At 40.2% G+C, this 288358-nt stretch overlaps 9 protein-coding genes across 28 annotated transcripts; 5 read left to right on the forward strand and 4 right to left on the reverse strand.

Annotated features, from left to right (window-relative positions):
- Positions 1-19730: 19730 nt before the first annotated feature.
- STAB2 (stabilin 2) lies at positions 19731-95587 on the forward strand. 8 transcript variants are annotated; one of them, XM_083858977.1, is made up of 66 exons: positions 19731-20004; positions 22188-22321; positions 23144-23259; positions 27469-27554; positions 28369-28438; positions 30235-30330; positions 32063-32259; positions 33002-33135; positions 37070-37203; positions 38762-38844; positions 39490-39639; positions 40940-41083; positions 41677-41739; positions 41829-41948; positions 42564-42617; positions 43305-43385; positions 44315-44464; positions 49631-49717; positions 50228-50339; positions 51563-51743; positions 52745-52838; positions 53034-53192; positions 53583-53678; positions 54410-54505; positions 55505-55552; positions 58337-58473; positions 58854-58968; positions 59930-60007; positions 60153-60245; positions 60370-60477; positions 62839-62970; positions 63995-64120; positions 64693-64749; positions 65939-66034; positions 66755-66950; positions 67489-67584; positions 68546-68591; positions 69643-69719; positions 71241-71366; positions 71883-71956; positions 73272-73343; positions 75078-75197; positions 76150-76197; positions 77172-77255; positions 77342-77488; positions 77879-78004; positions 78337-78396; positions 78791-78967; positions 79047-79136; positions 80378-80524; positions 82171-82227; positions 82667-82790; positions 83809-83958; positions 85737-85841; positions 86234-86341; positions 87035-87228; positions 88206-88347; positions 88660-88793; positions 89500-89665; positions 89903-90009; positions 90651-90770; positions 91542-91700; positions 92565-92672; positions 93344-93472; positions 94521-94640; positions 95236-95587. In XM_083858977.1, the coding sequence occupies exons 1-66, from the start codon at positions 19921-19923 to the stop codon at positions 95284-95286; spliced, it is 7371 nt and encodes a 2456-aa protein (XP_083715103.1). In that variant the 5' UTR covers positions 19731-19920; the 3' UTR covers positions 95287-95587. The 8 variants fall into 8 exon arrangements, 7 of the variants coding, with proteins under 7 accessions (XP_083715103.1, XP_083715097.1, XP_083715099.1 ...); XM_083858971.1 differs by lacking the exons at positions 19731-20004; positions 22188-22321; positions 23144-23259; ... (3 more) ...; positions 32063-32259; positions 33002-33135 and having other exon boundaries at positions 37098-37203; positions 83809-83916; XM_083858973.1 differs by lacking the exons at positions 19731-20004; positions 22188-22321; positions 23144-23259; ... (4 more) ...; positions 33002-33135; positions 94521-94640 and having other exon boundaries at positions 37098-37203.
- Positions 95588-97522: 1935 nt separating this feature from the next.
- Positions 97523-117449, reverse strand: NT5DC3 (5'-nucleotidase domain containing 3). The gene is made up of 14 exons (XM_083859212.1): positions 117239-117449; positions 114145-114329; positions 110586-110660; positions 110000-110055; positions 107742-107832; positions 105985-106122; positions 104583-104643; positions 104252-104354; positions 104010-104111; positions 102942-103023; positions 102510-102596; positions 101205-101345; positions 100782-100846; positions 97523-99665 (listed from the first exon to the last, which is right to left on the reverse strand). Exons 1-14 carry the CDS (start codon positions 117432-117434, stop codon positions 99404-99406), a joined length of 1644 nt encoding a protein of 547 aa, XP_083715338.1. The 5' UTR covers positions 117435-117449; the 3' UTR covers positions 97523-99403.
- A 12567-nt stretch (positions 117450-130016) lies between these two features.
- On the forward strand, positions 130017-139981 carry HSP90B1 (heat shock protein 90 beta family member 1). Its single transcript, XM_083859374.1, has 18 exons — positions 130017-130134; positions 130603-130702; positions 131276-131417; positions 131504-131620; positions 131985-132316; positions 133257-133368; positions 134131-134247; positions 134838-134954; positions 135682-135819; positions 135908-135985; positions 136071-136136; positions 136389-136658; positions 136883-137128; positions 137406-137542; positions 137933-138011; positions 138110-138265; positions 138801-138899; positions 139719-139981. Exons 1-18 carry the CDS (start codon positions 130086-130088, stop codon positions 139746-139748), a joined length of 2385 nt encoding a protein of 794 aa, XP_083715500.1. The 5' UTR covers positions 130017-130085; the 3' UTR covers positions 139749-139981.
- Positions 139982-143360: 3379 nt separating this feature from the next.
- UQCC6 (ubiquinol-cytochrome c reductase complex assembly factor 6) lies at positions 143361-145365 on the reverse strand. Its single transcript, XM_083859384.1, has 2 exons — positions 145256-145365; positions 143361-143634 (listed from the first exon to the last, which is right to left on the reverse strand). Exons 1-2 carry the CDS (start codon positions 145361-145363, stop codon positions 143539-143541), a joined length of 204 nt encoding a protein of 67 aa, XP_083715510.1. The 5' UTR covers positions 145364-145365; the 3' UTR covers positions 143361-143538.
- TDG (thymine DNA glycosylase) lies at positions 145362-153766 on the forward strand (the record flags this gene model as incomplete). Of its 5 annotated transcripts, none has more annotated exons than XM_083859377.1 (10): positions 145427-145494; positions 148673-148821; positions 149602-149831; positions 150313-150382; positions 150967-151102; positions 151182-151264; positions 151343-151437; positions 152933-153104; positions 153393-153521; positions 153614-153766. In XM_083859377.1, 9 exons carry the CDS (start codon positions 148728-148730, stop codon positions 153748-153750), a joined length of 1146 nt encoding a protein of 381 aa, XP_083715503.1. In that variant the 3' UTR covers positions 153751-153766. The 5 variants fall into 5 exon arrangements, with proteins under 5 accessions (XP_083715502.1, XP_083715503.1, XP_083715504.1 ...); XM_083859378.1 differs by having other exon boundaries at positions 145431-145494; positions 148728-148821; XM_083859375.1 differs by lacking the exon at positions 145427-145494 and adding an exon at positions 145653-145732.
- A 2523-nt stretch (positions 153767-156289) lies between these two features.
- Positions 156290-171746, reverse strand: GLT8D2 (glycosyltransferase 8 domain containing 2). 4 transcript variants are annotated; one of them, XM_083859382.1, is made up of 11 exons: positions 171660-171746; positions 168970-169324; positions 167015-167071; positions 165497-165592; positions 164164-164332; positions 162579-162696; positions 161171-161255; positions 158956-159068; positions 158349-158515; positions 157031-157143; positions 156290-156471 (listed from the first exon to the last, which is right to left on the reverse strand). In XM_083859382.1, the coding sequence occupies exons 3-11, from the start codon at positions 167031-167033 to the stop codon at positions 156299-156301; spliced, it is 1053 nt and encodes a 350-aa protein (XP_083715508.1). In that variant the 5' UTR covers positions 167034-167071; positions 168970-169324; positions 171660-171746; the 3' UTR covers positions 156290-156298. The 4 variants fall into 4 exon arrangements, with proteins under 4 accessions (XP_083715508.1, XP_083715506.1, XP_083715507.1 ...); XM_083859380.1 differs by lacking the exon at positions 171660-171746 and adding an exon at positions 171205-171636; XM_083859381.1 differs by lacking the exon at positions 171660-171746 and adding an exon at positions 171195-171636.
- HCFC2 (host cell factor C2) lies at positions 171680-190954 on the forward strand. 2 transcript variants are annotated; one of them, XM_083859372.1, is made up of 16 exons: positions 171680-171873; positions 173701-173849; positions 174255-174415; positions 175479-175687; positions 176151-176235; positions 177277-177380; positions 177986-178174; positions 179296-179481; positions 179898-180001; positions 180981-181137; positions 182132-182332; positions 183530-183600; positions 184820-184957; positions 186232-186417; positions 186858-187143; positions 188029-190954. In XM_083859372.1, exons 1-16 carry the CDS (start codon positions 171708-171710, stop codon positions 188052-188054), a joined length of 2418 nt encoding a protein of 805 aa, XP_083715498.1. In that variant the 5' UTR covers positions 171680-171707; the 3' UTR covers positions 188055-190954. The 2 variants fall into 2 exon arrangements, with proteins under 2 accessions (XP_083715498.1, XP_083715499.1); XM_083859373.1 differs by lacking the exon at positions 171680-171873 and adding an exon at positions 172192-172472.
- Positions 190955-198067: 7113 nt separating this feature from the next.
- On the reverse strand, positions 198068-214653 carry NFYB (nuclear transcription factor Y subunit beta). Of its 5 annotated transcripts, none has more exons than XM_083859776.1 (7): positions 214530-214653; positions 206432-206525; positions 205847-205977; positions 203852-204049; positions 202038-202119; positions 199723-199802; positions 198068-199503 (listed from the first exon to the last, which is right to left on the reverse strand). In XM_083859776.1, exons 2-7 carry the CDS (start codon positions 206523-206525, stop codon positions 199471-199473), a joined length of 618 nt encoding a protein of 205 aa, XP_083715902.1. In that variant the 5' UTR covers positions 214530-214653; the 3' UTR covers positions 198068-199470. The 5 variants fall into 5 exon arrangements, with proteins under 5 accessions (XP_083715902.1, XP_083715905.1, XP_083715904.1 ...); XM_083859779.1 differs by having other exon boundaries at positions 214502-214653; XM_083859778.1 differs by lacking the exon at positions 214530-214653 and adding an exon at positions 214314-214378.
- Positions 214654-237888: 23235 nt separating this feature from the next.
- On the forward strand, positions 237889-263014 carry TXNRD1 (thioredoxin reductase 1). Its single transcript, XM_083860438.1, has 14 exons — positions 237889-237998; positions 240164-240289; positions 243321-243393; positions 243510-243629; positions 244420-244562; positions 244692-244807; positions 246219-246444; positions 248512-248604; positions 250329-250405; positions 252025-252181; positions 254266-254373; positions 255745-255840; positions 258010-258144; positions 261305-263014. The coding sequence occupies exons 2-14, from the start codon at positions 240197-240199 to the stop codon at positions 261365-261367; spliced, it is 1500 nt and encodes a 499-aa protein (XP_083716564.1). The 5' UTR covers positions 237889-237998; positions 240164-240196; the 3' UTR covers positions 261368-263014.
- Positions 263015-288358: the final 25344 nt, after the last annotated feature.

The raw sequence follows: 288358 nt of genomic DNA on the forward strand, positions 1-288358 counted from the left end.
AATTACTGAAAAACAGGATAGAAATACATCTAAAAGTGTTTTGCTAATCATCTAGGACTATGGGATTTTTTAATGTTTCAATCTCTAATTCTAAATTTGGCATAAAATGAGCATAGAGATGGGTTTAGATACATTTTTTCTAAACAAAAAAAAAAGAAAAAAAAAGGATATTTTAAATTATTTAGTTCTAGTTAACTTCTCTGAATGCTGCTGTGGAAAACAAACATGTTTCATCTAGACAATGGACTACCACTTTTATATCTAATCCTGCTCTTGTCTGTGCTAACATAAATCAGGACAATAACTAAAGCAAATAGGATGACATGGGGTCAAACCAGTTTGAAGTCTGAATGAAGACCACACACCTTTCATGCCTTAGAAATACTCATACCATTTGGCTGTTGCTTCTCTTATCTAGGCTTTGCTTTCTGGTTTTTACATGCCAAGCGTAAGACCAGCACACAGACATTCATGGATTTAAATTGAAATGAAATAAAAGTAAAATCAGTTACATGCTTCTGCCCAAGGTTAAGCCAGACAAGCTATAAACTTTCTGATGCTATTTCCTTTAAAGATATACAGGATTATTTTAAAAACCCACTTTTTATGTAGTTTTCAAATTGAAAATTGTTATTATATAAGCTCCTGATCTGGTTATTTTTCACTGCATGGTGAGCCTAGAAAACTCTCTCAGCTTGACCAAGGAACCAGGGGAACAGATCCTTCAGCCTCTGACAGCAAAACAAGGTATCCACTGACTCAACAGAAGGGGCATGATCCAAAAGCTCACAGAGTTCAGTGAATCAATGATGATTTGGACCTGGGGTGGGTAAAAAAAGAAAACGGTGGTTCCAGCAATAATTTCTCATCCAGAAAGGCAACAGAATCAGCACACATGGAAAGCAGCTCTTCATCCTGCACTCACTGATATCTAAGAAGCACCAAAAACTATTGTAATTTGAGGTCCAAGGCAATATATTAATACTACACCATTTAATGTATTTCACATTTTAATATATGTTTTGCTGCAATGGAATTTTCTCCCTTTTGTTTTTTTCTGCATACTTTGCCCTTTGATATATAAACTCAGGAGAAAAATGTTAAAGGAAAAAATTCAGTTGAGGTAAAATGTATTTCCCTGTATCATTCAAATTTTCACAGCTTTTTTCTTTTTTTTTCTTGGTATGTTTTCTGAGGTGTTCCTGATTAGCTCTAGGCTTTGTTTCAAATTTTCTCCCTTTTTGTTTTAAATATCAGAGTTCATATCTTAGTCTGTTTGCAGCACACAGACTTGGATGGGAGTTTATCATGCCCTTCAACTGCTCATAATTCCTTTAAAACAGTAGCTTTGTCCTCTTCAGTTTGAGATAAAAAATCCTTAAAATCAAAGGCTACTAGTTAGAAAAGCCTACATTTGAAGTGCCTTGAAGTCTTTGGTTTTTCTTTCATTTCTGTGGGCCTCGGATCAGCCTGTACAGTCCCCTTTGTTCATTTATAAGCACAAAAAAAGATTCTCTTTTATTTATCAGAACCGTAGCCACTCAGATAAAAAAATACTTTTCTTTTTTATCAGGGGTGTTATGGAGTTATTTAGTGATCTTATAAGCCAGAAGCTCATTATGTGTCTCCTTTTAGATCCCTGCTAAAGATCTGAGTAGGACTAGGTTCTGCACAGAGACAAGATTGGTTTAACTAAGCTGAATCCATGTCTGCAGAAGACCCAGACTCATTCAAGCGTGTGGGCAGAGCAAAGCCAAGCACGAGCCTGAGGTGTCCTGCCAAAGCCAGTGGGGTTAATCAGGCACCTGGCTTGGCCCCACGCACCTGTGCAGGAATCTGAGCTGTCACTGCCACATGGAGCCAGGATTGACTTATTAAGAGTTTGACGAGAGGCACTTGGTATTCCATGGGGAAGGTGGCCTTCGCCTCTGTGTTGAAAATGAAGGAGTTATGGCATTTCTGTGGGTCCTGTGAGCCTTTTATTTCATTCAGCTCTCTGCTGCTGCACAGCATGAACTGACTGAGCCCCAGAAGAGGTTAACAAGCACAACAGCCATCATTTGTGAGGAGTGGGAAAGAGCCATGTGCTGCACCAGCTTCTTTTCAAGGCTCCTGATATTTTTGTCTTCACACTGGCACAAGGGCAAGAACCCAGCATAGCTTGTCTTCGGGAGCTTGGCAGCATTCTCCTCTCCTGGCAAACCTGATGAAGCCAAATAAAGTAATCTGTGCATTGTCTCTTCCTTCACTTGGGTGACTTTTAAGTTGAGGAAACAAAGAATGGGGTGGGCGGTAAGTCTTTTGGACTGGGGGCCCTGTTACTACTCATACAACAAGCATCTTGCTTGTGACAAACTAACTGAAATCAATTTTTGCAATTGCACTTATTAAGTAGAAATTATTTTTTGAGACAGCTTTCCCTCCACTGTCCTCCTCCCATCTTTTCTGAAGCCATCGTTGCATAGATTTATTCTATTCAGCCCTCACGTTAGCAGATGTGAATGAGGGAATCTGACTGAGCCTGTCAAGGTAAAGAAAGCCATGAAAGAAGAGAGAGAAGAAACATTACACAACTATAATGGCAGCCACAATGGGAATATGCTGGCGTGAAAGCAATTAATGCAATTGGTGCTCTAAGTTCATGGCTTACTCTAAAACCAAGTAGCCCCTGGAAGCACAAAGCTCATCACAATGTAGGGGACAAACCCCAAGCCACTGAGAAAAGCACAAGTAAAAAGGCTTTGCTGTGCATGCAAAGCTGCTCTGGGAAAGGGCTTTAGCACAGAACTTCTCTGCCATGAACTGCTGCTCCATGCTGGAGCCCCACTCAGGGACCAGAAGGCATCCAGGGTATCACACTGCAAGGCTTTGCTTTGCTGAATCCTTACAACCACACCGTGGGGTGTTAGAGCCGAGCTGGGTAGCCTTCCTCCCTGCTGCCAATCTGAGGATTAAAGCCCTTCCTCTTCTCAATGGAACAAAAAGCCAAAATCCTAAAAGGTTTGCAAATCAATAGCTGTAAGGAGAGAAAGAAGGAGAAGTCCAGCTAGAAAATTTTCTTTTGATAATTTTATGTGCCAAAGCAAAAAAAGAAAAATTTCGTCTAGAAAATATTGAAATATTCAGTTTCAAGAATTTGTTCTTTCCTGAAAACAGTCTTTGCTGTAACTAAGTATCATCTCACAAGAAAAAGGAACATTTTCCAGAGGGCCCTAACTAGCTCTGTTACACGTACACCCATCTAAAGCTGACTCCAGGTGTCCCTCATAGCACGTTTGAGTCACTCGGGACTAGTGGTACAGGACAGCTTTGGCACAGCAGAAGTGCCACTTTCCCACAGCTCACTCTCACTAATGACTCGTGGTAGCAGAAGAAATCTTTGGACCCAAAAAATGAAGTGTTGCAGAGCACGCAACACCTTACTACCTAACATGACAGCAAGTCTGAAACCAGATTAAAAGGACTAATTTGCTTATTTTTACCTTCCAGGATTAATACAAACAGGACATAGGAAGACAAGGAAAAGAAATTTTCCTCTCTGAGGTGTTACAGTGTAAAAAGAGACCTTCTGCTGGTTTCAGTGGTCAGACACATGATCATCTAAGTCACTCCCCATCTCCTCAACCTGGACGGCAGTGATTAGGCATGTGAGGAAGGAGTTATTAAGGCTGCCTCTGAGCATTACCAAAGATTCCTCCTACACATTTCCATTTCCGGCAGCACCCTGACAGGACAATGATTTTTATCCTTTCAGGCAAGTTCATTTATTGTTTTCTCTACAGCCTCAATTTTAGGGGCTTTCTTCAACTTGCTGTGTAGTAGCAGCAGTGCTGTGACTCAACTGTCATTAGGTCTCCTTTCTGGCAGAGACACATGTATAATTGCTCAAGAGGAAGAAACATAACTTGTTCCTGCTCTCTTTCCTCAGATCATGATTTACATTCACAACAATTTAACAATCTGAATTATAAATTGAATACAATTTAAGTATCTTCTATTTTCTTTTTCCATTATTTACAAAGGGACTCGTTTTATTTCCTAACATTATATTTGCATATATTATGCAATAGGTTTCTAGTTGTCTCCACAAGTTGTTCCATCTCATTTGCATCTTGTTTCCCATTATGCAGTCATAAAAGAATGGCATATATTTGTTTTTCTATTTATAACTTATTTCCTCGTAGAGATAGAAATGATCTCTCAAAATGCAAAGGAGATTCATCAGCACATTTTTCCTTCCTCCCTCCCTTTCTTTTTAGAATCACCTCTTTCCTTTGTAGTTATAAATATGGCTTCTTTTCTTCACTTTTGTGAATTCTAGGAGAGCAATCAGTCACTGCTGTAGGTCAAAAAATTGTTACACCATATGGTGATAAATCCTGTCAGGAGGCAGTCATTGTAGAGTAAAACTGGGCTCTGTCCCACAATAATGCAACAATACATTCAAATGGACCTGCAGTGTCTCACTTCACCTGAAAATCCTGAAATCCATACAGTTATTTTCCAGAAGATTCCGCAGCAAGGTTTTCCTCCCTTTTATTTCCCAGGTCACATGCACATTTCCTTTGTACTCTGTGGGATCCCCTATGCTCCAGGTCAGTCACTGTCAGAACATAGGGTAGGTAGAACTTGGGGTACTTGGCTGTGTTGACATTTCAAGTCTGGCCCAAGAAACAATCAGTGAACCAGAGGGAAAGGGAGGGAGGAAGCAGGAGACAGTAGGTGACATAGAAAGCCTGGCCACAAAGAAAAAGGGCTGAACAATACTTTTACTGCTATAGAAAATAAATTAGTTTAGAGTCAGGGCAAACTTACAGCACTACCAACAAACTCAACTTGTTAGTAGAAGGTTTGCTGAACGCCAAAAAATAAATTGAGTATCAAGTGTCATACACCAACTTACTAATCAGAATGTGAACCTCAGGCTTTGTACACCATGGAATTACCTCACATCTCAAATTTTAATTTCCAAAGGACAAAATCCTACATACATTATCCAGTTACCTTATTGCTCTACATAATATGCAGAGCTATACAAAAGAGCATATTTTCTTTGCTCCTTTCTGTTCAAAATAGAGTAGACAACATAAACAAGATGTTATAAGTGTACTATGCTAATTAGATTATTATTAGAATGCACAACTTCTAACTATTTGACAAAAAAATAAAAAACAGGGGGAATGAGGAGAGCAGCAGCAAGCAGCAGTTTGCCAGCTCCCTATTATGACAGGGTGTAAATGGAGGTTAGGCTCCTGGCTCCGTCTGCGAGGGGGTCACATCAAACTTCTTTCACCCCACAGGCAAGGTGAAAACAAGACCACACAGACAAAGAGGAATTGAGCTTCAGCTGGCATGACTGGAACCAATGCCAGCCAAAGAGTTCATTGAACAATTCAATCGTTTATCTTGACAGGATATGATTCTTTTCAGGCTCCTTCTAGCACTCAAGCACAGCCAGCTCCTTAAAACCTGACACAGGATTTAATAGCTCTAATAATCCAAATGAATATTTAGTCTAGAAAATTAACTTTTGATAACAGGGGCTGATATACCCTCTTATGGCATACTGTGTTTATCAAATGTTACAGTAATTTATCACTGGAGAAAACAGAATGTTAGCTTTTATGGACAGACTCCAGCACTTCTTTCTAAATGAAAGTTTAGAGAGGGATTTACAGTGGTGCATACCACACAGGTTGCCAGAGGGTGAATTTCATGTCCTTGAAACTAAAACACATACCTCTGTCACTTGAGAGGAAGCAACAGTGCTGCTGGACCTCCCATTCGGTGGGATCTAAACCATGTTTTATGCATTCTTCCTGCTTGGTCTGACTTCCAATGCAGTAATTCTCTGAGAGTTTTCACATTCTCATGAATTGCATTATTAATGTTTGGTTATCTCCACACAGAAAAACCATGATTTTAATAAGGAAGGCTTAGCCAAGACTGAAATTAGACAGTAGCAAGCTCCAGTTTTCCTGTAGCTATTGTCTGGCTGAGGAATTTCCAAGTTTCACAAGAGTCTTGCTGCATATAATGGACCATATAAAGACAAAAGCATATAAGTTTGCAACAGGATTTTTTCCCAGATCCATCCCAAGCTGCACCACACTACTGTGCAGCTTTCTGTATTTTACTGTTGCGTTTCGGGGCAATGGACACAATATTAATTATTATTGGGGTCTTACCTATGGCATGTTTAGGCCAACTGATTAGAGTGAACAACCTACTCCCCCTTTTTAAATTTCTCCTTTTCTTACAACTTGCTGGCTCTTTTTTAACTGTTCTTGAATGGGTTTTGGAAATATCTTCTTAGGTCATAAATCAGTTTTTCTTTCATCGTTCTGAAACATTTCAATTGCATGCAGGGGCGATTTCTCTACTCTGCTGGCACAAAAACACATTTTGGGGCTGCAATGAATACAATGTCCAACCTACCTCATGAATTCATCTTTGGCATCATTAGCATCTCTTTGATAGCAACCCAGAATCAGGTGATTTAAATGAAAGGTACCATCCTGTCCAGTCAGAATTCAAACACACACCTCAGCCAAAATTTACAAAAAGGCTAAAACCTCAAAGCACAGATTTCGCAGAAGTTACAGATCAGTCCTCACAATCCAGTCTAAACACTCTAGCACAGGACTAAGCCTCACTCATAACTCAGTAATTACTCATACGAATGTAGCATCTGCTTTCAAAAGATGCCCAAAAATCTTCCTTCGGTACCTAGAGAATGCAGCTCACTCCAGCAGATTGTTATCCAGATTAATTGCTATAAAAACATGCAAATTTTTCTCTTCTGAAATTATTAAGCTATGTTTTCCTACTAGATTACTGCCTTTATTGTAAAGGTACTACTTAGTACTTTTGACACTATTCACCTCTTGGCTTTGTTTAAACAGACTTAACCTTATTAATCTCTTGCATAAAGTCAGATTTTTCAAGAGCTACATTTTACCATTATGACCTTTTCATTGTGGCAATTATTTTCTAATATCGATAAAAGTTAAAACTATGTTATTTTTTATGTGTTAGTGCCAGAATTCACAACTGCCAACGCTCATGTTAGAAGCAGGCAAAATATTTGGACTGATCATTTTAGACCAACAACATCAATATGAAAGTTTTCATGAGAAAACAAAATTATGTTTTATATTCCTAAAAGAAAAAAAAGTATTTTACTAAAAAGATTCTCTTTCCCATAAATTTTACATGGGATTTAGGTAAAGTGCTTTACATAAATCCAAGAACTTTCTATGCACTGATGTAGCAAAGAGAAAAAAACCAAACCACTTTCAAAGTCAGCAATAACCAGAATGAGAGAGATTTCTTTTGTGAAGGGCTCTCCATGACCAAGAGTCTAAGAGACTAAACATCTTGGAGCACCTATCACATGGAAGGCAATTACAGAAAAGCAATCTAGAGTGCTTGCTGGCAAATAATAATTTAGGAAATAGAAAATAAAATACACCCTACCTGGTATCACAAAACTGTAGCTTCACCAGGGGATTTTCACGGTGTTATTGAGAGACAATCTCAAGTGGTTTAAATAATTGAAAGAAGAAAATACAACTTCCACAATATCATGTCTCAAAGTACACTTCTTTGTACCTAATATACAGGCCAGCCTCACTCCAAATACATTTGAGATTTTCTATTTCATGTTCTGCAGATGATGTTTGCAGCTCTGTGCAAGTATCTAATTTCCAACCAAAGACAATACACTGTGGGCAGCATGAGGTTAAGCAACAAGGCAGTCAGAAAACAAGTTATTCAAAGACTGTTGAGGATAATCCTGTAATTCTATCTATTGTGCCACCTCTGCTTTCAAAGGATAGAGCAATACTGTGCTCACTGGACAGTTTTCATGAAACCAACATTATATAGTTTAGATATTTTTACCCAATTTGAAACAAAAATAATAAATATTTCATTTTACAATATTGCTGGCATACTTCTGCATGAGTCCCAAATGAACAAACTATTCTCATTTCTCTGCCTCTAATAGCAAAAGAAAGTGGGAATATGTGTCTGCACCAACACCTTGCTTTTGGATAAAGAAATGGTAGATGAAATATGAAGTTTTTTATGGCAATTTGATAATACAGTGGAGCACCTCCATCAAAAAACTGAGACAATAGATTTTTATATACAGTACTTGCAAGACTAAAAGCATATGATTAAATGTTTGTGAATTCTTTGACAGCCTGCTCTCCCAAGGAGTGTAGATCCCCAGCTCCATCAGCACTATAGCCTTGTGTATGACCAGACATTAGGAATCCCCAGCAAAATAGCCTTATATAGCTTTATATAGGCCTCTGGAAGGAACCAAGTGGTTATGAAGACAAGCTCCTCAAGTGGTTTATCAGCTAACTGAAATATAGGAAATGAAAGAAAAGTGATTTTCACACTAGAGGAATAATACTGGCCAGGAAGTGAGATTCATTACTATGCTGAAATCATAGGTGAAAATGGCGTTGTTAATGAGGCAACAAAATATAACATGTTATGAAATGTTTGGAGAGATTGATTGCAAGGCTAACTGACTGGACAGTTGCAAGAGCATTTCATAAGAAGCCAGGGGGATGAGCAACAAATGAAATCCCGCGTTAATCCACATATGCATGGAAAAAATAACAATTACCCAAGAACAGTCTTTAAACCAATATTCACACTCCATAAATAAAATATGGCCCCCTTGTGCCTCCCGCTCTGCACTATCAGCTCCATTTTTAAGAGTACACAGAAAGCACACAAAATGGTAAGGTTTTTAAGGTGAATTGAGAATGAAGAAGAAAATGTACTGTTATATAGCAAGAGAAATATATGAGGCACAAACATCTTGACTGCTGTAGGCAGCTTAGATCTTTCCATTTCCAAAGCTACAGAGATGAACCAGAAGAGGTTTTAACTCAGAAATGGGCAAAACTCATGTCAGAGATCCTGGGAGACTCATGTATGAGGGGAAATTACATCAACTATAGCACTTGTACCTGGAAAAAAACTAATAGGGGCAGAATTTGGATGGATATGATACAATTTCACAAAGTCAGAGAGTATTAGCTATTTCTCACACCCCAGCATCTGATGAAAAGTTTGAAATAAAAGAGAGAAGCTTTATCACATAGAGTACAACTACACTGTGGAAGTCACTGCCACAAAATGCCATGGAGGCAAATGAAAGGATATAAACCAGATAAAAATAACTTGTTAGAGGTAAAATCTTTAAAAAGTAGTTAAAAACATTATTCTGCATTTGGTCTGTTTCTTATACTCTCTTCCTTGACCTTCAGTATTGAGCACTCTCAAGAAAAGTGCATCAAACGAACCTTTGATTTTACATGGTGTGATGCTATATTCTTGCACTCCAACAAACTTCAAGGGTTAAATTCAGAATAATGTGTTCACTCAGGAGTTTCGCCAAGAACACAAATTTAGGCATTTTGCCTCTTAAGAACTGTGACAGGAATTAGTTAAATCCAACTTTGTAATGGACACAGTGTTTAAAAGCTTCACGGCCATCCCCAGTGCTGTCATGCTTGGAGTCAAGACTGCCACCAGCACTGTCTCTTTTTGCTCTAGACTTTGGTCTTGAGATATTAACACTGAGCGAAGAATTCATCCTCACTCTTCTACCATATCTTCTCTTGCTACTTATCAGCAACTCGGGAAACTTTGCTCAATAATAACTTTCAAGTTTTAGTGTGATAGATCCATAATTATGAAGGCTGCATTTCATTGATTCTGAATTATTGCACCCTAAACAATCTACGGCTGCTCTACTACTCTAATTTTGCAGCAAGTGCATCTAAAATGCAGCTCAAATGCTGAAAATGTATAAAGGCAGATCATATACAGGGAACATAAAAAATTGACAGTATATGTCATTGAGTGGTAAGACTTTCCAGAAAGACTCATCTTCTAGAACCAGACTCACATTTATATTTACTCACCTAAATAGTTTTTAGGATATTTTCAAAGGAGATCAGCACTCACTCTGTTGAAATCTTTTGAAAATCTGGTCATAATAGTCACAATGAGAAATGAGTTCTTTTGAAAAACTAGTCAACAGCTGAGAATGCCAAGCCAGGAAAGCTGGATCTCAGACAGAAAACTTGCTTCATAACACCTCTTGAAATACTCAGCAGTGGTTGACAGGAACAGATGAGCATCTACTCTACTCTCTGATTGCAGCCTCCATCAGATAAACAACAAGCTGTGAGTTTTCTTTTATACTGATTTCCCAACAAAAAAAAATTGGATTGCAAAAAACCTTTTATGAAGGAAGATATTGATTCAAGGAATGAGTTTGATTTCCCCTCAGAACACTAGTTCCATGCACTGCAGTTCTTGGGACATCCAGGCAGCCACTGCTTCCTGACTTGTGGATTCACAAGTAAGTAAGAGGAAAATCTGTGTCTTAAAAATTGTGATTCTATAGATGTTTGCCTGCTGGGACATGGAAAGGAGATATATCTGTGGTCATCCTACACCCTGCCCTCAGTAGCCATACCAAAGCTGCTGCTCTTGACGCTTTCAGGTTTCTCATTCCTTAGAGTCCTTATACCCACCCACAGGGTGTGTTTTGGGTGTCTAAGACTCTTTTAGAGGCTTCCTGGTATCCCACGTGGCTACTCCAGGAAGTCACAGCACTCACTAGTACCATAGGCCTCTAAAGCAGCACTAGATGCCAGTGTTTAGGCACTTGAATTGCTCCTCAATAATGTCTGAACCAGGGAAAGACATCTTTGAGGAGTCCAGTGTACCAGGCAGATGCTTTATCCAGCAACTGAGGCAAAAAAGTGAACATTCATGTTTTTCCTTCAGTAAAATCTTTTCAACCTGAAAGTTATTCCAAATACTTTTTACAAAACCACATTTTTCGGTTCTTACACATTCTAGTTAAACACTGCATTGGAAGTCTCTGAAACAATTTTCTGACTTGTTCTTCTCAATCACAAACTTCTAAAACATGAAGACTTACCTACCTACAATTACACAATAAGAAAAAGAGAAGTTGCATTAGCAGAAATGACTGAAAACTTTTTCACTTCTTATTTACAAAGGAACAATTTTCTTTGGGTTTGTTTTTTTTTTTAAGGCAATTCTTTAAAAAATATCTTACTGTAGAATTACAATAAGAAAAAACCAAGAATTTTCTATTTATGATTTCTACACACATCATAATACCTCTAATCATTTTATCTCTTTAGTTTTCTACCTACTACATACAGACATGTATCACTTCCTAACTTTCTAATATCTGTCATTTTTATTCTCCAGATCCTTCCAAATCTTTCTATATTTTTCATGGAACCTAGAGTCAGAAGAAGAATGAAGAGGATCTCTGTCATTAAAATATTCAGGCCATATTTTTAATGATCTGTTTGGTTTTCTTCTAGGAAGTAGAGGTTTTTTCCCCCCAGATGATCCATAATGTAACTTCCTTAAATGATTCCTGAAGTTTTTATATGACTTCACAGCTACGGGTCAAAATTGAAAAAAAACCCAACCAACAAACAATAACTTGAAGTTTAAATTACTTTGTCCTACAATGCCTTTCCTTATCCCTAAAAACCTGTGGGCAGCCAGCCAGCATGTGTCCTGCATGGACACTTCCAGGGACTTTTGGGTTCTGGTTGGTTCAGTGTCATTGATGGTGATGAGCGGCAAAAAGAGAATGCTAAAAAGTTGTGAATGTGAAATAATATGCCTTTACACTGCTTTAACATTGTTCATGTTAAATGATATTAAAATACACTGCAATCACACAAAGAGAGAGGTTGTGCTGGAAGAGAGTATCTGGCAGGACCAGGAAGAGATGCATTGGGAAATACTGGTGTTGGTAGTGGGCCCAAAGATGTAATTTATCCCTCCTCAGAGCTTCACATCATCAGTCTTGTTTCTGTAGCTAATAACCTGGGTGGATTTAAAACAACTGTATTGAAATTTTATTTACAGGTGGGCTTGGATTCTTCTTTTTTTTAATATTTTAGTTGATAACATTTTTAAAAACTTTTTTTAAAACCCCAAACAAACAAACAAGAACCAGAAAAAAGTCACAGCAATAAAAAAAATCCAATGTTTTTACTTTTAAAATTTGGAAACAAGACAAGCACTCAAAACCTAGAAAGTTTCTATTTTATAATCCATAGATAAGCTACTTTTTACCTCTCTCCAGAGGACTACTTCATGCTATTGACTAACTGCTAAAGTGGGTAATAGCCTTGGAGAGGACATTTAATTCTGGATTGTTCATAGCTCTAAATACTTGACTCCTTCACCAAGACTTTCAAAACTGTAGCTCTTTTGTTTCACATTAGACATATCCAAAGTTATCTGTTTGTAGGGGAGGACTTTGCACAGTCCTTTAAAAGTGCCTCCTGTAAAGAGCCTTGCTAAGCATAGGTGAGCCTTTGAAGAGGTTTTTCTTCATGTGTCCTCAGCCTAATCTCATTGCCAGCAACACTGGTGTTACATTTTCTTGGTTATTTAGACTTTCCAGTGTGTTCAAAACAAAGTATAATGTTTTTACCATAGCTCTTGTATAACTGGAAAGAGTCCTTGTATGTTTACTACACCAACATAAAAAAAAAAAAAAAAAAAAAAAAAAAACAAAAAAAAAAAAACAAAAAAAAAAAACAAACATTAAACTTTGTAACAAAGTTCAGTCTTTAACACAGAAGGCACAAAGCAGAATCTTTTGGATGAATCTTCAGCAGATGCTCCCATGTATTTGAAATCACTCAAATTTCTAACTCATACTATATATACAACTTTGTGGGAGTCAGGGGAAAGTGAACGATTTCCTGGCTGCTCATTTTCTGAGGTGCAGCATATGATTTTGCAGGTATCTGACTATATCCTCTCCCTTCTACCTCGTGTACTCTGTACTCTTAGCAACAGATGACTGTTTCCAAACAGAGATAGATATAGATAGATATAGATATTTTAAAAGTGCATTATTTTAACATTGCCATAATTGCATTTCTGTATCATTATTCTGCATTTATATTTATTTCATAGATATATTATATGGTTTATGTTAATTTTATATTTATTTTATGCCTTTTAATACTTATTTTATGTATTTTTTGCCTTTTTAAAATATATTTTCAGAATAATATCCATGTTTTATATATTTCTTTTTATATTTTTTATTTTATGGATTTTTTCCGATATGCTTATTACTCATCATATATTTTAATCCCCATTTCTATATTTATTTGTACCCCCTTGCCGGCAGACCACCTCATGGAGCCGCTTCCAGGCGCTGCTTCCCGCGGCTTTGGGGGCTTTGGAGCCGTGGGTTGGGCTCTGCTGCCCTCCGGTGGCGCCGGGGGAAGGTCCCGCACGGAGGCGGAACGAGGTCATCTTCATGGTCCCTTCCAACCCAGAGCATTCCATGGTCCTGCGCCCTGAACTGAAGAAGAATAGAGGATGCTGGTGGAGAAACTGAGTTTTGTGTGCCAGTATTAACTTGCACAGGAGCCATCCTCGCCTCGGGGGTCACCTTTAGAGGCACGGACACACAGACACCTGGGGAAAGCCAGACAAACTATCGAGAGATAGAAAGAAGAGAAGACACAGCCAAGGCAAAAGGGAGAGTGGCTTGTCCACATCTTTAAATAATGGAGCCAAAAACAGAGCCTGAGCTTCCTCCTCCCAAGTCCAGCTCTGTTTCCTACAGTAGAGTTCAGAATCTCTGCTGGCCTGCAGCCCCCTAACACATGCCAGGAGCACACTTGGCTCTTCCCAGCAATGCCAGATGTCCCCATGGCCAACCTTGGTTTAGGGATTCCCATTCTGCATTCGCACACAGAGTTACCCAACTAGCACAGCATATCACACAGCCCTGAAACTTCATGTAAACCATGGCAAGTTTACATCATGAGGAGAAAGACAACAAAAAATAACATTGTTCTATTTGTGGGAATTATGCTACATTGTTTTCTGCGCAACTTTCTTTCTCAATCAGATTTAGGGATGGCTTTTTCTAGACAAGATAATTGGCTTAAATCAACCCACTATAGCCACAAACACACATATTGGGATAATGCTATAAAGGCTGCATTTAAAAGGAAGAAAGAAGAAAAATAAACTGAGCAAGGGTTGATTGATTTCTCCATATCACTGTCTGCAATTCAGTTCCATTTGTAGTGAATTATTAACTATATTAATCTAACTTTAAGTCTGACTAGAAAAAACAGAAATATTACTGTGAAAGCATACAAGTTCTACATAGGCCAAAATTACAGAGAGCCCTCTGCATTGTCTAGAGCGAGGAAGGAAGTAATCAGGTAATAAAACTGTGGTAACAACACAGCTTCTGCTCCTGCCCTCAGCTCCACAAAATCCCTTAACTTATGGTGCCTGGATTTCCCAAACATCCCCAGTCCTACCATGGCTACCTGCTGAGATATGAAATGTATGTGCCACTCTCAGTCCTGCTTCTCTACCACCGGGTTAGAAAAATCAATGTAACATTTACAACACCAGAAGTCCATGCTGCACATCCCTCTACCCATCCCAAATCCTGGAATCTCAGGGTTTTCCTAGTATTTTTGTGTGGGAATACAGCTAGACAGCCGAGCTGGGAGCACTGCTCAGCTCATGACAGAAACAGACATGTTAGCATTAGTAGGCCACAAGCCTTGGCAACTGAAAGCAGAAGTTTGAGAAAGGAATGTAAGAGACAGCAATGTGCTTGGTACAATACGTGCTTAGCAAGCAGAACTTAGATAAGACAGCACATACCTGTGTTAGTATGAGGCATGACTTAAGCAATGTACTTGGCAATATTACTTATTATATAATGAAAAGGTATATAAACTCACCTAAGCGTATCAATAAATGGCTTCATGCAGGCACCCCATGGAGTCCATGTCTCTCTGTCAATCGTCATCATTTTTGCTTTACGTAGTGCAAACTTAGCAGTACTGCAGTAGAAGACACATACAAAAAAAAACACTATCCTTCCTGCATGTTTATAAGCTTCAATTTAGGTTTGGAGAAATGCTATAAAGATCCATTTGAGCCAACTTTGAAAGCCAATTATTGGTTCCTAGCTTCCCTTATCCTTTGATCACATCTTAAAGCTGAAGCTCCTTACATGCTGGCATTACACAGCCAGATGTTAACTTAAACTACCAATTTATTTTAGTGTATTTACCCAGAAGATCATAATTGCAGTTCACTTTATTTCAAATCTTTGCAAGGAATACATGCTATATTTATACTCCACTAAACATGAGATTTAATGATTCTGAAGGGTGTTATACCACCAGGAAGAGCCACAGGGTTCAAAGAAAGTCAAAATGTTGTACCAGGGCAGTACATCCTCCATTTATCACACCATTAGCTGGCAAAAACATGGGGTCAGAGTCTGTATATAGTCCATCAAGAATGACAAGGCAGTAGATGGAAAGTAGAGACAGGGACACAAAGATGGCTTTAATATTCCTGTAAGCCACCTGCACTTCTAGATCCAGGTTCTTTCCTCTGCCCAGTTCTTTCCCCTGCCCCATGGCATTGCTGCTCAGGAACCCTGTAGATTCATCACCTGTACATCTGTCTCACAGCTGTACACAGAGAACACTTCCAAGAAATTGGGGATTTATTAATAAGTCCTGTATTCTACAGAGCCTACACAACCTGGGACTTTACCCATTCTTTGAGGATGACTTCCATTTTTTAAGCAACATGCAGTTATAAATAACACGAAAGGGTAGCAGAGGTACCTGTGAGCAGCCTCTGATTTTGTGGTCATTCAATTTTAGAGAATGGTACTGATTCTAAGTTCAGCCTTACAGCTCCCCAACTCAATCCTGCCCTGAAAATTTGTGGTAAATATCATTGTCCAAATTAACACCACACACACCACTCTCCTACTCTCCTCATGGCTCTCTAGCAAAGCCCTCTCACCATGGCTTCAGCTGGAATGCCTTTTGTTTACAATTTCACCAGCTGAAAGACTCTTTTGAGAACACACACACACACACAAAAAAAAAAAAAAAAAAAAACAAAAAAAAAAAAAAAAAAAAACAGAAGGGAAAGAGAAAAGGCACTATGAGGATCTAATCTATTGCTAAGACCACCCCTTGCCTGGCAGTCTGCATTGCCATCAGCTGTATGCATCGTGAGTGCATTGGGGTTTAGATCAGCTGTCTGTGCCTTCTCTCTCATTAACATGGATGAAAGCGATGGCCTCTGCCGGGTGCATGGCATTCCTCAGCATACCAGCTGCAGCTCCATCTTAATGCATCCTCTGGGCTTGGAGAATTAATTAGTTCTGATAGTCACCATGTTTCAAAATGATGGCTGTCATAACCCCACAGATAAAATTACACACCCCTGGCATTTTCCACATTGCCCATTCAGGCTCTCCATAGGCCAGTATTGGCTTCCTCAGATGTATGGTACTGGAAAGATTTAACTCGCCAAACCCTTTTTTTTAATATCTCTTTGTTATGTTCCAATTAAGTCTGTGTTAATCAAAGGCAGTATTTCCCAAATATTCCCCCCTCCTTTCCCCAGGCCTCCTCCTAGGCAACTTGACGGTTTTTACCCCCCTTCCTCCCACCTACAATTAGCATTCAAATGTTTCTCTTGGCAGAGCCAAAGCCTCTCTCCCTCTAGGAAGCCTTCTTCTTATGAACACATTTTATATTTCCCTACCCCTCTGCAAGGTGCTTTAGCCAGTTTCCAAACAAAGAGCAAAGTGACTTCCCTCAGACATGTGGAGCCTCCAACTGTATTCAAACACCCCTGTGACAGTTTTCCTGCTGTGACTGGCTCTAAAACAGAAGCCACATACAGTAAAAAAAACAATAATTCATTGATTTTCTTTTGCTTACTTCCAAATTACCAAGTAAGAATATCAAATTTAGCTCAATACTGCCCTCACCCTTGACACTCTCAAAGATCTCACTAAATACTCTGCACCACCAAGAGAGGAGCTGAGCTGCAAGTAGAACATACCAGGAAAGAAGCACCAGCTTTTATCATGCAGAGCTCAATAATGTTCAGGCTGCAATGAGTGTTTTCTTTCAAAGTAGTCTTGCTTCTTTCTTATTTCTTCCTCTGAAATATTGCTTTGGCAATATGATTGTGAAATGGCTGAATTTTGTATGAGTCTCTGAGACCTCATCGCGTGAAGTTCAGTCACCTCTGGTTGCTGGTTGAGAGAGTTTCACATTCTGAAAGTTAAGGGGAACAATGCACAATGCAAGCTATGTGGTCAATATTCAATTAATTTTTTTTTAAATGCAGGAAATTGTGTGGTCATCAAAACTGTGTAGAGCAAAGCAAGTGCTGCAACCCTCATGTCTTTATCTCTGCTGATTTTGATTTACTTTGAACTGACCTCATGAACCTAGCTCTGAGAAAAGCAACTACCTCATTGTGATGTTGAAATAAGCACAAGCATTGTTTTCAAAAACATCTGCATAAATGAGCCATCACATTTTCTCTGGTTGGTTGACATTTACAGCACAGAAATAGAAGCAGTAATTCAGGAAGAGGCAGTAGGTGGATGAAGAAAGTAAAAGGACAACTAGTTCACAATTACTTACAGTAGGAGCATCCAGTCCAGGAATGCAATAGCAGAGCAGAGCAAAACTGTGACACACAACAGGGAATGACGCAGCATATGGTATGTGCAGTATTAAAGGACATACAATGACTCTTAATAATATTTTTCACCAGACTGCTTGCAACCTGAAAGTTTTCAGAGGTACAAGGGTGGCTAGCAGCTGAGACATAGGGTATCTGAGGAGGGAGGCTTGGCTGGGCTCCCCGTGCCAAACTGATCCCAGTTTTCAGGAAGCCAGCTCCCTCATTGGCTGGTAGACACCCTGACACACTGCACAGGCTGCTTCAAGCACTGAGGTGCCACTTTCTCACTGCCCAGGGAGCCCCAACCTGTGTGCCAGGTGACCTTTTAGCTTGAATTTCTGCCCAAAGTAGGGCAGAAGCCAGCCAGCTAGAGCTGTAGTCAGAGTCTGGCACAGTCTGTAACCTTCATGAAGAAGGAAAATGCCCATCACCAATGCGAGGAAAGGGTGGCCGGTCCCTCTAGAACAAGGAAAGCTGTCATCTTAGCAGTGAGGAGGCCACACCCTGATGAGAAGGGAAAGGAAGGAAAGGGGGAAAGAGTTTACTTCACCCAAATGCCTATACAAGAGGCAAAAGCAGATAACAAGAGAGCTGATGTTGTTACTTTTTATCTCAGTCTACAGGACAGGAAAGGGATGTGCTTGATTTACAGCTCTTTTCACCACGGTGCTCTATGAAGTGGTAATAGGCAAGAGACCCAGGTGACCCCAAGCTGCTGAAGAAGCTGTCAGCTCCTGCCAGCACCCATGCAGGGACCAGGAAAATGTGTTTTGCCCAGGTGGCACAGACCTTGCCCAGACAGCCACTCTGTCTCCGCTCCCACAAGGCACTTCTGCACAAGAGGGAGGGTAAGTTTCATTCCCAAACATCCCCCAAAGAATGGGACGTGGCCATGGGCTATCACCACCAGGAAGAGGAGATCCTCCAGAATTCTACTTTTGAAATAAAACCTGAGCCATCCCTTCCGCCAGGCCAGACTGTACATTGTATGCAAAGCCAAAGTAACATGAAACCTTGACCTCAGGAAAAAAAAAACAAACAACAGCCCTTTTTAGGAACATACCTACTGTCAGCATGTCCATCACAATCCTGGCTGCTATCATGTCTGCATAAACAAGGAATTATTTACTTCCCTCATCATGTAGAGAAAGGAACAGGATCTGATGAGTGCACAGGAAACATCTTGCCCTGCCATCTCCAGCGATTTTGCAGTGTTCTTTTAGAGCATATAGAAAAAGTAGACAGATTTGTACATTATATTTGTACATAATATTATATGATTATCACCACTAAGTCCTTTAGGAAAACCACACAAAGTTAAAGATAAGGTGTTATGAAGCACAGCTTTGTATTAAGGCACCCTTAAGAAGCACCTTCTAATGACAGAAAAAATTCTAAGGTCAGGGAGGCCAGGCAAAGCTGACAAACTGGAGACCCATTATTAGGTCTTTGAGACATGAGAGAGCCTGCCTTTACAAGATTGACCAGAACAGTGGCAAAGAGCAGCACTAAAAATGAGCTGAAAAACTCTGAGAAGAAAGAAAATGTCTTAATTTTGGCAAATCAAAATATGTCAAAATCAAAATGGTTTTGGCAAATCTGAATATTCATCTCTCCCTACCATATCCAAGTAATATAACTGAGTCAATTTTCTTCTGCTTAGCTCCAGAAAATCAGTTTAAACAATTTAACAAAAATAGCAAAAAGGGGGGGAAATATGCCCCTTTTTATCTAGCTGACCCAATCTGGAAGTTGTTCTTTTGGCCTCCTGAGATAAAATCCATAGTATTTCTCCCAGAACCACATTGAGGTGGACCTATTCTTATGTTACTAGGGCTGATAACCCAATTTCCAGAGATCCTTAGCTCCCCCTTAAATCTTTAAATAGCTGTAATAATAAGAAGCACAGTAGCTACTCCAGCCCCCTATCCATGCTCACCTAAAAGAAGGAATCATCTTCTGTCATAAAAGTTCAGTGTCCTTGGTTGTGTACTATCAACAGGTCCAGAGAGAGGAATAAATGATTGGAGCCCCATCAGGATATCCTGTCATTCAGTGAGAGAGGCTTTATTCAGCTTTCCAGGGAAACTTTCAGCAAATACACCCTGCATTTTGGAATCTCTCCTGCCTGGGCAAGCTCTGCATGCCTTATCCTTCACTCATTTACCTTGGGGAAGACAAGATTCCTGTTAAAGGATTTGCCTGAGAATGCAGAAGAAACAGCACCTTTAACAATTGTTTTACATCAGAATTTGAGGTTTTATGCTTGGACAGCTCTGAAAGAAAAAAGTCCAATTCACAATGGAAAAAAGTCCAGGGTTTTTATTCTTTTTTGCCTTTTTGATTGCAATGAAATTATGTTTGATGTCACAAATCCAAGATGAGGTAAGAAGCAGGTTTTTATGTAATGGATAAATATTGTCTGTATTACTCTGCATTATAGAGAGAACAGTTATCAGATACTGTATCTTAAAGCAGAAAACCCCACTTTAACAATCATTGCTGGATATGACAATTAATTATAACCTGAGAGCTCTGTAATTCAGTCCTCTGAAACAACAGAAATGCATCTTCTATTCTGCAAGAGAATTTGTTTCAAATGATATTGCATGAGTATACTGAAAAAGTTTCTAAAACTGACATATGTGGCAAAAGACTGTAAATTATGCATTTATCAAAAGAAATTGATTGGGATTTCTAGTAAGTCAGAAGATGAAAGCAGAAATTTTACTAAGTGAAAATTATCTTTTCCTGCTAACTGAAAGGATGAAAAGTTATTTTAAACAGGTAAGGCATAAAAATCTAAGGAATTGAGATATTTAAATTAATAACACAAAGTTATAAACATAATTAAAGGGTTTGTAGACCCTTGAAGAAGTGGTGCATTTGTCATGTACAAATACTATGGATCTGTGGAATTTCACATCTGTTTCTACCATCCTTGTAGAGAGGCAGAACAGATATAGAAGAGGAAACAAAAGGACAGAGAAAAATTAGAAGGGGAGAAAAGAAAGGTGTTTTGTTGCTATTGTTGTTGGTTGGTTGCAGTTTTTAAATGGAAACATACATTGAAATGTACAAAAAGTAGTGGGAAACATGCTAAAGTTATTCTTTTTCTTTAAAAAAAAAAGACTAGAAGAAGAGATACTAAAAGAAGAGACAGTAAAAAGTCAACTTTCTTCAGTTTTCTCTAAAAAGCAAAACGGGAAAATTAAGAATTGGGAGAAAGTGCAAATAATGTTCCCATTCCAAAACAAATAGTGTTTTATGGCTGGTGGTAGAGAAAGGGCTTAAGTTATTTTTATTTAAATTTTAGCTTTTCAAAACACTCAATGATTTTTACTGTTCCAAAAATGAAATTCTGTGGTGTCATCAAAAAAATATCTTTTCAAGCTGTATCCACATCATACCCGCATCGGGGAAAAGGTCACATTTTTACTTCAAAGACACCTGAAAAACATTTACACAACAAAAGGGTTTCACTAGCCGAATATTTCAGTGTTGACCAGGCCAGATTTCAACAGAGCACTTATGAAGACTAAAATTTGACAACCAAATAGATGTTGAAATGTGCTTATATGTGGGTGGTGGCAATCATATATAGTGGCTCAGAGGTTATATAGCTAAATCTCCTTATCAGTGTCTGTGATGCATCCTCACAAACTTTGCTGCTGGAATGTCCAACTGTCAAGAGGAGAAACTACTGAGTTTCTACTGAAACTGGCTTCAATCAGGACCACCATGGGACATGTAGAAATCTTGCCCACGGTGCCAGGGTACCCACCCAGAGCAGCTGTGAGGTTCTGCAGAAGCTGCTGCATCCCGTGAGTGCCCAGAAGGTCTAAGACTCTCTGGACTGCACAGGGTTATGTTGCTGATTTTTAAAAACATACTCTGAATTAGGTCATTTCTCACCATCTGTGAATGATGAACTTACTTCTACAAATATCAGGAAGAAAGAAGATTAAGCCAACATTAGATACAGTTCAGCAAAAACTTACTGTTTTAAAATAGACACATAAAAACAGGTTAAAAAAAAGGGGGGGCTGTTCTTCTCAGTGTGCTCTGGGGGGGTCAGGCCCAAAACCTGCACCAGAATGCAAAGCAAGATACCATTCTTTGTCACCAATTTGAAAATACCAGCCATAGCTCTTTAGATCAGTATGGTGATTTAATTTTGCCTCCTCCATACCTTGTTTAATTTTGCCTTTGAGTGGGGAAGACACTTGTCAGTAACTTTGGAACTAACAAACCATAGGCTGATGCTGTTTCTGTAATCTGGCTTTTGAGTCCGACAAACTTAGTATTTGATGATAAAGCACTCTTAGGAAAAATATTACACTTAGAAGGGTTTATTCTGCAGTGGTTGGACATATTTTGTGCAGACAAAGCTTCTGTAAAGCGCTAATATGTCATCTATTACTTAGTTTAGCTCCAAAACAAGGAGGTCCTGCTGAACAGAAAAGAGCTGTGAATGAGAACAAAGCAGAACTAAACTTGTCATTTTTCAGTAAAGTCGTTCGGGGTAGTGTTTTTCCTTCTTCCTAATTATTCTTTTCCTATTGCAGGTGAAGAAGCAATGTGATCAAAAGCTGCTCATTAGAATGAAAACCAAATGTGTACCTTGCTCTTTAAACCTTGACACCCAGTGCCCTGCTGGTTACACCAAAATTACCAACGGGACTGGGATGCCAGACTGCAGGTATCTCCTCTGTCAGAGCTTTTCTCATGAATATTGTTCTCCAGTAATTAGAAAATGTTAATACATATAAAAAATTCTCTAGTCTGTGCAATTTTTTAATGGAATATTTACCAGTGGCTTTACCAACTCCACAACTCAAGCTGCATTCAGGGTATTTGATGCTTGAAGTTAAACAGCAAGTGATACAAGAGGAAAACAAACATTGCTATTAATGGTTTAAAATATTTTCTCTTGAACAGTATCATAGAATCTCTTCTATATTTATTTTGCATACTTGATATGAATGATATAAATATATGATAAAGATATGATATGATATGATATGATATGATATGATATGATATTATAAGATATGATATTTATGTGTTAATCTTATATATCATATAACTAAAGCATTTTTCACACTTCTAGGCTGGGGAGTTGTGAGGATGAAGGGCAGGAAGAGATTTCTAAAAACCAATTTGACATCCTGCCATTCCAGAGAAAATGTAAATATTTCTGATTTTACTTAGTATTTAAAGAACCTTGATATTAATTTTTTTTTAAATACTGTTTCAAATCAAACCTTCAACAAATGTGCTGTATTTAGGCTGGGGTAGGAAGATAAATACACTGCTCAAAAGAAACAGCTCCAAGGATCTTTTTAGACCTTGTCACTCAATGTATGTTTTAATGAAGAAGAAAAAAAGGTAGACCGATACAACCAAAATTAAAGTGCCCTTGTCTGACACTAAAAGGAGAAGAAGAACTTAAGAATTTCATTTTTTTTTCCCACAGGAGGCTTGGAAGTACTTTAAAGCAGCTCTAACTTCTTTTCTACAGGTATTACCTGGAAATTAAAACATACACACTTTTCTTTTCGGGCTGCCGGCATCATTGTGTGAAGGAATTTGAACAACCTGGGTGCTGCCAGGGACACTGGGGCCCAGACTGCATGGGTAAGTTGGTTTGGGCTTTGGAGTTTTATTTTCATATAGAATTTAAAGAGAAATAAAGCAGAAACTTTTCTTATTTTCAGAAACTATTGCTGTCAGAAGTTCGTTCCTCAGAGTTTGTTATAAAATTAGAAATAAATAGCAGTTTTCAGCTAAAACGTAGGGGATTTGAAGAAAAACATTTAAAAAGAAAAATTCATTTAAAAATATAAAGAGCCTCAGAAAACCTCCTAGATCTTGAGATTTTCAAAATAAATTGTTACAGATAATGCCTGCAAAATTATTTCATTTGGGAGGATCCCCAAAATTATTTTAAAAATTAAGATTTGCAAGCCACGAATTTAAATGCTTCATTTTATGTCAAAACCACCTTTACCTGCATCTGAAATATTTCCAAGTCTTTCATTCTTGACTTTGTGATGCAGGGAGGGTCTTTTCTTTCAGCTCAACTTGAAACAGTTTCTTGAACAGCCTGTGAATGCTGAAGGCAATTACTGAAGCAAGGGAATCAGGAGTGCCTCCTCTCCTGCTGCCCCTTCCTGAGGAAAAGCTTTTCAGCATCTCCACAAATGCATTAAATCTCAGGCAAGCAACATAGGCATCCAGACCCACAGAGCAAGTTTCCAGGCGCAGCCAGAGTTTCCTCCTTTAGTTAATGGTCTCGAGGTCTGTTTCAATGTCTGTGAACTCCTTTGTCCACAAAATAGATTTTAAAAAAATTATAATTTTAGCCTAAGCTATTATTTAAATACCAGTCATTTATCTACTAAAGGAAAATAGTTTAAACACCAGCCATTTATCTACTAAAGGAAAGCAGTCAAACTGCAGCTCACAGCAGCTCAAGAGAAAAGACAGGCAAAGAGCTGAGTGCATAGTGTGTGGTCATGTCTTCTGAAGAGAGTGACCTGTGTAGTGGTTTACCACCCCACCTCCAAATGCAGCCTAAGTGCTCATGCTCCCATTATCAGGGTGCTCTGTGCAGCCACACAAGGGGCATCACTATTTCTGGGGAGGGGTCTGGGGCAGAGTCCTCTGCCCCAGAGCTGGAGCCCTGCCTGCACTATTGTGTGAAGGAGGCCGCAAAGGCAAGGAAGCCCTCTCTTCCTTTGGACAAACTTCCTGACCCCAAAATGCAAAGAATCAAGGTGTCAGCATTGCTTCTGCTTTCATTTGGAGGGAAAGAAAGAAAGGAAGGAAGGAAGGAAGGAAGGAAGGAAGGAAGGAAGGAAGGAAGGAAGGAAGGAAGGAAGGAAGGAAGGAAGGAAGGAAGGAAGGAAGGAAGGAAGGAAGGAAGGAAGGAAGGAAGGAAGGAAGGAAGGAAGGAAGGAAGGAAGGAAGGAAGGAAGGAAGGAAGGAAGGAAGGAAGGAAGGAAGGAAGGAAGGAAGGAAGGAAGGAAGGAAGGAAGGAAGGAAGGAAGGAAGGAAGGAAGGAAGGAAGGAAGGAAGGAAGGAAGGAAGGAAGGAAGGAAGGAAGGAAGGAAGGAAGGAAGGAAGGAAGGAAGGAAATAATAAAAAAAAAGTTATCTCTACATTATCACAACCTCTGTAATAGAATTTGGCACAAGTTAAAACATTTGGAGGAAAGACAGTCCTTCCTGAGGCCGGGCAAAAATTCCTGACTAGGGGTTTGCTTCACATTTAGCATCTGATGGCAAGGACAAAATTAGGTCTTAAATAGCACTTGGACTTCCTTAAATGATAGCACATTCTGAAACACACAGTGTAAATGGAAGATCTTTTGTCCTTTTCCATCCCCAAAAAGCACACCAAGCCAACCAGCTGCACACTAATCCCTCTGTAAAAAGTCATAAAGCCAAAAGAGAAAAATACAGGGTCAGGAAAGGTCCAGGGGGAAAGAGAGCAGCCTTTCCAAACTGCCAGTATCATCCAGCCACAGGTTTTACAGCTGGTAGATCTCAGGTGCAGCAGGAGCTGCTCCCTACCACAGCACAGATTCCCACTCTGGGCAAATATTTCCATGGCTCCCAAGAAAAGCCTGTGTACCAACTGAAAGGTGTACGGCACAACCAACTGAATAAAAAAGACTGTAATAATAAAAGGGGAGAAATGTTAAAAGAAAAAGCAAGGCCAAGAGGAAAGATGTTAAATTTAATGCTACTATATTAAGGTTCAAAATCCTTCTTTTCAAGTACTACTCACTGCATCAGCCTCACAGGGAGTGAGGCAAAGAGAAGTATTTTAAGAGGCTCTATTTGATCACACTTGGAAAGTGCTGAATTTAAGTCCATGAAAGGAAAAAATGCTGATAGATTTAAGTTCTTTTGGCCTAGATTCAAATATTTTGTCTTCACACTCTGACAGCTGTTAAGAGATAGCAAGAGCATCTCTCTTACTGCTTTTCAAAAAGCATCTCCAATAAAAGCAAAGGTCTCTCTTCCCCCCGGCATGGCAGCAGGTGACAGTGCCAGCCCTGCTCCAGTGTCCCAGCACTGCCTCCTGTGGTCCTGCTGGTTGCAAGAAGCACTTTATCTGCCTAGCCAAACTTGTACAACAGTATGGTAATTTACCCAACTTCTAATAAAGCTGTCCCTTGGTGCTGGTATCAAAACAAGAGACAAGATGTAGTAAAAGTAATTTTTCCTGGGAATTACACCATGAACTCTGAGTTTTCTCTATCCTTGCACATTCAATCAAAGCATCAGTGCAAGTAAATTATTTTCCATTCTGTGCAAATATTAAACAGTTGCCAGAAGTCCTAAAGATAAGATTTAGCTATCATACAGTAGCCAGAAAACAAGAATCACTAAAAGCCACTTTAAAGACTAAAGTATATGTATTTTATTTATTTAATTGAAATTCTTAAAATATTATTTCAGTGTGTATGAGATAAATAGCACCAAAAATTTCATCCTTTAATTTATTGGTTTTTCAAAAGAAGCTTACAGGGATACAATAGACCTCAGACTACATTAAGGAATAAACTGAGAAATATTAACAGACTGGTTTAAAGCCAAAGCTTTCAGTGGAATTAAGTGAACACATATGCGCATCTACTTATTTAAACATCACTGTATCCAAATCAAATTATTTTTTTGCTAAAACTTCCACATTACTTAAATATTCTCAATCAGAACTAACTTAGGCAGGGGGACCATAAATCCAGTGCTGCACATCTCCATCCACACAGAACAAACTCTGGGGCTCTTTATAAGCAATAAATCTTACTAGTAAGGTACAGAAGAGTACCTGTGAGGCCAGTAAGGGTTTAATTCATTTAGAAATCACCTGCATCAAAATCATGGTGCCTAATGGGAATTCTAATTACAGGAAGGAAAGGCTTATGGAAGAGAGTGAATACACCATTTCCAAGAGAGGCAGGACAACTGTGAAAAATAAGGTTATCCCTATAGGAGAGAAAACCTGACAGAATGATCTGACTAAAAACCACTGTAATATACATTTTATGTAGGCAGTCTTTCAGTAAAGATTTGAATCTTGAAACCTTTCAGACAAAAGAGTAGACTATTTTTATTATAAATATGGCAAATTTTTTTCTTATCTTATCTTGCTGGCTGAGGTTTTTGTTCAGACTGTCTCACCTTCTATGCCTGTAACCATGATTTTAGCACCAGAGACACATAAGAGCATAACACACCTTTGGCACACAAGTTTGATTAGTGACCACAGCCCGTTGGATTTGGTTGTGAGATATCTAGTTATTTCAATTTTCAAGATTGTTTGAATCAATTATCACAGTCTCATGAAAGTAGCAGGGAAAGAAAAAATTTCCCACATAAAGCAAATGCAATTTTTGGTGGGAAAAAAAGGCTTATTAAACTCCAACTTAGCATCAAATAAAATCCCCAAACCAAATTATCAATCCATCAGAGTTATATCAATATACAGGAATGGTCAGGCAAGCTCCACTTGTACCAGAAAAGCCAACAGCTTAGGGAGTGGCAGACAGAGGTGGATCAGCAGGAACAAAACAATATTCTCTTATTCTCTTCCAAATAAGAGAATTATTTTTTGTTCAATTCTTTGACTACAGCTTAAGTTCCCAGAGAAGAGAGGGGGATGGTCTCTGCTGATGCTGAGATTCTAGTGAAGAGATTGAGGCAGCTGGAAAACAGCAGCTGTCCCCCAGAGTCCCTGTTTGACCCAGAATGCCAAGGTGGTCACCTGCATTGCAAGGAAAGCACAAGGGTCAGAGCAAGGTGACTGATGGCTTAAACATTGTCATTTCTTAAGCATGTCCAGGAGGAGCTGCATCACCATGCAATGGGAGAGGACACTGTTCACAGGGCATAGCTGGGAATGGAACATGCACTTGTCAGGTATGTCCTTTCTTTTAAATGAAAAAAGAAACAAACAAACAATAATAGCATGTAAGTTGTGCTGAAAAATAATGCACATTCCGCTGTATAAATACACTAAAGAAAAGTATTCCAGAAACAGTAGACATTATCAGCTTGGAGCTCATTTTTCTTGCTTGTATTGCACTAATCTTCACACTAATATTTCTATGGACTTGAGCATGTTCAGGTGAAATTATTAAAAAGTTCTTTCTTCTTGCCTTCCTGAGACAGGTGTTTTGAGTTCCTCTATTTTTTAAAATTGTGCTATTACCTGTGGGCTATTTGCCCTAAATAGAAAGTACTTCTACATGGGGCTATACTCTTCATTCCTTTGCTGAGAGTGCAACGCGAAGTGCTTAACCTCAGGCAAATAGATTTTTAACAAACATTTCAAATTAACTTTTTATTACCTCCCTCTCTACTGGTTCATCTTTATTTTACATCAAAAATCCTCTTCTGGGGACATACAAAAAAGAGACAGAGGCAGAAGTAGGCAGAAAATACAACCCAACAATTGTAAGCTTGATTTGGGCATTAGGCTTGATTATTGTACTTCATTGTTACCTTGATATTCAGAACATCTGATTTGAAGATCTACAAATTATTTTTTTAAAAGATGTGGGAGCAAGATTTTTCAAAAGTTGATGTCTTCTAGATTGTGGTAGCTATTTATTGAAACTGTCGTGTTACTTTCTTTTGGCAGCAAAAGATGCTGTTTTCAGCCTGCTAAGCATATGTCTGTATAGAGATAGATGAGAAACTTAAGTTTTGATTTCCATTGTGTAATTTACAGAAAGGGTTTGGTGGGACAGCCTGTGAAAAATGTGCAGAAGAAAATTTATTTGGTCCTGACTGCACATCAGGTAAGTTTCAACTTGCTTTATTTGATTAGGGAAAAGAAGGGAGTGAAAGCTGTGTTCAGACTCCAAGAAATCACAGTGAAATGGGTAGAGGACTCAAAGAGCTCCCAGTAAGAGCTGCTGTCTGCCTCAGAGAACACAATGGGGAAAGGAAAGAGAGCTCTTTGCTCTATTCTGTGACAGGGAGATATACAATTCTGTCAAAAGCGTGGAAAAGGGTGTGTTTACTTTAGTTTTGGGGTTTGGGTGATTGATGAATTCGCTGATTAGCCATACATCTATCAGAAGTGGAAGTCTGATGGAGCAATTAAAGCTGTGTACACTTTTTAAAATGTTTATGTATCAGAAGTGTATATATGCATATAACATTTTCTACTTTTGCCTGCTCTTAATAGTCGCTATTATTTACCTTCCTGACCCTTGCTGCAAATTAGACTGAAAATCCAGAAAACTGCCTGAAGAAAAATGTTTAAAACACTCTTAAGTGGGAATAGTTGCTTATCTCAAAGTAAAACTTCTTTTTTTCCCTCAAGATCTACATAATGTTACTTTTAAGAAGTCACAAATGGTCTCAATTTGAATCATCTGTGTTGGCCTTTCTACACTAGTCCTACACCACTGCTGGCTCAGAGGCCCTTTTTCCACCAGCTGGCCACTGGATGTCAGTGTTGATACACAGAAATGTAACTGAGCCAGAATTTTCATGAAAATAGGGTACTTGAATGAATTTATTATCATAAATCTAATTATTTTCCAAGAAGTTACTGGAGGATTCAATAAGATATTAATTTAAGCAATATTTTACACTTCATCTTTCAGATCTTTGAGCCCCTACAAGTGTTCTAAAATAAATAAAATATAAACAATGTTCATTAGTGGCTAACTGCTTTTCAGTAATACCTTAAACATTCCTGTTTTTTATATTATGACTTAACATAGGTAGGAAGTTAATAATTAATTAATTAATTAGTGAAGGTGATTTGCATAAACATATCTATGTTTTTAAGTGGAAGATGATATGCTACATCACTGTGGCCTAAACATTAAGACAGCGATGCAATTCTGTACCTCTTTTAGACTCTTCCAAGTGTAACTCTATATGGCCTTTTTAAAAAGCATCATTGCCATAATTCAAACAGCTATAACTATAAAGCTTTTGCAGTATACTTAAGGCCTCAAAATTTATTTATAGATGGGTCTCACAGTTGTCTGGACTGTGAGTGCATCATTTTGTATGCATATTGTCATTGAGTTCATAATCAGAATATAACCAGAAATTAGAGACTCCAGGAAGAAAGAAGTCTGAGACCTCTAGAGTGATTAATTATGCTTTTAACTAAATAAAGTCTCTTTAGGAAGGGGGAAAAAAAAGTCACAAAACTCATCTCTTCTTGAGGTACTTGAGAGATACAGAGTTGAAGCAAAAACAAACAGTAGCTTAACAGTTTTAAAGAGGTCTATATTACACATTATGTCCAATTTTGGTTTCAGACTGTTTGTCAAATTTTACAAGTTTTATGACATTAGCAACAAGTCTGTCTGGTATTTACAGTGTCTGTTCTGCAGATTTTCAGACCCCAAGCTCTTAATAGCCTTCAAAAATTTATGTGTTATTTATTGATGTATGCAACTGCAAGTAGTGATCATCTCAGTAATGAAAGCCTATAAATTCAGCACTCAGGTCAGAGCTTGGTTTGGCCAAAGCTGCTGGTTGGACACACCTTGCTATGAGCAACCACTAACAATGTGTTTCCAAACACCATTATTGTTCAGTAAAGCAAATCCATTTCTCCCTACAGTTTGTGATTGTGTTCATGGAGTATGCCATAGTGGAATTACAGGGGATGGAACGTGCACTTGCTTGTCTGGTTACAGAGGGCTCCGCTGTGATGAGCGTAAGTAGCATTTTCCATATGAGATGTATTCAACAGCTGTGATACAGGTAGAATTGGTGAGGATGAATTGGTCTCAGGTTAGTCATGCAAGAGCAACCAAACATCCACTGAACCTCACAGCCTCACACAGTGTGCAGGCACAGCTTAACCTGTCCCTGTCTGTCCCTCAGCCATAGCCGAGTGCGAGGCGCTGCAGTGCCCTGCGAACTCCAGGTATGCTGCCTCAGGTGAGGATGGAAGACAACTGCAATGCACATGCCTGCCCAACTTCCAGAGGGACAGTACACGATGTGAACATGAGTAATTTCCATCCTTGCCCCAGTTCTTTGAATACACAGCCATTAGTGTTATAGTTCAGATATGGAATGTGCTTTTGAGCCACCTAATTTTTCTTGGGCTCATATGCCAAAGCACAAACTAGATTCCTTCAGGGTGAAACAAAATACTAAAATGTGCTCATCAGAAGCTCATCCATCCAATTGTTAACAAGCTACTGTCCATGTAATCAGACTAAAGCTAGTCAATCCCCTTGAAATACATAAAGAGGATACTGGGTCATCAGTGCTTACAAATCCACTGCTGCCATATCACTCTCCTTGGTATAGTTCAGCCTCATACCTTGCTTCCATAAAAATCAACAACAACAATCAAGGGCTTATATTTATTGAGCATCCATCATGCAGCAGCTCAGTTCCATCAGCAAGCACAAACTCTACAGGCAAGTAAAGTTCATTTCAGCTTTCCTGTTTTTCATGAAACAAAGCTAGTTGCATCTCAGCTAGAGGTAGACTCTACCTTAGAGGTGTCTTTATAGACTCCTCAACTTGCCATTAAATGCTCAGATTAACTGTATAAGAGTCCAGATTTGCTTTTCCCTACTCACTTTATGTCTTATGGTACCTCCTCTTCTGTCTAGACCAATTGCAACAAAGAATATTGTTTAATTGGATGCTGGAAGCACAATTTAGAAGAGGTTGGCTTAGATCAGTCCCAGCTGAGGGGAAAGAAAGGGAGAAAAAGAGGAGAAACAGTGAGAAGCACCACTTTTTAGATGTATCCAGGGCATGCCATCTTCTAGATACAATGTGTGCTTAATCATAACCTAACCTGTTCACAAAGGTGTGAGAAGATGCTCTCCAAGCACTGCTTGATTTTGAAAAAAACAAGCAATGCTATTGCCTCAAAAAAAAAATGGTTCATGGAAATAATTAGTGAGCTTCTAGTGCCATCCTGAAGGTAGAAGAGTGTGGAGGACTAAAGCACTTGCTGGACAGTTTTCCATACAGCTGAACCCATGACATTATATTGTTTAACTACCAGAAAGAAAATAGCAAAGGCCTATTGTATTGAGAAATATTTTCCAACTGATCTGACATGTGCTTAAAGCTTGCACAAACCTCCCACCTCCCACCTGACCTTCTCTAGTTAAAATCCACCAGATAACAAGGAAATAGTTGTGATATATTAATGAGCATGGTCACATGCTTTAAACTGTTTATAACTCAATTTGCCAAGTTAAGGGATCATTTCTGCTCAAAAGCAAGCAGCTGCTATGGTAGCATAAACATATTCCTCCCTTCCATCTCCATGTGGCCAAAATACTTCAGACTTGGCTGTTACGAAAAGTTTAGTCTGCCTAGGCTTTGTTTGACACAGAGGTGCTCTGGTGCCCTAGTCTTCAATTTCAGAACTGTGTAGAATTATTCATTTACTTCACATCTTTCTTCACAAGCTATCAACCCATGCTCCAAAAGGGTCTGCGATCCTAACGCCAACTGCATTTACCTCGGGCCAAATCAGCACAAATGCACCTGTCGAGAAGGTTACGCAGGGGATGGTCAAATCTGCCTGCCCACAGACCCTTGTCAGGCAGCACACGGGAGCTGCCCTGCACAGTCCAGCATCTGCATCTATGATGGTCCAGGAAAGGTCAGTGCAACTGCCCAAGAGGAAATAATGCTTTCTCTCCAAAAAGAAGCCATGAGGATATGGAAACAGCTCTCAAGGAAACCAAACACTATTCCTAGCTTTACCATAAGCCCTACTGGTGACCAGGAGGGAATCCTTTTAGCTCCCCTTCGAATATAGGAATGGAAATAGTGTTGTTTTTTCTGATATTATTTTGGCTCTGATTTGCCTCCCCAAAATAGAGGCACTGAAATAAATCTTCTCCCAGTTAAATTTTGTCTCTCTGATCACAGGGGACTTGTAGAACCAGCAGGGTCCTTATACTGGTACTACATATACATGTCTAAATTTAGCTTATTTAGGAAAGAAGAAGTCTGAGTCTTTGAAAACTATCAATGAACAGCAGTTTACAAAGACTGCATATTATTTGTGTGTTGGGAACTGGCTCCAATTTCTATGCACAAAACTCACACCATAAAAAAGGCAAGACTTCTAAAGGCCTGGCTTGCTTGGACACCTTGAAGAGCCAAAAAAGGGACTTGATCATTCAGGTTTGTTTTGCAGTTCATGGTCACGTCTCAGTGAAGTGCAGATTTCTGAAACGCAGGCTGGTGTATACAAACATAAGCCTTATATTTGTGTCCGGACCCACCAGGTGATTGACTAAGACACTGTGTTCAAGCCCTAGTTCCAGAAATTATGCTGAAATCCACAATTTGTGCACAGCTAATTTTCTCTTCCTTCTCATATCTTTCTGATTTAGTCCCACTGTGAATGCAAGGAGCATTATACCAACTTTGTACCTGGGAAAGGCTGCAGCATGAAGGATATCTGTGAAACAAACAACACCTGCCACAAAAAAGCCAAATGCTTAACAGTTGCACCTGGACAGATTGCGTGAGTCTTTTTGCTTATGAAACTTTCTTACAGTTTCTCCCTCCTTCCCTAGTAAATGAGCTGCTAAAACAAATCCTGTGGATGGACATCTCCTGAAGTTATCTTTAATGGCTTCTTTATCAAGGACAAATCACAAGATTCAATGGGGTTAGGGTCAGCCAATTAACATAGTGTTAGATTTCATCAGGCCATTTGCTAATACCTATTAAGTTTTATTTTTAAAGCAGTCAGAGGTCATTTCTACACTAGTAAATAAAAGGGACCAAAACCTCTTTTCTCTTCCTGAGGGCAAGCAGCATTGTCTGTCTCACAGTTAAAGCCTCTTCCAAAACAGAGTAACTGCCTCTTGGCAGCAGTCCCTGGCACATGCTATCCCTTTAACTGTGCCTGGGCACTGCCAGGGAAAGTGCTACTTGGTGTGAGCCAGAAACACACCAGGCAGCATGCTGAAAAGTAATTAGCATTAATTATGGGATAACATTGGAGACGTGCCTCTTCTGAGTATACTAATACAGATACAACCAGAGAATCTGCCTCCCAACCTGTGAAAGAAACATCTACCCCAACAGATTCCTTAAAACCTCAAGTCAAGCAGATGGGAAACTACAAAACCTCTGGCAGACTCAGCTTGTCCTGTACAAAAATATGCTGCACGGACATTAGGAAAAAGGTGCAAATGGCACTAAACTCTATAAAGTTCTCTTAGACCACATAATTTGGCTTATGTGTTTCTACAGGCCAGTGATGGCAAGTGCTGGGTTAAAGAGCTGTGCCTGAGCTTTTGGGAGCTGAGAACTCAAACACGAAGGACAATACAGGCCATTCACTGTAAGTTAGGAACAAATTATCACATAGATCCATAGACAGAAAGTATTCACTCAGGAGAGTATTCTTATTGTCAGTCCTCATGTCATCATGCAGCTTTCCCTTGTAGGGTAATATCAGCATCACTTCTGCACAAACTATTGTGCATTTCAAACAAATTTGTCTAGAAAATCCCCTAGTTCTCTTCTACAGCATAGTGTGCTACTCAAACTGTTTAATATAGACTCAGACAACATTTAGTATAGAGTACTATCATACTACATAACATCAGTTGGAATTTTGAAATAAAATTCCAAATCAGGAGGTTTTTTCCATTATTAGCCACTGTTTCACCATTGAAAAAGAATTTCTGAAAGCTGAGAAAGCTTTGAGGATTTCAGAATGGGAAAATTAAAAATTTTTTACTGGTAATAGAAAAGAACAATAAAAACTCTCTGCCCATCATTCATTTAATGATATTTAATGGCAAAAAAAAATAAAGAAGAATGGACTGGGATTGAAATAAAACTTGAGCTAAGGAAAATCCATATATGAAAGAGGAACTTTACAAAGAAAAGCACTGATTTGTAAATGTGGGCACAATAAATAGATATTGGTAGGTGACAGACTGTGTTTTGGCTGCATCTCAGATTTTAAATGTATTTGGGAGGGGGTTTTGATTGTTTTTTTGTTTGTTTGTTTGTTTTCTAAAACACAAAGCAAGAACAGAGGCCACAAAACTGCATTGCTTCCTTTCTATTTTTGGTTTGGTTTTTTGGAGGATACAGCTGTGCTATTAGCTTTCCTCATACAGACAATTCTACTTTCTCCAGAACCAAATTATTTCTACAGGAATAAATCTCTCATACAGTCAAAGACATAAAAAAACCCAAACATTGGATTTGTGAATATAACACAGCAACTTCCTCAAAAATCACAATTGCCTCTGTTTTATCTTCCCATGTAGATCTTTCCTGAGTGAGTGCTGAGAATTTCTATAGTGTTGCTTCAGCCCAGTAATCATGTTCAGCCTTACCGAGAAGCTATGAAGCTCCAACCAGTGCAGAATTACACTGTATATTAGATCATAACCCCTCTGGTTTTCAAGGAGAGCTGCAGTTAAACTCTACTCTTAATCCCACTCTTATTTTTCCTCTAGGTCTTCAATGTAGAAATTATTCCCTTCATAAACCAAAACTTTATTATAAACTTGATAAAATGGTGACAGAAACCTGAACGTTCCTCTTCCAGAGAGAGAGAGAGTTTTTCTTCTCTCAGTAAGTTGAAGTGGTGACAGTTCCCATCTTTTCCAATCATGCTGGTCTTCCCCATGCCCAGCCACAGAAAGTCAGTTCCTTCATCAGTAGGAGTAGGAAACACACAGGTTGAAGGATTCAATCCCATGCAATAGGTGCTAATCTCTAATTGCTCAATGCTTCCCCTTTGGCACACAAATCCAAACTATGTTACTTGGATGCCCACTAAGTTATGAGCAATATTGTCCTCAGGAGAGAAGTTTCAAACTATGCAGACATTTCTGCAGATCACTGTGCCCCCAGAAATGATAGCCAAAAAAGTTATTGCATTTAACCACCTGCTTCTTTATGAACATTGGATGAAAAAGAGAGATTTATTTTGAAACCTGAATCTAATTTGTGCCATATTTCAATGTAGTTTCTTTTTTCTACTATGCTATTTCTCAGCTCCTTTGAAGCCTCAGTTGTTTTTTTCTCTGTTCAGAAGTGGAAGGAAGCTACCTACAGCAATTCAGCAATATTTGCCCAACCAGCTCCCAATGAGCAGCTGTTCCTCACTCCCAGCTGGAAACCCTTCATTCAGACTCCACAGTCATGCTCTCTCTGCTCAAGAGATCCCCTTAAAAAGAAGTGGATTCACCCTCAGAATAGCATCAAATAAAAATTTAGGATGCTTTTAGACTTTTACCCAGGACCAGAGTCAAAAGCTTGAGATTCGGCTAAAATCTCAACACTCCTCTGAGCCTGTACGTAACTTCCCAGATTGCAGGCAGTTGTGGGGACTTTCAAATACTATTTCTCTTGGCAGAGAAACAGCTACAGCAGAGACCATACATGGGAAAAAGGAGAGGGTCTGGCATCAGGCTGATACTACTGTGGGGTGTTAGTGGCAGATGTGTGTTTTTAACAACCAGCACATGCAAAAGATTAAGTATAGAGAAGGCATCTTTTGCTGACGTAAAGTAATGTTCCTTCCCTAGTGATGCCATTAAGAAAAAAATATCCAAAGAGATGAATCATTGTGGATAGAGATTATATGAATACTGAACATGCTACAGACTTAATTGGGAAGGGTACTATTAAATCCAGTGTCTGTCTGTCCATCTGATGGGCACTGTGACCTGAGTCTTCTTTAGACATCCAGAGTACTGGGTCAGGAACAGATCACTGGCACCTCTCACAGGCTGGAGTCCCCAGGAGACAGACAGGGTGTTACATATGAGATGCTATTTCTGGAAGAGAGACAGCAGCAACACATAAATCTAAAAAAGCGGGAGATTTTGTGCTGTAGCAGAAAAAAAAGATAAAGTTAAAAGTACGAGTATTATTGCCCAAAATGGTGGCAATTACTTAAAGGGCAGGGTAACAAACCACAACTTTGCTTTGTTGCAAGGAAAAAACCTTTTCTACAAAGCCCATGCAGCTGTTCCAAGGACTGATGAGCTGCTATGACCTCCCTTAACTACCATTAATCCTGCCAAATCCCATGTCATGAGTGAGGTCTTCACAAAAGAGACTCCCTCCTGCAAGAGACACATTTATGCTGTGCTCTTTCCTCACCCACAGACAGGCAGGTTCAGTGGATTTCTGGGCTCCAGCAACCACAACATTTTGTGGGACCAGAGGCTGTACACAGCCCTTATTCAGAGGTCCTGCAAGACAGAAACCACTGTCTCTTGGCCCAGCTAACAAGAGTCCACCACATCAAGCCAGCAGCCATCAGGCTGCCCCACACACTGACACACTTCACAGCATGGAGAAGCAAAGAATTAACTACAATGCACCAATGCTTCCTGAAAATGCCTTCAGAGATAGGTAACACCTTGTGCCAGTTTATTGAGAACCACAGCTAAAAAATCCCGATCCCTTCACAGGTGCACGTGCGAGGGGGGCTCCGTGGGGAATGGGTTTATGTGCTATGGGAACATCATGGAGCGCCTCCAAGAGCTGAATGCAGAGGTGGGAGGACAGTGGCAGGGCAAGCTGACATCCAGCCTCTTGCTCATGGGTGAGTAACCACACACAAGCAGAGCCAGCTTCTTCCCAGGGGGCTAATCCTGCCCTGTCTTCCTCCAACACCCCCTGCTACAGGAAAGTACCACCCACAGCGTGACACAGCACACATGCTACTCACTGCAAAGTCCTTCAAACCATCTAGAGGCTCTGCTCCTCACCACAAATGCAGTCTGCAAAAACTTCCAGGCAGAAGTGCTAAACATGTTTCCACAACTCCTCACACATCATTTGATACCAACAGTGGGTTTCACCTCACAGAGTAACAAGTAGGATTACCCCACTTCTTCTCCCTGCCCCCACTGTTTTGGACAAATGAGACTTGGTCTAGAATGATATACACTAGTCCATAAAAAACACTGGCATTCCCAGTTACCTTGTGAATTGAACAACCTAACAGCCTTCATCATCTTCTCTATGGCCAAAAATTTGAGCTATGAACAAACATTGTAAAATTGAGCTGGATCTGAGTTCTTACTTGAACTTGTAAATGTGGAAAAAAAACAAAAAAAACCTGTTTAATATTGTTTAATTTGCTCAGTCCCACAGAGCCCAGCAATTAAAATAAAGATCATAAATTCCTGAACAGAATAAGAATCCCCCATAGCTGGCCAAGGTCAAAACCTGGCAGCGACTTTCATACTCAGCCCTGAAGATCAATATTCATTGTCTCAGCACTGAGAGCTCAGTTGCAGTTTCTTTAAGCATTTCTCCTCACATGTCTGAAAAGTGCCCAGCATGCTGAGTTAACAGCAACCCAGATTTTATGTTCTTTGGTTAGGTTTTGGATGTAAATGTGCCATATGATCTACTACCCAGAAGCTAGAAAGACATGTTAACCACACAAGTTATCTTACAATATGTTCACTCCACATTGATGTCTTTCAAAAGATAAGAATTTATAGATTTTTGTAGGACAGCATATTAATTTGGAGATAAATTCTTTATACAATACACCTGTAACAACTGTAAAGATTTTTTTCAGTTCTGATTTTACACCTCTAGTAAAAGAGCTGAATATCAGGAATACTTAATGCCTTCAGCTGCCAAACCAGTGGTCTCTCATGCTGCTGTCTTGGATACAGAAATAGCCTCTGGGTAATAAATGAATCCTAATTAACTTCCAGTGCATCAGTTTTGATTACCAGTCATATGCTTGCTGATATTTGCAGTAGCAGCAGGTTATCAGCAGCATATTTCTCACCCCATAGAGATGGAATTGATTTAAAGCAAAAGGCTGTGTTCCTGCAAGGACACATCTCTGAAGAAACTGCTGGTTTTGTGTTCTTGCTCCAGCCTGCATGCCACAGAATCCAGCTGTCAGGAGCATCCTGAATATTTTGCCTCATTTTTTGTCAAATATGCAGCAGCACCTGGATTTCACACCCCATCTCTCTTTCACCTTTTAATGACTTGGACTTTAGAATCTTAAATTAATATTTAATAATCAGATAATATTATTGCTTATTCTCTCCCCACAGCTTTGCACAGTCCCTTTGTTGAATGAGCTTTTCAATAGGCATTTAAACTTTTTTATTCCTTCTTCTCATAAGAAAATACCTATGAATGGCAGCTGAGCACTCTGGGACCATTTACTGTACTTGTACCAACAAACAAGGGACTCAAAGGTACAAATGTAAGTAAACAAGAGAAAAGGTTTCACATGGGGAGGATTTGGCTTCTGCAGAAATCTCATCTGTGTTGTAAGTGTTTTCATTCAGCAGATACAGATAATTTGCTCTTGTACACTTCTAGTCACATTTAAATCTAGGGACTACAGACTGCATTTTTCCCACTTGAAAGAAAAACACAACAATTTGGTGGGTTAGGGTAGAATACTGCCACGCCTCAAGTAAGTTTTTGTCTTACAGACTATGCTCAAAGGCTTTTCACTCAGTTGAGACAGGGGCTGAACTAAGATCTGAATTGTCAGCCATGAGGCCTGCAGGCCACCTTTTACATAAGGGGGATAAAAAATCTCTAATGGCTTTAGTGAAAAAAAAGAGACTGACATGTAAGTAGCACCTTCCACTGACATCAGGACAATTCTGGAGGCACCTACTGCTCATGCAGGGACATAAGGGTACAATGTGAGCTGAACTGAAAATGAGAGAGGTCTCCACATTTTTCAGATTCCAACACCTCACTTCAGGGTAAAATATGTAATTTCAGAATATAACAACTGAAGAGAACAAAAGAGCATTCACCATTAACATTTTTAATTTTTTTTTTTTAGATGAAGGCTGCATTGAAATAAATCTCTGTTGTTCTCCTTTTCTAGATAAAGGACCTTCTGAAAAATAAACAGAAAGCTCAGTACTTTGTTAAACTCCATATTATTGCAGCTCAACTGAACACCAGTAGCTTGAAAAATGCTAATGTCATATATACTTTGACTGGCAAGTCAGGAGTGATGTCAAAGGGAGAAAAGGTAAGTGGTCTTTCAGGCTCCCACAGCAAAAATAGTGCTCTCTTTTCCCTCTACAAGGATTAGGAAAGCTCATTTTGCAGGGAGACATCAGGAGGGAGATAACTGTTGTATTATGAAAAACCACAGCTGTGGCCATGCATTACAAGGAGTTCAAGTCAAACTTGAAACCTCATTGTCATCAAAGTTTCCACTAAAACCAGCAAAAAGAAAAGTTACCTTTAGTCGTGTATCAACACTGAGTGACTTGGCAGACTAACACAGACTGGTCTAAAATGTTTGCTAAAATGAAGTTATCTTAAATCTGCAGGTATGACCAACAGAGCTGTGCGGGCAGGGGATGGGCATTAAAGGAGCCCAGGTGAAGTAAGAGGTGGCAGGGGGAGAAAGATACCCAGAGTTTATGCTGGAAACCTGTAAATACTGCTCACATGGAGCAAACACTGACTGAGCTGCTGATCCCGCTTCCCATGGAGCATCAGCCACCTTGGAACGATGCAGCAAACACAAGTCTTCAGCAGAGATAGAGCACATGGCAATTAACCATGAAAAAGACATAGTAAAGTTCATCATTAGCCCTGATTATCTAATGTCAGTAAAAATCAGGGTGGTCTGATCCCACAGTTTAAAAAACTTGTATTTTATGGATGATACACTAGGTTTTGTAGTCTGGAATCATTGTTCCTGGTCTCTTGATGGATTGGGCCTATGTGAAGGCTGAAATCAAGTTTCATGTTTTCAAGTTCTCATGTTTTGCAGTAGATCAATGGCACCTGAGCAGAGATACCTATTTTGTATGTTCAGTGAGTACACACTCCATTTGTAACAGGAAAATGTCCTTGCTGTCCAAGCCCTGTTTGTTTCCTGAAGGCTTCAGTACAGTGCAGAATCAGCAACATTTTGTTGTTTTAAATATACATAGAATATAAGGAAATGGATTGAAGTCCCATAAGATTATAGAAGCTGGCCTTTCCAGTACAACAATATTTTAAATTGTTTCCTGGCAGATTTTTATTACTAGCAGTCACCAGAACACTTTCAGGTACACTGAAATCCCCTCAGGGTCTGTCTCTGTTTCTCTTCTGAATTTTGCTGTCATGAAGCAAAAGAACATGGTCCTGATCCAAGGGATTGTTTTTTCCATTTCCTTGATAAGCATTGGAAGCAATCTTTAGCCTCCCCAGATTTAAATTGCTCAGGTGCTAGCAACAGGAGAGGGTCTTAGAGTACATTCAACCTGTGTACTCACTCTGCTGTTTTTTCATAATAAAGAATTCACTAACCATTACCTGGCTTCTTTCAGGATAACCAATTAAGGATTAGAATCCAAGGAGGAAGGAGGAAAGGAAAAATTTTGCAGGGAGATATTATTGCTTCCAATGGAATTTTGCACATTATTGACAAAGCCATGGACAATGTGGAGCCAACATTTGAGAGCAGCAAAGAGGTGAGCCATAAGTTACATACATGCAATGTAAAAATTTCTCTTAAAATAGTTTCACATTTAGTGAATGAGAAGGGGGATGGCTGACTAAACAAACTCTACTGAGCCATTGCACATAACTTCACAGAAGCAACATTCAAGTGAAAGATAATGACACAGTCTCCACAGAAAACAGACATTCACTGCCAATTTTCCAAGGAACCACTCAGCTGGATCAGCTTGGCAGAAGAGTGAACAGTTATCTTCATCATGCTTGCTTCTCTTCCTTATGTTACATTTGTCAAATATTTTACTCCTCTACCTTTTAAAAATAGGGATGAAGAGATAAAAACGCTTTCCCCATACACACAGAGCTGTGTGTCCTGTGATTCCCCCCAGTATTTCAGGACAATGACAAAATGTAACTATAAACCAGCATAGAACCAGTAAAAAGTGCTGCCATCTCAGTCATTTCCAAGCACCACCAGCCCCCCAAATGAAATGTATTCAATCTGTAACAGCTGAGACTCACACAATAAGTCAAGAAGTGTCTCATAAGAGCTCGTGTTTATTCCATGTTCTCAACTAAAACAAATCTTATTTTTATCCTATTTCAGGAAACCATAATGTCAGTACTTCAAACTAATGGAAGATACAGCCAATTTACATCTTTGATACAGGTAAAGATCCAGAAAAGCAATTACATAAATCTACTTTCAGATGTTCTTCAACATTTATACGTAATTTCACTTTTTTTAAACCAAAACAGAAAACTGGCCTAGGAATGGATTTACAGCAGGACAACCAGCCTTACGCAGTCTTTGTTCCGAGTAACAGGGCTCTGAGTAACATGAAAGCTGAGGTTCTGAGTTACCTGGTTTCTGCAGAGGTACAGTCTACGTGTAAGGCAAATCTTTCTCAGATAGTAAACGGATAGGAGATGCATACACGCATTGTCCAGACTTCATCTAAATTAGCTCCCATGGTCAAGGTTGAAAGCCATCTCTAACAGTTAAATACCAAGAATCACCTAGAGAGGAAGAGGATCTGGGGTCTCCCATCACACATAGGCATAATGTTCCTCCACATCAGGCCCCCAAACCTCTGCTTTTGCCCAGACATCACAGCCTGGACAGCCACATGGCACAGCCCCAAAACCTCTCCTGAAATCTATCACCCTCGGCAGGAACAGTCAAGGAAAGCAGTAGCCACAAGGGCCCCGCTGGATGGGAGTCACTGCTGATGGGGTCCCAGGGGGTGGTTATTGGTGTCCTGTCTCAGCATACATGCATGTCATGGAAGATCTATCAAAATAGAACGTGGGGTAGCATGAGGGCATGGAATGCCAGGCTGTCTGCCACAAGCTGAGCACCACCACTGACCCAGAGGTTTTCTGGTATACCAGCCAGTGATGCTGTTTCTCATCTCCATGTCTGCTCAACAAGCGAGACTGGATTTCTGAGGCCCATTTTGGGCTGAACAAACATCTTTTCTGCCCTGGCAGGGTTCCTGGAAGTTGCTGGAGCTGGTCCAATATCACATTGTCTCCAACACTGAGGTGAGTGCAGCTGTTTTGCCAGCCCCAAGTGCGAGAGCAAGAACCACTGTCAGGGGGTATTGTCAGGACTGCAGGCATGAGTACCAAGAAAAGGAATTACTGCCATTAAAATCAAGCTATCTCTGAGCCTATTCTGCTAAAATCAATCTTCTGGTTTTCAGAAAGAACTGTTTTTTTCATCCTCCAAGCAAACCTTTGTTTTTCATGGGGGGATGTTCATCCCCACCGCAGTCTCTGTTGTGGGGAAAGAAGGAAAGAAGTGACTGTATCCTTAATGAAAGGCTCTGTTTATATCATCTGACCTGGTCACTTCCAGCATAGAAAGTGGGAACAGAGGGAACATGATAACTATGAGTACTTTCATGGTACCAGCACCACCACAATGGTCTATGGATGCAAACAGGGCTATTTTTAGAAACAAGTGTTAACTTTAATCAGGCTGATTACAATAATTGGAAGAAAAATTAATATTCTTTTTTCAGCAATAAGGTCCTTATATGCAGGAACTAGCAAGCTCAGTCATAATTTAACGACACTACCTTTGTTACACAAGCTGGTTAGTTAATGCAAGGCTGATCACATTGATAATAATTTTCTCGCCCTGAAGAAAGTCTTTCTTGTGAAATCTGTCTGAATTTGAAGAGTAATGATATTACACTTCTCTCAACCAATTTATATTCATTTCAGCTTGAGGTTGCCAGCCTTGTCTCAATAGAGCACATCAAGACCATGGCAAACCAGTTCATTCACTTTAACAGGACCAGCACTGTAAGTCACAGCCCCCACCTGTGAGCAGCTCACTCTGATCCAGGCAGCTTTGCATGCAGGGGGAATAAAAAAAGGGGATAAGGGGAGGCATTAGCAGAGCAATTTCTTGCTATAATGAGGCAGGAATTTTCAACTTGCCATTCCCACCTACTGTTAGCATTAATATTATAAAGGATGCAGAGCAAATGATAGGTATATAAGGACAGCTTACAGGAGTTTTGTCCTTATGATTATCCACAATCCAGGAATGATCCTCAATCATGTTCTGCCATATTTTAAAAAAATCTATTTAAAATAATTGTTACATATTTTAGTAATTTCAAACACTTATCAGTGCACACAAAAAATATTCTTTTCCTCTCTTTAATATTATCATCTCTGATCCTGATGTACCTAGTGGATACAATTTTAAAAGTGTTAATTTTTCAGCAGTTGTGCAAAACCAAACGATCTGTTAGGTTAGCTTCCTTCTCTTCTGGAGTAGCGATGCACCTATAAAAATTCTTGTAAGGGCAGAGCAGCAGCAGGAGTAAATGCTGAAAGAATACATTTTTCTCTCTCCTGTGAATTTGGATGGATCCCAGATTCTCTCTCACTTTCCTTCTCCTCTGTCAGAGAGAACAGCAAGGCATGCTTAAACCCACTGAAATCAGTGCCTGAAGTTATCAGTAGTCTTCTCATTTTGGCCAGTCTGTTATTCACAGTTCCACAGGCTGACAGGGCAGATTCATAGAAAAACCTTAGATACCTCTGTTGAAGACCAATATTCAAGAAAATACAAAATATATCTGTGCTTCTTGCATAAACAAGCATAATAAAAATTAGACAGCAAATTCAAAAGCAACTAATTTTAAACATTTAAAATTAAACCATCAGAAACTGAGGAGCCAAAACCACTTTTTTATTAATCATAATTTATTCTTTCACAGGGAAAAGTCTTAGTGAGTGGAGAAAAAATGGAAGAAACAGATATTGTTGCAAAAAATGGTCGCATTTATACCCTTGAGGGCGTTCTCATCCCACCCACAATTGTTCCAATCCTACCACATTGGTGCGACGAGACAAGTCAGGACACAAAGGTAAGAGAATCACAATGAATCTGTATCTCCAACTCTTCCATACAAGGCATTCCAGCTTCCTCTTTACGAACTTTCTCTGATATCGTCCATTTGAAAGAGATAGTTTTGGAAATGAGTATATCAATGGCCACCAGCCTGGCAGTACTGCAAAGAGGGAACTCATACGAACACACCCTATTCCATTTTTTTAAAAATCTAGTTGTTGCATTAACCCTTTGAAATACCCTTTGTCTCTCCAGCCCAACTCTTTCCTCCAGTTCCTGAATCCCATCCGTGCATATAAGTACATGGGAATTTACAATTGCCATGTTCTCAGGGAAAACTACTCCCTGTTTCTCAGGGAAGCTACTCCAGATCAATGTTTTCCTTTCCACTGAATATACAGCAAAAGGAAACAGGAAATTAAAATATTAACATAATAATTTTTTATTTATATATTAGAAATATGTTCTTTTCAGCAGCAGCAATTTCCCCTAGCCCTGCTTTTCTCCACAAACAAAACTGTTCCTGTTTTAAAGAGTGGATTTTGACAAACCTTGCTCACTTAGGTAACACAGTACAGGCCTTTACTTGGTGACATTCAGATGCTATTTCTGGTAAGAGGACTGAATGTCAGACCTAACTTTTCACTTGGAGTAAGCACAGCTCCAGCGAGCTGCCCTGGACCATGTTCAAGTCCATATCTGGGCCAGTAACAGTTCCGGTGCAAAAGGAAAACATTTAATGTCTTAGCTTACAACAGTCCCGAACCACAGCCTGGAAAAAGGTTCCCAGCAGAACTGGACAGCATCAAAATGTAATGAAGAAAACACTGGCAGTAAAGACCTACTACCTCTGGCAATAACTACAAAGTGCTGTATGTAGAATATAATCATAAACCAGGCAGAGCTCCAAGCAGCAATCTCTGATGCAAAAAGCAATCCATACCTAGAACTCCAATAATCTGAATTCCTTACCAAAAATCTACCTAAAAAATTATGTCCAACATCAATCAATCATCAAGCAACAGGCAAAAAATTATTTAAAGGCAAAACAAAAACTCTTAGTCACAAAAATTATTCCCCAAATTTAAGTTAGGCACCTCTGTCAGCCTTGAAAGCTTTGTGCATAGCTAAAAATATAGTTATATGTTCCAAGATTTAAGCAGAACACTGCTAGCCAGGAAAACACAAAGGAGCGATGGCTTTTACAGTTTTTATTTGTACCAAGCATTTCCATCACTCTCAGAATACAAGAGTAACACCACCTAATAAATACTACTTATATTTAAAGAGTTAAAAGATGCTAAGCTTGTAGGACCTGGTAGATCTACACACTTACAAGGACTTTGCATCTCTTTGCATCCCTAAAGATGAAACCTTTAGGCTAATGCATACTTATCCATGTAACCCAAAAGCTGAAAGCTGCACCTGAGCCTAACTGAAGGACACCAGGGCTTATTCCTAGTGTCACAGAGAGCACAGAAGGGACAACAGGACCTCAGTCTGATGTGTGGCCTAAGGCAAATTTTGATGATTTGATAAGTGGTGTGAGCAGCACTGAAGTAGCGGCTGACCCCAGCTCCCTGCTCCACCTTCCCCCAGAGATCATCACCCCTGTGGCACATTCGATGGGAATATTTCCCTGTGCTCCAATTACTTCAGTGTAAAGGTAGTGTATCAATTTACTACTGAAAAACAGGCAGATCTGACCTTGCCTGGAGGTGCAGACACTTTTGTCTGTCCTCTGCTGGGGTGTGGCAGAAGAGAGGGACTGGACTGCCATCCTCAGGAAAAGGAGGGAGCAGATACCCATGGCTGGGACCATTCCAGGGGAAGAAAGGGACTGAGTAGGTGACACTAAGTGGCACTGAGCAGCAAGAAGAAGAACACCAACAGGAGGAAGCGTTGCCCACAATGATCAGCCAGATTTTTGAGTTCTAAAGGGGCAAAGATGCATTTACAGGAATTTTCAGAAATACAAAGAAAGGCAAGACTCTATGTCAGCTTCAGACATGACTGTGCAGCTTATAAAAGAGCTTTTATAATGTCTAAATGTATTTGCCAAAATACATCTGACCCACAGACCTTGAATACGTAGTAGTGGTATTGGTACCGCAGCTATTTGCTGCTCTTCTTTTGTAAATCTGGTCCTTTATTCCTTTAAGTCCTGTATAACATGAAGGACTACTAAATCCAAACAAGTATCTGATTCTTTCCCCACAGCTCCAGTGATAAATCTGTGAGAGAAATGCCATAAGTCAGGTTTATAGTCTCCTGTCCAATGGCTACAAAACACAGCCATGTAACAGATGAGGTTCTGGCTCTAGGATTTATGCTAACTTGATTGAAAACCAAGGCATTGATAGTCACAATAGGACAATAGCTTTGACAAACTCCATATCCAGCTCTGAAAGGTTCAACCTCTCTGAAGTTATTGCATGTTGAGCTTGCAAAGACTTCACCTTTAAAACTGCTAATGGAGTTTATATCCCCTCAGTAATGTAATTGCCAGCCTCTGTCACCATCACATTGTGATAAATTAGCTGGTCAGGAAAAGCAACCAAAGGGTGAAGACAAAAAAAAATCTTACTACTGGGATCATAATGGAGTACAGGATCTATGATGTGGAAGCAAAGAATATTTTTCTTTGCCACCTATATACAAGACAAAATTCTGTTCAGAGTGCCTGTGTTCTAGACTCAACTAATCTGTGGTTTTCCAGGAAGAAATAAAATATTCTTGTAGAAGTTAAGTGTGTAGACTTCACTAGACTCTCAGACAACATTAGTTAACTCATTATACTGGGTTGAGTACAGGATACCTGTGCATTCATGTCCTTGTTTTCTTCTGTTGAGGAAGCTTCATGTTCATTAAAAGAAGGGAATGAGGGAAGGAAAAACAGGGAAAGAAAGGAGAAGGTGGAAATGAACAACCATTCTTCAAAAATCAGAGCCAGCAGATATAGCCCTGGTGCTGCCCTTTGGCTCTAGATTCATGCTCTAACACACAGAAGCCATAAAACAGAGGTACTTTAAATTTACAGGGTACACCATCCATATGTATGCATTTTAGCAGTTGGTATAATGCCTTTTCAAATCCCTATCCCTATTGTTTCCATCTAGAGGGCATGTACAGCTCATTTACAACATGCATCGTGTCCCTATCTCCAGGATGCACAGCCCATCCTAAGTGACATTTCCCAATAGACTCACCAGTTATGCAAAAGCACAGGGGGAAGGCATGCCCATACTTTGGTCATTGCTCTGCCAATATAGAGAGCAAAAGAATATGAATACAAGAGACTTCATAAAAATATAGATATAGATACGCTTTCATCTCTTTTTGGCAATGACTGAATCATCTGATAATTTCAGCATTATTTTGTTTGCTGTTGCAAAATTCCCTGTATACTTCATAGAAGCTCTAACTTGTTTCTCAGGTGGAGCAAGTCCTATTTCAGCAGAGGAAAAATGTGAGGAATGAGAGTCAGATGATGATGCTTTGAGAGTTAATAAACTGAATATGTTTAAAATAGACCTCACATCCGTTAGAAGTTCCCTTTCTATTAAGTATCCTCCCTGAAGTAACAGTCTGCAGACGCAAGTTCAGGAAGGATTGAAGATCTCCCGTCTGCTTTGTATCTAAGAGATGCAAATTTAGCTGCATATTTCTCCACATACAAAATTCAAGTCTAGCTACCACAGGAATTTTATTCCTCATTTTATAAAAATTAACTGATAGTAGTCCTGTAAATCAGTACTCAGAAACAATGAAAGAAAGTTTATATTGTGAAAAATACATATTTTAATAAAATTTAAAAATGCAATACCAGCAAGGTGCTTTCTGTTCTCCAGGTAAATTATGCTGTGAAATTAAGACTGTATCAAAGAACTCTACACAGCTTAGAAATACAAATTCTTCCCTTTTGTGCATGTTCCAGCCTTTCTCAAAACAGAGGTGCATTATTGAACCTTTCAAAAAATTCACTGTGCTAGAGCCTGCAGTATAACAGCCAAACTATAGAATTACAGCTCCTTAAGGTGAAATGTATGTAAAAGTTTTCCAAAATATTGTCTTATACATGGTGAACTTCCTTTTGGAGTTGAGAGATGTTTGGACATGTCCATGTAGTTTCCATGCACTTCAAAACCAGGCTGAGAGGAGCTAGTGGACATCTCAGAGTTAAATATAAGGGAAAATCCAGATTACTTTTCATATGTCACTGACAACAGCACACTCACACTCTGCCATGCAGGAGTTTCCACATGAGGCTCCAAGCCCAGGTGTTCATTTTCCCCATACAGCTTCACCCATGAAGAACAGAACAACTCATCCTCTCCTGGTCCCAGCCACTCCTGTCCCAGGACTTCCCATTATATTGGATAACAATGAGCAGGAAACACAAGAATCACACCCCAACTACTGCTTGGGACGTCTGGTTCATGCAGAAGTCATTAGCCCCTGAAAACTACTTGCACCCTTCTGGCTTCTGGGGCTCCTAAATAGGCTTCTGCACTTCGTGAGAACCACTTAGTAACAGGCAGATAAGTCTAAAAACTGTAAGCTTTGTAAGCCTTTTGCTAATTTGTAGTTCTCTTGAATCACATATGCAAATGAATATTTTCTAATACATTTTCTCTTTATAAATAAATGGATCAAGAAGCCATTTCACAAAGGAAAAAACAGAAAGGCCATTCAGAGCTGCTTGGTAGCTCAATCCCACCGTGGTGCAGTGAGAAAGGAGAAAGATCAAAGCAGCACACTTGGCTGTTACAGCATCCCCCTGGGGCAAAACATCCTGAGGTTCCTGATCTCAGATTCCAAGGATCCTAATTCCTGCATCCTAATTCCACTACACTCCCACTGACAAATATGAGACTGCACACAATATGAGCAGATCCCACTGGCATGTTCATAAGTGGAGACAGGATGGGGATTTCTAGCACTGAGTCTGATAAGAACAAGGGCAATATCTGGTCGCCTCTGCATCCCCTTATTAAACTGCCAACGCCCTTCTTGGTTTTTAACAAGACCATTGCAGAGCTGGTTCTGGTTCAACATAAGGCTTTTCAGAGATGGTTATCCCTTCAGGCCTTTCCCAGAAGACCAAAACACAATAAAGATTGGGTCTTTATGCACTCTGCCCTGAAGCATTGAAAAAGAGGATCTTTTCTTTATTTTGCAGGAACGAAAATGTTGCAAAGGCTTCTTTGGCCCTGACTGCAGACCATGTCCAGGAGGTTTCTCCAAACCCTGCTCTGGAAATGGGCAGGTAAACAGAGCATCCAGCAGCACCCTGCACTCCAGACAGGGGAAGGATGAACTGCATCCCAAAAGTCCCTGGAGTATTTCTGCACAACAAGAATGTTGGGCTCCACAAGGGCTGCCCCCTTCATCTGTGTCCAGTGATGGCTGTGAATTTCAGGTTCAGTTATAGCTAAGAGGGAAAATGAACCTCTCAAATGTCCAAATTGCAGATTCCTAGGGTTGCAACACACAGGCAAGGCTGAGTGGCCCATTCTCATGCTTATAATTTGCACAGCACAAAGTAATGACCCAGCTACCTATTCTCACATAAGAACTGCAAAGAAAGGTAAAATATATAGCAGCAAAGAAAAAGCATAAGGAAAGTTTTTGCTTTGAAACATCTTTTTCAGCAAAGCTGGGGTTCTTCCTGAGAGTCTCTCAGAATCATAAAACATGGACAGGAATGTAGTCTCGTTCCTAGGGTAAAGATCTGTTTGAATTCCTACATAACAATCACCTCCCTTCCATATCACAGTGCATGGATGGCCTGCATGGAAATGGGACCTGTGTTTGCTCTGAAGCATTTCAAGGCTTGAGCTGCCAGTTCTGCTCAGACCCTGGCAAATATGGACCTCAGTGTGACAAAGGTAAGTGCAGCTCTGTAGCCTCAGCATAAGAGCATGGGCTATTTCTATTGAACCCTAGTGATGATTTGGTAGGAGTTAACTGGTTGCTAAACAGTCCCTGTGGAGGATGAGCAAGATGTTCCTGGGGTATTTTCATTTCTTGTTTCAAAGAGACACATCATAAGGCCAGGGTCAGTGTAAATATTCTAAATCACTTTTTGGAGGGGGCATAGCTTGTTTTGTACTAATTTATTGTTCTTTTGTACTAATCTATTGTTCTCCTCACACAAGTAATTGTAAAGAAAATCTTTACTATTCTGTTCCCATCTGCTATTGCCCACAACAGAACAGATTCTGCCTGCAATGACAAACACACGAAACCTAAGAACAACTAGACCTATAAACAAGTTGTGTTTAGGCTACTTAACTGTCCTTACTGAATAATTTCTGCTCTATTTTATATCTTATAGTTCTTCACTGACAGATTTAATTCTACTGAGCCAAACCATAATACATTTGAGAGTCTACAGCATATACAACATCAAATATAAATACATTCCTCCTCTACAAAACCATTTTTAGCCTTCTTTGTTATGAAGCAGCCTGCCATTCATGAAGCACAACTCACTTGAAGGTTCAGAGGTACATGGACAAAAAATGAGACACTAATTCCATAAGGAATGGTGGTATCTCCTAAACTCCAGTTCCACCAAAGTAATAAGTGTTTGCTTTACTAGTGTTTGCTTTACTAGTCACCACTGGCCATTTCTTTGGAATGCACAAAACTTTCCTGCTGTGTCCCCAGCAGCCCTAATCCACCCAGTACTAGCAAAGCGCTGGCATGTCTGTGCTGATGCTCTGTGTACCCAGCACTGTGCAATCTAGGATCTGTGGGCTCAGTGCTTAAAGGCTTACCCTGTCACTGAAAGCACAGCAAAAGTCATGCAGTGAATAACTTTTACAGTCTAGGGCATAGCATTTTGTTTCTACTTCTCTGAAGCACTTTGAAATTCATTGGTAAGAGTAGTGTAAAAATACAACATACTTTAAATAGTTACTCATAAAACACACCTGAAAAGACATGGCTGTGATTAACAAATAAGTTCTCCATCAAAGTGAGATTAAAAAATACAAAAGTTTAGATTGTTGAAAAAAATAGGAATAGCTGATTCATAAGAAATGCTATGTAAGGATAAATGCCTTTTTCCACTGTGGAATTCCACAAAGTAATTTATATCTGGTAGAGTGCCTCTGCATTCATGGGAAGTGTGATAACCAAATTGACAGCGACGGGACCTGTGTTCCTGGATCCTGCAGAACTGGATACATAGGGAAACTCTGTGAGAAGCCAATTGTTCCCTGTGAGCCCTCCCTACAGCTCTGCCATGCACATGCAGACTGTCAGCTTAGCAATGGCACAGTGAGGTAAGTCAGTAACTTGCATCAAATTAATATTCACAGTGCTGCAACCCCTTTCTGTTTCCCTGACCAAAACAGTCCCTGGCAGCAGTGCACAGACAGCAGCCACTGCAATCCTGCTATGCAGCAAATAAGCATAATCATGCACCACATCAGCCTTGAGTTGCAAGATAATAATTATGAGTTCTCAATATCCTGTACCTTATATATTTAACACTGAAAGATAGTTGCATACAGATCTGATCCTTGATTAAAAGCCTCCCTTCCTACCAACATCTACAGAGGATTTTAGGAAGCTCTTTGTTCTAATCACCCCTTAGTGGTTTAGGAGTTTGAGCCTTGCTGATAAAGGATGAAATTCTCAAGAGTTTGAGCATAGATATCTCACTCTGGTCAGCTCAGGTAAGTTTTGCACACCACAGCACCACAGAATTCAGCAGATTCCCCAACCCTGGTCACAAAACTCTGTTACTGCTTCAGCTGCCCTGCACTTGCCTGAAGCTCACCTTCAAGTTTGCCTCTTGCTGAAGTGTATCCGTAATGAGTCATGACAAAGCACAATGGGGGACGCTGCCGAACCTGAGTGCCTAAGTAATTCCCTCCGTATAGATTAATCCTGGGGAGGGACCTAGGGAAACAGGGGGGGCTCATTTTCTTGTACTCATTTCAGGGAGAGAGCCATCTTCTGTGTCACTGGAAGAGAGCATAGCCAATGCACAAATATTTTAGAGCTGTTAGCTCAACTTTGCAATGATAACATCAGCTCAGAATTAATTTCACTCCCTGTCACATATGCAGAGAATGGATCCCTGATTTGACTCTAATTAATCCAGTCAACATTTTGGGAAAAAAAAAGGTAACATACACACTTGAGCTACTTGCATCATGAATCCAAAGTTACCAATTTTCAGCTGCCTATAAATAGCATGTTGAAGTGGAAAACAATCACTGTAATTTAGAGCTGTCCTGTCACGTGTAACACCTCCTTCCTCCTCTTGTCTCTGTAGCTGTGTTTGCAAACCTGGCTATGAGGGAGATGGCTTGAGCTGCAGCCAAGTTGATCCTTGTGCTATTTTAAATCCTGGTGGCTGCAATATCAATGTAAGTACATGCTTTTCCCACAGAAAGGTAAGCAAAGAGGAAGATTTGGCCAGAAACTTCTGCAGAAGAGTTACAGTTTTCATTGGAGTCCCAGGCTCTTTCCCCAGATACCACTACAGAGCTTACAGAAGCCTTACGGCTAAAGCCCTATGTCCCCTAAGAGTCCTGAATGGCTGCCTCTGCATCTTCCCCCAGGCTGAGTGTGTTCAGACAGGCCCAGGGGAGCACAGGTGTGTTTGCCAGGCAGGATGGTCAGGCGATGGAAGGGACTGCTCAGCCATCAACAACTGCCTGTTGCCCACCACGGCACGGTGCCACAAGAATGCCACCTGCATATACATTGGGCCAGGTCAGGTAGGTCCTTGCATTCAATGTCATCTTCAGTGCATGTCCTCAACCATTTTGTTCTGCCAGAGCTTGGGCTTCCTATCCTGTTTTCTTCCCCAAAGCCTCCTCTCCCCCTTACAGCAACGATGTTATTTCCACAGGGTGCTCTCTACCCAAAACAGTCTCCCTAAATTCCAGTTTCAGTGTCTATGTGGTGGTGCTGTGGCAGCAAACACATTTTTAGAAAGTACATAAGTAGATGTCAAGTATAAAGGTCTTCTGCAGATATTAGTCAGTGTCATTCCACTGAAGCCAATGCTAAGCTACAGAAACACAGAGAAACTAATTCACCATGTCTAGAATATGCACACAATTTCAATCTTTTTAATGAATTGCCATGTTTTATTGAAATAACAGAATGACTGTAAGTGTAAGGATGGATTTCAGGGGAATGGAATTGAATGCACACCCATAAACTTGTGCCTGGAAAAAAATGGAAAATGTCATCATCTGGTGAGTAATTAATCATTCCCTGAACAAAGTGTTCAGATACATATCACACTTCACCTCCTGCGCACACCATAAAATTTATTTGCCATTTCAAGCCTGCAGTTTCTTTTTGAGAAAGTACTTTCCAAGCAGTTCTACAAGCACCAAAAACTGTGTGAACCACATCAGTATGGTACATGAGCTGAGGATAGACTGCAAGGGCTCTCCCTAGTCTGCCAGTACAGAAGGATTATCTCAAGCCTGGAATAAATAAATGCTGGTTTTCTACCAGCAACTACTACTGTGGATGCACTATCCTGTTAGGATATTTACCCAAGTCAAGAATCTCTACCAGGCATCTCTCAGCTTTATCAGTGGCTGCATGTGCTCTGCTGTGCCCTGCAGTCCCAGCCTCAGGTGGGGCACAGGAACAGAGCTGAAGTGAGGAACACCAGGAAGCAGAGGATGGAACTACCATATTCAGGGGAAAGAAAAAGGCCCAGAATAGGTAGGGAGGAAACAAGAAAAGGTGGAGCAACCAAGGGGTTAGATTCCTACAGACTTAGGGCATGGTGGGTGGGGGAGGGAGTTAGTGCCCTGGGTTGATGGAGTGTGCCCTACAGGAAGGTGAAAAAAAGCTTCTTTGTATGTTTATGTTTGTATATAAACAGGTCTTAGTAGGAGGCTTCACAGGCCACCCTTGCTGGAGTGGTCTCCTGAGTATTTGACCAATTCTCTCTCTTTCTGGTTCCAAGGCAACATGTCAGCTCAACTATTCTCGTGGCTGGGAATGTGTATGCCCAGAGGGCTACGAGGGGGATGGTACAATATGCTATGGAAATGCTGCAGATGTAAGTAAGGTGGTCACTTCCTCTGGGCACAGGACCTGCTGCACAGGTCTTACCCTGGATCTTGAACAGAGAGAGTAGCAGAGCCTTTATAAACAGTCAGAAAAATATGATACCCACCAGTGATCTCTGCAAAGGGTATTCCAGTGGGAGATGCTTGCCTGATTCATAAATTATCTGTTTGTGTTTAAAAACATGGCTTGGAAATGGGCCTAAGGGAGCAGAGCATATTTCTGGCTTCAAACAATTTGAAAGTTTGCAATTGAAAACAAATTGAAAAATGGCAATCCTAGAGTCCAGACCTGCAGAAGTGCTAAGCACTCACCTGCCAGCTGGGAGCACCAAGCAGTACATTCTTCTGAAGCTCTGCCCTGCAGTCTCTCTCAGTGGAAATGATCAGTTTATCATGTTGAAACAAACTGTGCTGATCCCCAGGCAGATAAAACCAAACAAGTCAATTGGTGAAATAAATATGCATTTAACAGCACAGGAAAAATGAAAGTGTCCTCAGTCTCAGCTCCTGGCAATAATCTTATATGATTCTCAGCACTATCTGCCACCCCTGCTTATACTATCGTCCATCTCTGTTCTAAGTACTGTGGCAGAGTAAGGGCTGGGAAATGTGTAAGATGCTGTACAAATATCAGCTAAAGCAACATATATTTCAATCAATTTTATATAGAGTTAAGAGAAGAATTAAGTTTTAAATCACAGGAAATTAATGCTTAGCCTGGGGTCAGTACACAGTACATACCAGGGTCAGGTACACACCTAAGCAATCCGTGGCCTAATTTTCAAGAATTGGTAACTCACCATTCCCATTACCAGAAAGTATCTGTATTAAGAAAACATTAATTAGATGGCTTTTCACACACTCCGAAAACCTCCTCCTCTGTGTCACATCAGCCAGGCCAGACACGGTGGGTTGCAGCACAGTCAAGAGCATTTTGGTACAGATAATTATAGCTTACAAACTCATTGATCTCTCTTCTTTCTAATCAGGAGCTATCCACTCTGTCAGAAGCAGCTGCTTTTAACCAGTGGGTTAATGTAAGTATACTTATTGGTTAATTTCTGTAGTATGTTCAGGTTTGCAGAAATACATGAGCCTTGTAGAAATGGGAACATCACAGCAATATTTCTGTCAGAGAGAGGAAGCTGAAGACCTAGAGAGACATCAGGGTGCCTTTCCCATCAGTTGTGGAGGGGTTGATCATCTGGTTCCCTATTTCTGCCTGATAAACAACTTCTGAACCCAAATTCAGTGAGTAAGGAAGCTCCACAAGCAGCAGACGTAGTGCTCTCTGAGGCAGGGAGCGACATAAGCCATGATTGGTTTTCCATGAAAACACACTGCAGTCCAGACAAGCAGCAGCAGTGTGCAAACAGAGCCTGAATATGACCCCAGCTGTCTCCTTTCAACTTCTCTCATTCAATAAAATGACAAGTGGGAAGGGAAGGCAATGCCTTACTCCCCCATTTTCACGTGCCCCACAGTAGGAAAATCCAAACGTACGACTAGACTGTGCTCCTGCCACAGCAAAAAAGCAGGAAAAAACTCAGAAAAAATTCAGTGTGTGCAGGCCTGACTGAGCTGCAGGAAATAGAATCATAGAATGATTTGAGTAGAAAAGGACCTTTAAAGGCCATCTAGTCCAATCTCTCTGCCATAAGGCAGGGACATCTTTAACTAGATCAGGCTGCTCAGAGTCCTGCCCAGCCTTACCCTGAATGTCTCCAAGGATGGGTCATCCACCACTTCCCTGAGCAACCTCTTCCAGTGTTTCATCACCCTCATTGAAAAGAAAAATTTCTTTCTTATATCTAATCTAAATCCACTCTTTTAAAGTTTAGAACCATTATCCCTTATTCTTTTGCAAAAGGTCCTGCTAAAAAGTTTTTCCCCATCTTTCCTAAAAGCTACTTTTAAATACTGAAAGGCCACAAAAGGTCTCCCTGGAGTCTTCTTTTCTCCAGGTTGAGCAGCCTCAATGTGGAAAGAGATTAACTTGTTTGGCTCCAGATTATGGAAGGAACATCAAAAACAGGTTTAAACCCCAAAGTTTTAGATACGCTGGTTGTCAAAATCTACTTTCTATTTTCAGATGCAATCATTTATGACTGGAGCAGCAGTAACATTTGAAGTCCTATCCCGCTGTGATTGGAACTGTATGAACAAAGATCAAACAAGTTGCTCCCACAAAGAGCTTAAAACCTAAATGTGGGAAGTGTACAGCAAATACATGGTGAACAAAAAAAGGACAGTTATGTGTTAATGAATATCATCAGAAGCAGAAGTCACAGCACATTAGTTGCTTTAAGGCATTTCAAAGTTAGATGGCTTGGGGATCATTAAAGTACATAATTGCAAGGACCACCTCAGGGAGCTTCTTAAGAGAGCTCAATGTGGCTAATTCAAGTCAGTTGTCTGCCTGGCCCTCAGCTCAGATTGTGGCACTGGACACTAAAGAATTTAAAGAAATGGGCATAATAGGAAATGCTGTTCACCTGCTAATCTGCTCTTTAGATAATGAGGGAACAAATCAGAGGGAAGATTCTGTAAAATCTATTGAAACAGAGATGTGGAAATTTCTGCTACACTTCAGAGAAATGCTATCACTTCAAATAAACATTGGTAACTACAAACATGAGCAAAATAGGGAGGTATCTCCATCTGTGTTTTTTTAACTTTGTACTTGAGCAGGAATGGGATGTTTATCACTTTTCATAACCAAATATTTTTCTTGCTGGTCAGGAAGGATGAGAAGGGGAAGTTTGTTGCTCTTTCTATATTTAAATATTTGGAAGGTGATAGGGATGATGGCTAGAAAGAAAGATGATCTTAACAGAGAAAAAATTCCCAGCTATTTAAGGGAACTGATTCCCTTCTTGACTTAAAACCCAACATAAGTAATGAAGGACTATCCAAATCCAAAACAAGCCAGCTTCCAGGCAGCATACCAGCTGCAAAAAGGTAGAATGCAAGCTCATATTGCTCCCTCAAGTCTTGCAGTATCAAAAAATGGCAAGTTGTGGAGCCTGTGAAAAACTTGGAGAACCCTATCTTCAGCAAGATCACATGTAAATATTTAGCTTTCCATTAAAAAAAAAACCAAAAACACACGACTGGAAAAATCCTCTCCACTGGAAACTCTTTCCATCCTTAAGGCAGATAAAAAAATGAAAGATGAATTAATTTGTGCATGCTACAGATCTCACAATACCCATCTAAAATTAGAGCTGTCAGCAGCAAGCTCCACTGCAGTGCTAGTGGGCACAGATAACTCTTGGACATCTTGAAAAAAATCCCAGCCATGTTAAATAATACCCTTCTTCCAAATGTGCAAATGTGTCACTTTATGTTGTGGAAGTTTCTTATATCATGGTTCATACTCCTATCTATTAAACAGTATGTAGTGGTCTGCAAGAGGAAGAAACTTGAATTTATGAGGAACCACTAGCATTTATCACCTTTTTTTTTAACATTCATCACCTTAAAAAAAAAATTCAAGTGCATAATACAAAACCTATGAGACAGGCTAACATTCGTGGGGGTCAAGTTATGTGTGCCATAATAAGAAACAATTCTGACCTGAACATTATCTCTACCCTTTAAATGCTGGCAATCTCTACTGTAAAAAATAGACACGCATTTGCCATTTTTGTACAGTTTTAAGTGCTATTGTTCAAGTCATTGCTCAGTATAATTGTTTTTTTCCTTTCCAGGCTGGTCACAAAGTATGTCACATACTCCACCTCGCTTAAAATGTCACCAGCTACTATTTCTAGAGCATCCTTAGAATTAATTATTTTATCCCCTTTACTTTCATGCAGGAGGCCAAGATAAACTCAGTGTTGTCCACCACCTCAAACCTAACTGTCCTTGTGCCTTCTCTGCAAGCAATTGAAAACATGGATGAAGATGAGAAAGCCTTTTGGATGTCAAAAAGTAACATTCCAACTCTCCTTAAGTACGTTAATGGTTTGGGGGATTGGCTTTTTAAATTAACTGGGTTTTATGCTAAACAAACATTTGGTTTGAAGCCACTAGAGCAAGACAAGCATTTTGATTTTAAAGGAAGGGCATAGGATTCTCCTTCTAGTTCCAGCGGTATAAATCTCTGTAGCAAGGCCACTAGGAAAAAAAGTGGCCTTATTTATATTATGTCAGAAACATTTAAAGGTTGAACAGCCATGTTTAAAAATCAAAACAGGGCTGAACAGGGTGTTGTAGGAGCAATTCTTGCTTAAAACCACAGTTTTAGACACACTAAGCATGTTTATCTGAAATAAGAGAAAGAAAAAAGAGAGATAAAATACAAAACATTCAAATCCAGTTAATTTCCTTTAGGTATCATGTACTGACAAGAGCTTACAGCTTTGCCGATTTCCAGAATTTATCATCCTCTAACATGCTGCCAACATCGCTACAGAGCAAATTCCTACACTTGTCTAAAGAAAATGGGGTGAGATGACCTGCAAACCACTGTACTATCATTCACCAAAACCTGACCATCACTGCCACTGACTTTCTTGTAATACAAAACCACACAGACGTTATGTATATTTTTAAAATACATGTCATAAAATTAAAGGCATAGTTCAATTATATTGGCCCCTCTGGGAGAAACATTAGCATGTTTCTCTCTACCACTTTACATCACCAAAATCTGTCCACAATATTCTTAATTTCTAATGTGCCGGTAGCTGCTGCAAACACTGGACAGTCTTGTAACCAAGCAGAAGAGAAGTCCTTGCCTGGAGCAGCCTCTGTGAGCTAAATTAAGACAAAGAGCATCAAGGAAACCAAATAACTTAATTTAGGGAACTTGGAAGATAGGAGGAAGCAGTGATAACACATGTCTCCACATACACAACTTGATAGTCCTAAACCACCCGAGGGTACTTTTAATGGTAAATAACAAGTTACAGCCCTTACCCTTTAGCCTTTTTATTAGATAAATTTCACGTTCTGAGGAGGATTTCCTGGAAATACACAAATCATATTTAAGCACTTCATCCCCATTAAGGGAGAGGGAATTTCCCCTCACCTCCATGCTCCAAAGGAAAAGTTATGAACAGGGTCCTTCAAAGCTGCACAGAACTCGGAGGGTGTAAATCGGCTCAGAGCTCAGCCTACCCCGTGGCTGGAGGCAAGTGCACCTAACCCCAGGTAACCAGTCCAGTGCAAGCAAGCCCAGGGCTTTGCCAGTCTGCACACAGGGAACAACAAAGAGTCCTGAAGTCCCCTGCCCTGTGCACGGTTCCCTGAGGGTAGCCCAGTCCCTGGTGTGAATTGGTGTGAGTGGTGCCATGGGGCAGCCTAGGCAAGCATTTGGGAAGGTGTGGAAATCCACAGTGGGAGCTGCTGGGAAATCACCAGCCCCACAACGTGAACACAAACCCTCTCTCCTCTCACTTTTCCAGAACCTGACCCTCGGGGGCGCGCACTTTGTGGCCAGTGACATTGCATCCACAAATGGGGTCATTCATGTTATTGATAAGGTATACAATATATTGACAAGGATTTGTTCCTCTGCACCACAAGCAGTGCAAAACCATTAACCTGTGGAAAAAACCTGTGCACAGAACAGCATTTTGTCCTGCAACTGATCTTTGCAGGTGATGTGGGATATCTGCTCCTTTGCAGGTCCTGACCCCACTCCGTAGCGCTGTCATGCCAAGGCTGCTGGCCCGCCTGGAGCAAATGCCTGATTACTCCATTTTCAGGGGCTACATTATTGTAAGCTTTCACATCATTTTAACAATGTTTTCACCACAGAGGAAACTCTCTGCTTTGTTTGCATTTCAGACTAGTATCAGACTATCAGTGGTTGTTTTGATTTTTTAAATGTGTTTCACAACAGCAATATGGTCTGGCCAACGACATAGAAGCAGCAAACACATACACAGTCTTTGCCCCGAGTAACGATGCCATAGAAAATTACCTACAGGATAAGAAATCTGCTACTCTGGTATGTATTACTCACAAAGCTTGTCCTAATATTTCAGTATTTCATCTTTGTTTGAAGTGGATGGGTTAGGAGGACACAGATATAGGAAGAGAATTGTTTCCCATAAATCCAGTAAGTTAGGTTTTGTCTGTAACACCAGAGAAGGTGAAATGGAATGGATCTACCTATATTTTCCTGACTTGCTGGAAGAGCCTAGCTATTTGTTCTATGTTTTGACCTTTTTTTTTGGTTTGGGATTTTGAGAGGTTTTTTATGTAAAGAAGATCAGTGCAGGAGTCACCAGAAAAAACACTGAAATTAGTTTTTTAGATGAACAAACTCCAGTCCCCTGACATCGCTAATACCCCATCATTAATAATGCCATGAAATATTCTGACTCTTTCCTAAAACTATCCAGATGCTGGCCTTGTTACTCCTGCAGGAATGCTGCAGCAACACTCTCCCTCTGGCATTTGTACCCTGACATCTATACAACTTCAAGAGGCCTTCTCAGTCTTGTTGGTTTCCCCCCAAGATAAGCTTTTTCTGCACCATTCCAGCAGCTTTCTTCATATTTTCTCCAATTTGAAACAGCTTTTTAGATTGCACTTATCAAGAGCCACGCACCTTGCAGAGGAAGCTTCACGCATGATTTGCCCAATGGCTTCAATTCTTCCCCATGTCTTCCAAAAATATTTACCCTGCCACACTCTATCCCTACTCGCATGGTCTTCATTTATAGCCAGGAAGCTGAGGAGCATAGGGTTTAAATGACTCATCCCAAATAATTTACCAAAAACAACAGACCCATGGCAAAATTCCCACATTCACAAGTGATCAATCTTCATCTGCTCCAATGGCCTTTGAACACTATTTTAGTTGTTTCTTGACACGATCCTCATTTCCATGCCAATACAAGAAGAATTTATAACAAACTTTGAGAGACACATAGGACATCAATCCCAGTAGATCTGGAGTACACACGCACAGAAAAATCATTTTTATTTCCACTACTCACCAATGTTTCTTCAGATTTTCTTCCATCCTCCCAACCTTGCCTGATGTGGCAATCTGAGGAAAAAAAATCAAAAAACAAGCATAAGATTAAGTCTGCCTGAAGCTTAACCCCTTTGTGAAACACTTGGAAAAACTCTGCTGCAGAGGGAAGAGCTTGGCATAGGGAGAAGATCCCATTTCTTGGCCCTGATGAGGCAAGATGTCCTAATTCTTCTGGTGATTAAAGACAAATCAAGATGGAACAGTGTCAGCTTTTCCTACAATTCATCGAAGTCAGGACATTAAATAGGGCTGCACACTGATGGAGACTAGCTCTATCTTAATTTCCACTTTCTCATATGAAAATATTTCTTGTGGAAAATCTGTGGAACAAGGCCAGCCCTAAGAGATGCCATAGCCTCTCTTTCACTCTGTGGGCACAGCTGGGCAACATCACAAATCTCACATCCTGGAGCTGCTTCCTGCTTTCACACACTTCTGAAAGAGCAGAACAGGAGCAGCATGGACATTCAGAGCAAGGGGACAGCAAGCAACAGGATTTCCCCACAAGCACCTTTTATTGCAAAGACAAAGTTGCACTATCACAGCACTATCTGTTGGCTAGACAGCTCCTAAACTCTCCAACACTCCAACTTCTTTCACATTGGTCAATCTTTCCCCAACACCTCCTGCTTCTGCTTCCTCCTTCTACTCAGGAAGAGCTGCTTCAGAATAAGATGCAGAAGCCTTGGGAAACCCACATAAAATTCTCATATAGAGACAGTAACTTCATCACTTTTCAATGAAATATGAATACACTCTACCAACCAGGCATAGAAAACACTTTCAATTAAAGGCAATTAAAAGCAGTCTTCATTGACTGAAGATGCCCTTAAAGATTATATATAGGGATATAAAAATATAGATAGACAGATACAAAAATTGCTCTAAACATTCACCACAGTTTATTCCCCTATAGGTTATTCAGGGATTCCCAAAGGAAAAAGGAATAGGTATGGAAAGAGTATAAAAACACTCATGAATATGCAGTCCTTCATGTCAAATGAACCCATGAAGTTCAGAGTCCTAAAAAGTCCTCTGACTTTTCCCTGAATTCAGTGGCCAGCCCTATTCACAGAAACACACTACAGGCTCAAGCAAACCTTGGTCCTCTCAGGTCACCAGCCTTTCACCCTCCATGGTCAAAACATTTTCATTGTGGCAAGAATGCTGACTCTCTACAGGAGGAAATACGGAATAACCTGCCTACTGGAGAAGTTTCTCTTTAAATTTGGGCAATGTTTGGATTAAACCCTCTGGAAAATGCTACCCCTAGGAAGTTTTCATTCTTTATTACATAGCTCTGAATGTAATTTGTGTTGGCAGGATGAAGGCCAAATCCGCTACCATGTTGTGCTGGATGAGAAGCTCCTGAAGAACAACCTGCACAATGGCATGCACAGGGAGACCATGCTAGGGTTCTCCTACCAGGTTGGGTTCTTCCTCCACAACAGCCAGGTACTGCTGTCTGCACCTGCTGGGAGAAACAGGTTTCCTGCTTTTTACAAATCCATCTTCAGCTTTAAACTGGTGTCAAAAGAACCTGTGCATCCCTCATTAGCTTCTGTGACTCAACAGCACAGAAGATGTTACTCAAATGCAAGGCCTGTCTCAGACCTGCTTAATTCAAAGTCACCCTTGAAGGTATCTGTAACTGAAATTGATTTCAGTTGTGCTGTTCAACTTTAGAATTGAATTTTTGGTATCTGTCTCTAGTAACTACAAGCCTGAATTCCAGAGCAGTCATTAATCTGACTTCCAAGGGCTAGTAGAAACCTGCCTTCAATGATAAAATATTAATTCTATTTTCTGTAGATTCACTCCACTTTCATCCTAGGAGCTCAAAGCACTGGGCAACAAATGTGAATTGCCTTTCAATACCATTCATGGAAAAATCAGGTACAGCAAGATTAAGAGACAGGGCCTGGAAGGAAACTTGGTCCTTCTCTGTCCCAGAACTCTCTCTGGGTATAGGCAAAGGAAGACAGAAAGCTTCTCTCTCACAGAGTTTCAGCCCTGCTCTTTGCTCTGCTCATGGCTGAGACTTGAAAAAGCACCTGCAGTGGGACTGTTGCTGGTGAGGGCACTTTGGGAGTGTGAGGTATCACTGAGATGATAAGAGCTTCTTCTTGACAGAGCAGCTGCTTGAGAGCCCCACATCCCCTGGGCATAGCAAACCCACCTTTTGGCATGCCTTAGGCTCCTTCTTCATAGTCTTTACACCCCTTGGAAAAAGCTGCTCTGCCAAATCCTGTTGCTAAGAAATTTCAACAGGCTGCAAGTCATCACATTTAACCCTCCAGTGCAGTGAAGCAGTTAAATGCAGCAGCTGGAATATGAGCAAGTGCCTGATGGCACTTTGTTGGTTTTCCTTAAGTGATCCCTGTGCATTTCTCTCTTTCTTCCATCTCCTACTGCTCAAGTCACCACAGAGCCATGGAACATCTCTGCTGTTCTCTAACTGATTGCATGTCTTTTGCAGCTATATGTAAACAATGCTCTTATAAGCTATGCAAACGTTGCCACAGACAAAGGAATTATTCATGGTCTGGGAAAGGTCCTGGAAATCCAGAAGAACAGATGTGATATCAATAATACTGTGATCATTGTAAGTGGTCCTGTTCATATAGAAGCTTAAAGCCCCTCAGAGACCTATAACCAAAGTTCAAATGTATGGGCTATGTAATACTACTTGCCAGCAAGGAATGCACACATTTTCCACAAAGGATATGCCTACCAGAGTTTTAACATCTCTTAAGACAACTTTGGTCCTGAAATCAGTGTTCTGACAGCCTGGATAAAATCTAATCAGAGTAACTCAGGAATAAGAAATTCCTGACCTCTAATATTCAGATAATATTAATATTAAATTATTCTAATACATAATAATTTGTAACCAGACCACTTGTTTATAAAGTGGGGGGTTTCATTTCAGAAGAGCAAATAAAAATAACCAAATGATCTTTCCTTCTTCCCCTTGGGGGAAGGGTGTCCGCACAGAGCTCCTCGTAAGGATATTCTTCCTTGCTGAGCAGAACAGCTTCCCTCACCCTCTTTGCCAAAGGAGGCACCTCAAGGACTGGATTTAGAAATATGGCTGGAAATCATTCTTTTTCTATGAAATAACCTACTTACAGCTCTGTTCAGTCTGTTAACTACCTCCCATTTGTGTTGCTTAAGGAGAAGTGCAGAATTTGTTCACACCCATCAAGTTGTCCCCCAGGAACAAAAGAAATAGTAAGTATTTTTTCTTTAATGGTAGGGTTGTTGGATTTTTCATATAGAAACTGACTATACATGCATTCAATCCTATTTTTAATATAATTCCCTGAGTTTCAACAAAAGATGTAGTATTTATCTCAGCCTGCTACATATATTGCTTATAGTCAAGAGACTCAATCCACCTTGACCTCAGAGAATTGGTTGGGTTTTTTTAAATCTACCTGGGATCAAGGTAGCAGAAGGGCAGCTTAAAGATAGCTTTATCTTTCAAGGCCAATTTCTTATATGCACTGGGACAACTAAGACTCCTCAAACTGCAAAGTTAGGAGAGTTACATGTGGTCTGGAGTATGCCTGCTCCAGAAGGAATTACAGAACCAGCTTTGAGCCCTTCAAATAAGAGATGTACAGAAGGCAAACTCAATCCATCCCCAGCAATATGCTGTAAACTATGATCACAAGAAGACTTGGAGGTTAGAGAGATTTTGGATGCCCAGGTCCAACACATGATAACTGCAGATATTTAGAGTTTCTTGATACCTAACTTATCCGTGAATGCCTCTCCATTGGGGTTACATTTCCTTTATTATTATTTTTAATTTAATATGCTAGTAATGGTATTCCAAAGCAGATCAAGTCCCATCCACCTCATCAAAGTACTTGACTGTCAAAATCAAATTTTACTCCTCATAGGTAAAACTCAAATTCATTAACATTTCCTTTAAAATGAAAAACTGGATGGATTCTTGTCTCAATCTCCTCACGAGTGTATATTGAGATCAAAAGCTTTCTTCAGCAAACAATATTTCCCCAACTCTGTTCAGACCAAGAAGATGATTTTTAACAGCTGTTTTTGCACAACTTCCTAACTCAGTTTTCCAAGAATTAGAAATATCAGAAAATGGGTAAATGAAAAAAAAAAAAAAGTTTGTAAAACTTCTGAATAGAATCTGTTCACTTCTGAGCAAAGGAAATTTTAGACATCTGTAAAACACCACAAGACACTGAGTGAAACTGATCATATGTTCACTAGAAATTATTTAGCTAATACATTTTTATTTTTAAAAGTATTTCCTCTATTTTAATTGTGAATGTATGAGTCAGTGCACAGCATGCATAAAGTTAATGCCCCATTTTCTAACACATTGGAAAGTAGCTGATAGATATTATTCAGAAGTGCATCTGTTTCTCCAAAATTTTCTCAGCCAGGGGAGAAGAAATACTGTGTGCTCACAGAAAACCACATGAGACTGTACACCATCCAGATTGGGTGCCGGCCCAAGTGCGCTAAAACCGTCATTGTGAGTTCACCGCTTCTGTTGTGGTAAAAACCAGGAACCCCTTTCTCCGAGCTTCATCCTCCTCATAATTCCCACTGAGCACACACAACATGTTAAGGCAGCTCCTGACAGTATATTTATTTACCTTTATTCTGGACACAGCAGAGGTTGAAGGTTAAAGACTGATGATAGCTGCAGCACAGGAAGGTCCACATGGTGCAGAGGGAGGGTAGGTTTGGGAAGGGTAACCCTGTGCTTGTCCCTAGCAATTCTCCACCTCTCTCCGAGGTGGTGAAGGGCACCTGGGTCCCCAAGGACTTGGGGTGGCAGCCTGTGTCCTGGCACATTGAGGAGAATGGTCACAGACCAGCAGAGCTCATGCACTGCTAAAAGTCACAGAATCAAAGACTAGTTTGGGTTGGAAGGGACTTTAAAGATCATTTAGTTGCAACTACCCTGCCATGGGCAGAAACATCCTCCCCTTGACCAGGTTGCTCATAGTCCCCTACAACCTTGCCTTGAACTTCCAGGCATGGGGCCACTCATAACTTCTCTGGGAAACCTGTTTCAGTGCCTCACCACAGTAAAGCATTTCTTCCTCATATCCAATATAAGCCCACCCTCTTTAAGTTTGAAGCCATTCCCCCTTTTTCTGTCACTAAAAGCGCTTGTAAAAATCCATCTGTCTCACCCACCCTGCTTGCCTCCCCAACTCTCATCGCAGCATTTCTGGGTTTCCAGACCAGGCAGTGCTGCGCAGGTTTCTTCAGCCAGCAGTGCCAGCCGTGCCCAGGGAAAGCTGGGAACACCTGCTTTGGGAACGGCGTGTGCCTGGATGGCATCAATGGCACGGGCACCTGCCAGTGTGAGGAGGGCTTTGCTGGCACGGCCTGCGAGAGCTGCAGCGAGGGCAAGTACGGCCCCAACTGTGACCAAGGTACCGAGCACCCCCAAACCACATGGGAGTTTTGCCAGCCTTGTCAGGCATCCAAACCTTCTGCTTCTTCTTCTAACTGTTTCCAGCCTAGATTCTAGAAGGTTCTATTACTCCCAGGGTAATAGGTTCTAGAAGATTCTATTACTCCCAGGGTAATAGGCCAGTCTTTAAAACTTTTCGTTTCCCATTATGGTGTTTTCTCTCTAATCCCTAGGCTGGAGACAGTGCCTTCTGCTCTGGCACACCACAGACTTAGAAAAGAATCCAGAAAGTACAATCTTCTTTATCACTGCTATTTTTCGCCAATTCTTTCCCATTAAAATACAGTTTCAGACCCTGCATTTGGGAATAGAGGAAAGATAAGCATAGTTTGAGTTTAGAGTTATTGTGTAATTAGAAACCAAAAGGCACAAGACAACACCTTTCTTCAAACAGCCTAGAGCAGGAGGTGCCATCAGCAGGTGATGTTTGTGCCAGCCCTGCTGTCCTTCCTGCACACACTGCCAGGCACAGTGGCTTTCCCCCATCTCTCTCACAGTGTGCACTTGTGTCCATGGGAAATGCAACAGCGGGGTCAACGGGGATGGCTCCTGTGAATGTGACATTGGCTGGAGAGGAGTGACGTGTGAGACTGGTGAGTGCCCTGTCTTTATTGTTCTAACGTAAAAAGTGACCATTTCAGAAAATGAAGGAACTACAGCCTCTATCAGATCCCTGTGCATCTTCCCATACACAGTGAAATATGGGTCACATTCCTGTGCTACAGCAATTAATTACTGTTTTATTAGAGAGCCAGTTGAGACACTGCTCATAGTACTGAAACACTTACTTAGGTAATTCTCTACTTGTGTCACCATCTATCTGTCCCAAAATAATATCCCATTTATTAAAGCTATATGTTTTCCAAAGCAGGATTACCCTGCACATTTTGACCCACAGATCAAAAGCCTCTCAAATGCTTCAAAAAGTCAATATAGCTATGCAATGCCAGATATTAAATTATGTTCTTGTTAATGTGATAAAAAATAATTAGCAAATAAATCATTTTGTGCTGGCTTACTACAGCTCCTATATCCAGTACAATTATACTCTATTTAAACATAATTAAAATGTATTCAGTAACTATTTCAAAGCTCTAGCTATGATAGTATGAAATTTTAAAATGTTGTAAACACATTTATAATAGCATTCAAGATCAGTTTCAAATTTTCCCAGGAAAAAAAATCGTAAGTTTTGTTAGAGGACTGCTATAGTTACTATGTCTGAGAAAAATTTCAGCTCCTTTAGAAAACCTACCCTTATATAATTCTAATATTATACAACATTCACCAGACTAAATACAGATAAATGACAACAGGTGAAATGTTTTCCTAACAGTATGACACAACTCTTCCTTGCAAGTGAATTTAAGTAATATTCCCTGATCTATGCAGACTCTACAGGTGGAATCTCTATAGAGACTGAGAGCACAGTTGTCTGGCACAAGACTCAGACCCCAGCTCCACACAATGGGAGCAAAAGACTCTAAATCTAGAAAGGTATTGACCCTAAAGGTTCTGATCCCTGCTTCTTCTTTTTTTTTTTCCCTTTTGCAGAAATCAAAGATGATGCGTGTAACGCCTTGTGCCACACCAGTGCTAAGTATGTATGAAATGTACTTATTTAGAGGAGAGGGGAGAGAAAGGGGATCTCTTGCAAGGCAAAAATCAAGTCCACCTTGCTCATGAGTTCTCAGCAGCATATCTCACAGAGATAAGGAGGAATGTAAATCTAATGTATATAATGATGAGTTCAAAAAGTTCAAACCTCTCCTCTTCACATCAAAATATACCAACAACAACAACAGAAAAATGCTCTCACCAGTCCAGCACCAATATTAGGACACTAACTAGTTTTCAGAAGAGCAAGTGAGCCCCACTGAGCCATTTGCTGAAGTGCATCTGTCCTCTCACCACTGAGCAGGTAGCAAGATTTACATTAGTCAAGACATCTCAGAAAAGACAAGGAAAGGTGGCTGGAAAGACTCCTCATTTTCAGCCACGGCTGTAGGAGCTGAGAAACCAGAGGAACAAACCCTCTTTTTCCCAGATATAAGTCATTCTCTCCCCTGTGCGTTTGTGACTTTCAGTTCACAGCAGCAATATTTTACCAAGCTTTTTTTGGCAAAACTACACTCTCAGATTTGCTCATGGAGACCCCACACATTCTGGAATCAAGACTGTTTCTTACAGAAGCAGATTGTTCTTTTGTATTTTTCATCCACTGACATACATCTGTAGGTGTCAGGATAGGGTGCAGGCATGACAGGAATAGGGAGCAATGGTGAATTGGGCTGGCTGCATCCCTCCATAAATTGGGTGCACACAAACAATAATTGTGCACAGCTTTTTGGGTGAGAAAACATGTAAATTCTGGAGTTCTGCACAAAAGAAAAAAAAAATAGGGTACTCAGAGACCAAAGCATGGAATTCTAATACCTAAAATAATACATCCAAAACACATTTGAAAAGCTTGGTCTAACTAGGTCCATTTTTATGGTTTTAGCTACCTCTTACTGTATGGTTAAATGCCTTGTTATTTCTATGCAACGTTACCTTCAGAAACACTCACAAAAACAAGGGTTGTACAAAAGACCTGACCAATTTTTTTTCTCTGTCTTTTAAATGATGCCTCCCTCCTTTTATTTCATTAGCTGCCTTCTCCTATCAAATGGCACTGCCTATTGCAAGTGTGCATCTGGGTTTGAGGGGAACGGGACATTTTGCACAGGCAAGTGAACTTTGTTTCTTCCCTTTTGAAAATTAAAAAAAAAAAAAAAAAAAAAAAAAAAAAAAAAAAAAAAAAAAAAAAAAAGAGAAAATCAAATAAGAATGCTTGAAGTACTCTCTGCTCACAGTAGAATTGGTGGGAGATGAGCACTTCCCTCTGGACCAGTTAAAAAACAAGAATTGTTGCCAGTTTCCGCAAAACAAATAGCAGCGCAACAGGTGCAGATTCAGAGCAAACAAAAGGCTCCAAATGTCCAAGTTTGAGGCATTGTGCTGAGGGAGACCAGAGAAAATAGAACATGCCATGCACAACCCCAGCCCCATTGTTTGCAGAGTAATGAAACCTGGTTTGTGACTTTTACTCCCTTTCCCAACAAAGCCCAGCAAAGAGAGGCCAATTCAGGGTACAATAATACTTCCAGCTATTGGAAGCCGTGTAGCTCTACCATTTCCTCAGCTTTCTAAACTTGTTCAGATTTCTGGTGTGGTAAAATCCATTTCTTTAGACTAGAGAGATTTAAGAGACCCTAAGAAAGGGATAATAACACCTTATGCTAGATGTTCCTCAAAAAATCTGGGTTATCCAAAACAGACTGCTACAGCTACAATAATCATAATTAATTATATTTTTTCTTAATTCTTAACTGATTGAAATACTTACTTTTTCAGAACAGAAGCCCATTTTTCTACTACTTACAATGGCTGGCAGAGTCCTAATCCCAGATTTTGCCACTCTTACTCTGCCTGTTTTCATTTTCTCTTCTGGCAAAGGAGAGCCAATTCCATTTTAACCTGCTGGGGGGCAATTCCACATGTGCAGGAAGAGCTGGGTGACAGAGGTCACCCATGGTGACTCTGCACTCACCCTTGCTCCCACATACAGAATTCCTAGGCAAAACTAGTAGCAGAAAAAAAATCAAACTTCCTAGTCTGAAATTGCTGAAACAGCAATTTAGGGTCATTTTAAGCAAAAAATTAAAGCAATTTTCAGGTTGATTTGGGTCATACTGAAGATCAGACAACGCTCCCTGCTCTCAAGTTGTGAGCATTGAGCTCATCCGAGCTGGAGAAAGAGTATGAGTATCCATCTGAGCAAGTACCAGGACTTTTTGTCACAGGAGAGGTAGGTGGTATTATACTCTAGATCTCCTGCAAGAGAGGTTATATGATCTGTGTGCAGAAAATGTCAGTCTCAGGAAACACTTAAATGGCTATTTAAACTTGAGCTGAACCCAAACATCCCTTCTTTGTTGTTTTGTTGAAATGGGCAGAATTGGAAGGCAGATAGTTACTGGAAGTCAGTCCTAGATGAATTCTAACATTCCAGTCTAAAAACATCATTTCAGCTTCCCTCTTGGAACAATAATAGGTATTAAATAACTGGCACTAATGAAGTCTGTGGCCTCCTAATTCAGACTCTGTGTTCCCAAAATGTTAGTAAATACCTCTAAAAGATGGAGAAAAATTATCATGAGAAGCAAGAAAGCACGTTGGTTTAACCTCTGCTGTTGTCCCTGTTCAGCTATTGATGCTTGTGAGAGCAGCAACGGGGGCTGCTCCTCCAAGGCAGAGTGCAGGAGAACAACGCCGGGAAACAGAGCCTGTGTCTGCCATGCCGGCTACACCGGAGATGGGATTGTCTGCCTTGGTAAGCACATGGCCTGTCTAGTGTATCACACACAGGAAAATCACAGGAACAAGGTTTCCTGCAAGGGACTGATCCTCCTTCCACTCTGACCCAGAAGTTCATCTTGCTGATACTATATCCCCTGATGCCAAAGGCATCTTTTTCTGTCCTATGGCTGGTACTACTTGGCAAACCACGCACCTCTAGCAGCGTGGTTTGGCACCAAATCCTATAAAACAACATCTTCCTCTAGCAAGGATAACCCCATCTCCAGCAGCTTGATACACACATACACTCCTCTGACCATCATAAAGACTTTTAGATGCTGCACCACACCTCCTCAGGCTTGGTTTCAGAAAGGCTGCTGGCAGGGCTTTAGTCTCCACCAGCACAACTGAAGACCTAAACTGAGATACTAAGTAACTGAGGGAATTAATTTTGTCATAAATCTGCATTCCTAGTATGCCTTACTTAAAATTCATTCTCCTTGGGTTCTCAGAATTACTCTCTCTTTATTACATTTTCTGTTTTATAAAGAAATCAACCCTTGTCTGGTGAACAATGGTGGATGTGATAGAAATGCAGAATGCACACAAACTGGACCCAATCAAGTGAGTACTTCGTTAGTGAAAAAAAATAGGCCTAGTCAAGTATTTATTGCTGGGTAAAGAGAGATTTCCCCATGGTAATTTTGTTTTTAAGTAGAAAGCTGAATTTCATAAGGTTTCTGAAAAGTATATGCTTTCCCCAAAAATTCATTTGAGGGGGAGTAGAGACAAACATGAAAAAATCTGTTTCAGTGAAAGAAATCCAAAACTGCAGAGGAAAGCAGTGTTTTGCTATTTCAAGTGGTTGTTTTTCTCCTTTGGGAGGTTTTGATGTGAAAAGCTTTACGTTTGAAAGTATTGCTAGATGATGTTTCTTTTATTGTTATAGAAACTGTCTATGGAAAAAATTCCATTTTAGACTAGCCCTTCTCCCTGTACAATTCAAATGTATCCACAAGGAAACAAAATGTACATGGGTCACAACATTCCAGCATCCACTCGCTCCACTGCTGATCTCTAGATCTTTAGGAGTAGTAGCTACAACCTGTTTATTTATTTTTCCTTACCTGTGAGAATGTAATTAACATCAGAGTAATAACAACCTCCACTACAAAACCCCAGCACTGCAAATGCGAATTTATAGGACAGAAATAAATCTGTTTTCTCTAGAGTTCTCACTTATCCAGGAGGTACATAACCACTGCTATTAGACTACCTCCTAGTTTTATTTTTGCCACAGAAATCTCACTGAATTTTCAAATTGCTACATATTAAATGCAAATTTTAGTTTGAGAACCATTAAGCAGTGAATTGGAGAACATAATTCATTTATTTGAAATTATTTCTCATCTTTATGATAACTGAAAATGCAAAATAAAGTAACCAGGACAAAGTGTCAAATGCATTTCCACTACATGGGATGTTGCCAGTAACACACAATTCCAGGTGTGTTTTGAAGGTACTTTTCATCACTTAGAAAAAGCAGGGGAAATAAAAGGATGAGAAGAATACCAACTTATGCAAAAAGCAGGAGGGAAACAAATTAGGGGTTCAGCCTGCTTTGTCAGCAAGACAACAATGTGCAGGTGTCAGAGGGGTCATTTCAAATGAACAGGAGAGCAGAGAGGACACCAGAGATGGAGAGGCAGGGAAAAGGCAGATAGAGCCTAATGAAAATTTTTACTTCCCAGTCTCAGTCTATGGTTAGTCATGCTGGCCAGGAAACTTCTCTGGGAAACATAATGTACTTTTAGCTTAATAAACTGCACATCATATCACAAAGACACTATCTGGAAAAAAGTAAACTATATAATTGTGTGCTGAAAAAAAAATTCAAGCATTTTTCATTGTATGCATGTTTTCTGATTTTGCTTTGTAGGCAGTATGTAATTGCTTGAAAGGCTACTCTGGAGATGGCAAAACCTGCACATATATCAGTCTGTGTTCACAGGTGAGTATCCATTTAAAGAGACAACTTCAGGTCTCATTATAATCATTACACTTTTGAGGGTTATATACTTTCTAAGTTAGGTGTGCTAAGAATCAATTTACATTAACTTGGCTAATCTTTAAATATTTTTGGTTCAGTACATGCTTTAGTGCTGTCACTATGAGAGAAACTAAACATGCAGGAAGGGCTTTTCCTCAACCACAGCCTGGACATATAGCAAGTGAGGGCCTGGACTCATCATTGAGTCTTAAATAACTCACTTCAAATCCAATCCAGAGAAACAGACCCTGGTCTGTAATGCTAATACCTAAGTCAGCAAATCATTTGTCATATAGAGTTCCTATAAAAAGCCAACAAAACCATTTTCTTCCACAACACCCAACCCAGGACATCCCATAGCACTACCTGTTATGCCCCTCACTTGTCACTGCAGGCTGACAATTAGCCACATTGGTTTAGCACAAGCTGGCTCACACACTGCAAGCCACATATTGGCAATCAGCATGATTCTCTGCACCAACTCTACTACTCTGCCTCTTGGCAAGCTGTGGCAGGGATATATCCACTCTCCCATGTACATTAATCCTTTCTGCTCTGTGCACAGTAGCAATAATTCTCACCCTCCCCGCCTGGCCTCTCAACTGGCTTTCTCTGACCTTGAAACATTGCAGAGATGAACGAGCAAGGGCAAAAACAGAAGCTGCAGGAAGGGGAGTTTAAAGTTATGGGGCACTGCTCCCTGTGATTTCATATTCTCTTGCTTTTTCTTAAGCTGTGTTCCAGCAGCTCTGCTTCCTTTTGACTAATTATGTATTAAAAAGTAAAGATTGTCTTGAGGAGCATCAATGTCAGAGGCTAACCTGGCTCCACAATGACCAGACTTCTGTGCAGCAAAGCTTCACAGGTAGCCAAGGCTGCCAACAGTCTGCCTCAGCCAAGCCAAATCCACAGGAGATCCGCTGCTTGCAGCCAGGTGTCCCTCTGACCTGACAAGTCAGGCCCTACTGGTAGCTCCCAAAGGAGCTTCTGCTCCCTCTCATTGCCCGTTAGAAAGGAAAACTGAGGTGGTAACAGAGGACCACCTACTTGTGACTGCGCAGAGTTCTGAGCCCCAACATGCTGCTCCTGAGTGAGGAACATCTTGGTTTACTACAGGCAGCTTTTTGGAGGCAGGATGCTGGGTGAGATGCATCCACTGCTCCAGGCCCAAAGCTGGACTCAGGTACAGACAGCGATGTTTTAGAGACAAGGACAAGGCAAGTCCCTGTTACAGCTGACCTGGGCCATCAGACAGTCCTGTGCTAATGCTCCTCCATAAATTCAGGCTCCTGGCACCATCCCAGTGATTTACAATGTGTAAATAGCTCCCCTTAAAGTCAGCGCTGCATTGGCAGAGAAGCTAAGACTCATCCCTAGGATGCAGAGTAAGACTTGCATGCCAATATTTTGCATCCTTACAGCATCATGAACTAAATACATGAGGGAATCAAAACTACATCCTCTGCATGAGAGAAGACTTATTTTTTATAATCCTTAAGTGCTCTTTAGTGTTTGGAAGAAAATATATACCATCAGATGTTCCACCAAAATGTGGTTTCAAAAAGATCTTGTGATTAAACCTTTCTAAATTATATAAATGGGAGGGGTGGGAGGGGCAAGGGAAGTGGTGAATTGGAATAGTTTTACACACCTAGCCATGAAGAAATTACATGTTTTAAACTCTGCTCTTACAAGAACAATGGAGGCTGCAGTGATTTTGCCATCTGTAATGACACAGAGCTGACAGAAAGGACCTGCACCTGCAAACCTAACTACATTGGGGATGGATTTAATTGTCGAGGAAACATCTTGCAGGTAAAGTACTTCACATGTTTGCTGTCTTCTATTTTTCTTCACACAATTACTTAATACAATGGTTGAAACACACCATTTTTTTCTTGGACAAAGTTGTACTGGGAATTTGAAGTTATCCCAATCCAAGAAACCAGAAATAGGAATAGGATGCTGCAAGATAATCTTAACTGCCAAAACAAACAAAAACCTCTAATGGACAATCATTATGACTGCAGTATTAGGGAGTTTTAGATTTCAAAGAAGCCTGCTGTTTGACAGAGTGAGGTAAGAACAGAACAGAAACAATAGAGAAATTATGCCTTAAGTTTTAGTTTTCACGTTTTTCAGATTCTGTGCAGCCTAGGTGTGTAGTTCTGAGCCTCATATTAAGTGTTAGTCAGCTCTCTTCAAAGAGTAGGTAGACAAAACAATCTTTTTCCAGCTTGAGACCAAGGACTACCACTAGAAGTTTCAGGCTCAAAAGCATAAACAGCAGTGGACTGAAGAGAGAAAACAAGAAGGATGTGACTTCATAATCTGAAGCTGTAATTGGATAATTAACCCAAATATGCAAATGGACCAAAACATAAAAGTGTGAAACCTCATGACTGGTCATCCATTTCATGATCATTTTAAGTCCATCTTGAGTGTAGCCCTGGCCAGGCTCTTGTACTGCCCAAGGTGTATCCCATAAGGCCTTTTAATAAACATCTACTTTATTCTCTTAGCTCTGTCTAGTGTCTGTTCTAGGTCAGCCTTCCCAAGGCATCAGTTCTGGCAACCGTGGCAGGACAGCAAGACATCTGGAAACCCTCCCAGGCCAGAGGAACACCCAGCTCCTGCCCTCCCACTCCTACAGCACTTATTCCAACTCAAAAGTTCCCTGTTTTGTCTGAGTGCTGCTTTTGTTTACACTCCTCAGATGTTGCCCCATATTTGCAGCATTGTTACAGAGTCTTGTTCTTAATTGCAGGAACTTCTCAGGGACTCCAACACATCTAGGTTTTATTTTCACTTAGAGGTAAGAAAAGGTTGAGTGGTTCGGGGTTTGGGGGGTTTTCTTGAGGGGTTCACCTCCCCTTTTTTCCTCCAGGAGCATAGGGTGGAGAGAAGCAGGCAAGAATCTGGTTTGTAGCAACTTCCTTCAACTTAATTGGGACTGGATTTGGATTATCAATCACTAACACTTGAGATGCTCTAATGTAAACTATTACCTGTCACTAAAACAGTATTAATGATCTAGAGTATTAATGATCAAGACCAAGGTCCCAGGGAAAGGTAAGGGCTCCAGACTGAGCATAAAACCAAAGCTTTCACCTGTTTATAGCCTGAGATCTGCCTGCACATCTCTTGTGAATTCTGGAGCAAGAATATACCACTCATTTACTACCTCTCCTGCATCTCCAAATGGCAATATTCTCAGTTACCTCCCAACTAGTGACAGCAATTCTCTGTTTACCAGAAACCTCAGGGCAGCAGAGACCTATATACTAGCCTGCTAACCTAAAGAGCTATAATCTAGCTTTGATTAGCAAAAATTAGCAAATTAGCAAAATTTCAGTTTTGCTACCATGGTGGCTTCCTACAGGTGCCAAGCCTTTGCTACAGGTGGCTTCCTCTTGCTTTAAGAAAGCTCTCAATTTAGCTTTTACCAGTGGTCATTGCAAAGTGCCTGCAATAGCCCACATCCATTTGTACTTCTAAGAGTAATTAATTTAATTCCCTCATCCTCTGTTTATTTTTGCAGAGGAGATCAAGACCTGGCTATGAGACAAAATCTTCTATTTAATACCTGTGAGCAAAAGTGGCAGATGAGGCTAGGAGTCAAAGTCCACATGAGGAACTCCTGTCACCCTTGTGTTGAAGGGAAGGGAACTCAATGTGTTGCAGTGATGGAGCTGCAGGCACCACCTTCCCCTCCACAGGGCAGTCCCTGTCACTGTGTGGCATCACCTGCACTAACTCATTGCTGCTTTTTCCTCTTAAATTTGGCAGGCCTTGTCTATCAGAGATATCTCAGGCCCTGGCCCTTTCACCCTGTTTGTCCCTCACACAGATGTACTGAACAGTGACCCACGAGTAAGTAAAAGGGCTCAGTAAAAATGAGCTTTCTGCTTCAGATGCATTGCCCAGCTGCTTCTCAACCCCTCCATTCCCCACTGCAGGTCAAGGAGTGGATTGCCAAAGGAGTGATGCCTCAAGTGCTCCGGTATCATATGGTGGGTTGTGCCAATCTGTTGTACAATGACCTGACAGCAATCACCAACATCACATCTCTCCACGGTGACCTCATACACATCAGCTACTCCCAGGTAACCAAACATGGAGAGACAGGAACAGAACAGTACAACAGTCTACTCCCATTCACCTTTTTAAAAACTTCAATGGTTCCCTCTCCTCTGATGCACAAAAATAAATCAATTACTCTCAAGTAAGACTGCTGTTCAGCTGAAGTGTTCAGCAGTTATTCAGTATTCTAAGACTGGAGTTCTACAACCCTTGGACCCAAGCTATTTTATCCTCAGACTCTGGCTTTATGAGCTTGAGGAGAGTTTGAAAAAGCAAAGGGAAATTTATTAAAGCTGAAAGTACTGTTTGCTGCAAAGAAAAGGTGGTCTAGGCTCATGGTATCAAAGCAGTTCAGTATCAGCCTCACTTTTCCTCAAGGTTTCACAGAAAAAATATTTTTGTTGCCTTTCCAGAACTTGCTGGTTTTGAACAACAAAGCTGAAATTATACTCAGTGATGCTGTTGGGACAAATGGTGTGATCCATGTCATAAACCAAATTCTGGTCCCTTCACATATGCAGGATTTCCCCCTCAAGAAGGTATGTGCAGCTTATCACCATTCCCAACCCAGGGGCTTTCCCACAGTTACTGTCAGATATATAAAATCATAAAAGTCAACAAAAAATGACACTAAAAAGACCTTATACAAACATTGTGTGACACTGCTGAATAAATTCAATATTATGTTTCAAATTCACCAGAATTACAGATAAGTAAGAACAGTATAAGAAGATTTTTGCAGAGGGCTTTTACAGCAGCTTTGATTTTATAACAAAATGTGACTTACAGAGAAAAGCAAGCTCTTTTCTGCTTTTTTAATACCCAAATAAGGTATTTCTTAGGTAAGTTACTCACTTTTCTTTCTTTATAGGAAAGTCTTAAAATGGTTGCAGCCAAGCATGGGTACATTCTGTTCAGCTCTTTGCTAGAGGTAAGGACATGAGACAGGAGCCATTGGTCAAAGGTTGCAAACAATTATTTTTTTTTAAGACAAAGGCACACACACAGCACATGGCATCACTGGCCGTGTTTTGTTCAGAACCAAAAGGCTCACAGTACACAACAACCTTGCTCACCACCAGTCATACTCCTCCAGAGGCTGGGGGATGTTAAACAGCCACGTTTCCCTTCCCCACTCAGCTCTATCCTACTGTATACCAAGCTCAACTCACGCGTCTGGTTTTTAAAGTCAAGTTATTTGCAGGCTGGTGACCAGGCAGCCCACAGGTCACCACACCTCAGTTATAACTGACATTCACCCCACAGGATCAGTGTCATTTGGGACAGAGCATTAATCCTCTGCCACATTTTTTGCCGTGTTGCAGAAAAACAACCTGCTTGGGCTGATCAACGATCCCATTCACAAACCCATCACACTCTTCTGGCCCACAGACACAGCCATCCGGAGGCTGCCACAGGAGCAGCAGGACTTCCTCTTCAAGAAGTCCAATGCCAACAAACTGGTGCAGTACCTCAAATTCCACATTGTCCGTGATGCTGCGGTAAGCCCTTGCATTTTGGGAGCATCACCACAGCCAAAACATGCAAGCCCAGACACGCATCTCCCATTTTCTTTCCCAGGTGTTGGCCTACCAGCTCCCCAGCTCCACCTCACTGAAGACCCTGCAGGGCTCCAACCTCAGCGTGAGCTGTGGGGATAATGGAGAGATTGTAAGTGTTCTCTCTGCTGGCACATTTATTCCTCATCGCTGCTGCAGGATCTGCTCCTGCAGACCACACTCTGCCTTTGCACAGCCCCCAGGGAGGGTCAGTGACACCAAAACTTCATTGGTCATCACTACTACATGCCAAGAGCCACATCAACAGATTCAGAAAACTATATGATTTGTAGGACTTTTTGGAGCCATCATTTGCTCTGATGTAAGATGCTATTTGTTCAAAACAGTTCTCAGTCACCTTGAAACTGAAATACCAAGACACTTATAAACTTCTACAATACCAGTGCAAAACCATTAAGATCAACCTGGTTTTGAACCCTGTGTATGCAGTATGTGCTTGCAAACTCTAGTGTGTAAGCACTTCCAAGCTAAGGTTGGAGGCACACACATAACCTGATAAACCAGAATAATGTCACATTTTTCTTTGCAAATGTATCAGATCATACCTAGGAAGCATCTAAGTCTAAATATACGTAAGATAAACCTGAGAGCATAGGACTTGCATATTCTGTCCTCTTCAGAAAAGAAAGATATCATAGAATCATTAAATGGTTTGGGTTGGAAGGAACCTTGAAGATCATCTTTTTCCAGCACCCGTTATGAACAGTGACACCTTACACTAGACCAGGTTGCTCAAAGTCCCATTCAACCTGGCTGTGAACACTTCCAAGGATGGGGCATCCACAGCTCTCTGGGCAACTTTTTCCAGAGTCTCACCAACCTCACAGGAAAGAATTTCTTCCCAATATCCAATCTAGACCTACCTTCTTTCTGTTTAAAGCCATTACCCCTTGTCTTATCTTTACATGCCCTTGCTAAAAATCCTTCTCCACCTTTCACATTACCCCCACTTAGGGACTGGAAGGTACTCTAGGGTCTCCCTGAAGCCTTCTCTTCTCCCAGCTGCACAGCTTCAACCCTCTCAGCCTGTCTTCATAGGAAAGGTGCTCCAGCCCTCTGAGTATCTTAATGGCCCTCCTCTGGACTTGTTCCAACAGGTCCACATCCTTTCTCTGTTGGGAACCCTAGAGCTGGACACAGTACTCCAGACACACATCTGCCCATAGGAAAAGAGGCCTCCCAACTGAGTTTGAGCCCCTATAGCCATCAATTTTACTTACAAGATAGTTTGACATACCACCTTGCCCCAAGAGTATTCCTACAGAGAGCAGGAAACCAAGGAGGAGCAGCTCATACCTTGCCATGTCCCCTTCTCCCCATTCCACCTCCCAGGGTGCCCTTTTCCTGAATGACGGCCAGTGCAGGGTGGTGCAGCGGCAGCTGGAATTTGACGGGGGCATCGCCTATGGGATCAACTGCCTGCTGACAGAGCCCAGCCTGGGGGGACGCTGCGACAGCTTCCTCACTGTGGAGTTCATGGTTAGTGCCAGTTCGGGTCCTCTCCCTGACAATGACGCAGCCCAGGGGCCAGTCTCCACCTTCACTGGGGTAACTGTCCCTGCAGCTCTGGTACTTCTGTAAGTAAATCCCACTTTACCAGTGCATGTGCTGCACTGGTTGGAGAGAAATTAAGAAGGGCAGCACAATGCCACAGAGGTGCACAACAGAAATCTGGTATCCACATGAAGCAGCATGCAGGATAATTGGTGATGAAATTCTGCATGGGGCCAGCAAGTTATCAACTTCATGAGAGTTCATCAAGCTCTGAGGGTGTCCAGCACATCACAGAAATGGCTTAAAATAATTGAGATGCTGATCAGGTGTACTTTGAAAGTCAAAGGTTTTATTAAAAGAGAAAATAACAAACTATGCAAAACCAAAAGAACAAAAGCCATGCACAGTGCAGAGAAACCTCTTTTGCACCTGCTAAGGCATCCCAAAAAGCCTCAACCACCTCTGAGCTTTCTCATCAACTTAATGTTTTAGGAGGGCTTTTGGCTTGCTGCCCAATAGAAACTAGCTACATTTCTGAAGAACATCTACAGAGACCAACAGCTGCCTCTGTTCTGGCGCTGGGCCAATTACAATGAGAGAAGAACAGAAAGTTCTGGTGCTTTGTCCTTAAAAGTCGAGGGTGTGACTAAAACCCTTTTCCTTAAATGGAAACATCTTGCTTGGGTGTGGGAATGCAATGCCACAAAGCAGTTCCACTTAAGACCATTTAAAAAAAAGCACCTTACACATGCAAGCTAAAATTTGAGCAAGGACAAATCTTTCTGTCCTGCTTTTAAATTAGCAGAAGTTCACATAAGAGGTTTGACTGTAGAGATCACATTTACAAAGTTCCCTATTATAAAAGAACAGCATTGCTACTCCAGTATCACAGGGTATGAAGGATTCAAGGTAGAGAACTGCCTACTCAGTCTCTGACACTTCTTGCTTTTAACACGCCTGAACAGGCACTGTTAGCATGGAGGGAGTTTCCTCCATGAATGTTGATGTGTTCCACAAATGGGATATTTTGGAAGTCATCTTCAAACAGTTTCAAGACCAAGTTTACTTCAGTTTTATTTGAAAGTATGAAAAAAATTCCAAGAAGTACTTTCAGGTAGTCAGTCTTTAAAAAAGCTTATGGGAACATGTATTTCAATGATAAAACCAATAATTATGCATATCCCATCTGCTCAAGTTGCCTTTTGTTTATGATGTCATTAAATGAAATAGATATTGTTTCCTCAAATTTCATCAGCACTTCCTGAGAAGCTAACATTGTTCTGTACTCCATATTAGACATCCAGGTCTGACACAGATCGTGTCAATACTTGTTTGAAGAACATTCATCATCTCTTCCCTCCTTCTTTAAATCCAGAGCAGTTTCCTCTTCTAGAACTTATATTCCAGAATCAAAACTATTTTCTTGTATTTTTGTGGCACTAAATTATTGCAACTATTTTGTTGTCACTCTTTTCTCTTGTTTCTCCAGAGTTGTCTTAATTTTTTAAGTGCAATTAGCTTTACCTTTTCTCTGCTCATCTTCTCTGCTCTCATAAAACAGACTTTTTGTCCAAGTCAAATGGCCTTTTGTAGCCACTCTTTTAATCTACTTTTCTTTTTCCCTTTTCCAGGGGCATTGTGCTAGCTGTTTTAGTAACTCTAAATGCCCTCCAGGGACAAAAGCAAAGGTAAAATATTCAAATCTCACATGTAAGCATTCTAACCTGCTCTTTTCTGTACTTCACAACAGCAAACCAGAAAAAGTTTCTTAGAATAAATAAAAAGAGAACCTTTGACAGTACTACACACTACTAAATGACAAAGCTCTCCCTGGGCAAACACCCAGGTGCTGGTGGTGGGGCATGCTTGTTGGTCTCGAACATCATCCACTGTAAAAGTTCTTCAGCTGACTCCAGAGCAGCCCCTGCACTCTCTGGAATGGTACTTAGCATGTCAGGAATCAGGGAGGGTGGGCGTCTCACACCCACACTCTTCACACATCACATTTTGATTCAATGTACATCAGAAATTACAATTTAAAGAGGAAAACAAACCAAACTTATTGCAGCATTCATTCTCCTGTGTTTTCCCCCCTCCTCTCTCTGTGCTGGCACATGTGACACACAGGAAGGAATCCACTGGTGCACCTACGAGTCCTATGGGCTTCGGCGGGATGGTTGCCGTAGGAACTGCTCCATGGTCATCCACATAGCCAAGTGCTGCAGGGGCTACTTCGGGCCAGACTGCCAAGGTAGGATTCCCACGCACGTGGCCATCCTGTGCCCTCCCCTTCCCCAGTACAGCTGTGTAGCACCCAGCAGGCAAAACTAGGAGAATTGGGATGAGGGGCATGAGGAGACACCAGCTGCAAGATGAGGGAACATGGTTGCAAGAGCTGAAGAACACAAAGTGCTAACTGGTTCTTCAATTTAGATTATCTCTTCACATTTAGAGCAAGTTTTAAACTCCATAGTAGTAGCAGGTAAGTGCTACAGGGAATAAAGGCTGTCCTGCTGAGCAGGTCTGAAAGTCCTTTAAACACAGGCTCAGGCTCACACAGCAGCACCAGCACACAGCTGAGAACCACTGCATAGTTGCTTAGCTACAGGAAGTGCACTCGTCAGCACTGTAAGCTCAGAAGTTGTAGTTCTGAACAGGTGGAGACAATTTGGGAGGCTCCATCTCAGCAGTTTGTTAGCAGACACTTCCAAACTGTTCTCCTTCAACTGCAAGCCCTGTGGGGTAACAGTACTGAGGCCTCCACCAGGGCACACGGGGTCATGATCTAGGTCAGGATTTCTGCTGGCAGACAGGTCCAACCACACATAGCCCTGCCAGCTTGTTCTGTCCCATTTTCACAGACAGACATGTGCAGATCCCATGCAATTTTGCCCAGCTCAGACTGAGCTGCCCTTTGGGGTCACCCTGACAGCACAATGACCCATAGAGACACAAAAGAAAGGCTCGGTTTGGGCAGTGCCATTACCAGATGGGTCTGAATGAGCAAGCATCCAGATAACAACATCCACAAGTCAGGGCTGGAAGGATCCTCAACACCTTTCTGATAGGAGCTGTCGAAGTGTATCAAGGAATGAGCATGAGGCTCACCGTAGTCATAAACGTCACAGCCACTTTCACACACCTCAGGAGAGATGCATTTACAGGCATTCCCTTCTCCATGATTTTTACAAAACATTAGATAACCAACAGCGACAATGAATAAACAGGCACCTGAGCTAAAGAGCCACTTTTCTTTTTCAACCTTTCAGCTTGCCCAGGGGGCCCAGAGACCCCCTGCCATGGCCATGGCTCCTGTGACGACGGGTACACGGGGACAGGAGAGTGCCACTGCCACAGGGGCTTCAACGGGACTTCATGTGAGCTGTGCTTGCCGGGCAGATACGGCTTTGCCTGCAGGCGTACGTATGAGTTCCCCTTTCCATATTGGTGGAAGGCATGTCTAAACTGTTCTGTCAGCAGCAAGTTTCTAAATAAGCCAAGGAATGCTTCCCTCCAGCATTTTTCCTGGGTACCTCCTCACACCAGGGGATGGCACAAGGTCTCAGAAGGGAGGAGGAGAAGGCGGGGTGCAGAGGCTGCATAGCTGCATCTGCACAGGGCCTCCTACTCTTACACAGTACATTAGTAACAGAATGGAAGCAGGGCATCCAGCAACAAGTGGTTTTAGCTACAGCACAGCTTTGTTCTCCATTCCCCATAAAGCTTAAGAAACCATTTTACCAACATGGCTCTTCAAGGAATGCTGGAGGCCGAGGTCATGCACTACTTCCACAGAGAAGGAAAAGGACACCAAGATGAGCACTGTTTGCAAAGAGGACAGCCAAGCAGCTGCTCACAAAATCTCACAGAGAGGTCTCTGTGGCTTTAAATGTAAACTAGGTGGGAGCAGCATCAATATCTCCATTTAAACTTAGATGTTTTCCTGACATAAAGACTTCAGATAAGAAGTTACAACGTTTAAGCTTCCATCCTAACCCTGTGCACCCATACTGCTCCTGGAGAACATACAATGAGGGGGTATAGGCAAGACAGCAGGCCTGGACACAAATTCTTGGGATTATGTCTACCCACAATTCATCCACTTTATAGCACATCATAGCATAAAATGTATGAGCCATTAGCTTGAAACCATATTATGAAACTTAAGAGAAAAAAGGTTTATAGCACGTTCCTTTTGATGTAGATTTAAGTCAGACAAAAATTAACTAAGCAAAATAAATGAAAAAAGCCAGCAAGTGAAGCTCCTTTTCAGCAGGACAGGTATGCAAAAAATCAGTTCCACAAATCTCACATAATTTTCTTCTTTAAACAACAATATTTCAAGAAGAAGGATAAGGCCACAAAAGACACTGTGGTATGACATTATAAAATAGGAAGCCATAAATAATTCCTTAAGAAGGATTTAGCACTTAAGTTATTGCAGGGCCCAAAGAGGAGAGGAAAAAACATCACCTATAGATTAAACAAACCATCACACCTCAGACTGGAGGGCAGAAGGAGCAAAGCCTCTCCCATAAAAGGAACTGAAGGAATCCAAAAGCTTTTAGTCATGAAAATATCTGAAACCTGAAAAAAAAAATTACAGGTAACTTGTCTACACTTTACAGCAACACTCACTAACATCATATCATATAACATCCTTACTCAGCTGGACCTTCTCCCACACAGCAGCCAAGTACTCTCCCTCTACACACCTTATTTTTCTCTGGCTTCCCCACAATTAACAGCTGCTGCTCATTAGGACTGATTTGTCTGGGTCTTCAGTTCAGCCATTAACTCTTTCCTGCCACAGTTCTCTGTGGAGTTTCCTACCTCACTGCAATGTGCAGATTTTCATTTTTAGAGGCACATTGAATTAATGCCAATTATAAAATCATAGGACCACAGGATAATTCAGATTGGAAGGGGTTTTGGAAGGTCTCTAGTCCAACCCCTCTTCAAAACAGGGTCAGTTCTGAGCTCTTGTTGTTCAGGATTTGAAAATTTCCAAGGATGACGATTGCTCAACCACTCTGGTAAGTCTGGTCCTTGGCTTGACTGGCCTCATGATGAAATAGCATAAAGTTAGACTCATCTAAAGTATTTCTGGATAATACTGTATCTAAACTGACATGATGATGTTTCTCTGGAGAAAGACTTCCCCACTCTGCAAGTGATTTCCGTGTTTGTTTTCCAGCCTGTGAATGCAAGAACAATGGGCAGTGTGATGAAGGATACTCAGGGACAGGACGATGTTTCTGTGAAACAGGATGGACTGGCCGGCTGTGTGAAACCAAGCTAGGTCTCTGCTTGCTCTCACCAAACTCTACCCAGGGAGCTACGGGTTGAAACTACTTGAGTTCAACAAACAATTAAACTTATCTACGGAAACAAGTTTCCATAGATAAGGCAGAAAGGGTTAATAAATGTCAGGAGCCACCTAAGAGCACTTAGGGACTCTGCTCTGGACTGAGCAGGGTAAATCCCTTCACACCACTGTCTCCTCTTTCATGATACGGCATTATGAGTTTCTACATCCCCTGTGGAGAGGCTCTGAGCTGTGGCAGTCAAAAAATAAAATTCTTATAAGTTTTCCAGTTAGCCAGACTGGTATGAAGGGTTCTCCTTCTGCATGAAACAAGGGCATTGTGGTCCCAGAGCTCTTTCATTCCAGCTCTCCTGCCTTCCCTGCAGCTCTGCCACCAGCTTGCTCCCCAAGCTGCTCGGCCAACGCTGTCTGCAGGGAGAACAACACGTGCCAGTGCAAGCCCTTGTACAATGGGGACGGGATCACATGCACAGGTGAGCTCCCACCCCCACTCACAGCCAGAAGGCAGCTTCTTCCCTCTTGCACATGCACAGGAAACGAGTTTCCGCCCACTGTGAAATGTTTCCTGTCCAACCTAAAAACTTCCCCTGTGCAGCAGGTGGAACAAATTTAGGATATACGGAGCTCAGTTTTTTCTAAATCGGAAGACTGACTTCTCCAGACTTTTCCAAGTAAGACCACGGGCAACAAGTGCACTTCAGTAAAGCTTTGAAGATAGCAGGGTTTTAAGCTGGGTTTCCCTCAGAAGAACAGTGGAACGCAAAGATATCAAAGGGGTTTTCCAAAACCCCCATCAAAAATGATTCTATTATTTTTTTATTTCCTGACTGTAGGCAAGGTAGTTCCCTGGTAACTTTGCTACAGAAAGAGTTGCTCTTTCTCAGCCAGGTGTCTTACATCCTTCAAAGTCGACTTGGCCAGAAATCTGAGGGTTGGTACCATGTCTCCTGAACAGGAACATCCTGACAAGGTTTTCAGAGCCCTAAGCAACAGACTTAAAGAAATTCAGTACTGCCTCAGGAAACAGAAACAGCTTTTTCTTCCCCAAACAAGTATTTTAGTATTCTTAGTGTGAAAGACTGGTGATGGTTTGTCTTTATGAAAAACATCCTCTTTAAAAGCAAACTTTACTCACTTGTTTTTTTTTTTTTTTTTTTCCCCTGCAGCTGCAGAACTTTGCAAACAAAACAATGGTGGGTGCCACAAGGCGGCCAGATGCACACAGCATGGGGTGAAAGTCTTCTGTAGCTGCCAGAAGGGATACAAGGGAGATGGGTTTACCTGTCTTCCAATAAATCCTTGTGCTGATGGGTTCAATGGAGGCTGCCATGAGCATGCAAGCTGCATTGTCATAGGACCTGTAAGTTGAATGATTTCAGCCCCCAGCAGGGAAGTCTGAGGAGTTTCTCCCTGGAGCCAGCAGAAGTCTCCTCTGGCTGGATCACACTCTGTATCTCTCCAAATCCCTGTTTTTCAAAACAAACTTTACTTAGCTCCAACCTACTTTTCACATCAGTTTGGTATGCATTCAGCTGAAGGCTGAGAAACAGTTTGACACCTTTGCTGTGAGGAATAGGGTAACACAGAAGCTGGGATATTTTGCATACGTAGTCTTTCTGTCCCAATCTTAGCTCTCCCTAACTGTCTAACCTTATTTGCAATTAAGGTTAAAATTAAATACATTTTGGAAGCTAAACAAAGGGATAGCTGGGATAATACTGTCACTTGTTGATTGCTTGAACCCAACTTAAAAAGCTCTACAGCCACATGATACGAATTCCATGACCCACATAGTCAGTGTGGTTAGGGAAAATTTGTGCAGGTGACCCGATCTAGCATTTGTCCTAGTGCTTGCAGGACAACTCCTCCATTCCATTTTGGTGTCTTGCCTGAGCTGCCTTTCAGGAATAATCTAGAAAAGTCTTGCTGATAATCCATTCCAGCAGTCAACCATTACAATCCCTGGATGTCATCACTTGGTGTATAGTTCTCATTTATTACTAGCAGTAGGCTGTTAAATTCCGTACTTGCTTCCATGCCCAGTTATTTAAATATCATTTTAATATGTTTGCCATCCATTTTTGTGAATTATGTGTCATATAACCCTCCAATGCATGTTATTAGCTTTGTGGATGAAATTATGCTTTGGTGTGAATTCAGCAAAGCACCCAAGTACATGTGTAAATGTTTGGTTTAGTTGTTAGTAGCAACTTTTCTGTTTGTCAATTCCTGCTTATATCAAATGAAATTTCCCCAGCAGTTCAGACATTGCCTGAAACACCAGTATCATGTCAGCTAAATGTTCAGCTTGGCCTTTTTCCTTCTCTCCCTGAGCAGGAAAAACGTAAGTGTGAATGTAAGAACAACTACATTGGTGATGGGCTGAACTGCTCTGTGATGCAGCTCCCCCTGGACCGCTGCCTGCAGGACAACGGACAGTGCCACCCCAATGCTGACTGTGCCGACCTGCACTTCCAAGGTGAGAAGGGCACACCCTGCACACTGCCAGCACTGTGCTCTGAGCACAGTGACCAAGAGCTGTAAGCTCATTCAGGCCTCTCCTTAATGTCCTCATGAAAACAATGAGATTACAGTTGGAACGTGAATGTTTGTACCTGTAGATTCATGAAGCAATGTGTGAGGGCATTCCAGGTAGGAATGTTACCCCTGAGCAATCAATCTGCTCTACTTACGTTTCACAAAATCCACGGGTATTTGTACTGCACAGCTGACTCTGCACCATGACACGAAAACCTCTTCAGGAAGAGCTGGTCCTTATCTCTCCTTGCAGACACCACAGTCGGGGTGTTCCACCTGCGGTCCCCTGTGGGACAGTACAAGATGACTTACGAGCAGGCCAGGGAGGCCTGTGCCAATGAGTCGGCCACCATCGCTACCTACAACCAGCTGCTCTATGCGCAGAAGGTGAGGAGGCCTCTTGGAGGGAGGAGATCCCCAAATAGGACTGAGACACAGAGTAAATGGAGAGGAAGGAGCAAGGGGTTTGCTCTGTGCTAATAAGCATCATTTTCCCTCCCTTCCCACGCCCACGCCCCAGGATAAGTTTGGCTGGGAGCAGTTTTCTGACTTTTCATTGCTTTCATGCCTGCTCACACAGCACTGAAACCACTTGGCAAGTTCTTGTTTCCTGTGATGCTGGAGTGAGAGGTAGAGTTAAGACTTTTGGAGTATTTTGAAGGGGATTTTAATTTATTAGCACTTCTTAAAGAAATGTACACTTTAGAATTATGCTTAATTTATTTCTTTAAAGTAAATCTCCAGGAATTTTTTTTCTCAAATGCTGTTAACAGACCCATTTCCATACTGCCTCCTCTTGAGCACGTTATAAACAACACATGGCTGATGTCAGTGTGATGAGCATCTCAGCTTGGGCTTGCAAAACTTGTTTTAAAAGAGTGGGTCAGTCTGACTGTCTCTGGCTCGTTCCAACTACAGAAGAAAGACACTCACTGTTTAGAGACACCTTTAGCAAAATGTGAGGCTGGACCAGTGCTGGCAGGGCAGGTGCTGCCTGAGTGCCCCGGAGGCTCTGTTCATTCCATGTGCAGTTCCCTAGCCCTACCACCCAGATTTTCCCCTGAGATTTTCCCTTCTGCTGTGCTGACCACAGGCAAGGTACCACCTGTGCTCTGCTGGCTGGCTAGATGATGAAAGAGTGGGCTACCCCACTGGCTTCTCCTCCCCAAACTGCGGCTCAGGATACGTCGGCATTGTGGACTATGGGAGAAGAGTCAATCTGAGCGAAACCTGGGATGTTTTCTGCTACAGAGAGAAAGGTAAGAGGGTCCTTTGCCCCATCCCTCTGTGAAAAAGAGAAGAGCAGCCCAGATTTTGGTTCCTTCCATCAGCCACAGGCTGATGCAAGGATAACACTGCAAGAGATTACCTCTTTTTTAACTTTAATAAAAAAAACAAACCTGTTGCTTACAAGTAGTTATTCAGGCACAGGGCAGCCTAAAGCTTTCTTTGAAAGGGTGTTTGCCCATACAGCTCTCCCTGTTTGTACCTTTCAGATGTGAACTGCACCTGCAAGCCAGGTTACGTGGGGGATGGCATCTCCTGTAGTGGGAATTTGCTGCAAGTACTGATGTCCTTCCCAACACTGACAAACTTCCTGTCGGTAGGAGCCAAGGCTGGGGCAAGAGTGGAGCAAAGCAGTCCCTAAGTGTTGTACCCAGAGTTTGCTTTACTAGCCCAGCAAACACAGGCAATAGCAACACACCAGTGAAGAAAGTCTGAGTGGTCTAAATCTGCACCTATGTGGTCTAAGTCCAAACCAGTTAGTTTAGAACTTAGTTATTACTTTTTAATTACTTACTCCAAAGAGATTTCTGCATTCTAAAATTCAGTTGGAATTAAATGCCTGGTGCAGCTTTAGCTTAAGGGAGACTGCACAACTTTTTAAACATCACAAGGAGCACTGTGCTTTGGAATATCATTGAATTGCTACTGGGAAAAGGCAAAACATTAAAGTTCTTTACTTGTCACTACTCAGAACAGCACCGTATGTATCAGCAGCCTCAAAGACAACAGAGGCCCAAGGTCTGCAAATCAGTTTAATAAGTTTAATATGTACTCATCAAATTAGCAGCTGGAGCTGAGTTTTGAATACAAACGTCCTTTGGAAAGTCACTCCAGAGCTACTTCATGGCTAATAACAGAGAGTTCCTTTGTTGTCATTTACACAGTGTCATCTTTTCTGCTCTCTGCACAGGAGTGCACAATTGCTCTCTAGTAAAGCTGCATTTTGTTTCTGCCTAGGACATCATGGCTTACTCCAATACCTCTAGGAAGGGGAGAGAGTTCCTGCAGTACCTCACAGACCTGTCAGTGAATGCCACTCTCTTTGCTCCCAATGACAGTGGGTTAAAGGAAAATGAGGTCAGGATTTTTCTTTTTTTCCTTCCTTGTTCTCACAACATTTCTTAAACAGCTATTATGGGTTTCTGCATCCCATTGAAATTTAGGCTTAGAAAAATAATCTTAGTATCATATGACTTCTGCTTTACCCCCTATAATTTAAACCATGCTCACAAAAGCACAAAATGTCTCAAAAAGACATTAATCCATTTCCCTTCCATGATTAGGGATACAAGGTTATTGAGTGTTCAAGTCACTACAGAGACTTTTCCATCAGGGATTTTAGTGACCTTGTTATGAAGGAGTCTGCCTGAGATGAAGTCTTCTCTGGCTCATTAGCATGGAGTACAGTTATTTGAAGAAAGCAGCACACAGCTTCAGTATTTCCCACAAATATATTAAAGGCATTAATTCCTAACTTTACTTCAATGCTTATCCCTTTTATTCTTTCTTTCCTTCCTTCAATCAAACACTGTGTCAAACAATTCACAAGGGTTTATGCATTGGCTCACATCTTCAAGCTGTTAGGAATATCTCTGAGTCTCATCACTTCAGGTCATCCTACGGAGGAATAAAATCCTTTGTCCCACTGGAATTAAGGTCCTGCCTGCTGCAGGCAGCCATCAAGGAACAGAATGCCCCACACTTCCCATGCAGATTTCCCAATAATCTCTAATGTTGCTGCAGTTGCTGCAGCATTAATAGCAGAGGGGGAAAAAAGGTCACAGGCACATAGCTTACTAGCAAATCCAAAGGATTAATTAGATCCTTGTATTTTGCCCTCAATTGCAGACACTTTCTGGGAGAGACATTGAGTATCATTTATCTAATGCCAATATAATGTTTTATGAGGACTTGACCAATGGAACCATCCTTCTAAATCGTCTAGGGAAAAAACTCCTCATTACAAACACTGGGGGCCAGGCACATCAAGTCCCCACTGCTGATCAGGTACCTCTGTAATAAATTTCTCATCTTTGTGCTTTTCTTCCTCTTATGCTATACCCTGTAATCAAGTGACACAGTGATCTGGAGGGCATTTTTATAAGGTTAGAGTGGGCAGCAATGAGAGACTGAGTTCAGAAGGCTCCTTCCTGTTCAGAGACTGCAGGATAGCAGCTGTCAAACTGCGAATTTACAATCTTGCAAATGGACACCTCTTACCTGCAAAACTCAAAGGAAGTTGTTGAAGTGGCTTTCAGGAATAGAAAATGGGAATATGGGCTTCATTTAACTCTTCTCTCAGCTTGGTAGGATTATGGGAGGTGCCTGTGATAGGTGAAGAGATGAAAGCAGCATCTAATCATTAAAAAATGACGTTGGCATTTGTGGAGTTTCTCGGTAACTTTCTGGGAGAGGCAGGAGACACCAATAGCACCTTGCTCACAGCAAGCAAACTCCAGCCAGCAAACTTGAGTGGTAAGTGGCATCCTCCACAGTAAAAGTGGTTGTCTGGCACTCACTCAGGAATAACAGCACATCTAGGTAGAGCTTGGCAACTTCACGAAGATCACAAAAACCTTCATTTAGAAAAAAAAATATATATATAAATAAATAAATAAATTAAGGATAGAGCAACATGAAGGCAACAAGCTGGTAATGATGATGGCTTCATGCACAGGAGAAGTGTGACCAGCCAGGGGCCATCCCAGGCTGATATCCAGGGAGGCAGTAGTGTAACTTTCCATTATATTTTTCACGTGTTTTTTCTCTCTGGGTGTCAGCAACTGAGGTGGGGAAGCCATCTCAATGTCAATTTCAGTACCAAAGGGAGAAGGGTCAAAGCTCAGCTCTCATTCCTTCTGTTCCTGGCAGAGCGAGATCCGATATGTGGACAGAAGTGCTATTGTCGAGTGGGATATAATTGCTTCCAATGGAATAATCCACATAATTTCAGAACCCTTAAAGGCTCCATTAGAACCTGTAAGTACATAGCGATTCAGGTTTTTGGGGTGGTGAGAGTGTCTTATTTTACCCTAAACCCATTGCTGACATTCGTTTATTACCAGTTTCCCTGATATATATACAGCTTTCAGCTTAAAAGGTTACTTTCAAAGAGAATTAGAAGTTGAAAACCAGGTAACAGTGATACCAAAAATCTGTCTGAACAATTTCTTCTCATAGTTATAAATTTGTTTACTTTATATAAAATAATGGTACTCTGTATGTAACAGAGATTTTTAAAAAACTCCATTTTAGTTCTTCCACTTTCAAGCTTCTAAAGCACCTTGTTTACTCTTGGCATTCATTCCTATCCAAAACAACACAGTGTTTTGAAAAATAGATATATTTTGCCTGCATGAATTCCTGCAAAGTTCTCAGTTATCCAGCTGTCTCCTTGGCCCACAAGGTTTAGTGATGGACTTGGCAGTTCTGGGTGAACAGTTGGAGTCAATCATCCATTTCAACATAAACAGTTCTGCGATTCTATCAAAAGGCCACATTTAAATACTCTAGGGAACACCTACTAGGAAACCCAAACACAAGAACAGCTCAAGACCAGAGCATATCTCAAACAAACATTTCATGTTCTTGGGCGCTGTAAGCTGACCAGTGCCCTCCCATAGCTCACTCACCCTCTCCCTTACTTCTAGGCTCCTCTCCATGCCAGTACTGGGACAGGAATATTCTTTGGCATCAGTCTAGTTACTGGAATTGTGGCTCTGATTGGGTATTCTTACCTCAGGTTCATGAAGAAAACCACAGGCTTCCAGCACTTCAAGGTAGGTGGCAAGTGGGAACACAAAGCAGGGGGGAACAACGTGCTTCCCAAATTCACAACTTTCAGTTTCTCCACATATTTTGTTAAGACAGAAACATTCCTGATCACTTCACAGTTGAGCTGCTCTGACGGAGACACAGAGAAAGTGGTGAAGGCTCACATGCTTGCCTGGGGCAAGAGCTTACTTTTGCCCCCAGGCCTCTCCATCCCAGTGTCTGCTCACACAAGACACTTCCAATACTGAGGAGTGGCCCAAAGCTCATTTGACTACACCACTGCAGTGCAGAAGTCCTTGTCTCCTCAAAGAGCTCGCCCTTAGGGAAGCAAGGAATTAGAATCACTGAAAGGGCACCTATTCTCCTCCTCCATTAAGTATTATTTTTGTTATTCTGGAGTTTGAAACGTTTCATAGGAAAAAGGCCAGATCCAACAGACAAACAAATTAAAATGCCTGTAGGATTGAAAAGTTCAGGTTTTTATACTGATGCACTTCCATGGTTGATTTCTCTTAACTATTTTGCTAGCAACACATAGATGCAAAACTAATCAGCAACAGCCAAACTGCAGAGCTGAGGGAGGAGGGAAAAAGTTTAAAAATACACAAGAACAAGCCCCAAAGAAAATCTACCTAGAAGTGAACAGAAATCCCTTCCTGTTCTAGTCCCTGCATGTAATGTGACTCATCCTGTAGAAACAAAACCCAGTAGCCAAGAGCCAGAGGAAACACTTCTATTTCTAAATAGTTTCAATGAGAACCCTCAAGACTAACCAGATGCATTTTAGCCCAAGCACCATTTCAGGGCCACACTTCCTCTCTCATTTTAGCTGAGGCTTAAAAATAAGAAGGGAGAGGAAAAGAGATACCAGTGTTTAGTGACCTGAGATACAGCAACAACCAAAACCACAGCTCATGCTGTGAGAGACAGATTTAGACAATAAACCCAGCTGAGTCACAATATTGCACCAACCAGTAGGGAAGCTCAAGTGCCCCACTTAATGCACTAGGGGAAGAGGACGAAATTTAAGCAAGTTTGTGTGCTTTTGTGTAGTCAAGAGATAATGCTGACACAACATCCCTGGACAAGTCACAGCCTTCAAATATCACCAACCCCTCATATGAAAGTTCTTCAACACTGACTTCACCTGAACCTACTTATGATCTTTTCTCAGTAAGTGTTTGTTTTGATTTGAGATTGAGACACTATTAATATAATGGTAAGAGGGAATGACTTTATAGAAGAAAAAATGTTTAGTTGGAAAAGAAAAATTAATTCAAGAAACCAGCATTTGAGTTCCTGGCTCTCCTGTTTCCCCCCTGCTTGAAACTAGGTTGCCTCATCTGCAGTAAAATTGAAGTTGTGGTCAACAGCTGCATCTCAAGGCCATCTTTAAACACACCTGAATTAAACTGGACTTCAAATGCAACTGAATGGCCATGGCACATCTATCCAAACTTAAAAAGCCTTCTAATTTTGTCTTCATGTCTCCTTGCCACAAATGCAGCTGAGAGCCATGCTAGCACTCCAAAGAATCTGAAACACAGCAGGGAGGGGTCTGGGAATCCAGAAGAGGAAAGATTGCACCCTCATGTACATGCAGAGTCTAAAATCAAAATGCACCATTTTGCATCCAGTAAAAGGACTTGTTTGGTGCAAAAATGTCAGGTGCCAACTCTGCCATCTGTATGGACAAATTTGCCAAAAAGTTACTTTTGTTTCTTAATGCAATGTTCAAGTCTGACTTTCTTTTTATTCTATTTTATAGGATTCAGATGACCAACAGCTTGTGATGAGTGGTCCTCATGATAAGAATTAAATACTGAATTTGGCATTAGCCAGCTAATAAAGACATTTTTATTTACACTTACTGTGAAAAAAAAAAAGAGCACCTACATTACAGGGAATAAAATCTTGTTATAAATTAAAAACCAAAATAGCACAGCTTTGTTTAAGATGCCTTCTATATAGCTCACAGAGATACCAACTTCAGAAGTGTTGGCTGAATCTGAGCAATACCAACTGTGAGTGCTAAAAACAAAATTGAGCCTCAACTAGAAGCAGACACCCCTCTGGGAAAAGCAGCTGATTTTCACTCACCTGCTATTTAACTGCTTTTATTCTTCTTCACAGACTTTAAAATGGCCCCAAGCACACAGGGCTGCTAACTTGGCATATATCCTATATTATCTAGTACTCCAGGCCTGTGCTTTCATTTTGGCTCAGTTACAATTAGAACAGGCAAGTGTGAAACAGAACATGTGGTAAACCTCTATTTTTAAACTGAGGAGATTTTTTTACTGGTCTACTTTCCTGTTAGCCAGCAGCAGGAAACAGAACCATCCTGACTGTCCCCCTTGCCTCCTCTAGCTTCTCTGTCTTTCCTCGACCTTGGCTTGGTGTTCGCTTTACATCTCACCTCACTCTACAAAAGGAAGCAGTAATTGAGGCAGCCTTAGGAAGTAATGCAGGTGGTATGAAAGCATTCAAATGAACCATTTTTGTGAAAAGTGGACTATGGAGATGAACATTGCCTTGCCATGCAATGTCTACATTCAGTTCTTCAGGTCTGAGAGGAGCAGTAGCAGATGCTCCTTCACATACCATGTTTTTACCAAGCACAGCAGTAACAGCTGCCACTGTCACCACACACTATTAGAGATGAATCAAGCTTGAGTTTGATTCACTTCCACCTCCTTCCATCAAAATATTAAATATCATAATGACAGCATGAGAACATGAAAGAAACCACAAAACAGCAAGAAAAGAAGGGGTTTCTTTCTGGCAGCAGTAACATCCCCCCAATCTATAGGGGCAGGAGGGGAAGCCCAGCAAAGCCTTAGTTACCTCTGGGAACTACCCCAGGAGTCTTTCCCTCAGAACAAGACACTGAGCAAATCCAGGGTTGTTGATGCAGCTATCAAGCACAACGAAGGGAATATGACGTGTAAATACGCATTCATCTGGATGAAACAGAGAGTTTCCTTGACTCCTTCCCCTGTCCCCCTACAGAAGACTGCTTCTTTTCACAGACTTTAGAAAATTTAGAACACAAACACATTCAAACATTCACACACATCCAGGAGAGTTTTCTCCACAGAATTTTACAATCATGTTCTTTCGTTCTCCCCAGTCAATCAAAATATTAAGGTTCACAGAGACCAGAAGATAAACTCCAGGCATTTATTTTTGTAATAATTGTTAAATATTATTATAAAAAAAAAAAAAAAAAAAAAAAAAAAAAAAAGAAGCTTCACAATTCATTAAACTCTTTTTTTCTACTGACAGGCTATTCAACTCTGTGTTTTTAATAGGCCAGAACAAAAATTTCTTCTCGCTTTGGCATTCAAACGAACCATACTCACAAAATTAGTGCAGAGACATTCATTGCCCATTAAACATGCCTAAAAATCTCTTGGAAATCGGTAGCATAAGGTTCAAATGAGTAATGCAGAGAGTGTCAAGGTGAAATCATTTAAAAAATGCAAGATATTTTTAAAAGTTAACAAGCAGCACTTTAGCGCTGAAAAATAAATAATACACTTGAATATTCTCACTTAAATTTATATTATATATAGTTGGGTTGTTTTAAAGAAACATAACCCTTCAATAATTAACTTTTTTCATGGAACACTCTTTATTTCAACAAGTCATGCAATATAAACAATATTTTACTTCAGCTGGCTGTTGCAACACAGCTTGTAGAGAAGTTTGATTTCTAATTTAAGAGAAAGGAAGGGCAAGAGAAGAAAATAATCTTGAAGAAAAACCTGCATTATGTGCACAATATAACCATCCAAGCAATTAAACTGTTCCTGCTTAACACAGCATTAATGTACAGTGGTTTGGGTGGGTCTTTTTTTTTAAAGAGTGCATTAAAATCTCTGGAGCATGAGAGGCACTACACACACATAACACCAAGTTCAGTTAAAGCTGAGCATTGGGATAAAGAACTGAAGGCAAATCAGGATATTCCCAATCTTCATATTTCATTATCAAGTCATGCTAAATATTTTCTTCACAGTCCCACCAATTAAACTCCTGGTGCAGTCAAATTAACTTCCTGCAACATGTTATCTCTTTATTCCAGCAAAACAAGCAGTACAGTCAGATTAACTTACTCATTTCAAGTATATTCATCTGTTTAAACACAGGGGTATTTAAATCACACACTTCAGTCAAATTTGAAATAGGAACATAGGAAAATCATAAAATCTAAACCACCTCTGAGAACTTTGTCCTGATTTCAAGCATACAGGAAAGCTACTTACAAATTTGTGCAGGCTAAATTAGAATACATTCTTTACTTGGCAAACATACTTTTATAACCATGAAATACACTGTATATGAAATTTATTCCAGGTATTTGCACATACAGACAGGTAAAAAAAAAAAACAACCAAAAAACAACAAAACAAACAAACCAAGCCAGAAAACTTTTGGTCAACAAAAGTTTGTTTGCCCAACAATCATAGAAAGCAAGTGATATCCCAAAATGAATACCAAATGCTATGTTTTGTTAATCACATGCTTTTAAAAACCAAGCCTTTAATAACTAAAATTTGGAAATTTTTATCATATTATGCCTTCTAAAGTGGCTGGGGTGGGAAGCACCACTTAAAAAACCAAACATTTCCTTTGGATTCAGAGAAAGGAAAGAATTCTTATTTAAAAACAACTATATAGCAGTTCTATAAAGTGCCTCTGAGGAAATACACCAACAGATGCTTTCCTTGTGCAAAACAGGCATTTTTCAGCTCAAATCTTTGAAGCACACATGCTACCCAGATTTGTGTTCATGCATTACCTTCAATATCAGTAATTGATTAAAACTTCTACCAAAAATTATTTTTCTTTATTCAAAATGTGTACCACTCCTCTTTTAGCTTTCAGGTCCTGAGCTGAAAACACATCATCAGAAAATTCTGTGTTTCACTTTCTCATTTCTTAATTTTTCCTTTAAGTCCTTTGCCCATTGTGCATGTTTACTCTTGACTGTAGAAGTCTATTAATGAAGGCTATATTAAATACATTCTTGTCCTAGGGAACAGCAAAGCCATATTGCATACCACTGGAATAAGACACTGTTAAAACCTTTAAAAGCAGCATTTAGGATCAAACTAAAGCCTGATAGAGAGATCTGTCTCCATTTCAAACCCAAAATGCAAAACCTGTTGAAACAACTACTATTGGAGAGTGGATACTTGAAATGTTCTGAAACTCAAAAAAAAAAAAAAAGTACCTAAAAGTTGAGAGAAGGAAGCTAAAGCAGCCCAAGCTAATGCAAGTTTCAGTTTTAGGCTCAGGTCCACCTGCAGCCAAGCACAGACATGGCAAGAACAGAAGCTGCACAGACAGGAGAAAGAGTCTGGGAGCCTGAGCCCAGTGCAGCAGAGCCAAGACACTCCAGCTCTTGGCCCCTCACAGGTAAGGCTCCATCTCTAGCAACAAGGAAAGGTACAAAGTCTGACCATCCCCCTCAGTCTCACCACAAGCTGGTTACTAACTTGCATCACTGAATTACTAATACTGGATTTAAGCTCTTCCATGCCAAGATCCATTACAGGCTCCTGCTGGAGTGTTGAAAAGGGCCAGAAGAGAGTGTCCTGGTATTTCTTTGTAAACCACAAGGCTGCACATCAAAGTTTTCAATGAACAATCAAAAATAACCACCCCAGAACACCAGCAGTCCTCCCCCTCAGATGTGCTCTCCCTCTGGCCCACTACTAGTTCAGCAGTCCATAATCTCTTATGTGTGTAAGAGGAGTTTTCACATATCTGAGCAGGAAAGGAGAAAAACAGGTACAAAGCTAATGAGAATAAGTATGAAATACATATAAACCAAGGTAATAGATTTAAGTGACTTAAATAAAATACAAGTACATTCAAGAAAACCAACAAATATCTGTCCATTTTAGAGAGGAGCCACCAAGAGTTTATTTGATCTGAAATGTCTCTTGTAGGAAAGGTATTCTGAATGTACCAGTACACAGCTGGTCTGACCAGCCAGGAAGTTCATGCTGCAAAGGAGTCCTTCTTGGATAAAATGTGTAATCAGGTTCGTAGTTCAAGAGACAGCTCAGTGATGCCATGTAGATATCCGCAAATCTAGAGAGACGTCTCAGGAAGTAAGTCGGATTCTCATCAGTTCTGAATATGCTTCCGAACTGTGCATTGAAGAAATTCCTGTTCATCTCCCTGTCCCCCAAAAACAGAAAACAAAGACAACAAAGTGAACAGACCTGCACACATCTCTTCACCAGCTGGATCCATAACCTGAAGCGAGCAGATCCTGAAACCTGTTCTACACATTGTTCTCTTGCCATTGTTCTTCAAAACACCAAAATGTGCCCCAGAAGATTTTTACCTTTTGCAAGTGTATAACCCAGGTCTAGAAATCACATTTGTGAAGAGCTTCACACATCTCCCACTAGAGATAAGTTGCTTCTGACACTAGAAACATGACATCTTAAGCCTGCTTTTATAGGTATTGTGAAAGATCTTTGCCTTTATCTAAATACTAATGACAACCAATTCCAAAGAAGCTCTTATATCTAAAATATCAATGTTTTGCCTTTTCTAAAGAAAATGCAAAAATTTGGCTTAATGCACACAAAAAGCTTAAACACATCTTGGAATTAAGTTCTGAGCATTAGTTACTGCCAAGTATCATTCCCATTTCATTTATTCCCACATTTCTGGAGAAAGTTGTTTGGTGGTACAGCTGCTGGCCTTGAAAATTGTGCACTTCACACCCCCTGTATTTAGGGATTTCTTCTTCATGATAATAGATTATTAGGACTTCTAGCCCTATTACCTATCTTTGTGACATATCCACAGCTAAATCCAATCTAGCTCAGAGCTCAGTTTCTATGTATTCTAAGATGTATTACACACAATCTCCAGAAATCATGTAAAAACCTGGAAAAGTGACCTGAGTCTTGACAAAGTCTTGATTTTTTTTATTTGTGCAGAAGCTGTATAATCAACAGTGACAGCTAAACATCGAGGGACAGAAGAATCAAAATGAGAGGGAAAGGGATTTGATATGATGCTATCTTTTCACACAGAAAAGTTACATCTGTTCTAAAGACAGGGAACACAGAAAAAGGTCTGTATGTACAAAGTGTCAGAGGGGAGAAGAGCTGCCCAAGAGACAAGCAGAAATTTGGTTTTAATATATTTTATAGTATCTGTAACGATGGGAATATAAACCAGAGATGGAAAGCAATGGCAAAGAAACCTGTGGAAGACACTGCATAGAACCCTTGGCTGCCAAAGCATACTGCAAATTCTTCATCCCCTGTGTCTTACCTCATTTCTTTTCTTTCCTTCTTCCATTCTTCTAAAATCATTTGAGAATCAGAATCACGGTGAACCTGAAACGTTAAGTATGGATAATCTGTAACTAAGGATAACTTTGTAAATAAGCCTTTCTATTAATAAATCCTTATCAGCTAACAGGACATGAGCAATAATTCAGAGATCCATATACGGAACTTATCTACATCCATTTTAAACAACCAAAAGAAGGAATTGATCCAGGCTGACCAATGGAGAAAGAGGCTAAGATGTTGAGAAAACTCCTATTAACTAACCACACAAATAATTGCATTTATACAGTGCAACACTTCAGCGAGACTGAAAGCACTTGCAAATATCAACGTCCAGCATTTAGAAATTTGGCTGGATCCCTTAGGCTCTCCAGAGCTGATTACACACACACAGAGCACAAACCTGCATGTGTTCCAATAATCCTGTTAAGGTTTGCAGCCAGGTCATGGTTTGAATGTACTTCTCTGTGTTCATGATTTTAATCTCCGATCGTAATTCTGGAATAATTGCACCAGTGCGCCAGCCATGCTTCAGGGTCAAGTCCTATTTACCAAGAATTACAAAATACAGGTATTAGTCTTAAAAAGAACTGATTAAAAGAAAAGAATCTGACTACTGTTTATCCCAAAGCAGCACTAATTTAACTGGTTTTTTTTTGTACAAACAGAAGTATGAAACAGTGGGACTAAACTGTGCCAATGGACAATAGAATTTAATTTCAGATTAAGCATCAAATCCTACATTTTTTGAGAGAGATGGAGAACACACGAGCACTTGCAAATAAACATTCATTAAAACAAACAGCAGGAAATTTCTCTGTAGATGAGAGCTGTGCTGCTGCTAACAGTACCTGGAAGAACTGTGTGCTGGGTTTGTGCTGTTTACCCACACGCTCAGCTGACAGAAGGCTACGACCAGGAGCCCCAGCTCTTCAAGCTCCTCCTCACAGGTACAACACAAGGCAGCTGCCACCTGTGACTGCCTCTCCATTGTGCCAGAGCAGAACAGAGTTGTGTCCTCCTCTTGGCCCTCAGTCTTCTGAGGCACCCAAAGTTACTGTTCTTTTTAAAAGCAGACTGAGAGAAAAATGTTAATATCTGCTGCTGAAACATGTTACCAAAGCTTGGCAGTGGAAAAGTCAATCCAGGCACTCATAAGAAATCAATTACAAAAGAGCCAAGTGGTGGTCATTTACTCTAAAGTAACACTTAACAGAGTATTTGTTCATAAGGTGGCAAAAAAAAAAAAAAAGCCTGGAGAGTGCAGCTACAAATCAGAGCAATATATTGGGAAGAACATTTACAATTAGTGGCAGGAAGATTGCCTCCTGCATGCAAAACAGAATTTCATCCAGCTGCCACCCAAGTCAGGCATATCCTGTACATTTGGATATCTGTGTTTACTCTCCATTACATCTGACACAGTCAGTATCTGGATCAGGAATACAACCTCACACATTCCTGACCACAGTTAGTAAACAGATTAAATGCTACAAGTCAGGTGGAAAATATCGTTGGCATTTTACAGCACCAAGGTTCTTCACTAAGAGAGGAAAAAAAAAAAAGGCAATATGTCTTAACTACCAAATTTTGTTGTATTTTAAAATCTCAGATGGAAGTGCATTACATTGAATAACTGGGGAGAAAGAGAGGAAAACTAACAGAAAGCTTCACCTTTTCTTTGATTGTAGGAAGGCAAACTACTTACTGCCAAGTCACTGTATATGTGGTCACCGAAGTAAAGAACCTTAGAACCCCTCCAGCCAGTAAGCTTCAGAAATTCATACAAGTTACCCTGCAGAAATAATGACATGGACATTGTAGCAGCATGTGACTTGCACCTTCACAGGCATGAAAAAGGAAGCTAGTACACCACTAAAAATATTTCATATCACCAATCTTGTCCTCAGTTTATATACTGTGAATCCCAAATTTTACAGGTGATTTCAGTTCACTCTTGAAGTAGCACTTCAAGAAACAAGGACTTAGAATATCAACAATGAATTTCTACAACTTCAAACATTAAAATAACTCTCTTTAAGGATGCATCAGCATTTTAGAAGCTTTTATATCCAAAGAAACTTGGGATTCTAGGAAATAGGTATGAAATTTCAACAGCACAAGTCTGTTGAAAGCATACCTGTTTGTAAATCTGGCCTTTCTGCAGCTTGTGAATCTTGTCCCAGAGCAAGACTCCCCTTTCATTCACCTTCCGAAATGGTCTGGAATAGATATCCAATTGTTATGTTGCTGTAGGAATCCTAACACTTCTTAGGAAATCAAAGTCTTGACATCAAAAATATTCATCTCTCAAAAGAAAAAATAAAATATCTCTAGCATCTGAATTTTGTAAGAGAAAAAGCAAAACTCCAAAATTTCCACTTTAACCAGCAAAAAAACAATGTAACTCTCCAGTATACCTATGATATTTATAAACATAGTTTGAGAATAACTGCTGAGAAGTAAGGCAAGGACCCCAGGCAGCAGGGAAGAAACAGCATGAACTGTCCGCCACTAAGGAGGAGAGAGCACAAAAAACCAGATGTGTAAGAATCTTGCCCAATCCTTCAGTTTGCACAGCTGGACAACTGAAGATGAGAGAGAACAGGACTGGTGCCAAGACATATAGCAAAGTTCTTCTTAAAATTAAATGCAAAAAGTAAAGGGAAAAATAAGCCCACCTCCCTCTATCTCACTTTCAAATCATAAGCACACATAAAGGAATGGGTCTTTTTCAAGGGTAAAAGTAGGGCATACACATTAGAAATGTGTTTACTTAATCACAATTAGCACAAATATTCCAGTCTGTCAGCCAGAAAGATGCCTTTTAAATACCATGTGTGATGAAAAAAAAATCCCAGAAGAAATGGAAGACACTTCCAGATAAGGGTCTGATTTGAAAGGCATGAAGATTTTTCAGGTTTATTAAGAAAGAAACACACCATCAATGTGCAAATAAGATGTTAAAAACAGCTTCTGTGGCCTTAAGCTGTTCCAGTAGACAGGTCCTAGAACTTTCTTAGGCAAGAAAGGGTAAATATTCTGACTTCAGCATTGAGTGTTGCTGCATTTTGTAATGACCTTACCCAGAATTTCATCAAATACAATTTCATTTTACATTGCAGCCAAATGAAAATATTTCCTAACACACTCTCTAGCCTTATATGGAAGAGCTGCTCAAATCATTCTTTACTGACTAAACACTCACCTTCGCTTATCATTGAAAAAGTTTGGTTTCTCAGCCTGGACAATGACCACATCAAAGAGATCCCTCCAGTCCTTGCCAACAATGAACTTCATGCCTTTGTCCCTAAAAAGGATAGAGGGATATTAAAAATGAAGTGTAGCAAAGTGCAGTTGCATGTGCAATAAAATGAATTATACTAGAGAACTTCATCTTCCCCATCCTTTAAGAATGCATAGTTAAACAGAAAACAACTGCACACTTACACAAAGCTGCTGGGACTGTTTGTGATGAGAAACATCTTCTTGCCATGATCAGCCAGCTTTGCTAATACTGCACGAGTTTGTTCAGCATAGCAGATGTATTTCTCTGTGAGGATTGGGGAAAACACAGCATTAATTGAGAAAATTCTTGTGAAAAGCTTTGTATGCATTCAAGAGTTCAAAACACAAGGTTATACTTAATGCACCTTTGACAAGTGGGAGTAACTTTTTCAAACTTTAAAAATTTGGAATTTGTAATCTTTAAATACAGAAGCCCAAAAATCATATACTATCAGTAAGAAAAGCTTTGGTAGATTATACCATTAGTACTTACCAATATCTGCTTCAATTGCTCTGTACATAATTCCTTTGATATGAACATCCCTGATTGAATCCTATGAGGAAAACAATGAGGAAGATGTAAAGAACTTCATGTGAAGTTCTTTGAAGAAGTGAAGTAAAGAACTTCATCTTTTCAAGTGTTCACCAAATAGCAATAGTAATTTGTTTTTAAAACTACTCCTTTCTTAACACGTGCAATTTTACAGAAATGCCATGTAATGTTCAATATAATTATATGTATGTACATGTGTATATATATATACATATATGAGGTTGCCACTAGACAAAGACTAAGCTTGTTTTCAGAGAAATTAACTTCATAATTTTGGGAAGTACAAAACTATATAGCAGAGGGGCTGTTTTACATAACTGAAAGGTTGCTCAGGAGGGTGAAGCGGGGTGAAAACCCTCTGCAGAAACAGAGTCATCACAGATTTCCAGTGACCTTTGGCATCGAATACATTCCTTTCCCCTTACAAAAAATAAAGTTGTACATCTGACAGATTTTAGATTACAATCACTCACAAATGCCCTGATTATTTACATAAGAAATTTATGAACAGATGAAAGAAGCTAAATGTTTGAACAAAGTACTTATAAGGCGCTCTGGAGGCATTTAACAGCTCTCCTGAGCCAGCTCTGCACCAGACAGCTGTGTTTAGAACAGTGGTAGTGCCATTCTGGTACTAACACAGGGTATTCAAAATCCTCAAAAAATACCACTACAGGGTTTCCAAAAAGCTTGTCACACTGAATAGTACAGAAATTTTCCTACACACTTCAGAGAAACCACAAGAACTGGCCTTCTCTATGTTACATAACCATGACATAAAATTATCTCCCCTGCAGGACACATCCTGAAGAATCAAGAGGGTCAAATTACTCTGGACTAGTACTAGAGCTTTTCTGGAAGAGGAAGAGAGGTAAATAGGGAAAATAGATAGTTCAAAAGTATGAGATAGAAAAGGATGGCACACTAGCCAAAATGAAAGCTCTAAACTGGAATTCCCTATAGCCTCTTACATTCCCTATAGACTGGTAAATCTCTGATAGTGAGAAAAAGGATATGTTCAACAACAATCAAAAGAACTTTTATCACTTTACATGATCTTCCTCACTTTCTTTCTATTCCATCCTCAAATCTACAAAAAGAGCAACAGCCCTAGAATGTCAGCTTTCAAACAAATTTCAGTTGATTCTTTTCCAAGCTCTACCTTAATTTTACTTATGCTTTTACAGTTGTATACCCATAATTACTTCATACAAAACCTAAGGTGAGGTATTTCACTGAGGCTGGCACAACAGGTGAAAGTTTTCTGAAGTGCTCACAGAGAAGACACACAAATATACAAGTTTATCTAAATCTTCAAAGCTTGACGTCATCCTTGACATACCTTGACATCTTTGTACAGATGAACAGGTTCATAGTCTATGTTGTTTTTCAGAAAATATTCATTCACACAAGAAAGAAGTGTCATTTCTGGCAAGGAAAATATATCCATGAATTGCTTCATTGTATTTCCTTGTGAGCTCTACAGTGATGGGAAGAAAAGGAAAGAAAAAACAAAGTCAGGTATTTCTCAGATTAGGACACTTTCCTTTGTTCAATATAAACACTTCAGCTTAGTTGCAGATATTCAGCTTTTGTCATCCCTGTACACATTGCTACAGATTGTTTTTCAACTAAGACCTTCAATAAAGTTATGTCCAACAGAAGTGTTGTGATTAATTCTTCAAATAAATCCAAATCAATACTCTTGGAGTGGTATTTTAATTCATAGAAACAAGACAGTGCTCAGCTAAAAGTCAAGAGAAGGCCTTCAGTAGAAGTCTGCACTTGTGCAAACAAGAGGCACTGATGGGTGAGGGATGGAGGTTTTCTTAGCTTGGTGGGTTTTTTAGTAAGTGGAATACTAATTAGGATTGCAAAACTATTTATCTCCTTGAAATGAGATAATAAAAAGATATAAGGAACTACAATAACTAGCACAGTAACAGAGGAAGAGATTTCTAGTCTGCAAAAGCTGTAACGATAGTTACATTTCACAGAAGTAGAGAATCTCATTATATAAGAGCAAATACAGCCCAAATACCTCTCAATATGAAGGGAGGCAAAGCAAGAAGCTCAGGATCAGAGTAACACAGAGCAGAGGTTGCAAGGGACTGCTGGAGATCATCTTGTCCAAGCCTCCTGCTCACACAAGGCCACCTAGAGTCAGCTGCCAAGGACCTTGTCCAGATGGTTTCTGAGTATCCAAGGACAGAGACTCCACAAGCCCCTGGCCAACCAGCCTGTGCCAGTATTCACAGTAAAGGAAGCATTTCCTGATGTTCAGAGGAAACCTCCTGTTTTTCAAATTTGTGTCCCTTGCCTCTTGTCCTGCCACTGTCCTTTACAAGATCAAAGAAAGTATAGACCTAAACAGACCAAGGCATTCCCACTGGGAATTCACAACTTCTTCAGAGACTAGATTCAGGAATTCTAAATTCAGCTCCTTAAAATAAGAACAAGTGCAAGAACAATAAAATGTTCCACATCACAAAGAAGGACTTTTCATGTCAACATGAAATTTACACTGTACATAAAAGGGGTGAAATAAACTTGGGTTTTTAGCAAAAGGTCAGCTTCATCCTTCATTTGGGAAAAAGGAAGCAACCCACCAGAGGGAAAAATCAACTTCCTTGGCAAAGTTTAGTATTTAATGTAGATGTCTCATCTTTTATCAAATCCCCTTGCTTTCATTCTGCCAGTTTGCATGCAGGAATTGCCTCCATACATTTATTTCCTGCTACACCAGGTAAGCCATCAAACCACCAGGAAAAAGTAAAGTACATGAGCCGGATATGGTTCATTTCCCAGCCTTTATCAGATTCTGTGTGCAACACTGAGAAAGTCACTTGATTTTCTGTGCTCCACCACTCTGTCTGTATGACTTGGTAAGGGAACAGTCAGAGAATAAAATACAGTGAGCAGGAGAGAGACAAGTAATTTGTCACTTTAGAGGGCAAACCTCACATATAGCACTAAACCTAAGTCAGTCGTATATTGAGAAAATATACCTGCTAGTTATAATGAGAGCAAAACTTAAACACCACTACCCTCATACCAAAAGATCCTCACCCAATTTCAAAGACTGATTTATGGTTTTACCTTTCCATAAAAGTCACTCATTTGTTCTAAAGGGACATGGGAACCATCATACATTGCAATGACTTCTTCATCTGGGACCACACTGAGGCCTCTGGAAAAGAGCACTAGCTTTAGTTCAAAAGTCAGATCAAAATTTCCAAGTAATCACCAAAGCCTGACAGATTAACACATAGATCTGGCTCTTATTAAAGCCCTAATAATGTCACAGGAACATTTTTGTTTCTAAGTTAAAACAGCATCTTTCCTTACCAAACAAGTAACATTTTAACAGGCTCATGCACACGGAACACATTCCAATTTTAAGTCCTTTTCTGCTTTCTTATGGGAAAAGAGCTTATTAGTCTCCATTAAAGCTATGCCTCAAGGGTTTTTTTAAGAAGTGGTTAGGACTTCCAGTTTCTTAACACAAAGTAATTCCTCACACTGCCTTTTCTTTTATACAGCACTGATGATACAATAGCATTTAAGTCAGATTATTCTACAGCATGACCTTGAAGATTTAAGGGAGTGAAAAATATAGACAACCTTTAACTAAATAAGAATTTATTTTAAACTGTATGAACAGTTCACTTTCCCAAAATTTAAAATAACTTGAAGGATAGTTGGTAGTTAAAACATTCAAATATAACAACAAATGGGAAAGAAGGAGATAACATCTCCCCAGAGTTTATCAACTATTAAGAGAGTAAAGGCTTTAGTTTGGTTTTAAAAGTTTACAGCATCAAGCATCTTGCACTAAAGCATCTAAAAGACTGCAGGCATGCAAACATCCTCACCAGAAGCCACAAAAGTTGAGAGTTTACTCAGGATTAAAAAAAGCACTAATGCAAACCAGATCAGCTGGTCTTATTTTTCCAAACCTACTTATGGTGTTTTGCAGCCATGTAAAGCAGACCATTATTTCAGAGCCTCCCTTTCTTGATCTGACTAAGAAGTGTTGCCAGACATTAAAATAAAAATAAATGAATTCACAAACTTAGTGCTTTCAGTGCTTAGAATCCACACCAGCTTTGCTGAACTTCCTCAGGGCTTCTGTGGTGGCAGAATCCCACATTTACCAGCTCCTTTACTACACACCAACTGGGACACAACCTTGAGCTTTTGCTGGCAGAAATCCAGCATTCAAGTCAGTCTTGTGCACCCACAGGGCAGATAATACTTGGGTTTTGTCATATACAGAGTTCAGCATCACCCCCTCCATGGCAGCAAGCACAAAGAAATGTAACCAAAATGTAAACCAGATACCAGGTAACACCATTGGAACTGAGGAGGTACCTTCTGGTCTGCAGTCAGCTATGCCAAGTGCTATTTCAATACTGCTAGAGAAAACACTCATGCATCAGGAGCTACCTAAGCACAAATCAACAGAGGACAATGTGCATGTAAAAACCACAGTGGAGAGATGACTGCCTAGGCAAAGCTGTAGATTACTTCTACCACAAGACTCTCAGTCTTGATACAGTTCACAGTGCAGCTGTATAACCACACATCATCTTGACATCAGCCCTCACAGCCTTCAGCCTCCTTTTCCCTCTCCTTAGCCCTGTACAGTGTTTGAAGAAACAGTATGAAGGTGTGGTGCAAACCACCATTTTCAGGTCATATCACCTTTGGGACCCAAATTTAGGTGTTTTGTCCTCATGGTGGGTAGGGGAAAACAACTAAGAGTGCAACAGAATAAACCTAGGTAAAAGTTTTTTGTTCAATGACTTTAAGAAAGGTGGCCTGGCTTCTTGTTTAATTTAAAATCTGGTACTGAGTGTGATGAAAGTTTGATTTAGTTGATGTGTCCAAACTTAAAAGCTCTGTGCAAACACAGCAGGACCTCTCACGTGTCTCCACAATCACACTAAAGTCATGCTATCAGGCACTCTGTGACAATTATTTACATAGAAAACAGGAGTAGAGAAGTCCTCAGTATATTTTTAGATGTCTTTCAGCACAATTTAACAGCCAGAAACAAAGTGAGTCAGCACTATGTGACCAACCAGCTTGCCAATTCTCCCAGGGCTGAACTGGGGAATCAGCTGTGCTGATCAGGCAGTGGATGTGTACACATCTGCGTGTACACACACAGGTACAAAGAAAATCCCTTCCAGTGAGGCTGCAATGCTAGATTGTGTCTGTGCTCATGAGGGCACAGATCCTGGTAAGAATCCCTGCTGTATGCTAATAAATGCAGTTTAAAGAAAAAAAAAAAAAAAAAAAAAAAAAAAAAAAAAACATTGTCATTATAAAGGAAAAATAACTTTACCCACCTGTAAACTGTTCCCAGCTGAATATAATGAAAAGCATCAATCTTCATTAATAATGCCTTGCAAGTCAAAAAAAAAGAGAAAATAATATTTTTTGTCACTTGAACTATTTGACAGGAAAATACAAAAGTCAAAACAATTTTATCTACAATCTTTTTGTCTCAAGAACACGTGAGCACTCTATCTGCAACTTCCTTCACAGCTTCCAAAATACTTTTATTAATTACTAGTTTTATCCTGTTGTCTTACCCCACCCACCCTGAGGACAAAATGCCCAAAACATGGTCTATGTAAGAGCCATTTTTAAAAATATTATTATTATTATTGATGATGCAAGAGTAGCAAGAGTAGCAAGAGTAGCAAGAGTAGCAAGAGTAGCAAGAGTAGCAAGAGTAGCAAGAGTAGCAAGAGTAGCAAGAGTAGCAAGAGTAGCAAGAGTAGCAAGAGTAGCAAGAGTAGCAAGAGTAGCAAGGAATAAAAACATGAAAACAAATCCGTACACATCAATGCAGAGTGGAAAGTCGAAAGGCTTAAAAGCTCTCTCTAATTTCTTTGGCTAGGTTTCCAGCACAAAGTTATTTATACATACCCGGTGCACATCATAATGAAGACCTCTGATGGCAAAATTGGGATCATAATCATATTTTCTTATTTCTGCAGGATACTAGGAAAAGAGAGCAATGGTTGGATTTTAAAACCATAATCAAAACAATAAAAATTGTTTCTGCAGAATTTTAAAAGTCCAAGTTTTCTATGCTTGTAATTTGCTCTAATCATTTAGGAGAATTTTTCATAGCCTGGTGAGATTTGCAGGACCACATGTCTGCAAGAGAAGGCAAACATTTTCCCAAAATCCAAGGTCATTATTTTATACCTAAGGCCATCCTCATACCTGAAGCTGGACATCCAGGTAATCTGTAGTGACTACCTTTGAACTTGTCAACTTGTTAATTTAATACATTCTTCTTACATTAGAAAATTTCATTTAGAAATGCACGTGAACTGAATGTCCTTTATATACAGTGTAGGCAGCTCACACCTGTGAGCTGTAGCCTAACATTTTTCAGTACAAGGCTGTTTTCAGTCAACTGTAATTTTGTCCTGCTTTAAACACAGATTGCCATGAAAAGAAATGTTAGATGCATGTCTTGGGCTAAGGGTTTTGTTCACTTGTTTTTTAAGGGTGAAATGCTTCAGTAGTTTCAACTGAGAAAACTATTTCTTTGATTAAGCCACTGAAAGACAAACCTTCATTCTCCTCTGCAGTGGATCGGCTTTCCAATGGGTGCAGTTCCGGCCAGCCCTGCCGCCACTACATCCAGGGGCCACTTTGCCAGAGGCGTGGGCAAACTCGACCACGGGGCGGATAGTGCGCAGAATAGAAAGGCGGGACTCTCAGGGTGTGCAACCAAGGGATGCGTGGTCCCAAGGCAGCGCTCCGGAGAGAGACGCTGGCCTCGAAATGGCACGGCTTTTTATTGAGTGGGTTACAGGGGTGGGATTGCGTGGGACCAATTACAACCTTTTGCCATCGTATAATGAGGGGATGCAGAACTTTTGAACCAATAATAAGTAACTTGGGGAGGAGGAATACATGATGAGGGGGTGGGGAAGTTATATAACTTAAAGATTGACACTTAACAGAAAGGTGGTAAACAACTATTATGGGATAGGGTTACCAGGACAACCAAGGTTTTGGCGGGAAAGTCTGGGGGAAGGGGAGAAGAGGAGAAGGAGAGGGAAGGAGAGAAGGAGAGGGAAGAAGAGGCCATCTTAAACAATAGTAATAATTACAAAATTATAAAACACAAATTATAAAACCAAACTGGAGCAGTGAAAACCCAATTGGAATTGAATTTAAGCACCACCACACTCCTCCCACAGGTTACATCAGGCTTAGAACATAACATTGTGTTTTCACCTTCTCTAAAACAGTATCCATACATATATGGCTAATTTACAAGCCTTCAGGGGGAGAAGTGCATTATACAGCTTCAACAGAGCCTCTAGCTACTTTATAAGAAATAAACTGTCATTTCCCCCCAAAGTTCTCATCTTGCTAAAGAGGACTTGCTCTGCAACTGCTGTAGATTGCATTTATACTGAGTACAGGCATTTACATTTAAAGAAAACAGTCCTATCAACCCTACTACCACTTCCAGAAAACATAGGGCAGGCTACTGATCTGAATGAAGATCAGCATCAAAAGCCTACAGACAGGCTGGAAGAGGTTGTAGGTTTGGTCAGGGAATATGAAGCAGAGACACAATGGAAATCATCAGGGAATGAGACAGAATGTGTTTAACTAAAAACTACCATGCACTGTACATACCCCAGAGTAACCACATCAGGCATGTACAATGAAATTTATTTCTGACTTTATCAAATTTCCACATTCTTGACTTGCTACTTTAATTTATTCTACTAGAAAGTTGTCTTTTCAGATACATGCCAGTGCATATGAGAAAAAGGATTATGCTTACCCTGGCACACAACTCAAACTCAAAGCTTCCTTGAAAAAGAAACAAAGAAATGATAAAAATAGTTTGCTTACCCCACTTCTGGTAGGGACAAATATAACTGGACTGAAACAGCAGCCCAGATAAAAAGGCAGAAGGCCTGTGAATCAGGAAAGAAATAAACCCAGGAGCAAGAGCTTACATAGAACACCTGCTGCCACCTCCATGATTCACATTAAATTGATGTTTATTCTCTTGGACAATTCCTTGCTTCCTACACTGCATTTTGCAAATTTTGATGTACTGCCTCCCTCCACCATGAGCAAAATTTGCTATCTTTTGGTTTGACTGTGACAGTCATAATGGACACTTTCTAGACTGTTTTTTCTATTGGTAAAGGCAAAAAAAATTATTAACAGTATAAGCAGCTACAGACATAGTACCAATAAAAACAGTTGTCCCTCAGTAAATTCAAAAAGGAGACAATGTATTTCAATAAGCTGTCTTAAAAAGTAATTACAGCTTTGTTTAGTAGAACTCAGGAGATTTTAACCAAGATAAACTGGAAAGCCATTGCTAACCATTCAAATAGTAAAGGCAGAACACCATCAGAATTTTTCTCTATAAGAATTAATCTTGACTCCTACAGTAACATAGGTTTTCCCAAGAACTGTGTAGCTTTAGTAAAGTATATTTACACATCCCACAGAAATTGCTATCAAGATGTGCCAACATTGAGCAGGGATAAAGCTGTGTATGCTTGTAGCACCCATGAAGTTTTGTTTGTTCTTCCAAGGATATTTATAGGTGTTTATATATAGCTCCTAACCTTTAGATTCAAATATGAAAGTGGAATAACACCATGCATTCAGACTTAGGTTGTATAAAAATACACAAGCAGTTTTATTAAGTTACTCCATGGACTTTTTGTCTTTTTCTTTTCCTGCAAGTCCTACAGTTTAATTAATTTTGCTTGTTTTAGTCCATAGATTTTTTCAGTCTTTCTCCCAGCAATACCTTCAGTTTCCCAAGTCACCCATCTCCCTCTCCACTTCCTAACACATGGGAGTTTTTCCCATCCCCAAACTAAACAAGCAGGTCCAAATTGCCTGGATGTCAAGTGGTCACCAATTCAAGAACAAGAGCACTTCTTGGAGAGGCAGCAGGGCAGTGCACTGAGCTGATCACTGCCTTGTAACCAGGCTCTGATCACTGCACACATTGCCCCTTCAGCCAAGGCAGCCAAAATGCCAGGTACACACAGAGCACCTTGCAAGCACTCAGTGCAGTCAAAGCCCTGCTAAGAAGTCCAGCTAAAAATATTTCATAGGAAAACTAACCACTGCACTCACAGCAAGGGATGAAACACAGTAACGGTAACTTTTAAGCTTCTTATTTATTAATGTGACTCCAATAAATGACAATCAGGAACAAACAGCAAACCATATGCCCATATTAAAAGATAAGACAAATATAACTATATTCCTTAACAGATGGTTCTCTGCTCAAAACTGCAGCTGAGAATAAAACAGGACTTCTGTTGTGCTTATGTAGCGGTTGTACAAAATGTGCTGTAAGGGAGACAAGCTAGGACTAAGACATGAAAAGATTATTTATGCCTCTCAGTCAAAAATGATTTATTATACCCTTTATTCATAACTGTATTGCTATTCCATTAATTTTACTTACCCGATGCTCATTAATAAGAAGATCTCGAGCAGCATTGAATATGAGCGTGTGCAGATGTTTGGAATAAAAGACTAAGGTGTAGTCATAATCAAATCCATAAATTTCAATGTCTGACAGGCTCATTTCATTGTTTGAAAAAATAGCATCTGGATTCAGCATGTTACTCATAATTGAAGGAACCAACTCTGTGAACAGAGGAGAGGAAAAAAAAGTTACACTAGCCTTATTTATTTAAATAAAGACACAGAAATCCATAAGCAATTGCTAAGTATAGACAAACAATGATGGAAACTATCAGACTAATTCACACTAACCAGCTAATCCTTAACAATATAATGCTATTTAACATGCTGCCCTTAACTTGTCTCTGTGATCCATAGTTTTTATTTGAAATACACTTTTCTCTGCAGTCCAAGTTTGAAGAGAAGATGCATTTTGGTATCTTATCAGAGAATACCAGATATAATTTTTTGCTAACTCCTTTAACACATTTATTAATGTTTTGAAAAATGAATTTAGAGTTGAATAATATTATTATTATTACTACTACTCTGGGAGCCTTGACTTCTTCTCCCATTACTTGGTCTAGCTCCCGCCCTTGAAGCGGAACAGACATTGTTTTATTTGATATTGCTTTAATTTTTGCTTCACCATTTCAAGATTATCACATTAATCAATTTCAACTTACACAAATAAACTATATGTGACTGTGTACATAACAACTATTACATACACACTGTTATGCTTATTAACCTCCTAGAGAATCAGAAAACCAAAAATATTCTGCTTATTTTCTACACACACACACACAGTGTGTAAACCATTTCCATTTTTAAGAGTATGTTTCAGTTGATATTTGATGGAAAAATACTGACTGAGAAATTAAAACCATTATATAATAAATAACTTCAGGACCAACACCAATGTCAGCACTAATCACTGAAAGTGTTTATATTTCTTGTTTACAAAACTTGGAAGAACAACATTAGGAGATTAAATGCTATTCTCCTGGCAGCATAAAACATGAGCATGTTTTCCTTCCTTCCTTTCTCATATATTGTCTTTATACTCCAGACTTACCTACCAGTGGAAAAAAAAGGGGAACATTCATCTTAAACCTGTGCTAGGAAAGGTGAGTTTAAAGGGAATATGTTTTGTTTCTTTACTTTCTATATAGGACTAAAAGGAATTGATCAAGCTGCTCTCAAAACCTTCAGCTCTGAGGATGAATCCCTACATGCTCCACCATTGAAAACATCTCAACAAGACAGGTAGGTGTGGGGACTTCAGATTCAGACACCCAAGTGTTTAAATTTTTAAGAGAAGAAAAAAGCAAATTCACTAAGTTTAATTCCAAACTTCAAACAGACCAGCAATCAAATCAAATGCAATTTGACAGGCTACGATAAGGCAAATATTCCTACTCTATAGAAAGGGCCATGGAGCATTGAATTAACTTGAAGTTATGAGCACAGCTTTTAATCAACTTCCAAAATCACATTACAACACCCATTTCTGCATTATAAAGTATTTTTTCAAATGTCAATTGTGCCGCTTAGTGAGTCAATGCTTGTTTTAAAAATAAAGATATTTATGTAGCTATATATAGATAAAAAGATATTTCAGCTGAAAACTGGCTTGACTGGTGGCTGTCTGAAAACCAACAGTATAAACAGTTGGCAGCTATTAGACATTCTGGGCAGCAGACAGCATCACAAGTGCTATAAACCTTGGGTCAAAAAACAGGAGAGCCTTGTAGCCTTGTCATCTCAACATCATAACTAACTGAAATATCATATACTTGAAGCTGTTGGTTGACTAAGGTTGTAATATAATACTCTGAAATATTCTCGAAGTAGTCGCCTCATCTTTCACCAACTCACACCCACTGACCAACTTATTTTTTCACAACATTACCTGATCTCAGCTCTTAAGTATTATTTGGGTGTGGTTTAGAACGAGAGAAAGTTAAGTCCAAAAAAAAGAAAATAAAAAATAGATTCAAAATAAAAGGCAGTTTCTTTCTTCCTATCCCTTATCTCACCCTCCAAAGCCCACAGACCTCTCTTGAGATCGTTAACATGGCTTTTAATTTCACTTCTGAAATGCTGACGCTACTTTACATTCAGAAATGCTTTGTTAGCACCCAGAGCTGTGAAGTCCCAGTTCACATTCAAAATTCCTAAGTGCAGGAAAACACAATAATTTCTTTTTTTTAAGGGCAAAACATGCAATCTAAAGCATTATCCATTGCCACTACGGGACATGCTCTTCCATTTGGTATTGTAGAACACACTCTGCCTCTTTTTCTTTCAGTTCTCAGAAAAGACCGCATTTTCAAGCAAGCATTATCTTGGTAATTCTCTACCCACCGGAGCAAGGGCAGAAGCAAGCAAACATTTCTCCCCTAGTTTTTTGCCTGGCTGAGCTGAAGAACAAGGCTTCCCAGGCTCCTGTATTGTACCATGAGCATTTTATAATGCCTCACACAGTGTTATAATGGAGCCACAGGTGAAAAGAGCCGTCCAAAACTTCACAGCATTTTAACTTTTTGGAAGAGCGGCCTATTTCAGAGTAGTTGTGCTGTGTATACATATAAAATAGTCATCAATGAGATGACCGACTTCTCGATTTTCTTTCTACATTTGCTTTTCTACACGCAACACACCCCCAAACCCTAGCACTCTGCCCAGCCCAAGCTGCACTGTACCAAAGGCGTTCCGAGCAGCCGCGGCCCCGGACGGGCGATGGTGTGAGGGGCTCAGCCCGCCCTCCGAGGGGAGGATGAAGGGGCAGCCGTCCCACAGCCCGTGTCCCTGCCGTCCGGCCCCCAGGACACGCCGGGTGAGAGTCTCCCCGTGCTCCCGCTCAGGCCCGGGGCACACCACAGGAGCGCAGAGCACACGGAGCCACTGCGGGACCCTTCCCGCTCCCCTACAAGTTTCGTCCTTGCTTGGCTCCCAGCCGCCGCCACGGACTCGTTCCCTCCAGGACGGACTCGTTCCCTCCAGGACGGACCCGTTCCCTCCAGGAGCGGCGGCACTCCGGCCCGCTAAGGGGGAGCCGCGCCGTGCCGCCCGCGGGCGCCGCTCACCCTTGGTGACCCTCTTGGCCTCTTTGTAGCGCGACCACAGGTAGCTCTTCATGTCGGACGACGGCGGCTGCTGCTGCTGCTGCGGGGCCATGGTGCAGAGGGGAGCGGCGCCCGCGGCGGGCAGGACGCGGCCCCGCCGCCCGCCCGCGCCCGCCCTGCCCGCCGCCAGCAGCGCCCGCGCCACCACCGCTGCCATGCTCCGCGCTCCGCCGAGCGCGGCCGCTCCGCCGCCGCCGGCTGAAGTCACTTCCTCGTGCCCCGCCCCGGGCCAGGAGGCGGGCCCGGGCCCGCAGGTAGCGGCGGGAGGTAGGGCTTGGCCGCCCCCTCGCCTCGGCCCCCCTGGTCGGGGCGGGCTCGGTTGCACTGAGAAGAGGTGCCTGAGCAGCGGACCGCAGTCTGCCGCCCCAAGGAGGGAAAACAGCGTCCTCCGTACACCGTCACCGCCGGCAGCGTTTTATCAGCGTTGCTGAGCAAGGTCAAGGGGAGTTGCCTGGGGAATACACCCCGACCTCATGACTCTGCTGCTCTTCAGGTCTCTGCTGCCTGAGATTCTTTCACCACAAACACCGCATCAACAGCAAATATTTACTTCTCCAGCCCGCTTGCACTTCCGAAGTACTATATACACCTGCTTATATCTCTAACAAAGCAAGCTCAAAACACAAGCTGCATGTAAAATACACAGAAGTTCTACTGCTGTTTTGAGGCCCTCATGTCCTTGTGAAGCTCTAGCCTCTGATAGCTGTAGACCCTGGCAATCTAAGAATTTAAGCCATATTTATTATACTTGGAGAAAAAAATAAATTAGATGATGCATGGATGAAGAACCAGACCAGATCACTGCCACAGTGAACTGGTTGCAACTCCACATGCAGAATTCCTGATATGCTCAGAAACTTTTGACAACAAAAGGAACATATTCTTTTTCCAGTACAGTAAACATCGAATACAACTTGTTCTTATTTCAAGGAGATCTACATAACCCATTGTCATTTATGTTTGGAAGTTGCCCAGCCATTTATCCCCATCCATCTAAAAAAAAAAAAAATCCTATACAAAACTGAAGGATTTCAGACAAAATACTACTCTGAGCATGCTCTTTTTTGTTGTTGTTTTTTTTTCTTTTCTTTTTTTTTTTTAATAGCAAAGAATGGCACTTACCTTATTTTTACAGGCAAAACTTGTAATAAAATAAGTTGAAAGAAAAATAACCAGCTTTAGATTTCAAAGTGTCTGTCAATAACTATGTGTTCTGTACTTCCAATCAAGGCTGAGTTCTTGGCTGACAGTACAGTTGTTACAACTGAGACTGTCAAAAGTTTGATACGCTAAGTACTTCCCAGGTTTAGTTATTGGTGGAGACCAGACACAGCTTTCATCAAAGTTCCTACCTTATCTTTTATGTTAATTGTATTGTGGTTTCAGTATGTTATTCTGGTATGCATCACTACAAATCCATCACAACAAATTCTGGGAACAAGGAGAGAACAAGATCATCAATATTTAGAAAACAGAGAAGGCAAGAGGAAAAACAACATCCTAGAGAATTACTAATCTGGTACTTGCCTTCTTTGATGTTCCTAGTCTAACAATATTTTTGCTGAACCCTGCAGCAGACAAAATGAAAACTCCCATTTACCTTTCTGCATCAGATTTTCCTAGTACAATTAAAAAAAAAATTAACTCATCTATGAAATTACAAGATCTGATAAAAGTAATTTTGAATTGATGGCATAATTCTAGAGTATTGTAGTTTTTCTTGTCAGCTCAACTCTTCATGACCTTCAACAAAAACATATAATAACTGGAGAGCTTTTTTAATCCAACCTATGGGTTACTTAATCCCTCATGAAATTCAGTTGAAATTAATAGAAAAAGTTGCATTGTTCTTCTCCTGAACACAGCCTAGCCTTGTCTCTAAGTCTCAAGACTATAAATATTGTGAACAATAACCACTTTGGTAGGTGAGGCATTTTCAAGAATTACAAGAACTCCTCTGAATAATACAAGAAGGAGCAGTAATGAAGAAGATATTTCCAGCAGTCAATGGGTTGACACAGGTGTGGCTTGTTCTGCCATAAGCAGTAAGAGAATACTGCAGAGACAGGGATTTATATTCCCTCACTGTGACACCAGCATTAATGTTAGAAAAGTCTAATAAAATTCTGGAAAAAGACACTACAGTGCTCTGTAGCACTATCACTCATCCTTCAAAACCTCAAGGCTTTAAATTTTGACATTAATTTTTTTTTTATACTATCAGACTAGAATGTTAATACTTCTGTTTTTTCTGCAAGCAAGTGCAAGACAGAGCCTTGGATGTGCAAACTATTATTGCTGATAGAAATCCCATCTTTGCTGCAGACAGTTTAGGTTCCCAGATAAGCAGGACTAACCAATAAAAAGATCATTCTCCCTACATATGAGACGTGCTTTTCTAATGCTTGATGTATGCATTACAAAGAAAAGTAATTTTCTTTATTTAATTTTGTCAGCTAAGACAACTTCCACAGGGTGTTTGGCCAGCAAATTATTCTCACAAATCAAACTAATCCCTAAGTGTTAGCAGTGAGACTAGAGACAGAACTAAAACATGAGGTAATGGTGTTTAAAAATAAGTTGTTAAACAACTCAGCTTCAGACAACTCTGTTCTTTCTTCTGTCTACTGGTCTCCAAGTAATGACTCAAATACTGGAAAATATGTGATAATGTAAACTGGTATGAAGGAGCACACGTGGAAATTAATTTATCTTTATATGGAATCCATATTCCTTCTTCCAATACTTAAATCAGCTTTTATTTAAGCAGAAGAGAACATGCAGAAGTAGAGCAAGTCAGCTTCAAGAATTTTTTCTTGAATGGCACTTACCATGAAATATGATCCTGCAGGCTAATGTTACTTTAAATACTTCTTAATCAGATCAGTCTAAGTGATCCTAAAGATGACTAACTGTGATGAAAAAATGCAAAAAAGAACCCAGACTTTCCCTCATTTTATTGTCAGAGTTGACCATATGTATGATACTTACTTGGTGCAAACTGGAAGGCATTTAGATATATCTGACAAATTTTTAAAAAAATAAAAAGGAAAAAAAAATAAAACTCCATACCAAGCATAAAGACTTACACAGAAGAATTACCCTCCAAAGAAGAATCTCAGGGGGCTGTCTTGCAGAACAACAGGCCCTTGTTGGGCCTAAACAAAATAGCATGAGTTTTGTTATGTACGTATCATGTAGGCTGATTTATACCTGGCATTTATACCTGGCATCCCACTATTATTCATGGCCCGTGGAATTAACTAGGACTTGGGAGGGGATAACTGACACAATTTCTTTCAAGCTAAAGAGAATACCTATGTACTGTTTCACTTTTAATTAATTTTGTGACCAGGAGTAATTCAGAGTAATTCAGAGAGAGGCTACATGAGTATCCTCATTCACAAATTCCAGTGCTTTTAGCACTGCTAAAGGCTCAGGACACAGGTGCCATGTGATCTCTGTGTGTGCTTCCATAAAACACCTCTGAGAACCTGTCAAGTGTTTCATGTGTATTACGGATGACAGGTCAGACACCATATCTAATTTCTCAGGTTTGAAAGTTTTATTGGCATGGGGAAAACACACAAATCTGCGGCCTCAGCCCTGCCATCTCCTTACACATATGAGAGCACTCGACACCTCAGAAACCACTTGGTCAATAAAGACACTCCTGCACTTAAGTCACTGAGGGATGTATTTCTAATTAGCTTGTAGAGCCTTCAGCTAAAGCCTCTGACTGGGCTAAGGGATACTACAATTCATTAAAGCACCATTTAATGAAATTAAAATGCAATGCTAGGAAAGCTGATAGTGTCTTACTGTAGCTTCTATGGTGCAGTGTTCCAAACAGAACGGCTTCGTAAGCAGTAAAACCATTTGACAGATTCTGTCGGACAGTTGTTTATCATAGAGGTGAATGACCTTGGACTGACAGATAATGGGCAAAGGCAGCACAGAAGCAACCTCCTGTGAAAGAATAAAGAAAGAAAGAACAGTCTCCTACCACCTTAAAAGAGTCTGAGGAATGTTATTTTCCTCATCTTTATTATATTTCCTGCTTATGTAAGTTTTCCTAAATGTGTTTGCAAACATTATTTTGCTTTTTTACAGAACCATCAGATGCTATTGACCCAAGTCTTCTTGGAAGCCATACCCTTTTATAGTCCCTTTAGCCACTGTACCTCTCCCACCAACAAATGTTTCCACAGGGAAACTTTTGCCTGTGTTTTATCCTGATATGCTTTTCTTTTTGGTATTGATATCTAAAAATAAGTGGAATTGTGTTCATTTGCACCTATTTGGTAAAAGTATCTAACTCTTTGGAGAACAAACCTTTCTTGCCTGAGCTACTTTCTTGCTTCCTTTGCTTTTATTGAAATAAAACACCATTTGAAATTAATTTGCCATATCTGATGTGGACAAGAGAGAATATAAGCACATAAGCATATGAATACATGGTTACAATGAGAGCAGAAAAGTAAAGCAATTGAAATCAGAAACATTAGTGTCTGCACTGTTCCTCACAAACCTCAACATAAAGCAGATCTAAATACTTTCAGTGTTACACTTCCACAATGCATCTGGGTAGAGAAGATTCTGAATATTTAGTTTTGCCTGCTGAGCATTCGTCAGCTGTCCCTCCTTCCAGAAGAAAATGTGTAATCCAAATAAGATATGAGATTTCCTGGTAACTGAAGTAGCACAATTTTACTACTCAGGCAAGTTGGAGTATGAATTCTTGTACATTATTCCATCCGCTACATCAGACATCCTAAAAACTTGCCAAAACTCTCAGTATGTTTTAATATAATTTAAAATAGCACACAGTTTGTACAGACTTAAAAAAAATAAAAAAATAAACCACAACCAACAGAACAGATCCAGTAATAACACAGAATAATCTGAGTTGAAAGGTACTCAAAAAGGATCCTCAAACCCAGCTCTTAAGTGAAGGGCCCATCCACGGATCAATATCAAGCAACTCTAAATAGAGATGAAAGTTTTGTAACTGCTTTTGCCCAATTTCCCAGCTTTGGAGCCTAAAAGTATATGGAGAAGATTAAATGGCATTTAAAACAACAACAACAAAACAACAACAACAAAAAACAAACACCAGCTTTCTTTTCACATGAGATATATTCTAAACTATAGATCCATTTAGGAGCAAACTTAGCAGAGGAGTTAGAAGCCTGTCATTATTTTCTGTTAATACCATCCAGTATAGCACAGGCTACCTGTTAGGTGACAGGTGAGCACTTAGCTAGCTTCTGGTCTAAAGGAGAGTTTGAGTCTGCAAGGTAAAAAATAAGCAACCCTGAATTATTTTATACCAAACCTCAAAACAAAAATACTGGCAAAGCAGTCATAGCTAAGTGCGTCTTTACTTAAATTCACAGTGGACAGGATATGCAAAAAAACACACAACAGAGACCATCACACTGTCTGGAAGATGGGGCCCATCCTAAAACCTGTCACTATCCTCAGTCAGTTCCATTAACTGTTGGACAAGCTTGTTCGACCCTCATAAAAATATCCTGCATTAAACCAAGTCTACCAGGCACTGTTTACTACATGTAATTCAAAGTTTGTGTTGTAAATACATCAAGCACCAGGCCAAAGAAATGTAGATATAGCCCTGACTTGGTGAGGCAGTCCTAAAATGTAGATATCACATTCATAAGAGTCAGGACATGATTTCATCATGCCTTACACCAGAACAGAGGGTTTTCTATGCCCAGCGTAAGTATGCGCACAACAATTCATCCCCAACATGACAGAATGGAAAAGAACTTACAAAATTCAGCACTTACACCAGGTCACAGCTTAAGGTTTCAAACATATCAAAACCCATTATTTTCTATACAGACAAATTTAGGTGACATGATCATATAATATGTCACTTATTACTCAACATTTTATATATAGCCCTGACTTTTCTTGAGATGACTTGAAAACTCTGCCAGATGTACTTGACCTCCAAATAAAGGATGCAGCTTGTATGGAAGCAAAAAGGGGAATATCCTTCACCCAAAAAAACTGAAGAGAAACAAAAGTAATTTAAAAAATACAAATATGGAAATAAATTAATTACTAGAAAATTACTAAAAATCCATTACATTGCATTGCACCATAGTTGTAATTCAGTTAGCATTATTACACCATGTCTGGAGCCTGTAAAGATTTATGGATGCACTTGACTTAGGAGTTTCCTTGAAGTTTTAGCTCTTCATTGCACAAATTCATTCCCTGAGGTAAGTCTTCATAGGCACAAACTCCAAGAACATAGGACTCACAAACTGTCTTGCCAGGGCATAATGCTAAAATAGTGATGTATAAGTTGTGAATGACATTCCAAGACAAAAGTCACTAAAAGGATGACTCCTTCCCCATAACTTTGTCCATAATGTTACTGAGCAACATGAATTTGCAGGCATTTTACTGCTGCAATTACAGTGATCTCTCAAATAAAATTGGCACAGCTTCAGTCTACAGTCTTGAGTAATTTCTGAACCCTGTAATTAGTTTTATCAGAAGAAAGGCTCAGACTATTTCATTTCAAATAGAGTAAATAGACAGTTAATTTATAGTGGTTTCCATGTTCTCTACATTTTCTGATATAAAATTAAATACATGTTTGCTTTTGTTCTCCATTTTTGATATTTTAAGCAGCAGATGCTCATTCAAGAAGTCTCAATATCCTAAAGAATTGAGCATGATAAAGCAAATCAGCCTGTTTATTCTGGAAACTTCTTACTGATAAGAATTGTACACAGAAGAAATATAACATTATAGCCATCCAGTGTGGTACTGTGCCACGTGGCAAGGTCATGGCGTCTATCTTGCATGAATTAAACACTACAAACATTTTTTAATGAGCCATTCATGAAATATCATCACTCTTTAAATCAATGATAATTCACACCACATGAAGAACCTTACTTGCTAATCTATCCTTAGCTTCTAGAGTATACAATTCAAGAAGTTCATACAGAAATCCATTTGTGGCAAATAACTGAAGGTATTTTCGTGTCTTGTCTAGCTCAACCTTAAGAAATTGGAAGCAAAACAAAATTCTCATGCACTTGAGAGTTCAGAAAACTCAGTATCAACATGATAACACAGAACAGCACATTAGATGATGATAGATCTCTCATTGCAGCATAACATACATGGTTAAGTGGCTGTATTATCAAATAAGACTTGATTATGCACATCTGACATGGACAGAAATTTTGCCTCTCTTTCCTTGGGATTGAACCAAGAGTTAATTACCATAGGCAATGTTTCCAGAACTGTTACATGCTAGCAGCTCTCACTTAATAACAACAATAATAAGGAATTGTTGGGTACAGACTGAGCTTGAAGTCTTGGTTAAGATTTGACTCTCGTGTCCTGTTGAGCACTTATATCTTTCAAAAATCTGGATACCTAGTGATAGATCTAAATTCAGACAACAGAGGCGTTTGAAATTCTATTGCAAGAAGTACTGCTAAGTCTATTAAAACCTAGTAACATATCATTCTTAAAATACAACTTACTCAGAAAATCTAAAACCATAGATGTATTTGTTCTTAAAAATCTGCTGTGAATCCTTTGAAAGATTTCATTAATTTCCTAAGATTGATATTTTCACTACAACATCCACTGCATTCTGCTGCTTCTTTAAAAGAATGTACATTTAGCAGAGTTATTAATAAAAACTCAGAGCAAGAAGCATTTATGTACTTAAAAGTGTCTAGGTCTTATAGCTGGAGAACTTGTGAATTGCTTGTTACAAAACTATTACAGCAGATTTCAGCTTGTCTCTTTTGCTTGTTTCTGTCTTTCAGGAGAATGCAGAAAATTCACTCCCCCTTCTTTCTCTGTAGATTTAATGAGCCAGGCATGACAGCATTTCATCTTACACAGCATCTTGTCAGATCCAAACTCTATCATAAATTTTATTATCATCTGCTTTTGTTACATAATCATTCCTACAGGCATGTTCATAACCTGTTGGACACAAAGAGAAGAGATTCTCAAAAAAATCCTCAAAACTACTTATTCATAGTCAACCCTCCAACTCCACATAATAATTCAGAACACACAACATAGATGAGAAAACACCCAATACAAGAGGGTAGCAAGGCAGCTTTGGATTAAACTCTTGTACATCAAGAGATAGAACAGAGTCAAATCAATCATCTCTTACGATGGCTAAGAAATGCCAGGCTTAAAGCACACAAGAAAAATCGCTGGACAGGTAATCCTGAGTATTCTAAAATAGATGTTGTCATTCATCTCTATTAAAGCTGTTCCACTTCATATGAAATAATTAAATCATTCGGTCCAGGAACTGAAAGGATGGTCTAATTGACACAGAGAAGACTTGAAAAGGAGTTTTGCAACTAGTGTACTCCCGAAGCAGGAAACCAAGCACAGTGGAGAAGAGTAACACATCCTAGAGAAGAAATTAGTTTTCTCCTGATCAAGAAACATTTCATTTCTTTTCCAATATACTATCCAGCAGCTCACTTACCAAGCTGCTCATGCTACCTGCTGCTTTTACAGTGAATGAAGTACAAGGGGTCACTGGAATTTCCTGAATTCACCCCATAGAAGCAGTAAGAAGAGAGAGATTTCATACTTGTCTGAAAAGCTGGAACACCTCAGCCAAGTATTTCACTACCCCCTAACTTTAAAAAGGAAATATTTCAGAACAAAAATTCCAGGTCCACAAAAAGGCTGTAACTACCTTGAAGAGCCTGCAACTTTCTTCCCGAGAAAATTTTTGTAATGGTCACCATCCACCCTCCCTCCTCTGAGGCTTCAGCTGCCAGTGTTCAAGCCATCCTCTGCTGTAGCATAGCTGTAACCTGGAGCAGGATCCTGTGAGAACAGCTGTGAGAGGCCTTGTCTGTGCTTCCACCCACACACCTCCCACCCCTTGGCTGTCAAGCTGCAGTCAGGCTCAGGATTGGGCCTTAGTTTGGTTCTAGGCTGTGCTCTAGGTGTACCTGGCTTGGTCAAGCTGATGTCCTGGCTAGGACATCATCTGCAGCTGGTCAATATAGACTAGTCTAGTAAGGAAAAAAATGGTGGTATCCTTAAAATTCATTTCATGGTCCCAAAATAAGATTCTCCCTTCTTTTCAAGTAAATTTGGACATACAATGAGCACAGGTTTTTCATTGATATAAAAATGGCTTTCAAAAAATTAATTAGAAAAAAAAAATTCCTAATCAACATTATTTTAGTATTTATTTTCCAGGTACATTACATTTGACCTAACATATAAGAAACAAAACCCAGACATAACTAAAGTACACCTCCACCTATTCACAGAGATCCTGATGCTCTCTGTACAGTTAACAGAAAAGAGTTCCAAAGCTACTGCAGTTTACTCATGATTTCTTTGAATGGAGGAATAAAGACTGGTTTTTCCTGACATAAATGAGTGCTGCTGAAAGGTTGTCTATTAACTTTCTCTAGCAGTACTGCAAAGAGCCTTTCTGGGACACAAGAAGAGAGAAATCATGATATATTTTTAAGAAGACGGCAATTGTGTAACCATAAAAAATATATTCTCCCTATAAAAAAATAAATACTTTAAATACATGTTTACATACATATATGCAAAGAATAGCTGAAATATTTGAGAAATGTCTCTTTCCTGTCGTAATGTCTATGTAAGCGGGTAAACACATAAGGGCAGTGCCACAAGGAGAATACGATGATTAAATATTTCCTAAAAGGAGGAGGAACATCAAATACAACGCAGCCGTGCGCACGTAAGGACCTGGCAGTGCTCATCTCTCGACAGGCCACCAGGGCGAGCTCTCGTCAATAACAGAACTGGTTTGCATTCTTACTATTCCAGTTGCCAATGTTCAAAATTATTGTCACAAAGCATTACATTTTCCTGCTGCCAGCAAAATGACTGCTAAAACAGAAACGACAGAAAAAATTTCTAATGCAAGAATTCTATAAGACAGAGATAATTACTATGTTTATCTCTGTGTCCTTCAAATGCCTATTCACAGCCATAAACCAACATATCTCACTCTGGGAATCATAGAGGCACAATTAGGAAATCAAATCCCGAACTGCTTGTAGGAGAGTCTTAGAAAAAGACAAACTTTCTGTTCTTAGACTCCTGAATAATGAAATTGTATTTTCATATAAGTAGGACTACTCTTCAGAAAATAATTCTTCAACTTCACACAAATCTTCACAAAAACCCGACAGATTTTTTTTTTTTACTTACAACCCTGACACTGACTTATCATATTTATTTTTCACATCATTTTCACATACATGTTGGAAGAGTAACCATCCCTTTTATTTCTCAGATAATTTGGATCCATGAGGAGCACCTATTAAAACTCCAAATCATACAGAAAAGCTTCATCAGTCTTTTAAAGGGGTCACAATTGAATTTTGGCTTCTTGTGCTGGTATTGGCTGTGGTAGATTTTATATTCTTCACAGTAGGTGGCATAGGGCTCTGTTTTGGATTTGGGCTAGAAACAGAGTTGATATTTCAGGGATATTTTCATAATTTCTGAGTAGTGCTTATACAGAGTTGAGGCCTTTTCTGCCCCTCACACCACCCCACCATCAAGGAGATTGGAGGTGCACAAGAAGTTGCGAGGGGACACAGCCAGGACAGCTGACTGGCCAAAGGAACATTCCATGCCAGAGGGTGCCATGCTCAGTATATGGAGCCGGAGGAAGGAGGAAGAGAAGGATATTGGGAGTGATGGTGTTTGTCTTCCCATCACTGCTATGTGTGCTGAGGCTCTGCTGTCCTGGGGATGGCTGAACACCTGTCTGCCCATGGAAAAGAGGCAGTATGAATTAATTCCCTGTTTTGCTTTGCTTGTGTGCCTTGCTTTTGCTTACTAATTAAACTGTCTTTATCTCAACATATGAGTTTTCCCCCTTTTACTCTTCTGATTCTCTCCCCCAGCCCAAGGGGAGGAGTGAGGAAGTGGCTGCACAGGGCTTTGTTGCCAAGTGGAGTTAAAGCATGACACTTCATTAAGAAGAACCCAATGATAACCATTATTTACTGCAATACAAAGGCTCCTTTTCAGTTCCATAAACATTAATTATCAGGAGGACAGAAAGGTACAAGACTGAGTTTTAAAGTAAAAAAAAAAAAAAAATCTATCTGGCTGAATGTAGAACTAAAGATGATAAACTTATTTTTTCCAAGACTTTCAGCAGTACCAATAGACTAAGCTCTGTGTTTGTGAAGTTGTAAACACAGTGAGGGCTTTTATTTTTTGCACTGAACATCACGGATCAATCTCTTTCAAATACATCCCTCTCCAAGTACAAAGTTCATTAAAACATTGCTTGCAAGGTTGTGTGGTGTTTTTTTTTTTTTTTTGTTTTTTTTTGTTTTTTTTTTTGTTTTGTTTTGTTTTGTTTTGTTTTGTTTTGTTTTGTTTTTTTAATATTTAGTGGAGTTTTTTCCCCAGTCTAGTGTTTAACGTGTAAGACTAAACAGGTGACTGGCACATGAAAGCCTGGGCAGTTTTTCAGGATGGTGAGGAAGGATGTAAGTTATTTCAAGTCGCTTATTAACATAAGCTGTTAACAGCAGTGCACTGCAGAAGTTGCACAGGCTGCATTTCATGTCCCAAGCTGCAACCCCTTGGAAATGCATGGGGAAGTGTGCCAGAGATCGCAGCTGCCCTTACACTGACCCTGTCCGGCAGGGCGGCACTGGGCCGGCAGCTCCCGTGTCCCCTCACACCTGAGGCAGCTGCTGGAACCGCCACTCCACGGGGAGGCCGCGGATGGATCAACAGAGGCCCCCAGGGTAGGCTAAGGAGCGCTAATGAGCTCCCGGGAGAATGGTCTCCCTGGATGAGCGCTGGAAACCAGAAGAGGGAGACCTGCCAAGCACACGGCTTGATTTTTCCTCCACCAGCACCGAGAGTCCCCAGAGAGACTCGGCAGAAGCCAGCCGGTTTCTCTCATGCCAGTGTGAAGCTCTAGAAGCGCAGAGGAGCTGACAGCCAAGGCTCTCCACTGCGGCGGGGGAGGGGCGCGCACGGGGCACCAACAGCGCCAACTACAGCTCCCGGCATGCAACGCGCAAAAACGGCGCATGCGGCCCCCCGCGTTCCGGTCCTAGCTCGATGGGGCGGACAGCCGAGACTCGCCAGCGCCGCCCTGCTCTTGCCGGCTGCCTAGGACTGGCGCTGCTCCCGCTGCTCGGCCCGGCTGATTATGGCCCTAATAATGAATTTTCGCTCCTCTCAGTACCCGGGAGTACACCGCCGAGACCGGAAGTGCCCGTTGCCATAGCACCCCGTGTCCCAGATGAGCATCCCGGGTGTCCCCGGAAGCGGTCGGAGCCGGTATTCTGTGCGAAGATGGTTCCCGTCGCTCCCTCGGCCGCGCCCCACGTGGTCCCGCCGTTAAACACCGCGGGTCATTCATCGCAGGACCGCGCGGCGCCGTGCTGGCCGCGCCTCCCCGCGCAGGCCATTGGCCGAGCAGCGCTCCGTCCGCCAATCAGCGCCGGCCACGCTCCGACCGCAGGAAACCGCACATGGAAAGTCACGATTGGCGGCGACGGCTGCAAGCCTCGCCTTCCCAAGCTCTCCGTTGGCTGCATGTTTGGCGTGGTACGCTGCTATTGGGCGGAGTGGCATGGCCCCCCCTTCCCCCCCCCTCCCCAAACCCTGAGGTAGATAAGGCGGAGGGGGAGGGCTGCAGTCGCTTTAGCGGGATCGGCGGCGGCGCGGCAGGGGCTCGGGAGCGCGAGGCAGCGGCGCCGGGGGCTCTTCTCTTGTCACTGCGGCCGCCATGAAGTCGGTCTCGGGGCTTGCTCTGGCGTGTGTGCTGCTCCTGGCTGGTGAGTGCCTAGGGGTTTCTAGAAGGTTCTGGCGGAGGGATGTCGGAGTCCCGGCCAACAGTTCCCCACTCTCCTTCCCCCGCCATGTGCTGGGGAGAGGAAGGGCCCCGAGGGGAGGTGCGGTCTCGGGCGAGATCTTTCAGTCTGCCCCACGGGGTGGAAAGCGGTGCTCAGGTCTCCGCTTGCCCTGCCCAGGCCTGGCCTGGCCTGGCCATCTCCGGGGATGGGGCGGCTGGGGGAGGGAGCCGCGCGGTTCATGCGCCGTCACGGGCGGGGGCGGGGGGTGGGAGGGGGCCTCCCCTTGCCCATTTCCCATGTCTCCGGTTGGGCTGAACTCCCCTGGAGAGAGTCCGAGGGACTCCAGGGGCAGAGCTGAGCCTGAAGATGTGGGGAGGGATAAGCGGAGAAGTTGGGCAGTGCGTAGTGTGAGGGTCGGGCTGAGAGCACTGGTTTCCTTGTTTTTTCCAGTGTCGGTCAGAGCCGATGAAGTGGATGTAGATGGGACCCTGGATGATGACTTAGGCAAAAGCAGAGAAGGGTCTCGGACGGATGATGAAGTTGTACAGAGGTGGGTACCTGGGGCGCCCTGGTTTTGGAAGGGTCAATTTGAGCACCAGTAATGCCTCAGAAGTAAGGGGAGGAATGCTATTCAAAAGCGAGATACAGTCAGCTGGGGAAAAAAAATCCTCTAAAAGACCGTTTCCTTCTAAATAGAAACGAGCTTGAGAACTTGGATTCAGAAAAGTTCAACTTGTTCTTATCGAATATCAATAACTTAATTGTGGTTCACTAATACATATCATAAATGGTGTCAGTTTAGTGCCTATGGGTGAAATACCTCTATGCCAATTAAATGCTTCACCTGTGAGGTGAATAATGAGAATTGCAGTAGCTTTAGGATTACCTTTATTATTCCCTGATTTTTTTATGAAAAAAGTCTCACTTGCAAGTATGAATTTTCACTCCAGTTTTTGCATTATGGTTATGTAGTTGAGGATGGCCTCTCTTGTAGTTGACTCATTTGATCATGTAATTTTGTGCTGCATCAGTGATTTGTTATTGCTGCTGCTTTCTGATAAAATGAAATTTATTGTGCTGTGTGTGGGCAAGACTCCTTGATAGGATTTTGTTGTCCTAACAGAGAGGAAGAAGCTATCCAGCTAGATGGCCTAAATGCATCCCAGATCAAAGAAATCAGAGAAAAATCCGAGAAGTTCGCATTTCAAGCAGAAGTGAACAGAATGATGAAGCTGATTATCAATTCATTATATAAAAATAAGGAGGTTAGTGCCTTCATTTGCAGATCATGTTAGAATTTTGGGAGGTGTGTCTGTCTCCTGGCATTCCTGACTACTGGTTTCTATTTCAGATTTTCCTGCGGGAACTTATTTCAAATGCTTCAGATGCTTTAGATAAGATACGGTTGATATCATTAACTGATGAAAACGCTCTTGCTGGCAATGAGGAGCTTACAGTCAAAATCAAGGTAAAAAGGATTAGATACAAGCATCTCTTTCAAAGAAGTGGTGGAGGAATTAAAAATACACTGCACTGTTAAATTTCTGTTTCTGGTTTAATACTGATGCAAATACAAACTAGGACCACATTAGGACCCTTACAATTAACTGTATCTAAGACAACTTCTCTTTTAATGGTAAAAAATATGTTTTTATACAGAGCAGGTGAAGTATCAGGCTACTTTGAAGGAAAGCTTTCATAATTTCTGTATTAATGCGAATTCAGTTTATTGTAGCCAGGCTTGTTTGAATTTGAATAGCTATTATGTACCAAATTTTCTTTGGCATGTATTAAAAATCCCAGTGAAGTCAAACTGATTTTTTTTTTTTCAGTGTGATAAAGAGAAGAACATGCTTCATGTTACAGACACTGGTATTGGCATGACAAAGGAGGAGTTAGTTAAAAACCTGGGTACCATTGCAAAGTCTGGTACAAGCGAATTCTTAAACAAGATGACTGAAATGCAGGATGACAGCCAGTCAACATCTGAGTTAATTGGCCAGTTTGGTGTTGGCTTTTATTCTGCTTTCTTAGTAGCAGACAGAGTTATTGTCACCTCAAAACACAACAATGATACTCAGCATATTTGGGAGTCAGATTCAAATGAATTCTCTGTGATTGATGACCCAAGAGGGAACACCTTAGGACGTGGCACGACCATAACGTAAGTATTAAGTTTCTTTAGTCTTAAAATAAAAAGAGGTTGTGTGGGTACACTTTGCTTATTGGAACATGTGAATGACTTTAGCTTTGTGACTGATTTATTTCTTGTAATACAGCTTTATTCAGTTTGATAGAAATATGGAAAATACAAACTGCATCCAAAAAGAAATGTAGCTCACTTCGTGTCCTGTTAGATGAGCTAACAAAACTATGAATTTCTTGACAAGTGTCAGCAAGTAATTCTAGACAGTTCAGCTGCCTTCAGGCTCATTCAGCCACTCACACAATTTGGCCTGGCAAAACCTATACAGGGCTGTAGAGCTTTCCTTGGGAACTGGTTGCTGTTTATATATCAATGAGGCTGGTCTGCTGCAAATTTCAAACTGGAGGTGGCTTGCTAGTCCTATTTTCATTGCTTTCATGAGCAGGTAAATTTATTTGGTCTGAGTTTAGAGGATGTCTTTCTGGAGGTGGCACTCAGTGTAAAAACATTGATTTTGGTGCTCTAGTTTGAAGTAAAGCCTTTAAGGGTGCATCAAGATCCTGATAAGTATCAATATGATTTGATGTTTTCATTTAAACTTTCGAATATTCTGCCTTGGCCAGTGAAAACAATTGCTGGTTGAATAAGGATGTATTTTTTAAGAGATGCTTAGAGCTGAACTAATAAAAAAGCTCACGTGCATAAATCTGAATTGCTACAGCTGCAGCAAAAATCACAGGTTTTTCTGAGTTGGCACTCAAAAGGATCATCAAGTCTAGCTCTGAAGTAAATGATCCTATATGGGGATCAACCCCTGCCCTTGGTTATTAGCACCATGCTCTGGCTCAGTTGGTGAATCTTGGTGGCATAAGAAATACATATTCTGCTATAAAACAGTCAAAATACTTGTCCAGTACTTCAAAAGGTTTGGGGTTTTGTTTTTATTTTTTTTCTTTAGTCTTGTCTTGAAGGAGGAAGCATCTGATTACCTTGAGCTGGACACTGTTAAAAATCTAGTAAAGAAATACTCTCAATTCATAAACTTCCCCATATATGTGTGGAGCAGCAAGGTAAGTGTATTTAACTGAACATTGTTCAGTATAAGCTTTGGTTATGACAGCTGTCTGGCCAGATCTTTCATGAAGGCTGAGGGCCTGCCATAGAGTTGCTTCATGTCTAATTTCTAAAAATTTTCTGTTCCTGACTCTATTGGCTACTGTTTTACCAGTTGTTTGTTTTTTTTTTCTCCAAATGCTGGTCTGTTGCTAAAATCACAAACTTTAAAGGAATTTGGTTTTATTCTGACTCAAAGAACTTTACCAATAGAAAAACATTGCTAATTTACTAGTAAGGATTTTTCTTCCACTGGCTTTGGTAGATAAAAGCTCTGTTAAACAGAGCCATGGCTAGATACCCTTCTGGAAAAAAAAAAAAAAAAAAAAAAAAAAACCAACAACAACAAAAAAAAAAAAAACACCAAAAAAAAAACCAAACCAAAAAAAAAAAACACCACAGGGCAATGTCTTAGATTTTAGGCCTGTTGTGAAGTTTTCTTGGTGTAGCACCAACTTAAAATCCACCAAGTCTCTGATGAGCATTATGTATAAAGCACTGAAAAAGTTAAATTTGAGTGTGGTGATCTCCCAGTGTATTGAAGAAAAGTATGTATTAATGAAAAAGCAACTGAAAAAATACTACCCATAGAGAAGCTTGCAACAGACAAAAAACAGAAGTCGGGGTAGTTCTGTAAAAGATGAAGGTGTTTGAGAGAATACTAGAACAAACTTGATTAGAAATAAAGTTCAAATCTCCTCCTTTGGTTGTCTCTTTAGACAGAGACTGTTGAAGAACCCATTGAAGAGGAGGAAGCAAAGCAGCAAGAGGAAGAAGAAGCAGATGATGAAGCAGCAGTTGAAGAAGAAGAAGAAAAGAAACCAAAAACTAAGAAGGTAAGCTTTGTTAGCCTTGGGGTCCTGTAACTCATGTCAGATAGATAGCAATTTTTCTAGGTAGTCTTGCAGAGGTGTATTTCAGTAGATGTGCTTTCAAGCAGCAAATCCTTTTAAAGTGAGATGGGGGAGAAGATTTTAAATGACAGACTAGGTAGAAGTCAGGCACATGATTGGCAGTAGCCTTGTGAAGCTGTGGTCACAGCTAATTATAAGTACTTGTATGAACTGCTTGAAATGGTAGCAGAATTCTGTAATCTGACACTGTTGACAAGTTTAAATTTAATATACTCTGCTGGGAAAATTTTTCCAGAATGGCATTAAAACAGAAATACTGGTGCCTAGTGAACATGTTAAATGTACATGGAATGCACTACATTTTAGACTAAAATTTTGTTCTCATGTGTTGCACTAATGTGTATACTTAAAATGAGAATGTCTGGGTCATTGCATAATTTTGTAAATTAGAAAGAGCATGTTTGGGATTTTTACATGCTATTTTATGTTTTGGCTTCAGTGGAGTGCCTTTAATTAGCCTAACCTGAATTAAAGAATGAGTCTCATTTTTTTATACTCTTGTGTTTACCTAGGTTGAAAAGACTGTCTGGGATTGGGAGCTCATGAATAACATAAAACCAATCTGGCAGAGACCATCTAAAGAAGTTGAAGAAGATGAATACAAAGCTTTTTACAAAACCTTTTCCAAGGTAAGCTCTGGGCCTCAAAATGATTCCAAAGCAAGAGGTTTGCTATAGTATCTCTTGCTATGTAAATAAAACTGAGTGCTCATAGGATGGGCTATTTCTGAAGAATTAATTAACTGCTGTCAGTAGATGGAACTGCAGAGAATCTGGGAGGTATAACATCTCAGTCAGGAATTAATCTTTTTTCCAGAGAGCAGGTACTGCCATCCAAGTGTTGATTAGTCTAGACTTGGAAAGGATTACATTGTAGCTCATGTGGAGCTTACTGGTGTGTTTAAATGTTGACAGGGAAATTTGTATTTAGTCTAAAGGTTGTGGTGTGTGTTGCACATGGTGGAAGGAAGAGGGAGACAGTTTCCTGCAAGTATTGGTGCAGGAATACAGTACTATTGTCTTTGTATCAATGCAGTATAATGTTATTTGAGAGTATCTCAACTGTGGTGTCATGATACTCTATTGGTTATTGTCTTGTTGGTAACTTTTCAGTGACTGGTTTGTTAAAATCTACCAAAACACAGGAGGTCGAGGTCTCTAGGAAGGTTAGTTTTAAGTGAGTAACTCTGCACTTGTTACTTAAATTTCTGTCTCTATGATTGACTCTAGCAAAGCATGGCTATGTGGATGAGTTGTAAAATAATTGCACTTATTTGCCAAACTCAAGTTATCGCTGGAAATGTATTAACTCACTGGTATTTTCCCCATGTCAATTAAAAGCATTCTGTCTTCACAGGAACACGATGACCCGATGGCATACATCCACTTCACTGCTGAAGGGGAAGTAACTTTCAAATCTATCTTGTTTGTTCCTAATTCTGCTCCACGTGGACTGTTCGATGAATATGGATCAAAAAAAAGTGATTTCATTAAGGTAGGATGGAAGAGTGTCTGGATATGGTTTTGAGGAGAAGAAAAAAGCCCCTAAAGTAACTTGGGCACTCTCTTTTCTTGTAATTCAGCTGTATGTTCGAAGAGTGTTCATCACTGATGACTTCCATGACATGATGCCCAAGTATCTTAACTTCGTTAAGGGTGTTGTAAGTATTGTAAACCTTACTTGCATTTAATTTGTTTTTTAGCTTCAAATACTGCCAGATACACTTAAAACTTTTTCTCAATTAGGTGGATTCTGATGATCTGCCTTTGAATGTATCCCGTGAAACACTTCAGCAGCATAAGTTGTTAAAGGTAAGCTAATTGGTTTTGAATTCCTTCATCTCAAGCACACAACAGTGGCAAGGATTAAAAGACTTACTAGCTTGATGGATTTTGTTACATGACTGAAATTAACATAATGGAAACTCAGTTATTGCTGTTTCCAGATTACCTTTCTACTTCAGATCAGGGATACAAAGTGGAATTCGCTCTTTACAATGAGGTTGCATTGAGGGCTATTCCAAATGCTTACTGTTGTAACTCAATATTGCTGCTTTTTTTTAGGTGATCAGAAAGAAACTTGTTCGCAAAACTCTTGATATGATCAAGAAAATTGCAGAGGAAAAATACAATGACACATTCTGGAAAGAGTTTGGTACTAATGTGAAGCTTGGTGTTATTGAGGATCACTCCAATCGCACCCGACTTGCTAAACTTCTGCGCTTCCAGTCTTCTCATCATGAAAGTAACCTCACAAGCCTTGATCAGTATGTGGAAAGAATGAAAGAGAAGCAAGATAAAATCTATTTCATGGCTGGTGCCAGCAGAAAGGAGGTATGTAAGAGTCAAAGAAAGAGGGAGGGGGTACAGTATACTATAGGTTGTAGTTATGGTACCATAAATATTGTGAATGGTGTATTTACTGGAAATGTGGAGACTCCATGCTTATGTTACTACTGCAGTTTTTCTGGTACCAATATTTGCCCGATAGTTGTTTGGGTTTTGGTAGCTGCTGCTACCTTGCAATTAAACTGACATCTTAAATGTTTTCATCCTAGGCTGAGTCTTCACCATTTGTTGAGCGTCTGCTGAAAAAGGGCTATGAAGTGATTTATCTGACTGAACCTGTAGATGAATACTGTATTCAGGCTTTGCCAGAATTTGATGGCAAGAGGTTTCAGAACGTAGCAAAAGAAGGAGTTAAGTTTGAAGAAAGTGAAAAGTCTAAAGAGAGTCGGGAAGCCCTGGAAAAGGAATTTGAACCCCTGTTAAACTGGATGAAAGACAAAGCTCTCAAAGACAAGGTAAAATGTTGTGTTACATGTAGTGATTATTTTTACTCCTCATACTTGGTACAATGTACCTTGCAGGTTATTTGAGCACAGACTTGACAGTAGCTTCTCTGTCTTCATGGGTAAACCTTTATGAATAACGTCTCTATTAGGAAGGTAATGAGTTAGAATGTCATCTTAGACATTTTCCAGAAATTCTTTGACAGGAAAGTGCAGTTACTTTATTCACTGTATAATCTATTTGCTCTGTGAACTAACATTAAGGTGTTTGGGGGTTCTTTCTCTACAGATTGAAAAAGCTGTGCTGTCTCAACGTTTAACCCAGTCTCCATGTGCTCTTGTGGCTAGTCAGTATGGATGGTCTGGTAACATGGAGAGAATCATGAAGGCTCAAGCTTACCAGACTGGGAAGGATATATCTACAAAGTAAGCTTCCAGTTCTGTAGCAGCAGACACAAACTGCAGTTGATGGCCTCCCTTGGTTGGTGTGCCCCCCCCATAACAAGCTTCCACCCAGTTCAGATGATTCTGGGTGTTTTTAAGGTCATTTACCAACCAAGTTAGTCTCCATTGTAGCCTTAAATTGTTATTTTCAAACCCAATATGTAAAACTGCCTGGGGAGCAAGACTCATCAGTGGCATTTGGGATCTGCCATTTGTTGACAAGACAAGATGAACTTGAATGCTTTTTATACTTGCACCAGTATTTTTGGGGGGGAGGAGATTACAATTGTTAGTTGTTACTATGTCTGTAACCAGTCTATGTAAATGTAAAGATATAATTGGGTTCTGTACTAAGTGCATTTATTTTCTCAGTTACTATGCCAGCCAAAAGAAAACATTTGAAATTAACCCCAGGCATCCACTGATCAAGGACATGCTGAGGCGAGTCAAGGTAAATAAATAACAGTAGTGAAACATTGACTGACTTGGTTGCATACAACCTGCTTTAACAGGTCTGTTTTGATTTTTTCTTGTGTTCTTCCATATTAGGAAAACGAAGATGACAAAACTGTTTCAGATCTTGCAGTGGTATTGTTTGAAACTGCAACTCTGAGATCAGGATATATGTTGCCAGACACTAAGGAATATGGAGACAGAATTGAAAGGATGCTTCGTTTGAGTTTAAACATTGACCTGGATGCAAAGGTTTGTTTGCCTTCCACTTGGGCTGATAATTGACTTACTCTTGCTCCATCTTAAAAAGTGCACCTGCTTGATTCATTTGCATAAAATAATATACCCAGCTTCCTGCATTTAGGTGGGCCACCAAAAGGCCAGCCATGAGTCTGTACTTATTATTCATGTTCTCTCTTCCTTGTAGTTGCTTGAGATTCTGTAATTTCATCATGCTTCTCAACTGTATTCCCATCTTAATTAAGTGCTGGCTCTATAGGGGTAAAGTGGGCATGCAGGCCTTTGGCCCGTGTCTCTCTAATGGAGACATTTTTAAGTGGGTACAAGTAATACAGGTTCTCACAGCACCTGTGCAAGAAATTCTGCTGGCTGTTTTGCTGGAGTGGATCAGTGCTAATGCTAAACAGATCTTGCTTTTTCCTTCAGGTAGCTTGTGGCAAATGTTAGCACATGATAGTGAATACTTCCATAGCCTGTCTTTAGTTAGTGCACAACTAGTTAAACAACGTAAGCAAGTAAAGCAAATTGCTTCTCCCTTTGTGTACAGGTGGATGAGGAAGCTGAAGAGCCTGAAGATGCAGCTGAGGAGTCAGAGCAGGATGAAGAGGAAGTGGATGCTGATGCTGAGGACAGTGAAACACAGAAGGTAGGGTCTCAAGTTTGATGTTTTCTTGGCAATATTTATGTGCAGCTTCATCTGTGGGTGCTACCTGGCAATAAAGTTGTTCACTTTGCCTTTCATGATACTAGATTTTAGTGTCAGGTGTAGTAGGCTTTTCTTGGAGGCGAAAAATACTACTAAACTGTTCTGTGAAAAGATGACACTGATGTATGTTCAGAGCTGGAGCTAAATTAAGCTTTAGAGATTGTAACAGTGCCCTGTGGCAAGAAAATTGCAGCAAATCTTCTAGTGAAGATAGTTATCCATGGTATTTCCACAGCTTGTGGGCAAAAACATGAACAAATCAGCAAGAGTGTAATTTCAAATGCTTACAACATTCCATACAACACCATTTCTTCTGCACAGTTCACCTGTCATGTGAAGTCCACCTTCACTTAGCCCACGTCTGCAGTTTCTATTACGTCTTGATGGATATGCTGAACTCTAATACCATAGTTTCTTGCTAATACTAACTTGTAAAGTTGTTGTGAGGTCCCAACTGGGCCTGCTTTCTTTGGTTGATTTTGGAAGAGACCTGCAAGATGATATCCTATGACTAGTGCAAATACATAGCTTATGGCAATGTAATTTCCTACTGATAAATGTTGGATCAGGGAAGGATAAATTCGAGAAACAGTATTTATTGTACTATACCTACTTAATTTTGATGCCACTACCATTAGGTTTGTATAGCAGTGTAACCTGCAATGACAGTAATAAAAATTTCTGTTCTTGTGGGACAGTTCTTGTAACCTTCTTTCACTTTCAAAAAGTAATATTCTGATTCTCTTCTTGTCTTCACAGGAATCCACAGATGTGAAAGATGAACTGTAAACTGGACTCAACTACTGTCCTGCGTTGGAGGGTTAAGAGGGAATGTGAATTAGATTTTGTTTTTTTCCACTGTAAAATGTTGAGGGATGGTATGGGGTTTTAAGGGTAAAGGAGGCTTTTTTTTTTTTAAGTTCACTTTTCTAAAAACATTCCTCATGAATGTAAATTTGTATTATTTAACTGACTTGGTGTAAAATCTTGTCATGTACAAAATAAAATGTTCCCAAACACCACCAACTCTAAATTTATACATAGCAAGCTCATCGTGTGGGCTGGCAGAAAGAAGTGAAGGTGTAGTCCTGAGTGTTCAGGTCCTTTGTCCAGACAGGCTGTTGGTTGGTAATCCTTGGGCCTTCTCATGCTGGCACAGCCACACCTACTTGTGTAGCATCTGCCTGTGGCTGAGATTTATGTTTACAAATCTGCTGTGCTGCTTAGCCAAATGCACCTAGTAGCTGAGAGCTGTACTGAACTTGCTAATTTAGTGTTTGAGTTAGGTATCTCCTCCTGCAAGCTGAGGAGGAGGAGATGGCGTGTTTAAAAATGGCTTTGGAAGTGAAGCCCTGACAGCTTGTGCTGAACTCTGTGACTTCATAGAATGGGCAGCAGAAGCTTTACAGATGAGGAGGGAAAAACATTTCCTGTTTCCTTTCACTAAATATATGGACAGCTACCACCAGAACTGTCTGACTGCTTGTGAGCTGGTACCATCCTCCATGGCACTTGGAAACCCTGCCTTTGACATGTGTAGCTACAGCAGTTGTTTTCTACAGGTTTTTTTAAAGGTAGAAGTTCTTTTCACATATTCTTAATGCTTTTACTCCTAAATGTTTTCACTCTTGTTCTAGGTCTCTTGTGGCAAAGCACTGTAGATATTTAATGTGACTGAAGCTAAACCTGGTTAGTTGTAGACATGTTGAACTTCCGTTTGTTATGTTAGCATTATGTTGCTATGTGGTTGGATGAAGCACTGTGTTTTCTCACTGGTGCCTCTGATTTAAAACACTTTCACAGACTTGATAGAAAGCATTTAGAGTGAAGGTTTGGGGGATTTTTATTTGCCTTCTCCTGTGGAAGAAGGACATAGGAGTGGTGCTTCTGTACAGTGATTCTACTTAAGAACCAATCTTCTGTTTTTTTAACAGAGCTTCTGTAAAGGTACAAATTTCTGCAGTTTGAAGCAAAATAAGCTTTTTTATTAGGTGAGGGCACTAAACACTGACCTGAAAAACTTGCTTTCCATTTACCAGGCTTCTGTATTGCCCAAAATATGCTATGTATCAGTGTGGTGGTTGTGTTAGGGTTTAGAGAGTTGGACTGAAGTTTGAGATGTCAAGAAAAGGAAGCTTAGTTTGGGGGGTTCTTAAGGGAGTTTGAGTGGGCTCTGGTTTCTGCTCACTGCAGTGGTATCCTAGAGAAGAGCCTTTTGTTACTGGCCCAGGCTGAGTGGTCTAACATAAGTCTCAGCAGCCAGCACTGTCAGCTTTAGAAGCAGCCTTTGGCAGTAAGTTCCTGAACAGGGCAGGGGCACCATTTCTAGGGGCATCTTCCCCGTTACTATAGCAGTGAAACTTTGTGCTCTGTAGCAATCAACCTCCTAAAGTACCACTTATTTTCAGTGATACATTTCTGAGTGTATCAATACTTTCCTCACCTCTCTATTTGATCTCTGAGTAGCAAAGGTCATTCTCACCTCCTGTGTGGTTGGGAAGGATTTTGCCTAACTAAAGGGGAATACTGGAAGTGTAGGGTGGCCTCCAGTATTTTTAATCCATAAATTACTTGTGGATTTAAGCGAACTTTGTTCTGTTGTATAGCTGAAGTTCTCATTGCTTTGATTGGTTTGAGGGTGACAAAACTGATTAAATTTCAAAAATAATAAAGAGCATACTTGAGAGTTACACTTCTTCATATACTTCAGCCAAGGGTATCGTGCAATGTAGTTGTGGTCCAGCTGCTTCCTCTACACGCTGCAGTGACAGGTGTTTGCTATTAATAAGCGCAAAATGCACTTCTAAGGGTTTTTTTTGTTTTGCTTTTGTTTTGTTTTGTTTGGTTTTTGTTTTTTTTTTTTTGGTCAGGTCTGAAGTAAAATGGTGTCAGTAGTGGAAAAGTCTCCCAGTCAGCACTGTTTCTTTCCATGCTGCAGTAATGCTGATTCTGGGGCTCTTGCCTCTGCTGTTAAAACTTGGTGAATTGTCAGCTTTGCTATTCCTAAATGGGCAATAATGTGAGGACATTTCTCTCAGTGCTAGAAAAGGCTGAGCCCCCTCTTCTCAGTTTCCAGTAGCAGCAGGATGCACTTGAAAATCCAAGCCTAATTAGTAGAAGCCTTCCCTCTGCAGCCTTTAGATCTGAAAAACCTCTAGAAAATAGAGAGAAATGCACCTTTCATGTCAGAAATCAACATAAGAGGTGATAATCTAACAAAGTGTGAGTAACAGTACAAAGGCTGGTGAATGCCGGCTTTTTAAAGTGATCATCAAAAAACTGCTGTTCCTGCCCCAGTTAGAAACAAAATACTGCTGAGCTGTCCTATTTTCTCTTTATTAAACTTTATCTTCCGCTGAAGTGGAAGGTTGCCAATCTCAGCTTTGTTTAGGTACAGTAAAGGAAGTCTTTCCACCAGATGTGGATGTATTAAAATACTTTCATTGATAGATTTTGTTTGGCTTTAACATCTGTGTTTTACCACAGCCTCTCTCTCAATGCCTGCTGTCATTGGTAACAGTGCCTGAGATCTCTCTTAGGATCTCTTATATCTCACATCTCTTAGGATGTGAACTAGTTATATAAAAAGTGCACACATGGGCATGCAAGAGCAGGAGAGGAGCTCATCCCATCAACAGCTGTAAGACTTGGTGCCAGCAGACACATACACATGCTATTATATATAATAACATGTATAAGAACTATTAACCTTTCTTCCTAGGAAAACCAGTCCATATTACACAGGCATAAATAAAATAATAGCTTCATGGCCAGAACTGTATATATGTAGCACTTTCAGTGATCATTTCTGGATCCCTCTGCTCTTACAAGACTTCCAAGTACTTGAGCAGTAGGAAGTAGGTAACTTTTTGTTTGCTTACTGGGTAAGGTGTCAGACTGTTTTTTACAAGTTAAACTTAAGTGACAAATGAGGATGAAGCCTGTGCTTTGTCCTGGCATATTTCTCAAGGGAAAGCAATCCCAGTCTTCCCAAGCTCTGTATTAATATACACCATTCAAAACTAGGTTGTTGAGTGTTCACAGGATCATGACTGCATTTTCAAGTTCTTGGTGCAAGAGTGTTGTGGTGATTTTATTTCCAGACTGAAAGGCAAACCTATATTTGTTATTTCAGAGTTTTGCATATTTACAGCTATCAAAAGCAGCCATAGACAGATGAAGATGGCCAGATGGAGTACAAGCAAATCTGATTTCAGTGTAATCTGTACATATTTGCCCCATTTTAACTGAGATGAACAAGCTGTAAGATCCCAGCCTTACAGTGGACCAAAGCAGATTTCCTGTCAGTGAGACATGTGTAACGTTTGCCACCTTATTCTGAAGGATACTTAAAGTGTAATCCAGACTTAAGAACTCACAAGCATTTTGGCACACAACTGATGCGACTTTTACCAACAGCATTCACTGTACATTTATTTTTAATGCTGCCTGCAACTCTGCTTAAATGAAAGCAAAAACCATTACAGGAGCATAGTATTTCACATATGTATTTCTGCAACTTTAACAGTTAGATAAACATTTTGTCATTTCTAGTTTTCCCAATGAAAATAAACTCAGGTCATTGTTGTGAAGTCTGAACTTCGCTTGATCTTTCTTTTAGACCCAACAGTTCTGTTCTCAGTTCTCCAGGCTTAGGAGGTATTTCAGGTATGCTCTATTAAAAACAGAAAGGTATCAGTGTTGTGACAGAGGAAAAACTAAACTCCCAAAACAATAAACAAGCTTAATTTGGAAGAGCATGACAGCTAAACTGATTTTACCACCCTCTTTTCTGAGCAGAATTCCTACATGCAAAACAGCTTAAGGATTATTACCTCTTTGTAATTTGACTTATTTTAAAGTAGCAAAATACAATTTAAAAAAAGAAAAAAACGAGATGAAAGGAAGAACAGACAGTGTGTTTTAAAGGAGCAAAGTTTCTTTTTGCCATTAAAGTGAGTTAGGCAGAGATGTTCTATCACAGTTGAAGTTTCCACACGTGCTCTTGGTGCTAGAAGAAAATGTTTCACTGCTTCTACTGCCCTGATTAAGAAATTAAGCACTGAAACTGGAGATAAAAAGTGCCAGATAACATGACATTTCAAGAACTACACCTTAAAATTCATGCTACTTAAGAGACAGATTATTTGATCACTCTGAATAAATGTCTATTTGCCTGTAATGAAGGCTACAGCAAACTACTAAAACACATAAATTCTAATACATCTATCAATGACTGAAGCCTCATTGCTTAAATTTTGAGCTGACAGCTCAAGCATGGTAATTTTTTAAAACTTATCTCCCATTTGAAAGTAGCCCAGAGAATTAAAAAACCCAAGAAGTATATGTGAGCAGAAGCATGAGAAAAAGCTTCCAAGTCAGGCCTCCAAGAGGCTAAACCAAACCATTATTATCCCTAGTGGATGGTGTCATGCAGAGTTTAGTTCTGTGACTGTAATTTCGAAAGCCTTGTCTGTCATAATTTCTAATGTTGACTTTTGGTGGCCTTCATTTCTGTTACTGGAGAAAACAAAGTCTATTTAAATCTAATACAGCCCCTTCTCACCACTTTTGCACACTCTTTTCAAAACCCGGCTGCCCACAGCAGAGATCCTTTCTCAACACATGGTACTATGTCCAGAGTAAGGCAACTCCCCAGAGGAGTCACAGAATCACAGAATTGATTAGAGTTTGGAATTGTTGGAATTGTTCGAGTTGGAAGGGACCTCTGATGATCATCCATTCCAAGCCCCCTGCCAGGCAGGATCACCTAGAGCAGATCACCTAGGAATGCGTTCAGGTGGGTTTGGAATGTGTCCAGAGAGGAAGACTCCATGACCTCCCTGGGCAGCCTGTTCCAATGCTCTGCCACTCTCAACAGAAAGAGGGTTCTTCATATTAAGGTGAAACTTCTCATGGTTTAGTTTATGGCCTTTGCTGCTCATCCTGCCGCTGGGCACCACTGAAAAGTCTGGCACCATCCTCTTGGCACCCATCTCTGAGGTATTCATAATCATTAATGAGATCCCCTCTCAGTCGTCTCTCCCATAAGACGCTGCAGACCCTGCATCATCTTCGTGACCCTACACTGGACCCGTTCCAGTAGCTCTTTGTCGTTCTTGTACTGAGGAGCCCAGAACCGGACACAGTGAAGTCCTGGCGGCCTGGCCAATGCCTCTCTAGAGGCTGATCTCTGTCCACCGCCAGGCCAGAGACCTTTCCGAGGCAAAACCTCTCCAGCAGACCCTCCATCCCGTACACACGCTACCAGCGACCCATACCCTCCGAGCACTTACAAGGTCAGGCCTGTAGTACCTGTGCACGACCTCGGCCCCCACGAACATGGCCAACATGCTGGCCGCCAGCGCCCGCAGGTAGGTGGGCCAGGGCACGCCGGCGGGCATGGCTGCGGGGGCGGGCACTGCGCACGGACCGCGCCGGACGTGCGTCATCCCCGCCGCCGCCGGGAGAGGGAAGGGAACAGGGAAGAGGGAGCGGAGGCCAGCCCTCAGCAGGGAGCATCGCGCCAGGCGGGGTGAGTCGCGACACAGCGCCCGCACCTCGGCCCTGGTGCCCGGCCGCCCCCTCACGCCCCCCGCGCCTGGCGGCCGTGGCCCCGCCCTGCGCCCCTATTGGCCGGCGCGGTCACGTGAGCGAGGCCTCCCGGGGGGGTCGGGGGGCGCGGGAGGGGGGGCCGGCGGCGACGGGCGCGGCGACAGTGGCGGAAGGGCCCCGGCGGGCGCGCCCGGCATGGAGAGCCCGGAGCTGGGCAGGTACCGGCGGGCGCCCGCACCGCGCTCGGGCCTCGCGGTGGGGATCGCCCCTTGTTCTTCTCCTTCCCCGCATCCCACGGCCGACGGAGCCGGGGCCGGGCTGTGGCGCCCGCATCCCTCCTCTTCCCCTGGGCACAAAGAGGGAAGGCGATCCCGGGGCTCTGAGGATCCCGGGCCCGCGGCTGAGGGAGCGCGGCGGCCTTGGGCACCGTGGGGCGCGATCGTGTCTCTGTCCCGAGGGGGATTTGAAAATTACTTAACACCTGGTTTTGTTCCAGTGAACATATCGTTTCCTTTATCTTTTTCTTTTTTGCCCCTTTGTTTTTAGCATGAACGGAAGAGCGGTGGGGGGAGGAGGGGGAAGGAAAACATCATGAACTGAAGGGAAGGGGGAGGGGAGAGGAACAAATCACTACCTTTTCACTACCTTTCCTCGTGATACTGAAAGTACTTATTTAAATGTTCTATAATATATATATCGATAACCAAAAACAACCCCAAAAAAAGTATTTCTGAACCCATGCAAGAGATCTGGCCTAAAATATATGAGAAACTTAGGTGGGGGTAAAACTTCACTCTCGTTAGCAAGTGGTTAGAGGACTTGTTTGTAGTGCAAATTTTTTCTCTGTTCAAAGGGAATTTTATTCCCTTTACTAGAAGAAGATTTTATATACGTGTAAAATAAGAACGTTTTTATTGCAAAAAGTTATCTGGTCTTAGGTTAGATGCTTTCACATTTTTTCTTACTCACTCTGTTCTGTCTGTATGATTATGCTTTTATTACATTGTGAACTGGATTCTGCACATCTCAGTTTCTCATGTGTTTCTCAATCCAAATCTGAAAATCAGTTTTGTTTGGTGCATTACTTGCACAAGTGTTTTATATAAAAGAGAACTCTTCCAGCAGCAGGTTTAAGGTATTCCCTATACTCAGAAAATTTCCTATATCTTTGTTAGATATATTCCCAGATTCCCTGGGAATCTGACAGACCTATGTTCGTATTTATTCTCCTTGTTTCAGGATAGATAATTGGGTTAAAATTAGTGGCTTGATCACAAGACTGTGAGTTAGTCTTACATAAGGCTGATTTACAGTGGGTTTCTTGAAAACCCAATATGTAATAGGGGATGGTCCCTTCTTTTGAGAAATTTAAAATCTGAATAATTTAGGTTGGATAAGACCTTTAAGATCCTTGAATCCAGCCATTAACCCAGCACTGCTAAGCCCACCACTAAACCCTGTCCATAAATTTACACATCTACAACATCTTTTAAATACCTCCAGGGTGGTGACTTGGACAGTTCTCTGGGCAGTCTATTTCAATAGTTAACCCTTTCTATGAAGAAATTTGTCCTAATATCCAGTCTAAACCTCCACTGGCACAACATGAGGTCATTTCCCCTTGTCTTGTCACTTGTTGCTTGAGACCCACCCAGCGTCAACCACTTTTCAGGTGTTCCTGGAGAGTGATAAGGTCACCCCTGAGCTTCCTTTTCTCCGGGGTAAACACCCTCAGCTGCTCCAGACCTTTCCCCAGATCTGTTGCCCTTCTCCGGACACTCTCCAGCACCTTTCTGTAGTGAGAGGCCCAAATCTGAGCACAGCACTCAAGATGTGGCCTCAGCAGTGCCAAGTCCAGGGACACAATCCCTGTCCTGATTCTGCTGGCTACGCTGTTGCTAATACAGGATGCCATTGGCCTTTTTGGACAAATATCTCTATATCTAAAAATTATTTGGAATTTTTAATTATAGCTCTGAGATGATAAAATTATTTCCTGAAAATCTACTGTTCACCAAGTCTTTTCTATGTTTTTGTAAGGCAGTAGAAGCTATGGACAAGAAGGTGGCTGCGTAGGTAGAAGGGAGTGACAGAATAAAGCAGAAATGGGTGTGAGGGCTGTATATGACTAATAACTGTGTGGAGGGATGATATATTCCCTCTCCTGCCCTCCTCCCGGCGGCTTTAGCTAGCTCAGTTATTAGGAGGATTTGGAGAGAATTGTATCAAGGACGAGGTGAGATATCTCAGAAGAGAACCTTTCCCCGGGACCTTCGTCCCAGGCGTCTGTTCTTCGAGTTTCCAGGGGGGAAAGAGGTAGTACAAAGGAAGGGGAGACAATTTATAACCTCCCAGCTCAGAGGAGAGATAGCTGGACCATAGCCAATGGGGTCAAAGAAGGAAGTAAGGGTCACTCTAAGTGGTCAGGGAGTCCAGGGGGTCAGGAGGGAGAAACCATTTCCCTAGAGAATTACAACAGAGGGAGAGAGCTGTCTATAGAAAAATATTTTTATGCACAGAAGGAGACTGGAAGGATCTCTGTGTGTGTGAACACTTCCGTGTAGAATAACTGCAATACTTGTGTTGGGATGCAGTGTGTGATAACAGGACAACATCTCCCCCACAATTTGTTAAAGCTATTTAATAATCTGCATAGTAACAAATGCTGTGTGTATTCTTAATGCACTTACTGTTGAATGATTCATCCATTCTGTATCTTACCAGATCAAGCAACTGACAGCACATACAAATGATCTAAAATTTGGGAAACTTGTGGAAGTCCAGAGAGCTTTAGCTCAACATGCATTGTAAATTGTTGATTTGTTTAATAGAGTTTGCTTTGGAAATGTGTGGTACAGTGTTTTTACAAAAAAAAAAAAAAAAAAAAGGAGAGAGAAAAGCTCTACTCTTCCTTTACAAATGCTATGTTGATTCCACATCATAGCAATCACAACAGAACTGTGCTGTTAATGTAGGGGTTAACTGACATCAGCTAAGCAGCTAGACTGCTTCAAGGTGTGGATAATTTAGTGCCTTGTTAACAGTCATCAGAGAATGTAAGCACAGTACATGCCAGTCTTGATAGTTTGATGTTTACCTTATCTTTGGTATATCAGTAAGTTTTTAAATTGTTGATGAATTGTTTCGCTCTCTCTAAGATACTACACGTATCTTCGGCAAGCTCAGGCGTTTTACTCGTTTCCGTTTCATCAGATGACGACTGCAGTGCCCAACGTGGAAATGATGACTGAGCAGCCGACTCTAGAGGGCATTCCAGAGCCAAACGTTGCTCAGGAGCCTCCAAAAGGTAGCTTGACTGGGCTGTGCTAGTGAGCTGAAGTGAAAGTGATTGATTGGGAAAAGCATTGCTCTTAAATTGCTTCCTTGGACCTCTTGGATTTACTTTTCTTGATGCTCACTGCAGAAGTATTCATTAGTTGTATTCTGTAAGAAATGTGTTCTTACAGAGAATTAAAAAGACTGGAGGTAAACTCGTGAACATATGCACATTGTTCAGTCTCACACGATTATCTTGTTCCAAGAAAAGCAGATTTTTTTCAATAGGTAAATGGATTATTTTAGCTGAAGTCATGCGTTATAATATTGTGTTAGAGAAGGTTTTTTAAGGTCCTGGCTTCAAAATACCTGATTTTTTAACTTTCTGCCAGAGAAGTACAGTACAGTACTGTTTATTTAAAATATTTTTGTTTGAATGGTTGCTTAGTTTGCTGTAGTAATCACAGGTAGGGAATTGGCTACTAAGAATTGTTTAGTGTGGCTTATTTAAAGAAATACAAACTGTTGGGAAGTGAAACTGTTCTACAGCTCAACATTATTAATGAACATAGAGAAAGAGGGCAATCTCTGGGTGGTCATGTGATGGCCAGTGCCTGTGCTGTCTGAATCGCTAAAACTTTAATAGCCAGAAGATGAGGAAGCTTCAGATGTGTTGTTTAAATTAATGAATTTTGAAGGTAAATTTACCTCTTCGATTTCTCTCTGCGTCTATACATTTAACTGAATCTATTTGAATATCCTCCCTGCAACACTGGAAATGTACAAAAAGAATATTTGTTATATGTTTCAGAAGTTAAAAAAGGGGGAAGGAAAAGAAAAGCCAAAGCAACTGAGCCAAAGCAACCCAAAAAACCTGCTGCTAAAAAAGAAAAACCCACCAAGTCAAAAGGCAAACAAGAAAAGATCACAGATACTTTTAAAGTCAAAAGAAAAGTGGACCGGTTTAATGGTGTATCTGAAGCTGAACTTCTGACCAAGACTTTGCCTGATATTTTGACCTTTGATCTGGACATTGTGATAGTGAGTAACTCAGAGTTAAAAGATTAGGTAGAAAAGTCTTGTATTTATTTGTTATGATTTACATTCTTTCTGATTACTCATCTGTATTGCTTATATGGCAAGATCTTGCAAGATACAGTACATAAACTATTTCCTGTGTGTAGAGCTGCTTTGCATTTTCTGTTGAAGCCATAGTAACTTAGTCCTAATTTCTGAGAAACCTAAGGCTCATATTTAGTGCAGATTCATGAGAGCATATATCTCAGTGCTTTATTTCCTGGAAGCTCTGCACCCTCTGAGCTGCTCTTTTGACCTTGCACATTTAAATGAGGCACTGCTGCAAAATTGCCATTTTTTTTTAAATAATGATGGAAGGTGCCATTAGTACATTTTTGTTTATTAACAGTAACTTAGAGAGAATAGACATCCTTACTGTAACCTGTTTAAATTCTTGACTATCAAGCCATATTGTCATTGTTAAAATGGACTGGTATCTTTGTAGATTGGCATAAACCCTGGCCTGATGGCAGCTTACAAAGGACATCATTACCCAGGACCTGGAAATCACTTTTGTACGTTTTTGGTTTTCTTTCTTCTTTTAGCATATGCAGAACTTTGTTAGGATTTGTGGCATTTTAATTAAACTAGTTTGGTTTTTTGTTTTCTCCTGGGTTTTGGTTTGTTGGGTTGTTTTCTTCTTCAGAGAGGGATTTTTATATGCTAAATACGACTTCAAGACAGCGGGTTCTGTCAGAGAGGCCCAGTGCAAGGAGAAGCAATGGCAAGATCGTCAAAGAAAGCTGACACATTGTATTTGCCACATTCTTTCCCCCCAAATCCATATTGATCACTGCTTAAGTGAATCACAGAATCTAAAGCTCTGTGCTGAGCTTTTAAAATAAAAGACTGGTTTGCAGGATCATGATGAGGAATTCCTGTTCACTAGGGCCTTTCTGCCCTCTTAGAGGAGGTAAAGCAATATTGGCCATTTTAAACCTTTCTGGATAGAGCAGTAGTCTTCCCAAATTAACTGATACTTTGTTAAAATAGATTCTTCATTTAACATTCCAGTATTCCAATGGTCGAGTGGGATTTTTTGTTCTGTTTTCTTTTCCTTGGAAAAAGGCAAATGCATATATGTTTTCCTGCTTAACAGGGAAGTGTCTGTTCATGTCTGGTCTAAGTAATGAACAGCTGAACCACATGGATGACCACACCTTGCCACATAAATATGGGATTGGATTTACAAACATGGTTGAAAGGACAACACCTGGAAGTAAAGACCTCTCCAGGTAAGACAACAAAGGGAAATATCTGGCTTGTTAATGAATTAATTGTTGTGATTATAATTTTGAGTACTTTGTGTTTTAGCAAAGAGTTTCGGGAAGGAGGGAGAATTCTGATGCAGAAGCTACAAAAGTATAAACCTCGTATAGCAGCTTTTAATGGAAAATGTGAGAACTTTTCCCTTTAAATGAATTTTTTTCTGTCAGTAGCTTTTTTTTTCCACTTACCCTATATTTTCATTTTAGGTATTTATGAAATTTTTAGTAAAGAAATTTTTGGAATTAAAGTTAAGAACTTGGAATTTGGGCTGCAGCCACACAAAGTGCCAGATACAGAAACTGTAAGTAATTGAGACTGAGAAACAAAACTAGGGCACTCCATTTTGATTATTAAAAAACTAATGAAATCTTAGGCCTCGCACCCAATTAGGATACCACCAGTTTGACCGAAGTACAAGAGATGTGAAAGGTTTTTACTTAGATAAAGAAAGGGGAGTAGTGCAGTTTTTGACACATCCTTAATGCAGCTTCTTCAGACTTGCTGACTTCATTTGAGAAATGGTATGTTATGGTTAGTAGGTTGGTGCATTCTCTGAGGACCACTTAAAATCCAAGTAACACGTGCCTGCTTTTACGATATTTTTCATCTGATTCCCTGTGTCCAATTCCCTGGGTATTTGTGTTACTGGATTTTGATATTGACCATGACCATGCAGTGCCACAGTGGGGGAGAAAGAACAGCAAGTCCATCCTTGTGCCACTGCATGCAGCCCTTCTTCATTGCAGAATCTGGGCATGCCCAAGTGCATCTGTCAGACTGAGTCTCCTTAAGCTGATTGGCAGTTTGAAGTTAAATTGGATGCTCAAGATAAAACAAGCAATTTGATGAAGAGTGCATTAGTCACAGACCTCTAGTGCTGGAAAATATCTTAAGAGACCAGCTACATATCATTAGAAATTGGTTTGTTTAATGTGTTCTTATAAACAAGTTAAAGGAAAGGCAATTACGCTACTTCCAAGGTAGCAAGCTTCATTACCTTGTCAGTTCAAAAGTTTGGATTGTTTTTCTTCTTATTTCTATCCTCAATTACTAGTGCTGCAAGTTTCAGCTGTCTTTCTCTAAAGGTGGAAGTGTTGCCATTAGAGCAACAGAAGAATCTTTGGATAAAGTGCTTGCTTCTTAAGTAGCTCTTAAAGATTTCTGCAGTAGATGTATTTGTAAGAAGGATGAATAATCCCCTTTACTGGTACTTGTTCATAAAGACTGCATGGTAATAGAAGTATTGAATACAGTTTGTTTTTCTTGAACTAACTTGATATCTTTCATTAGGGCTGTTGGCAGAGATGGAAACACTTAAGCTAGCTCCAACCACACTAACAATTTCACAGCCTGGCATATCCCATGCAGATGCACTTGGTCAAGAAGCCAGGCTAATTAACCCGTGCTGCCTCCCTTACTGGTTTGGGCTCTTTTCATGCTGTCATGTACTCCTCTATGCCCTGGCTCAGAGTGCTGCTTGTTCAGGGAGTTCTGAAGTGTGCTATGGTCTCTTGTAACACACATGGGTACTGCTTCTCCTGCAGCACATAAATAACTGGTGAAAATTGTGCTCACTTAGCAGCTGGTAATCAGCCCCTGTACTCAGGGCAAGACATATGGCTGGCCAAGAAAAATGAAAACTCATTTTAGCCCCTTCCACAATCACCTGTGGCATTAGTTGAAGTTTGTACAAGTGGTTAAAACAGTGAGCTGAACTGTTAAGTTGTTTTGAATGCACTATGAACTCATAGCTCATAGGGATCAGTAATGCTGTTTTTCTTGCTCTTTGTCTCAAGCTCTGCTATGTTATGCCATCATCCAGTGCAAGATGTGCTCAGTTTCCTCGGGCACAAGATAAAGTTCATTACTACATTAAGCTGAAAGACTTAAGGGACCAACTGAAAGGCATTGCACCCAACACTGAGGTCCAGGAGGTGCAGTACACATTTGACTTGCAACTTGCACAAGGTATTGTTGATATTTTGTTAACACTTCAATAAAATGTAGTGTACAATACTAGCAGTTTCCCAAGCAGAAAGAAATAAAGAATTTAATGGGGGCAAGGGAGATGTGATTCTCTACACTGTGTGGTATAGAATTACAGATTCCATTCTCTTTTGTACAGCCTAAATTATCTCAGGGGAGCGGGCATTATCTTGTAGAGTTTGTGGCCATTTTTCAAATGTTATCTGATAAAAGTGCTCTTTGATAATTTTTATTCTAAATATTAATGCTTGGGTTATTCTGTTTCTGCAGAGGATGCTAAAAAGATGGCTGTCAAAGAAGAAAAGTATGACCCAGGCTATGAAGCAGCATATGGAGGAGCTTACTGTGACCATGCACTGTACGACACTGACCAGTGCAGCTTGTCTTCAAATGGAACTGGTAAAGTGTCTGGGGCAATCAGTCTGCTGGTGAACAAAGAGCCTGTGGTGTCAACTGCTTTTAAAAATGGTGTGATTTTTGTTTGTTCACAGGAAGTAATGCACAGTACTGCAAAGGGTCATCCTTTGGGGAAGTTCCTAATGGACAGTGGATGACACAGTCCTTCGCAGACCAGATTCCAGAGTTCAATGCTGGCATGACACGGGAAGAGGAGGGAAGCAGCGTGTAGGAGCTGTTCCTTCTCAGCTATGCACACCTGCTGCAGTTTTAATGCAGTGATCAAGATTGGTATCTTGGTTCTCCAACTGAAGCATCTGAATAGTATTTTATCTCCCCTAGTTATTTTATTATAGTCCAAACTAAGTGTGTGGTAGGCTAAATCAATGAACTAGATAATTTTAAGGAACTGTCCAAACTTTTTAAAAAAAGTTAGCCCTTTTTTTGTATGTGAGTTTTATATTTAATGTATACCATTTTTTTGCAGTTTTTGACAAATTGCTTTCTCATTTGTGAAGATTTCTTTGGGCCTTTAATTTTATTCCTTAAATGGTAACATGGTAGGAACAGCAGCAGTATACTTCTTACTGATGCCTCAAAATTTGGATATCTCATAATACTTTTATATTCAGAGGAGAAAATTGAAAGTGTATCCTCATCTTGTGTGAAGTGGTGTTTTTAATCATGCACAGGTAAGAAAATTGTGCTTTTTAAGCTTGCCTTTAACCTTCTTAAAAAGTGTAGGAAGTTGTGTTCCACAGCTGTGAGTGCTGTCTTCTGGGTGGGATGAGAGAGCTCTGTCTGTTCAGTGAGTGGAGTATATGTAGGATGAAGGGAGTGAAGACATCATCTCAAGTCACAACGCTGGGGTGGAAAATTTGTGTCACAGAGGACAGGGCCTAAATATTCTAGCTGAGCTGTCTTAGGATAAGGTTTCCCTACCACTCCATCTCCTTCCCCCTTAAATTCCAATGTAAGGAACTGGAATTCCTTTTTAAAAAAGCAAAAACAAACAGCAGTGGTAGTTCTTGAGTTCTGTGGCATTAAAATTCCATTTCCATGAAGTTAGTCCCTTCACCTGACCTTTAGCAGGAGATAACCCCTTTGAACATGACAGAGAATTTAAAGACTGCATTCTCTTTGAAAGTCATGTACAGGTATGTTATTTACATCATGTACAATTAGCACAGGGTGAAATAGATTTGCAATTTAGCAGTTTTTAACATTAAATTCTCTTCAATCTGTAGGGCCCTAGAGGGTGTTCCCTTTATTCCATTTAAAAGTTAGAAACACTGAATTGAATACAGGGACAGCTGTTCCATGCATAATAGGTTGTCCGTAGAAATTATAACTCTCTTCTGAGGAACTTGCCTAAATTATACACATTTTTAGCCAATATTAGTGACTGAGAGATAAAATGAGATTCCATCCTGGTGCCTAACTCTCATCTTCTTTCTCTCTTTTATCATGTGAGGAAAAGATGAAGTAAAAGCAATAAGCTGATCAAAACACTGAAGTTTTGATGATCTTATGATGGTGCTTCACATACTTGAAAACAGATACAAACAGTATCTCCACACTCCATGCTGGTCAGAGATTCCTGTACCAGTGTGATTTATCCTCTCTTCACAGCTAGTGACAGTTTTCAATTGTAACTGGTTGGTGTAGGTTCTAATCCTGCTGTAACACCTCTAACAGGCATCACACACTGTCACGTTGTTGTGAGGCAGGCATGATGTTTACAGTTTCTTCCCAACTTATGTGGCTTAATTCTGAGAATCTTAAGTGAGTGTGCATTCTGATTCTGATTGTGTTTATTAGCTGCAGCATAAATCTGTTCCACGTATTTTCAGAAAGGTATAGGACTTGTCTTGTCTGTTATTTAAAGTGTACTGTATCATGTATTGCTGTTTACGTGGATGTTTTCCTGCAGGTGCTCAAAGTGTCTTGCATCAGGGATTTGTTACAATTCAACAAAAGTAGAAGCATGAAATTAGCACTGCTGAGTATGTAGCACAATAGGATGTAACTCCTGAAAGGCTATCCTGTTTGAGTGGAAGGGAAAGGTCTCTTCCTTGATGGAATCATCCACTTGGTAATCTGGGTATAAAATACAGTTGAGTGTACAATGACCATTGCACAAAATACTGCAATTCATAGTCCTCCCTCAAAAGGGGTGCTCTTTTTGTTACAGTGATACAAAAGTTCATAATCTGTCTTAAATCTATCAATGTTTCACAATAAAATCAGGAATTGTAGTGTAGTGTATTGGAATGTGCTTTTGCATCTTGCTAAATGTACTACAGGCTGTGTCATGCACAGAAATGCCACAAAACAGAGTCACCACACAACAGAACTCAGTAACATGTCCCCAGGTTTTCAATTCAGGCTGTTTAATGTGGGCTAGATAACTAAACATTTCTTGTACATAACACTGCAGCTATCTCCTGTGTAGATTTTTCTACCAGAAGACATTGGAATCTTACTTAGAAAGACCTTAAATGAAAGCACACTATCTGGCACTAAATTTCACCTCTGTGTTTGTGAAAATACTTCATTGTCAAGTAATCCTGTTTCCTCACCTTACGTGAAAGTCAAATTAATCTGGACCATGTACTGTGGTCACCCCAGCCTCCCTCTCCTGCCATAAGCACACAAAAGTAATGGTCAGTCATTCATATTTTTAACAAATACTTAATTTTCTAAAATCAATCATACAACATGTTGCATCTCAAACTATTAAATGCATCCCATACACTACATTTTGCTGTATTTCAGTATCAGCTATCAGGACGAGTTAATTTAAACTTCCCTGAAGGGTCAGGAATAAACCAGTTTTCCCAAAGATCAGTATGGACACTGGGGTAGTCCCAAGGTTTGTATCTCCCATTCCAGTGAAGTAATTTAGCTTCTTGAAGAAATTGATCTGAGTAACAGGCATCAGGACTCCAACCTGCATGGGCACATTTAAAAAAAAAAGCTGGAAAATGCAGGTTTTGATAAAGGAAGACACTGTAGAGTGAGTTAAATTCAGGTAACTTTTTGTCAGAAGTCTGATAAGTATGCTTTCATGTTAATGTACAACTACTTATATGATAGAGTAGCTTTTTTCAGCTTGAATTTTTTTTGCATCAGCAAAAAATCTCAGCAAGTTTCTTCTCTCAAAGTTTCCTTTTTCAATACTTTTAACATCTTGGCATAGCTGGGATTAAAAACAAAGTAAAATCTATTAATTTTACCATACCAGCTAAGTTGTTATGTTTTTTCTAGGATAATTCACCACTCCTGGGTGAAAGGTAACTACATCCTCCAGAATGTTTACGACAAACACTGCCAGGCCTCCCCTTTTCTTCCACTGCACCCAGAAAAAGACTGATAGTGTCTCCCTATATTCAGATATTTCATATATTCTTTCCAGGTAAGTGGCACATGAGGTAAAGTCACGTAAGGTATTGCACTGGAATCTCACAAACTCACCTTGGTTCCACCTTGCAAACAGAAATTAAACTTACCAAGATGCCTTATGTGCCATATAGGATTAATAGAGGAATATTTTCCATGAAATACAATTAGCATTGGAGAGGTTGCCACACCTCCCCCAAGGGTGCTGCTATAGAGGTTTTCCCTGCAAAAGGAAAAATAAAAGAATATGTTCAAAACCTCAAGGAATCTTTAGTACAAAAGGTAGAAGATTAAAAATAAATATCTGGCAGAATTCAAAATAATTTTAAACAGATTGGTTTTCAGCATACTCCTTCCTTGTGCTGTTAATTGAATATATTTGCAACTCCAATTCCTGTGTAGTGAATTGTTGCTACCAAGTAAAATGGGAGTCAGACCCAACATGAAACCAGTTTTTTTCTACACACAAACTATAGTTTTCAAGCCTGACAAAGTTAACTGTAGGAAAAAGCTGTTAACATAAGGCAGTCAAATATAATTTAGTCAGGTTTCTTAAGAAAATGTACATTTTCCATGTTTTTAATTCCCTCTTTCTTTCCCTTTCTCCCTCCCCTAGCTTTTAGACCTTTAAATTAACCTCCAGCTGGATTTTGTCAAAGCCTATTTAGTATAAATTAGTATCTAAGAAGTACCAGTTTCTTATGAATTTTGTGATAAATCCAGGGCTAGATCAAACCTAACCATGGTAAGAGGAGGCATTGGGGGGTGGAAACTAATGAATAATGAACACAGCGCAATAGCACAAACTTCTATATCAATTTTATCTTAAAATTTAAACTTAATCCTTTGCAGAGAAAGAATATAAAACCCAAGTTTTCAAATACAGGTTAACAGGGAACTAACTTTAAAAATTGTGGTTGTTTCAGTGTGTCACAATTTATTTGTGGTCAATAACAAAAAGATATAATGTAAAATTTAATCTACTAGAGAAAAGTCAGTGTTTTCTATTCATATTTTTAAAAAGATGGTGTCCAATTACAGCTTGGCTGATGCTTCAACAGGAGAGTCCCCAAGCAAAGGAGGAACATTCCTCCTTTAAGCTAGCCTCAGGAAGGGGTGATCATTCAGCAGGCTTCATCCCAGGCTAAGCTGGTCACCCAAAATGAGAACCACATGTTCTCAATGTCCCTCAGGATTAACTGTGGTTTGTGATTAAACACAAGACTAAAATTCCAAGTGGTCATTTCCTGGTACAGAATTGGTCAGATTTAAACAGATGGAAATGCTGGAACATGAGTTACTTCACTTGACAAGATCTCAAAAGAAAGACTACTTGGAGTTAAACCCCCTGTAACAGCTTTTAAACAGAAAGTAAAACTGTAAACCAAGCATTAAAAGTAAGGTGAGAAGCTAGATTTCTATACATACTCTGCGTTTCTTTGCATCCACTTTTCCAACTGCTTTGTAATCTGCTGATGTTTCCATTCAGTCATGTTAGCAACAATTACTCCAGGATTAAAGGAGCAGGTGCTGGGGCTGATGCCAAGATCTCTAATGACTGGCTTTCTGTAGTCCAGGAATCCCATGTATGTATTCTAAGAAATAAATTAAAAAAAAAAAAAAAAAAAGTATGCTCATTCCCTATGAATATTTATAAAGATACATGTAAATGCACCTCACTCTCACTGAGAAGGAGACTAAATATGCTCTCCCAAAGATGACTTTCTTGATGGTGGTGACCTGTTGTGAGTTCCATATGATGAAGGTGTAAGGCAGGATACTTCCAGATACTAAATTATTTTTTCCACAGTACTGTACCATGGAGGTTTGATAAGGCTTTTCCCTTGCTATGTTTGTCTTTTGGTAGCCCACACTAAATCATGCAGCATCACAACTGTGCCACTACAAGAAGTCCTTAATTACCTGTACAATCATTACAAAGCTATCTATATACTTTCACTTTGGGGAAAACACATAAAATCTTACACTTATGGGCAAACACATTCATTATTAGAATTCCAGAATGGCATCTTACCTGCATCCCTACACTTCTAACCATTTCATGTGTAGAAGGCAGATCACAATCATCTGAAAAAGCTGCTGCATGTCCAGGTGCTAATTTAGTATTGTAGAGTTCCTGGATGTCACCTGATTACAGAAAGGTCACAAGCATCAGACAACACCTACTGGTCTGCTACAGAGCTGATAGGATAATGTCAGCTCTCATATCTTGCTTATAAACACACGAGTTTTTAAGAATAGTCCCTACTGAATTTTGTAATATGGGACCATTTTCAAATTTGCACCTGAAAGCCTAAGGTCTATCTTTAGACATTATCATTGGTATTTAATATATTCATATTCTAGTTGTCCAAAATCAGCTACAGCAGAAGCTGATAGGACTGTTAAAACCCCTGGTTACAAACTTGTGCATTCATAGAGCTTGTTTTCTGAGAGGGAGGGCACAGCCAATTTTTCCGAGACTTTTCAAGTCCCACAAAAGTGCCACTTCAATGTCTTGCACAGATGAGGTTTTTCCTGGTGTTGTGGCATATATACCTCCTAGGAAGGTACCTGGATTCCCAGCAATGGCTGATTGAAATGTGCCTGACACTTGACCATCCCCGCTGGCTTCACGGCCCAGCCCAGCTCCTTCTTGGTGGAGGGAAACATTGTAATGCCAGGCACTTCACTCATCACCTGACTGTCAGGTACCCAAGATGTGCCAGAACAGTTTCAGGGCAGGTGGGAAGCATAGCAGTACCACAGCAATCGAGTGAGCCTGCATCCCAACCCCTTACAGCTTCCAGTTTTACTTTTGCTTTCATCTCTTTTACTTTTTGTACTGCTGGTCTTCTGCCAGGTCAAACAGCTGAATCAGCTGCTTCTGCAGCTGCACAACTGCAGGTTACACACGTAAGAGGAGCTGCCTGGGGACAGGAGAGGCCACTTGGTCAGCAGCAGCCTACCATGTGGTGTAATGTGAAACTGCATCTTTATCCCGCAGCTCTACAATCACCATCAGCTGACACCCCCAGGGAAAGAGAGAGCCCAGTGCTGGTGAACACAGGTGACAAGGAAGTGGTGGGCTCAGCTTGAGCTGGTCGTGAAACTGGAGTCTAAATGAAGACCTGGAACCTTTCAAAGAGTTAAATATTGTTGCTGCCCGTTGATGACAGACAGAACAACAAAACCAAAAAACAAAGACTTCCACTGGAAACATCCATCTTGGAGAATCATGATAGGAAGTCTATGGCAAATTAAAATGAGAAGGCAGAACAAATTAGTTGTCTCCTATAAAGCAAGTGACCTCTTTAGGTGCAGGTGGTCTGAAATCTGCCTCTAGAGAGATAAAACTATAAAAAGGTACAGAAAAGCAGTGGACAATTATGCTTTTGTCATGTGTAAATTCACTGGTCTTAATGTTCTCACAGCAAAGACTAATTTAAGCCAAAAAGTTTCCTGTAGTTATACTCAGTCCTTTCCAAAGGAAATTTTGCTCGGTTGCCCACCAGGGTTAAAGCACAACACTGGTATTAAAGTGCTTTAAAATAACAACAAAATATGATAAAACAAATATGAAAACAACAGCTCTACAGAGAAAAAAAACAACAACTGGGAAACAACAGAAAAAACTCTCAAGAAGTTAACCTTTAAAAAAATCATTGCTCTTCAAAAGAGATTATTTTGATGATAAGAAAAAAATAACTTTTTTTTTCCAGGATTTGGATTTCTTCTAACTGCTCCCACTTGACACGGAACTCCCAAATCTTCGTGATTCTACAAATTGCTTTATATTCTGAACTGAAGATGTTCAAAACCATATTTTGAGTGTTTGGAGCATCCACTCTCTTATTTGGGTAAATTCCTCTTGCTCTCAAGAACAGCAATTCTAGATAAGGGATTGGTAGCATTTGTGAGAATTTAAACACTAGCAGGAAATGCATGTCACACACTTAAAACATTGCAGCATCTGAGTGAAACCCATGGTATCTTTCAGCAATAGACCAGAATCAATTAAAATGAAACCCACATACAATCTTGATCACAATTATTCAAAACACATATGGGTAAAGTCTTCCTCAAATTTTCATATTTAAACAAACAGATTATTTGTAGTTTCCCTAAGTTCAACACTCCTAGCAGCTGCCTCAGTTTTCTATCATATCTCATATTTCGAAATGGCCATAAAAGCTGCAATAACTTTGATTTTAATTCTGTTGGAAACTGGTTTATAGACAACAGCTTACCTTGAACAATCACATCATCATCCAAATATATTACTTTCTCATGTTTCTGGATAAGCAAAGGAAGATAAAATCGAACGAAGTTCAGCTATTAAACAGAAAGAGAAAATAAAGACTACATGGTAAAGCTGTTTAATGCAGTAGTCTCAGGCTTCTGTCTCTATTAAGTCAGTTGGAATTTCTCTCTTTATTGAGCTAAATCAGTGACCATTTGCTTTCTTCCGCACAGCTTTACTACTATCTTAAATCCAGTATTATTACTACTATTTCTATTATTATTTATCCATTATGGCACTAGCCATGCAGCCCAAATCTGTTGCTTCCTCACAGAATCCTTTATGCTGGAAGGATCATCTTGCTCAAGCCTCCATCTGCAGCAGAATCCCCTCGAGCAGGCTGACAGGGACCATGCCCAGTTGGGGTCTGAATATGTCCACAGATGTAGACCCAACAGTCTCTCTGGGCAACCTGAGACTTTTAAACTCATGGTTTAAAAAGTCTTTTCTTTTGCTCAAGGGGAATTTCATGTTATTTGTGCCCATTGTCTCTTGTCACTCTCTTGAAGTATTTATACACATTGTGAAGATCCTCCTGAATCTTTTCTTCTCCAGACTGAAACAGCCTTAACAGACTCTTTCAGCCTCTCATAGAAAAGATGCTTCAGCCTCTTAATCATCTTTTGCAACTCACCCCAGTAAGTTCATATTTTTCTTGTACTGATGGGCTCAGAACTGGACACTGCACTTCAGATGCAGCCTCACCAGTGCAGAGCAGAGAGGAAGAAGCACCTTTCTGGACCTGCTACCAATGCTCTTCGTAGTGCATTTTTACAGCATACATCACACCAAACACTTCAAAATATAATAGTAGCATCGCTCTAAAGGAATGATTTGGTGGCACAGACATGGGATAACTTCTACAATGGCAGTGAAGAACAGAGCAGAGGGAAAGGGGACTGAGAATGTAAGAACAACTGTAAGAACTCAGACCATTTTATCCAGCCCCTGTCTTCAGAGTGGTCCTAACCAGATGCTCAACGAAAAATAAAAATAGAGCAAGCATCCAGAACAGTTGTTCCATGTATTCTCGTAGCTTTCAGCTATTTTCAGCTTAAAGGATTTTCTCATCTAGACGTGATCTAAATATGAACTTTGATCCTAACTAAACCCCTGTACATTTTTACATCCACAAGACCTTTCAGCAAAGAATTCTAGATTGCATGAGAAGTATGCAACATCTTGGTTATGCTGACTGTCACTGGCTAATTTCTTCTCATGGTCATTGGCTCTTGCTTTGGAAGAGACATATACACACAGCCCTTGCATGAAATGGAACAGATCTAGGACATTTTAAAGCCCATAATAAGTATTAAAACCCCCAATAATTTGTTATATGGTGTTCATTAACTCACAGGCTGCAGTAGCTCAGGACGTGATGCATCTTGTCTGATTTTTCCTTTTAGTACCATAGGATTGAATTCCACAACCTTAAATTTTATTTCTTTCAGTTTAGAATTTTCAATCCATTTTCTGTGATGGAAAGAAAAGAAGTTTTAAAAGAAATATCAAGGGCATAGCAAGTATGAAATTCACAGACACTTAGGAGAATAATAAGCGACCTTGAAAGCTTACTTGATCTATTCTACCCCAAAACAGAATCACTTATGTCTACTAACTTCTGTCTTATGTCTACAGCTATTGCACACAGACCTTTGTTAAACCTGTTCTTAAAATAAAATACAAAATTCCCCCACAAAAACCCCAACAAAATGAACACCCTGCACCACTCTCAAAAGCAGCGACTCCATATGTAGCCCAAACAACTCATTTTTCACCATGACTTGAAATAAATAATATTCTTCTAAGTTTTCTAGCTATAATTAAAGATAATTATTTCTTATCCTATCTGCAATGGTTTTAAATATGTGGTTAGTTTTTTCCTTTTCAGTTTAATCTTCTTCCAGATGATTTTTACATCACCTCCTAGTGTTTTCTTTAGACCAAACTAATTTTCTTTTCACATTTTTATTATATATACAGATTTCTTATATTTTCTCTCCTGTTTATTTTCTCTCCTGACACAAGTTCTGTGTACAAAGGCTGCAGAAGTGAAGTAGCCAGAGGTGAGAATTGATAGGAAATGTTTTAGTTTTCATTCACAACTTGGTCCTCTTTAAGACAATGTTTGCCGAATTTTAATACTGAAACATAATGAACAGAAACCTCATGAAATTACATTCATTGAAATATCAGGATATAATTTCCTTTCATGAAATGCAGAATTCTCATTTCATGAAAGGAAATAAAATGAGAAATGAAGGATTAAAGCAAAATGGAAAGAAAGGAAAGGAAAATATAATGAAGTGAAATTGAAAAAAAATAAAATTCTGAAATGAAAGCAATGAAATTGAATGGAATGAAATGAAGTGCTGTGAAATGAAGTGAAACTTAATGAGATGAATATTCACTGAAATCCTGAGATTTCATTTCCTTTCATGAAATGGAGACTTCTCATTTCATGATAGGAAATGAAAGGAGAAATCAAGGAATGAAGTGAAAAGGAAAGAAATTAAAGTCATTGCAATAATTTTTGGGCCTCTTTTTATAACTTTAATACATCATCTTAACTGAAACTAGCTTTAAACAGCAAGTTTTTCTACTCTGAAGCTGAAGACAGCACCAGAGGAGGGGTAAGTGCTGTGCCACAAAGTGAGATGGTGACAGGTAGGCAGTGTATCCATACTTTAGACTCTTCTGCAGCCTATCTACAAAAAGCTGAGAAGCACAGGTATGGCCTGGCTATTTCACACCCCTTTGTACAAAGTCAGTGCCTTGTGGAGGACAAAGTGGTCCTTTCACCATCATGTACAGAATCCTGAAGTTGCTACCAATGCACTACATTTCCCTGAAAAGCCCTCCAAGGCCTTATGCCTGTGCTAGGGGGAGCAACAACGTGGCTGTAACTACAGCCCAAAACAAAGCAAGACTGCTGTGTACTGAATATGTGGGATGGTTGTCTTCAGCCCAACGATGTAGAACAAAACATCGGCCTCTGTGTTGCTGTAGATGCTGCTGATCGCTGCTACAGCTGCACCCATCCTGCCCGCAGCAGCGCAGATCACCACTGGGATTTGTTCTTCCATTTCCTCAGGGCTCTCCAAATCCACTGCAAGAAACAAACGCGTTTTACATCAGATCTGGGTCACAAAAATTACTAAGTACTATCATAAGCAGTGGAATCATTTTATCGACACTCCATTTGTCCTTACTACATCCCCATCTGACAAGGCACACAGCTTGATAATTAGCTGTTGCTAATCCAGAACCAGTTGCAGGTTGACTGGACTGTTGGATGCCTCCAAACAGAATAAATGAGAGAGTTCTCAGCAGCAGCAAAATTCAGCCTATCCTTCATGTAGCTGCTTATTCATATGAAATCTGGAGAGGTATGAATACCTTTGAGACTTCTACTTCTCAGTTATATTTAGTACAAATTGAACGATAGGTTCCAAAATTATCAAAGGAAGGAGGCAAGTCAAAGACAGTGCAATTGCATGAGCACCACTTCTTTGGCAAGCTGGCTTGAAAGGAAGAGTGCAAAAATTTGTACCAGCAGGAAGCTACTAATGATACAAGGGAAAAAACCTAAACTGTACTGAATCAGGTCACATTCCTGCTAAAGATTTTTATCCCTGATTAGCCCTGATTAACTTACAGAACTTTAACAGATATAATTACACTGGTCAAAACATAACAATTACCATCATAACAACTCCAACAAAAATATACAGAAAAAGAAAAGGATTTGTATCAATATAGAGTTTGTTTACATTGGGAACAGTGAGTAAGCTATTTATATAAACATTTAATACTAGTCCAGCCTTATTAACTCTGGCAGGTTTCTGCCACTATAAAATTTCCAGCTAAAACTTCTGCTGTAAATATGAAGATTTGATGGTCTGTCTGAAATGAATAATGAGGCCAAGAACATTCTCAAGGAGGCAGGTCATGATCAAAGTTTGTTATCACTCGACAACTCCAATCTGTTCAGCTCAAGTAAGGATATACTCCAGCATCCATCTACATCAGTGACATCTAGATAAAAACTTAATCAGAATTACAACTCTTAGCCATTACTATCAATCTCCTGTAATTTTATTTAAGTAATTCACAAGCCAAATGTTTTTCATCCCAGCCTATATGCAACAGTGTGAGTAGCTCATCTACTGCAGGACAGACAGGATTCAATAAGGTGAAAAGTGGTGTTCAGGTTAAGACATGAGAGATATAAAGCAGGAACATAAATGAAACTAAAGTGCGAGTGACTTACCTGTTTCATTTCTTAATGACAATGGCACTTGGTGAACTTTGTTATACAGAATAGCACACACGGTTAAGACAAGAAGTAATAGTAAGATCTGGTTAACTGAAACAAGAGGGAGAATGTGTGAAGAATCAGTACAACAGCTAATTCCCAAGTATCTGATTTAAAAAAAAATCAAATTTGCAACCAGTACAGACGAGAAAAGAAGAATTTGATAATCTCTATCTGTTGTGGTTTTCTCATGTTATTTGATCAAGCTAAAAATTTTACATTGGAAACATAACAGTAACTCTCCCTTATTAAAGTAATCTCCAATGATCTGATTTTCATGGTTAATTTGCTCACTAAATCATAAGACTTCCAATATATATGGGTTATCCATACTAAAAAATTTACTGAATTTTCTGAATTCTACCAGGAGCTTGGACCATTTTTTCCCTGGCTAGTCTGTTGTCTGTTTACACTCACTTAATGAGTTAATTATTTTTATGTAGCCCTTCCATTCTGTCATGCTTCCCTGATAAAAATTCAGACACGGGAGAATTTTTTTATTTATTTCAGTGTTCAGATCCTGAAGGTGTATTTGAGAAAAAACCCTAAAAATTCTGGAAAAACAAATCCACCATGCTGTTGAAACCAGAAACATTTCATAATATTTGAAAATACTTACATTGACAGGGTGATTTAAATCAGTAAAATCAAAGCAAGGGAAAGACCTGACTGTATATTCTGATTTATAGTTCCTAGAAGACTATCTTGGACAAATTTAAGTCATTCAACACAAACCAAGCATGTGTAGGTGTTGGGAGAGTTCACCAAGCACAACAGGGAAGGAATGCATTGCCGTCATCAACAGTTACTTTGATGATGGGTGTTCTTTATTTCAGACTACTTTGTTACTTTTGCACCACCACAAAATGTATTTAAGGTGTTTCAAAGAGCAAAGAGAACAGAGATTTGATCTATTTTAATCAAAATGGCCAACTGGCCACAACTGGGCATGAGACTAGATGGAAATTGGTAAAGCAAACCTGCACTAATTTTAACCAGCTGAGCAAAAAGCCCATTGACTTCTGAGAAATTTTGAGCACATAAGGCAAAAGTCCATTTCCAGTCACTGATCCTTACAGAGGATAAGAATCTCAAAGTTCTTGGGGCCACATCTCAATTTTGAGTATGAACAGCATTAATGTATAGAGCTCTGTAAAATTCAGCTTCAGTGCTCTGGGCACAATTCACATGAAAACAGCAGCTACTTGCACTATTGGTAGGAAATTTCATAATCTCCAACGTGATGCAGTAAAGCAGTGAGTAATTTTAAATTAATGTGAATTATGGTTGTACTTACCTGACACAGTTAACAGGAAAAAACTTGTTTGCATACTTAAAGTTAAGCACAATTGAGCAATACTAGAACTATAAATTTGTATGCAACTGTGACAACAGTTGCATGAGAAATTGGATTTGACATTTCTGTTCTCTTTTAAAAAAATGTATCTTTCAAATGTTTTTAATCTCTCTTACTTTTCTTTAAAAGAGCCATGTGTCCTGTTGGATTTGAGAACTGTGATCTCTGGTAAACTAAAATAAAAAAAAGAATGAAAAAAAAAATATATATATTAATGCCAGAAATTAATTCTACTTAGTTATATAAAGCACTACACTTCAGATTATCAAGTTTTACTGCTGAATAGGTAAAAGTAAAACTGCACTTACTCTCTGTAAATACCTTTTTTTAAAACAAATAATTAATATTATGAGTTATAAATATTTTTATTAATAATTTAAGTAACTAACAGGTTATAAAAAACATTTTAATAAATCCCATCTGATCATCTATGCCAGTAGACAATTTTTATAACATTTTCAGATACTGTGCAAAGAAGTATTAAAACATGCACTTATGCAATTTATAAATATATTTATCTCTGATTTCACCTGAAACAACGTAGTATTTGTGATAGACAAATACTAATCTCTTGCTGGAGTATGCATTCCCAAACATATGGGATATTATATCAGGGCAGTGTCTTCTAGACTCAAAACATTTCAAAGCAATAGTGAGAATATTTTCTTACAGCTTCATTCTTCCAGTGTGTGTAGTGTGGCTTGTATTTATGCACATTTTTTGTGATGCTGGAGAAAAAATGGTAGCCTTCCCTAAAACTGTGCTTCTAGTCCAGGCCTGAGAGCAGCAATGTCTGAGAAGACAGACCATAATCCTTAAAGTACAGTATTATGAGAAACACAACATTCATTGAAATTCTGGAAATAAAACTACTATTTATGAAGGAAAACACAAACCACATAACCAAAACAACAACAACCAACAGTAAAAAACATGACCAGAAGTTGGTGGGGAGAGAAAAATCCAACTGTGTGATCTAACCTTTATACTAGGTAGGGATAGAACAGAAAACATATTTTTCTGCTTCCACACATACAGATATGGACACATTACAGCACAGATAAAGATATAATATGGGTTCTGTGCATACATAAAAATGAAGTTTGTTCCAGCTCCTCGACAAATCAGACAGAACAGCAAGAATTCTTGAAATCTGAGTCACAAAACTGACCACCTCTCATTGGTTAGTGCTCAAGTTCAGAGAGCATCCTAAATTAGTCTCTACTTTGACCAACAAGTTAAATGACTATATATATATATATATATATAAATCTAAGATGTGGCTTTGTTTACAAACCACTTATATTCACATGTATTTAAGTCCCAGCTAATTACTAAAATGCAGTGAGAAAGGAATATTCTGGAAGTTCTTCCACATCTGCCCTACTTATCTACATTCCAGCAGACCACTCTCTTCATATGGCCTTAATTTACACAGAGGAAATCAAGCTTATCTGTCAGAAAAAAAACCACAGCTGAGAAAGCCTTTCTCTCATGCATTACACAGAAGCATTGCTTTCTTTTACATTTAAAAACTTTACTCATTTAGGTAAGCAGAGAGACAACAGAAGCTGCTACACTCTCGGACTAATTTCTAGCCCCACTTTAGCTTATCACAATCTTCCCCTGATTTCCACAGAGCTGCCTACTATTTCTGAATTAGCACTTGTAACAATAGCCACGAACAGTCCTGATGATCACTGCAAGATGAAAGCTGCACAGCCACAGCTTCAAGTTATCTCCAGAAATTCTTAAATCCACATAAACTGAACCATGTTTTAAACTTTAAAATTCAAAGACAGACTCTCGCATAAGTTTGAGTTCTACAACTACAGCATTCCTAAGCTTCTGAAACACCAGTTGATTACCTACTGATTTTTGAGGAAAGAGAGATGTGTTTGTTCCCCGGCAAATATTTACTCAGTTTTTTCTGACTGTAGACATTATTTCCTGGAAAAAAATGTCAAACTCAGCTGCCAAATCATGTAACAAAACAAGGGGCTGCAGAAGGGAAAGCTCAAAAACAGTGACATTACTTCACAGATACTTCCTGCTTAATTAGTCTTTTTACCTCTTCAAAGCAGCACAGTATTCGGGACTCCTCTGTCCTGAAGCTCTGTGGAGGTATTTACTTGGATCCTAGATAGCCCACAGCTGTAAGCACTCTTGCCAAAGCATCCTTGACCATCATCTTCCTTTGAAGTCACCCACACAAGGGCTTTACAGGGCACAAAAACAGTTTTATGATTCAATTCCTTTTTCGAACTCTTCAAAGTTTACTTTGGAGTTGTGCTGGTTTTCTCTCCTTTCTCTGCTGCTGAGGAATAGCACAGAGTCCAGACGCTGCACTGGACACATAAACCACTTCCAGATGTGCAGAGTGATGATGCAGCCCTAGATTTGGCAAACTTGCCTCAGAGCTTCAGCTAGCAGATTGCAAAGAAATCCTGTAAGACAAAAAGTCTTAAAGGGGTGGGGGAAAGAGAAGGAAACAAACCCTTCCAGAAGTTACTTCCAAAATCTAGCTGCAAATTATGTTTTTATGTTTTCATGGTGAATGTGAACAGGTAACTAGTGTGCAAGAGCCAGACTACAACATGCCAAAGTCTAACAGAAGGCCAAAGTTTTTCCAGTGTCTGTTGGCAGAGCTCTTACGAGTCAAAAGCTAAGGGAGACTTGCAAAAGTCAACTCTGAACATGCATTTTGACTTGAATCATTTCATTTCCTAATATTTGAGCATTTAATCCACAGGTTTAGTTTAGATTCGAAAGAATCTTGGATCAAGGTAAACCAGCACATGGTGATACCCTGCCCCCTAAACTCTCCTGGATTGCTTTTGCAGTTTTATTTCTACAGCACTTCTTTTATTTGAATTCAGTCCCTCCCTTCTAAGAATGAACTTAAACGATAAACCACTGTTTTGTCACAAGACTTTCATGAGTAGTAAAAAGAATAATAATAAACACCTTCAGCTCTAAACTAATTTTTATTTTTTTTGTGAGGCAGTGCAAAATTTATGAGCAATAATCAGTAAAGGTCTTAAAAATCTTTTGTGTTTTAAATGAAGACTTCTGTTCCATTTGCAGGCGTCAAAAATGTGAATTTTCAACTGTAGGTCTCAATAATGCCCAAATTGTATTATTTGTGTCTGATTTTGTACAGGAATCCATCTTCTGCTTGAACAAAAATTAAATGAAGAGTTATATGTACAGTTATATGCTTTGTGCAGATGGCCACAACTATTAGTATTTTTCTGTGCTATGATATTTAAGTTGTATTAAGCTCATGTTCATCAAAGTCCACTCATGATTTTTCTTTTACCTTCTCTTCCATTTCTGTGTGAATCTAAGCAGCACACAGTCATATGAGCCTGCAGAACTGGGACCTGCTCCTTCACCTGGCAGAACCCTCAGGATTACTGGCAAGGCAGTTACACCTTCACAGAACCACAGAATCAGGTTGGAAAACCACTCTGAAACCATTGAGTCCAACCTATGATCAAACAGCACCTTGTCAACTAGACCATGGCAGTAAGTGCTGTGTCCGGTCTTTCCTTAAACACCTTCACCATCCCTGGGCAGTCCATCCTAATGGCTAATCACCTTTTCTATGAAGAAATTCCTCTTAATGTCCAACCTCAATTACACATCTCAGCATCATTTACTGTGTAGAACTCAACAATGAGAAGAGAATTTTAGCATCTGTCATAGATAGATAATATGATGATTGCCTCTTGCAATTAGGGGATGAATACTGTATGTATGTTTAAAGTTTTATTGATGTACAGTTGTGCTATTGTGGTTTGTTGTTTAGATGTCCTCTGTTCTCCCCTTCCCCCCCCCCACTCCGTGTTGTTGCAGCCTGGGTTGTCCCGGACATGTGGAGGTAAGGTGCATATATGTGCCCCTTCCACGGTGCAGTTGAGAATGGGAAAAGCTTGTTACTATGAGGTGCAGCATGACCACACCTGCCCTCCAATCAAGTTGCAAGAAAGTAGCCTCCAACAATGGACAGCAAAGAAGAGTTGGGTGACAGACTTTTGGAGTGCCCAGGGTTGCCTGATACAACCCCCCCACCCAGGGGTACAAAAGGCGTAGCAGCCATTTTGTAGAGAAGCTTGTGGCTGCCCGGTCACCAACTCCCAGTGCGCTGTCCTTTTTCTTTAGTCAATCTTTCGTTGTATTTGTTAAGGTTTAATAAACCTTCTAAAATTTTAAACTGAGCGGTTGTTTCTCACACACCAGATACACCTTTGGATTCCCCTCAGCCTCACACGTTATATATTCTCACAATACCCCTCCTCACGCAGGAAAGACGAGCTCCTCTCCTGCAGAACGAGACCTTCGAATTCACTCGGATCACCTCCCTGCCAGATGTAGAACCGAAACCTCGGTTGCTAATCTCAATCTTCAGTGTTTAAACAGCAACTCAGTTCTTTCTCGCTGCACATCTCTCAGGCAGCAGCATTGCCTCGTCTACCACTAGCCAGTAAAAAAAAAAAAAAAAAAAAAAAAAAAAAAAAAAAAAAGTGCTACACGTTTCTGAGGGGTCGGTGGCAGAGTGGCAGAGCAGGTGCCCGAGCACTCCTCGGGCGGCGTGCGCTGCAGGCAGGGCTGCTGCTCCACAGGGCTCCCGCCGGAGCACGGCCGGGCCTGCGGCCGCCGCAGAACGGGAGGAGGCCGTGCTGAGCCGGGCTGCGGCAGAGGCGGCCGCAGGGCGGGACACGGACCCGCCGCCCTCACGTCAGCGCTCCCCCTTACCCGGCGAGCTGCCCCGGCCGCGCGGTGTGTTGTGGGAGCGGCGCTGAGATGGCGGCGGCCGCCGTCGGGCTGAGCTGGAGGCGGGTGTCCTCCTTCACGGGGCCGGTGCCGCGCTCTCGCCACGGGCACCGCGCGGTCGCCATCCGAGAGCTGCTCATCATCTTCGGCGGCGGCAACGAGGGCATCGCCGACGAGCTGCACGTCTACAATACGGGTGCGCGGGGCGGGGCCGCGGGGCGGGCGGAGCGGAGGGGACAGCGGCGGGGCTGTCCCGTCTGCTACCGCCGGTGGCACTGGGCTCCGCACGGCGCCGGGGCTCCCCCCGGGCCTCCCACCGTCCCCCGGCACTGCCGCGGGGGGCTCGGCCGAGGGGGCGGCGGGCGGGCTGAGAAGCTGCCCGGAGCCGAAATGGCGGGGCGGGAAATATGCCTGGGCCAGGGGTCTTCCTTGGGATAGTGCTGCGCCCTGGCTGATGCTGCGGGGTTAGTGGTCCTTCCTGGGGAAAAGCGACCGGTAGAATCTGCCGGTGCGTCTCGCAGCTGTTCTGCTTTCCCTGGCTGTCGCGCAGGGTTGCGGAGCCTCTCAGCCCTGGCAGGTCGTGGCTGAATGGCGGCAAGCGGGATTAGTCCCTACGAGTGTCCAGATCCCCATTTCTTCCCTCTGATGGCGGCAGCTCATGAGACCCGAACGCGCTGGAATAGGAATCTTGTTTGGAAAAGCAAACATGTTGGCATCGGGAACCTTTCCAAACAGGAAGCTCCCCAAGACCGATGTTGTTTGTGAAAGATTAGACGCCTAAAAATTTACTGTACGGTATGCTGGACGAGACTGGAAAATTTGCATGTAATTTCAGGGCTTGGGCCAAGACGGGAGAGTTCAGTGACTGATCTATGCTTTTAAATCAACCAGTGTTTGCTGCTTGAAGTTTTTCCAGGCATATTTTAATCTGATAGTTTAAAGATCTACTATGCTTAAATCCCATTTCTCAGGGAAGAAGGAAAAAAAAAATCTCTTAACTTAAAAAATCTCAAGTAATTCAAAGAAAACTCTTAACATAGTTATGGCATCAGAACAGAGGTTCTGATGAGTGCCTTTTGAGTGACTTATCATGACTTGGTTTTTTTCTTCCCAGACTTTCTGCTTAAGGTGTTTTCCCTTTGCAGCAGTGACAAAAAGGATCATGACTCAGTTGTTCCAGTTTCTGGATGAGTGCTTGGCCCAAATTGACCTTTTTTATTCTGGGGTTTAAGATGCAGGGTATGACCTGAGCTGCCCAAGTGTGGGATGTCATCCATGGCTCTTGCTATGCATGTGGTGATTTTCGAGGAGCTGGCACACAGTGAGAGCATCCTAATCCCCTGCATCAACATTCACTGGAAGCTTCTAATTTCCTACTTCTCCTCTTTGTGCTCATAAAAAAGTGTAGGAAAAAAAGGCGTTGTCCCCTGTAATTCTTAAATTCCATAATAGTTGAGGCACCAATATGCTGCTACTGGATCAGACAGTCTCAGTTGCTTTTTCTTGACTCTGTGCCTCTCTTCTCACACGTATCAGTGCAGCACTCTGTGGATATTTAAAATGGGTCCCAGAACAGTGTAATTAGTTTTTCAATAGGACTGTTAAGTCCAGGCACAGTGCCATGTTGCTGTAGCTCTAATAATTCTGTTTCTAGAGCTAGCTCCCTTTGAGTTAGCATGGTTATCTCTTTTGTGTGGAACTGCACTTGTGTTCCTCATTAGCCTCTATTCTTGGCAAATCTATTAAATTGCTGGATGACCCTTCATGGCTGACTTTGTTACAGTGACCTCATGGGCTTATTCATATACTGAGTAGCATTGGTTTGATAGAGGTGTTTGCTTTTCTTTTTATTTAAAAAAAATTAATTTGAAACTTAGTGTGAAGCAAATAGCCCATTCACAGTTAACTGCAGATTAAAGGTAATTCTTTAGAAAGCAGAAGTGTTTAAAAATACACGTTTCAGTGTTTGAAATATTTTTCTAATATTTTTTTCTGGTTTTTGGTTTTTTACTTCCTACTATAGTTACAAATCAATGGTTCCTTCCTGCTGTAAGGGGAGATATTCCTCCAGGTTGTGCAGCACATGGATTTGTTTGTGATGGTACCAGAATACTAGTTTTTGGAGGAATGGTTGAATATGGAAGATATAGCAATGATTTATATGAATTGCAGGTAGGAAATGCATGAATATGTTTTGATTTTCAGGACTACTTTATGTATCTGTTTATGAAGAAACACATTTTATTTTACCATCTGTGGATGAAAGTTAGATGATTTTTGCTCTTTTTCAGGAAGATTTTCTCCATCTTAAGAATCTAAAGTTTATTCTAAATAGCTTTGAAATAGAGACTTCCATCTAGTCTAAATAAAGTATAATATATTTAGTATTTTTTTAAGATTAGCTCTTACACATCTCTTTTAATGAATGTCCTAAGAAAAGCCCAGCATTCCCTTAAAAATAATTCAGAAAATATATATTAATATTAATATGTTGGTATGCTAATATTATATTAATTCTATTTGTTATGACTGACTATAAATGAAATTATTTCTGAATAAATTTTTCTTGTCTTCAAGGCAAGTCGATGGCTCTGGAAAAAAGTAAAACCTCAAGCTCCTTCAAATGGATCACCACCCTGTCCTCGGCTTGGCCACAGCTTTTCTTTGTATGGTAACAAGTGCTATTTATTTGGTGGTCTGGCAAATGAAAGTGAAGATTCAAATAACAACATTCCCAGGTGATTGTCTGATTTGTCTTTGAATGCTGATTTGTCTTTGAATTTAATGGCTTTAAAAAACAATTACTAGATTTGACAGCTTTGAAAAGGGACATTCTAGGCAGACTCAACTACTCAAAGTTGGATTATTTATGCAAGTGAAGGGGTTATATGTGAAGAAGATTAAATGTTTGTTTTGCTAATCCCACAATATGGAACACTGAGTGACAGCTCTGACACTTTTGTAGGGAAGTCTGAGGAGGCTTTGGTATTTCTGCTGTATTTTGGGTGATATTTTTAAGAATGGCTTGCTTGTTAGAATTACCTCAATCAGCAGAGTCTCATGAGTCATCAGGGAATTCATGATGGATGTTTCTTCTGTATTGCTGTGAAAAACAGTTATGAATTCATCTGGATTTTTTTTTACAATAACAGCTGAAGTTCCCTCTATTGTCAGCAAACTGTGCTATAATGCTGAAATTTTATATCCACATTCACCTGCAGTTCAGAGCACTTATATCCATCCACTCTACTATAAACTGGCAATTTCAAACTCAGTGAACAAGAGGTATCTGGTGTGAATGCCAAGATTCAAAGACCATTATCTAAAAATAACTTGCTGATAGATACAGCAACAAATGGCTAATTGTGCATTGGCCAGCCTGAAGATGCGAGAAAACAAACACCTTCTCACCTTTGTTGCCTTAAGTGTTGCCGAAATTTCTCTCTAATAACTCTTGTTGTGTATTTCCCACAGCTTTGTAGTTTATTGTGTGTCCATATGTAGCAAATTTTGCAAGGAATGTTGTTTTCATGTTTCTTTCATGTAATACACAAAAGTGTAGCAAATAAGAGAGCATGTTTTCTCAGAGGCCACAAGTTATAACTGTTAATTTTCTTTGTTTTAAATCCATTTTAAATCCAGATTTGTTACTGCCCACAATGCATCAAATGTTTTGAGAGTTTAAAACTCTACACCCTCCCAAGACAGAAGTCTGTAATATTTGGAAGTGGTCAGGGTTTAAAGCACACTTGTCATCATGCTTATAAGTGAGTTTTTCATACTTTGACAATAATACCCTAGATATTTAAATGATTTCTACGAACTGGAACTGCAACATGGGTCTGGTGTGGTCGGCTGGAGTATTCCTGTGACCAAAGGAACCTTGCCGTCTCCCCGAGAATCTCACACAGCCATAGTGTACTGCAGAAAAGATGTGGGAAGCCCAAAGATGTATATTTTTGGAGGCATGTGTGGCTCTCGGCTTAATGATCTCTGGGAACTTGACATAGGTGAGTTGATTTGCCAGCAGAAGTCAGTGCTTAGTGGCTGAGGGGAAAAATTACAGTATAGAATGATTAATGGTATGCTGTAATGCAGATATTGTAGAGACTGGCTCTGTAGCGTTAACCTTTTGTAATATTTGGAATTAAATAGATACAGTATTGTTTGCATATATTATCCTCACTGATTTTGGGTATTCAGTGAGATGGATATCATAGTCTTTAAAGCACTCTAAAGAAACAAAGCCGAATAACCACAATGAAACCATAATTTGTCAGTATTTCCTGTGATTTTTTTTAAAGAAATTTCAAGTGCTTGTTATTGCATCTTCTTTCTTAAAGTATCCATCTTAAAAACGTGAAATTTAGCTTTGCTGAATATTAGAGGTATGTTCCATCCTAAAATCCAGGTAGTGAAATACGTAGCAACAAGATAATTTTTTTTTTGAGGATTTTATTCTCTTTCTTTTAGAAACCATGACCTGGTCAAGACCAGAAACCAAAGGGACAGTACCACTTCCTCGCAGTCTCCATACGGCCAATGTAATAGGAAACAAGTATGTCTGTTGTTAAAAGCTCAACTCTAGAAAGGTACACCTAGAAGGAGGATGATGATGCTTATCCACCCACTACTGCGCAGTATAAACATCAGCCCTGTAGAGTAGTTTTCTGCTATTTCAGTGCAACTGTTAACTCAAGGGTAGCAAACTGTCAGCGTTTCCATCCAGCAGGACAATCTGTCCAACCCACCAGCAGCTTTCTGGGCTTCTTGGAGCACCTTTGTGCATTCTGGGGCAGCCTCAGCTGAGCCTGAGCTCTGTCAGGAGCAAGCTTCAGTGCCTCTGTGTGTGAGACAGACATGAGGTACTTATGCAAAGAAACTGCTCAAAGAGTAAAACTAGTTCCAGGCAAAATTATTCCCTACTTTTTCTGTAGTCTGTCCCTCATGACTCTACTTCTTGCCAATATAGTTTGTTTTGGCAGGTAGCATTGATAAAATGGATTTTTAAACATGAGTTTCAGTCCATTTTGTATCAATTTACAAGTTGGCATGAGGAGAAAGAGGCAAGGGAATAAGGAAGTATGAAAGCTTTATATCTTCTGATCCAACAGCTTAGCTTTTTAGTAATTACTTAAAATATTAGTAGTTTGTAGCCTGCATTATATTTTTAAATTTCTACATCTGAGTTAGATGCCAGTCATCTTATTTTAGCATGACTTACTGAAGGGTCTGCAGTAAAGCATAGTAGAAGTTCTGTTGTATGTGTGGGATTTTTAGAGAGCATTAGCAGTTTAATAGTTTGCTAACTGTAGTGGTATTAGCTTCTGTTTCTAGGAAGTTGTTTGAGGAGTTACTGGGTTTTTTTGTGTGGTTGGATTTTTCAATCAGTCAATTTACTAAAAAAATTCAGAAGGTAGATGTCTGCAACAGGACTTCATAAAGACAGTAGATACAAATAAAATTTGCTGTGAACCAAAACTGTAACACACTGCAAATTTTCTTGTTTGTCCTAGTTTGAGAGAGCACATGCAGCAGATCTAGATGTTAATTGGCATTTCTTTTCTTTTTCCCTCTTCCCTCTTTTCCTGTATTTCAGAATGTATGTTTTTGGTGGATGGGTTCCACAGTCAGCAGGAGGTGAAATTTCTGCTCCTGATGGTGAATGGAAATGCACTGGTTCATTTTCTTACCTTAATTTGGGTTAGTGTTTCTGCCTTTCTGGGAGTGGGTATTTTGAATTAATATTTTCTTAACAGGGTAGAGTAACTATTTTGAAGACCTCGAGAAAAGTTTAGGATACGTAGTTGTAATCCTGACTGACTAAAGAAATTGCCAGTTCTTTGCATATTGCTTGAAAAGTAATATTTTAATTCCTGTTTTTCTTTGAAGATTCATCAGGTTTGCTTCTTCAAATCTTTATTAATACAACTTTAATATAAGTAAATACTCCTTCATTTATAGAAGAACCCAGGAGACACATTCTGAAATGAGGTTTTTCTAAGCATGATAGTACTATTCCTGAATTCTGAACTTCTGATCTGTTTTCCTGAGAGAGATAACCAGAGGTTAGAAAATTCAGCATGTATGAATTGATTTCATCTTGCACACTAATTGGAAAGTGACCTTCTCTTTGTAATATTTCCATTTTAAATGCAGTTGTCTATAAAAACAGAGGTGATTTCTTTTTTTTTTTATTTTTATTTTTATTTTTATTTTTTTTTTCTGAGCAGTTAAGTGTGTTAACATCTTTATTTCTTGTTTTGGAAAACATCTAGAAACTAAATGCCTTGAGTTTAATTTACTAGATACCACAGAATGGATAGGTCTGATCTCAGATTGCCAGGAGGACAAAAGTAACTTGTTACCAGGGCCAAGAGCAGGACACTGTGCTGTAGCTGTTGGCACTCGTCTGTATATCTGGAGTGGTAGAGATGGTTACAGAAAAGCTTGGAACAATCAAGTTTGCTGCAAAGATCTTTGGTACCTTGATACTGGTGAGTCAGAAATAAATAAGAGACTTGTACTATGTTCTGTGTTTTATTAATATATGGAAAGCTTGCATGATTGATGATCAGAACATTAAAGCTGTAGCAAACTCGAATTTGAAATTTACATTTTAAAATTGTTTTTAAATCGTGCTTCACTGCTGGTTGTTTAAAGTCTATTACTTAAAATGAAAATATTAGGAAGGCTTATTTAAAGCCTCCACAAAAACTCTGTGCTAAATTCTGCACTGCATGCCATAGTCATTTGATGCAAGATGCTAAAGGCTGTTTTGCCTAAACTCAGGGTTCCTGGCCCGTCTTTTTAGTGATCTTTTCTGCTACTACTTACTTTTTTCACCACATCCTCTCTTCTCTTGGGACCATTGCTGCTGCTGCTTTCTCATCTCTTGGACTGCAAAAAAATACTATTCAATCTAAGAAAGGACCAAATTGTTCCTGGAGATCAAGAGAATTCTGGAGACTAATCACTCATTAGTAGTTGCATTGATAGCAGGACCCTGAGATGGTGTTGGGAGAGAGGGGATTAGAATAGAACTTCTTTTTTCCTGTTTCGTTTTTCCCTCAGAAAACAAAAAAGAGTAGCAGGGGAAGGATGTGCTTAAGATTGCAGCTTGGTCAAGCATAGAGGCAAGTGAGAGGAGCAAGCCATTGGCATTAGTCATGTCCAGGCTTTAGTCTGTGCAGAAGTTAGAGTGAAAGCTCACTTCAGCTACACAGGAATAATTTGAATTGGAATAAAGAGGAATAACTTGTGAATTAAAGGAATATGTAAAGCTTTAGGAGCCAAAGAGCTACCTGCATCCTTTCAGGAAAGCACAGGGATCTTCTGTCTCTGTAATTCCTACAATGATGTTGTAGCTACCTACTGCCAGCAGAAGAACCATTAAAAAGAAAACATCGAAACTGGAGCATTTTTTGATACTTTGAAAAGATACTTTGTAATTCTCTGACTTGACACCTTTGACAGTGGTTTCTTGTTGAATCTGGAATATATTGTACTTGAATGAAAAAAGAGCCACTGATTTTACTTGCAATATGCTGCTATTTAATGAACTGGTAAGGGAGGGCAATTTCTAACATGCCATCTGTGTTTTACTGGTTTCTTGTAGAGAGACCTCTAGCACCATCACAGGTACAGCTGATCAGAGCTACAACCAACTCTTTTCAGTTGAAGTGGGATGAAGTACCTACAGTTGAAGGATATCTTCTTCAATTACATGCTGACTCACCAGTGCCACCAGTGGCTGGAATTCCTGGTGCTGGCATTCCTGAGACATCAGTGCTGAGTTCACAAGGTAGCAGTCAGATCACATTACACTAATGTTTGTGCACTGGCAGACTGGAGGGTTGCATAAGTAATAAATATTAGTTTGTTTTTAAAGAACCATTCTGTGAGAGAGAGACCCTGTTTTTTTGGTTATTCTCCAAATGCCTGCATCATAATTATGGAAAACTCCCCTTTCACTTGTTTCTGTTGGTTTTGGCCAGCTGTCTGAATAACAAAGATACTTATAGAATGCTGGGCACAAGTTGAGAAAGGAAACAGTGAGGAAGGGATTTTATCTGTCGGACCGCAGTTTCATTTCACACTTAAAACAAAGTTTTCCTTCAGGCAATTTTGGCCTCCCTCTTCCTTACTGAAATAGGTTAAAACCATCATAATATTAAGTTTTAAATAACTGATGGGCATTTGCTTTTGTTTACCTTCAAGGTGGCTGTTCTCTCCATCAGAGTCCACAATCATTGCCTAGTGAATCTTATCCAGAAATGAAGGTGGATCATTCCAGCCAAACAAGTAATCTCATTCCTAATAATGTAAGTGTAAACTGAAAAATGCTTCAGTGTCAAAACAGTGTGGGAAGGTAGTGAACTGCCAGAACACTTTCTAAGTTTTAAAACTCCCTGCATACTTTTTAGGTCTTAGAAAAAAAACCCCAAATAAAAGAAAAAGACAGACACCTGCTGAAGTAGTTTTCTGTTTTCTTACATACTTTTTGCTTTTATGATTGAGAGATAATCTTTCAAGTCCTCTTCTTTTTAATGCACAGGGGAATTGCAACTGTATTGTCTTCCACAATGCCAGCTGGTATCCTGACATCAGTAGGAATGCTATTCATCATCAAAATGTTGGTGACATTAATGTGGGAAGCAAAAAGAATAAGGCATATTCCTTCTTTGTTAGTCTAGTTTAGTTTTATGCTAGTCTGCTTAGTTGTAAGTTCCTACAGCAGGTTAAATCCAGTTATTATCTGTCTGGTGTGCAGTTATAAATCCTCCTCTATTTTGCCAATTTAACAGAAATAGTGAGGACAAACTCTGACTAAAGGATTCCATTTTTAGAACTCTGGACCTCTTCTGAGTTGTGTAAAGTCTTAGATCTGTATGGGATCCATAATAGATTCCTGGAGAAAACACATGAAGAAATACCATGAATTTCACTAAGAGTAGAAATATCTCAAGTACGTGTCAGGAAAGCAAAGGTTGAAAGCCTCTGTAATTGTGATTTCTCCCGTCCCCCAAAGTCCCCCCAGCAGATTAAATATACACAGCAATGAAATTCTGTGTAATGATAAAATTTAGTGTGACTGTTCCAAGTCAATGCAGTATTTGAGTCTTTGTTTTATAATGACTAAGGGAAGGATTGAGAGATTGATCTCTTGGTTTAATTTAAAGCACTAGGGGGAATTGTTGAAGGAGTTTGTTTATATTGTTGTTTATGAGCAAGCATTTTCATGCCATGTTGCAATTGAAATTTCTGAACTTTGCAGTTTAACAAATGTGTTGTTTTGGTTAGGTCCAAGTTGCCCTTTCATCCAGTTCAAAAGTAGAAGGAAAAGAAAAGGTTGCAGCACCTGAAAACAAGGTTACACAGGAGACTATGAAAAACCACACAGATGCTACAGGATTCAAAGAATCAAATGCCCCTTCTCTTTTGCCTGTTTGTACTTCAAGTAAGATCACTATAGAAAAAAAATTAAAAGTGAGAGTTAAAATCCATATTAAAAATATAAGATTGTTTCTTCTTGTAATTTAAAATAATTTAAGAGTAATTTATAGTTTAAACCCCCAACTTGTGTTAGTTATTACTGAACCTGTTTTTAGAAGATACAAAGAAAATTGAAATCTTAATTTTTCGAAGTGTTGCAAGGTACATGAAATTCTCAATATATTCATTATTATGATGGCAAATCTGTCTATTTAAATGTAAATAGCCATTTTTAGCATTAAGTAAAAAGGGACAGATGACATTTTACAACATTATGATGATAAAACTCCAAACTGTGTCTGTCTGTTAGCAGTCAGCAGTCTGTTAGTGTCTGTCTGAAAAGCTATTGGCCAATGTAAAATTTCAGGCAATGTAGAGACAAGCACATTTCTCTCTCTGACTGTAGAGGAAGTAAAAGATGACAAGGCTCTGATTTATGCATTTCACTGAAGTGCTTTAAGTTCAGTGTAGTGAATCCAGGCTTAATCATCTGGTCTTTTTATATTTGACTTCAGTGCATTTTAAAGGTAGTTGGATTTTTATTTTCTTCACAGTGTAATTTAATTAGATGTAGAAATTTTGGCTCTCATTGCTAAGTGAGAAGCAGACTTCTACAGGGATTAATCTTAAATTGATTGTTGCAAATCTGTGATAATGATATTTGTGGATGCTTTATTTTAGTAGGGTTTTTTTTCCCAAATTTATTTTTTGTGACCACATACATAAAAAACAGCAAGCTTAAAATAACTGTTTATGTACATCTGTTTATGACTGTGGAGACAGACTTCTGTTCAGTTATAAACCTAAAGTAAGCATTGGCAATCAGTATAATCAGATCTGTTCTAACCTAATTCTGAGCTAATCTTAGGCTTTATATGAAACTAAATCCATTAGACCAAGCTGAGATTTGTTGTGTTATCAGTATTGAATTCTGGCTAATATTTCCTTTTTTTTTTAAGGTGCTCAGACATCAGCAAATGTAGGTGAATTACATGACTTGGACAAACAAAGTGTAAATCCTGATGCTTCTGTATCCTGTACTGTCTCCAGCTCACAAACTATGGTAACCCAGCAGGCTGTTAAAACTGAATCATCAAGTACAAATGGGGCAGTTGTTAAAGATGAAACTTCACTAACAACATTCAATTCAAAATCTGAAGGTTTGAAATGTGTTTCACATACTGTATTTTGAGCCATGTATTTCTAAGGCCATCAGAGTTCTTCTAGTGTGGTGGGATTCCTGTCCTGAGTAGTACCTGGGATGTAGATAGGGCTTTGGGCATTGAAGACCTTGTGCAGCCTAGATGATCTCTGTTAGGATTTATACATCTTTTAAAATCACGGTATTCCTTCTGTGCATTTATAAATCACCATGTTTCCTGTAAGTGAAAAATCTTCATTTATGCAGAGGCCCATTTTCTAAATACCACTGAGAGCCTGTTTTGGTGCTTGTTGCACATTTGCTCTCATTCAGTTATTGTCTATTTAGTCAGTGAAAGACTAATATAGTAACCTTAGATGATTTTGATTTTAAGCAGCTGACCATTGTAATAAATGTGGCGAGTTAATATGGGCAGCTCACTTCTGGTCTAATGTGCTGGCCTCTTCACAGTCTGCTGGAAATAACCAAAAGAAGCAGCAATGCAGAACATAAATGGGTAGTTTTTCAAGCTTTGTTTTTGACAAATATCAACAGGCTGTGCATGTTACGTGTTTTGAGTGTTAACTAAAGAACTGTATTCTCATATTGATGTTGTGTGTATAACGTGATTTTTACCAAGCAATATTGTATTTTAAAAGCAAAACCCAGGAACACAAGCATAGAATACTAATACTCCCATGTGTTACTCATGTGCTTAATCTTTTTTTCTTTTAAGATTCCATTTTAAATTTAATGAGTGCTCTGTTCCCATTTGTTAGGATTGTTTACAGTTTAACTACTTGCTACTTGTGTTCATAATTCAGACTGTATTGATGTTAGAAACAATACAATCAAATGAAGAACTAAGACTATTGACTAGACATTGTCCCCAGTATGTGCCTCAACCTGGTATTTAGATTATTTGTTCACAAATATTTTATATCTATTTCATAATGTTGTCACTTTTTAGGATTTTCTGAGTCCTGCCTTCTGTTTGTATTATCTGTAGCAGCCTCCAATGCCAGACTCTCAGAATTGTTCTGTGACTATGACAGAAGCCAAAATTAGTTTGTGTTATAAATAGAACTGCATGCAAAAGAAGGCTGAGACATTCTTGTGCAACAAATACTTGGCTATTGAGGTCAACTTTCATACTCTGTGGGTATTATATTTTTTCTATTGCTAAGTTTTTAAAATTTAACATTTTGTTTTTTAGCTGCTGAAACTGCCTATGTCATGCCTTCAACAAGGGTCAATACTGAACAGACAAGTGATTCACACTCTTATGTAAGTCTGAAAAAGTATTATCAAATTGGTTTACCTATTGTTCTGTTGATTAGTTGTAAGGGCTCTTCTGTTTTCCTTTAATTATATTTCTGAAAGAAAAGAAGTGTTTCTTTTGAGCTTGGAGTGAATAATACAGGGGTAAACATTTCTGTTATAAAACTAATTGCATTGTGTGGGTTAGATGTGAGTCTAAGTAGCAGTTATGTAGTTGGGAGGAGATCCAAGTACACGTTTCAGCTGATGAATTATTTTTATCAACTGGCACAGTGGAATGGTCTCTTCTGCATGATGCACAAAAATAAAAAGTTTTTCTGTATGCACAAGTGAATTTAAAATGAAGTATGTATTAGATCCGACTAGTGTAAGCTGCTGATTCTATAGATTTGAAATGTAACTTAACTGATATCTTGATGTTTTTCCCTAGAGGAGATGGGGACTGACTATGCAAGCTGTAAATACTGCCTGAAAAAGTAAATGCTTCCTATTTCACCTGCTTACAACTTAATATACAATACCCAAGGTGCCACTGTTGCCACCAAAAGTGAGGAACTAAGGATGGGGAGAAGCAGCTGCTAATAAAGGGTTGGGGTGCTTTTGCCAAGAACAGCTGCAGCTCCTGCCCCATTTCCATGCTAGCAGGTTCATGGCCTGTCTCTGCTGGACACCTGACTGTGCATGTGCCCTCCCTGCTGCCTGGAGACCAGCAAGAAAGCCAGTTTGTGTTTCTGGGTCAGTCAGGAGCAGTTTGCACACCCTCCATCCCCATGGCCCCATGCCACAGCAGAGGGCTGTTCTCGGCTGCAGGCGGGTCCCGCAGTGCCTGACAAAGAGCACACGTGGGGCTGAGGTACAGCTGAGCCCCAGGGAGAGCTGCTGATCTTGGACTGCCTTGGGAAACTTCTTGACCTCTGAGAGAAATTAATTTACAACTACATGCTGCTACAAACACCTAGTTCTACAGCTTTAAGCTTCTTCCCCTCCCTGCTCAGAATATCAGATGCAACATCCCAGCTGTTGCTTTTTAAATGACAAACTGTGTCTGAGTAAATGGATAAGAACATTTGCACAGTATTTTATAGTACATGCATATTCATTTGAAGCATAAAAAAGTAACACTGGTATAAAAGGGGGTTGTCTCGCACATGTACTAGAGCCTTGACATTTTTTTCCATGGCATTGAAGTGTGGGTAATCTACATGACATGTTCTTCAAACACTAGAGAGCTCCCCAGAGGCCGCTGGCACCAGTGAAAACCAGGGACCGCCGGTGGTATGATGTGGGAATTTTTAAGAACAACAGTGCTGTGGTGAGCCAGTTCTACTTGCTGCCAGAGGAAACGCTGAACATCAAAAGCAAGGTAGCTGCTGCTTCTCTGATGTAACTTCCAAGTACCTGTGTCAGAATCTGTTGCTTATGTAGTTCACACAAAATAGGGGACTTTCTGATACCACAGCAGAATCTGGTGCTTGTAGGAGTTTTTTATTTTACGACCAGTAGTTCCTCATGTATTTTCCTCACCTCTTTTTACTATTTCCTAAATGAGATGAATTTTCTTTTGTTGTTTATGTATGATAATACAAAATATCTTATTTTGCTATTGTTAATTCTTTTCTCATTTCTTGCCTTAGGAAACAATTTTAAACTTACTAAACTTTCAAGCCAGTAAAACTGAAAACCCCACAATTTCTTAATATTATTTCAGTCCAGCTTTGAAATGTTTCAATTTGTTCTCTGTTCCCAGAATTTTTGCATAAAAATTGTTGAAGATACTAATAAGACATAGGCTAGGCTGTTTAAAATTACTAGATCTGGAACTGTAGTGGCTTTTGTATTAGATCTTTCTAACTTAATGTTTGATACATATAAGTTGATACATGAAAACTATGAGTGTGAAACTTGCAAATGTGTAAATTAGTGGTGTCCTAGTTAACTAGAAACAAAAATTGTGTAGTCTTGAGGCAGAAACAAAACAACAGAAACCTTTCTTTGAAGGCACTTCACTATAAATATTCTATGTCTTAGTTTTAAAGAACAGAGTACATTGCGTAGTGTTTGCATTGATTGAGGTTCTTTCACATTATTCAGTAGGAAAATAGTTCCACTGTAAGGATCAGTGATGAGTCAATGCATATTTTAATCACGGAAGCACATAATGTTTCAGAAAGCTATTTGTTACTAACTTACAGTGCTTTTCTTAAAAACATTTTGATTACCTACACATTGAACTGCAGCTCCTAACATTAGGAATAACTGCTTTTGAAATAAAAATATTTTTTAGAACAGAAGATTATGTTAACTTAATCACAACTTTTGTAGTTTAGAATGCTACTTTGCTTTAACTTTCCCAAGTAAAAATAATGCACAGTGCAGCCTAATTTAAATGACTGAAAAAATGGGATATCTTTTGGTCTAGAGATTTAGTCTCACATTGCATCTTAGATCAGCTGTTTTGAGGTGAGATACTGTGTCAGTCAGAACCTTTGCATAAATTCTGATGTAAGTACAACAGTATTAAATAGATTTTCAGTTTCAATTAAACTTAATTAATCTCAGCTTAACACTTTGTACTTTTTTAGGGTAATTGTGTTCATAGTATTTTAAAAATTAACACAAATGTTGCTTTATTTTCAGACAGAAGGTGCAGATGTACCAGACTACAGATTACTTAAGAAACAAGATCTGTTTCCAGGCACAGTGTACAGGTTCAGAGTTGCTGCAATTAATGGCTGTGGTGTTGGGCCTTTCAGTAAAATCAGTGAATTCAAGACGTGCATTCCAGGTTTTCCTGGAGCTCCTTCAACAGTCAAAATCACCAAGGTGAGAAATTCTGGTTCTGATGTGTAAAATTCTGGTCACCAGTGTATTCTCAGAACTCTTGGTTATAGTTGGTTTTGTTTTTAAGTTAAAATTTTCATCTAAAATAGTCTCCAATACTTACTTGGTTAACTCTGCTTAATGTAATATTCTTTAAGAAATTTGTTTAAAAGAGTTGTTTTAGGAGTTAGTGATCATGTCAGCAGATACACATTCAACCATCTGATAGTTTCCCCATGGTTTTCTAGTCTTACATCATTAAATTTATAGGGGTTTACCACACTTCTTAAAAAAAAGTCAAAAGACATCCCTATCTCTTTATCTCCAGAGTGGTGATGATACGTTAGAATTTTAAGTTAATCTTTAGAATTTGGTGGGTTTTTTATATTGTTTATATATTTATGGTTAGCTACATACTATCATATTTTTCTCTCTTTCTCCAGAGTGTAGACTGTATTCATCTTTCTTGGGAGCCTCCTGCTTCACCCTCTGGAAATATTTTAGAATATTCTGCCTACTTAGCCATCCGTTCCACGCAATTACAGGAAAATCCAAGTCAACTTGTATTTATGAGGATATACTGTGGTCTTAAAACCTCCTGCATAGTGACTGCTGCCCAGCTTTCCAACGCCCACGTGGATTACACCTCCCGGCCTGCCATAGTGTTCAGGATTTCGGCCAAGAATGAGAGAGGCTATGGCCCAGCCACACAAGTCCGGTGGCTCCAAGGTAAAGTCACTGTCACACACTGCATTGCAGTGGAGCAGGAGCTGTGCATTTCTTCCAGAACCAGCACAGCACTGCATGTGAACTTCTTGAAATGTCGTTCTGTTCCTTATGGGAGTTTTATGCAATTCTAGTTGTTGCTTCTGACTTCCCTAGAATTCACTTCGGCTCAGATGTTTTTCATTCAAATAAGAAGTAATCCAGTTATGTGCATCATGTGCATGACATACAGTGTAATCAGGGTTTTTTTCTGTCTTTTCACTCTCCTAAATGGAAGAAAAAGTTCCATCAGGTGATGTAAGGTGTATTTTTGTGATGCATATACACTTTAAAATCTGTGTTATGCCAGAAGAAGTTTTGTCTTCTTGTCCCTGGGCTTTAATTTGTACAGGTTCATGATGATTTGGGGATGGGAATGGATCCACTGAAAATAAAATTAGTGTTAGCCTGGTCAGTTCTGGTATGCCTTAGAAGCCAATCTGGGTTTTGCCAGCTTCTCATCCTGCTTCTTCCTGTTTCTGGCTTAGCTTTGTTGGGATTTGGCTTTGCTCAGCAAGAGGTGGGCACACAAGAGGGCAGGAAGGGCAGAGTGCTCACCCCCTAAAGCAGCAGGGAACTGGTCTGGGGGTAGCTGATCTCAGCTGGTGGGCTAGGACCCACCTGTTGAATGTTCTACTGCTGGGTTTCTAATATGTGCTTTTCTAAGATGGGCAGTAACAATGAAGAAGTTTCTTCTGTGATTTTCAGTATTGTTTTAACCCTTTAATAGGCAGATGTTTTGACCATGATCTATACCCTAGAACTCTGAAACAATGTTTGTTTGAATATGTTTGACTGTGTACCATGTGAACTTATGAAACATTTAATAATGTCTCCTTCTTTTTGCAGATATGAAAACATCAGGCTCAAAGTAGGAAAGACTTAATAAATCTCAAGTTTCGAATGTAGTGTTTAATGTAACTCTTGTACTATTTGTAAATGCTACAAATATTTTATTTTTGCATTGTTTTTATCTTAAAAATATATAACCTTTTTATGTTTGACACATCAATGTTAAAGAGCCTTGCTCAGGTATGAGTATCATATAGAAAATATATCACATGGTGGGGTGAAGGATCACACTCTATCCAGCAGCTCTTTTTAGTAGTGATAAGTTAAAATGTAAGGAACACAGAATTTCAATTTAAAAATGAATAAAAGAATTGGCAGAAGTAGTAGTATTTGAGATATAGTCCCCATGATTGCTACAGATCTTGTATAGATAATTCATAAGATTTGGGATATGAGCAAATTCTGTTTGGTTTTGGTTCCCTATACCACATTCTTCATTGTGGTGCCTGAGTATAAGGCAAAAATTTCCAGTTATTATATAGTAACTTAAAATATATAAATATTTTAATATATGCTTTTTTTTGTAAAGAAATGATTTTTTATACTATTTGTAACAAATATCTTAATCTTGAAAGATATCCCCTGAAAATTTAAAAGGAAAAAGATAAACTTATCCATTGCTCTTATTACAAAAAAAATATGAATTCATTGTAAATGCACTACTATTACTTAAAATTATCCTTTTGTAGTTGTACAAATCTTAAACTTGTAAATACCAATGTTTACAAGAGACCTTTCTGGTCTTGTATTAAAACTTCCATGAGATTCACTCTCTCTTTTTTTTTTTAATCCATATGCTTTGCTTTTAGCATATGCTTGCTTTTTGCACTAATAATTTACCTCATTCCTGTGTTAGTAATCACCTGTGTTGCTTCCATAATGTTTCTGTAAAACTTCAATCTGAAAATTTTAACCAAAGTTTAGGATAAATGGTAAGCAATTTTGCACATATTATATGGCAACTTTCAACATATTTATTCCAGTTATTCTTCTTAAGTGCTTGTTTGCTTTACCAATATATTCTACCAATCAAGTTCAGTATATCCCTTTTACTATGCATCATTTTACATTAACTAGCTAGCTGATAAAATCAACAAGCATTACTTCTAGGAATAGGTTGATCCATTCCTATGTGGAAAGAAAAAAATTGTTCACAGTAGTGAAATAAAGGTAAACATTTTAAATGCTATTTATGTATCTATATATACAACTATGTTTACAAAGTGTAGAGAAAAATGGCTGAGTTGGACAAGGTCACTAGGGGAATAGATTGAGGCACTAAATAAAATTTATTTTAAAATAAAATCTAAATTATTTACTGTGCAGTGAAGTTTATACTTTGCACTTTAATTGCCCCAAATGCCAAAAGATTATACATCAAGGTAGAATTTCTTGCCTCTTCCAGTTAAATTTGACTTAAGAGCATTTGTAAATATATAAACTAAAATCAATGATGTGCCTGGTTTGGTGGGAGAAGTATCACTAAAATAGTAGAGATTTAGCAGCTCAAGTATCCCAGAGCAGATTTAATAGCCAGCTGTTGGCTGCCCTGAGAATCAGGGTTATAAAAAAGTGCTGGTACAGCCTTAATTATCACAATGCATCACATGCTTCAATAGCATCTAGAAAGTGCTGGGGACCATAAATGGCTATTATAGTGTTAATTGTGACACAGGAGTAACACGTGGTTTGACTCCAGAGAAAAATCATGTGTTTATGACAATGACAGATATCCCACTTTCACTTTAAACAGTGTTTATAGTATGAATGTATAGGACTTTTCCTGAAGTTAACTGGCTTTAAGATATTTGTGTTTTAATGGTCCATTTTGTCAGGTAGGATCTCACTACCAATACTGTCTGATAACTAAAGTACCATACACATGAACTGTCAACTAGAAGAATAGAATTTTTTCTTATTAGTACTGTGAAAGAAGCCTTTAGAGAAAACACTTGCGGCTTTGATTTTGTTGGTTGATAGCTGTGATTGTAGAGTTGTTATTTAAGAATAAAACCTGTTGGGTGTGTCTGGGTGGGGGTTTTTTGCACTTGGTTTCACATGCTTTGCACAATTTCTTTTTTCAGTGGGTATGTCACAACTACCAAAGGGTAAAACTGTGGCGTTTTCAATGAAAGTATAATTTCCTTGGGAGTGTGTTTTCTTCAGCTGACTTGACATAAGATGTCACTTTCTCTTTTTTGTCCAAGCTGGGTAATGTTGAATGGTGATCATATGCAGCTCTTCAGTTGCTCAGTTTTACTTTAAACTGAAATTGTGGTACACACTGTAAAATACACTTTGTGGTCTGTTTTTAGAACTGTATTTATAATGTTTAAATCCCACCCATTTGCCTATCAACTAGATACCAGACGAATATTGATTGTTTGATTTTAAAGTTTAGAAACTATTGACACCAGCTCTTTGAGACTCCATGTTACCCATTTATTTTAGATACTGCTAAAGGACATGTAACAGAAGCTGAAATCTATCAGATTGCAGTATCCATATCATAGAAATGTCTAGGTTTACTGAACTCCTAGGGAGGTTGTGACTGTGTAAGCATAGGACAGTCATGCCAGTTGTGGCAGACACTGCTACAGCTTCATCTTCAGAATGTTCTTGTGAAAGTGGAAATGAAGTGAACAATAATCTACACTTTGTGTTTTCAAAGTAATTATAGCAATATCTTTTGAATGTAGCTTGGAGTAGAGCACATGATCATGCCATAAACTCTGAAGATACAATAAGTATTACTGTTGTTATCTCATTATTTCAGGATAGCGAATTTGACGTGAACTTAGTCTTACAGCCTGTTACTTAATGACCTCTACAAGGAAACTGACATTTTGTAAAATACAAGTCAATTAGTCTTATTTTGATGCATTGTTTGTTCTTTGTAATAAAGTGGTTGTCCTATCAAATACATTGTAAATAGTGCTGTGTCTCTTTTTTCAGAGGTGTACACGTACAAACTTGGAATTTCTGATGCAGAGAGTGAGTAAATTTGTCAAGTTGAGGAAGGGAGTTTAATGATAAGCAGTCATAATACTATTACTTTTCCATAAATATTGTCTCCTAAGTTAATTCTTGGTTACCTCATGAGCTTTTTCCTTAGTTGAGGTTCTCCCTGCTCCACCTTCTGCAGTTGCTCTGCACTCACCATTACTCTGCCCACTTCCATGCCTTTGTGCCTTGCAGGCTGTGGGCTCTGAACTGAAATTTTGACATTATTTCCTCTGTCTATACAGGCATCATGTTGCTGTTGTTGACAGTGAGTGACAAGGAGTTCGGTGTTGCTTTGTTTCAGTTTGTTAAAAAGATGCGTGAGCACTTAGTGTGCTCAGAAGGCTCCTACTAAGGATTTGAATTGGGTTCATGTCCAGCTTTGCTCAAAATGACACCATCTTTTATGGCAGCTGACAATGGGGAACTCTTGTGGGAATAAGCACTATGTGTTGCAAGGAGTGATTTATTAAAAAACTATGGATATTGATCTAATACCAATATCCAACTATGACGGACAAAGACTGTCTAACAGTTTAAAGTTAGAAAGTGTATGTTTATTACAACGCCGGGCAGCGTGTGGGATCATTCCAAAAAACACACGCGTGCTTTACAGATCATCACAGGGTCTTTTATGTACAGAAGTATTGAATACCCAAAACACAAATGCATATTCATAACTCTGGTACATCCCATTCCCCACTTCGTATGGTAATTAGCCCAAAAAGCCATTAAGCATGCGTAGTTTGTTCTCTGAAATGGGTCAGTGGTCTTTTTTATGGGGTAGGGTCCTAAAATGATGAAGTAAGATGGGTCTTCCTCCCTTTGACTTTTTAACCTTTAATGTTATGTGACAGCTGAATCCTGTTTTTTCCTGGACTGTTTGATTTATGATTGTATTTTATTCATGGGGTCTATTGATTATTCAGGATGCAAAAGCCTAGTTTGACAGCCTAGTTTGACAGCCTAGTTTGAAAGCCTAGTTTGAAGGAACTGATTTATCAGTTCCTTCCATGATTTATCAGTTCCTTCAGTCTGGCTTCTGTTAACTAAAAGGGAAGTCCTAGCTACATTATCTCAGCACTATCTATTTTGACTAAAGTCTTTAATTCTTCTAAATCAATGCTTCAGGAGCAGGGGAGCAGAGAGGAGCAAATGAACTGAAAGGTCTCTACTCAAGAGACTTCACATGAGAAGCTGCTAAAAGCTGTCTGCTCCAGATTGATTCCTTCTTTGTGCTCCTAGCTATTGTAATAATGGTTATTGTCTTGTTATTTGTGATTCTTGCATTAGTGGGAAACAAATGAGATAATCTAAAACATCAGTGAAGAATCCTCTCATGCTGTTTGCTTTTTGTTAATAAAATTTTAAGGGTAGGAGTTACTTTCTCTTGTGTATGATCATCTGTGGGCGGCAGGGAGAAGGAACTCTGCTGACCTGAGATATTCTAGAAACACGTAGTTTTACTGCAAGGGTCGTCGGTAAAAAGGGCTTTAGCTTCAGCCACCAGCCTTGGCTGAAGGGAAGCCCCAAAGAGAAAGAGAGAGGGGGTATGAGGTAAGAGGTAAGGGAGGTAAGAGAGCTAAGAGAGCTAGGGCAGGTAAGAGGGCAGGGGTCAGAACGGTCAGAGAGCGAGGACCTTATTACAATACATTTTATCTCCTTTTGTGTTGAATATTCTAATTTACAGTGACCAACAGGCCCGAGATACAAAACGTACAAACTTTGCATGCAGCCTATCAGAACTACTATGTTACCATATCCTATATTCTAAACTCTAAAGACTACTTTTCTTATCTACTTTTTCCCTGATACCTTGGCAGGGTGGAGAGGGTCTACACCCTTGGGTTCTTTTGTTTTATATCCCTCAACCCATCTCCAGCTAATCACATCTTCCTGCCTGCCATAATCACATCTCAAAGCTGGCTTTCATTTCTATTTCACTCTCAGGTTTTACATCTCCAGTATTTCTTGCCAGGCAATCATATCCATAAGCTCTTCCTGGCCCATCTTTCCCAACACTCTTGAAGGCAAATTTGAATTTTCTGTATGAATTTATCTTGAAAACAACTCAGATTAATTTATTTTTTTCTTTATAGCATTAGCTGGTCCCTAGGGTGTTTTATATAATATTTCTAGTGAGCTAAACATCAGGGCTTTTGTTCTGTGGCTTCCAGTTCTGCCACTGAAGCATTTCCAGATTCCCAGGACAGGGGTGGAACACTGACTGCTGGCACTGTCTGGGCAATGTGTTCCTCCTGTTACTAGTAGTGAAATCTTCATTTTGAGGTGTTTGCCATTGGTCTGGAAGTGGAGATCCCTTTTATTAGAATTTCAAGTACTCAGCTTAAAGTATTAAGAAGATGAGCCTAAAATAAATCCTCTTGATCCATAGAGTCTTTCGGATACTGCACCTCCAGTGCTTTCCCCAGAGAGAGGAAATCCCCATGATGTGGGGTGGGTGGGGGTAGGGTGGGCACCCAGCTGGATCCCAGTGTGAATGAATGGTGGTGGGCTCAGCCAGAGAATGTCTGGCACCTGCAGCCCCTGGAAGAGGCCTTAGAATGGCAGGAAGGGCCAAGAGATCTGTGTGATCTACTGGGCCCCTTTGTGTTACTCCCTCCTTATGTGCCTCATGCTAGGTATGAAAATCTGGCATCTATAAATGTGGTGAATTTCAACTTGGGCGGTTTCCTACATGCTTCAAAAGCTTGAAGTACTTAATGGTACTTGTTGGACTACGGTCCTGACAGGAACAAAAAAATATCTCCCAGTTTGGGGCTGGGTATAGTTTGCTGTCATGGGTTTTTTTTAGAGGGGATTCTTGCCTCTAACAAGTGTCTGCTTTTAATATCTGATGTAATTGCTAAGTTGGTACAGCAGCTCCTTCAATGAAAACTTAAGCTTGGATGAGGTATCTTCAAAGAGAAAAAGAAACGAAGCATTTCAGTGTGTCCTAGTGTCCAGAGAGTTATTTCTGTATCTGTTGAAATTATAAAATACTGTTATCCACACATGGAAGTTATCAATATACAGTTATTTCAAAGCAATTCTTAAAAGAGGCACACTGTGTATATGCCATTTTAGAAGGTTCCAAACCTTTTAGAAGGTCCAAAATGTTGGTTTTGTTTGCATCCTCTTTTCTTTGTTTCCATTCACTCACGTAAATGTTTATTGCCAGGGATTCTTAACTGCCTTTTAGGTAACCAACACTCTTGCATGCTGGTAATTCTCTTTTAACAAAAAGTTATTAGGTACAAGCAGTTATCTTGTAACTTTGAGCAGTATTAACAAATACCCCAAACTTTTCTTTTTAGTAGCAGTTTCCAAATTATTTCTTCATTATGTTTTGCTTGAGTAGGGAAGAGACTTTATATGTTGACTTTAAATGCTGCCTGCTCCTGAAGTTTTTGGAGTCTGGGAGCAACTCTTTGAAATTACTGTCTTGAAAAAGAAAACCTGAAATATCAATCTAAACAGCTTGATGTTTCAGCTACTTACATCACAGCCATCTGAAGCAACATGAGAGCTGTCAAGCCAGACAACACAAAATGGCCAGTTCTTGTCAATATTTCTTCTTATGTGCGTGGAATTTGATCCCACCACATCTGCTCCAGAAACATTTTGGATGAGTTTCAGCTGCTTGGCTTGTAAAACGTGGCTGTTGCTTGTGGTTTTGGATAGAGTGAGAGCAGACTTGTCCTCCGCTGCAGTATTCCCCAGGCTCCGCAGTCTCCCTGTTCTCATCCCACAGTGCTGGAGCCTGTTTCCTTGAGGCAGAAATGCTCTCCAGCTGGCCTGAAGTGAGATTTCATATCCTTCCCCTTCTCCCTCAGTGCTGAGCTTTTCCTATCAGCTTGCCCCTGGCATCTGCCTGTTCACCAGGTTGCTTTTCCCAGGATGTTACACTGCACAGGGAACTCAGTGTCTGGTGGGTTTGGATTTCCTGGCTGGGGCCAAGGAGGAGTTGGGCAGTGCAGAAACAAACCTCTGCATCCCAGCATCCTTTATCTGTGTCATGCTGCTCTTGGCAGTGTTGGGACATGAGCTCTGCTGTGGGGGACTGTCCTTCCACAGGGTGCAAACAGTAGAAATAGCATATACTGCTCCTACTGTTTTAGCTGCAGCTGTACTTCGAGTGACATGGCCCTTGCACATGAGCTTAGTCTTGGTTGTGCTGCTGGAGGTGGTTGTATTTGCTGTTCATGTTGCTGTACAGGCTGGGTAAGTATCAGGCACACACACGTTAAATAAGCAGTCCAAAGACTGCTCCTCTGCCCAGGAGATTTAAAAGCCTCAATAGTTTTCTTTCCCACATAAGCAAATCAGGTGCCATTGCTCTGATAAATGGGTCATCTGGCCTGGTGTGCTGCAGTAAAATATTCCAGGAAATGAGCCTGGAAATGTGCCTGGAAGATTTTTTTAAAGCAGGGTAGCCACCTCCCTCAGAGCTGCTGTGCGTTGCATCAGCTCTAGCCCTGCCTTCACAGCCATCCCTGGGGACTTGGGTTTAATAAACTCAGTGCAGCTGGCACCAATTTGGAGACTACTGTGCATAGCAGCAAACTGTCCTCCCTCCCAAGAGCACATGGCCTTGGATGTCACCACAAGCTGAACGAGCAGTTTCCAGGGAGCTTCCCATTAAATTTTTACAACCTGGGGGTCAGAGGTGACATTGCACTCCATTACCACACCAATTTCACAAATCAATAGATAAACAGATCAATATTTGGTTCCTTAAATGTATTTTTCAGCCTTTGAAAGAGTGAAAGTGTGAATTATTTTGTCAGAACAGCATATCTGATTTTCAAAGAGGAAAAATTAGTTGGTATTTTCAACTAGGTGCATGTCTAACATGTACCACGTCCAAAAGGCATCCTCCCACCACTGCACTTTTCATCAAACTAGTCTGAGAGGGGAAAAATAAGAGTAACCATTAAAGTTAACATTATCAAACTTCTTCTCATAGGACTGCTTGGGCCCAATATAAAATACAGTTTCCTTATAGCATTACTTGTCTTAGAATTGACATCCAGCTTTGGAGGTTTTTCTTCATCTACAGACAAGAAAATTCACTACTAGTTTCAGTGAAAACTTCCTTTCTTCTACTTCGTACAAATCAAACCCCAAAAAGTCAAGCCTGCACCATTTGGTAATACAATGACTTAAAGGCAAGTTGTCTTACTGCTGTAAATATAACTGAGGCAGCGACTCTCCATGACTTAACTGGAACATTAATCACATTCAGAGCTCTGCAAAATTAAGAATATTATAGCTATAAGCAAAGCTGCTGCCAACTCTTTTCATGACAGCAAGATGCTAGGGAAAACAGTAGCCCTTGGCTCTCCCTCTTGCTTTGCACTGAGCAATCGCCCATATGCTTCCTCTCCTGCCAAAGGCTAGAGAGAAATCACCTATCCCTGCCTACAATATGTTCATGAGCATCATCCCCAAATTCTGCAACAGGTTCCCACAGCATTCAGAGGGATCCAGAGTGCAGTTCAAGGAAGACAGCTCTTTCAAGGATAGCCCACATAATTCAGGCTGATTTTTAGTTACATGCAGATAAGCATGGGGCAGCGGGTATTTAGGATGTACCGCCTCATGCCAGAACTCCATCTGTGTTCTGGCTACATCAACCAGTCACATATTTTAGCATTCAGTAGAGATCAGAAGGGAGGAATAAATAAAATAGTTAACAATGCATGTATATATCAACAAGACTGATAAAGGCAGAGCCTCAGCTCCCATTATGCCTATAATGTAAATGGGATGTAGAAGAACACCATCTAAATTATCTTTTCTCGTAACTGCACTTTGATTAGAGATAACAGCATTTCTGTGCTTTTAAAGACACCAAAAGCACTCTATAAAGGGATACCAGAAAGATCAAGTTACACAAAAATGCATTTAAAAAAAATTCCTGTGGTAAAACTTGCTTTTGTCATGGAAAGGCACCTAAAAAAAGTCACTGGTCTTGGCAAAAGATCTTTGAACTTCACTGCTATTTCAAGCAGCCTTTCTCCAAGTCTTAGCATAGGTGCCACAGCTGTCCTAAGCTCAAGCTCAGTTTGGGGGTATCTTAGTTCAAACAAAACATTCAGAGGACCAAAGACAGGAGTTTTGTAGAAACAGATGAGATGTAGCAAGAGTAGTCATTCTCAGTTTGGGTCTTAGCTACTTGTAAACACTTAAAAGGAGCAAAATGAGAACACAGATTTGTTGAACAAATCAAAGAATGCACTGGCTGTGCTGCTGCTAATACAAATTAGGCAAGCATTTCTTCAGACCACATTTGTTTTATTTGGTGTACCATGGCTACAGTACCCTGCAAACTTTTATTATAGGAGAATGGTTTCAGAGAGACATGGAACAAAGTTCTGTACTACTTCTTTTATGGCTGTAGTTTCAGGTAGAGAATGAGCAAGTTAGTTTTAGCCCTGGCCCTCAAAGGGTGAGAGAGAAGAAAAAAGAAAAACAAAGTATCAGCTTCATTGCTCCCATGATGGTGTATAAACCACAAACTTAGCACACTCAAACCTAAACTCACGGCAGAGAGGGGAACCTGAAAAATGTTGCTTGTTTCAGGCAAGTGTGTGGGAATCACGTCAACCCGCTTTCTATACATCAAAATGCTAAATCTTTCCTGGCTTCTCTTTAGCTGGTATCACAGCTTTTTTCCATTGCAAATCTGGGAAGAGCAAGAACAGGCTATGCTGGCCTGAAATAAACGGAATACAAACAGAAGGGGCTTGTGTAGGGATTGTGTTATTCAGTTTTACATTTAATCAGAAACTCCACTTGTTCAGTCATAGCTGCTGAAGAACAACAGGCTGTCACAAAGCCCAGAACATTCACGCAGACTGCCCCAGAATACACCGGATCGCCTTCAGAGGCTCTGCCAGCAGGATGCTGACTGGTAAGAAACACTGCTCAAATCTGCACATAAAGCTTTTGTTTAGCTAAAGAACTGCCTATTTCAGGCTTCTGGGATATCTTAGGTTATGCTAATTTCCCAATATTGAACTGTTACTTTTCTCTTTTTTTTTTTTTTTTTTAAGAAAAGACAAAAACAGCAAGAAATCATATGGCAACAGTTTCAAGGTGTGGTTTGCTTAAACTAATAACAGGTATGTGGAAAGATATATTAATATATTACATTTCAGTCCACAGCAAACAGTAAAAATACCAAAGGTCCCAAAAATCAGTCTGAGTAAAATATTACTAAAACCCCCACCCTTACCGTAATAGGCTAAGACATGGCAAAAAATTACCCACCCAATTATTAAAGAAACAGCAATGTTACCAAAAACAGCTCACTAAATATACAGAACCACATTACCTAGGTTGAGTTTATTGCAAAACCAGGAAAGAGATAGCAAACCTGAAGTCTATCTTCCATTCAGATTTGTATCACTTGTTCAGCTGTCAGCCACTCATGCACACACACACACACACACACACACACACACACACACACACGCAGCCTGGACACAGAAAGTCACTACCACTTTTGAGTTCCCACAGGCCCACAAGAAACATTATAACATTTCAGTAAAAAGTTAAAATGAGATCTTTTACCACAAGGACTGTAAAATCCTCCCTACCCTTGGATTTCTGAGTTTGGGATTCTAAAAGCCATACATAAAAGAGTTATTTCGATAGCAGAAAGACTACCTTAAAAATATCAAAGTAATTCTAAGGAGAGTTAATGCAACTGAAAAAAAAATATATATAAGAAAACCTGCATTACACAGTCAGTGTTTTCATTAACACTGTTGATAAGTTCTAAACCTCTAAATGTAGTAGAGTATTCATTGGTTTTGAGTAACCTTTAATTCAGAAGTTACATTAGAAAAAACAATTGTAGCAATTCTTTTGAGCTGCTAGTTTCATGAGGAAAAAGTCCCTTTCAAAATTTCAATAAATAAGCTGACATGTAAAGTTAGTTGAGGTTGTCATGCAAGACAAATTACATAACCAAGACTAATTCAATCTTTATAATAAAGGCAACTTGCATTCAAAAATGAACTTTACCCTTACAATTTTATTCAAAGGGTAAACATGAATTAACCCAGCTGTTTACCTGAATTACAAAAGTAACATGATTCAATATGAAAATAAGAAACTGTCTACAAATCTCTGACAGTAATAAATTGCAATATACAATGCATACAGGAGTTATACAGAGCAACAAACTCTTGTACAAAACAAAAATACTTTAATACCTTTAAAATCCAATTATTTCTTTAAAATCATCATGAAAAAGATTTGAGTCAGAACTCACACCTCAATTAGACAAGCTTCTGGTAGCTACATTACAGCTATTTAATATACAAAGAGATAAATCTCTTCACCAGTCATTAAAACTGCCTCTTCGTTAGAGTTGCACAGGTTTTCCGTCTCATGTTCCCAGATGGAAAGTTTTCTTCAAAATCATGAGAACTGAATTTGTTGAACACCAGAGATCTAGAGAAAGAAAATGCAAGTTTACGTTCCACTGCACCTTTTCTGAAGCTGCAGAGCACTTAACAGCAAGCAGCCATGAATTCTCAGTTGGTGTGGCACGATAGCCACCATTAAAGGACTAAATAAAACTAATTCTCATATTTCAGAACAGAGCAGCTGAACTAGTGTTTGAATTTTTGCAGCAGAAGGGAGAGTAGGGGACAGGATACAGGATCATACCTGTTGATATGATGTTGTGTAGACCATAACATTCTGCTGTTGGCCATCTGTGGTTATTAAGCCTGCTGGCAACTGGTTAGCTGAAAGAAAGAGCATTTAAAAAACGTTAGTCAGGAACTGCTTGATATACAGAACCTTGTTTGATGTGTCTGTCACCATTAAATTATTGTGGTCCATTCCAGAACAACAGAGCCATTAATCTCCTGAGTTGCCATCCTGCACTGGTATAGTCACACTTGTTACTAAGTGTTACAAGTGAACAAGTTTGTTCCCATTCAGAAGAAACACATAAAATCCAACTTAATTTTGCTCCCAGAGTAAGGAGAATGTCCACACCTGTACACAGGCAAATGGAGTGGAGCTCACCATCCTGACTACTGAAAAGGCCATCTCCAGCGGTCAGTATCCCAAGAAACCCAGAGAATTCAGTTGGCTTTGTTTAAAAACAAAGTTAGCACTTGAGCATAGCCATAGGGGAGGAACTCAAATCATTATATAAATTGGGATCCATGAGGGACTCCATAATATGGAAGCCCCATGGGAGGCAGGAAGAATAGGCAACGACAAAAATAAAAGGCACTGCCTGAGCCTGACATTGCACTGGTTGACTTCCAGCATGCCCTTCATGACACACGCAAGAGCTCTGATTTAACAGAGGAAAAAGGTGACCAACAAAAGGAGTAAAAAGTACTTATGAGATACCAAGAGAAAACACAAGGAGTGATGCTCCAAGGTAAACTTCACAACATGTATGTTGAGCTCTCACATTCAGAGTAGGTTCCATACAACTGCTATTTGGAACCAAAGCAACAAAACTCTGAAATTGTAGGTTAAGTCACTGTAGCACAACATTTTCACCTAGGACACAAACAATGGGGCTTTGTTCTTTCAGTTACTAAATATAAACAAGATGTATAACCAATACAAAATTCTGAAAGCACAGCATAATCCTAACAGTTTTCATCTGAAAGCTGATGCTTGAGGGTTTTGTAATTAGATTTTTGGTTGGTTGGGCTTGTTGTCTTTTTCTTTCCTTCCTCCTTCATTGAACAAATTTTCAATTGCTTCAGTTGTAGGCTAAGATATGCATTAAGATAATAGTGAGAGTAGCTCTGGCAGGTCCAGAATTTACTGCCCTTCGATGTGCATGTTCCACATCCAACACAGCTTAATGGAGAGTCCTTGATCCAGCCCTGGCATGAGGCCACCACAAAGAGGTTATGCCACCAAAGCACAGCCATCACTGCTACTGCTCCAGTGACACCATCATTCATCTCAGACACATCTATAGCTGCCCCTGAGGAGAGAAATACCTGCAGCACTTGACATGATCACTTATATAACAATTTTTTGTTTACTTTCTTTTACTACTGCAATGTCTCTTTTACATCCTTAATCCTGCCAGGGTATTTGTAAAGTTGCTTTTTCCAAGTCACAGCAACCTGAAGTTTTTTCACAGAGCACTCTGAGGCTCCTAGGTCTGGAAATTAAGAATCCAAATCTAAACATTGCAAGGGACCCTTGCATTTCCTCTTCCAAGCTAGAAGAGATCCACTGAGTCTGCACTGCTTTACGTAACCAAAGTCAAACTGAGAGCAAAGTCCTCAGGCTTTGAACTTTTGCTAGTTCAGTAGTTTACCAGTGATTTTAGACAGGCATATTTAGACATACTTAAACTAAATCTTGTCAGTAGATATGACTAGAGGTGTGCTTCCTAATTCCTCTTGTATCAGCCTAATATTCAACATTACCAGCCCATAACACTTAAAAGCCAAGATGGAGACTACATGAAAGAATCAGCACCAACAAAATCAGTGCAAATCCCAAAAAACTGTCAGGTTTTAATCCACAGGAAAAGGAAGAAAAAAATACACTGAATGCACATGATACTCCTCAACCTCCACCTTCTAGTTGCCAATCTGTGCATTCTTTTAAATGTAAGATACATTAAGTTCTTTAAATTAGACAAAGATGATTTTCTTCTCTGCCTCATTTCCCAAAGATGAGTTCCTCAAGTCAAAAGGAGTTCATTTTATTTTTTCCCCAAATAGTCTTGCTAGTAGAATGAATGGGGCCTAAATATGTAGCTACTGGGGAAAAAGAAAAAAAACAGGTTTGCACCTTTCATTACAACCTGTGTTTAAGCGTAGAGAAAAATACTGGCACTAATACAGGCATTTAAAAATTTTCCACAATTGACATGAGCTATTACTAGTCCAGGATATATTCCTCAAGTAAGAATGCTGATGACTGATCAAAAAGCTGTTTTTATAAAAGCTATAGGAATAACATAATAAATTAAAAAGTATACTTACTAAATGCTTCTTCTGTGAGCTCCTCACTTAGACCATCTCCAGTTGTAACTGTTCCCCCAATTCCCTTTTCTCCTTTCATTGCCTATGAAGAGGGAGCACAAAAAAAAGTAGGAAAAAGCTTAACATGTTTTTTCAAAGCCCCAGGAGCTTGACCAAGGTTTGAAACCTGCAGAAGAGCCACAGTGCAACAGCTGGAGCTTGAAATCCAAGACCGGTAAAACTCTTTGGGATTTGAGGATGCACATATCACATGAGCATTTTTCATCTTAGCTGTACTCTTAAAACAAAAACTTGCCAAACTAGGACTCTGTAGTTCTAAGAAAGGGTTTTATAGCCTTCTCCAGAAGGTTCAAAATCTGTGGTAATCCAGAAGCTGCATTTACAAGAAATCACAGAATCTCACCTACCAAGAATGTGCAACATTTGCTACCAACCACACACAAGCACCACCACCATGAACTAAGAGCTGACATTTAAAACCGAGATGTGGAATTTCTTCTCCCACATCAAGGGCTACAGCCAGAAAGGATATCAGCACAGAAAGCCAAGGCTTCCAGTCATCTGCATGCAGTTGTACATGTTTGAAGTTTGATGTTCTTATGCAATAGCACAGAGCATCTAGAAAAATAATGTGGGCATAAAAAAGGGTTCTCTGCAACGGCTTGCTGCAGACAAAATACACAGTTACAAAACAGAAGAATTTCACCCTGAAGACACCCTTGCTGGAATGGAGATTTAAAACTGATGAGCAAAGCTATTTAACCCATCCATGCAATTAAAACCTAATACAACTACTTTGCTACCACAGCATCTGTAATCTGCAAAAATGTTCAATTAGGAATGCAAGTAGCACAGACCCACTTCAGACTTACTTAGTTGGAACTGGAACTAGTTAGGCAACACTTGCCTTTTTAATAAAAGCACATACAGCACCATCACAGCATGTGCAACTGCTACACAGATCTGGAAAAAGACAGCACACAGTACTATTCCAACTTTATGTTACACTTCCAGGTACTCAGTTATCAAGGAGATGACCTTCTGGGAAAGGGAAGCTTCAAGTGCTGTCAGCAAAACAAATATCATTAGCAAGTCTGACCTAAAAAAAAAAAATCTAAGGTTTACAAAACAAAGAAACTCTGAAGAGCATCCTTATCTACTGTACTGCTAATTTAGACAGGGGGAGGCAGACCAGAACAAAAAAAAACCAAGCAGAAGTCTTTTTGAAAAGATCTAAATTGCTGAAAGCAAGAAAGTCACTTTCTGCTAGGGAAGGGATAAATTAAACTGTTTGGATCACATACGTAGCGTGTACTATGTATCAAAAGCAAACTGAGAGACAGGCTAAAAAAATAATTTTAAAAACTCCATTGAAGCAGATAGTTTTCCATGTAAATCGTTACTCCAACATGAGAAAAACAGTTTTTTCTTTTGGAGATCCAAAGTCCAGGCAAACAATAGGCATTAGGCCAGTTCCTCAGAGGATGTAGTCTGTAAATACTGACTGAACCCAAAGATCAAATAAACATTCTTAATAGGCACCTTTAAAGAGCAGAGCAATTTACTATCACCAGTATATTAGAGATTTATTCACCTGAAAGCTTTAACTACTCTAAATCAGCACGTCCAATCAAAATGCTTACTTCCTCCTTTTTCTATTGACATCCTCTGGAATGCTTTTAAACATTACATTACTCCCTGACCAAGAGTTGTGAGATAGTGTGCAAGTTACCCACTATACAATTCCAACAACAGAGAGCTAAGGATAAACACAACCAGGTTAAATAAATGAGGAAATACCCATATATACCAACCTCTCTGAATTTTTGGAGGTATAACTTCAAAGGTTCAACATAGCTATCAAAGCCCAAGGTAGACATGGCAAAGAGAATATCCTCTCCATTGATGGTCTTTCTTTTCTCTTGGTGACACCTCTCACTTGCTTCTGATGTTATAAAGCTGATGAATTCACTTACACACTCTTGTACACATTCCTTTGCATCCTTAGCAATCTAGTAAGGAAAAAGTATCATAAAATCATTAATGAAGACACAAGACTTTAAAAAAACCTCACCACAAACCCCCCCGAAGAATACACCGGATAACAGAGGAAGCATCCCAAAACCCAATGGTAATACTCATTTAGGCAACACGTGCACAGCAAAACACTGGATGTCCTCACTGCTCTACGTAAGACCAGCTGCAACATGATTTTACCCATGTTTTACTATTTCAAGCAGCACGGCCAACTGCCAGGATCTCCTGAAGTCCTAAGTTCTGTACAAGCTTTTACACACAGATGCTTCTTGCTTTGCTTACCTATGCTCTCTTCAAACCTATTCACTATAGCATCACAACCTATTTCCTCTTCAAGAGACCTGGTAGATCCAACCCCATTGCAGTAGATTCCCACAAATTCAGCAATGACAAGTGTTTTTATCCTGCCCAGATTCGAGGACTAGAATATACACATAGCAGCAAGCCTTTCTAATGCTTTAGTATTCTGGTATAAATTTACCAAATGAGAATTCAAATGAAGAAACATATGCCCCCAGCAAGAATGAAATAAGTAAATTTGATTACAGTTTTCAGTTGGACAAAAGTCATTTACTCAACTTAAAATTACAGCAAGTATTACTCATGATTACTTGGGAAGCTGACAGGAGTTATCAAAAATACTATAATAATTAAAATTCTTATTCTTCACATGAAAAGAACCTAAAAATTTGAAGCAGATTCTGTGTGCAGAATCTTCACTAGTTCCTCTGGTATTTTCAGACACGTAGGGTGAGATTTTCAGGAGTCATCAGCCAGCAGCTTCCCTTGCAGTTTTTCACAAAAAAAAATCCTGATTTTTCAAGATAGCTCTACATGCCATATGCTAAATTCTTGAGAAAAGTCTCATCTTGATCACTAAAAATTTATGACAATATGGACTGGGGTAGAGTTTTTCACAGCGAAGTTATAAATGTGACATCCAGATCTCCAGAAAGCCCTGAACACTATGAAAATACAAGCAGATGCAACTAAATTATGTCTTGCTTCTATTTAGAGTAATCTCCAAAAAGAGAGATCAGTTTTACCTACAGTAAATGTTACTGTGGCTGGACTTGTATTGGAATACAACAGAGAAACAGCAAGTCGGTTAGGAGCCCTGAGAAGGTTTATCTTAAACAGGGAGAATGATGAAATGCTTATACAACCACCAGCTCAGCAGAATGGATTAAAAAGTCTATTCTTAGAAGTAAGAAATAAATAAGGCTTTCAATATCTGGCCTTATCTGCTCCACGGTATAAAGCAGACTTCTTAGATTACTTGCACATATGGATATGAGAGTATTCAGGTGATAGAAGGCTAACCATTCTCTTTCCTTCAGGGTAAGCACTGGATTTCTATTTCAGCCAAAATGATTCACTTATTCCAAATTTTATGCACCTCAATGAAAGCAGACTAAATCTCTCAAGAGAATTGCATAGAAAATATTCTTAGTGATTGTCATCAAGTCTGATCTTTTATGACAATTTCAGAGAACACATCTTAGAAAAAGGAAGCTCTTGAAAGCCCTATGAAGAGCAGTTCTGGACACTCTAATTACAGCAGTTATTAAAAGCTTTTAGAAATCTAAGAAAAATGGACTTGGCCTCAACCACCTCCTGCTCCTGGGGCTTTTTTCCCTTTCCTTTTATAACGCTTTTCTCCAATAAGCCTGCATAATGTGGAAAAAGACGTTGTTCTAATCAGCTCAAGTTCACTGAGAGGAAGGAATAAAAGCCATTAACACATTTTCTTTACCAAACAACAGTATTACCTTTCCTGTTTGGGGTATGGCATTTTTCATTATCCTTGCCACATTTGCAATTGGAAGATATATATCTTGTTCTCTAAAACTCTCTTTTGAGCCATTTGTATCTTCATGATCATTCATGCTGTCTTCTGTGTCTAATGAAATGAAGAAAAGTTAACAGAAATTATATTTGATAGCAGGCAATAATTCAGTTTAAAATCTTACACTGGAGGATGAAGACCTTTGAAAGCACAGTGCGTCAACATCATAGAAATAATTTAAAAAATAGATACAACATCAGGGTACCTTTATAAAGATAGCACTTTATCACATTACACACAGAAGTGTACATGGCTTCTGATCACCAACCATTCTTAATGCCATGTAAAAATACAAATTTTTTTTGTCATCCCCTCAAGGTCTCTGTGCCAACATCAAAAAATCCCCCCTTCAGACTGCAGAAAAAAATGCTTTATAGAGTGAGGCATTATGAAAACAATGGCAAATTTTGCCTGAGAGAAGATAGCAGAGAATGATACAAGAACTGGAAGAAAATATATGTATACACACATACACAGAGAAACAGTAGTATTTATTCTTATTTCTTACCATCGTGAGGCTGTATCACGTAGTGACTGCCACCTATGTAATCTCCAGCAATTCCTAACTGAGAAGCATCTGTTGTGGAGCTGTCACCATCCATCTACAACCAGAGGAAGGAAACCTTTCAGGTGTGACTGTTACATCACTAAATGCAGCTATTACTCAAACTCAGCACATTAATCAAACTATGAGATCAATTTACACAAAACATAAATATTTCGTTATTGGAGAACAGCATGCCCACTGTCACTCCTGAGTTTTACTGACAGTGGAAATAGTTCCTGTTTATGAGGCTTCCCAAAAAACTCAGCCAGAGGCACGGGCCATGCATTGAATCATTAAGTTCACGTGGCACACAGATAGCTCCCATGGGAGTCTGATCGGAACACGCAAGTTGTCTCTGAACAACCCTCAAAACCTACACCAGCCCTCTGTTCCCTGAATGCTTTACCTAATAATTACTACAGAGAGTGCATTCTTCACTTACCTTTCCCCTCCATGCTGGTTTGTCAAGCCCACTGACAAACTTCTAGCCAGACCACAGGACCAGCTCTGCATCCTCATCCCCCTGAGGCACCAGTTACTCCTATGCGCCTTCTGAGTCATGTTTTAGCATTCCCTGGTCCTGCCCTGCCTCACTCTCTGGGCATCCTTAGGTGCTCTTCTCTCAATGTTCTGATGTGGTGGCCAACAAGACTTCTTCATGAGGCTTTGAAGATGGGGGCAGTCACAGTTTAATAGGTAACTTAAATGCCAGGAGAAAAAGCAAAGCCAAATGAGCCTGTACTTCCCTCCTCACTGACAAACTACACACAGCCCCTGGGGAGGCAGAGCCGAGATGACTGCACTCACTGACCCCACACCCACTGTGTGGGTACCTTGGTGTCTGAAGGATCACATGGTTGTTGCCACTAAGACCACAGAGCTCACTTTTTTGCACACCCATTAGCCTGAAGAGGGAGGGAAGGAGAGCAGGAGAAGCAATGTTGTACTATTTTTACACCTACCCAGAAATATGAGCATTTAACCTCTCACTAATCTGCATGTTGCTTGTGGCCACAGGGCTGTTTCACTTTGAAACCTTCAAGCAATGTCCAGTGTTACACTTGGCCACAGATGCACAAATAATGTGAACACTGCTCACATTCCAACAGCAGCTGGACAGAGCCTTAGGAGCTGCTCAAGAGAAAAAGACTCTTCCAGCTCCTCTTCACCATATGGAATATTATACACACTTTTATAAAGAACTTCAGGTCCCTTTTGCTGGGCTTTTGTAAACCAGCTTCACCTCTTACACAGCAGCTCTACCCAAAGGAAGGGCAGTATTTCAGGCATTAATCTTCCATGTGCCAACCTTTACACAAATTCACTTTGTCCACATTTTACAGATGCTTTGTTGGGAGATTTAACTTTCCTGTTCAATCTCCCAAAGGTGCTGCAGTTTGCTTACTCAGCTTACTGTAATGACAATGGAAGGATATCACAATCGTGCATGTCATGACCACCAAAACTGACATCATACATCATTAAGGGAATTGTGTCTTTCTCATCCTTCTGCACTTTGAAACAATTAAAACTGTAGTCTGGTAAATCCCAAAAGCTACCTCCAAAATTAAGTTAGGGTTTTCTGGTAGTCTTGTTCTCAGTTTCAGCTCTCTGATCTCTACTAGAATTTAGTTCAGTATCTCAACAATCTTTACGCAGCCTCAGCACAAGATATTTTAAATATCTGTATCTTTTTTTCCCCTCTCTTTTTTCAATCCTCTGTGAAACATTTCTTCTAAGTTATTTCCTTCCTCCAGGGTTGCAAAATTCTTCAAATTTCTGCCATGATGCAATAACTGGTTTCTGCTCACCACTGCAGGCTATTCCATCTGACCCAGCCAAGACCCTGCAACACTAAGAAATCATCTTGCTTTCATTAGCCCAGCTTGCCTTCAAAAGACAATTCCTGCTTGAATTTCTTTCAAGCCTCTGCTGCATCTACAGACAGTGTTGGTCATATTAGACTAATGCATCCTCAAGGTAATACCTTTGCTTCTATTCTTTTCTGCGTGCACATTTCCAGATCTACTTACAGGATGTATTATTTCATCATTAGTGGGAATTTGTGTGGATGTTTATCAGCACTACGAATCTAAAATAGTGATTAGCAAAATTGACAGGAAAAGGCTTGCAACAGAAAAAGGCAGATCTGACTCAGATACAGAAAACAGGCACTGACGGCTTAACATCAACTGAAATCACTTCTGTCAGTATTACTTGAAGACAGATTTTTAAGTGCTAGGACAACCTTGGGACAGGAGATTAGGGACAGCACTTAATACCCTTCTGCATAATACTCAGCATAACAAGGTCCTGATCCAGGACCACAGGATAATTCATGTTGGAAGTGGCATTGGGGGGTCTTTACCAAAAGCAGGGTTAGCTCTGAGCTCCAAGCAGAGCACTCAGAATTTTCTCCAGCTACATGTTGAAGGCCACCACAGACAGAGCCTGCCCAGCTGCTCCATGAGCCTCCTCCTCAGCCTGGCTGACCTCACAGTGAGAGAGGGAGTGGATATCAGCATACTACTTCAATCCAAGTAAGTTGATGGAAGGACTTCAGTCAGAGTTGTCATTCAATTCAAATCTAGATCCAGGCATCTGAATATAGCAACTGTAATTAATATGCCATCCAAGTCACCCTACTAGTATTTCTTTGAGCCAAATGGATGACAAACATGACCTTGCAGGAAAACGTGGCCACTGCTTTCCCAGTTACCTCATAACAAACAGTTACACACTCACACATTACAATTTTCACTTCAGATGTTCAAAACTCCAGCCAATCACCACATTATCTGATTGTCAAGCTCAGCACAAGTTCTCTATAATACATACAACAATGTTCAGAAAATAAGAAAACACTGTTCTCACTACACTGTTGCTACTTAATCCCCCTTCTTTAAATAAACAAACAAAACCCCAATCAATCAATAAAACGCCTCCAAAACCACAAACTAAATTCTGTGTCCCTGAAGTTGCTCTGGAAAGGCAACTTTGCTCTCCAATGTAGCATAGCAACAACCCTTGCCTACACTAACTACAGTCACTGGGAGACTAAAAAGGCCAACAGTTCTTATGTTGGCCCATTTAGTAGGAAGACCTACTACTTGAGATGAAAGTAGATGCTAGAACAGGCAAAATCCTGGGATATCTAATCCTAAAAGGTTCAGGTGGGCAATCTCCTCTCAGATTTTGCTTTAGACTGCCGAGTTGTTACAACTTGCTTTAAAATAGCCATTTGCAGATTATACATCACATTTGCATGGCAGTTTCAGCATGGAAACATTGCAATGCCTTTTAATACAAGACCATCTCCTACTTCTGTGTGGTGCTAAATTGAACAAGGGAGGGTTTCCTACACCCCAGTCCTCCAGCAGCAAGTGCTATGCACAACTGCAGGAAGCAATTACTACAGGTTGTACATTATCCTCAGCCTCCAGTGCTAGGAAGACACTGAAGCTCCTTCATGCATACACATAGACTGAATCAAGACTGAGAGCTAAGCATATCAAAAGTGGCATGTCAGTCTCTAAAATGACCGTGCCACTATCTGATTTTGTCAACAATTAGGGAGAGTAAACAAGTACAGGACACAAATATTCAGCACTACATTGCAAAAGAAAAAATCTGAGTACAGAGCAGTAGCACGTTTTCTGTTAGTGGTTTTCTGTTTGGTTTTTCTATCTCTAATAAAAAAGGAATATTACTAGAGATATACAAACTACTTGATGCATGGAAATTAAAGAACTACGTTAAAAGAGAAGCATTTCAAGGGCATCAAAGAAGGGTCAGTGATAAGATGCAAATGAATGAACAAACAGGTTTACACTGACATCTGGTATAAATATTCTGGAGGATGCTTAAAAAAATTTGCTCCTGTCAGCTTACCACAACTCAGACTGTTCCTATAAAATGTCTATACTAAACTAATAAAACATCAGTATCTCAAAGTAAATCTTGCATCTTGTTTAATCTTATAAGCTCTCTTAAGAGTGCAGTCAGTATCAGTGGCTCAGCTAAATGATAACTAAAGAATGCTAGCACTGAGAAGAACGGACTAAAGCTAAGATCAATACAAAAAAAAAAAAATTGAAGAAACAAGATTTTTGTTTTCAGAACAGGGAACTTATCTGGCAATGAGTATTTCATGTGGTATTTTTTCACCCTGTCTCCTAAAATTGCTACCCAACAAGACGGGCAGTAGAAATTTATATGTAATGAACTGAAGCACTTGGTACACATTCCATGCAGTCACGTCTGCCAAAGAAGCAGGACAGAAACAATAACTAAAGCTGTAGGTAGTAACCACATCATTCATTTTGCCACACCTTATCACCAGAGATGTAAAGCTGTGAATCGGTACATAACAGCAGAGATACAGTGTTTTATTTGAGCCATCTGCACTCTCTTCTGTTAAGCAGAAAGATTTTTCAACTGAAAATACACCTTCAATTTCCTTTTATTTTTCAGTGACTTCTGGGGATCCTAATTTCCCACTGAATTCTCAACTGCAGCAAGAAATACCAACTGGTGAATGCATTCACAGGACATTGTTCCAATAGATACACAAAAATATAATGCTAAACCTCTTAGCACATAGCTAGAACAAAACCATACACTGCACTCTCTGCCCATCTCAGGCTTCTCTAATCTCTTGCATTCAGTGCTTTTCCCCACAGCAGAATAACACTGCGAAAAGCAGACTGATGTTGAGAGGACCAGACAGCATCACCAAGGCTCATTAGCATCTGGGTTGTACCAGGACCCTTCCCCCAACCCACAGGGAAGAAACTTTCCCTTATGAAATCGAAAGAGGGCATTGTCCCCTTTCCACCTTCCCACTCTATGTAACAGTCTGTCAGCTTTATGTCTTATCTTACAAGCCCCAATGCCACTGACCACAGGCCCCCTCCACACGGATCCAGCTGTGCTAGAGCAGCTAGTGGCTCCTCCCCAGGTTGGCTAACATCCACAAGCATTGTTGGCTCCAATATATACGGCTGGACTAAAACCTCACATATTTTCACATCAAGGAGTGGGTCAGTGATACAGTGCGAGCAGGAGAAACCCAGTTTCCACGCATTCTCCTTTTTGGCAATAGAAGACAGAAGCACAAGGGGAAAACAAACAACATGATTAGAGGAATAGAGGCAGTTTAGTTGCTTTTGCAGAAGCTGGAAGAGGACAGCTGTGCTGAACACACTGTACCAGCACCTCCTTCCTTCAGCAACCTGACTGAAATCCCCTTATTACCTTTCAATAATACATTTTTGATACTTTATCATTTTTTGTGAAAAACTAATCTTATCTATGTATTAAAGCAGCAATCCATAAATGCTGCCTTTTTCCTTTTAGAAGTTTGGTAACATTTTGAAGTAGTTTATTTTTCCTTTGTTGAGGTAGCAACTCAACTATGCCAAACAGCTTTTTCCTCTCAAGCAACAGGGCAAGTAGGAGTTTTACAAAGCTAGTTCAGACCAGACCAATATTTTCAGCCCAAACTGTTGAATTTCTTGACACTTGCTTTTACTCTAACAATGTAATTTACCCATACTGTTTAGTATGTACATATATATAGTCATATTTTGCTCTTTTTACAAGCATCCTGCCACTAAAATATCCATTTCCAAATACTAAGTTTCTTTAAAACACTGCAGCAAAACTCAGTACTAACAGTCAAGTTTCTTTCTCAGCAAAACTTTAAAGGTGGAGCGACATTAGATTTACATTTGAAAGCACTAAAGGAAGAACCTTGCAACCCTTTTTTAAATGTTGACAAAACAAAGTATCAGACTTTCAAAGTTTCAGTGTTTTATGCTTCATATCTTGACATTATCTTAAAAATTCTCGTCATTCAATTTCTGAACATTGCCTCCCTTCATGTAATTATTACCACAAATAAAAGAGTTAAGCTTTGAACTGCTGCAACTGTCAAATCCTGAAGTCTAAAGAGTAACACCCAGTGCTCCTAACTTCTCCCAATATATGCCATAGCTGTAAATGCCAGCAGCCAAGACCGTGTATAACTACCTGCTCGATGCACAGTGCAAAAGCAACTCACACAGGCCTCAAAATTATTCAGATTGAGCCATCTCAGGTGTCCTAGAGAACGGCAGATGGACCCTGCCTTTACATTGTAACTGTCATGCCACAGGCCACATAAGCAAAGAAACAGAGACAGCAACCACTAGCTTATTGTTTAGGAATAGTATGCTAATGATTATATATAGACACCATTTCTCCATTCCTGCATGCCAATTAAAGCCAGACTCTGAATACTGCTCAAAGTGGTGCCTGCCATTTCTTTTTCCTACCATTTTGCCAGAGCTTGAGAAAGCTGATTTCTTTTCTTTTTTAATTGACAATAACTGTCATCTACCAAGATGCCAAGGAAAGGTTACTACATGTAACAGAGTCCATGAATGGGCCGAAATCCAGATTTCTGTGTTCCTTATTGCCTAGAAATGTTCAAATCCTTGTTATGAATACTTCTGCCATCCCAAAAGCAAGCCAAGCACACCAGGTAGCTCTGACCTGACAGTTCTTTTCAGAACAAAATCTTTTTGGTTAAGCTGTAGAGAATTTGGTAAAGCTAGAAGTTGATTTTCTACTGCTGCTGTACTGCAGAATATATATTATAGCCACAGAAACATTAGCAGAACACATGAATTTTTTTTTGTTTTCCAATAGGATTGTCTGTGAATGACATCGACAGTACTCTTCAGGACCACCAACTACATAATTTCTGGAAGCAGAACAGTGGCTAGCACACACAGGTCTGCCCAAGAACACCTGCCACACACAGAAAAGTTGTATAGATGTTGATAATGGCAGGGTCCCGTCTCACTCCCATCTGTCATGTGTGTCACAGGACAAGTGCTGACCCCACTCAGCTGCTTCTGTGCCACTTGGAGCCGATCGATCCCATTTCCCGATTTTATGCCCTTCAGAGATGCAAACACAGCCAGCGCTGGGGCACGGGGGACACCTTCCTACTTACGCCAACAGTCTCCGAGCCTTCCTGGCACCCAGCTCACATCTGCTCGAGAGGTAACTCGTCTATCGTGACCCGTTGTTTACAAATGGCACAAGACGACGAGTCCTCAGTTAATCAGCAACTTTATTGTTGGTCACCTTGGCTGGGACTTCCGCGCTGCCCGCACCTGCCCGGGGCCGGCTAGGCGCCTCAGCCAGGCCCCCGTGCAGCCCACCAAGGCCTCGCATTCCCGCCCGCACGGGCAGCCGGGTACTGGCACTACATCCCGGGGCCTCGCCCTACGCTCCTCATCCCTGCAAAATACCGCCAAACCTTCCAGAAAATTTCGGTCCCTACAACGGCGCCGGGGGAACTGGGAGGAGAGACCGGGCCGCTGTGGTCCCGCTGCCCGGCTCCAGGCCCAACCAGGGGCCGTGGGCGTGGTGGGGGTCCCGGCCACTCGCTCCCGCGGCGAGGGGAGGGGGCTCGGCCGGCGGACACAAAAGAGCGCGGAGCCCTCTCCGCCCGGCGCGGCCGCCACAAAGCCGCGGCCCCGGCACACAGCGAGCACGGCCAGCGGGGAGACGGAGGGATGGATGGCGGGAGGCCGTGCGCCCCGCGAGTGCCCGCCGCTTCTCAGCCGGCGGCACGGGGTGTCGGCCGGCCGCGGGCCAGCTCCGCCTGCTGCCTCCACCCCTGCCTAGGCCGCAAAATGGAGCCGGAGCGGGGAGGGCCCCGCGAAAAGAGCGGGGCACCGGCGGTGGCAGCCGCCCTGCCGCCCATGCCGACACCCCCCTCGCCGACGGCTCCCTCCCTGCCCGCCCGCTCCGCTCCCTTCCCCTCCCCGCCCGCCCAGCCACCGACCCAGCCCGTTCGGCTCCTCGGCCGCGCGGCCCCCGCGGCTCCGGCCGCACAAAGCGACGCACGGCCGGTGCGGGGCCCGGGGCGCCAGCCCCGCACTTCCTGGTGCCCGCGGCGGCGGCGCGGCGGCAGCGCCGAGGCCCGGGGAGGGAGACGGACATTTCATTCGAGCCTGCAGTGGAACCGGTTACCAATCATTGGCCGGAGCCAGGCACAAACCTCCAGTGCGGCCCTGGTTGGCTCCCTCCGCAAATCGGCTGTTTGGTTGGACGGAAAATGGCTGCGAAGGAACCAGTCCCAGCGCGGAGCCCCGCTTCCCGCAGCCGGGCTGCCCTCCCTCCGCGCCGCCTCCTCGCTACTCGCGCCGGCTCTTCCCTCAGCGCGCGCCCTCCCGCCGGGCCGGCCCTGCCCGCCTCCTTTATGGAGCGCCCGGGCCGGGGGCGCCGCGCCCGCCGCCCCCCCGCGCGGGGCCGGGGCACAGCGGCGGCCGGGGCTGCCACCGCGGGCTGTACCTGCCACAGGGCCCGGCCCCGCAGGCTTGCTGCTACTGGCGATTGTGTAGCGGGACCTCTGACCGGGGGCAGTCCTTCCCTGCGGCCTCGGTCTCACAGAATCACAAATGGATCAGGTTGGAAGGGACCACAGTGTGTCGTCTGGTCCAACCTTCCTGCTCAGGCCGGGTCATCCCAGAGCACAACGTTGCATCCAGGCGGTTCTGGAATATCTCCAGTGAGGGAGACTCCAGTGTCTCTGGGCAGCCTGTTCCAGTGTGTGGTCACCACAAAGTAAAGAAATTCTTCTTCATGTTCAGGTGGAACTTCCTGTGCATCAGTTTCTGCCCGTTGTCTCTTGTCCTATTGCTCGTTACCACCAAAAATGGCTGGCTTCATCCTTTGACACCCTCCCTCCAGATACTGATGGACATTGATGAGGCCCTCTCTCAGTCATCTCTTCTTGAGGCTGAACAGGACCAGCTCCTCCAGCCTTTCCTCATAAGAGAGATGCTCCAGTCACCCAGTTGTCCTCCTTGCCCTGGGAGGTGGGGGTTGGGGGAGAGTGGCCAGCTGTTTCCCACCGGTCTTGTTACTGGCCTCACCTCCCCATCGCCCTTGCTGCCTGTTGTCAGCAAGGCAGGCAACATTATTGTGAAAGTTCCTTAAATCTATTCCAACCTGACCTACACTTGCATCAAGACTCACCACCTGAGAGGAGAACAGGTTACACCCCCAGTGACTTCCTACATTTTGCACAGCCTGAGGAAGAAGAGGCCAATGAAGAGGAGGAGTTCCCTGAAGGAGGATGGCTCATGGAACCCAGGTCTAACCAACTATTTGATGGAACAGAGCCTTAGATGAGGGGATCTGTGGGTCGGTATTACCCCTTTCCCTAAAAAAAGTAAAATTTCACTGCAAATCAAAAAGAATAATTTCTCCCTGGTGATAGAGGGCTTAAAGAGAACATTTTTCTTCCACTATTAGGCTTTGTTCTGAAGAAATATGGGCTGCTGAGTCAAGATATTATTTGGACTGACTTCTCCACTGAGATTTATAAACCTCTCTTATGAAGCATTTATATTAAACACTTCATAATCCACCAGTCCTTCCATTCACTAGAATCAGAAAGAGCCAAAAGACATTCCACACATCTGCCACCAACATGTGTATGTGCAACCTCCACAACGGAGGTAAAAAGAATATTTTTGGTTTGTGCAATTCTTAATAACCTGTAGTAATTCTTCATTACTTGAGGGTCTTAAGTATTTTATGCTAAAAATAGGAAGCTCACATTTCACAATAGTTTCTGCTGGCATTCTCTTCTGGTTAATATCTGATAAATACAGTACACTCCTCTCCTAACTCCCTTCTGGTACTGGGTTTTATACAAAGCAGAAGTCAATAAACCTTACACATTTCCACATGGTTTCACATAACAACATTCATTTCATGGGCTTTGATACATCATAAAGATTTAGATTCACCCAAATGTCCTTGTATTTGGATTGTTTTGAGTTTAAAGTGAAACATCAAATGAGAAGAATTTTCCATGGCCATAGTTTTTTACTGTAAATGCTATATGCAGCTTAATGCTGCCTCATGGGTACTATGAGCAGTAATTAGTAATTTTTTAAAAAATGCCCAGAAGATGTTAAGTAATGCAAGAATATTCACTAAGTCTGGGACCTGAGGGCATTTTCCTCTTTATTTGTTTTATAGCTTGTGTTCACTAAGTACAATGCCATGACGATGCACTATTAATCTGTGCACTCCTAAGATCTTTGGGTGGATTTTGTCATGTCAGCCCAGAGTTTCACAAGTGATTAGAAAGATGAATGCTGACTGGTGTGCAGGTTTTTTCACGGCACAGAGCAGAGAGTGCCCTTTTTTTGAGCTGCTAGTCACTGGTTTTGAATATTCTTGAAAACAGAGCCCTCAAATTTTTCTACTGCAATTTTTTCCAAACTTGAAATGAAAATATTGTTTTGATGCCTTGAGTTTTAACTTTCATGTTTTTCAGATTCTGTGTTGCCTAGGGGCAAGGCATCAGTTTGTCCTGTGTTTTTTTTACTGATATCTATCAATGTTATGTGGATGGAAAAATTACTTATCCACTTCTACTCAGCACTTTTCTTTAGGACAGCATAGTGGGAACAAGTAAGTATTCACTGTTACTGGTGACAGAACAGTACTCAGTGGTTAATCTTGTCAGCCAGTTGGAGTCAGGGAACCCAAGCCAACATTCCCATTTACATACATTTTATTTTGTGTTCCTCCATTTCTGTCACACACTTGTCACTCAATCTTCAATTGGTTTGTTTCTTTATTCCTATGCTAAGTATACTCTCAAGCTCCATATTTTGTGAGGCTGTGATATACTTCCTGAGATTGTAATTTTGTGCCTAAAATTTCTAGTGAGGAAATAAAAATCTTCAGGTAGCTTCTGTTCTATTTAGTAGGTTTTAGCTAAGGTGAGCAAGTATACTTCTTTAAACCAGAACAGATATATCAACTTGTTCCAGAATGTGCCTTACTTGTGCTGGGGACTCTGTCATTTGAAAAAAATATGTGCTTGAAATAAGAAACACCAATTTTTGTAGAAATAGCAGTGGATGTAGGGTGGGTGAGTTGTTCATCTAGCTTTCTCCAGAGTTCTCAAAACTGTGAGATTCTTAGTGTAATAGACTGGAAATAAGTCTGTCATCAAATTGAACACCATGGGGCTTCAGGAACTGGTATTCATTCTTAATAATGATCTTTCTAATGTTCATTATCTTCTTTTTTTGTTTTTGTAGATCAGAGCATTCTTATTTGTATTCCTAAATAAAAGATACCTGAAGGTGCTACAGAGTTAAGCAATGCTATCTGAAAAAGATGGAATGTGAAAATCCAGAAGAAATTATCAACAGGTGATTAACCAAGTCAGAGTGGGATGAGACCAGATGGAATGAAACAAAATTCAAGACATTTTTATTTTTCTAAGGATTAGTAGCTTGCCGCTGTGTTGAAAAATTCTTTAGCTAATTAAGCATGCCTTCCTTTTAAAGAGTATTCCTCCTTTAACAGTAAAATATCTGCTACACTTGGAAGGAGCTGGGCACTCGTGGCCTTTGTGCTATGTGATCCCACTGCTCTGAAGGGGAGACATGTTCTGCGTCTGCACTGTGCCAGGCTCTCACCTGAGAGGCAGACCTAGAAGAGTAGCTAGCTTTGATGCTCATGCCATGAGGACCAAATGATGTGTTTATTCACAGCAGACTGGTATCCCACCAAAGAGGGGACTGGGCAGCTGCAATTCTGAAGTTTCTACATCCTATTTAGGAAGTATGGTCCAAAGAGCAAAGTGCAAGCTTGGATACAATTCCCAGGCCTATTGCATGCTTCTTGTATGACCTTGGGCAAATTACTGTGTTGGAGTCCAGGGCATCCCTCTGGGCACCCTGGGAAGTCACAGACCTCAGTAGAGAGGCCTGGGACCCGAAAAAGAGGGTCTGGGGTCTGTGCAGGGGGGTTTGCCTGGCACAGAGCCCAGGAAGACACAGTCTTTGATTTTGGTCCATGAGAAAAACATCTAACAGAGAGAAAAATTGCAAGTCACAAAGGTGTTACTGAGAGTAGTGTAGTTATCACTGCGCAGAAGATTTTGTAGTTTGGGGTTTTTAGAATGTAGATGCAAAGGGACAAGATGGTGGTTTTAGGGCAGTGCCCTGGGTTCTTCTTCTTCTCCCTTGGCATCCATCTTCTGCAGTGATGTGGACACAAAGTAGTTTCAGTGGATTGGATCAGAGTAGAAATTACCCTGTTAGTATAGGTGATAGACATTGGCATAGAATTGTAAACAATGGGTAAGAGGTAGCAACCTCCCATCACAGGGGGAGTCACCTCGTGTCCGAGCTGCTGTGAACACCATGGCCGGACACAGGAGGGGAGTCGCCTCATGTCTGAGCTGCTGTGAACACCATGGCCGGACACAGGAGGGGAGTTGCCTCGTGTCCAGGCTGCTGTGAACATCTTAGCCAGACACAGGAGGGGAGTCACCTTGTGTCCAAGCTGCTGTGAACATCTTTGCCAGACACACAGAGAATTGTAAGATAAGAACTAATAAACAACGCGAGAAACCAAGAAAACCAAGACCTTGAGACTCCCTTCATTCTCACGCCGAACACCGAGCACCGAGCTCAGCACAGAACACAGAGACACAGAGTCAGACAGGAAATCCTAAATCCTTCAGAGGTCAAGAGGGAAAATCACTCCCTTCATGCCCACGCAAACCACTAGCCTTGGAATCTCAGGTGAGGAAACAACCAGATTAAACCCGAGATACTGTAAATCCAAGCCATCAGATTTCAGTTGAAATGTGCATAAATGCCTGTGGAAGTCTGAATTTTAATCATACTGTGCCTCAATTCCCCATCTGCTGAATCAGTAGCAATATTATTTTCCTGTCTTGAGCTGAACTGTGAATGGCTTAGATACTGGGAAAGCAGGAGAGGTAGCAGTACCAGAGGTAAGAAATGACAAGTGAAACTATTTTCTGAAGGCTTCCTGAGCCCAAGCTGCTGTATGCAAATCCCTAAGGAGAGCTGAACTCATTTTGGAGCCTTTTCCTCACTACTGCTCTACTGCATTTCCTTCACAGGATGCACAGAAATATAGTATGTTGAGACATATTCTGCTAAGGAAGTTTGATTAAAATTGACCTATGTTTCAAAATTTATTGGGGGAGCTAAGACACATAGGCTGTACCCAATGCCTAAATCTTGTTCCTTTAGAGAAAAGAAAAAACAACCTACTGTTTTCACCAGTGGAATGGGTGGTCAAGCAAATAGGTGCAAAGATACAGCCTGAAGTTTAGTTTGCTAGTTAATCTCAGTCCAGCAGGGTTAAATGTGGCTGGCAGAAATCCCTTTGAAAGGTAGCTGGAACAGAACAGACTTGTAATCAGGTGAATTATATGTTAAGACATGTCTAAAACATCAAGTATAGACATTCCATGCAAGCAATAGAATCTTCAAGTACACATGCAAGACAGAACCACTTGAAGGACTAGAAGAGACCTTGGCAGAAGCTTCTAACCTGTCCACGAGTAATACAGCAACAGGTGGAGGTGAAACTATAACAATATCTCCTCTGTTTTGTTTTTAAAAAAGGACTGACACAGTTTTGCAATGCAATCTTTGCAACTGTGCCATTACAGCCTTCTGGATAAAACCATTAGCATTGGTTTTGTCTCTTCTCAAAACACAGAAGAGAAAAAAAATCAATACTCATTTTAAATAGCAAAGGTTGAAGTAATTTAGTTTTTTCAAACCTTATGACAAGTAATATAAAGTATAAAATGGAAAAGCTAAGTATCTCTGGTAAAACTTTATTTTTTTTCCTAATTAAATTTATTACACATTTGCAAGGATCATTCACATAGATATGTTTGATATCACTAGCATTCAGCTGTATTCTATGGTCATGTTTTGGATTTTCTCCATATTACCAGCTACATGTGGGATTGAAATTTCTCAGTGGTACAAGTATGGTGAAAGATGTCTTATTTAATTCTACTCTTCAAGAGGACAAGCAGCTGCCTAATGGCTATGCAGTGAAATCCTACATCTCCCAGAGGTGGGGAAGCTGGGTTCCATTACATCTCTGTTTTAGGTACTACAGAGGGAGCACAGAAGGCATATCAGAAGAAGATGGGAAGTGAGGAAATGTGGACTTTTGCCTAGTCCAGTTCTGATGACAAAGTTACAGTTACAAAAGCCTTGATGCTGTCAAAATTGACAGTGGAATTACAGAGCAGGAGCTCTGGTGAGCTACAGAACTAAGTTTTTCTCTGTATCATGAAAATTTACTTTCATAAAGCCCATGTTTTCACACGGTGTCCATTTGGTTGAACTGCACAACTCTAACAGGTTTGTTCACTTGGTTTTGCTTGGCACGTGCCATGGTTTAACCCCACTCAGCAAGTTCCGCACATTTGTTCATTTAGTCCCCCTCATCTCAACTGAGAGGAAAATCTGAGCAAAAAAAGTAAACCTATGGATTGAGATCAGAACAATTTAATGATTAAAATATAATGCTATGATACTATTACTAGTAGTAGTAAAGAAAAGGAGAAAGAGGAATAAAACTCCAGAGAAAAAAGTGATGCACAACACAGTTGCACACCACCCACTGACCAATGCCAGCCTGACTCCAAGCAGTCACCTGCAGCTTCTGCACAACTCCCCATAATTTATTTACTAAACATGTAATTCTGTGGTATGAATTATCCCTTTGGCAAGCTCGAGGCAGCTGTCCTGGCTATGTGCTTCCCCCAGTTTCTTGTACCCCTGCTAACTGGCTAACCTTGGGAAGACAAAGAGTCCTTGACTTAGAGTAAACACAACTTAGTAACAACTGAAACATCAATATATTATCAAACTTATTCTCATACTAAATCTAAAACAAACACTGTGCCAGGTACTAGGGAATAAACAAACTCATTCTCAGCCAAACCCAGCATGAATGGAGGAATTCAGGACTTTCCTAGAAGTATCAAAGGCTTCCAGAATCTGTGGCATTTGTCAGCATTTGTGGTTTCCTTCCTGTAGATATGGGACCTGAACTGCACTGCTTCAAAGGCTTGCATACCTTACCATTCTGTCAGCAGCATGATGAAAATAAAACTGTTCTCTTACACTCGGTCACACAGGGAGCATCTTAGCTGTGTCCCTGAACTGTCACTAACATACTAACTGACACCATCATATTTGCAGTGTAGGCAAAGACATAGATGACTTCTGTTAACTTAAACATGAAAGCTGAAATTCTTTTTTCTTTAACTTGTCCAGACTAAGGACTAGAGATAGGGTCACTTTTTAGAAGAGCCTTTCTTCAGAAGGATGAGTTAACCCCTGGAGATGCTTGTCTTTCTCCGTTGGCTATAGAAGGAGCTTAGATCCAGAGCTTATACAAGAGGCCAAACTTAGAGGTGAGATCCTGAGGTAAGAAAATGAATCTGAGCTTGCAAAAATGACCGATGGTATTTCAATTACATTAATATTCTGAAAATGCAAGGATGTGTCAGCTTTAATAATGCTAATATTTAGGTGATTTTGCATTCAGCACCAAGAATTCCATACTTTATAAGAAGGTGGCACTGTGGGCTCTTCATTTATTGAAACAGCTGTCATCTCAGTTAATACATAGAAGGAATATTCAGAAATTTTTGCGGGAACAAAAATTCTAATACTATTTTAATGATCGCTGTTATAATAGACAACAGGGAGCTGGAAATCAATTATCTCAGAAACAACTGAAGGACTCTCCCATCAATGCACCATTTAGATAATCATAGCTCTGTCACACAGTTCTTCAGCAGCAATCATACATCAAATATATTTGCTATAAAATACCCAAAATACAGCCCCACACTAACCACTGTGAAGAAAATTAACTTTATTCCAACCAAACCCAGCACATTTCTTTATGAGATTTCAAGACAGAGAAGAACACCTTATATTTTGTCTTTATAAAGGACATTATTAGGTAGTATCTTAATGTAATTACTGTTTTTATTAGTCATACAAGTATTTTGTAGACTTTTTACATTACATTAATTTAATTTATCACAGCTGTTCTCTTATCACCAACACTGGAAACTTATGCAGACATCCTGGAGCACATGGCACAGGACTGTGTCCAAATGGTTCTGGAGCATCTCCAGTGACGGTGACTCCACAAGCTCTCTGGCCAACCTGATCAAGTGCCCAGTCACTCACACAGTAAAGTTCTTCCTCCTGTTCAGGCAGAGCTTCCTGTGAATCAGTTTCTGTCTGTTTCCTCTTGTCCTGTTGCTTGGTACTATCCAAAGCAGATTTAAATTTGTGCTTTGGTACCAAACTGAAATAGCATTTCAGTCTCTTAATAACTTCAGTACACAGACTTACCACTGACTCTCAAGAGGTGTTTGAGTTGGTGTCTGTGTCAGAGACATACTACAGGATCCAGGGTGTCTTTTGACTGTATGATCCAGCTCTCCTATGCATGTCCTTACTACTGGAAAAGGACAGCATGAAGATAATTTATGAAGATGACAATAGTAGAAATTGAAATATCAAGTATTTTCTAAACAGAGAGGAAGATACACTCTGTCTTCCAAAGATTCTAAATAGTGAGAGAAAGGCACAGACTGACAAAAATGTAAGTCACATATGGACAAGGCATCAGATCACATTTTTAATAACTGGAACATACTACATTTTTTCCAATCCTTTCCCTTCTGATTTCCATTCTTCTTGTCATCATAATCTGCTTATATTACAGACATTCAAGACTGAATCTTATGTATGTGTGCAGTTCAGTCAACTAAGAATAAATTAAAAGATAAGTTAATGCACTCAGCTTTTCTTAAGCCTCATTAAAAGTGTGGTTTTTAGGCAAAATTTTAATGGAAAGAAGGCCGGATCTGCCAAAAAACCAGATTTAGCTTGTGGAATACCATGAGAGGAAACAAGTGTCTTCTGTGAAGAAGCAGATAATGAAGTAAGTAAAACTGGAAGGAGGATGATCTCACAAGACAATAAGAGTAAATCAGCCAAAAATAAAGAGTTTAATAGCATTTTGGAGTTGATCGTAACCTGTGATTCAGGAGAGAGAATGAAGCCTGTGGAAAAAAAATAAAGGAATTATCTTTCAGGAGGCCAAAATCAGAAGTAGTCTGACTAAAATAAGAGTTTAGGGACATAAATTTTCCAGCTCTACTTGAAATGGCCAGATGGTAGTGTTTGTCACAAGGTTGTAACAACTGGTGTAAGAGGTTATATGAGCCAGTAACATGGCACAGAATGAGCAACCACTTGGGAGGAGTGGGGTAAAAAATGTAAAAATGCATGCTAGTCTTTGGATGCAGCATCAAGATTCTGTTCTACAGTGAGACTCCTTGATTATAAGTGACACTGAATAATTCTGATTTTGTATGCACTGGCTTTAGAAAACATCTCAAAAATAGAATTTAGCTTTTTCCTTTACTTCAGTGGATCTTTGCCACAGCAATGTAAGACCTTTTTCTTAATTAAAGGAAATGTGATTAGAAGAAAATTACAAAAGAATAAGCAAAATGAAACACTGTGTGAATGAATAACAGTACTGCAAAGTGATTTTTAAAATTTGATTTTTCTCAAATTGGCTGAATTGCCAGCTGGTAGTCCTCATGTAATGAAAATATTGAGATGGAGTTTAGTGGAATAGGGTTCCTTCCCTAAGCTTGTTCAGCAAATTATTTTAATAACTATATCTCTGAAGCCATAATAATCCATGAACACTTGCAACAATTATTACCCTCATTATTGTAACAATTTTTGCTGTTACAGATAGTTATATTGAAGACATAACTTCTAACATCACAGTGGTCATTCTTAAAGTTCAGAGACTTTATTCCACTTAACAGTCTTAAGTTTAGTTGTTGGTTTTGGGTTTTTTTATCTGTTTGAAACCCCAGCTGACACTGGAGATATCATTGCAGAGTAAAGGAGTAATATAGAAACACAAATAGGTATTGCTGAAGTTCTCTGAGCAAAAAACCTGGGGATGGGGAGGTAATGCCTCTTAAACATCAAGACTCAAAGTTATTATCCTGTTTGCTTGCTTCCCTTTCTTTTGATCCTTTGTGGCTGCTCATTATTACTTTTGTGGCAGAGTACTGAAGTCATGACACATTATACACTGAGGGACACCTAGGACCTATGCAGGGCAACAGAGCAACCCAGTGGTCACTAACACTAAGAATTCCTCGGTCTACGACATTCATTTAATTGCCTTGTGTTGGTGGCACAGCATCCTTCATGCTTCCTCAGCCACAGAGCCCAGGAGCCAATCAGTGCAACTGAAAAGAAGACCCATCCAACAAAAACATCAATGGTTGGGTTTGCATAATTTTAAAACCTTTCAAACAAATGTCAGTGTTTGCTGTAAGCAAGAATACTGATCAGATAAATTGCCTTGTTTGATGTAATGTCACACAGTTCTTTACACATGAAGCATTTTGTTGGGTTTGTGTGGCTGGGCTTGGGTAGTGGCCAAGGCCAAGGCCTCTGTGAAAAGAGGAAAAGAAGGCAAAAAGTAATTGTACAGATATAATTGCAGACAGAGAAAAGAGGGGAGTAAGAATACGTGGGAGGAGCAACTCTGGAGACAGTAGGGTCAGTAGAGGAGGGGGAAGAGGTGCTCCAGGGGCTGGAGCTGATTCCCCTGCAGGCTGTGGTGCAGCCCATGGTGAAACAGGCTGTCCTCCTGCACCACATGGAGGTCCATGGGGATGCAAAGATCCACCTGCAGCCCATGGAGGAGATCCATGCTGGAGGAGGTGTCCCAAACAGGGCTGTCAACCCTGGAAGACCCCTGCTGGAGTAAGCTACAGGCAGGCTCCTGCAAATCTGTGGAGAGAGTACTCTGTAGTGGAACAGGTTTTTGGTAGGAGTTGTGACCCTGTGTAGAAATTTTTCCGTGGATGGCAGGGACAAGGAACTTTGCAGACCTGAGATGTTCTAGAAACACATGGCTTTATTATTACAAGGGTCGTGGGTAAAAAGGGCCTACTTCCAGCCACGAGCCTCGGCTGAAGCAAAGCCCTAAAGAGAGAATGGGGGGAGAGAGATACAGAAGAGAGCTAAGGGGTAAAAACGGGGTAGGAGCAGGGAAAAACGTGGGGAGAAAACAGGAGCAAGCAAGGTGAGATAGAAGAGGGGGGATGGGCCAAGAGGGTAAGAGAAGAGGGTAAGAGAGCCAAGATAAGAGAGGTAGGGGAAGAGGGGTGAGAGGGCCAGAGAAGAGGGTAGGAGAGCCAGGAGAAGAGGGCGATCCTCTTGTTACAATACATTATATCTCTTTTTGTGTTGAATATTCTAATTTACAGTGACCAACTGGCGTGAAATACAAAACCTACAAACTTTGCATGCAGCCTATAAGAACTACTACATTACCATGTCATTTTATATTCTAAACTCTATAGACTTCTTTCTTATGCATTTTTTCCCCGGATGTCTTTGCCAAGGTGGAAAGGCAACATTCTTGTCTTTTGTTTTCCTGTCTTCAGCTAATCACCGTCTTCCTGCCTGCCATGCACATATCTCAAAACTGGCTTTCATTCCTATTTCACTCAGGTTTTACATCTACAGTATTTCTTACCATGCAGTCATATTCTTAAGTCCTTCCTGTCCCATCTTTCCTAACAACCCTGTAAGGGATCCAGGCTGCAGCAGGCTATGCCTGAAGGACTGCACCCTGTGGAAGAGGGTGCTGCAACCCACCTTGCAGCAGTTCAGGGAGAACTATTGCCCATGGAATGAACTCATGTTGGACAAGTTCATGGAGAACTGTCTCCCGTGGGAGGGACCCCAGGTTGGAGAAGGGAAATGACTCTTCTCCCTGAGCAGCAGGGATAAAGAAACAACCTGGGATGAACTGATCATAACCTCCATTCCCTGTCTCCTTGTGTTGCTGGGGAGAGGAGGTAGAGCTGGTAAAGAGGGAGGGCTGGGGGGAAGGGGTTTTTAAGAGTCATTTTACTTCTCATTATCCTGCTCTGGGTTTGTTAGTAATACACTCAGTTAATATTCCAATCTGTTTTGCCTGTGATGGTATTTGGTGAGTGATCTCTCCCAGACTCTATCTAAACCCATGAACCCTCTGTTATATTTTTTCTCCCCTGTCCACTTGTGGAAGGGAGAAGAGCTCTTGAAGAAGAGCTTTGGTGGGTGCCTAGTATCCAGCCAGGGTCAAACCACTAGGAGAGTGAAGAAAGCTCATATTGGCCGACGGCAGCAGCGGACATTTGTGTACAGGCTTGGTGGTAATTTAAAGGGTTACGGCTTTCATCTTGATTTGGCTTCTCGGCTGATTCCAGCAGTCCTTCGCAGACGCTCCTCTTGCCACATATTTGAGTGTAGGCCACCAGGGGGCCACAGAGCCTCGGCAGCCCTGTAAGGTAATGATGGCAAATAATGCCCCAAGCCCAGACGGGAGCGGCGTGAGCAGCCTCACGCAGGTAACCTTCCGGTTACAGTGTATTTTCTATCTATGTATTTCTCAGCGCGAACCATTTATTGTGAGGGGAAAACCTCTCCCAGAACACCTGAATGCACATGTCTCGCCAGCACCCCACAGCCCGCAGGAGGGAGGGCTCGCTCGGGGGCCGGGCCTGGGCCCGCCCGGGCACCGCTAGGGGCCGCGCCATTCCCGGGCTGTGTCCGCCCGCGTCCGTCGCCATCGCCACCGGCCCGCGCTGGGTCGCCGCGGGCTGAGGGAGGGGCCGCGCCCGCCAGGGGGCGCCGTCGCGGACGGGGCGGCGATCCGGGCCCCTCCCGTCCCGTCCTACCCCATCTCATGCCGGCACAGCCCAGAACGGCACAGCCCGTCCCGAAAGGCCCGCGCCATGGGCAGCACCCTGCGGAAGAACAGGCGGTGCGGCAGGCGCCCGGCGGCGCGCCCCCGGAGCGGCGGCGCCCGGCAGGTAGGCAGCAGGCGGCTGCCAACGGATAGCACCTGTCTGGCAGCGCTTCGCACCGGGTGGGCTCTGAGCGCGGTGGGGCGGGGGGGCCGAAGGGACCGGCTCCGATTTCCCTGCGAAACACCCGGCAAAGGCGGAGTTGGGGCCCCCCTCCCATGCTGGGGCCAGGCGCCCTGCGGGGGTACCGCGCTGCAGAACAACTTTGCCATGCCTTCAGGAGGGTGACAGCGGGTTCCCTGCGTGTGCTGAGTGCCTATTCCCAAACACGGCCTCTGCCGCCCGGCTGTCCCCTGAGTGATTTTGATTGGGCGGGCTGCGCGCATCGTCCCGCTCACGGTAGAGCAGAGGGATGCTGGGTGTGGGACCGCGGCACCGGGAACTGCCACGGTGTGGCCTGAAGGATGTCTGTGCTGAGGAGGGAACGAGATTTGGAGTTAGGAGCACGATTTGATTGGTGTTAGATGAGAGTTGAATGGCCTCTGGTCCATGGATATGATTTCTGCCTACCAGGATTGAGCCATCTTCCCACGACAGAGTAGGGAAATTTGTGTTTCAGCCGACTGCTCTGTACCTCGTCAGAGTCAGAGCTTCAACCTGAGATTCTCCATGGGCATAGAATTAACTGTGCTCTCACTGGGTCTATAAAACCCCGTGAAAGAAGTAATGGGCTCAAAGTAATGAACGCCTGAAAATGAACCTATGCTTACATCTGTCGCTGTGCAGCAGTTCTGCCTAAATGAAAAGGCACTCTTAGGATGTAGTACGTCATTGAGCATGTACTACTATAGGAGTGTTTTCAGCTCTATCAAATCCTTGGGAGAGGGGACTGTTTTTAAACATATTCTTATACTTGCAATAATTTGAGGACATTGGCACAAAACCACCTTGGGAGCTTAAGGTGCTATATGATATTTTAAGTCTTATTATGCAGGATGGAAATTGTCAGAACCTTGGCAAACAAAAAGTAAAGATGACTGTGCCGTAAGAATTTGCATAAGGCACAGTACGAACTGCCAAATACAAAGATGAGGTTTGTAACAGTTAAAACTCATGAAATAGGCTTATTGTTATGGCCTCATATTGCTTAGATCTTTCAATTATATCAGGATAAAATTCTCCAATCTGAGCATTGGAAGCACTGGATGTTCCTTGATCCTAAGAGGAGAAGAAAAAACCAAAAAAACCCAAAAAACCCAAACAAAAAACCTCTCTGTCTAGAGAGTCCAGTTGTCCTTGTCCTTTCAGGACAGTGTTGTGACCTGGCAGCAGTTCCCTTATCTAATGCTGCCACTATCATGTTACGATTTAGAAGTACCTAGCTTAGTTTTAAATCAGATACTGGAATCTGTGCATCTGTGGTAGCATGGAGTCTGGGGCAGGGTGAGCTGCTCTGGAGTTGTACCCAATCCTGGTTCCTCTGGCCAACCATCTATCTGCTAGCATAAACTCAGAAATGAAACCTGCATCTTAACAAGCATTTTCAGCCTTGTGAAGCTGACTCATTTAGGCTAAATGACTTAAAAGAACATGTTGTTTGGGCTTTGGTTTATATGCTCTGCTGTATTCTTGGTTTTTCAGTTAAGGCATTACTAGTCCCTGTTGCCTATTCTACAACTCTGGCAGCATCTTAAAGTAATTCTCCAGGAAGGTTGGTTTAAACTGTGAGACAAGGTTTATATTTCAGCATCAAGGCAGCTTTGCTTCTAGGGTAGTTGCCTGTGGGTAAATTACTATCCGAAACCCAATGTCCATTTCCCAAAGGAACACATCAAGGTTTTTAGTGTCAGTCAAGGACAAGAGATGAGAAGATTTTTGGGTGCAGTTGAAGAACTTAAATAGAAGATTAAAGAAAAAAAAATACAGAAATTTAACAGAGATACATAATTTACATTAAACTGGAAACATAATCCAAATACACTAATTACTCATTGCTTAACTGACTCTAAAACATAAAAAATCTAAAATTAACCCCTTCCTGTAGTTGGTCATACCAAGCAGTAGAGTTGTTTTAATATTAATATACATCCCTTGGACAAAGTATATTTAATCTTATGTGTGGAGTAGGAGAAAGAAATTGGGCTGTTGGTAGCTGTAACAATTTCTTATTTGCTCTCTGGATTTTTTCCCACCTTTCCATCTTTTATCAATGGCAATATTAAATTCAGTTACTAATTCACTGTAAGATCTAAAAATGTTTAAAAACTAAACAGTAGCAAGCTGGCAATGGGCACAACTGGCAAAAAAATGGTGCCTAGCAGAGGAAAAAGTAGAAATGTTAAGACAAGGTTCTTATAAATAGTTTGCATAACTAAGCTCTTAAACACATTCCTTTGTCCTTACCTTGTGCTTTCAAAAAGGTTATTCTCAATCTTCAAATCGCATTCAGTATACTTCAACATTTACATTTTGCACATGCAGTATTTATTACATTTTGTGAGTGTAAAGGTATGAAAACTGTAAGTAACTGAGAAGAGAGTGCTTTTCCTGATTTTTTGTTAAATTATCTCCACAGTTACTTTGTTTTCTTTATTATAAACAGGCATTTTACTGCAGAAAGGATTAAGTACAAAATTCAAAGCTGTACAATAAGGGACTAAACTTACACATCTCAGAATTAACATAGCCTGGGTTGCAGCTTTTGCTTTATAAAACACATTGTTTGTTTCTGTAGGACTCTACCTTGTGATAACATCAAGGTCTCCTTTTTTACATCCCAGAATGTCATAGTTGAATATTATGAGGGGATGTGTTTTACTTTGGTTGGACTTTGATATACTTTGATATACTTTGAAGCTGCTCAGCATCTGTCAGGAGTCGGCACTCAGGACACGCTCACTGGTAGGCTTGGAAAGTAGACTGGGAAGGAAATTTGGGCTGGTTTATAAAGTAGTTTTAACATAATTGTTCCTCATTTTTAGTGCTAATATGAGAGCCTCTGAATGCTGCATAACTCTGAGATGGAGTAATGGGATCCACTTTGGTGGTCCTAGTTCTGTGCTGTAGTACAAACACCAGTGGTAATTAGGTTCTGTTGACGTTTACATGTGCTGAGCGTCAGAGTAATGAGGCCCCAAATATTTTTACTTTTGCAGTATTTCCTGGAAATGCGTTGACCATATAATTTACGTGTGAGTTGCTCAGGTGACTACAATAGATGTATCATAGCACTCTTTGTGCAGAAAAGTAGAGGGAACTCAAATCCTGGATGTGGCATAATGGATGCCCATGTACTTCCTCTACCCTTGTTAATAATTATGCCATCTCCTTGATTTCTGCTGTGAACAGAAACAGTGCTCTGCCCTCAGCAATGTATGGTATTCGTCTCCTTTTTCAAGTCCTTTTTTAATGGTTTCTCTATTTTCAAAACTTTGGAGATAAAATTCCACTGCTTGTTCCTTTCTGAAGGCTGTTCCTCCATTAAACCCATCTCAGTCACCCTTTGGTAGCGTGCCTTGTATCTATTTTGATTGTGCTTGTAGAAACCAAACCAAATATCAGATAAAATTGTGCACTCTGGCTTACTTAGTATACTGAATTGCTGACTTATTCCCCTTTTTCTCTACCACTGCTATTTCCTGAGAATATTTTATCTACAACACCTCCCTTGTTTTTGATATCTGGTTTGTTATACCTGCCTGTTGTCATGCAGCTGCCTTCCAGTTTATAGCTCAACTCATGTATTTCCTCTTTTATTTCTTTTTCCATTGCTTGTTCATTTTTTTCCTCATTCGTACTTTAAAATAACTTCCTTTTTTGAATGTGGTGTCGCATTGTAGGTCTTCCTTGCAGAACCAGCCCCTAACTTGCCTGGTTATATCTGATGCCCTCTCTTTTTCCTTATCTTCAGTTTGGTTTTACCTTCTGTTTTTCTTCCAAAAAGTTCACAGCTGTTGCTTTCCTTAGCATATGGCCTTTCCTATATGTACTCTTTGTGCCTTGTAGTATTGAGTAGGTAAAGGGATTCATATATGGTAAACTCTCTGGAATTGTGTGACCCCCATAATTTTTGGCTGTTACAACCCTATCTGATCCACCACTGTCATTTGCATAAAAGAGATACAAATGCAAAGAGAGGAAGTAAGTCGAGCATGCAAATACTTTTATTTCCATACAAAATAGTAGTGGCTTAGTCTAGTGTAGTCTTTCTTAAAAATCTGCTAATGAACTGGTTTTACCAAGTGAACAGAGATATCATCTCATTTTATCTTCTGTTGTATCTAAGTTGTCTGTTTTGCTTGTTGAGTCAGAAGCTCAGGGAAGAAAGAGCTGTTTGACACGATCACTTCTTTGCGTCCTGGCATTGCGTCCCCAGTATGGCGGGAAGGAAACTCTTGACTTCCGTATCTCTTCTGCTGTTTGCACAGACTGACACAAAGCAAGCACTTCTCGGTAGTTCTAGCTCATGGGTGTAAGGTATTTGTTGTTTTCCAGCCACCCTTCACAACGGTTCCCAGCCAGACCTTTGTCAGGGTGGTGTGCATCGGGTTGGTTTGTGGGATCGCTTTGGTGGCAGGAGAGTTCAGAGGGCAGTGAGTGACCTGTTCAGCTGTGCTGCTTCTGTCTCCTTGCAGAAATGCTGTGTCATTGTTTGCTGGGCTGCTACAAGCAGGATTAAATTGTTCCGCTCAACTCCTTTTGATTTTCAAAGACAAAAACTTTTGGTTACTCGGGATTAAAATATCTGGGTTTTTCCTCATCTTTTTAAAAAGCCCCATTTTGGCGGGGGGGGGGGGGGGTGGGGGCGTGGCGGTGGAGGAAATCACAGGTTTCTGAGCCAAGTACTCAGGTACCTTCCGTGTGTTGTACCTGCCTTAAGTTTCATGCCCTTACCTGCAAAGAGCTTGTTTTGCTTTAGCCATGTTCAATTTTAATACTGGGTTGTTTGACAAAAAAAGCCCATGTGTGAGTTCTTTTCCACCATTTTTAATGTTCTTTATGACTCAAATGCAAGCCTGATTACAAAGAAATGTGTGGGAATGAATAAATGGCTTTAGTTGTGGTAGAAACAACATAGGCATTATAGACATGGCCAGTGGCAGTAGGGACTAATGAATGGGACCAGCACCAGGAGATCCTGTTCCATCCCTGCTGAGTACTGCTTTTCCTCTTTGGCCTCTGGTGCCGCACTTATTCAAGTGAGGATGGTGATGTTTCCTTCTTTGTGTCAGAGAGTTGTTTATTTACTGGCCAGGAATTAAAAAAAAGGTAGCATGAGAATATTAATCACCGTTTGTGGGAACCACAGGTTTGTGTTGGCCGCAGGAATTTCAAGAAGAAAAGTCAGGAAGCTCAGCTCTTTCAGATCATGTTAAATAAAGGGTGAGCCAGTATGGACGACATTGTGGACATGATACACTTTACAGATAGTTATACCAGAACTCAGCTTCCTTTGTTTTGATTTAGATTAGACAAAGCATTAACTAATATGGGTAAATCCCAAACCAACTGTGACTTTTGAAGGAAATAGACAAAAATCTATGTTAAAATTGCTGTTATTTTAAGATTATATTTTCCATAAAGATTGCATATAAATTGTTATATGAGCTATTGTAGCTTTTACCACAGTTCCAGAGGCAGACAAGTTTTATATTAAGATTTTTCTAATCTATTTAGTTTAGTTCCCAATGAAATAAAATTGAAGATGAAACTGGTGAAAGATACATAATCAAAGTAAGATTGGCTGCCTTTTACTGAGGAGGAGAGAATCTGAAATTTACTTTTGTTAAATTTGTACAGCTTGTTCTGTTAAAGCCAACAGAGTTTGTATTGTAAATGTCCTAGAAATACTTGAGGTCAGTGTGTGATGTTATGCTCACAGAAAACATCCCTATTAATGCTAATTAGAGTAACCTGGCTAATTCCTATAGGTTTACTGTAAACAATTACATAAGGAATGAAGAATGAATGAAGCCTTTTAAGGTAAAGTACCCACTCTCTGATATTGCTGGGAAACTTCTGTGGATGAGAACACTAGTAGGAAAGTCTGTGAGAAAGCCCAGGTCTTGTTGGAGTTGGATTTTAAGTTCCATGATTATTATGGCAGAAACGTGTCTTGTAGAACTTTGCAACAAACTAAGGAGTATAATGATGTCCCTGTTGAAATAACTAAATATACCTTTTCATAAAGCAGTTGGACTTTGTGGTAGCTGCATGAATACTTAGAAAAGCAAAAGGAAAACAAATGCCTGGAAGTAGGAATTACTTCTTTTGCTAGGAGCTAGAAACTGAGACCAGTTTCAGAACTCCTTTTTTTCAGACTAACAGGATGAGACAGATTATAAATTTGAGTGGATGATGGTTAGAGAAGGGGGTGTTTCAGTGTTGAGCTTTTTGCTCTAGGTTCTTCTCGGATAGAAAGATGGTGGATGGCAGCCCTCCAAACACAGTGCTGACCTATCTTGAGTGGAAAGATGATTGGAGGATGTTGTTGAGTCAGTCCCCAAATGTTCATTGGAGAATTAGGCTGAAAGGGTGAATTTTGTCACTTAATGCCTTTTTTTGAGTGGGAACTTGTCTGCTGGGTATTGAGAGCTTTGATTCAGGCTCTGAGATGGATGTCACTTGAAAGTTTGCCTTTCATTTGATCTGGTGTTCGTCATTCCTCTGTCAGTGTTTCTTTGGTTTGTCTTGGTTTTATAATTCCTGTCCTGCTACACAGAGGTTAGATTAACAGTTGTCAGTAGATTTTTACTGTCCTTTGAGAATACTGTGCTCTGGGACTTTCTGCCATTTTCTGCCTTTTTCATATATTAACTGCATTTGTTTGACTGAGAATGATGAGGGTTTCTTTCTCTTCTGGCTTAGGGAACTCAACGCTTAGGTTGGAAGGTTCCCAGAAGAAAGTTTGTATCTGTACGTTTTCCCACTAACGGATTTTTCTTTAAATGCTTTTTGTACTCAAATAGTTGTCGTAAAAACAAAGAATTTATATTTTCATGATGGAAATAGGTGTTTTGGAGTAATACTGTATACCACTGTCAGGACTCTGCTAACAGAAATCTCACAAAGTAGAGCCCTTGCTTTAACTAGTTGCAAAGTTCAGTTATTCCACATTGTGCCTTGATGTTGATCCCATTCAAGCAGTTATTTAAATGCAAGGAATTTTAAGCTCTTAGATATGAAAAGGGCACTAACAAAAATACAATTAAAATTAAGGGGCTTTGCAGCAACACACTGGATAAATATAAGCAATAACATAATTCGGTGATTTCTTAGCAACATGCGCTTTCTCTTTTGCTTGTCAAGTCCTAAAGCTTGGTGGGTTTTGGATTTGAGAGCCCAGCTGACAGCTCAGCCCCAATCACTCCCCCCTGGTGGGACAGGGAGAAAATTGGAAGAGTGAAAGTAAAAAAACTCATAACTGGGACAATGACAAGTTAGTAGGTAAAGCAAATGACACCATGCCAGCAAGGCTGCAGGCTTCCAGTTCCTCAGTTTTGTCAGTTCAGTTGATTGCAAGGCAGTCTCTCAGTGTGCATTTGTGATATGATCCAGGCTGGAGGTGTCTTTTGAGGGCTTGGGGTTTATTCCCTGGTAATCTGAATGATGTAATGACTCTGTTACCGTCAAGTTTGAATTTGCGCAATAGGGGAGCTAGTGACCTGTGAGGGTAGTGCAGAAATGAGCAAATCTAGAAGAAGGAAAACCTGAAAAATTCTCAACCTGCAAAGTTCACTTGGACATAAGGTAAATATTTGTTGTCATATGAAATAGCCTGTACTTCCCAAATGTCTGAAGACAGGGCTGTAAGGTAATTATGTGCTTGCTCAGAAACATTACAAATTTAGAGGTATCTTCTGAACTTCTGGAGTATAAACAACTATTTTTTAAATCACAGCTTGTGAAAATGTGATGTTTGTTCTTTTTGGTAATGTTCTTTTGTGTGATACAGAAACTCTAGCTAAATCATTGGAGACTTTTGCCTTGAAGCACCACTTCTAGACCTCCAGAGTGAGTAGTTGAAGGGCAAGTGCTTTCCATGCGCACTCATGTCCTGCCTCTGCAGCTGGTGGGATCCCTGGATCACTTTTGCAGGAGAAGGCAGTTCTTATCCTGGAGCAGTTCTGCTTACAAAGCTGATCCAAGCTGTTGGGTTGGGCTGGTCCTGTTCCCACCTGAGGAAAGCCTTCCGAAATCAATCATGTCTTTTTTTTGTTCTAGCCAGAAGTTACAAAACAAACAGTCAAAAGTTCAGAGGCTTCAGTGCCAGGAAGGACTTTGGTTTATGAGGAAGCTCCATCCTTGTAAGGAAGGATATGGATTGAAAATGCCATAGTTGTTTCACTGTATTTTTTTATCTCCCCAGGTGGAGTTTTTCTGGTTTAACAAGTTCAGAGCAAAGCTGGCAGTTTTGCCACTAACAGCAAGAGATGTTGCTGCCTTCTCTTACACTCTACTGGTCTGGTAATGCCTTCATCTTGGGACCACGTGTTGTGATCACAGGATTGTTTCTTGAGCTGGCTGAGCTTGTTAGATTAGTGGGAAACCATCCACAACTTTTCTTCTCCTGGATTAGTTTTCTCCTAGGTTAGTGAGTTGATGTATTCATGCATGGATCTGAAGTCTGCCAGAACTGGCGCCAAGTATGCAGACACCAAGAAGGGAAAAAAAAACGATGCAGTGGAAGAGAATAGACTTGTCTCCTTTTTTTAGTATTGTTTGGTTAGATTGATTCACCCCATATGAAGGAGCACTTGGCAGGTTATAGGGAAGGTGCCACCTCACCAGCCACCACATCCTAGACTGGGATTAACAAAACCAAAAACTGGTGGTAGTTCAAGGCAAGAGCCTCACTGGGCTTTCCTGCACTGACTGAGGGTTATTCAGACTTGCTGAATAACACTGAGAAGTACCAGGCAGAGAGTCATCCTCACCACTACATCTCTGAGGGTTATCCAGAGCATATCCATGGTTCAGGTTATCTTTAGCAGTCTCACTCTGCAAAAAGGTGTCTGCTGACTAATTTTTGGAAATATTGATTATTCACCAAGACTGTGGATTATCGCAATTGCTGTTAATAGATGGAATTTTATGGAGAGCAAGCTGGTGACACACAGAGCACTTTCTGCTTTGTCATCCTGCCTGTGGAAGGTTGCCCAAACCAACAAAGGAGAGGCCTCCAGAAGCAGAGCCAGCCAACATACAAACTCGTTCAAGTCTCTGCCAGGGGCTAGGATTGCCTTTGGGTTTTGAGGCTATTGCTAAAACTTGGTACCTCTGGCACAGATCTACCTGAAAATAATTAGACATATTTATACAAGTGCCTGTGTTGGCTAGTGACAACATTTTTATCTCACTGAAGATGCAGTTTTAGGTGAACATTCCAGAGATTGTTCAAACTTGCAGGAATAAAATACTCCTTCAGTTGCTTCAGGTACACGCAGGACTATAGCTTTAATAAAATGTAGTGAAGCAAAAAATTATTCTTTGTGAAGATTGTGAAATTATCCTTTGTGAAGACTATTCAAAACCTGTGTTCTTGCTTTTCTTTTTTTACATGCATGTGTTCCCCATCTAGAATGGGAAAAGTAGTACCTATCACTAATACTACTTTAACTGTTGCATAACAGTTCTGATCTTTAAACCCCTTTACCACCATCACCAAAGTACTCTTCCCAATACCTTTGTGAGATAAAGGATTTTAGCAACACGTTCAGAGAAGAAGTCAGAAATGACAAGATTACAGACCAGTTTTCAAGGAGTACCTTTTTTCATTTATATGTGTGGGAATGCTTTTCAGGTTTGTGGGCTTAGTGCTCAAGGAATGTATACATAGCATTCAGTATGGCTGTTTCTCTAAGTATGGGCACATGTCAGGGTTTGCTAATTAATGCTGGCTGTACAGTGCAAAGTATGTATATGATTAAGTACAAACAACTGTGTACTGACCCATTTATTAGAAATAAAGCGTAACATAATTCAGAGTTATGTGGAGGAAGGCAGAGCTGATAATGGATTCCAATCAACTGTTAGATTTTCCACTTCTTTCTTTTTTAATGCCACATCAAATAAAGTTTCACTATGTGTAAATATTTTTTTTTCTTTTCACAAATATGCTTTGACTTTTATATTGAGTATACATAAATATATATGATCAGTCATGACTTGTGGGAAAACTAATCTTTTCCAGCCTTTTGAATACATTTATCAATACATTGAACTGAAAGAAGTTCCCAGACAACTAATTGCAGGAGAAAACAGAAAACTTTTAATTAAGTTTAAGAAGTACAGGACTTTAAGTATCACTTTCTGGGCAAGAAAGCTAAAAATCATAATTTTTTTTTAAGACTGAAGTATCAGGCTTAGCCACAGGAAATATGATTTCCTTGCTTTGATCCAAGCATATTGTTAGATTGGCCAAAAGTACTGAAATCTCAGCCAACACTCACATGGGATTTTATTAAACAGGAAAATAGCAAGTCATCCTAACGTTGCAAATGAGTCACAAACTTTAGGAAACGTTCCCCTGGGACAGACATGCCACAGATGAGGAAGCGATGAAGCTGCCAGGCCACTCCCCCAGACAATTGCTCTGGAGGAGCATAGCCCTCATAAAGGACGTCTCTCCAGACACCATGTTATTTTATCCTTTATTTCACAGGGGGAGCCCCGAAGCTGCAAGAAGGGCAGCGCAGAGCAGTGGCAAGAACTTCCCGGCCAGTTGTTTCTGTACAGGCAAAGCAAATAGGATATCATGAGAGAACTTTAAAGGTAGGGGGAAATACATTTCAAAGTCTGTAGTTTAGTTTTGATATTGAAAAATAATCAGAATGTAGACTTTATCGTAAAATTTGTAGTTCATGGGTGAAGAGTAGAGATCTGTTCTCAGGATGGGATCATGGTCGTGAGAAGTTCCTCCATTAAATGAGATGCAGAGCTTGTCTAGAGCCTGGCTGCTTTGGAGCAGGATTCAGGAGGAACAGAGGAAGCTTGTAATCTACTTTGTCTAATTTAAACTTTGAATGTGTTTTCATAAAGAGTTATCATGAAGAATTAATGAGAAATTAACTGAACAGTAGGAAATGAAAATTGAAGTTTAAGTCATGGGTAAAAGCATTTTTCTTAAAAGGAGAAATAAAAAGTAGCATGATATAAGTAGTGATCTAAGCAAATGAGTAGTTGGTGTGGTTTCCTTCTATGCATCATAAAGATACCATTCTTGGTAACTGGGTCTGATGACTGTGGGGGAGTTAGTCTCCCCTTATGCTTCACACCATCCTGTTTCCATTAAGCAAGCAAGAAAGTGTGCTTTGGGAAAGAGTGGCATTCTTTCTATAAATTTGCCTCTCTAAATAAATGGAGTGAAGCTGCATATCATAGTACAATACCTGCCACTTTGCTCCAGTTGTTTGATCCTGGCTAATTGGCTTAGAGAAATAGAAAAAGGAACCAAGCGCCAAGTAGGTTCAGCTGTAGGGGGGTGTGTTGTGGGGGAGCAGGAGAAGAGGAAGGAGAATGAAGTATTTTTGGATGTCTTCACAGTGGCTTCAGGTGTTTTCTAGGTTTTGTTTCTACTATTAACATGCTGCCCAGGGTTATGAAATACTGCTGCAATCTAACTTTGTGCTGGCAGATGCACAGCCCGAATTACTACTGACATTGCTGTGTAATTCCTCTGAGCAATAGGGGATTTTTGTCGGTGGGATGGCTGAGCTGGCAGCAGTCATTAGGGCAGACATAGTTATAGAGAGGGACTAATCAAACCTCAGAGGAAGGCAAGAGAGAGGGAATAACCTCAGAGGAAGGCAACAATAGAATGGGTTGAGTACAAAGGGCTGTTTAATGCAAAGCAAGATTAAGATGAAAAGACAAGGGAAACTTCTTTGGACTCTTTTCTTTCCTTTGATTTGCCACAACTATTCCAGCAGTACTGAATCAAGTTCTACCAAGCTAGGCAGGCAGAAACACATATTTCTACAGTGGCAAAGTATGGGTTTCTTAATTTAATTTGTCTGGTCTTAAAAGTTTTTTCATTACTTTAGGTGATGCTCACTGATTTACATCAGCTAAGGAATCTGGTTTTTACTCACTCCAGATCTTGTCCTGCAATTTGAGAGGCATTGAAAATTTTGCCATAACTGCAAAGGCTTGAAGGTCTGAAGTCCTCAGACCTTGGAGTTTCACAAATGAAGTATGAAGGATCATTTTAGAAAGTGTATATGATGACAGTGCCATGTTCTTTGTGGCATAAGACGTCAAAATGTGTTTTAGGACTAATGGGCAGTTTTTCTGTGATAGTAGTTGTGATTTAAAAAAACAACTTTTGTGGAACCATAGTGGTCACACTTGATCTATTTGATGCCAAAGTTATGCTAAACCAAAGCAATGATAATCACTGACATATTACTAAAATGCAGTTTTCAGAGAAATGGTTTTCTTCATTCAGTTCTGTTCATTCTGTTGGTAAGGCTGGTAATTATTGGGGATTAGTACAGCATCGCATAGGATTGCTATATTTTCCTACAAACATATGCAGGAGGAGGGGAAAAACACTAATTAGGAAAGCCTAGGGCAGATGAAAAGAACAAAATAAATTAATGGAATATTTGCGTCAGCAGTTATATATCTCATCCTAGAGTACAGTATGAGGAGGCAGTAGGGTTGCATTGTTGTGGAAAACTAAGCTCTGCAAGGAAGCCCAGTGCTCCAATGAACAAGAAAATTTATAGTTCAGTATTTGACAGGTATAGAGATTTTCACACATGGATTAGGAAGATGAATTTTAAAGCTAATTAAAAGCAAAAAAAAAAAGGCATCAGAAAATTCAGATGCAATTATGTTCCCTTATCACAATATTTGCTACTAAAAATACTAATTTTTGAACACTGTGGGTAATGTTTCAATATTCCTTTATACTTTTTGTTTTTTCTGTTCAGGTACATAAGAAAGAAGACAATCCTCAGAAAACAATGGAAGTGAATGGGCTTACACCGGTGCTGGATTCCTATGACTTTGATCTCATTGTCATTGGTGGAGGCTCGGGAGGTCTGGCAGCTGCCAAGGTACAAGGGGGAAAATCACACTTAAATTTCCTTGTAAGTAGATGGGTGACATCCTCAGTGTCTTGGATTTGGATTTAACACTATAGGGGCACAACACTTCTGCCTGATCTGTGAAATTTCTTTTGAGGTTAGTACCAATTATACAATATTATTTTCTTTATGTTCTGAAGAAGGAACACATGGTATATTCCTTAATATTCCCTAATACTCCTTACTAGACTGAAACTCAATCCCCACTCATGAGAGATGATGCTGTTGGAAAACTGCAGGTAGATATCTTAATAGTGTTTGTTAGTAGTTGAATTTAAACTCATAAATGAAAAGGTTTTCAAAATTATTCAAAATTAACATCAGGAGGTATCTACTTTCGTATAGAAATACTATCTTTTCAGACATAGTTGTGTATCTTGTTTTAATTCTTGGCAACGGGGGAGAGTGTGTGATTTTTGAGCTTACATAGTTGCATAAATGGAGATTTGCCTGTACTTAAGCTGTGGTCTTACCCTTGATTTCTAGAGTCTGGTATTTCCTTCCCTGTAGCCAGAAGAATAATGGGGTTTGTTTAGGATATTTCTATTAGAAGCATGTCCAGAATTAATTAAAAGAATTCACAGTGGTACAAAATATACCAGCTCTTAGAGCTGTCATTATCCCAAATATTTTAAACTTGCAGAAATTTAATATATGTCAGTAACTCTCCTTTATATCAGTAGTCAAGCATGTTGTGTCTCTTCTGTCTGTGGTAGGATTAACTATTTAGAAGTGAATTGAGCGTTCCTGTAAACTTTTTTGTTCAAGACTTGGAGCTGGATTATTCCTCTAGTCAGGCTTATTTCTTTTGTTCTTGAGAAGTGGAGGAAGTCATTGAAGACTGAAAGAAAATAAGGAGAAAATATTTTAGAATAGCATTGGATTCACAGTGAACCCTGGCCCCTTAGAAGTACTTCTGTTATAATGGAAATGTGCAGGGCTGAATGATGTATTGTAGATCCATAGTCTATTTTGATAGTTTACTGCTTTCCTATCGATAGGGGCACTGTTGTCATTCTGTAGGATTGAGGATTGAAGGCAAGATCTATCAAAGTTCTGAGACCCACAAAGAGAAGAAAACACTGGTTTTCAAAGGGTGGAGATATTCTGGGATGGGAGAGAGTAACAGGAGTAAAATAGAGTTTGCAGTAATGCAAAAAGAGTTTGCAGCAATAAGAAGCCAGCTGTTGAAATTTCCATAAGGAGACTGGCTGACACAGTGATGTTTATTGCATCATTTTTCAAGACAGAAAAGGTGTGATAAACTGCCTAATTCCTTCAGCTCAGTGTATACAGTATATTGATTGTCAGTGTTCTCAAGTGATTGTTGAGTACAGCAGATGATGGTAGATCAATAAAGTCAACATCCATATCAGTAGTAATGTGAGTATTTCAAATCAGTTTCATGTAGTTGAAGTGAAACTGTTCTGCACACATAAACTTCTGACTTTTACTCAGATTGTTCAGTGTTTTTTAATGAATTAACTGACAGCGCTTTAAAAATAAATAAATAAATGAGAAAAAAAGAGAGGAAAAAAAAAAGAGAAAATTTCCCAGCTACACAGTTCTCAGAAAGTTCCAGATATCTGCACTCAGGTTTGCAGCAGTTCACCTAGATTGGTTAAATGTGTGCTTTTCACTCTGACACATGCACCTTTGTGTGCACATCTTCCTCTCTACATTGTGCCCAGATCTTGTTGCTTTGGCGGCAATTCTCCACAGGGAGTGCAAACACTGCCAGGCTGACTTGGTACAAGCCAGCCGCAGACCCAGGCTGGTGCCAGGCCCCTGCTCTTAGTTTACACAGAACAGCTCCCTGAGCAGCCTTGCAGCACTGCACTGAGCCCCAATAGGTTTGAGAGCTTGCAGGGCAGGTTTGTGGCTGTGGGCAGATCACTCAGCAGAAGTGGTTACATCTGTGTGTGATCTCTACCACGGTGGCAATGCAATGCTGTACTGTGTTATGTGACCATGTAGCTGAGGGAAGTTTGGGAATCCATGCATTCTGCTTAGCTTACCTTAGCTAAGGTAAGGCTCTTTGGAGCAGTGTTTAAGAGTTGTCATCATAAAGGAGCTTTAATGATACGTCTTGGTCCCTAAAGCGCCTTTCTGAACTTTCTCAGAGGTGCTGCTAATGGGTAGGAATTAGCTTCTTTGCCAGACTAGATCTTTATTGGAAGTGGAAATCCAGTACAGCAATATTTTCCGAAGGTGTCTATGGCCTGCATTATTTGAGGTGTGATTTGCATTTTGCATGAAGTAAGATACAATTAAAATTGAAATTCTGATTGTCAACTATTTGGATTAACAAGCATTACTGGTAACAGAATGCTGAAGGCTGTCCAGCTCCTCCCCAATCAAACCAAAGACCTTAGAGTAATATCCTGTTCCTCTAGTTGTTACTGCTTACATGTCTAAGAACTTGTCATATGATGCCAGCATAGTTGTGGTTACTCCAAGTAGCAAAATAGTTCTCAGTATAATTTACAGGCATTAATTGTAGATTTGCTAATGAAACTTCTTAGGAGAAATATAGAATCATAGAGTCATTAAGGTTGTCATGCTTGGCCATGTGATTGCTTGTGTCATTTTCTGATCTATTTCCAAACAAATGTTGGAGAAACCATCTTTGAAGGGAAAACTGGATTAATTAGGAATTTGTTAAGTAGGAGAAAAGTAAATGGGCATGTTGGAAAATAGTCTGAACAAAGAGACAGGACGGAGGAGTGAAGAGGAGGTTGGACTCACAGAATCTCCTGTGTATCAGCTGGTGCCATGGTGTTTTGTAGCAGGATGTATGCCTTTTTTTTCCTGTCATCTTCTTTTTCCTACTGAATGCAGAGATGAATTCAGAAGATTAATGACTGTCTGTTCCCTTGAAAATCATTCATTGTTACTTAATTAAAAGTCACAAAGCTTTTCAGCAATGCATGATGTTATCGTCTACTCCAAATTTAACTTCTAATATTTAGATATGTGTCTTATTTAATTTGTTTTGCAGGAGGCTGCCAAATATGAAAAGAAAGTGATGGTGCTGGACTTTGTCACACCTACGCCTCAGGGAAGCTCATGGGGTAAATTTCTCTTCATTGCAATCCTGTCATAAAGGAGCTTTGCTCAGAGACTCTGATTCTCACATTTGAAATCTGCCACACTGATGTGAAAACCACATTCTGTTCCTTTCTCTCAGGTCTTGGAGGAACATGTGTAAATGTGGGCTGTATACCTAAAAAATTGATGCACCAGGCAGCTTTACTGGGACAAGCCTTGCAAGATTCACGCAAATTTGGGTGGCAGTTTACAGAAGAAGGTAAAGAAGGACACTTTTTTCAGTCTTGTCATTTGCACTGGAAATCCTGAGGTGATTCTCTTAATCAGGTGCTTGTTGCACTGCAGCGTGTGCTGACTTTGACAATGTGAGGCAACTTCTGAGAGATAACACATAAATTGAAGCACTTTTCAAGTCTAAAGCCATGGGGCTTATTGCCTCCATGTTTCATCTGTTTGTTAATAGCTCCTGATCATGTTAGTAATTGATGAGACTGTTGTGTGAATAAAAGCAGTAAGGTACTACTCCATTTCTGAATGGACCACAATATCTAAGGGAATACCCCAGAATGCTGACTGACAGAAACTTTTTATAGTTACAAGCAAGGATTACTTTTCTCTAAGTGTCTGTCACTACTATATAAGAAGAAGGATTTTACTTTTACTATATATGATATGTATGGTTATAGGATTGTGATTTATTTAGCCTGCAATCCTGTATTTGGAAGCATGCAGAGGCACCTCTCAGACATGCATTGTCTTTATTTTTTGAGCAATGTCACCTGGTCACAGCTGTCAATATAAAACTGTCAATAATTCAGTAAGTCTTAATTTTCAATGTTTTAAGTCATAGCTATTGCACTGTGACTGCTCGTGTTATCTGTGCTGATGTAATTTTTTGAATTTCAGTAGATTTACCCTGAAATAAAATAGGAGTAAGACAAACCCAGTAAGACTGGGTAATGGAAAGAATCTGTTTGAAAATGGAAGTTTGGCTGTGGAAAAAGAAAAACTCAGACTAAAAGATAACCTTCCTCTTTTGTTTCTGATAGTCAAACACAACTGGATGACCATGACAGAATCTGTTCAGAATTACATTGGGTCACTGAACTGGGGCTATCGGGTTGCACTGAGAGACAAGAAGGTCACGTATGAGAATGCATATGGAGAATTTGTTGGGCCACACACAATTAAGGTACTCCATAGCCATTGTTTGCTGTGTCTTCCTGTACTGCTGTCTGAATAGAGATGCTTTTTAAATAGAATAAGTCTTCCCGTGGTGGGACTGTAAAACACTCACTTTGCACTAATACTTTGTATGCAGGCAACGAACAAAAAGGGAATTGAGAAGCTGTACACAGCTGAGAGATTTATCATTGCCACTGGTGAACGACCACGCTACCTGGGTATACCTGGAGACAAGGAATATTGTGTTAGCAGGTAAAACCAGGGAGGAATAAGAGGTCATTCCTTGTGTGTAAATGCTTCCCCATACTGAGGAGCACAGTCTGCTTGAAAGAAAACTCTGTACTCAGATGTTAGGGAAAGTGGGAATAGCATATCTGCTTATTAGGGAAAGTGGGAATAGCATATCTGCTGATGTTATGAAGTTGGTAGAATTTGTCTTCATGCATTGGGGCGGTCTTGAAACTCAGCACAATTTTTTTCCCAGCTACTCAGTGAAGGTAATTCAACTTTTGAGAAAACGGGTTTTGAATGTTTGGTTAATTGCTAATGCCAAGCAAAAATGTTATATGAAGATAAAGTGTGTTTTCATATCAGAGTACCTTTTAAGTTACTTGATGTAGAAACAGAGGTTGGAATTACAGACTGGCAAACCTATAGCAATGAGATAAATAACTGGCACAATCCCTCTGAAACCAAAACACCATGTGGTATGTTTCCCTTCTAATAGGTAGTAATGAAGTTAAAGATAACAGGTAATACGGCCTGTAAAGTGGTGCTTTAAAGTAGCTTCAAGGTGGAGGAGTCAGGAATCCCAGAGTTAAAAGCTATCAGATTGAGGCTGTCTGTGTAATCTTCACCAAGTTCCTTGGGTATAGGAGCTGTGCTACAGCCTTTAATTTCACAATCATGTTTTATTCCATCACCTTGAAAAATGGGGCACTTATTTTAGATTTAAATTTTTGGAGAATTGTATTGCCAAGCTTTGTCTAAGTGTCTGCTGTGTAAGCATGGTGCCTCTATGAGTTTTGGCTTTGCGGAGAAGCCTTGGTTTTATAGCCTAGGTCCTATAGCCTAAAGTGTGGTAGAACTGATGTGGCTTGATGAAGCAGTTGAAAGAAATGAAAAGCAGGCAAAGGAGCATGTTTTCCATAATTTCATATTTCTTTCTTCACCTGTTACTGTGGTATGTTGTCTGTGTATATCTGGCACTGTGTATAATGCTTTAGCAAAAGGGATAAGTCTTCAAAGTGATGATGGTATTTTATCTTAAAGCTGAACCCCTTCCTCTTTTAGTTCTCAGAAGCTAAAATTTGCAGCAAAATATTCAAAGCAAGATTTAGAGGGTAAATAAATGCCTATCTTTTTCAACGATTTGTCCTAAATTTCTGTTTAAAAAACCCTCCACTTTTTCGTGGTGATTCAGTTTTCATACTCCTTTTTTGTTGTATGTGTACTCCTAAATATAGCTTTTTCATCTGTCACACGCTGATTTTGTATTCCAGATGAACTTCCAAAGAATTAAGCAGGGGTTTTTTGGTGAGCAGGAAAAGGAATAAAGTTCTACTCCTACAGAAAAAAAAATAGATAAATATAAAGCAAAATACATTTTTCTGACTGCCTCTAATTTCTTTTTTTTTTTTTTTTTTTTTTTTCTTTTTCCCAGTGATGACCTTTTCTCTCTGCCTTACTGTCCAGGGAAAACCCTGGTGGTTGGAGCTTCTTATGTTGCCTTGGAGTGTGCAGGATTTCTTGCAGGTCTTGGATTAGATGTCACTGTAATGGTGAGATCCATTCTCTTAAGAGGATTTGACCAGGACATGGCAAACAGAATTGGCGAATACATGAAAGAACATGGAGTCAACTTTATTAGGGAGTTTGTGCCAATCAAGGTAGGCTCAAAGTGACTACAATTTATTGGGATGTACCTATCATAATGTTTTAAGATGTAAATTATTTTATTAATACAAAAGTTCAACTTTTATTACAGTATCTGCTGTGACATAGAATGGGTTAATTTTTGTTTTAAGCTAACTCCATGAAACTTAATTGAAAGGCATAATTTAATCTTAATATTAAAATTTTGTGAGATTGTGAAGTTCATTGTTTTTGTCAGAATTAGTTGGATTAGTATAAATTACATGGAAAATACTATACCTGCTTGTCCTGGTTCTGCAATCCAGTTCTGAAATCTGTGAAACTTCTTGCAGGCCCATAATTAAGCAGATGCATAATTTCCTCTAAGATCAAGGTCCAGTGCATCACAAGTAGTCCCATTTTTCATTGCCACTTTTCAAATCTTCAGCCAGCAAATACTGTTTATATGCTGAGGATTAATGGACTATCCAGAAAAGTTAATGAGACTTAGAAGTATCCATCTGTATCGTTTACTTGGCAGAGTCCTTAAATACTTGCTCAATTTTTGTTGAATTCAGTAAGAGTACTTATGCAGCTACTTACCTACATGTATAGGGTCATGAATAGGTAAATTCAGGTTGAATTTAAACCAGATTAGAAGTTCTGGAGCTTTTCTAATGCAAAATTGCTCTATCAAAGACTTCAGAGCGTGCTAACAGTATTTTTCTTTATAGTTTTTTCACAATAATCCTTAATTATTTTGAAATAATTATGCAAATGATGTATTAAGCAATTTCAGTTGGTGTTAAACCAGTGTGCTGCCAAGTTTAACTTTGGGGATTAACACATTAAATTCAGTGAAGACTGTTCATTTCCACTCTTAGCAGTGTCAAGAGTAGCTTAAAAAATGCTCATGCCAGTTCCTACTGTGGGTCTGAGCCTCTCTCACAGAATGAGAGTTGCTGTGAGAAGTCAAAATGGATGTTACTAGGAACTTAGTTTTTATACAGGTTTTTGTTGCATAAATCTCATGCTGTATGAAAAGTAGGGATGATTATCTAGGTTTTGTTGCAGACATAGCTTTTTGTAAGCTCTGATGGGGAATGAGAAAGAAGGAAGCTGGTTTTAGGAGCATATAATTTCAACTAAATGGCAAGCAGGCTCCTCCAGATGCATCCTGTGACAAGCAGTCCATTGCTACTGTCACAAAATGCACTTATAGTGTAGTTTACCCTGTCCCTTCACTATAGTCTCTTTGACTTCAATGGGAATAAAATATTTGGCCTTTTTCTGATTGAGAATATCCATCAGCTGAAGTTGCTGGGTAGGTTTTTAGCAGGTTTTCTCATCTCTTTCAGACATTGTGTTTGAAGTTATGCATGTTGTGCTTATTAAAACACTTTGTTGTAACTTTTGAAGGCAGAAGATGAATTATTATAAATAATGCTGCCTTTGAACAGAAGCACTTTAGCACAGTGATCCTTTAAGATGGCACAGTTGGCTTTTCTAAATAATAAAAAAAAAAAGGACAGAAATAAAAACTTCATCGGGAACTTTTTTCTTTCTGCTCTAAATATCACACATTAAGTAGGAACCAAGGGTGTTGTTAAAAAGTACCTTTTCATCTGTAGGATGAACACTAAAATTTACCAGAATTATGTTAAGTGTTGCACACTTACATGTCTCTTGTATGTACTGCTGAGGGCTTTCTATGAGAGTGGCTTCCCATGGGTAGAGGGAATGATGGCAGCACTTGGAGAAAATGTCTGATGGTATTTCCAGGCCTTGTAAGAGTTTCCTTCCTACTCACTCCCTCTGTCCCCAGTGAATACAACAGGTCATATGATGTGCTTGGACAAGAACTCAACCATCAGTCCACTTTTATAAACAGAAATGAAATTTTGTTGTGTTGGCCATAAGAATGGGCCATTAAAAAAAAACCACATTAAAATATGCAAGTAGAAATGTAAAGAATCTTGAGAGTAAGTGCCTAATTTTAGGTCGTGGTTAAAACTCTCTCAATGATATGTGGTGGGAAAAATATATATTTGTATATTTTTATTTGAAACTTTTTCATTTTTACCCCATCCAACCCCCAAAAGGTTGAACAGGTTGAGGAAGGAACTCCTGGAATACTGAAAGTTACAGCCAAGTCCACAGCGGGGGATCAAATGATTGAAGGGGAATACAATACTGTGAGTCCTGTCTATATGCATAAAGAATGTGAAATAGCCTTCCATTAAATATTGATATTTTGTGGGGTGTTTTCATCCACACTTAAAAATTATTTTAGTCATTACAATATGCTAATTGCACACAATTAGCAGGTAATTGATCTGGAAATAAAAGTCCCAAAGTCAATGGTTATTTTGGCTTGCCAAATCAGTTTGCGTGCTTTTGAAACCCATTTCTTAGCTTAGGGGTGTAGATGAGCTTGGTCCTGTGGAGTCAGTTGCAGGATTTTTTTCACAGTGGGATATTTGTAATAAACGATAAGTAATGATTTATAGTAGTTTTCATGGTAAGTAGGGCATGTTTTGTAGTTAGCACAAAACAATGGTCTGTGCAGGAGTTAAATGAACAGATGAGGTGTCATCTTAAGACTTGTTAACAATCTTCACAAACACAGATAATGCCCTGTGGCAAGTCAGTCAGGAAACTTCATTACGCACTTGAAACAGTAAATTACAATGTGCAGGTGTGGTATTGTATGTTTGATGGACTGTTTCCATCACACCTCGCTCCACTCATTTTCATAGGCCTTGATGCTGAAAGGAGAAAAAAAAATTGTGAATAGAGTATTTGGAACCATACAGAATGCATAAAGACTAGCCTTTGCCAGCCTGGGACTTCAGACTGCAAATGCTGTACGTCAGTGACCTTGTTTACCTGCACAGTAATCAGTCATGACTGCACATCAGTCATCCCCTAACAAGAACACACCTCAGTGCATCTGGGTGCCAATCCTGAGAGAAAGTTTAACCATGGCAGCAGAGCTGTTGCACAGGGTTGTAATACTGGAGTTTTTCTAGTCTAAAATAGTGAAAGCTTTTTAGCAAGGAAATCAATACCATCTCTTCATTAAGAAAACTTTTGGTTTCTTATTGCTACGTCTTCACTGAGATGCTGTCACTCCTCATAGAAGCTCTGAGCTGTGTGTGCTGCATTTTAAGACCTTCAGTCCTGAAGATGTGGTGTGTTTGATCATATGTAAGACTTGAAGGAGGTCTTGGGATTCCTTCAGGACAGTTCTTAGTTGTCATTTGAGAAGCATTATATATTTATCTGGGCAGTTTTCCAAGACTACAAAGCATGTAGCAATTTTTCCTTGTAATAGCAAAAGTTGGAGCTTGATTTGTTAAGATAGCAGAGTTGATAGGATGGGGAAGAATTTGGCCTGATCTGAACAAATGTTCAAACAAATAATATTCAAAAAATAATATTCTTTGACTTGGCTGAGAGCCTATATAAGTAAATTATATTTTCAGATTAAAAAAATACTATTTTATGATATTCTTATTTGCTTAAACATCTGAGTTTCTTTCCTGAAGACCCCTTTCCTTATGGAGCATTTTGAGATCACCTGCTCTGGTGATGATATGGGATAACACCTTGGTGTAAAACTACAAGGAAATAAAGAATCTGTCCCTAACTGATTGGTTTGCAATATCCTTGGAGTATTCTTCTAGGGAAAGCTATTTGCCTGTTTGTAACTGTAAGATTAAAACCTGGTATTGTTAGGTCATGGTGGTAACATGGCTTGCCTTAAACTCTGTGAATGTACAATGGCTAACAAATGTATTAATGTTACTGTGATCAAGCCATAGATACTAATCTCTAGTATATATTGAAGATAATAGCCAAAGAAAATGCACTTCTGAGTTTTTAAAAATCAGTCACGTGTGTTGCTGTTTCGCAGGTGTTGCTGGCAATTGGACGAGATCCATGCACAAGAAAAATTGGTTTGGACAAAGTCAAAGTGAATATCAATGAAAAGTAAGGACAGATGTCTGTGTACCATCACTCACTGCTGAGCTTGTGTAATGTACTGTTACAATGGTAGTAGTGCAGAGACATACAAAAGCTTTGAGGAAGAATTTGTCCCCTGTTTGTGTACACTTGGGTGGAAAACCGTGTAGCAGATAATTGCATTTTCTCCCATAGTACTGCTACATTTGGTTTTTTGTTGCTGAAACATCAAATTCTAATTCCTGGGAGAAAAAGTGTCTGTTTCGTTCTTTCTAGATTTACAGGTCTGTCTTAGCTTCTTCCAGTTACGGGGTTTTCTAGGATCTATCAGTTGTTCCTTGTACTCTCTTTTTCTCATCTTGCTTTTATCACCTCTTGGAGCAAAAATCTTTTTGTTCATACAGGCTTTTAGAGCAGTGAGTTTTGTTTATATTTTAATGTTATGTTATTTTGAAAGATAAGATTCAAGTAGTATTCCTTAAACTCCAAGGTGAAGTTTGTAATGTGTTTTAGGTTTTGGAGGGTTTTATTTCTTGCCTTGAGGCAACCCTTGGGTACAAGCTGTGTCTTCTGTAGAAGAGTATTTGATGTTTAATCTAGTGAGGTTGTTGCACCAGGGAGTGGAGCTATCAGCAACATTTTCAGTATCGGTAACTAAAACATCTCGCAGGCATGAGTCTCGTGAGTCCTCAGAGATCTCCCCTTTGAGAAAAAGATAAGGGACCATGACCTTGACCAGCACAGAGTTTTTATATATGAATGCAGTAACTGATATTGTCAAGGGGAACAACTGATATTCCAAATAAGTGGAAATTTAACCCTCTCAAAATTGGCAGCCCCATGTTGGCTTGTAGAACAGTACACATCTTTCTGATGTCAGGACACCTATTACTAGCTTAACAGAGTGCACTATAAAGTTATTTGCTTAAACTGTGTAATTTTTAATGAGTGTGAAATTGAGGAAGTTGGATTTTTAATATGAGAATTGCCACTGATCTCTCAAGTAATTGTGTGACTGTTCCTGTGTCTATCTCATTAGGTTTCCCTTTTACTTGTGTTTCCTGTGGTGATTACTGCACTATCTCATTTATTGATGAAGTAGGAAATATTAATAATTAAAAACTTCCGCTAGCTCAGTGCACTTACAGCTAAAAAGCTTGCTGACTGTCCCTTAGGTAGGGTGTATAGCAGCTTGGCCTGTCTCTGTGTAGGATCTTGAAGCATAAGTTTCTATAAACAGCTTCAACCACTGGACTGAAATTTCAGTAATGGGAAAATTGTTTTGTCCTACAAATGGAGGGGGAGAAAGTCTCTTTCTGTCACTCCTGAAAGTTGCCAGTACACAGCTCAGGTGGTGGTAGAGAGTATTTCAGGAAGAGGTTTATGCTTCACCTCAGTGATTCAGGAGGTGAATTGCAGCTTTTCAAACTACCTCCTTATCCAGTGTATGAATTCCTGTAGTTTTGATCAAATTTGCCCTACTTTATATTCCTGCCCAAGACTGCAAGATTATGAATATTAATTCTTTCCTTCATACTTCACATACAAGACTTTCTCTTAAAGCTAAGGGGCCTGCAAGATTATTTACACCTCCAGCCTTCACAGCAGAACACTTAGATCTTTTTTCTTGTTAATTCCAATTGCAGAACGGGAAAAATTCCTGTCAATGATGAGGAGCAGACAAATGTGCCATATATCTATGCTATTGGAGATATCCTGCAGGACAAGCTGGAACTCACGCCAGTAGCAATCCAGGCAGGAAGATTGTTAGTTCAGAGGCTTTATGCTGGGGCAACCACTAAGGTAAGGAACCAGTTGCCACAAAACACTCACTGCTCTGCTTCTAAGTGCATGTGCAAGTCTGCTTGATTATGGAAAACTCAGTGGAATTTTAAGGATTGGCTTTGATGATCATTTTAATTTCCCCCTGGCAAAGATATTACTGCAGATGTGTTCGGCTAATTATGTAGGATGAAATTAATACATTATGGATTAAGCAGTAGTCTCTTTTTTTTTCCCCGATTAAGAGGTTTAGTTTCCTCTCAGAGTATAATGATAATGAAATTAACAGAGATCATTTAACTGGTTTTTAATTCTACCGCCTTCCCTAAAAGGCGCCTATCCTGTTAAGTGCTTTAACACCAATTCAAAGGCAGTTTACTAAACCTACCTATGGTCCCTAAATAGAGTGGAATAGGAGTTTGTGAAGTTCTTAATTTTCAGTGTTATTTTCACAATTTTTTTTCATTTCTCATCTGTATGTTTTCGATGTAATATGCAGTCCCTATTGTAGTTGAATATGGACACAAAGGAAGATCAGATGTGCCAATAATTCAGCACACATTTATATCTGAGTAGTTGAATTAATAGATTCAGTGTTTGTTTCATACTAGTGCAGTTCTGGGTTTCAGCCAGGTTATGGTTGGTCAAATGGGAGTAACATGGGGTACTCATTTACGCCTTATGTTTAAACCAGAAGGAAAGGAGAGTCCCTTTAAAGAGCTGTTACACTGATGGTTGCTTGTCTCACCTTCATAACCATATGGCATGACCATAAAGGTTTCTCCCTTTCAGAGCTGCTGTTCAACTGTCAGCCAGATTTAGACTGTGATTGAGTTGTTTGTTTCATGTTGGCAGGTATTGGAGTAGCAGAACCCTGAATCAGTGTGCATAATGTCATTGAATTAGTCAGGGAAGGTTTAAGGAACTAGAGCAGAAGCCAAATTTTTTTTTATTGCTGCGATGCTATGGATATGTCTTAATTTACATTTTATGCCAGATAAGAGTCTCAAGGTACAAAAATTGTTATTCTGCCAAAGGAAGCATTCTTGTACAGTGAATCCAAGAAATGAGTAACTACTTAAAAAAAATGGGACTGTGGGTTACACTGCCTTTGTAACAAATCTGGAGAAGGCGATTGAAACTTAATGAGGTGTTATAGATAGGTGGGACAAGAACAGTAATCAGCGTCTTAGTTGATCTCCAGTCACAAAGGAAATTAATTAGAGTTGGAATATGTAGAAAATAAAATTGCTAGAAATGAAATAGAGCTGACCAGCTGCTAGTCTGCTATGGCAGAATGACTCATTTGGTGGATATGGGAAGAGCAGTGGATGTTTGTTTATTTTGAATCTAGCAAAGGCTTTTGACACTGTCTCCAGAACATTGTCATGGACAAATGGATGAATTGCAGGCTGGGTAAGTGGGCAGTGAGGTCAGTTGAAAACTGGCTGAACAGACAAACTCAAAGGGCTGTGACCAGCATTCCAGAAACCAGCTGAAGGCCGGTCACTGGTGGTGTGCCACAGGCTTAGGCTTGAGTCCAGTGCTGTTTAGCATCTAAATTAATGGATCTGGATGATGAGAACAAGTGGACCCTCAGAAAGTTTGGAGATGATACAAAATTGGGAGAAGTGACAGGTTTTCACTGTCCCCACAAATAGCTGTACTTCACGTCATTGGTTCTTTTGGCATCACCTAGGCCACAGCAGATGAAAAATGAGTTTTGAATGGTAGTGGTGCCCTTGCAGCGTCCCCAGCTAAAAATAGCATGCTTTGTAGAAGTGGTTGAACAGGCTGCTTTTTACCTCCAGTTTGACCTGTGATTGGGTACCTTTTTAAAATAGGGCATTGAATTTCCCTTTCCATTTAATCAATGCATACTAATGTTAGTGTGGCTTTAAACTATCTTTTTATTCTTGCTCTAATTAACACCTCTGGAATGGGCAAACACAAAACTATACCTTAATTTAAGACAATTTAAAAAAACAAAAGAGCTTTCAGAATTGTGAATAATCAAGCTCTTCTTGCTGTGTTTTAAACTGCTGTATGCTGGTTTTATTACTGATGTTGTGTGGGTTTTCTGTTTTGTTTTGAATTCCATACAGTGTGACTATGTGAATGTTCCAACTACTGTATTTACTCCTTTGGAGTATGGAGCCTGTGGGTATTCTGAAGAGACCGCAGTGGAGAAATTTGGGGAGGAAAACATTGAGGTAAATGCCTTAATTTCATCTGGGTTTTAGTTTTCCAATTTGTAATTTGAAATAATGTTAAGAGTCAATTAAAACATTATTTTGCACTGTGACGTAAGGGCAGGAGGTGACTAGGTATATTTTTTGTCTTCCTTGGCTGTTCCTAAATGTTATAAAAATCATCCTCAATTCCAATAGCTCTAATTGCAGATATGTTCTATTTTTGGCAAAGAGGGGCTTAAAGGTGAAATATTTGGTTAAAAAAAAAAGGAGTAAAAGGGTTTTTTTGTGTCTGCAAATACTTCAGGATAAATTTAAGCTGAGTATGTGCTGGAAGCAATATACTGGTTTTAATGACAAAAAACAAAAGTGAGTCTTCTATATCTACAGCATGGCAAATTCCTTACCATTACCAAAAAAGTAATTTTTACTTTATAAAACCAAATGTTATGCTCATTTTTCCTGTTTACTTTGACTATACAAAGAGGTATGTGCTTAATTTTACTCATGTGAGTGATCCCTTTTCATTCACTGGGATTGCTGGTCAGGAGTGAAATTAGATAAATATAAACATTTAGTGCCTGAGGCTGTTCCTCAAAAATGCTGTACTGACCACACTACAGAAAGCATGAGGGGAGGAAATCTCACAATAAACTGAACTTTTATGTCCTGCAAATATCACCTAGGGAGCATTATTTACAGAAATAAGCAGATAAGTGGTAGTGCGTGAAGCTGAGAACTTGTCCCCCTCTTAGTGACATTTTCCGATTTGGAATGTGGAGAAAAATGAGTAAATACAACTCAAAATGGCAGTGTGCCTAATACTGCTAATCTGACCACAGGGCAAAGGCTTAAATGCTTTTCTGCACACAAAGTTTGTATATACCCAGTCAAATTTTTGTTATTGAGTGAAATTCTTGATGTTATATATGGAACACTGGACCCTTTATTCTGGAAAATGTGCTTTGGATTTTCAAAGCATTTTATTTTTTATAATGTGCATCCAGAAGCATTTGTGTTTTGGCTGAGTCCTCATTTAGTGTAGTCTGACCTCTTTATTGTGTCACCTTATTGGCTTTTTTCTTTGCAAGCCTCAGTAAGATTATTGAGTCACTTGTGATTTTGTAATTTAATAAGAGCGTGGTGAACTGTGCCCTGGAAGAGTAATATTCTTATGACTTCTCCTTTTTTAATTATTGGATGATACTAGTACTTACTTCATAGACTTCTGGTTTTGGCATTCATTAAGGGAAAAAAGCATTGTCACGATTTCAGATGTTCTAAATGCTGTGTATGTTGCTCATTATTTAGGATAATCTGGCAGCTTTTGGAAGATCATACTCTCTGCTTGGAAATTACACAACTCTTTTTTAACCTGTGTTTTATTTCCAGGTGTACCATAGTCATTTCTGGCCACTGGAGTGGACTGTGCCCTCCAGAGATAACAACAAATGTTATGCAAAGATAATTTGCAATATTCAAGATAACGTAAGTGCATCTTTCCTTCCAGGGAATACAATATCTATATGTTTATCATAGAAACTGTTGATGATACAACAGCTATAAATAGGTTATTTTTAACAAATTAAAATTAATTTAAATTTGCCTACCTTTTGAAGTATCATAAATATTTATAGTGATGCATACTTCTGTATATACAAAACTAACTCCTGGTAAAATACAAAATTCTGCCATTGCTATTTGTATATGGTACTTCTTCTGTACATGTAAAATAAGAAGTAGAGATCTTTGAGACTGTTTATTAACTTTGAGAAGTGAGCAAATCAATACATGTAAAAATGGTTAGGAGTTTTATTGGTTGATTCTCTCCTCCCCAAACCTGGACATTCTTTTCTGGGAGACTCTTCTCTCTGAAAATGAGGTCTCTCAGAAACCATCACAATTTGTAACTTCTCCAAACTCACGTGTGGTCATAAAACTCTTGAGCTTGTTCTAACTGGATAATGTATCTTGCCTGTACACATCCCATTTAATAATGCCAGGATTATCCTTGGACTAGGATCAAATTTCCTGGCCATGGAAATGTATAGTACCTGCTGAAGCAACAGCTAAACTAGTAATTGGTTAGAAGAATTGGTGTGCCTGTCTCAAAATGATCATCATCTGTTCAATAAAATTTAGTTGATTTTAATAATATAAATTATTATGAAGAGTAATGTTCTATTAAAATGCATTCCTGTTAAGATGGTGGTATTGCTATCTATCCTGTAAGAAAAACCCAAAACTTACTTTATCTATATTAATTTTTCTTACATACAGATTTCTCTTTCTGCAGTCTTTCTAAGCATCATGTCACCATTTTCTAAAATTTGCAAACTTGTCAGATTTTGCCCATCCTCTTTCTGGAGGAGTTTGCAGTGGTATGGAAGGTATTTTAGAACCTTTGGCTATGCTCTAGTCCAAAGTTACTTAAGAAAATGCAAAGGTTTAACAGTGATGTAAAGTGTTTCATTAATTTATTTTCACTTCTTGTCCTGAAAATTTGAAATGTGTTTAAACATCTAAGGGTTGTGTTGAAAGTTACCCTGGAAAAAAAAATAATTCATTAACTGTTTAAAACTCTCATTGCCTTGGTTTTATTACTATGGTTTCATTTTGATGTATGTCCCTATTTTTAAAGGAGAATAAGGATAATTCCATTTTACTTATTACCAAATTATAGCTTTTCTTGTTCAAGTAGACCCTGTGGTAAATCTCAGTCCTCAGACTTACTGAAAGAATAGTAATCTTTCAATAGTATCTACTATCCCCAATATATGTGATATTTAGCAGGAAGAGCAGATAATTTTGATACTCAACTGGGCTACATCTAAACTCACCAAAATGTGATTAATTCACTGAAGGCCACTAAAGCCCACAGCAGTTGATATGTGCTAAATTTTCATGTTTTTCTCTTTAAGAAAAGCAGGTCAGGTCAAGACAACTTGTTCTGATGGGTGTTTTCTGTGGATGTTATGTGCAGGGTGATGTGTTCTGCAACTGAACAGAAGTATAGATAGAAGTGTGAATAGTACCTTCCTTGTAACTGGATGGGGTTTTTGCCAGTCTCTAAGTATATTATCTCCCACTGAAAGACATCACTGTCACAAGAGTTATAACTGGCAGTTCAGTTATAATAGACTTCTTGCCTTGTCTGTTTGGCTACAACTTCACCCTGTGGTCCTCTACTGTGAGAAACTATCAAACTGAAAATTCTTCAACAGCTACAGACCATGTAGCAACCTACCACAGGCCCTCCTACCGAAAACCTTCATGCAGGGTGCTCACCTTTACTTAGGCGTGGGTTCTATTGGCATGAGTGGGATAACTCACTTGAATAAAATTTCAGACCCATGCAATTCAACATAGACCATGGGGTGCGTTAAGTTTGCATGCTCTTGATGTACTCCTGTACAAAACTTTGTAAGAAAGCTGACTCCTGAGTTCCTAGTTGAATCTTTGGAGAGAGAGAAAAAGAATTACACCATCTCACATATGTTAGGGCTAATCATAGTTCACATTTTAGTGGTTACATTAATTTGTTATACATTTTGTGAGCTGATTAAATTATATACACTGAATAAGAAAACTTTACACATTGTCTAAAGAGAACTGAATTCATGACTGTGCTTGCATGTGATTATCTTTGGCATTTAGGAGAGAGTCATTGGTTTCCATGTCCTTGGTCCAAATGCTGGAGAAGTCACCCAAGGGTTTGCAACTGCTATTAAATGTGGGTTGACAAAAGAACAGCTGGACAGCACTGTAGGAATTCATCCCGTCTGTGCAGAGGTTTGTATACAAAATCACCTCAAAGCCCATGGCATTCTGGGGTAAGGTGTTGGAAATATGAATAACAGAGCTCCGTTAAAGATGTCCAAATTTACAGGGAGGTAGAGGGGAAAAAAGGAGAGGAAATGATGTGGTTTTAATATTTAGAATTCTAACACTTAGGTTTAGTCTGCGATATTTGATTTTATTTTTTATTGTGTTCATTTATGAAAAGTTTATGGCTTCCCTTAATCCAATTCTCTCTCTACTGGGGAGTATAGAATTTTTATCCCACTCAAGATCATGAAAGCTTCAAATACTATTTCTGCTAAACTGGTTGTCAAAGACAGATTAGTGTACTTAAAATGCTTACAAACTGGTGCAGGGAAAGGGGGCCAGCGACGTGACATTTTTTCTATTAAACTCTCTCCTCTAAAGATCTTTTCTTTATCCTGTAGGTCTTCAATTCATTAAGCCACACAAATATTCCTCCTCCTTTTTATCTTGCTGTTCCTCTTTAATGAAAAGCTCAGTTTTCTCTAGCAGATGTGGGACAGCTCTTCCCAGATGTAAATCAGAGATTGATTTTAATAGCATTAGGACCATTTTATATTAGCTGAGGATCCCTAAAAGCTTGTTTATGACCTGTGTAAGTCTGTACAAAATCTCAGATTGTGTTAGATGTAAAGCATTACAAGGGTGCACCAGGATGCTGCTCTGCAGAAGTGACATCCACCTCTCTTGTTTTCTACTTTCAAGGTGGTTTAGTAAAATCAATGTAATAAGAACTCCATAAGTGGAATGGACTGCCAGCAATCTGAATCATCTGCAAAGCATCCATAATACAAATTCTGGTCTCTGTAGTGCCATCTAATGGTGTTCTTGGAGGCCCTTGAGGAGGGGTAGCAGGTCCTTATCTTACCAGAGGCCTTGTGGACGTCTCTAAGGGAGGCATTCAAACCTGTGAACTCTAGTGGGGTGTTAGCATATGCAGTGTGAAGAGAGGATGAGAGTCATAATTTATTCTGGACATCTGAGCTGCTAAAATTGAAACTGAATAGAATGATGATTAGACATAATTCAGGGAGGTAATTTCAGATAATCATTTTGTTTGAGTGGGGGAGGAAGAAATTGGCTCAGGAGAAATACACTATTTAAAAGCTCCAGGGAACAGTGATCATTTTTAGTGACAGTCTTCAAAAGGTTTTTTTATGCTTTTACTTAATTTAATCTCTTGAGCAGTAAACAAAAATCAAAGTGCAAGATGGCACTCTTTGATTAATAAAATGCTTGAAAACTGGGATTTGTGAGGAATGAGCATATTGGATGAATAGAACAATGGATAATATCTCTGTTATTTTTTGTTACATCCCTTTAAAAGTTAAAGAAAATTAAGTCTGATTGGAACAGGAAAGGGGCTGTGTTACAGGGTCAAGTGCTGACATCTTCAGTGACACTAGTATTAATTAATTGCTAAGTCTTCTGTGAAACATGATTTAATTCCACGTGAAGAAGTTCTTAAGACCAAGGGTTCCATTCTCACTGCTTACAAACTGGAGCCAGATTTCCCTTTTCTTCCTGGAGCATCATTTTATTCTGCAGAAAACGGGAGCTCAGAATGGAATTTCTTGTAAGGTTAAGTCCAAGTAACTACAAACACAGAACTGGTAGGATATCAGCCCTAAAGAGAATTACATCTCAGCCTCAGCTGTGCTGCCAGAAATTCAGGAGGGTACTATTGATCATCTGTGATGAAGAGAAATTGCCTTCTGAAAGCTGGAGTAATTCTTCCAGGTAGCTAATTATGGCTTTCCAGCCATTTGATCTAAGTTTTTGTCATCACTTAAGTAACAAACAAATTCTGTCCAAAAATACATGTTTCCAACAATTATCAGATTACTCCAGCTGGCTTACTAGGGAGCAGGGTGGTCCCCTCCCACACCTGGACCTTGCAGTCTGGCCAGGAGGAAAGCAGATGAATTTTGTGCTTTTTAATCTTGGTCTTTTGAAGTGAAATAACAATAAATGAAGACTCCCATATGTTGTCAGGCTGTGGATCAGAAATAAAGTCTTCAAACCTCTCTATCAAGACATGCACTATATTTTAGATAAGTCACTGTTCTTCTGCCATATCTATTAGGCATGCATTCTTCTTCCTGATTTGTGTATAATGCTTTACATGCTTATAGAAAGGGGAGGAGGTTTATCATTTATTGATGTTGTTCTCTGAAGAGCTGCTAGCAGCCTTAATGCAGCAAAGCTTCTACTGAGAGAAATATAGGTCTTTCTGATCCCCATTATCTTCAGATACTTCAGTGTTATTTGCATAGCTGAAATGTGTATGTACTTTATTCTATTCTATTCTATTCTATTCTATTCTATGCTAAGTTTGTTCTTCCTGAGAGATGGCTTTGATGATAGCTAATTATTGCAACTTTGAAGCACTTAGATAGTAGTGGTTTTGATTTCCTTTTTTCTTTTCTATATGTATGCAAAACCATGCAATTATTTGCGTAGTAAAGTGCTAGTATTAAACAAATTTTTGTAGCATTTTCCTTCCCAAATTTTAATCTGTTAATCTTACAATAATTATTTAGGAATAATATATATAATTTTCTTTAATGTGACTTGAAAGCAGTAAAAATTGGAATTTTTTTGAACTAGTTTTACTCAGCGTTTTCATAGCTATTGTTGAGAGGACACAGATCCCAGACATAACACCTTCATCACAAATCACTTCCAGATTTCTATAATGTCTAGGAAGGCACAAAGGCAAAATTCTCTCCAAATGCCCAGGCCTTGAGTTAACTTCACTTTCCCAAACAAAAAAGTTTCTTTGAGCCATAAAGACACTTATTCATTAGGTATACTGGAGTTTATTATTACTGAGCTTGTTCCCACTGTAAAAACTTAGGAGCATTAAGAGAGGTCGTATAGAGCCATGTGACTTCCTTAATTCTTTCTTTTCCACTGTAAAAGGAAGAACATAAGCTAAATGAAGAGAAAAAAAGTTATTCGTATGCATGTGTGCTGTTTAATGGCAAGGATTAAAAATGTGTGATTTTCATTATTATTTTCTTACTTTAGGAAATGGCTGTTGTTCTGAACATCATGTCCAGATTAATCTTCCAGGAAAAAGAAATTATCCATATTAAGAGTCTTCTTTCTTCTTTGTCTCAAGGTATTCACCACCTTGTCTGTGACTAAGCGTTCTGGTGAAGACATCACTGTGAGTGGATGCTGAGGTTAAATTCCCCCATTCTTGCTATTGCCAGAGACTGACTTTCATAAAAGTGTCTAACTCCTGCAATTCAGAACAAAGGTTTTAGGAGAAGTGACCCTTGGACACCTGCAGGAATGTGTAGAGCTTAACTTGGATGTCCCATCGTCCTAAAGAGAAGAGCTCTGCGGGAGTTGGTCGCTTGTGGTGCCTGGCTGGCAATTAGCAATGCAATGGGAATCTTGCCTGTCAAGTTGGTGTTTAGCAGGGCATTTAATGAATGCTTCCATGAAGTCATAGCCTGAAGCCTGGATTGTCTGGTGGGCAGTGATGGAAGAACTGCTAGCACAGCTGGACAACAGCTGTTTTGGTTTGGCCTTATTCCTCTCTAGTTTCTTTCCTGAACGTTCCTTTCAAGTTGTTTCCAGAACAAAGAACTTCCCAACTCTGAAAAATTCCCCCCAAGTTCAGGTAATTGTATCAGATAAAATAGCTGCTGTTTTCTGGGTCATGACACAGCAAATGCAAGGTCTCTTCATGAGCATGCACTTTACCAGCTCACATGCCTATGGAGGGCAAGTTCTACTTGTTTGATCATGAGGAAGAAAAGAGCCTTGGAAAAAAGTTTAGTACCACCTAAAATAACTTATTTCTTGCCTTCTAAACTGACTCTGTTGTGACTTTTTATTTAGGGATCCTTGTTTGTGAAAACATTCTTCTCAGTGAGAAAGGAAAATAATTTATTAAGGCCTTTTGAAAATAATTTATTAAGGCCTTTTGAAAGTTGTTGTGTTTCTTCCCTGAAATCATGCATATAACACAGATGTGATGATCATAGCTTTTCTCAAAGCTTATGTGATTATAATGAATCTGATTTGGAGCTGACAGAATTCCAGTGCTGAATGGATTGTACTTCCAAGAACTCTTTGCAACTTCATTAAATTTAAGTAAATTTCTTTCTTTCCAGGTGAACTGTTGTAAGCTGCCCTATTTCAGGTCTAAACTGACCACTTTGAACACAGAAGTACTGAGGTTTCCTGGAGATTAGTGAACCCTTAGAATCAAAAAAATACACAGCCAAACGACATTCCCCTAAAACAACCAAACAACCAACCAAACTCTCCAGCCAAACTCCAAAAACCAATAAGGAAAAAAATCTGTTGTGTAGAAATGGTCTAAAAGTTATATTTAGTTCCATGTGTGCTATGTTTTATATTTAATTAAGAAAACAACACTTTTAAAACAGAGGTTTCTGTGAAAATACCAGATTCTTGAATATCCCTCCTGTTTTGGATAAGCTGCATATTTACTTGTCAAGAAAGAGCAAAAATGCCTCTTTGTAATGGAAATGAAATGGGTTTTGATCTGTTTTTCCATTTCCCTCTCTTTTAGCAGAAAGGTTCAGATTACTTTTATTAAATGGTTCTTGGGAGTTCAATAGTGTGGTGTGAACAGGGGGTGAATTCCCCAGCCTTGTGGGCAGAATGCCTCGTGCCTAAATTCCTGCCTGGTAACAAATTCTTGTATTTCTACTGAGATTTCTAAAATAGCATTGTAAGTTATTTTTATAAACCCATACATAACTGAAGGATTTTTAAACATGTTTTGTATAGTATCTAGAATGCTCTGTGATGGTATTTTTCTGGCCAGTTTAATAAATAAATAAATCGATTTGCACAAGCAGATGCTCCTTTTTATGCCTCTTCCAAGCAGACACTAAGTGACAGAAAGGTGACTTTTTTTCAAGGGCCAGAAGAGGGCACCATGATAAACCTAGCCCGATGTGCCTTTGTCTCTTGCATTTTGAGGGTAGATATTTCTCTGAAAAACAGGGTTTGAAGCTGTTTCAGGTGCATTTGTTTTGCACGTTAAACATTTGAGAAGGACATACTTAAAAGATAATTAGGAAACGATTTCACTATTTGCACCACCTGCCATCCATGTAACTTCTGAAAACCCAAGAGAGCAGGTTCCTGAGCTGTGGGGCGGTGTAGCTGCTTGTATTTTAGCGCATGGATAGCAGCATTTTGAAGCAGTTGTGTAGGAAAGTCAGATCCTGGAGATCAGGATCCTTCATTTCCTGGAGGGAATAAAGATATGTATGAGCTTGGCTTTGCAAGGCTGGACCTATACATATGTATTCTTATGGGTCATGTCATCATTAATGATGCATGTTTCTACATTAATTGCTTACAGTTCCTTAGGTGCTGAGTTTAATTACTTCTATTATTTTTACTTTGAATTTAAGATTGTGAGACTTTTTTTGGTAGGGCTTTTTCTATTAATTCTCCGTAAAGAAGACATTTTCAGGTGTATATTTATGGCATCTGTGCATGATGATAGAAGTATATAATGTATTATCACATAAGGATTTATGAAATGCCAAAGCTAAATATTCAGTGTTTTTACCAAATTAAGCATACTTTGGGTAATGCATGCTTTGGAAGCACACACTAGAAAATTTTCTAAACTAATCAGTATTTATGTTCTGCTCATATTTATTTGTTATTAACATTTTTGGATGCTCTTACATGAGTGTTTGAATCATCCTCAGATACCACAGATACAAACATGGACAAGAAATTTCCCAGATTTGAACAGAGAATTTAATAGAGTTTTAATGACAGCTTCCAGATTTTTTTCTTTTTTTTTCTTTTTTTTTCTTTTTTTTTTTCTTTTTTTTCTTTTTTTTTTCTTTTTATAAAATTTTTTTAAAATTTTTAAGCTCTCCTGCCCCAGCTGTTCATTCCCCTTTTACCCCTCTCTCCTTGGTGTGAGTTGTCTGAGCAATCCTAACTTTCCTGTAAGTCTTGTATCCCAACTTGGATCCCACCTTCCCTCATTTGAGCCCTGCTACCTGCCCAGAGCAGGAGGTTCCCTTGTTGTAGAGCCTTAGGATGGGCAGGACCTGTGTTGGACAAGGTGGATTTCTGGAGATGCTGTGGATGCTGGCGATTCCATAACAGGCTATGTGTCTTCCTGTGCAGTATGGGATGACCTTGCACTCATAAACGCTGTTGCTGATCCTGTCTCTGGCTGTGCCAGAAGGAACCAATTGGCTGAGTCTTTTACCCAAGACTTGATAGACGCCTTTCAGGTCAAAATAGGGTGTAAATGTTTGTAGTAAGTGTCAGCCCTGCAGAGAGGATGTTTCAGAAACCCCTTCTCTTTGATGATCAGCTTTTGGTCAATTATCTTCAGTGTGGAATGGTGTGAGATTGTTCTTCCCAAGGCCTGGTTGGCCTCCAGAGAGAAATTAAACCTGAAAAGTACAAACAAAAAAATCTAGAAAGAAGGCACCAGGGGATCACGCCACTGGCCTCCCTTCTTCATGCACACTTTTTAATGCCTAGGGCAATCAAAGCCCAGTCGTTAGGCTGCGACACTCGATGGGAAGTATGTTGGGGTGTTTGCATGTGTGCCTTTCAGTTTAGGAAGATAATGAAAAATGTGTGTCAAAGCAAGAGTTATACTCCTGACTAGGCTGGGAATGTGTACATAAACCATCAGCTGTGTATGCTGTGAAGTACCTTTGCAGGTGAAGTCATGGTGGAAATCAAAGCAGCCTGAAAATAAAACAGGTGGGGAAGTTGCCACAAGAACCTTAACGTAGTGTCTGTGTTTTAGACATACTGCCTCCTACAAATTAGACAGAAGAAATGTGCTCAGGAAATGTGAGGTGCTACTGATTTTCTTAGAACAAGAGGCATGGCACCAACATCTCTTTAAATGTTGCAGAGCTTTAACACTCTTGAGTTGATACATGCTACTTTTGCTTTAATCTGCTTGTCTTTCTTCTCTCTTTGTTGCTTTATCACTTTTTTGTTGTTTTAGACTTGTCTTGTGGAGTTCTCCCAGCATGTTTTTTTAGCAGTCCTAAAATCATAGAACTTATGGGAAAGGCAAACAAGGAGCAAGGATTCACCATTTTTCACCATAGAATAATTATGGCTGAAGAGTCAAGGAAGGCTGCTGTTTTCTGAATTATAACTAAGTGCAAGTCACTTTCATGTTATGCTATAAAAATACACCTATGTCAAAAAAGAGATTAATTGTATGCATACAGAGTAGAGGTTAGTAAAATATTACTGTAGTTTATGGTGCAGGATGCCTTTACACCCCCAAGTGCTGAAAGCCTGGGCAGGAATCCTACAGGAAACAGCACTGTATATTCAATATGGGTTTTCTTATATAACCTTTAACAAAACCATTTTTTAGTGAAGTGATTAGACCTGCAGTTTATATGAAAGTGTTTCGTCTCCATTTTGGAGAGGTTCTAGTACTGTGCAGATGTTACAGGGTGTGTTCATACTGCTGTTTGAAGAACATTCAGTTCTCCTGCAGTGGTGGGATATTCAGTCCTCCTCCATTCAGCCATGAGCTGAATCAGTGTCTCTGGTACACAAAAATGACATTATCCTGTCTAAGATATTTCAGCCAAGAGAGTTGTTAACACTGCCCCTATATGTGAATGCTCTCATGCACAGCTGCTGTGGACCACCACTATGTGTCTACCCTGGTTGATGACACCAAACCCTGGACACAGAAGAATTACAATAATTGCTTCTGAAAGGTGATTTTTACTGGAGACTGCAAGCTCAGTTACCCTCTGAGCTCACTGCTTACATAGTTCTGTGGGGAAAGGAACTCTCCCCAGCTGGCCCTGCATGCATCTATTTTTCAGTTTGGTGGGTTTTCTTTTCAGACCTTCTCCCCTTCTTTCCTGAAAGAGGATAAACCCACCAAAACAAAAACCCGCCCCATTGAATCAGTTAAGAAGAACATAGAAATCATTAATGAGGAGCCGTGTTCTGGCCTCTTTTCTTCTCCCCTGACTTAACTGTCTGAGGTCTGAAATGGCTCACCAAGCAGCCAGATGAGCAGTAGAGGAAGTGGTGGAATGGGAGGACAGGAGAGTAGGGTCATCTCTTTTGGTGACAGAATTCATCTAACACCATCAGCTCAGCCCATCTCACCTCCAACAAAGGCAAAATCCACTGCCTATTGCCTGTGGAGTGGAACTTTCTTCTTAAGCTTGACTGGTGAATTTCCAGTAGATCCCCAGGTAATTTTATTTTTAAGGAAGGTTTACTGTCTTTCCGTTCATAGTGGTTTGCAAGCAAGCTATTAGATTTGCACACTATCACTCTTTGCAGCTCCAGGACAGTGTGAGTGAACTCTATAGAGCCAGAATGACTGACCACAGCACGGGGGCTCAGTAGTTGTTTGAAAACTTCCACACAAATTTCTTGTCTCCACAAGGCATGAATCTCTAAATCTGCACTGTTCTGAAATCAAAACTAAGCAGGAAATGTCTGCTACTTGGAATTACAGTCCCATCTGTGATCAGCACATTTATTGTAGAGCAAAGGTTCTCATTCTTGAGTGGTGGCTTCTCACCACTCAGATCAAAGGTTCCCATTCTTGAGTGGTGGCTTCCCACCACTCAGGTTTTTCTCACTGACTTAGGGTGAAGGAGGTGCCCCTGTCCCACAGCTTCAAAGAGATTGTGGTGGTGTTCACAGGTGGGCCTGGCCATCTCTGTTCTGGGACACCAGGCTGCAGGGTGGGCAGCAACACAACAGCAATTCAGTCACTATAGAAGTTCTGAGGGGATTTCAGATTTGTGGATACTTGTCAGAAATTTCAACAGCTTGTTTACTTGTGACTTCTCATACTCACTGTTAAACCTAAAATTCCACAGACATACTTTTGGTAGCATTTGACCCTTTTCTTGCAGTGGGTGGAAGTGAAGAGATTTGTGGATTAGTGCTCACGGGGGTAGAGACAGAGTAAGATGCATCTTGCCCTTGAAGATCTTTGTAGTTACATTTAAAATAAAATTCTATCTGAATTTTACATGATGTGGGATTTTATCACAGAGAACCTGTCACCCCTGCATTTCTTGGTTTCAAGTGTTTAAGTCTTAGCAGCCTGATTCTCAGGCTGCTGCATGTAAACAATGTGTATTCTTAGAAATTATCAGTATGTTTTGCATTCTTGTTCTCTGAGAGAGAACTTGACTGATGGTCATAATGACCAATGGAGTCAGGAGGTTTTAACCTCTTTGGGCCAATCTTGGCCCTCTGTACAGAATGTATATAAGCTATTGGAGTCAGATAATAAAGAGCCTTCCATGTTTGACTCTGCTGCTGCCTGCTGTCGTCTGTGAGGGTCCACACCACGTCGCAACATGTTGACCCTCTAAGGGCAGAGGTAACAAGAACCAGCTTTATCTACCTCATCCATGCTCAATCCTAATCACCAAACATGATAGCAAATACTCAGTGTCATTTAGTAAAATGTCATACTAAAAATCTGAAATTTTCTTCTGCAAAACTGCTTTTTTTCTCCAATGGTATTAGTGGTATAAAACTTACACAGCTGGAAGAGGATTTCTCTCACACTGAGCTGAGTCAGAAATTGAATCCATTTACATGCCATCCATAATGCACATTTTTGTATCACTTTGGTTACAATTCGATTGTCAGCCAAGACCCAAGCTGGCTTGGCATACAGTAGTACCAGTAGCAGTCCAAATTTCTGGATCATCCTGTGCTTTCTGTTTAAATTTGGAAACTGCAGATGCAAGTGCTGAGGACACATGAAGTGTTTCCCTATCTGAAGCTACTGATATCTTTCCACAGGTTATAGCAGAAACCATCACTACAACTTAAGATGAAAAACTACCTTTTTAATGGCTAAAATCATGAAGAGACAAATCCCACTCTAGGGAATGTGAAATCTTGACAGAACTGGCTGCTTTGGACTGTGATATAACGATACATATTTCTGTGTAGGAGGGTTTCTGTGCTTTGAGTGGAGATGAGCCATTTCTATGGATCAGTTGCTTAATCCTATTAATATAAAATGAGAATTTTTGTTGTGATGGCACCAAACTTATTCCAGCTGGCATTAAAAGCTGTCACTCTGGTGGGCAGACAAGTCAACTTAGGAATAGCTACAGGAATTGATTTACCTCTCATGTAAGGCAAAACTATGTGTCACAACAGAGCATCACGTAGAAATACTCTCCCTAAATTACCTCCCTTCTTCTCAGCCTGGACAGCATGCTCAGCCAGCGTGGCTATTCCATGCTGCCACCCAAGCCTCAGGCTCTTGAAGCCAGCTCCGGAATTTCCACATGATGCTTCACTATGCTGTGTTCTTTCAGAGCACAGACAGAACAAGAAGGCGGCCCAGTGTACTGCAAGTTGCAAAACCACATCCTCCATCAGGCAAATCAACACTGTGATTTCACTCTAGCTGTATCAGATAAAGGATCTGACTCCTGCCCAGTCCTGCCCTACCATGGGTACTCAAGGCTGTCACTATACTGATTTCTTCCAGATTTTCTTTTAAAGCTTGTCCTTGTAGCATTTTCAGTCTGTTGTTGCTAGTAAGAAACATCTTTTTTTAATGGACTGTAAAGACATAAAACAGTCTAAGCTCATATAACTTGTCAATTAAAGTCATAGTCAGCAAACGTAAAATTGTACACAGTCATGCAAAAAGGGTGAGTGTGCCTGTCTGTGCAATTCAACTTGCATTTTAAATCACATCTATTAATAGCCAACTTGTTTACGGAAAACAGACCAGTAGAGCAGTTTAAAACTTTAATAAATTTTACAGAAACATTTTTTACTTTTCCTTACCTTTCTCTTAACAAGTTACTCCGGGAGCACATCATTAAAAAAAAGCTGACATTATTAACTTGCCTGAAAACTGCTGAAAACCACCCACAGTACCTGACTGTGGGATATTTTTTTTATTGGTGTATTCCTGGAAGAAAACACCAGTTTAGTACAGAGCATTGCTGGTTATGAAACTTGGCTTACAGAGAAAATGTTCTGGGAGTAAAGAGAGATTGGCTAATAAAGACAGTATCCCACAAGCTGCATCCTCCTTTTCCTCCATCTACAATATGGAATTAGAGATTCATTGACTTTTGCGTGTAGAATTAAAGCTTGGTTGCAAAATAATTCTCTTTGAGCGTTAACTTTGCAGAAGGAAATCTTGTTTTATGGAAGATATATTTGTATCTGTTATAAACAATGTTGTTTTTTAAAAAGACAAAAACTAGCATTACTACTCCAAAATGGAAAAGAATTTATTGTTTGCAGTGGAAAATGTCATTGCTGTGCTGATAGCTGTCGACAGGTACTTGTCATGGCTGTGTGCTGTGATGTGCTAATTATTCTGAAGTTCAATCAGATGGCATTTTGTGTTTTCATTTCGACTGAAACAACACAGTATTTGTGACATGTTGACAAGTGCGTGTTTAATTGCTCCGTGGATATCTTCCAAACTCATGTGTTTCCCACTTACTTTGTGAAGAAAGGTGCGTAATTAGCTCTCAGGCTACAGAGTGGGTTGCTCATTATTGTGTTTTCATTTCCTCTGCAGTGATAAATCCAGAATAGTGACAAATGTGAAAACCCATCTTTGATGCTGAATGCTACCTCAACTGGATTGTGAAGGTGGAGAGTTCTGGCTGATTTTGCAAATCAAGGTCATGAACCACCCATGATATGAGCTTCTTTTCTTCTTCAACTTCTCTCTGCCTTGCTTCCCTTCACAGGTCTAGAACCTAAAGAAACTGATCCAGAAAGAAAATGAATCAGACATTAAAAATGTCATCACATATCTTGGGGACAGTCTTCAGCATTCATATTGCTACAGATTGTATCTGTTGTCTTTCTTGCTTATTTCCTTGGGACTGTGTTCATTTGTGTCATTGGTGTCATGGTCATGGTGTTCAATGAGGAAACAAGCCAAACATTACAATTGCTCCCATCTAGCTTAAAGTAAATAAATTGGGCAGTTGTAACTGGAAATAGAGTAGGGCTGTCTCTAACATTGCTTTTCCCTGGACTAAAGGGGGTCTGGGTCTGAACACCACAGCTGTTGACTCTTCAGGTACAAAATGTACATCCCTGTTTAGACACTAAATTTTGTCCCTTGTAGGTGATCAGGACAGATATTTTCTTCACAGAGGTCCTAGCCTGCAGCTGTGCAGGCCTGGATTCAGTGACTCTGGAACTGCTTCCTGCTCCTGTTTCTTATGGACCTACACAGCTGGTTCTGTCAGGCAACTGACAGAAAACTAAAATCAATATGAACGTTATTTATGGTTTTCACTGCTGCTGGAAGTTGCCATGTTGGATCCTAGCAAGGAGAGCTTTGAATAAACCTACTAACCAGGATGAAGTTTAGGAGAAAAAAACATGATGATTACACACCCTTCTTCCCTTGCAAGTTGCTCCTCATGTCGGGAAGAAGATGAAGATCATGGTCTCTAGGTGCACATATGCATTAGCTTGGCTTTAATCAGAATTTATTACATGCCATCATACAGAACTTATAATTGTAATACTTGGCTTTGTTGTTTTGTTTTGAGTTTTTCTCTTTTCCAAATAGATTATATGGATTGTTTTAAAGACAGGCACACAAATACCTTTCCTCTTTTCCAGTTAGAAAATAGTGTAAATTAAGTTGTTTGTTCATTGGCTGGTTAGCAGAGCCCCTAACCAGACCCAGGAGTGTTCAGGCTCATAGACACATGAGAGCAGCCTGAAAGCTACCACTGTGCACCCTTGCTTGTTTTTGTTCTTTCAGAAACCGTCTAGATTGGAAGCATTATTGTCCCTTGAAAAGTGATTCATACTTGTTGATACCCTACATGACAGAGAGAAATGATGAGAAGGTGGTAAATATCATTCTTGTGGCCTTTCTTACTTGATATGGAATAACCAAGCCCCATGGTTATAACTCATAGAACTTTCTTCTGCTCTCTTTCTCCGTACTGCCATGCCCCTCTTGTCTCAGCTTGCTGCTCTCTGTGGTCCACTTGCCTGTCCCTCATGTGCTCCATCACAAGCAGTTTAAACATATCTATTTGAAAGGGAGACTGGTTAGTAATGGCTGTGAGAAGGTGGGTGCAGGAGAATGCCTTTTCTTGTGTGGTGTTTAGTGATAGAGCATTAAGAATTTTAGGGTAATTTAATGTTGAAATACAGTACTGCCTCATTAATTCTTGCTATATTTAGAATTCAGAATAGCCAAAGTGTTTGAAGGATCAGTCAATCTAGCTGTTCTCTTCTCCCTCTTCCCCTTTAACCTTATAATTCTGTGGCTTTCCTTAGCTAAACCTCTAATGCTCCAAGCAAGCTGGGAAGCAAAGCAGGGGCTCATCTGAAAGGGACAAACTTTGGGCCTAAATTTCAGTATGCCTTCCCTGTAACTTGAGCTGGGGGAGGAAAGGGTCTGCTATTCAAGTTACAAAATTATGCAACATCACAATAAGCTTGCCAGGATTCTCCGGTGAAGAATGTGCAGCCATGTTTTAATATTTATAGCCTACATAAAAATACAGGGGAAAATATTTAACTAAAAACAGAGAAAAGGAGAAACAAGACAAATTTCTTCTGGTCCTTTCTTTGCTAGTGCAAAGACCAAACACTGTGGTGTGAGAGATATCCTCATCTGAACCTTCTGGTTTTCTTTTGAAATTACCATAAAGTTATTCTGCTTTTTTGCCTTCCAATGTTATTTCTTTAAACATTTATTTTCTCCTCACAAGGCTAAGTCAAATGGTTTTGGTATGTAGACTCTTACTCTGGTACTTGAGGGAAAATGCATTCATTTGTTTTCATACACTGATGTGTTGGCAGCAATTACATTATAGATATAGAAGCTATTCCCTGCTTCTCCCAGCATTGTGACAATTTTCGAGTATAATAGCTAGTGAAATGCATATCTTGCAGTAGTATTAAGAAACATGAAAATAATTACCATCACAATTGCCACAACTCTCACGTGGCATATGCAGTTTAATGTTTTTATCCTGTTTAAAACTCTTTTACGGACTTAATTCCCTGTCTTGCGTGTTTGCCTGTACTTATTAGGCAAACAAGACAGCAGCTCTTGCTATCTGTACACCAGAATGACATTTTCCCTTCTTTCCAGGCTGATGGAAGGGAGACAGTTCAGGAGCTGTGGACTTTTGCATATCTCAACTTTAAATTCATTTTTATACCTGTAAGTTTGTAGATGTCCAATGTTGTTCTTCTGAGCAGCACTGTGCAGGAAAACAAGCAGGCAAAAGGTACCTGAATTTCCATGTACACATACACATAGAGAGCCAGAACATGCAAACAAGCTTGGGATTAATCAAATTTTATCTTGAATGTGCTGCAGGAGAAGAAAATATTACTGCTATGTCAGAGCACTCAGGGGGAGCTGCACACTCTGGAGATGGTGGGACAACAAATAGATAAATTGAAGTTTGTGTAGCTACAGCTTGTGCTATACCTGTTCTGCATATGAATGGAAAGCTTGAGTCCCTGCACTTATCATTTTGGCACCCTTCCTGCATTTAAATATTACTTTGTCAAGCCTTTCAGCTTTCTGAAATATAGCGACTGCTGTTCTCCAAATGGCTGGGGAATACAGAGGAGAAATGCTTCTCACAACCCATTTTTGTGTCAGTATTTTGAGGCCGTACTGGCCCAAGCACTGATAAATATTTGCCCTTTCAGGAGTGGACTAACTGGTTATGGTCATTCTCCTGTCCTGGCTGGAGTGTTTGAGGAGGAGTCAGTGAAGGAGAAGTCAGTCTGGCCTCTCTGGCTACTTTGGTGTTATGAGGATTCAGCAGTCCAGTGATGCAGTGGATGCTCTCCAGCCCTGAAAAGCATCAGATCTCCTATGAATCGCTCACACCAACCATTCAATATTCTAAATTGATAATGGGTTTTATTGAAAGGGAAATAACCTTTACAGTTAGCCTTATGGCTTGGCCTATATGCAGTTCACTGGAGATACTTCTGATGTTCCAAATCTGGCATATTTGCATCACATTCTGCCCCATAAATGATTGTTCTGTAGCACCTCTGGGTATTTACAAATGTATGCTCATAAGATTTACAGGGTTCCCCTGCAGAGGGTTAGGAGACCTTGCATATTTGGCTGTAATATTTTCCTTCCTTTTAAATATTTAAATCGTTTGCTTAATGGATGCATCATCTTACTTTTATCTATTATTCTGTTAACTCAGGCTTAATGAGAAAGGTCCTCATTGACTTAGGTCTGGAAAACAACATTTACGATGCAAAATAATTTGAAGTCCATTCTTGCTTTATCAAGAAACCTGTTCAAACTGCTTAAGGGGTCTGGAAGATAATCCAGCTGTATCATACCATGCAAATATTGAAGTAGAAAGATAAACTCAGTAGTGGTTGTGGTTTGTAGGTAGCTGTACAATTAAGAATTTGCATCTAGATCCTTCTATTCTAAGTCCTTGCAATACAGCAACCCCAGAAATGTTTTCTTCAAAAAAATTGCCAGTGGCAAAACCTAATCATAGCTGCAGTTGAGCCTATGGAATAATGGGAGATGCCTAGAAAATGTTATTGAGGCCCAGAGTTCTCAGCTGTGAAATCCAAGCAGGATTAGGAGTTGGGTGAAAGAAATTGAGTTAAGCATGAACCTAAGCATGGGCTTTGTCTCCAGGTTATCCAGCTGTTGTCACTGAACCAACACTAGGCAAGCTTTTAAAGCAGCTGAATTGCATTTAACTAGGAGCTGGTTGCTGCAATTTTAACTTTCTCTAGTCCCATTTTTCAATAAAAATCTCAGCAGCACTTATACTGGAAAGGCAATGTAACACGTTGGTTAGTGATATGAAATCTGGTTTTAATTTATTTTTTTGACTTTCATAATTTCTTTAGTCAAAAATGAAACAAATATGTGATTATTAGGACACAAGGTCCTCTGCATAGATGTAATTTATTTCTCCACATACAATAAATAGCAGGTGTGTGAGGAGGAGCCAACCCAAACCTCAGTCAAGAGATATAGTTACAAAGATGCTGTGGTTTTTGGCTTAGATTTCTGAAATGGTTTCAACTGGGTGGTAATGGTTTTATCAATCAGGTTAAAATTTGGGTTATTGTTAATGAAGGTAGCTGCGATCCTTTCAGCCACGCTAGTACCTAGTGCATCTGGCCTGAATTACTGATAAAAAACTTGTAGTTCAGATGAGGATTCATCTGCCCTTGCTTCAGGCATTTAAAAATGCGCTTCTAATCAAAAGTTAGCCATCAAGCTCCCTTCTGTAGTTGTTGCAGAGAGAGAAAGGATGAGAGAGACACCTACAAAGGACCATTCTTCCCACTTTTCTTAGACAGATGTCTTAAAAGGGAATGGTGGGTGAGATGGCTTCCTTCATTCTGCTGATGCAGCTATAGGCATCTTCTCAGAATCTGAGCCAAATATAGGCTAAGTTTGATAGAAAGCTCAATGGTAGCATAAGCAATCTCTGGACTGTCTGTCTCAGGCATGAACAATGTCCCAGGCCTTTGAGGCAGGATGACACTTGTGCTGATCTTGTACAAAGCCACTGTTGCTTGCTGTTGGGCACTGAGTGCCTCAAGCATCACTTCAGAGGGAGCTGGCCCCATCAGTGAGGGTCAGTGGCACATCCATCTACATATTTATTCAGGATGCTCAGGATTTACAGCGAGGAGAGTCATGTACCTGTTCCTTGATGTACGAGCTGGGAAACTAGCTTATGTATTTTGCTTTCTCTTGTGGTTTTTTTTGAGGTTTTTTTATTCCCATCTTCCCACCCTGCACACTTGACTGATGTTGAATACAGCCCATCCCTTGGGGAATGCAACTTTCATTTTTAGTAGAGAAATGGTCTTGCAATCATAAAAAATTGATGACTGTCTGAAGCAGCAGTTAATCTTGCTTGAGAGCTGCGTCATTAACCTACAGCACAACGTACACATTACGGACACATTTTTAAATGATATAGAGTGTAGAATTCTGTTTTTAATTTCCTTCTTATGGAGGCTCATAAAACTTACAGGGAAAACACTGCCTTTGACATGTTGCCACGGCAGACTTCTCCGTTTCTGTAAGTTCCTTCCAGAAAAAGGATTACTCTCTGTGGCCATGTCAATGGAGTGGAGCAGAAGAGGAACCTTTCTGCTCTTCCTTTTTTCAGGTGGATGACCTTGGCATCTCTGTAGTGATGCCAGATATTGTGAGAAATATGCCTATCACCACTGCACCCGAGCTGGGTGCAAGCAACCTGTAAGGCTCAGCAGTGTGAATAGCTGTCAACTGAGGCATGAAATGCCCTGCCTGTCAAGTTTTGGCCACCAGATGTCTTGAGTGGACCTAGACACACAGGAAAATACTGTTTCTCATCTTCACAAGTTTCTGAGATGCTAATCAACTGGAACTGTTGAAAAATAACTTTGTGAGTTACACCTATGGTGTGACCTGAAACAATAGGTATGTCCTGAGCCTCATGTGAGCTCACATCACTAAGAATGGGCATAGAAGGTGGGGGACATCCAACAGAATGTTAGGTTCTCCCTGCATCACATTTACTGTGAGCAGTGGTTTAATATCTTCACCCACAGCAGTAAGCCCACACGTGTGTTCAGAAGGACCAGGTGCTCTGTCAAACCCAGGAAGGCCTGCTCTGCGTGGATTTCCTAGCTCAACACAGATCCATTCCCTCATGATTGTCATTGTCCTACCTGTCTTCATGCTTCACTTCTTCATCAGTGAAGAAAGAGCAGCAGTTTTTCCTCTGTTCACTTCTTTGTTTGGATTAAACAAATTTTATCATTTATACCTTATGTAAACCTTATGTTAAGCTGACAAAAAATTACTGAACTTAGACCAATTTGCTGTAGTCAATGGCAAAGCAGTCAATGACTGCTTTTTGTTACGAATTGGTAAACTTTTCTGTCAGACATTTTGAGTTTGGGCTTTTTATGAGCAACAGCTAAACAAGACTTTTTCTGTGTATTTCATCAGTTACGTCAGTGAATTACATCAGTTTTTAGAAAAAAAAATCACCATTTCACACATCCAAGTTCTTAGGTGTGTTTAGTCCATTTCAGTAATTCAGTGGTCAAGACATGGCTAAATTTGTCAACTATGAATTCTCTCTGAGACAATCCTATATCTTTGAAATGGACTAGAGGGTCACAGCTAGCAATCTGGTTCTTGGTTACTCCTAAATACAGTGGAGTTAGAGTTGCTCAAGAGGAATCTTGTAACTTAGAGATAAAAATGGAAAATATTCCAGACTGTGGCAAAAGAAGTGGTTGTGTTACAGCTGGGTACCTTAAACAGTACAATTAATTTTATTCTGCCAGTTCTTCAGAGACAGTGACGTTGGTTGGAACAGTGAAGAGTGAAAAGAAGTAGCTGAAAGCTTACTGTCAACAAACATCTTGTTGGTCTGTGTGCATGCATCATTTACGTATAGTCTCAGGCGTGTTTCCTGGTAAAATGCAATCTGCTTGCTGTTCTCCTAATTTGAAAATGGTGGCAACAGTATGTCAGTTATGCTGTGGCCTTATATGCTTTTAAAACACATAGGTGTGTGGACAAAAAAAAATGTTTCCAGGTCTGTTGAGAGCTTGTAGTTGAATGTGTTATTTCTCAAGCATAGTTCTAAAATTTCCACTCCTCCTTGTACACTCACTATGGAAATTAATTTGGTACAGAAAGGTTATTCTTGGCAATACATAAATTTATCTTTGGGACATTTTATAGTGCAACCAGTCACTAAAACCAGACTTTGCTGTCCCAGCAGCATATCTGTAAACAACTGGCAGTGAATAGAGATCTTAGAAATATTCCTCCTCCTAGTTTTTATTTTTTGTTTAGAAAGCAAACAAACTGGAAAGATTTCTTTGCTCGGGAAAGAAGAGGACTGAAAGTTCTGGTGACGGCTGAGCTTAACACCAGTAGGCAACTCATTAATTACATTCAATTCTACTAATGCCCTGTATACCTGATGTAAAGAGGCCTGCTGTTTAGCTGGACCACTCTTAAGCTGTAGGATAAATGTATTTTCCTTATATCCTCAGCTTGCCCTCTTCAACCACTGACAGATGTGTCTTAAGGGACTTGTTAAAGAAAGAAACCTACAAGGTTGTGCCTGCCGGTAAACAGAAGGGAGGGCCAAAGTGCCTGTTCCCAGCATGTGCTTGTCAGGAATATTCTGGAGTCTTGTGGTGTGGGCTGAAGGTTGTGGGCACTACAATAACACAAACTAGACTGGGTCTCAGGCTGGACACTGGCCTGAGTGACAGTGGAGAGTCCTCTCATCCTGCCCTATTACCTTGTCTTGTCTTGGTCTGTCTTTTCTTCTTATCTTTTAGGTGCTGCAAGGAATAATAAATACTTTGAATCAAGTAATTATGAACAAAGGAAATATTTTTCAATTTGTTAGAGCAATGGAGGTCATGGGAGATTCCCCTTTTGAAGCAAACTTATTAAAATTCTATAGAAGCATCAGAAATGGACTCAGTCACTCAAAGGTTAGTGTCAAAGTTGTGCTGGGAAGGAATGTGAAGTGTCACATGAACAGAAGGAAAAGCCCTGAGTGCTGTGGGTTTTCTCCCATTCATTTCTGCTTTCAAAGCAGCTGAGGACATCTGAAGCTGGGCTTAACTTCTGCATTTAACAGGCTTTGTACTCTACATCTGTGTAAGTTGTTGTCAGAAATTGGCATCCCAAGGAAACTTAGAGAGGTTCTTGTCATGTGGGCATGTTTTGTGGCCCAGGGGCTTACTCTATCACCATCACAGCTTGTCATCTCCATAAGGATGGGTCAAGTGCTTTTGGGCTCACTGTTTCCCACTGCACCCATTTTCCAGATCCTAAATAGCTCAAGAAGATTAATTCCTCTTTTATGTTGGGATAGATCCTGCCATCTTTCAGCAGCAGTACAAACTCCACAATCAGATCTTGCTCGAAGTTCAGTCTTGGTCAGATCTATGATAAATGGCAACTTAGAGGGTCCTGACTGTCCAGTCTGGATATTCTCTCAAGAGAGTAAATAAATTTGCTGTTGGCAAGGGGGTCTTCTGTATTGCAGACAAATATCTGCTAGAAACTAAACTGGGATGGAGCCGAAAAAAACTACTGGAGGTTTAAGAGAGTATGTCAGGATTTTGCCCTATGAACCTTAACAAGAAAAAGAAAACTCTTACCTCTGTCTGGATGGAAGCCTATTTTTCTTGTTACAAATTAAATAACAATGACAGAAATCTGACCTTTTCCATTCCAAAATCTAATCTCAAAGTAACAGAGTTTCTGGAAATCTAATTTTGCCTTCAAGGCTGATTAATTATTTGATCATGCAAGTATGGACCAAACAAACAGTTCACCTTTCCTGCATGGCTGCTGTTCCAGTTAGGAATGTCACCTCAGAGAATAGTAATTTAGAGTTTCAACTGAGGAGCTGTAGAGAATTTCACACATTAAAACTGGATTGACTCCCACACCTGTTTCTTCAGCAAAAGTAGGTGTCCATATAAACATAAAGAAATAAAGAGCTCTTGGAGGGATGGGTGTTATAAACAGCTACCTAGATTGCAGGTAATAGGATAGAAATCTTTCTGTGGTAGATATTTTACTTGTTATCCCTTGGTTTTAAGCAATGTATATTTGGGATCTACTGCTACTCAGCATGTCTTGGTGACAGGATGGCAAAACCAAGTAGCTGTGAGTGCTGAAGGGAGAAGGCACTTCAGGCACAAGTCACTGGCAAGAGAGCACTGCTACAGCTCTAACGCAGGGCACTGTAAGGCAGAGCATGAAGCTGAGGGCCAGGGACACCCAGTGAAGCTGGCAGCAGGAACTGCTACTTGCTCACATCCTCCTGCTGCCTTAGACCAGGTAGTAGACCCTGCACCAGCCTGAAGGAGTGCTCTGCATGGGAGCTGGGCTGTGCAGTGAAGAAGAGCCACTGTGCTTGCACTCTGCAGGCACTCAGCCTATTCACTCAGCAAATGCACAGGCTTGTTTGCATCATCTCTTCCTCAAAATGTGTAACATTGGTTGAAATGGCAATCTTTTTGACTTGCCACTATGGTTTTCTGCAGTGCCAATGGAAAAGTGTAGAAAGAGGTTTTGCACGCATTTGACATCCTACCGCTTTTGTGCCCAGAGGCTTTGCCAAGGGGGCATTTGGAAATTTTGACAAATTGTTTTGAGATTTGAGATGACCTTCAGCCTTGCTGGATGAAAGACTATGCTACTGGCCACACCACATATATTATTTCTATCCCAGGCTTTGTGCTTAAACATCTGGAAATACTTGTCCCTGAATGATAATGAGGCACTGGGATAGATTATCCAAGAAGACAGTATTATTTTCAGTGCTGGAAAGGTCTTTAAGAAACATCTAGAAAACTATCAGTCAAGCATGGTGTATACCAAGTTCATCCCTGCAAGGATCAGATCCTTTCCAGCTCTGCATGTGTGAATTCTATGTACAAAAACTCCTAGAGCAACATGGGCATACCCACTGTAGCATAAGCATTTGTGTTGCAGCCTCTGTGCATATAAAATATCCCCTGGCAAGGAACAGCAATTTTGAAAAAAACTCCAACTTTTCAGAATAACCCTCTTTGCAACTTGTCACATCCCTCTCAGTGGCATTTCTCCATTTCTGCTGAGACAAGGGCTCATCTGTAGTTCTCAGCAGAAGTAAACTGTGTTATAAATACTTCCTTTCCTCCTGCCAAAAGGTAAAAGTGGAAACGGCAAACTGGTTAAGACAGGCATTTTGTTAAGAGTGTGTTTTTCAGTATGACAACATGGTTTGGAGAATATTCTGTTTATGAAGAGTGCTTTCTCTCAAAGGGGAGTATCTGCCAGGGAGAATAAAATGCCTCTAATGTAGACTTCTCCCACACTCCTTTCTGTGGCCAGAAGCCCCTACATTCCAGTTGTCTATTTTCCCTTCTACTCCTCTCTATTTGTGGCTTCTGGGCAAATCTCACTCATCTCCTCTGAGCTCAAGTTAAGTGTAGCAGAGCATAAAGCTCCAGCACAGACTGGAGTGTTCCTTGTCTAATGCATCTCTTTCTGATCTCTGCAATGATCCTCTGACAAAAAATGCAAACAAGAAAATGTTTTCAAAGGATTTGTGATGTCTGAGGCAAGAAAGAATTTCCAACCAGCTGCCTTCATCCCACCCCCTGTCAAAACTCCCCCAGAAAGGCCACAGGGGTGATCATATTTAAATTAGTAGTAACAGAGAAGGTTTACTCTGAAATTACAGAAAACACCCTTTTTCTGTAATTCCTTTTTTGAGCAGTACATGTGGTAGGAAGCCCCTTAACCTCTAAAGCAATGTCACAGTACCTGTTAGGGAACTAAATAAGTGCCTTTGGTGAGGGGCAGCTGAAACATGGTGTTGTGGGCAGTCTATTTTGACCAAGGCCTCATTTTAAAAATCAGGTGAGCATAAGATTATTGGTGCTGTGCCAGTTTTGAGATGCTCTGGTGCGACAGCAAGGACCATCTGAGTGTATTTATCAATATAAAATGACAAAAAAGAAAAAGACAGGGTAAAAGAAGCTTTTACGGTAAAGCTTTTATGCAGTCACGTTCAGTGCATCGTTATCACACTGCTTTAGCAGCTTCAGCCTTTGTCCAAGTGGAAGAAAGTTCTCAGGTCTTCACTGCTGCAGAATACCACTTTGGTAAAACAAGCAGACAAAGCTAACTGTATCACTAAAATGAGCTTCAGGTTGTGAATCATTATTTTGGGCAGGAGAAGGGGAAGGAAACAGCTGAGATTATGTTTTCTCCTCTTTTTCCTTAGTTCTATCTTTTTGGCCAGCAGTTCAGATTTCAGGAGAAGCCTTCAGGTGAATGACTCTGAAGTACTGGCTCTTTTCTTCACTTCTTGGTGGTGTGACTCACGTGAGTTCATTGCAGGACAGTGGCACTTGACTGCCAGCCTCCTCTCTCAGGCTCGTTATCCCACACGATGAACGCCCAGGAGCAGAAGGCGCCCAGCACTTCCTTCCCCGCAGGCCTTTCTCCTGCAGCCATGTGGTGTCCCTACCCAAAGCCTCCTGGTCACTAAGTAATCCCTCTCATGCCAAGAGGCCAGTGGTAAGCCTACCACAGTTGTCTCCACCAGGGGCTTGGAGATCTGATGATGGCAAAGAATATCCCGAGTTGGAAGTGATCCACAAGGATCAAGGCCCAACTCGTTGCCCTGCTCAGAGCAGCCCCGAGAGTGGCACAGTGAGAGCATTGTCCAAACATTTCTTGAATTCTGGCAGGCTTGTGGGGCATCTTCCAGTGCCCAACCAGCTTCTGGGTGAAAAACCTTCCCCTAATATCAAACCTAAACCTCTGCTGGCACAACTCCAGCCCGTTCCCTCGGGCGCTGACACTGGTCACCTCAGAGCAGAGACCGGTGCCTGCCTCTCGTGAGGATGTTGCAGACCCTCAGTCTCCTCTTCTCCAGGCTGAACAAGCCAAGCGGTCTCAGCCACTGCTCCTGCGGCTTTCCCCGGGCCGTTCCCCAGCTCGGCGGGGCTGTTTTGGGGCAATGATCCCGAAGTTCCGGATTTCTCTGGGGCGCCAGGCCGGGCCTGTCCCCCAGCGCCGCCAGGTGGCGCCGCCACCGCGCGGGCCGGGCCCTCCCCGAGCCGCGGCAAAACAACATGCCTTCAAATTATTATGTGTTAATTACTATTGAACTCTTAATTCCGATACGAGAAAGTCCTATGGAAAAAAAAAAAAAAAAAAAAAAAAAAAAAAAAAAAAAAGAGAGAAAAGAAAAAAAAATAAAAGACAGTAAGAGCTTTTCTTTATTCTGACTTATGCGTTTATTAATTTTACCTGAACATATGCATTTTTTTGGTGCTAGAAAATCTTAACTTCCACATAATCTTAGGAACTAATGCAGTGATTCAAAAAGAGCTATATTTTAACACATACAAAAATAATTATACCTTAATTTTTGGGAATGATGGTTAGTTGGCTTCTTTTTTTCATCACAATAGCATGCATGAAAGATGTTTTTCTCCAAATTTTCACTAAGGTCTTCCTCATATGCATCACAGCAATGCATCTTTGGGATATGTTGTCTTTCTCCTTGTTACTGGTGACATAAAGAACATGGTCATAAATTTAAACTCAGTATTAAATATTTGTGCAGGCCATGTGCCACCTCCTCTGTGCCCCACTGCACCTCCCAAGGGCAGGAAACCCCACTGTCCCCTCTGGGGCTTGACAGTAGGAGTAACTTGGGTTTGACTCACCTCCCACTTCTCAGGGCGGTAAAATTCAGTTTTGTCTGTGCCTTAATATGTTCTTGTTCCATCATCCTTACAAAGGAGGAGGAAATTGCTGTTTAGCAAAAGGCTACCCAGTTAGCTGGAGTCCTGGGTCTCCCCACTGGGAGTATGTAGTCCAGTCCCAGCAGATGAAGCTCTGTGTAGGCAAAAGGGAGAAAAAGAAGTTAATTTTCAGGCCTGAGTCCTTATTTTCTGTTCCTAAGAGACCTAAGGGACTCTGATTTTCATTATGGTTTTCATTACATGTAGGACTGGCCCTGGGAGCCTACAAAAATCTCAAGTGCCTTAGAGCTATAGAAACACCAGGCTCTCCATCCTCTGTGGGAATCTCTTCAGTAAGGCAGATTTTGCAGCAGATGTTCGTCACAGATTTCTCCCTGAGTTGCACTCAGGACTCCCCAGACCCAATTTGTAAATGTGTATCTGCTCGAGGGCAGAAGATAGGAGCTTAACAAAGAGTTAAATGAGGGGGCAGCACAGATGTCCTTACCTAATCTAGAACTAACATAGCACCCTCTCAGGCTGCATGGCCATTGCTGCCCTGCAGCTTTCCCTTTCCCTTCTGTCTCAGTGTGCTTTAATCTTAGGCCACAGGATGGCTGCAGTGGCTGCCTGCCCTGAGCTAAGCAGGCTGAGTTGGTGTCAGGAACGTGCTGAGATGGTCTCTTGTGTGAACCTGTCTGGGGTGTTCTATGCATCAATCTGTGGCTGATATTCAGGAGAAGAAAGGGGATTAAGCAGTCATACACAATGTCCATAATTGTTGGGGGAAGAGGCAGTTACCTAATCCTCATCTTTGACCTGGAGTTTGTGCATCCATATATTGACCTATGGTCCCCTGCACACTGTAAACCCACTGGGAGAAGTGCTGCTTTTTTATTCAAGGTGTGTCCAGTACAAGATTCTGTGGTGGCCTTTTTCACTGATTAGAGATCCGTAATGACACCATGGCTAATTAGCAATGATAGACAGTCATTGCAAAAGCAGAGAGTGCAGAACACATTCAAGAAACATGTTGGAGAGTAGGTAAGACAAACCATGAAGAGCTGTTCAGCTGTTACTGATTTTGATACTCAAACAATGCAAGGAGGAAGGTGACTTCTTCTGTAGGAGAAATAGCTACAGGTAACACAAGCAAGATCATTTGGATGGAAACATTGAAATGCTGTATTCTGGCTTGTTCTCCCACTTTTGGTTGGGCCAGAAGTCTTCCCTGTTTCCTAAAACATTAGTAGCCCTTTGTGGCATTACCCATTTTATCTGTACTTTGGAGGTAAAGAAGATGAGGCACAGAAGATGAAGAGCTGGACTTATGTAGCATCTTTAGTAGTGGAGGTAGAAGCAGAACAGAAGTCTGCAGGTGACAGTACTAGAAATATCAGCCTGCTTTTCTTCTCTGGGGAAGAAAATACAGCACCTGGAGGACATGGTGGTAACATGTCACTCTGTGTTAAAAATAGTGCTGGTCCAGAGTTGGAGGTCCTCCTAAAGTGTACTGAACATAAATAATTTGCCTACGAGCAAGTTGGAGAAACAAAGAACTGCATCAGCTCACCTTTGAAAAATTGCTTTTATTAGACCTGTTGTGCTAAAATTGCTGCGAGTAATAGATTCTAAAATTGAGCTACTGAATTAGTCTCAAGTGGAAATTGTGACAGCCAGCCTTAAAGTGGAGAAAATTGGATTTAAGAATTGCACCCTGGACATAGCAGGATGTCTAGGAAGTTGCTGTGCTGTAGCTGATGAACTCATATGGAGCATGGATTTCATGCTGGTGAAAGCAATGTAGAAAATGTTCTACAGAAACATTACAAACCCAGGCTGGAGAAAATCCCTTTAAAGATGAGAAAATGCTTTGTAGACATCTGCTGTGAGCAAAGTGCAGCCCTGGAGGATTACACTCTCACAAATGTGTGTGGCATGTTCCCAGCCCATGAGGACAGAGGAAGGAAATGGCCTTTGAAACAGAGAAGTGAGAGTGGAATGGGCAAGTGCTTTTGCATGATTTCAGCTGTGCAACAGCATTTCCAGGGTCAGGGCTCAGTGACAAGGACTGTTGAAGGAATGCAGCTATGGTAGATCAGGAAACCCTATGGCAAATGACAACAGCTATGCCCTTAGAGCAGGATAGGTGCTGGCTCCAGGGGACAAGGTAAGGAAAAGATGAAAGTAGGTGTAGAAAGTTTTGAAAGGGACTGAACACTTAAATAAGTTAGGTCTGAAAGGTTTTCTGGAGAAGACAGTAAAGTTTATTAAGGTCCTTCTAAGATTAGCTTGCTTAATTCACACCAAGGGAAAAAAATTATTATTACCCAATTCATAAATGATTGTTTCTAGTCTTGAAGAGCCCAATTCTGTAAGTATTTTACATGGAAGAAGAATGTCTTTGAGAAATACTTGTGAGCAGCTTTGCTTGTTGAGGTGGAAAGGGGCCAAAGGTTCATAGGAGTAACAGCCATAGGCACTAACACCCAAAAGGCATTATGGCAAAAAAATAAAAAAATAAATAAAAGAAATAAAAGAAATTTTAAAAAGGCGCCCCTCCCCTTAGCAGTTCTACAAAACAAGATTTTTTTTTTTACAATAGATTTTCCTACTGATATCCTACTGATATACTGTATACAGCAGCTTTGTGATATTAAACTAAAGGTTGGTGCAGGTTTCTCAGAGACTCATACAGCATTTCTCCATCTGCCTACAGGTTCCTGTATTAATGTCTGGTATCAGGATCCTTTCTAGAATGCAGGAGTTCATGGCACTATCTATCAGTATATTCCTTAAAATAATGAAATGAGGTTAGTGTGATTGGGTTTTTTATTCTGGAATACAAATTCATAATTTCCACATTCTGTAGTTACTCTGTGTTAAAGAGTCCACATTCATTGGCAAGCCCTGAGCAGAATCCTGGATTAGCTGACAGTTTCAGCAAAGATTTTCGGTGCACCTTGGGTGATTTAACTTAATCCATCTTCCTGTCTCAGCTCCTTATTGGCAAGATGGAGGTGATAACAACATCCCATAAGGGTGACATGGGAGATAAATGTAATCAAGAGATTGTGCAGACGTTAGTCTACTAACAACCACAAAATACCTAAGATTTCTTTTCTAAATATGAAGGTTAATTGCACTCTTCAGAGGTAGCCAGTTTGCATTCTTTTTAGCTGATAAAAGGGAGCATGCTTCATCCAGTTTCAGACCACTCATCAAGAATGCAATTGTAGAGTGTTGGACTTCTTTTCAGCTGCAAAATGTTTGCCAGGGACATAGCACGTGAGTTTGTAATGCTCTCCAAGACACCAAGGGTCAGATTTCCAAGAGAGCTGCACACTCTAAATGGAGATATGGCATTTTTCATCTCCCATTGAGAACAAGAGACTCTGAGAGCTTAAGCGCTTTTGGAAAAAAAATCTGGCCTCCATGCAGGAACTCAGCTTTCTTAAGACTGAAAAAAACAGATGAAGGGTGTGTGAAATCAAACCATAAACAAGCTCTGAGCAGCAGCACCCTATGACCTGGCTGGCAAGTGGAATGGTGTGAGTGTAATGTGTACATGAAAGGTGAGAGAGAGAATTATCACAGAACTGATGAGGCACCTGGATCGGAGTTTCAAAAGTTAATATGCTTGTCAGAAGACACAAGTTGGTCTCTACTGGCAGCAACAGCTCTTAAAACTCCTCTGACTATTTGTTTTACCAAAGCTGCATGCAGCAGTATTGTGCTTTTTAACCACATATGTGGCCCTTAAGTCTTAATCCTGTTCTGACTAGGGTCAAATTCAAAGGCCTCCTCCTGTCCTATACAATTAATCTGATATGACTTTTATTGTGAGCCCATCAGGCATTATACCAATTCCTGGGTATAAAAATGCACAGCTGCATTTTCCTATTATGAGATGCATCCTGGTCTGTTCACAAACACTGGACACCCTGAAGAAGAAAGATTTTCACTTTTGGTTGGATTGAAGAGCTTTGAAACTATCCAAATGATGATTTCCGCCCCGCCCGTCCCCATTTCTTAGTCACCGCTTTTCTGCTCCTGTTCTGAAACCGTCTGTCACAGATGTGCTGGAATACCAGAATACATTGAAGTGTAGCTGTTCCTTTGTAGCACTCTTGCCTTGGAACTCTGCATGCTAGAAAAGGACATGTGCCAACCCTACCTTTCTAGATGGTCTTCTGCAGAGAGCCAGTATGGACCAGTTGGAATGAGTGTGGTATATTACACGTTTTGTCAGATAATGGGTACCTGTGTCAGTTTCTGAAGGAATACTGGTTTTCTGTGGACTTTGCCTTCAGTTTCTCTGAGGTCTGTGTTATAAATGCAATGGCAAAAATTGGATTAATAAAGAAACAATTTATTAATAAAACAATCCCAATCACCGATAAAGAGACAAACCACAAATAGGATGGGCAGCGCAGCACTGGGTGGACAAGGGGTCCGTACTCTAAGGTACAGATTTCCCAAATCCACATGGAGCGGATCACAGCCTAGGGTTTTATAGGGTTTTTCATGTCCCGAGGCGAAACAGGTGTATGGAAGAGTCCAGCAAATAGTCCAAATAATTTTTGGATGGGTTTCCCGGATTTGTCGAACTTTGCAAATTGTATTCCAGGAAGGGTTCTTTCACATGCAGATGGGGCTCGCCGGTCCATGGTTATTTCAATGTGGTTTTTTTGGCAGAGAATTCCCTTTCCTTCGGGGAGGAATTTCTCTGTCTGGGTACTATGCCAATGGGTTGGCTAGTGTCTTTGTTCATCCTGATGGCTCCTGTCCCGTTCTTTGTCCCGGGGCTGGGAGACGGCAGCAGCCTGGCTTGGAGGGAATTTTCTACAGACTATACCTTTTCACATTTTTATATTAACACCAATCTAACATATATTTCTATATTCTTTTATCACGAATTTTTACCCCAATGTCGCATTTATCACAGTCTGTATGGATCCTCCATCCAGATACTGCTGAATTTTAAGGTTATGTAGTTTTCAGGGGAATGTTTACCATTCCCTGTGCTGTCAGACTTGCTTCCAGCTCTGTGTCTTGAAATTCTGACATTCTAGGCTGCATTGAGGAGTGTGAATCCCCAATCCAGTTGTGGATATATTCCTTGATGAATTACCTGTGTCATAAATGGAGGAGGCCTCCCAAACACCTTCCTAGATGGGATTAATTCTGTTAAACAGTGGTAATGCCTGTCTCTTTTATGTAGGTGAACACCTTATCATCAGCCACACTGTCCCTCTTCTCCACTCATACCTGTGTGCAACTCCACCCTCTACTGTGCCCTGCAATGTTCATTTCACAGGCAATACCATGGAAGAGAAATCAAGCCATGGAGAGCAGCTGCATTCCCTTTGTTGTGCAGGCAATCCAATTTCATCTGAGGGCACTGGCACTGTGCTTTCACTTCTTTTCTCTATCCCAGTCAGGTACCAGCCTCAGGTACATCCCATGCTTGTGTTCTTGGAAGAAAATGCAGCCCAATGTGCATACTGGGATTCTGACTTCACCTCCTTCTCTTTGTAGCTGACAGGTTTTAAACTGAAATGGGAGACAGTAAACTGACACTTATTTGCCTTCTGTCTAGGGTAACTGGAAGATTAATATTTTGGTTGAGAATATATTTTATGATAAATACAATATTTTACTAGACTTGTGTCCTGGGTTGCAGTGTAGGATGTACACAAAGTATTTATTCTATCACCATCTTCATGAACTGTTGAAACCAGGTGGGCTAGTGTCTTCCCAAGCCCCCTGCCTTTTCTGCTAATAGCCTTTGGAGTGTCTTCTGCTAATGGCCCATTAACGCCTTTGGGGGTGTCTTCTGCTAATGGCCCATGAGTCACGGGTAACTCCCTCCAGAGGTTAT

This window comes from Zosterops lateralis (assembly GCF_965231275.1).
Source record: "Zosterops lateralis genome assembly, chromosome: 4".
Lineage (NCBI taxonomy): Eukaryota > Metazoa > Chordata > Aves > Passeriformes > Zosteropidae > Zosterops > Zosterops lateralis.

Bases quoted from the DNA above. Each gene is read 5' to 3' on its own strand.
- STAB2 (XM_083858977.1), top strand. From the start codon at position 19,921: ATGGAAAAAAGTCCAGGGTTTTTATTCTTTTTTGCCTTTTTGATTGCA. The intron at 78,397-78,790 runs GTAAGGACATGA...GCCGTGTTGCAG, and splicing joins TGTTCAGCTCTTTGCTAGAG to AAAAACAACCTGCTTGGGCT. The intron at 87,229-88,205 runs GTAAGTTGAATG...CTCCCTGAGCAG, and splicing joins GCTGCATTGTCATAGGACCT to GAAAAACGTAAGTGTGAATG.
- NT5DC3 (XM_083859212.1), bottom strand. From the start codon at position 117,434: ATGGCAGCGGTGGTGGCGCGGGCGCTGCTGGCGGCGGGCAGGGCGGGC. The intron at 104,355-104,582 runs GTAAGTACTAAT...CAATCCTCACAG, and splicing joins AGCAATTGAAGCAGATATTG to AGAAATACATCTGCTATGCT. The intron at 100,847-101,204 runs GTTTGTGCTCTG...TTAACGTTTCAG, and splicing joins GATTATTGGAACACATGCAG to GTTCACCGTGATTCTGATTC.
- HSP90B1 (XM_083859374.1), top strand. From the start codon at position 130,086: ATGAAGTCGGTCTCGGGGCTTGCTCTGGCGTGTGTGCTGCTCCTGGCT. The intron at 130,703-131,275 runs GTGGGTACCTGG...TTGTCCTAACAG, and splicing joins GATGATGAAGTTGTACAGAG to AGAGGAAGAAGCTATCCAGC. The intron at 134,248-134,837 runs GTAAGCTTTGTT...GTGTTTACCTAG, and splicing joins AGAAACCAAAAACTAAGAAG to GTTGAAAAGACTGTCTGGGA.
- UQCC6 (XM_083859384.1), bottom strand. From the start codon at position 145,363: ATGCCCGCCGGCGTGCCCTGGCCCACCTACCTGCGGGCGCTGGCGGCC. The intron at 143,635-145,255 runs GTAAGTGCTCGG...TGTTTTTAATAG, and splicing joins GGTACTACAGGCCTGACCTT to AGCATACCTGAAATACCTCC.
- GLT8D2 (XM_083859382.1), bottom strand. The intron at 161,256-162,578 runs GTGAGTTAATGA...TCTGTTTAATAG, and splicing joins GTCCTGAGCTACTGCAGCCT to CTGAACTTCGTTCGATTTTA. The intron at 156,472-157,030 runs GTAAGTTTAATT...GTGCCCATGCAG, and splicing joins ATGGCACATAAGGCATCTTG to GTTGGAGTCCTGATGCCTGT.
- HCFC2 (XM_083859372.1), top strand. From the start codon at position 171,708: ATGGCGGCGGCCGCCGTCGGGCTGAGCTGGAGGCGGGTGTCCTCCTTC. The intron at 171,874-173,700 runs GTGCGCGGGGCG...TTCCTACTATAG, and splicing joins GCTGCACGTCTACAATACGG to TTACAAATCAATGGTTCCTT. The intron at 181,138-182,131 runs GTAAGATCACTA...TTTTTTTTTAAG, and splicing joins TTTGCCTGTTTGTACTTCAA to GTGCTCAGACATCAGCAAAT.
- NFYB (XM_083859776.1), bottom strand. From the start codon at position 206,525: ATGGATGGTGACAGCTCCACAACAGATGCTTCTCAGTTAGGAATTGCT. The intron at 204,050-205,846 runs GTAATACTGTTG...TTTCCTTACTAG, and splicing joins CCATACCCCAAACAGGAAAG to ATTGCTAAGGATGCAAAGGA. The intron at 199,504-199,722 runs GTATGATCCTGT...TTCTTTCTCTAG, and splicing joins ACACAACATCATATCAACAG to ATCTCTGGTGTTCAACAAAT.
- TXNRD1 (XM_083860438.1), top strand. From the start codon at position 240,197: ATGGAAGTGAATGGGCTTACACCGGTGCTGGATTCCTATGACTTTGAT. The intron at 246,445-248,511 runs GTAGGCTCAAAG...AACCCCCAAAAG, and splicing joins GGGAGTTTGTGCCAATCAAG to GTTGAACAGGTTGAGGAAGG. The intron at 252,182-254,265 runs GTAAGGAACCAG...AATTCCATACAG, and splicing joins ATGCTGGGGCAACCACTAAG to TGTGACTATGTGAATGTTCC.